Here is a 227,534-nt window from a genome sequence, read left to right on the forward strand (position 1 = left end):
GGTCGACCGCGTCTCGTCTCCTCCTCATCTCCGCCGAATTCGAGAAACTCCCGGTACGTGTCACAGCGCAAAACGCCGTCATGATTCAGGGTGCAAATCGGCAGCCGCCGCCTCTGCGTTTCAAGTTCCCGTCTCGCCGAACGTTACGGTTGCGCAAGAGAATTGCGATGATGCTGCAGGAAACTCGCTTACCGGCCCGTACGTGTCTTGCGATGCGTTGTGATTCGGGGACGCGGACGTTTCGCTCACTCGTAACGCGAATGCATAAATTTACGATCACGGAGCAAATACCCGCCTGATTTAACGACCGCCGTTGGTGTGCACCTGTTTCTTCCAAACTGCCCTGCACTTTCTATAATTATCTCATACGCACAATTCGTTTTCGTTAATTGATCCTCCTGCGGCTCGAGGCACTCACACGCCCGCAGAAATCACCACGTATCCGCACTTACCCGGCTTTGTGATATTCGCGATGACGTTGTTACGGCGCCGGCCACCGCGTCTTTTCCTCTTGGTCGTTCTCTCGCACTCTCTCTCTCTCTCTCTTTCACTCACTCACTCGCCCACTGCCGCACTGTCGCGTGTCCACTGTCCACTCGTCGTTTACTTCGAATTATTGTCAGGTACCCGCGATTAACCTGTCGCCGTGAAAGTTGTTCCACCGTTGCGTATAAGCGAGCTTGCAGCGTGGGTATAACGCGTTGTACGTACGTATGCACATAAGCAGCGTACCCGCGCATAAACATCAATTTTAACGAACTCCGTGGCCCGATTCACTCTGCAATCACGGAGCAAAAGTGTTGTTATTATGGTGAAGAAAAAAGAGCCGCGGCAGATGGAAATTTTCGCATATCTGCGTTCTGCGGTTTCGCAATACGCTGTCCCAGCCCGAGGCTCTTTGCCCTACTGCCCAAATTTCGCCCCGATTGACAACAATAACAAACCTTTACGAGCCGTTGTGCCACACATCAAAATTCCCCGCTGAGCGTCTCTTTTCGGCGATAAACACGCTCCGGAGTCATACTTGGGCGAATAACAAGACGGTTCGTGCGTTTTTACTGGAATTGGTAATAATTAATAACTTCGGAAGCTTCGTTCGCGTGCCGGACGGATTCAGTTTCGCCTTCCAAACGCGACATTCACTTGTCGACCGATCTTCACTTGTCGGCTCTGCGTCGACCGTTAATACGAAAGTTCGATAGATACGCCACCGACGCCACGCGAATTGCTCTGCCGACTCGTCGCGCTGTCGGTAACGCGCTTACAGTCGGCCATGCTCGATGGTAACCGTCGGTTATCGACGGGTATATTCACGCTTACCGACGGTAACTCGGACTGGTGAGCGTTCCGTGGATTGGACATTTTTTATTAAATAGCACGTTACGACGGTTACGACCCGCACTACTCGAATATTGAAAAGTACAGAGAGGGAGGAAAGAAACTGCCGAAAATGGAACGGTGGTTGTCGATTAATAATTGAACCGGTTCAATTATCGATCAGTGAATATGCGAGTACGGTGTAATTCAATTCTCGAATTACGTATGCGGATGTAATTTTATTATGACTCGGTACAACGTTGCGGGTTTCATGCTTCGGGAGAATGTGAACATTCAATAACGCGGCGGTAGGTTTAACCGTTTATTCGGCGAGGCAGGAAGGCTGCACAAGTGCATTACGCGGCATGCATAGAGCGGGGTTTGAGAGGCTGGGTAGAAAGCGTATGATCGTTGAGGGGTAGGGGTGGTATAACGGAAAAAGGAATAATAATTCAAATATTGGTATAAAGCTAAAGTTCTTGGAATAGCCCGGCTCCCACTTCTACCATCCTGAAGGCCTGAAGTGGCACTAGACGATATCGATGCCTCTTGGCTCTCGGGTCTTCGCCGCGAGGAGTACTCACATCTAGGAGAGCCGGCATACCTCTCACGCGTGCAAACATGCATACACACACACACCCACGTACAACCTCCGCCCACCCGCCACTTCCGGCACTTCTGCTGTGCTGGCATCGCCGAGTAGTATATATATCTAGATAAAAAGTTCCGATATTCGTAGAGTATCGGTATACCGAGACCACCGTATGTATATCAGCGGCATTATCTAGATGATAACCCCTCCCTCAATCCCTTCGCCTCTCGGCCGTTCCGCAGCTCCGGCTGAGACGCCTTTATTAACCCACATCGAAAAATCTTCGAACCGCGAAAGGTTGAAGCTTTGGAACCGCTGCTGCGATTCTGTAACGTTCTACAAACGTCGCATTTCAAATTGCGTGAATATAATTGTCAGCTTGGATTCCACGAACATTTAATTGACGATACTACACAGACTTGTACCTGTAATGAGATGTTCAAAGACGAAAATTAATTGAGTCCGCGGAGCGGCGGCGGGCCGCAAAATTAAATGTCTTGCCGTGTGCTATACGGCTGTTTAGATGCACAGATTCTCGGTACCGTTAAGTATTATAAGGGCGGTTCTTAGCGCGGGGCGTAAAATTCCGAAATGACCTGCGGACGCGGATATACGGCGATTCGATCATTCGTTCACTTATTTAATCACGGATCAGAGAGAGGAGCAGAATTTTTCAGAATTACGGTATCCATTCCAGTCCCGGGTTCAGACCTCCGGGAATTGGAATAATATACTTCTATAGGTTGTACCTACAGCTCAGAAGAACATATTCTGAATCCTCGCATGACTCGTAGCCGTTAAACCTTATTTCAATAATTTAGTTCAGAATCTGTTACATATATATGTATATATAGGTGGAGGTCTTCCTCCTCCGGAGAAACTTGAAATAATAACGAAGAACCCGTTAAAGCGCTTCGAGGAGCAGCTCTTTTAAATCAAGAATTAAATTACGCGGTCGCTCAAAACCGTTGAATGTGGCATGGGTATGTAAATACCGTACATAACTACACACACGCTCCGTTACATACAGAATTCGACGCGTGGTGAGTTTGGCAACTTTGTTCAAAATTATAAATTCATTCCTCACAGTTCGAAAAGAATTTTATTCGTATTTCTATATACCATACGAATATGCGAATATTTGTGTGTACGCATATACGTATGTGTATTTATACATATTATATATGTCAATACGGTCGTAATATAAAGTAACATGTATTATATCAAAGAAATTAGGTGCAAACTTCGTACGTGTGTGAGTTTAGTGTGAAATATCATAAGTCTGTACTTTCACGATAGTGAAAGTAAGGGGAGTAAAATCAGGGATTGATGAGAGAAAATAGAGTGAAATATAAAGATCCTAGAGTTATAGGGTGTAAGGTATACACAGACGTAACGAAGTAAGCAATATTGAGAGTGACGTCGGGTGAACTCAGCTGTGGCTCTTCCTCGAGAGATTTTGATACGGGTCGGCAACGGATTGGCAGAATTTGATGAAAGGTAGTCCCTCGTTCCCGGAGGCTGGAACATTACATCTGGTCGCGGACCCGTGGTCACTCAAAGTTTGATTTGCCCCTGAAACCGAGAAGAGAGAAGAGATATCTTCGTGTACATGTATGTATGTACGTGTAACAATAACTGATTAGGGAAATTAATTGTGCAGGATAATTGGCTCGTGCATGATTAGAGATCGAGCGGGAGCCGGGCTCGATTTGCGTTTATAACGCTGCAGGCGTTATACACCTGGCTCGAGGACTCCGGGCGTTTATTATGATTACGATTAATACCAACATAAGTAACAATGATCAAACTTAAATTACATTCCGCGCGCTAATTGAAGTTTGAAATCCTGAGGCGAAGGAGGAGGTGGAGGAGGAGGTGGAGGCAGAGCTCCTCGCGCATATTTCTCTATCTCCGAATTTCCATACCAGCCGGCATTGCAGCCTGAACCCTCTCACTCTCACGTCTCGATCCTCGCGTAGCTACTTCGCCTGGCTTTTGACGAAAGGAATAATATTTAGTCGAGAGTTAAATCCCATGATTCTATGTCGCAGTGGATTAGGACTTGACGGAGCTTCGAACGGACTCCCGATAAAGTCGAGCCGCGGTATTTAGTTTCTATTTTCCCTATTTTTACTCCTGCCCGTTCGGTTCTTTTTCAAACGCGTTACATGCTCGGTATGCCGGTATATCTCAGGCTTCACGCTTCGTTTGCCACATTGCACGACGCTACGCTAGCCGGCTAGTCTCGACGCCCAGGATTTTCTCCTCTCCTATGCATATTCTCATCCCAGAAAACGGTTTTTCTCGCAAACTGTCGCGGAAAGGATCAAGCGAAAAATTCACAGGTATATGCGAATGGAAAATAATATGTGTCCGTTAATACACCGTGGGATAAAGGAGAATATAGGATAATGCGTATGTGATAATTTGCTCGAACAAATCGATGAATAAAACGAAGGCTATTCTTTAACGCGGTGGCTTTTTTCGTTCCGCGTTACGCCCTGCATGCCGGCCCGAATAACATACGATATTTATCCTACGTATTTACATTTCAACAAGATTCCTATCTGTCCTAATTTTCAGCTTATGCAAAACGATTGATTAATTAAACCCTGTGCTCGTTGTCACGGCTCCTCGCGTACATGTACATACTTGTAGGTAAATGTTTGTATAAAAAAGCGACAATATAACAAAGGCTTTTCGTTTAATTGGCGAAAAGAATAATTATTATTATCGCTATTTCACGTTTTTCCAAAAGTTAGTCAATTTTTTCACCCTAACAGCAATTACAAGTGAACCAATATAATATTCATGATTCGCACATCCTTTACGGAAGAAAACAATTCGCCAGACCGGAAAATTTCGCAAAAATTTTCAGTGCAACGGCAAAGGATTAGCAAGTATTATATGTACAGCCAAGTGTCGCGAGAAATGTTTTTACCGTGACTATATTGATACTAAAATTTGTTGGTCCAGCGAATTGTTTTTATTTTTTTCACGTTTCAATTTCAGCGAGTCGTTTTGCAGAAATTTATCCGTGAACAATACTCACGAATGGATACTTCGAAACCAACGTTTCCTTTCTCCTTTATTTTTTCTTTCAAAATCTCATCCACAACGTACAATAAAATAGATTGTCAATTTGTTTGATCTCCGATAAGAGTTTTCCCATATTTATCATGTGATTCGGAATAAATTTAAAGAAGAGAGGAAAAGAAAACACAAAAGTGAACGTGATCGAATCGCTCGTCACGAGCTGCGATACGAGGGTCTCGAGTATGTCTACAGCGGGGGTCAAAAGGTATACACCACCGGGGGCAAAGATGAACGTCGACGTCACACGCTACACACGTTGTAGGTATGGAGGAGAGAGAGAGGGAGAGAGAGAGAGAAAGAGGTGGAAAAGGAAGAGGAGAGAGGGGGTCACGGGGTCGCCGAAATGAAATCGATACGTTTATATTTGTTCTATCCGCCTCATCCCCCCGGTGGCAGCATCATCGAACAATCCTGAGAGCAATTGCAAACCATGGACAAGAGTCGAGAACGCCGCTCCTTAAACCAGCTATTGAACCACTGTTAAAAGGCTGTTGACTGTACAGGATACGCAGAAAACGGACGATTCTTGTTCGGATGAGTAATACATCGATTAGTACGTATATCGGGAGAGAGAGAGAGAGCGGAAAAAGTTGGAGAAAAGCTCCAGGTCGATTAGTTTTTCTCTCGTTGCGCAAGAAACGCGCCCCGGTCGCAGCGATAATTATGTTTGAAAAAGGTACAGGCAATATACTTTTTGCAAAATTCTTTTTCCATCACTTGGACAGAAATTAATTTCTCGTCGATTTTTCTCAACCCTTTACCGCTGCCCTCAATTTCAACATCTTCGCTTCACCTGACTTTGAGACGAAAATTTGGAGGCCAATATCCGTCTAATATCCCCGTTCTTTATCACCGAATATGATAGAAAAAAAAAAATGGTGAATCAACTGAACGCGAGGTCACTGGTGACGGAATGAATATTCATTTGTGTCGATTAAAGATCTGTCGGACTATTTAAATCGACTACACGTTTAGTCAGACCAACAGATCTTGAATTGACACAAATAAATATTCATTTCACCGCCCGTGACCGGAAATTTAGTTTATTCAACGATTTCTTTCCGCTCGGTGCGTGCGTAAAATATCGCATTCCTTACGTACGTACGACACGGGTATGCGCTAAATTTTCATTCCTTATTTTTTTAACCGCGATTTAAAAAAGCGCGGGATTCAAATTAACCGAGTAAGCGAAAAGTTGGTGCGCTCCTAGACGCGGAGTGCGAGTCTGTTTGAACAAATTCTGAGTACGTTGGTACACACGTCACCCCGAGGAGTGCCAGGCTGATCCACACGCGTGGCCGCCTATTTGTTCGAGAGATAGATACCCTGCGGTTCCTGGCCAGCTGCATACATGCACCGTGAATCCTCGTTCGGATACCGGGTCGCTGGATCTGCCCAGGCAATAGCTTCGCCACCGTATTTAGGCAGGTTTGGCCTCCGTGAACGCGAGGCTGGCTCAAGCCTGGCTCAACCATTCTGCAGTAATTAATTGGTAATATTCCAAATTGAGAGCATCGGAAGATCAATCGAACGACCGTGAAGCTAACCCGGACCAAATCTGACTCGGGGACTCAACTCGTGTTGCAGGCATGTAGATAGATACGTACGCTCGATGTTCCGAAATTCGGTTAGGATCCGAAGCCTGCGCGTCATTCCTACGACCAAAACTAATCGATTGTTTTTTCCCGGATAATCGAGTTTTTAGGAATTTCACGAACAACGTGATACAATATCAATTTACGGGATTAAAGTATCGATTATTATCATTGACTTACTTACTGAGAAACTATTTGATATGATTAGTGAAAGATGAATGAATATTTTTACTTGAAATTGAAAAAATGTTTTGAATGAAACTACAAATTATGAAAAAAACTCTTTCGCCATTAAGACCACGTACTGAATTTTACGAAATTTTGGTTTCAAATGCACCGTTACGAAGAAAAAAAAAAATACGAAATAATCCGAAATAATTGAAGATACGAATAACGAAAATGAAAAACAAAACGAATATGATATGGCTAATTTTGACTGGTTCAGACATTGCCTTTTGTTTAGAATAAAATGGAACTTTTTCTGCAGCCGATTGTAACGTCTATTGATCCTAACCGCAGGTACCGTAAAAAATTTCGCCTCTGATATTTGTCCGCCTTGTTTTACGCCGAACTTTGTGCGGTACATTTTTTTTTTTTTTTTCCTTAGATATTCAAATTTATTCCTTAACCGCGGTAATGGTTAAACGATAGTCTCCGCATCTGTATCCATGAACGGGGAACAAATGTATTTCCATTAAATATGTATGTAGACATAAATATCACAGCAAAGCAAAAGAGCAGTTCTATGCCAATTTTCCTCCCTCTCTTTTTTATTGCCATTTCTCTTTGTGCTGCAAAACATGCGACATCGATGGAAAAACGAGTAGGCAAATCGTAATTTAAGGATACCTACCGACATCTGTGCTGGCTAGAAGAGCATCTGTCTGCAACCTCTGTTTCTGACGAGTCTGTAGCCGTTCTGACACATCCGACGATTGGAACTACGCGGTGGGAAATACATGGGACGAGATTCGGCCGAACAGATGATCGCGATTAGAACGATGAGCACGGATAAGAAGATCCCTCCACGTAGGAATTTCATTTTTACCGAACGACGGAGACGATGACGAGGACGATGAAAGGGATCGCAAGACGACGGCGACAAGAGCTTTCGGACTTATGCTTCGGGCTTCGAACGATCCCTCCCTATATACCGCGGCAATGCATCGAAGTTAGTCATTAAGCTAGAAATGTGGTTTCCGTCCGTTTCTTTAACGCCGGGATTTCATATCTTAAACACTTCGGCGAGAACACGGTCACGCGGTTATGCGGTTTCGTTCCCAGTATCCGTCGGACTCCGTTGCACGAAGCGAAACGTTACTCACGCAGTTGTGCGATTCCCGTTGATATTTCTGATCCACGAATTAAGACGCAGATCGCCTCGAGCTTTCCATGACGCTTCGCTTCTGGGTAATAACAATGATAATAGTTGTGATAATAAGCTTTGTTTATTAAAATTTTGTTTGTAAACAAGGGAGTGAGGAGAAGAGTGAGGCAGGTTTGCAGTCGCAATAGAAACACACCCGCATTGGCACGAGGTATGGACAGCCCTTCGTGTGAGCGGAGTTTGAGGCTGGCCGCCCAGCAAGCTGCCTTTCGGGAACGAATCAGGGCCAAAAAACTATTTATTTCGGTTTACTGATAGCTGAGAATTAGTTGAAATCAGAGAAAATCACGGAGAAAGAGTGCAATGGTGTTGAAATACGAAATCAGATGGCGTGTGTTTTAACATGTGTTTCTTTTTTTTTCTTTTTTTCGTATACTTAGTAAACTTTTCGAAATATTTCTTCGCCGTTTTCAGTATGGCGAATTCAATCACTGAACCCAAAAACCCTTTTACAGCGTTTTTGAAGGGATTCGAATAAATTTGAAATTTTTATCCACCATATTGATCTGTCATCTTGGATCCTTGAAATCTAATTTCAGATTCATAATCAGCGAGCCAAATTGACTCAGCACAATAGTGTATGAATCGAGGAGTTAAGATGCTGGATTTCCGTGTACTTGACAATCTACACAGTTTTATTACTGTATTTTGTATAACGTGACAAGTAATACAATTTAACAACAACAATAACAGCAATCCATTTATTGGGTTCCTAAGAAATGTCCCCTGTGCACTTGAGCCAAATACACATATGCATGTATAGATATTCTTGTACAGGTGAAATAGACAAATGCCAATGATAATTGTAAAACGATTCGATATGAAATAAAGAGAACAAAAAAACACCGAAATAAATTGTGATCCGCTAGCATACCAAGCTTGTAAAATTCACGCTTAGGTCTGTGACGGCCAATAATAAACAATATCGGATATTGTGCAGCGAAAAGAAAAATTGAAAAATAAAAACATGCCGCAACCAGGTTATCGAAAAAAATCTGCTCACCCGGAAAAAAATGATTAACCAGACTTTCCGTTGTTATTAAATAAACAAAAAGTCGCGATACGAATCCTAAACGAATGTCGAATGTCTGATCTGCACTCACCTAAAACAGTATGCGACATCTACCGTTAGTGTAAACGGCGCCACCCGAACATCGAATTGGTACGACGAAGAGGGAGCCTTCGTTTATCTGAGTCGATTTCGGGAACGAGTCGAAGGGAAAGAAGCGCTGAGTGACCTGGGAGGTATCGGTTGGAGCCGAACGGACCGATGACAGTATCGGCAAGAGGACCGCGACCAGCGCGATGAGAAAATCGGCTCTCATGGCGGGTGTTTCGAGATAGAAACCCACGAGATTTTATCGAGGCGCTCAGCGTCGGGTCGCACTGATAAACTGAATATCAGAGAGTGTCGATCCGGTCATCCCCCCACCAACGAGCAAAGATCCGACACGGCAAGGCTGTGACGGATGCCAACACGCGGCTGGCTCGCGATGTCGTGCGTGAAAAATAAACGTCAGCCTTGATTGTCACGCAAGCACACATCGCACGTATCTAGTTACATACACAGACGAATGTCAATGCCGCGTGACGCGCGTGTCTTCGTCGTTGAATCGCGTTCCACGATGTATTCCAGGAACGATTCTGTCATCGCGCGGCGTCATCGACGTTCGCAGAAATGCTTTTTGCATCGCGAACTTTCGCAGATTACGATATCAGGGAAGGAAATTTACGGTGCGGATGAAATCGCATGGATCCTGCGTTATGACGGAAAGTGAGACCTGCTCGGGACTTGGACGGAACGCTAATCAGCCACACGGATACGCTCGGACAGATCGTCCGTCGTGTGAAACGTGAAAATAGCGTGACCATAAATGGCTGTATGAATACGTGCACGCGTTGATTAATGGGACACGAATCAGCCTTAGAGATGGGAATTAATGCCTAGTCACTTATAGTGAAGATGTGAATAAGTCGAGTTTGCCTCAAACTGATTTAGAAGGAACGTGACGCTCTTTCTTGCAAGTTCAAACACCTGCTGATGCGGAGTTCGATTGATATACTGGTAATAATCGAATCCAATTATAATACTCTGCGGCTCAAGGAGAAAATCGGTGTATTACGCAACTAGTGCGTAAAATGTTATTTTACGCACGGGTAGCGATCGAAAAATATCGAACGAGTGACATTCGATCGCTACGTTGAATTAATCATCAAAACCTACGTATACGTATACCTAAATTTTACGTGACCGCCTCAAATGGGCTAAGATCGACCTTTGGATTTTCGCGAAGCACGAACTTGTGGTTAGTCGCGTAAAGTCAGATGCGTTCGCGTCGGCGCATGCGCGGAGTACAGAAAAGTCCACTTTCAAGTCCCAGGAGTTGAAAGTCGTCTTTTCCGTACTCCGTGCATGCGCATTCGCAGACTCACTCTACCCTCATAAAAACGGGTGCATTGTGTAACAACCAATGATCCCAGTTCATCTTTCCAAGTATAAGCAAATTCTCCCCAACTGCACGAACTTTTATACGACACAACGATGTGATGCAGGATTACTCACGGACAGCAAAATTCACACGCTTTTTCTGCATTGACCGAGGCTGGTGCGGAATGATCCTTCCTCGCAAGGATTGAGGGACATCCTAGGAGCGTCGATTACGGCGGCATAGATCCCATTTTCCGGAACCGACTGCGAATCCGATCTTCCAATTACCGAATTATTCCCAGAGGATATATTGATCAACGCCTCTCCGACAGGCCAGCAGCCCGCGTAGGCGCAGAATATAACAAGCAGGATCACAACCGGCCTTTGCCACTCCATAGTGATCTCCAAAAGTTCGAATATAAAAGTGAAATCGACTATTGTCGTCTGTATCTCACGCGGAGGCTGGGCGGCAATTGACTTCTCCCGGGGTTAAAACACTCCGAACTAATCTTCAGGCCTATGTTGCACAACGCGTAAGTTTATTTCTCTCAGTGTGCCTCAAAAAAGAATCAGAAAAACTTGTTTGCTTGACATAAAACCCACGCATGTGCGCACAGACGCGCGTAAGCACATTTATCGCCGGCTCTATGGTTTATATAACTATTGTTATAATTTATCGATACGATTCATCGTTGTTGCGGTCCCGCCGCCCTGCCAGATATCTCTTTAAAAGACACGCCACGCCGTTTTCCTCTTCCTTCTTCTCGTTCTTCTACAGTCGTCTGTTTTTCCCTACAACGATTCAATCCCGAGACGACTTCCCCCGGAAGTGATAACGCACAAGGTTTCGCACCGCATGCGCTTAACGATACGAGCCTTACAAGCTTCCGGTCTGTAACCTCGCGGCTTACCCTCAATTATACGTCTATACACCGAATATTTTTTTCGCTGCGTTTCGCCACTTTTTCACTTTTTATTCATCCAAATTTGTTTCGCATTCAACGTCGACGCGGTGCAATTTCGATTATACGATTGTCGAGCCAACGGAATTTTCACCCGTTAACGGTAGAATGTGACAGACACTTCTGACGGTGTACGTATACATTTTTTTTTATTTATGGCGGGTAATAATACAAACGGATTAGCGTAACGAGAATTTCTCATGGTAATAATTACACTTTTCATGTTCGATGTACGTGTAACGATAAACGAATATCAAGAGTGGTTTTGAATATTTCGAATCGGTATTAACGACAGATTAATTACTAGCTCGTATGAACGTGTAGAATGAACAAAAAAAAAAGAGAAAAAGAAAGGAATTTACAAGCGACATGCAAACACAATATTCATCATCACATACGATACGTTAAAATTATATTATTATTCACGTGAACGTTGTAAGGATACACTATTGGGGTGATTGTACAGCTTGTGTTAGCGTCAAATTGGCTAAGATCGAGCTTCGGATGTTACGCACACTGTATCAAAAAGTTATCAGCGCGTAAAATGGAATTTGACGCACAGTATCGCAAAAATTATATACCGAATTTAAAAGCTGCGTGCGCGCGTTTATCGCTCGCTTCACAACTGATAAAACGAAGCTCGAAGTAAGCATCCGGTTTTCGTGTATTTCAGCTTTATTTATCGACATATTTGAGCTGTCGATCGGACGAGCTCGGAAACGTGAAGAATTTAATATCGAACTGCAGCGCGCGCGTCACTCTTACGATAAAACATACATGATATACAACCGATGCAGGCATGGATGCATTCGCGTACGGATAGAGGGAGATGCCGGAGGTGATATTTTCGGTATGGATTATAAAACCGTCCCGACGAATAATAGAAGACCGTACACCGGAATGTTAAAGCGTCGTGTCACAGACCACGAAAAGATCAACGCGTTCCTCACGACCATTCAAAATAACAACCAACGGTCCCAGTTCGTCTTTCCAACCATATAAAGCAAACTCTCCCCAACTGCACAAACTTCCAAACGACACAACGATGTGATGCAATAATACTCACGGACAGAAAAATTCATATGAGTCTTCTGCACCGACCGTAGCGATCAAGGACTCTACCGTTTTCGCAAGCTCTGAAACTCCCCTTCTTACGAACGTCGATGATTAGCGGCTTGGTAATAGCTTCAGAACTAGTCGTTTTCGATGTCGATTGAGTGGCCGGATCGTTCCGATGGAACAGACTTTTCCACGCCTCTCGAATAGACCAGCAGTCCGCGTAGGCGCAGAATATAACAAGCAGGATCACAATCGGCCTTTGCCACTGCATACTGACCTCCAAATATTCGAATATCAAAATGGACTCGACTATTGTCGTCTGTATCTGACGCGGTGGCTGCTGGGCTGCAATGGAAGGCGCAATTTAACGCGGGGTAAAAACACTCTCAACTAATCTTCACGCGTGTTCTGCACTAACGCGAGTTTATCTCTCATGTCGTTACTACGCCTCAAAGCGGAACTCCGAGACCTTGTTTATATGGTATGGAACCAACGATGTGTGGCCATGCATGTGTGCGTGCACACACGCGTATGCACATCTATCAAACGCTCTGGAATTCGCAGCTGTTCAATGCATCGATACGATTCGTCGATGTTGCGATTCCGCAACCATACCAGAGGCCTTTTTAAATGAGACACGACGGCTTTCCTCTTCCTTCTTCTTCTTCTTCTTCTTCTTCTTCTTCTTCTTCGTCTTCTTCAGCCGTCTCGCTTTTCCCGCAACGATTCACTCCCGAGTCGACTTCCCCAGGAAGTGATAACGCACAAGGTTTCGCACCGCATGCGTTTAACGGTACTAGCTTTATAAACTTCCGGTCTGTAACCTTGAGGCTTATCCTCAATTACGCGTTTGTACACCGAGTATTTTTCCGCTGCGTGTCGCGACTCTTTCTCCCTTTATTCGTCCAAATTTCGTTTCGCATTCAACGTCGACGCGGTTCAATTTCGATTATACGATCGTCGAGCCGACGGCATTCTCACCCGTTAACCATTGGTACGTGACAAACACTTCCGACGGTGTGCGTACATACATATTATTACATGCTACCGTTACCGTGCTGGTTTCACGCTGTCGAATATTTTCAAATGCCCGTTTGTAATTACCTTATTAGCCCGAAGTTATCCACGAATTAATTCGGTATCGCAACGATGAAATCAAGAATCACACCGACCCAAGCATAGACCAACCACCTCGTACTCCTCGCGTTTTAATTAAAATTTCAACGCGCTTGTGTTTTATCCAAATCTGATTTCACTTCGCGGGGAGGTAGGATCAACGTACGTTCCCTGAACTCGACATCGCCCCGACGATCTTCGGTACAAGATTGCGCAGGTACACGTAAAACGAACTAATGAAATTAAGCGTGGTCAATTTTTCACGAAAGTTGACATAAATTTTCGACTCCGCCCGACCAAGTGGGCGCGCAATTATGCATAGATTCCCAGATATTATAGCCGTTACACGCCGCTGACTGTTCGTCGTTATCGTTCGAGGTGGACGTGCATCAGCGCTAAAAATAGGACGTGATATCAAACAGTAATATTTGATCACGTACGATTTGAGCTACCCCACCACCCTTGACAGCAGAGAATGCGTATTCGTTAACCTAATTGCTGGAACAACATTTGACCCAAAATTGTGCCGCACGATGATACTTGCGTAGATTAAGCTTGATGGAATTATATACGTCATGGAATCGGTCCGGCTGCCTGCTCCAACGATAAATCCCCGCCCATTCGCCAGTAATTGTAATCATGAAATAAAATTCAAGTCGTTAATATTTCTTCGTGCGCTCGGATCGATCGATAAGCCCGCGTGTAACGAATCGATAGAACGAAACAGTATCGTGCGAATATTTTTCGTATTAAATTTTACACTCAAGCAACATTACGCAGAGGGTACACTTTGCACAGAGGCTTTTACAACGATGATAATACAGCTATCCATGCTCTCCGCAGATATTGAATGAATATTTCAACGACATTGGCTATACGCCGTTTGGTCAACGATGAAAATTGTTTTTTCGGTTATTTTATGTTTTAGACATGTATTCGAATAAGCGGGCGTACTGTTAATTTTCCATCACTTTTCGTGCGCTTCGTTATTGCGAAAGGGTTGAAAGGGGGGAAAAAAAAAAAAATAAAAAAGTAACGACGTTTCGGGTAAACATATGGGATTAGGAATTCGAGCCTGTAGGAACCTTCGCTCCGGTAGGTACGGCCGATATAAAAAAAAGGTAGGATAGCACGGACCTCATTATCTCTTGAGGCAAACGGGAAGACAAGAGGGGGGGGGGGGGGGGGGATGATGCGGGGTAAAGAGATCCGGAACCTCCGGAGTAGAAGAAGGGGAAGACGAAGAAGAAGTTACTTACGAATTGACCAAATCGTTTGACCCGTGGCCTCCTGCTTCCCAAGTAACCCCAAATACATTTACAACCGAGAGAGGAGATACAGAGACAGAAAGGAAATAGGTTGCGGACGAAAAGGGAGTGGAGACGTGGAGGAGGGAAAAGGAAATGTAAATGTCGAGTTCTTAAAAATAGTCCCGCGGGTAGATCAACTTTACCCTCTCGTATCTAATTAGGGTGAATTTCGTTTTCTCCTTACACAGCGTGCATGGTTGCGTTGAAGAAAACTGGCCCAAGTTTACGAATATTTCATTCACGGATGGCAAACGACGGCAGAAACGTTTCCCACCGCAAGGATCAGGGGGTCGATTACCTAACATCACTTTTCACATTTGCCACCATCCAAGCATTCCGATTGGTTGACTAAAACTTGCAAACCAATCGGAACGCCTGGATGACGGGAAATGTGAAAAGTGAAATTACAGGATCGATCCCCCGAAATGACTTGACGAAATTATTTTTCTACACCCGGTGCAGCGCTGTTTGCCGAAGATTCCGAAACCCTCTTAAATCGTATTTCCTACCTTCGGGTTCAGCAAGAGAAGAACGAGAAAAACTCGGACCCACAAGTCCTCCGCAGCTTTGAGTGTCCTTGTATATTCTCGTTCTCAATGTTCCAAACTTTTATACGAATCACTCGGCGCACATACTACATATATATATATGTATTATCGGTGAGAGCGAAGAGAGCACGGCTCTGTACGTACGTACGAATGGAAACTTACGGTCATCCAAGTGAGGGGCGACATGTATCCCCGACCTTAAGCTGTGTGTCGGGGCATTTTCGTGTAGTAGCTACGTCAATGATATGACGAAAGTTTGGGTCCGCCGTCGTGGGGGACGGAGTTGTAGATGTGGAAATGGGGGTGCTGGCCGTGCCCCGTACAGGAAGGTGAAGGGCCGTCTTGACGTCGTCGCGAATGGTGTTTATCGTTTTGCTGAGGCCTGAGAAGACGTTACCAAAGTCTGCACGCGGCCAACCGCTGGCGTGGGAAATCGAAACGGCGACGATGGCGACTACGAGGAAAAACTTTCGACTGACCATCTCGCGTCTTTGGAACCGCATGATGTTCTCCTTCCGCAATAAGACTCCAACTAACTGAAGCTTGCTCTGCTTTCGGTCACTCGGCCATCTCTTCGAGGTCGGAGGTGGTCGTTATCGCTCCGCTTAATTGCGCCGTAATCAACGCTGCATAATCTCGAATTAACGAGTGCAGTGGGACGTCGGTCAATTTCTCGGCACATTGAAAATTATCTCGGTCTCGGTTCGAGGGAAGAACGTAGTTCGCCTAAGCTCGGTGATTTGAATAAGGATCTGCATGTAGCAGGATTTTCATCCCTAAACTCTTGCATTTTGTTTTAATTATGGATAAGCAATAAAGCAATCGTTTAAACGTTGATACCAAAATATTCTTCGTGTATCGATACATCACGTGTACTAGACCTCTCCTTAGCAAGGGTGAAATCGAATTTCTATGGTCTCACTCCCCAAATTGCTTTGAAATAGTTCAAAACAATTATAAATTTTTTTTCCATCCATATTTACCCACCCCTAGAAAGCCTTACTTGTTTCCGTGAGAAAAGCATTGATTTTTCGAGGTTTTTAATCGAAATTGCGTACCTAGTCCAAGAAGAACCGTAAACATTTTTCTGAAACAGCAAAACGAAGGTGAATATTTGTCCTCCTTTGAAATACCGCTTTGGAAATTTGGCTATCTCGATTTTTGACTCCGCTATCTAGCTTTTAGTGTGGCAAGAAATTCCGACCAGTGATTCAAACTTTTCGGTCAAGGAACTCAGTGGTATTAGTTTTAAATAAAAAGGAAATTCTTCGCTGAAAATATTGACAGGTCTAATATATACATGTATGTATACAACCAAACAGGCGTTAATAGCCAAAGAAATCAAATGTTGTTATGTCAGCAGAATTTATTTGGTGCTAAAGTCGTATCAAGGTAGCGGGTTATCCTAAGGTCACGATGGAGTAATCATTACTTTAGAGTAGCTGTTCAGTTAATCCATTGGGCTGCGGTCACATCGTCTTTCTTTTAGAGAATAAGAAAAAATTATTAAAAATTCGCGATTAGATTGGTTGTTATCAGAACTGAGGTTAAGATGTCGAAACCAAATTAGTCCATTGTATGTAAAAGAGAGCAATACTCAAATTCATATCTGTTTCGTAATTTTAATATCGTAATTATGTTTTTAATCCGCATCGAAAGTCAAGAAAACACATTTTGCGCGAACTACGGATTTAGATCGCCACGGAAAATAATCCATTTTCCATTATTGGACAAAATATTGATTCAACAAGTGTCGAGTGCACGCGTAAGAAGCTCGCTTCCCGAGATGGATAGTGCGGGATACCTACCTAAGACTCGGTTACTTTATGGTCGAAAAAACGTCCGGCCTTCCAGCAGAGCTATTCGGATGTAGAACCGTAAGGAGAACGCCTATGGCAATGATTCTGCGTATCCCCTGAGCCGCGTAATGGGAAAGAAAAGGAGCGAAAAAATTCGCGAGGTGATTCATAGACGGAAGATGCACGATGTTTACCGAAATACTAAATCGAGTCTCTCTCTCTCGCGGGCGATTCAAAGGTAGCTTTATCTGTGCAACCGCGGAACGCATTTTCCATCGAGCAAGCTTGCGCCAGATCCGCAAGCACTTTTCCGTCCACCAGGGGCCCTGGTACTCGAAGTGAAACGTCGGGCACTTCGCAGGCTTCCACCGGACGTCGACGAGGCCGACATCGCGAGCAGGAAGAAGATGTCGAAGAGAAAGATGCCGGTCAATGGAATCCTGAACCGCATGGCGTTTGGTTCTGGAGGAGAAATTGACTCCAGGGATTTTTACGACGACTTTACACCTTACCGATGCCGCGATAATTCAATAATTCACCGTGTCGCATCACGCTTAGCAGGTGCGCCTGCCAATAATTCCGAGCCAATAAAGCTAACTCGGAAGAATGAGTTTGTTCCTCGAGTGCGATAATTGGTTCGCGATACTTGAATCGTTTTCACGGTATAACCTCGCATGCCAATTATTAACTTGAATTTTAATCAGCAGCGCTGTTAGTCCGCGGAGAAGAAGGAGAACAACGGAGGGGGATAAACGAAATTGTTATTGCGTGTAGACGGTGAGATGAGAGGTGATTTTTGCGGTCGGTTTACTCCGTCCGGGTCAAGGAATCACCGCCTCGAGATACGGGGTTATACGGGGTTATACGGGGTTATATCCATCTGCCAGTTTCCCCCGGCTTCGTAAAACACAAATTAGTTTCCAATAATTCAATTAGCCATGAAACACTTGGAAAACCAAAAGGTTTTACGAGCGTTCGTATATATATATATATATGTTCGTGCAACGCGAGGCGGACATGATGGACATATAGTTCCAGCTGGTGTGGCTATTTATGTTTAACATAAACACACGATCCGAACCAAGATACACAGCCGTTTTATCGCTCGGAAACTCGATTGTATAATAATTTTCCGATTAATCAATACCGAAACGTTCGTTCTCTGCATAAGACGTGCATGGTTATATTATATGCACCAGATGGTTACCGTAAAGTCGAACTTCTCGCATTTGTATCGCAAAAACAGTAATTTCAGACAGTAGGTTAAGGATTTGGTGCAAAAAACACGTCGATCTACGTTTTTTTTTTTTTTTTTTTAGCCGAGTATTAGAAGGACAAGATCGAATTTATAAACACGGTTAGTACAAGGCTGTCTGAAGTTGTGCTGTCATCGTAATAGCCGTGTAAAAAAAAAGACGTTGAAAATCTACGTGCTTTTTGAACCAAATCCCTGCGCCAGTACCCTAACGCTCACAGTTTACAGTTCAAACGTTTCTCAATACTACGAATATCATTTCATGTACGTATTGAAAGCGATTGAATATTTGCCCATGAAACCCCCGACGTATTTTAAATTTATCAGAGAGGTATATTTCCATGATTGCGAAAGTATTTGAGCCCCTTCAGCGTTGAGCAGACTACTTAAAGCTCCGATTCCAAACCTCCGATCCAAAATCTCATTTCGAAGTTGAATATTTAATTTCATAGGGCGTGTGCGGAGAAAGAGAAGGGAAAGACGCTTAGGCTCCCCTTTTTGACCAAACTTTGCCTCTTGAAGGAAAGTCGCGAGCGAGCGATAATTTCGTAGGATATTCAAGTTCACCGGCTAGATTGGATCGTAGCAAAATTTGTCGCACTTTGTTATTCCGAATCTATCCTCTTGTACGAGCTCCCTACCTTCTTCGCACCTATCTTTGGTCGAATTGCCGAAACTCCGTCCTCCAAGGCTGGGATAGATTTGCGCTCTCTGGAATTTACGATACCGGCCTACGGCAACAAGCCTTGGCACTTAATATCACGGCAGGCCGTCAGCCAAACGCACGAACGGTTTGTTTACAAAGTTATGAGAACTAAATCATCAAGTGGAGCACGAAAAGTGGCTCAAGTCTGGGTAAGAGGATGCTTGTTCACGGCGTTGAGGATCTTCATTAAGAATTAGAGAAGTTTGGAAACCCAATGAAGCTCCTTAGCCCCTCCCTGCCCCTCGCTCATTACCACCGTGGCCCAATTATACCCATAATTAATTTCAACCTCTACCCTTTCCATGAAATCACCAAATTCATTTCATTTTACCGCACGGCTGTTTTATGCTACTCGCTCCGTAACATTTTAAGATTCTACGCCGACAGATTTTTCGATATTTGTTACAAATTTACGGTGCGGCATACGTTTTAGATGATATCGATTTCAGTGAAATTGCTTCCTTTCCCGCAAATTCATACAGGTAGAACGGAATTTGATGAGATTGGATTGAATAAGCAGCATCAAGCACAGTGTTTATTTGATTTATTATTCGACTTGACATATCAGCTCGAACACGTTACCACCGATTGACGCTGAGGATGGTTCCCCTTCTATTATCAAAGACCAGCTCGGGTGATGATGTATTCCAACACTTACTGCAAATAGTAATAACAATAGCAATTAGTAACAATGGTAATGCCTAATAGGACAACGTGGCCAGGTCAGTCTTCTGTCAAATGTACGCGAGAGAAGAATGAGAGTGTACAAAATGACGTCGAACTTGGTAGTTAACATGGTTTGCTACTTATGGGAATTGGCGCACACCCTTTATGCTTCTCAATGCTGCAAACGGACGGACTCGATAAACAAGAGATACGATCGCACGAACCACATTAGGTACCTATATTCCGGGTCAAGAGATACCAGATAAATGACCCAGCGGTCAATCGCCTAGAGTTCGTCTTGGAAAAGATCCTCGCCATTGCTGTACGACTTCGAACAATCGGGCATATTACGTTCCTCGGGGAAAAAATCTCCAACGCTTATCCGAACCATTTTCGAAATGAGCTTCTAGCTTCGCGAGATCTATCCGCGCAATAACTTGAAGTAAGCCATTTTCACGATCTTTTTCTCTCATCACCATCGCCGGAATTGAAAGACAAAGTTCTTCCGTCAAGTTTTCACAGACATCACCCGAAAACTCACCTAATGCTTGACGAACAAGAAATATAACCGAAACTTTCCAAGGCTACACGAAATCTTCGATCTGTTCCACGCTCCATACAATCGACGCTGTTACTAACATTGTTAAATATCGTAATGCTGACAATGAGTGAAAAGGGGTTTTGAGGCACCATCAAAGAATTCCTTCAACCATCCGTTGGGAATCCATGACGGGAAATCTCACCTCAGGCGGTGGACCTGGTTTCCTTCGGCATTCGTGATCTACCCAAATCTCTCCCTTTTCGCAAGTGGGAGCTTTGCATACTCCATCTTTTATTTCGTATCCTGGTGGACAGTTTTGTGTACTGGTTGAATCAGCCTGACGTGGCGGTGGTGGTGGTGGTGGTACATCGGGTGATCCAGAACCTGCGTCTTCGCCATTGTTGGCATCGACATCGCCGAGAAGCATCGAGAGGAAGATGACTTGAAGGAGGCAAAAGCCGAACACCGAGATTTGGAATCGCATTTTTGTCCACTTGTTAGGCACGAATCAAAGATCGTAAAGAACTATTGGGTAGTGAACCTCTTTGGCCAGTCTTATAGGTCAAAATCTTTTCCGGAAGCGATCAAGATGTCGAATCGCACTAAATTAATTCACGTACCCCAAACGATACGACCTCATTGTCTCAGCCACGCAATTGACCAGCTCTACATCGCCGTGGAGATAACCTCTCGCGCCTTGGAGCTTTAACAAGGCCTCGTCGTAATCAAAACTAATCGTTCATTTCTCGGCGATTATCGCGTTATACGCGAAGACCAAAGACCCTGGGTTTGTGTGACGAACATTTTTAATGACATCATCGCAAAACGAACTACACACACCACGTTAACTGTAACGATTTTTGATAAGAATATTAATCAATACGAAACTGATAGCCCGGCAGCGAATGTTTTACACTTGAACGGGTTAATTTCAATACCGTAGATTATTGTAATCCAATACTGACCGCACAACGAAAGAGTTTTAAGTTGATGGATTACTCGCAAAATGAAGATGAGAAAACCATCCACCCCGTTTTCAATATCTTTGGCAAGTAATTATAAATAAAAGTTTAGAAAACCAACGAATATGGTTTGAATTAATATTCAGACACCTTTTCCCATTTCCCGTTCTATCTCGTTCTCCTTGTTTGAGACTCGTTTTTTAAATCTATTGTTTCCCTCATCCTTGCCTCCTGTAAAAGTCTCTCTATTTATTCTTGCTAATATCGCTGATGCGTACCAAAACATTGCATCTAGCTGACAGAGAAACCGGCCGCGATGCGCGATGGGATCTTTACCTTCCAACGTGGAACAGTGTAAGGGCAGGGAAAGAAAAAGCTCTGAAATCACCAGCCCAGAATTACGCTGACAATAAAGAATGATAACAATAATAAAATAGAACTTCAGGAAGGAAGAAATCTCAGGAATACGAATCGCGCAACGAACGAGCGGTCTGAAAATGAATCTCCGAGGTTTCTGAACAATTTCGAAATACAACAGAACTCCAAAATCGTTTACAACTTGCGGTTTGACGCACGATAGTAGGTAATGATTTCTAGCGTCTAATAAGTAAATGAAAAATGCACGGCGTGAAATTTGCATTAAAATTACATTGGACACAGCTTATTGCTAGTACGATTGTCGTACGGATTTGATTTATGGGAAGTCTGGAGGTTTTTCGGGTGAAGGCTGGCGCGAGAAATCAGAATACGTGTGTTATGGATGACGTTATATTTATACACGTTGATGCAAATTCTCGTCGACTTGGGAAATTATCAAGTAAAAAAAGGAGAAACTGAACGGAAGAAAACGAAAGAAAAATGTGTAAAATATATAGATCTTAGCTGTACAGAGAGTTTGTCCGCATAAAGTGACTCCTTTGAAAGTAATAAATTCCCGGCATGCCTCGAGCGCATAATTAAGTCGATTCCAATTAAAGCATGGCGTGCTTCGCATCAATATATGTATTCAAATATCACCTAATTGATTCGTCGTCGGTGCTGCATGTCATGTACGAGTAGTACAGGTAGGTGGCGCATTGCGCTCTTCATTGTCAGACCTTCGAATCGCAACTAATTCGAGGTGTCTGAATCTGTAACGGAAAATTGTCGAAAAAGTTATCCCGCGTAATTTTTTTGCCCAGCGAAAGAGGCGGTTCTTTTTTAATTCGAAACAATCGATCCTGCGCAATTGCGAAACTGCGTTTGCTTGCAAGTTTTTTCAGATATTTCCAGCTCCACGGGTGTGCGGAGAAGACAAAATCTGAGCTCATATCCGCAAGTAACACTCGTGCAGTTACCGTCCGCAGAAAACTATTCACAATACCCGCACAGGCCTGCTCCATTATCGATTTACTCGAAATTTTACCTGTTCCAAGGCGGGTCTATAGCCCGTAGCCTTTGTGCACGTACGCGTTTTAAGTGCTCGAAGAACTCCAATCGTTCGTGGATCCATAAATATGCGTAGACATATATTGTGTAAGTGGTGAAATGTATGTTATGTATATCAGGGTGATCCTTGAAAAGGTGATTTTTCAATTTCGACCGGCACACCCCCCGAGTAGGCTCCAGATGATTAAAAAATAATTTCGTAATTTTTGCAGATTTTTATCTCAACTCTAACTCGTGCCCCAAAAGTCATTTGCTATTGCTATATTAGATTCGCCATTTTGAATCTTGTAATTTTGAGTTCAGATTCGTAATCAGCGGTGCAAGAAACCCCCCTGAAACCAAATTTCATCCGAATCCGTTCGGTAGATTTGACGTGCCCCTGAAAGTGTTGCATGGAATTCACCCTCTCTGAGACAAAAATCTGAAGAAATTAGGGAATTACTTTTGAATCAGGTGGAGCCGATTTGGGTAGCACGCCGATCAAAATTCAAAAATCACCTCTTTAAGGAACACCCTAACGTATATGTATATAGATATAATAAGCGAAAGAGCGGATTAGGAGTAACGGGTAAATGTTCAAGATTAATTATCCTCATCTCTCGAGTTGATGTTGATGTTGTATCGTGGAACGATACTTGCAGCGCAGGGTTGCGTGTAGGTATTATTTATTTCACTTTTCACACCTACACGCGTATCGCGATGTACACGGTACACATGGATGCCTTAGGCTTTCGTGTGGAGAGGAGAATCGGTGGGATGCGGCTCGGTGTTATTATCAATTTTTTCTCACTCCTCTTTTTTTTTTCACATATCTACTCTTCTTCATTGTTACGCTCGCCCTCTTTCTCTCTCTTTCTCCGTCTATCTATCTATCTATCTATCTACCTATCCGTCTGCCTTTTTCTCCCTTTTCCTCTCAAAAGAAAAATTTACTCGCGAGAAGGTCTCTCGATAATGGGGGCGGCGCGGCGGCGCGCGGATTCTGCGAGGTGAAAGAAAAGCTTAATAACTAATCGAAAAAAGAGAAATAAGCGGGGAGAAAAAAAAAAAAAAGAAAAAAAAACGGGGGGAAAGGATAAAAATAAAGTGAATAGAAAAAAAAATGAAGAGAAAATTCTCCACCGTGTCCACCTGCACACCGCAAACGGCATTCAATTCCCGCCATCGTGACCCAGTTACAAATAATTTTCTTCCAATTGCACGGATCGCAAATATTTCGATGAAATATCGAGCTTGTAGAACCGACAGCGTCCCCGCATGGTAGCCGGGATGCAATATGCGTATTCCGATTGTTATACGGGTCCCTCGAACTTCCGCGATTCTCTTGCGAATTCTTTGCGATTCGATCACGCCGAGGAAAAATTATACTTGCGGACTTTTTTTTCTTTCTCAAAAATCACCCCGACTCGAAGAGTGAAATAAAATACAATTCCTGACTTACTTCCGCCGCGTTTGTTTAGCTCCCCCCCCCTCTCTTTTGCGCGTTCACTTTGTAATCGAGTCGAGGAAAAAGTTGCGATGTTTACGAGTTGGCAGAGGGCGTGTACCGCCCTGCCTTTCACCCATAACCGGCAGTTGAGCTAAGTAAAAATGTCAATTTCGCGTAACGTTAATTAAAGCTGTACATCGAAGAGGATGAAGTTAGTAGCGTTACCGTAACGATGCAGGTTGAAGAAAAAATGGCTAATTTTCGAAATTTAGCAAACCGTTATACAAAAAAAAACGTACACTATAATTCTGAAAAAAAGCCAAGTCCTTGGTAAGTAATTCTAAAATTGTCCGATAATAATTTTATTTTTCTTCTTCCGTTACTGACTTCAGCCTCGTCCGATCCACTACTACCAGGTCCCAAAGGAAGGAGAGCAGAGCCGTCGGAAATAACTTGCCGATTTGTTGAGCGATTTTATCACAGACTTTGACACCCTGGTTACGCTAAGCTCGGTCAAAGGATCGAGTCTTACAGGCTTGGTGCAACGAGTCGAGAAAGGTGATGGAGAAAATCGTGAACGTTCCGTGCAACGGACGGGATGGACGTAATGTGCGGACTCGGAGGCCTCTCTCGTGGCTGATGAATGATAGCTCCGCTGCACCGGAACTATCGCGTTAAAATATCTTAACCGTGCACCGGCGGCTAGATCGTAGGCGGATAGGTGGAGGATAGACAGGGTGACCTCGGCGCAGGGTGCATTATCGAACGTGTGCCGGAGTTATAGCTTCATCAACAAATTTCTAATCACCCCGCGATCTATATTTTCTAATTAATCAACGACTGGAGGGGATGCAGCTGTCTAGAGGCGAAAGGGTGAGCTGCTTCTAATTCCAGCGGTATCATAACCCGTGCAAGGTATCTATTTTAAACAGTTTCACTCCCCAAAGTCGTAAATCGTCTTCGTCGATTCGAAAATATCTGTTCCCTGGGTAATTTTTAGCAGAAGCTTAGATACGAACAGTGTACCCGAATTCTGAACGAATTCGGTATATTCTATAAACGGTTCTCAACGTCGTTCCGCGTTCGTTTAAAAACATTCCACGCAAAGTTTGTATATATATATATACATATTTCAAGTAAATAGGAAATTATTGTAAAAGAAGAACGACCCTTTTCTGTCTCTCCACCCTTATCGTCGCATCGGAATAATTTTTTTCCACCACAAAATTTTCCTCGTGTCACTCTCGTGCAAACATACGCACGCCTGTGCACCCGGCTTACCAACGGCAAAGAGAGAAGCAGCAAATCGCACGGTAAAATTAAGAAACGTTTCAGGATACGCGATGTTTTACATAATCTTAGAGAGGATTGGAATCGGAGGATTTCGTTAATGGTGTACGAAACAATCAACCCTCGCGATACGTGGAATATAAAAATTAATCCGCGGAGTAACGTCGGTCGACAATGGCCGAGGGGTGGGGATACGGAGGGGCGCGGGGGTTGAAATTTTCTTTTCAAGATGCGCAGACGGCATATATACGGGAAAGATTTCTCCTGTGCAGAGCACATCGATGAGTAGCGCTCCGGCGGCCTCGCTCGGTTTCGGATCTGCGCCCGCGCAGCAGTCCTCCTTCGGTGGTTGTTTCATGGGGGCAGTCATCGGCCTGCCGCTACTGCGATTTAACAATATTATTCAGGCCGAGCCCTCAGTGCCGTTTTTCCGAATCCGACGGAGGCCGGAGTTTCGTTACCCGACAATCCTTCGGCCAGGGAAGAGTTCGCCCGAATTCACCTCGGATTTCATCCCCTGTACGCGGGGCTATGACGCACTACTTGTAAAACGTCGACGACGTGCGCGGAGGCGGAGAGACACGCGCAATTTATCCAAGGTAAATAAAACACCCCTGCATGCCACGCACGGTAGACGACGACTCTTTTTGCACGCCCGGTTTCGGATCAGCCCCCGAACCTCTTTTTACTCGATGGTGATTCTCCAGACCCGCGTACGACCCGCGGACTGTCCTCCTTCCTTCTTCGCGCCTATATCGATTTCCATCGACGAAACTATTTCCACCAAAAGTTTTTCCTCCCTTCACCTCCCTCCCACCCTCCCGCCCTCACGTCACCCCGAGCAGTGCATTGTGCATCCGTCCGTTCCCCGAATTCAATGCCGTCTATCAGCACCGCTGTCTCGGAATAGCTCGGAAAAATTTCTCACCGACGTTCTGGTTTTGTGCCCTGAAAATGCAGCTCCCGAAGAACGTCACAGGGTCCGAGGCGAAAAGACGTTCAGCCTTTTTTTCCCCCCTATATTCGCGTGATATTTCTCTTTCCGTTTTCTCTCTGGAACGAAACTGTAAAGTGCAGTGCTGCGCAACCCTCGAAGCCTGCAATCGCCTCACGAAAACTCGCTCTTTCGTATTCAAACGTTACGAATCGCGTTACGCGGGAAATCGCGACCGGCATATTATAGTATATTTTCCTTACGTACGCTACTTTATTTCACCGAGGTGATTTGAGCGGACGAAATGCTTGGAAATCCTAGACCAAAGTAAACGCGTTTGATATGCACGTTAAGATAAGAGACACGCTCTTTTCTCCATCGATAAAGTAAGTCTCATTCATTTTCAAGACTAATTATTTTTCGCGAAGCATAAAATTCGTCCACCAAGACGTCAGGGGGTTGCGGGTTGCGAGGAGGCGCCGTGGAGGGTAAGGGGGGAGGGGGATTAAAATATTTTTATATTTTTCTCGTCTCTCACGACCCGGAGTATTGTAATTTATCAAAATTTCTGGGGCTTCCTTATTTCCATTTTCATTTTTTAGTAAACGAGATACGTCGATGAGTTACGCCGTTACAAACAGTGTCGTTACAAAAAGTTTTCCTCGACTCGTCGTAGAAACCGTGTGTACGGTATAAATTGTTATATCGTGCATGCTCGTGCACATGCAAACAATTTTCACATGCTGAAATATCCCTCAGGCGCTACGGAACGAGAGAGTGAGATAAATTCGAGTTTCAAAGCAATCGTGCACGCGCGTGTATGCACGCATACATACACACACACACATATATACATACACATATATATTCATATAGTATATACGAATGCACGTATGTGTATGGTTGAATGAATCCGAGGTTCCCGAATTCGATAGTTACGTGCGCGGCTGCAGGTTGAAGCTGTGCGCCATCAGTTCTGCACCTAGGCACGCAGCTTTCCACCGCATTTCCCTTTGTACGGTCGTCCCACAATGCGCTCCTCTAATGAAGACTTGTTTTCGGCTTAATTTGCCTATTCACTAAAAGATAAAGGAATTAGTGCCACTTTGCTCGGCGAACAAATTGAGTAATTCCTGCCGCTGCTGCCGCAGCACTTGCCGCCCCGTTTCTCGATGCTGCACCCCCACAAGCAACGTGTCCGTAACATACGTGCATACCTGTTACCTTCTATACCTGCTTTACACTTGAATTTTCATCACTGCGTGGAAAAATAATTACCTCTGTTATCCAGACACGTATAAATATACGCACGTACCTACACGCGGATACGCCGCCCGCACGAATCACCGCAAACTAACGACTCTATTTATGCAATTATTGCGCTTGAAATTAACAACGTGCAACGTGCGATGATATCCCGCACGAGTTTCACCGGGAGTGTCTCTTGTCGGTGCGTTAATAACGTGGGCGAAAAATGTAACAAGCAAAAGAAACAAAAGAAAACAAATCAAAATGGAAGAAAAATAATGGACAAACGATGCTGAATACGGCAGAGAGAGGAAAAAAAAAAAACTTTACCGCTGCAAAGATACTCCTGTTCCTCCCATAAAATCATGAATTTTAACCCAACACGATTGCAGCCGCTTCTCAATTAGCGGGTCCAACGCGCGATGGATCGAGAAGCTTGATCCTTTCTCTTCTTGTTTCTTACCGCGTAATAATTTTTCTGCTAGCGGGGTGTCAAGATTGTACGTAAGGCCAGCAGCAGAAATTGGCTGGTGGAAGGGAGAAAAAAAAAAAAAACCCCGAAAAGAAAAAGGAAAAAAAAACAATGGAAGAATAAAATGACAAGAGGGAAACAGAGTGGATGTCGACATTGGCCGCGCCCCTTGCGCTCGTTCCCATATACCCGTTTGCACAGCGAAAAATAAAGAGAGCGAGAGAGAGAGAGAGAGAGAGCGAGAGGGAAGGAGAGAAGGAGAGAAGAAGAGAGCAGGTATCGCCGGCACATGACTCGGTGGTGGCCGCGGTGGTGTAGAGGAGGATTGGCACGAAAATTGGCACAATGGAAATCAACCACACGACCTGCCTCCGCCGCTTGACACGAATTTTCCGCGTCTGTTTGCGCGTCCGGGAGGCGCCCGTCTTTCCCCTACGAATGGTGGAAAGGAGTCCGGGTGGCGTAATGCACGTATGTACGTACATACCTCTGTCGGCCGACAGCTGACGGCGTCGTCACACGTCGGCGTAACGGCACGCATGCAGAAACGGAGACGTACATCTACTGCCGCGTCAACGCGGCAAGAGGGTGGAATTTAGATTCGCGGTTTCGGCTCGTTTTCGGAAAATCATCGCCTCGATTAACCCTTTCAAGCAGGTGTTTTTCCTCGCAGTGAAATTTGTTGAAACTGGATATACATATGTTCGCGAGGTGATTGATTTGAAAAATGGGGTCAGATTTGAGAAATTTTCAAAATTCTGTACGTAGGATTTAATATGAGCGAATAGGATCAAGTTTTGTATTTTCACTCCACCATCTTGGATCCGACATCTTGAATTATGATATTCTGATGCCGGATTTGTTTTCAGCGACCCCGGAAGCCTCCGAGTAACAAATTTCAAGCGAATCGGATCGATTTTTATATTCTCAGTCCGCCATATTAGATCCAGTGTTTGGAAGTTTGAAATTTTGGCTTCGGATTCGTTTTTAGTGACCCCGAAAATCGAAGATTACCGAGTACGTTCATTCAGTAAAAACAGGCATTTTCAACACATTGTTTATTTACAGCGTTTACTATAATCGCGGAATCGACATAGACATCTCAGAATGCCAACTATGCAAAAAAAAAAAAAAAATGACAGCGATATTTCAAAAATTCAATACAAATCCTGGATAACCGATTCAAAATGTGTCTCATATATAACGAGACGCTGTGCCGCAAAGGGTTAAACAGCTCGGATGAGTCGCTGAACGGGGTTGATTTATAGAGGTAAATAATACGTCGAGACACGATAAACCTGAACGCTCGAGTCGAAAGAATAAAGCTATTTCCGTTCCGAAGATAAATAAAACGAAAAAGAGCTCCATCCCTTCCGTCTTATGTAACGTTACAAGTAAGTTGACGAAAGATGCGCCGATCGTGAATATATTCAAGAAATGTCGAGGATTGATCGGAAGCACTTGTACGATCGTTTGGTTCGTGAAAAACACGCGTACCGCGGTTGAATTCGACAAAACACATTTCGGAAAAACAGAATCGCAGATCGCAAAGACATTAAATCTGATTTCCAACTCTATTGATGCAACGGATCTAAGGATCTAAGGGTGGAGGGAAAAAACCACGACTCTCCGTTCGCCCTTCTTCCTTCCCTCTAGTTTATTCGCCGATCCGGCTCTAATTCGCAAACACAGTGAAGCGCACGCACGATCATCTCCGTTCTCCTGATTTCCCCCTTCAAGATCCGATCTCTTCGCCCTGCAACTCTAACACGTCACGACGTTAAGTAAGTAGGCTACAAAAACAGGGTTCAGGGCAGACGCGTGTCGACACATTGTTAGGGTGGTTCGGAATGTCGGCACCGCCTCGCGCCGCGGAGCCCGTAAACAAAAGGGGGCATTAAAATAAGACGTATTTTATAACAATATTTTATACAGACCGCGACGCAAAGCGCCGGAGAGAAAATTATTACCCCATGCAGGTACACCTGGCCTGCGACGCGAGTCTCCCAACCCCCGTAGGGCATGGTTACCCGGCTAAAGCTCCAGCCCGAGCTTTCCTCGCCTCGGAGCTGAAAAACCCGGCATTTGTTCTTTAATCTTTCCCCCCCACTCGGAGAACTTGGATCATTCCCGCGCCTTTGGTAGCTCCGCACATGTTTACGTTCCGATATGTTTGTAAAACTGGGATCGGGTGGCGAAGGTTCTGGAACACCCGAAGGACCAGGCGAAAAAGGGTGACCGATAGATCGCGCGATAGCGGGCGAGTCTCTCTGCAGTTTTGACGAGGAGCAAATGGTAATACCCGGCAGGATCGACCGGAGGGCACGAGCACCTGGACGACCGTCGTCCTCGTCTTTGTTCCTTTATTCCCCGGCTAGGTGTTCGCACAATGCCCCCTTTTACTCGAGGCCTGGCCAACCGGCGGTCCGCCATTCAGTCGATTTTGATTTGTATTCATGATTCCGCGGGCCGCTTCAACAGCTTGATTCTTATCGGGCCTGAATTCACACGTACACTTCGTCATCGCGAGGGAACTCGACTCCTTGTATCGCCCCTTCGACCACCTTCGAGCGGCTCTCCTAACTACCGGGTCGCTGTTATTAGCGCTAAAATATCACACCCGCGACTCGTTCGCCACCTTTTCCCATCCGGCGCTCTCTTCGCTCGATGGAGGTCAACAAGGGCATTTTTATCCGAATGATGAACCTGATCCACCGTCTATCCGCACGTCGGTACTTTGATCACGTTTTGCGCCCTGTTTTTCTCCGCGTCTGTACGCGTTAAGGAACGACGCCGGATTATTTTGTCGGAACGAATTTCATTTTTCGTTACTTTTCGTCTCTTTACCAGCGAGTCGTACGAAAATTTTTTGAATTAAAAATGAGACCGAAGGCAAAGCGTCTTTCTTCATCCCCTCTCGCCTCTTCTTCTGTATCGTTTGTTTTTCTTTTTCACGGTTAATTGAATTGCGGAAAGGATCTCGGCTAATTCACGTTACATGAAACAAGATCGAGCGAAGTAACGAGAAAAATTTTCATGATTAAATCGCCGGGTTTTCGCCTTGATTTCTCGAAGCTCTTTCGCGCACGCGGATACGTATACATACTTAGGTACATAATATACGCAGTGTAGAAGCTACCCGCCTTCCAGTCTTGAGATTTCCGTCGCCCGTTCTTATAACGCGAGCTGGGGGAGGAGGTCACCTTCAAACCCGAGAGCTCTGAAAATGTTTGCGAGATAAAAAAATTCAAGACTTTCGTCACTCCGAAATTTCAGAGGCGTTTACCTCCCTTGGAGCCTAGCCCAAAAGGTGACGAATCAACGACCATAGGAATGAGAGAAAAAGTATTGTTTTAAATCGAAACAAATCCAATTTTTTACGATTAATTCACCTCCTGTCTGTGGCAATAATTGAAGGCAGACCAAATTTTCACTAGATTTCAATATTACGTTCAGAAAATTATACCCATAATACTTGTACAGAAAACAAACGCTTTGTTGTCATCATTCGGCAGCGCGAGATCCATTAAATTAAATTACATCGATAAACCAGCGATACTCCAGATTGCACGCGTGGTCAGCGAGGATGGGAAAAAAATAAAATGTGGACGCCCGTACCGGATTTTTTATTTTTATTTTTTCTATTCCAGAAACGCGAAACTCGGCAAACACCGTTGCTAATTTTCCCTCGCAGAGTTTAATCGTCACCACGCATCTCTGCGGTCGAGGGAAACGTGTATGGATTTACTGCACCATTTCGAAAATTGTATCGTCCGAAAAGCACGACACTGCAATTCTTTCCCGCCGATGAAAGAAGAAAAATCATTTCGCAAAGTAAATTTTTGTCTGTTGTACAGTCGTGGCTGTTTTCGCGATATACACACTTCGGATCGCTATTCTCGTACATGTTCGTCGAGTTCAACTAATCCGTTCCTCGCATCCTGTTGTACTTTTATCCCTGCAGTGGAAACGACGAAAATTCCCGAAACTTTTCCCTGCAGTACCGTAACACCACGCCAATCGTGTACCCTGCACGGCTCTGCTTCGTATTCTTCTTCGTTTTCCTCTTTCTCTTCGTCCCATAAAATATTGATCTTGCGAGAAGAAGTGTAAGATGACAATGCCGGTAGGTATAATACTCCGCTCAAAATAGATCGGAATTAAAAGTATTCGGAATATAGCTGAATTTTTATGTTCAGGGGTTTTCGACCCTTAGGAAAATTCCACATCGAATTAGTCCTGAAATATCGTAAATAGAGTCGGATTAAAAAATTGCTAAAAAAGAAATTATTTCACTAAAATTCCTCAGATGCCGTCGATTTCTATTTTCTTAATTCGTTAATCCGACTCCGTTTCCGACATATTTTCCACTCTTCGCTCTGTTCTCGTCATTTTTCATCTATCGATAGCATTTTTTGAGTAAAACGTAAAAAACGTCAAATATTGCTGGGTTCTCGAATCGCCGGCATATGCAGCTCAAAAATGACTTCGGATCAGAGTTCCCGAGGGTGGTAAGATACCCAAAAATGCAACCCCGTATCCCGAATATTCTTAACTCAGACCTATTTTGAACTAGGCTCGACTAGTTTCTTGAAGCTTGATACACCTCGCGTTACACCTTCGAACGTAGGCACGTGTGCGGAAACACCCCGGTATGCATACCCGTACTTAGCAGGCTGGGATCAAGGGTAATAACTTCTGTCCACCTTTCAACGGCGTAATTTCAAACCTAGTTTCGCCGAGGGTGTCAGTTACAATTAAAAGCCAGGCTATGCATGTGTTCGCAGAGCTTTACACCCGGCATTCTTACTCCGTCTATACCGTAATCGATCCCGCCGCGGTAGAAACTCGACCCCCGTATCGACTGTCGTCATGCGAACAAGTTTATATTCGACGCAACGTCGTTGTTGTTTAATCCGGAATCTGTGCCGTGCATTCGAGAATTCATCAAGCCTCATAATTCCAGCCACGAGTTAAAAATGGATACAAAATAACAAGTAGAAAACTGCAACAAGCAGCAACAGTTTAGAAGCTGTGCTTTTTTTTTCTTTCTTTCTGCTCCTTCTTCTTCTTCTTATTCTTTATTTTTTCCCTGGGCACCTGCATGCCCGAGTATAAACGTCGCCGGTGGCACTAAAATACCTACTTCTTTCTGAAAACGGACCAGCCAGAGCTTAAGTGGCGTCGAGTACCGTGCCACCCTTTGCATAATACTCCCGCCGCATGAAAATTTCAACTTTTAGGTTTACAAATATAAGCTAGACGCTCGAACTCAACGTCTGCTTGTAGTAGGTACGACTCGACGGTGCGGACGGCTAATTGCGAGTAGGAGAATTCTGAATAGTTGGGGGAGGGGAAGGAGACTTGTCTTTGAAGACGTTTGGGTTTTCGTATATTTGCATTTTACGCGCTAATTGTACTTAATCGGAAATCTCTTCTTATTATACACACAGTACATGAAAAAGCGAGAAAGGCGAGCTTGCGCCGTTCTATTCGTCTCAAAAGTGGCTATAATTAATACCTTTCCAGCGATCGAGGATTGAAAAAATATCTGCGACTTCTCGCAGCTTGCGTAATAAATCCGCTTAAATAATATGCGGTGAAAGTGTGGGCGGGTGAAAGCATCCTGGTACGTGTTTCTTTTTTTCCATCTTCTTTTTCCGAGGTGAAGGAGAAGAAACCGTGAGCCAATTACGTTTATAGTCACAATTTACGTGAGCCTGTCCTGATATAATAACGACCGTGGATGTATTTTGGGTTCGAGTATAATTTCTTACGGATTCTTCGCAGGTTACTCCCGCTCTCTTTGACAGAAACTGCACAGAGGCGATGGGGCCGACGGATAGATGCAGTAGTAAATAAATAAATGAATAAATAAATAAATAAATGAAGGGGAAAAAGCGTAAGAGAAAAAATAAGTACAACCAATTCAGTGAAATTCCCGAATATTTATTCAGCTCGCGACACGCATTTACCCGAGAACCTTTGATCACTTTGATCGCGTCCCTCGTTCCCTGTTGGTACATAAGGTATATCTATATGTACATGTATACGTGTACACGGTGGTTGTACGTTTTATTCGTCGTCGTTGCGGAGAATCGGAGGAAAAAAACGAAGAGTAAATGTAAAGAACCCCCAGATTTTTCAATCCCGCGGCATCCGCGAGACGTCGCTGGTACACGTGTACGTACGCATGCATATAGTTATGTACGGTATTAGGTATCGTACGAGTACACCACGCGTATACAGAACGCGGTAAAAGACCGCGGCAAAGTCAATTCACTGTCATTTCCGCTGAGTAGGGTTAGTCGGATGGGCATGTATCCATCCAACTCCGCGGGATATGTACGATACAGCGATTCGTGTACGCGTGTATATGGACGAATGGGTGTGTGTATGGGTATACAGGCAACCGTGCCTAGTCGAGATACCTAAAGGTCAACTTTAAGCAGAGATTAGGCGACGTAGGCTTATAAAACCTACTCCTCGAAACTTTTCGGATGGACGGATAGTCGGATTTTACTGCGAGCGGTGTGTAACCCAGCTGCATAAAGCACATTTTGGAGAATCCGAGTTGGGGAAAAAGCGAGGATACCGATTAAATTGTAGATTGCGTCGAGGCGAAGCGGCGTGCATGCATCGGGGCTGCATGTGCAAGGGGATGACGTGCTGCAGGGGGTTCTAATAGGCATGCGAGAGCGTTCGATAAATCAAAATGTAAAACGGTAGGGGAGGTGGCGGGGAATTCCGCCTCGCAACAAGACGCATCGCGGTGTCAACCGTCGACGGCGAAACGGTCGAGTGTTAAATATTCAAACAGTATGATAATTTGCCAGGGCCTCCCAGGAAGCATCGGAGTGTCTAAGGTCTCGCGGACCACGTGGCTGAGCTTTTTTGCCCCTCCGCTCCGCGACGCGAATAAACGCTGCTGTGGATGCGACTGCACATATCTACCGCGCGGAAATTAAGAAATACGAAAGGAAGCGAGGGGGAGGAATGGAAAGGATGCAGGAACGGAAGGGAAAGGAAAGGAAAGGAACGAAACGGAGGGAGCAACGAGGGACGCCGAGTGTTTACTAAGGCGGGTTGATTAAGGAATCGACTTTGCTCGCCCGCTTATATGTTGCGTGTACGTGTGTGTGTGTGTGTATAAATACAAGGTGCAGAAGTCGGTGTGCATGCCTTATTGAAGACGACCGTAATACCGAGCAGCCGTACGTATAACGTTCTCGGATATTTCGAAAGAGATTTTCCCCGTTTCGTAACTTGGCTTCGCGTTATATACGAGGATATATAGTAACGTGAGTTTACCCAGTGAACTTAATCAACGGATACAGATACGTATAATAATTAATAACGGGACGTTTGCTCTGCACCGAAAATTCCACAGAAGCATGAGTCGGCGACTTTTAGAAAATTATCACCATACGAGCCTTCTGATGTCGTTTCAGTTGTCGAACACGGCTGTTGCGCAGATTTGTCCGTTTTTATCGTTATGTAATTTATAAACCTGCGCGTCTCGATTTACTGAAACAAATGGGAGATTTTACGGAACATTTGAAAAATTGTGGCGGGATTGAAAACGCGAAAAGACGTTCGCGGATATTCGACTGAAGGTACGGGCTATACGGCCGTAAATCGTGAAAACCCTTTAAATAAGGGGTTCGTTACATATTTGGAAGCTGAAATTGGATCGAAAAAGTTTAGAAATTTTCACAGCAAAACTTGAGACTAGATACTTTGTTCCATAAATTATTTATCCGTCCGAAATTCTCTCGCAGCAAGCCCGTTATAAAAGGATCGACGTTCTAGAATCGTTGAATTTATCAAATAGATGGAATATCTTTTGAGATTTTCAAAATGCCCGGTGTGAACCTTGATTTTTTTTTCCAATCTTCCCAGCTCGAAATCGCCTCGTGGAAATGTTTAATAGCCTGGAGGCGAAAAATACGCGAGCAGAGGTGAGTGATGGCGCGTCAAACGGCGGAGAAACGAATTGAAAATAAAAAAAGTGAAAGGAAGAGAGGAAAACAGGAGGAGGCTAGAAAACACACCGATACGAGTTTAGTATCTTTCGCCTTCTCCACTTTTTTTCCTTTAATATTTTTCGAGCCTGAATGCGTGTTATATAACATCTATAGTGATTTGCCACCACCAGATGTAAGAGAAGAAGAAGAAGAAGAAGAAGAATATGAAAAAGTATAAAATAAGAAGAAGAGAAAACTCCGGAATCTCTTCAACCGAGATGATTCGCTTTTGATAGGCGTTCAGGGCTAATGTATAAGCCCCGATCAAGTAAGCAGCTCTTCGAGCGAACCGAAAAATCTTCCTCGAAGTAAAAATTTTCCCACACGCCCGTCCAACTTTTTATTGGACTTGAGTGCAGCCGCCGGTCGATGTAAATCCGAAGTAGGTATAGAGCAGAAATCGGCACAAGTAGGTACGTACGTTGTACCTACGTATGTTCTTGAACCGCCGCGGAGTTAACTCGATCCGAAGATAAAGTTGTTAAGAAATTTTTAACAAGCCAAATTTCACTTGACGTTACAATCGTATCCGCAAACATCCAAGGAACTCTTGACAAACTTATTTCCGTTCCAGTTATCGTTTTCTCCGCTCTGTTTCCGCCTCGACCTCGACGATTCGATCGTGGCCGCCTCTTTTCTACCTTCGTCCCGATAATCTTGCAGCAACGGGTTGCGTGCACAATCATGCATACGATACGCGTGGAGGGTGTTTAGATCGCAGTCCAAGGGTCTACATTTTTCTCTTCATCCGGGATCCACCCCCGCTGTAGTCGTCAAGTTTCGCCTACCGCGGAACTCTGGCAGATGGTGGAGAGGATACCGCCCGGGAACTATGCGATGATGATAATGGTAATAATAATGATAACAATAACGGTTATGATAATGATAATAGTAATGATAACGTGGCCAACTTTACCGCCCGCCTCACGGTTGGACCTAATATAGGTACAGGATACTACGAGGCACGTAATTAGGCTCGCGATTCTCGTTGCTTATACAGCTATATACTTGACGTTATAATACGGGCGATCGAGAACTTGCGCAATTATAGATCACTAAAATTTTGGGTAATGAAAGGTTTCCTCGTTGTACTCATACGGAAACAGATGCGCAAATATCGTCTCAACTTAACTTTTCCGATACACGTTGAGGGACGATTACTCGGGCAGATCGAACCTCCTGGGCCGTTATCTATTTCACGTTTTCCACCCGATAAGCGGTGGATCCGGAGCGTGAGAAACGTCCATCGCGTATCATGCAAAAAACGGGAGGACGGCGACTTGACCGCATCAAAGTTCAAACTGACAGGGAGAGGAATGTGCGGTTGCAACTCAACGGTTACGCGGGCTGTCACCATGTACGGATTTCAAATGTCAAGGAAAACAAGAAGGGGAAGGAGGGAAGGAAGGGAAGGATATCTTTATGCCCGATTCGCCGATTCGCGTTATCCCAGTCTCGGCTACGGGCTGCGTGAGCGGCGGGATCAGCCCTCCAATCGGCGATAAGGCGCCGCCGGATAAGGGGGAAATTTTAAGTGGGAATTTAACTACGAACATCCGCGTACCCCGGGGTTCCGGGTGTGTGTACCCACCTCGAAATTCATGGGTAAGCTTCAGGGAGCGGCGAAATTTCGGGATAAAGCGATCAGCGTGGAGAACACCCCGGCTGATGCCGAGGAATGGCTGCGCGCTTCGACGTCAATAAGCTTCGATCGCTCCTTCGAGTGGCCCCGGAATTGCTGCGCCATCTAGTTTATCATGCCATACTCGCTAAAGGTACGGAAAAAGAGAGGATAAATTAGAAGGCTACGACCCGTTACCGCGTCAACCTTTACGCGTCTGTTTACCTACACTTCGCCCTGAGTCCGCCCTTGCAGCTGTCGTAAAAATTCTCAGCGGGGGTCGCGAAATTGTGGACGCGTGATACTTCGGCAAAGAGATTCGCGAGGGGATGACTGCGTAGGAATCATCGAAACCCTCCGCTAGTCGTGTACGATTCGTCGCGTGTTTCGGGCACCGATTCGTATGCGCGTTTTTTCGCAATGACAAGTCCGGAATAATTGCCATAGCTAGAAAAAGGCGAGTAGCGAAGCGAAAGAAAAGATCTACGGACACGTTGATCCCACTTGTTAAGATCGTCCATAAATAAGGAGATTTGTCGAAAGTCCTTGTAATTTGCTCGCGTGACGGTGCAGGCCTGGGGACGAGAGAAAGCGTCGGCACATCACCAGCTGCACCGAAATAATAAGCCTAGGTCACGAATGCCCCGGGATCGTCTTAACTTTAATTGAAGAGGGGGGGGGGGGGGGGGGGTGTTATCCCTTCGTGTTGGTATTATTGTTGTTCTTATCGCCATTCCGGGCTTAGAGAGTTCCCACCACCGCGCGTCTACTCTCCGTCGAGATTGGACGACGATTCGTGCAGGGAAAACACACACGCGCGGGACTTGTACACATACATGTATACATACATCCCTACCTACACCAAGGACATAATCCAACGGTCGGTCGTTCCCAGGAAAGATGGGGGAGGTGATAATTAGGGTAAAAGTTTCCCGAGCACCATCCCGCAACACCAGACTTGTTAAAATTTCATTCAATCTTTTCCGCATCAATGCGGTCGCGGTCACACGCAAATGTAACAATTGAAGCAACAAATTGTTTCACCTGGGTAGGCGTACACGGCTGATCCTGGGAAGAGATTCCTACATCGACGTTGTTACCGACGCTTAGCCAACACTCAAACCTTTTTCTAGAATCTTCCAACGGTGGGGATATCCCACTTGGCTAAGTATCGGTAGAAATGACAGTATCAGAATCTATGTTCGGAATCAACCGTACGTCGTTACTCTCCTGCAGATGTACGACCATTAGGCGTACACTTGAAACAGGCTGATCCTAATTCGAAAAACTTTCGACGCTTAGGCGATGTTTCGGCGTCACCGGCAGCACCTGTTGGGGTTGATATTCTTCCGCCGCAGCAGCGTTTCAATGTTTCAACATTCGGAAGCAGAAAGGCATTTCATAGGGGGGTGAGAGAGCACGCGGAGCGCGTAAAGAAAAGGAGGCTGGGACAAGAGCTGCGGCATGCAGGGTGGGTGGTAAATAACGATGGTGTATCCGGTATTCGGGTTGGCTTAAAGAAGATTTGCGACATCCGCGTCCGCGGAGCGTGTCGCTTCCTTTCCATTTTGGCGGGGTGGAAAACAGTCCGCGTATCACAAATCTCCATTAGAGACAGGCGATCTTTATTGCGCCCAGGTTTGGGCAGTTCGTCTTCGTGCCTCGGCGCGACTCGGTCCACCGGGTCCGGAACGGAAGAACGGAGGTATAGCATCTCCGGGTCGAGGATAAGGCGCCGCTGTGAGCTCGGGCCAAGGATCGCGGTGATTCGCCACGGTGACCCGCGACCCCGGATCACTTTGCCAGCCTGTCAGAAGACGAGCGGAGGCAACGCGATATCCTTCGCCGAACTCTCCGACTCGCGACTCCTACGCGACGACGACGGTCAGAATTAACTGCACGGCTGCTAAGTCACCCGAAATTCACCCCTTCGCGGTTTATAATGGAGCTAAGGCAACATCCTCCTCGGCCCTAAGACCGTAAACACATACACGGGACGTCGAGTGGTGAACATGGCGGTATTTTGAGTCGTGACCGCGATAATACCTTCCCGCTACTACCGCCAAGAGGCTTTCCACCCTGCACCGTCGTGGTTAGTTCTCGGGAATAACCACTGCACGAGTTTATCGGCCCACGGTGTCCATTATTGTCCCCGGGATCGTCTGGCTAGTTCCACTGCGATCATTAACGCGGCTGTCCAGCGAGCAACACCTCATCCCGAGAAGGGTTTGACTGATAACCCAGAATTTGGAAAGCCTTTCGCTTCGCGCATCTGCGCCTCCGAAGCTTGAATTTCCGCGAGCCGTTACGGCGAAGGATGCGGAAAGGAAGGATGTTTGCGCCTCGGTATTTCAACCTGGGGTGATTTTTGCCGGATTGAAATAAGAGAGCGAGCACGCAACGTCGACTACCAATATATTAACCGTTTAAAGAGGAGAGGAGAGGGAAGGGAAGGAAGGAGCGAGACGATCCTTGCCAGGTAACACCCAGCGCTTGTTCCCGAGCATGTCTTCGTAGTACGTCATCGAAACTATAAGAACGGCTTGCGCCCTAATGCATAAAAGATAGTCGAACTCCTCTGCTTAAAATAACGTTGCCCGAATCTTTTATGCATCAGATTGTCCGCCGGTGCCCGAACGCCTCCACACCACGTGGCGAAGCCGCGGTATATGCATATAATATCGCGTAATAACAGATCCCGGGATCCCTGCAATAATACGGGATGGTGCGGGAGAAGTGGGACGGGAATAATATAAGAACAATACCGCGTGGATTTGTTATTACGAAGCCATCCGCGGAGCGTGCAGCGAGCCATGCCAATTCGCCTCCCGTCTGCATGGACAAACAAGAAATAAATGACACTGAAAATACCCGAAGAGAGAGAGAGAGAGAGAGCTGCGGAGGTTGCAGATAGTCAAGCTCCTCGCTCTCCATCTCTCAGCATTCGGCCGAACACCCTTACACCCTTATACCTCTCGCTCCTTCAACAAGCCCCAGGGAGTGAAACGAGCTCGACGTCAGCTACGCCTGCACCTACTCCGTTGGTATTACGATTACTCGCAACTTCTCCCAAACTCGGTGCATTCGGATAGGAAAATACGAGGTACCTTCCGCGCGTAGGTGGGTACGCGGGAATGAATACCCCGGCAAACCGTCGGGTCGCAAAGACTCCGGGGTGTATAAGTATAAATAAGATGATGGTATGCCGAGATATGGGGGTCGTGGGAGCGTGATATGCTCTTACTAAGGTAGTCCTCCGCGCGGCTGCTGCTCCGGGGTATATATTTGGAGTGTTGGGGTCCTCGTTGGGGTAGACGTAGCGTATAACTAATACATCTCGAACGGGACCCGACCTACGATCCGCAAGGTACGCAGGTGTCGCTAGTGTCGATAATTGCGCCGAAGAGATAGAGGGCGCCAAGGTGCATCACGAGAGTCCTTGCGTGTTATACGACCGGAAAACATGATTTCGAAATTAACCCACGTACCGGACCGGGGGTCGCGATATTGCGATACTACTACGTAAAGTAAAACGACGAGAGAGGAAAAGTTGGTTTGTAAGGAACGGAATTAGGGGAGCCATAAATACGCCGGTCACTTCTGGAGAGGGGAGCCCTGCAGTCACCCTCGGTGATCTTAAAGTGCCTTTGGGAAATCTGAAAAAGATAACTAGGTCGCTACAGTGTCTACCTAGTGACGCGGCATACGTAGACCTCCCGCACCTCTACACGTCCGTACCTAATATCTTCCTCAAGCTCGAGCTGAGCTAATGCTGATGACTGAGGAGAGGCTGCAGCTGCAGCGGCGGACTCTCGGCGATAACGCGATGCGAGTTTTACCTACGGCGGGTACAAGGAAGGATCCCGGGGCGCGTCCAGGTGTCGAGGATATCCTAGGAAACACATTACGTCGCGACACCGAGCCGAGGGTAAATCGACTCTTGGAATCTTCGGCTATTCGGCGTAAGAGGCAATACTGCAGCTGAAGCTGGTTCAATTGTCTCTCCGGCATTGTAAGAGATGCGAATGTGATCCTACGTCAATTAATAGCGGATGCAGTAAGCCGTGAAATTGGAGGGCTGTAACGCTCGGACGAATGGAGGAGGTCTTTTTCTTGCCCTTCTTTCCCAGTTCCCGTTTTATACCTTCCGCATTTTCCCGTTACTCGGAATTCCAATTACCCAAGGATTATACCTCCCCCGTAATAATAGTTTTCCAAGAAGCTTTATGTCAAGCTTGTGTGACACGCGTGGGTATTTACTTGTCTTGTTTCGTCTGTTTCAGGAAACCCGGACGAGTGACGATAAAGATGATTAATTGACGTGAAAGAAATTTTTCATAAAGAAAGAAGAAAATGACACGAATCAGTTCGATATTCTTACTTACCTCGGGCGTTTTTGTCCTCACTTTGATCAGAGGTAAGTGAACCGTAATTACGTATAGCAACACGGTAGAGCGGCTATTCAAGCAATTAAGAAGCATCCTTACCGCACCTCGCAAGTCCGGCTGAACAATGTTCACCCCGTGTTTAAATCCCGGGGGTAATCTTCCGTCCACTAAAACTCGGTATATACACCAAGTAATCGAATCAACCGCCGGGAAATCGAAAATTATCCTTATACGGTGCGATAGTTTGAAAAGTTTTATCCTGTTTAATCGCGTATAGAAAGTTCCATACATAGACCGTACATCGGGTATATACCATCCGCGATATACTTCGTTCTATCCCTTCACCTTTGCACGCGAAAACTGATTCTACGTGTAGTTCTCGCGTCAATCATAACCGAAAATTAGAAAATTATGTCATATCCGCGATGAGTCCAAGTTCGCGATGAATTTTTCACACCGAATTGACAATTCAAATTGCAAAGTGACTGCGACGATAATGACTTTAACGCGTGCATGAACTCAGGTGCCGTAATTCCACAGTGACGGACGTAAATTACGTCGGAGGAGATACTGGAATTAATTTGATCGTGACGCATTGGCCGAAACATAATTCCAACCGATATCGACACGGGCAAAGTACACCCGTTCGGCCATGTACTTTTACGCATATTGCGTATTGCGTAGATATATATAATTGTGTCAAATCGCTTACCGGTGAATCCACGCGAACGCTCACCTGACCTTCCAACGTCCTTGATTCCTGAGAAAAAGAAGAATATTTTTCATTATTATGCATAATTACGGATCTAAACCTGAATTAGATGGAAAATGATTTTTCCGAAAAGAAGTAACGATAAAAATTGAACATTGCTCGTGCGGCGAACAACCCCTTGGATAAAAAAGAAAAAAAAAATCAGCCATTCAATGCCAAACGTTGGCGACAAGGGTCGAATCGAAGTCTCGAGTGGGTTTTGGTCACAAATTCATGCACCCGTGTGTAGGTACACGGAATTATACCCGTAGAGTATAATACGAAGGCTTGTTTGATTTTGGAGGAATTTTCATCCCTCGCGGTAACGGCTTATTGTTAGATAATACGATGGGGAGACAGAGGAGCTTACGTATATCTGTGTTTGTTATTTGCATATTTAGCAGATATTCGAACCGCGTAATATCCTAATACGCGTTCATCGCGGCGATATTTCAGCGACGATAAAATCCGATTGAAACGATTTCCTAGGCCATTGAATATCCGAGTGAATTTTTTCCATTCGGAAAATGTAACGCGCGCTCGGATATAATGACAAGTGGATCACCCGACGTTTTCCCAGCTTCCCGTTTCGATTTCCTCGCACAGACGCGCCGCCGCCACGTCGGACACATCCGCAACCCTTCGTGACAAAAGATTTGCGTATTTCCGCAATCCTCTCCGTGTAACAAAAAAAAAAACGAATAGCAGTATACCGTCATCGGGATCCCGTTAATGCATACTTGCGGAAATCATATTTTTAAACATTTTTCTTTGTTCATACGTAAAAAGTAAGCGAACACCGTACGCAAATTTTCGCCGTGAAAATTCGATCGAGTCGAATGTTTGTTTTCGCTAAAGCTTGCTAAGGTCGTATCCACATCGTACTGTGTAAGGAACGAAAGTAGATTTTCGATTAACCCCACAGCTGGATATAATGTGTGTAAGAGCACGCGTGAAAATACTGACGCGAAAATAATTCAAAGGCGGGAGATTGAAACAGGATTCAATTTTTTATCCTCGGCACGAAGAGAAGAAAGAAAAAAAAAATACATCTCGGGACGGAGGGGGCGCAACGAGATGAGATTTTTTATAACACACGTTTATAATCCCCTCCGCTTATACACCGTATCGCATCATGTATGTACACATCGATACGATGAGGCTGATTTTAATTTTCAGAATCGAAACCCGTCAGCTGGGAGGAGTGGTGGACTTACGACGGAATTTCAGGTGATAATTTATTCCGCTCAAGTTAATTAATTGAACAAAAACGCGCTCCGCTTTGTCTTCTCTTATTCCGCATTGTAGACTTTATCTTGTATATAACCTGTAGTGTGCCGAAAAGAAAAAAAAAAAAGAAAAAAAAAGAAAAGGAAGAAATGAGGCAAAGTGAAACTTTTTCCCCGCAGGTCCGGCGTTCTGGGGCCTGATAAACCCCGAGTGGTCTCTCTGCAACAAGGGGCGAAGACAATCACCGGTGAACCTCGAGCCTGCGAGGCTGCTTTTCGACCCGAACCTGCGGTCCCTGCATTTGGACAAGCACAGAATCGGCGGGATCCTGGCGAACACGGGTCACAGCGTCGTGTTCGCGGTCGATAACGACACTCGTCACCCGGTAAACATTTCCGGCGGTCCGCTCAGCTACCGCTACCAATTCCACGAGATTCACCTGCACTACGGGCTCCACGATCGAACCGGCAGCGAGCACACCGTCGATGGATACGCCTTTCCAGCCGAGGTTAGCAAACAGCGTATCGTCCGAGGGCGATAGTTACTCGTTAGGTTCGTTACGATATATGCCTTGCCAAAAACCGCCAATGACCCGCCTCGAAACGGATGCGGAAACGGACGCCGGAGGGTGAAATAGGTAGACGGTTTCGTGCGATAATTCCGGGGTATGGATACCGCGCTGGCTTCGATGGGGGAAGTTAAGGGTGTACTGGTTGGACATTCTCAACCAAAAGTGAGTCTCGTCGATGATGCTGAATGCTTTGTGACGAGATAAAAGCTGGAAAACAAAAATCAATCGCAACAAAGGCGGTAAGAAAATTAAATTTTAGTAATAATAATGGCCAAAAGTTATCGACATGTTGTTTGAACAAAACATTGTTCAAGAAATTTTTGGGGAATGTTTTTTTTTCCTCGTGTAAAATGAATTCGTTAATTTTTCCGGATACGCATGAATTTTGAAAGAATCTTCTCATTATTTTGGAATTCCCGTTTTCGAAAATTTGTAAAGTCTGTATTTACGAAACTGTTCGTTCAATGCTCCGGAAATTTCTTAACTGTAATGTACAACGTTTTTATGACAACGTATCAAAAATTCACGATATTTCGTCCATTTTTCAAAATTTAACTGATTTCAAAACAATGACAAAGTTCTTTAAAAATTCATGCGTATTCAAAAAAATCAACGAATTCATTTCACACGACGAAAAAAAAACATTCCCTAAAAATTTCTTGAACAATGTTTCGTTTAAACAATTTATCGATAACTTTTGAGCATTATTATTATTCAAACGCAATTTCCACCCCGCCTTTATTGTGCTTGATTTTTTTCCAATATTTATCTCGTCACAAAGTATTCAATATCATCGACGAGACTCACTTTTGGTTGAGAATGTATAACCAGTAAATCCTCAACAGGCCAGTCGTGGTTTGTTTGGTTCGATGATTCCAAGAGGGACGTCGGGAAGGTCGAGTCAAGTTGGTATCGAAATTTTTCCATCCCTCGAATCTTACGTAAAACTCTTCTTCCTCCCTCGATGCAAGCACAATTGTCTTCGCGCTACTTCCTTATTATTCCACCGAAAATAATCGAAGCGTTTTTCGAATTCACATCAAAAGTATCGAAAAACTCCCGGCAACGATTCAAAAAAATCAGTTACACGCGTGCCTACTCGGAGAACTAACAGGCGCAACAAAAGTGAAAAATGAAATCCCACGCAGACCTCGCTAAGGGGGGAAATCTTTGTTCCGTTTCAATGAAATTCGCATCCAATAGGCCGTGATTCGATTAAACCCTCGTAGATGCGTGGGTGGGGAAAAGGGTTTGGAGATTGTCCGTCCGTTAAAACGAAATGAAAAACGTACGAGTAAATTGTTGAAATTATCGAGGCCCAAGAACGGGCAGTGAAAACAGCGTCGGCACGGCGTCTCTGGCTAATAAGGAGTCGAGTATCTGGCGCACGAACCGGCGCGCGGAGTGAAATGGCTCGGCATCGAATTAGGAGGTAGCCCTCCCCGAGGTATACAACAGGTATATATCTATATCTCTGTGGCGTTTCCCTGCCCGACTAACTGATTAATATTTATTGTGCCGCGAGGGGCGGCAGGGTGGCAGCGCCGCGGCCACGGCTTAGATAATGCTTGACAAAGTAGGCAACGTCCTGCAGGAAGTTCTTAGCAAATTGCGATAGCCTGAAACACGTGGCTCTCGGCTCTCGGCTCTCGGCTCTTGGCTCTTGACTGCGCCTTCCATCCATACCCACCACAACGTCGTCCCGCAGCCCGGTAAAGGGCGAACTTTTCGGATGGGCCGAGGCGAACACCTGGGGCTACGGCTGCGTGAGTTACTCGGTACACACAAACGGCGCCTGCCTTCGGAGCTCTGTTCGTGATAAATCCAGATAAGATCCACCCACCACCATTTTGTGAATGAATTAGGTATTTGGGACACGTAAACTGCCACGGGCTGTGGGTACAGCGAACCCCCGGCTAAAAGTCCGTGAGCCTCGCACACAACCCTGAGGCAGAAGGCATTCGAGCCTGTTTCGAGTCGCTGTCCTTAACGACGCCGCGACGCTGACTGCGAGTTGGTATCGAGATGTTGAGGTTCCCCGGCTCGTTCGTAAAATACACGACTGCGAGAAAAACGGAGGTCTTAAAAAACGTAATTAAACGTTGAATCACGTTTTGATACGTGTTTGTAAATGTCAATTATCTCACGTCATATTTGTTGTCGATTGCTCATTTTACCTGGGTTATAATGGATCTAAAGTTCTGTCCTTGATCTAGCTGACGACGATGATTAATCAGGACTCAAAATATTAGTCCTTTACACGTGTATGGCAAAGAATATGTACCTACAAGTGCGCGGTTCGATATTATGGTGTCAAGAAATGGAACAAAGACGTAATCTAATATTCAAAGAAATTACAGATTGTTTCGATAAACCAATGATTTCTAAAACCACAGAATTATTCAAGACATCGAATATTACTCATCGTTTATATTTAAAAACTTCGGTAATTACTGTAGGTTTCTGTAACGATTCGTGTCTTGTATTAAAAATATGCTGAGCACTATTATGTTATGACAATGTGACCGTCAAAGATTGTTTCCTTCAATTTTTGTAACAGCCTAGCTTCCAGCACGGATCAAGGGTGTCCGATACACCGTACTTTTTTGGCGTCTAAAGCAAATGAGATATACGATCCCGAGGATCTCGAGAGCTGACAAAACTTGGCTTTGTCATTAAAGTCAATTTTTCTGATTCCGCTATCGCAAAGCAAAGGCGAGTACCGTGCAAGGATTATAATTCACCTCGCGGATACTTTGATAATTAACGATTCCAGCTGATATGGAGATAATATACGAGATTCCGCTGGCAATTTACAACCTATGGTCACGATATTTAATCAACAAAGTGTGCGGGGTGTACCCTCGAAAAGAGAGAGAGAGAGAGAGAGAGAGAGAGAGAGAGAGAGAGAGAGAGAGAGAGAGAGAGAGAGAGAGAGAGAATAGCAAAATTGTCATAATTTAACGAATTCAAAGGGTGTATTCACCGTATTTTACCTCCGTTACAGATTCAGATTTTCGGATTCAACTCGCAGCTTTACAACAACTTCTCCGACGCACTTCACAGGGCTCAGGGGATCGTCGCCGTTTCTTTGCTACTCCAGGTAAGAACGAGAACAAAATATAAAAACCTAATCAGCGGGCATCCAGCGGCAGTCTAGAAACGTTGATGAAAACTTTGAGGGGAACGTCAATGAACCGCGATTGTTTCGCGTGTGGTGTACACGGTTTTCCAACTTTTTAGACGCGTTAACTGCAACCGTTTCCCAGCAACTATCGAACAATGGTTTTGATAATGAACCTGCGCCGAACAGCGCAGCTTCGGTTGTTCGCGAAATGACAATTCGAGAAATTTAGCACGCGCAGACATGCAGACTCATTGTATACAATAATTGTCACAGAGTTCATTGTATCCGTGAGACGCGAACTATCTGTCGCGGATAAGCCGCTAGGTGTGTCATTATTATCCCGTGAATCGGGCTGTATTCGGTTCGTCTATTCTATATTCGATTCGTGCGCCTTGATTCTCCAGAAAAGGTAATTCATATCTCGTTGCTCGGTGGTTGTTATTCTCGTCCTGCTGCATGTATTCAAATTGTCTGATATCGTGTGTCAATTATTTCCAGCTTGGCGATCTCTCGAACCCCGAGTTAAGAATATTCACGGAGCAGCTCGACAAAATTAAATACGGAGGTAAGATGAATCGCATCACGTCACGTCACGTACTGTCCGTCGATGTTTGATGTTCGTGAGGCGTTGGGTTCATGCGGTAGTTGTCGAAACTAGTTTTACCGTAGATGCTTGAAACTACCTGCTATGTTAGAATTTTTCTGTTTCTCGAATCTGGGGATGAGGATAGAGAGAGAGAAAGAGCGAGAAGAGAGGAAAGGAAAATATCGCAGGTGGCTAATTGTGGATTCTCGGTACGAACGTACATGTAATGCGGCGACTATTAATTACAGGCGAAGCGACGGAAATTAAACGGCTGGCTGTACGGGGGCTTCTGCCAGGCACCGAACACTACATGACTTACGATGGATCGACCACTATGCCAGCCTGTCACGAGACTACGACTTGGATTATATTAAACAAGCCAATATACATCACGAAGCAACAGGTAAGCTTTTTAACTCATCCCTTGTACCGTGCGATGCGTATAGTAGATCTATGCAGGATCTTCGAGGTGTCGATAAAAATGAGAAGCGATTTATCGGAGATCCTCCGACCTACGATCGGTTGAACAAACGGCTACCAAACTTGTTGAGAAATTCTTTCTCGTATTTATATTCGGTTAGGACGTAACTGTTGAGTCGACTCAATCGAGCCATACTTAAGGATGAAAACTTTTCCCCAGCTGCACGCGCTCAGGAAATTGATGCAAGGGGACCAGAAACGCCCGAAGGCGCCACTGGGAAACAACTTTCGACCTCCTCAGCCTCTGCATCACCGTCCCGTACGAACGAACATCGACTTTAACGTCCAGGCAAGTTGGATCTCTCACTTGACATGTGGTATAATTCACTTTAAGCTCGTACCCGCGCGATGTACCGAGTAACGATTAGGGGGCAAGGGTGAAATTCCGTATATTAGAAGATTTAGAATCAAACTCTCACGATACATCAAAGTTCCGAAAGGACAAAATTTTTGGTTATGTGAATTTCTGGCTCGTTGAAATTTCACCACTTTCATCGTTCTTTGTTTTGGATTCTCGATATTTTTACATTCGGAATCCTGGTAATTCAGATTTTCGGTTTGTCTAATTCTTTGCACCCACTCGTCGAGTAAACTACGCCGTGTGAGTATATTTCAACATTCGGAATTCTACTCCATCGAAACTTGACTGTCCGTAATTTTGCTCTATCGTAACTTGAACTTTGAATCGTCGGCTTTCCGACCATACAAAACTCTCTGGTTTCGTAAAATTATCATTTCTTTACGTCAAGTTTCGCCAGAAATAATTCGGAATCACTCGCTTTCGGAGCTTCAATCCCGCCCCACGATTAGCACCTACACCGGCATATCGTCTACATCTTACGATAATTAATAATGGGTGATTGAATAGCAAAGTCACGATGCAGTTACGAGCCGTGACGTTGAACTGACGGGTAATGGAACACCGCGGGGATGGTTAGACTGATGTCACAAGTTCGATACGCGGCTAATTTGATAAATTATTAATACACGTCGCGAGACGGGAGTTAAAACATCGAGAGGCAGTTCCAAGTGGCTTTTGAGCCTTGCTACATACCAACAACCCGATACCTAATTTGTCATTAAATCGTGTAGCTTCCAGGGGAAAGTTATCGCCCCCGACCCCCACCCCTCCTCCATCCCCTCAGGCTATATACACGCGCTCACTTGTCTCTTCGTCGCGCAGTTAAGTGGTTAAATCAGCTTATTAGTCACAGTTCGCAACTGGGTCGGGATGGGATGATAACTATAGATGTAGGTACCTGGTACACAAGCAGCGGGGACGAGTTACGCTCTACGAGTTTATACATTTGCAATTTCTTCTTTCCGTCTTTTCTTCTCTCCTTTCAACAGGGTGCCAAAAACTGCCCGACGATGTACAGAGATATTTACTACAAAGGTACGTATGTACAGCCGGACATTTTACCAGGTCAAAACTGAATAATTCATCGACTCTCATTGCCAGCTTTTTTCGACTTCTTAAATTCACAATCAAGTTGAGAAATAAATTAATTAAAAAACTGTCGCGTATACAAAGGTGACATTCGCGTTAAAAGGTGTAACATTAGACGCGCCTTATTTACATAAGAGCAACGTACATGTATTATAGTAAATTATACGTTGCGTCGCACCTATTTATCTAATTAATTAACACGCATGATAGACGAATAATTAATAAACATAAAAGGCCAAACGCTTTTCCGAAGGCTCGGCGCGCTCTGCTCTTCGTATACAAATTCGTTTCAATGAATTGGGTAAACAACAAATTATCCCATGGGCATGCCTGTTATACTGTTCGAATATATATATATATATATATATATATATATGTATAACTTATTATACTGACGACGTGAATATTGTTTTTAAAAAGCCAACAGTTGGAAGCAGCCCTGAACAGTACGGATTTCCGCTCTTCAGTCAAGCCGACGAGCATCGACAGATCTGCAATTTCTTGATATTCGCATGAAGATTGAAGAGGGCATGCAGTAAGACGGAATTGCGTTACTTCGTACATATATCAATCATAGACATGTAAGGAAATTCAACGGGAGACGAAAAAACAAAAACAAAAAAAGAATAAGAAAACTTCACATATCATCGGCGCATGTGTGTGTGTGTGTGTGTGTATGCCGCGAATATTGAAAAAATAATAACGAAAAAGCAACAGAGACAAAACATTTTGTTACAGACTGTACAATATATATACGCATATATATAATATATATGAAATATTAATAATTATGCGGTCTCTCCGTCTTTACGCATCGCACTACGAAAAGCGCAGAGCCGCCGATTTGTGTAATATAACGGCCGCGGCAAAAAATATGCTTCGTTACTTATATAAATTATTAGACGTGACTTGCCAAGTATGTTTCCATTTAAAGCAGTGAAGAAAAAAAAATTAAGGAGAACTAATATGAATAATAATATCAATAATAAGTAGCTTAGAAGGTCGAATAACGTGAATAAAAATAACATTAATAAGTATCGATTACCTACTCGAAGAAAATATATTTAAAAAAAAGAAGATGAAGCAAAAACAAAAAAAAAAACCAACTGAAACAGAAACAGAATAGGATGTTGGAAGTAAATGCGAAAATAATAAGAATCCAAACAACAACAAAAAAGCTATGACTATCGGGGCCTGTGAGGGTAAGATGCAACTATGTAAAATAATATTAATATTAATAACATTAGTAATAATAATAATAATAATAATAAGAAGAAGAAGAAGAAGAAGAAGAAGAATAAAACTAATACGATGGACAAAAAAAAAAGCAAAAAAAGAAAGAAAAAAAAAACATAATCATGGATGGAAAATTTATACTCTATTCTTGTAATAAAATTGTGAAAACGTGGTAGTCTTTCATTTCAATTAATTATAACACGGTTATGTGCAATACCAATAACGACACTTCGTATTCAGGCCTAAATCTAGCTACAGTTTGTAGAAAAATTATTCCACCTCAGAGAGAGTGAACGTAAAAAAGAAGTGCGTAAAAATTCTTATCTGAAATTAGAATTATCCGAATATACTGTATCGAAGTATTCTAAATTGTTGAGGGCGCTGGATGTAACGAAACGGATGTGCGAAAATCCGTTCCGAAAGAGACGGAGAAATACATTAGCATATAAATTACTCGATTATTTGATATATAACCTCGAGGAGCAGTAAGATGGTTAACATCACCTGCTTAAAAATGAAAATACGTAAACTGATAAATTCGGGTCTTTCACGATTCTAGTACGAATTTATCAGTTACGCAGGCTCGAAATTGGGATAAAATTGACGTAAGGTAAGACGGACGCGATCGTGTGAGATCGCAGCAGTATAATAGCAGCAGCGGCAATTCACGTGTGTAACAGTGTAATAAGCTCGTTTGGTACGAGGACGAGGGGCAAATTCCGATCGAAGCTTAACGTCGCACAAGCCTCGTTACCCGCTACCATTCATCGGACGATCCACGTCCATTGCCGTCGTAGTTTCGCGTGACGGACTTTTATTCCTGCTTGTTCGACGCAGTTTGCTTTTCCCACCGCAAACAAGCAAATGAAACGCTCCCCTCGATCTGTCGCATTCCGGACGTCGTCAGCGGCAATAACTTGCGGAAAGTACACACACGTGTGCGTGCGGCTAATGAACTATTCCCTGCTTTACACACCGGCGTAGACGTGTGGTGCAGTGTGCATGTATACGCGTAGCTACGCTTCGTCCGCTCCTCTCACCTTCTCTCGTATAAAATATACACGTGGACGGGGCTGTGACAGAGTGTCTGGAGAAGTGCACGTGACGATATACCGACGCCCGTCATTAATTGTAAGTAGCGCGTGCCTCCCTTGTGAGAATTTTTTACAGTATCCGAAAGTTTTTTAGAGTTTAAAAATTTACCGGGGATATACGCAGTGCGGAGTTATCCCGCCGTCTCTCTGGTGTGAAAAGTACGAGGAAAAATTAGTGAACTTGGGGTGAATTTTCAATGTCACGACTCCTGTGTATGTGGTGGAAAACGAGAGGCTTTGGACTGGCCGTCAGCCAGACATCGAACTTGCCGTTCTCACACTGCAGGTTCCGAGTTTATAGAGGAAAAAAAGAATAATATCGAAATCGAATTTCGAACTGCAAATTCGGATTGGTGATTAACGATTTTAAAGCCCTCGGATAGCATATTACACGAAGGTATGACGATTTTTTTTACTTTCAACCACTGTAATGGATATCCACTATTACACATTTTGGAAGTCTGTCCTTGGATTCGTTGTCGGTGACCCAAAAAACCTCCGCCTACCAACTTGTACCAAAATCGGAATATTTTTATATATTTTACTACCATATTAGATTTCGCAAATCTGACCTTAGATTTGTAATTAGCAACCCAAAAATCCTCACGGTACCAATTTTCGTTCAAATCCATTCATCCATTCTCAACATGTCATCATTTTTATTTAATTCTTTGGAATATTGTTATTTCAATAATTGAAAAAGTAGCAAAATCTATACAGTTCCCTTTTGGAAAAGCCGCGTCGATTGAGAACGAAGTCATTGAAAACCGGTATCTCGTTCTCAAGGTATGATCAAAACCAAAAAATTGATCGCATACGAAACGTCGAGATCCAGTAAAAACTCAACTTTTCATTTTCCAAAAGTTCGCTTAAGAAATATCGGCTTCCGAACGATGAGAGTTCGTATCGATTCCATTCAACTGGTGAAATCTGTCATGTACCCAACAAGCCGAGTTAACTTGCACCTTAATTGTACCCAATTTCGAAATCGGCACCGATCTCTAATGCGACAAATCAGTGTTCAAATCAGACAGATAAACCAGAGCTGTCTAGTCGTTCGCTGCACCGTTTTCTTTTTTTCGTAGGTTAGTACAAAAAAAAGTTCCACATCCGTTTAAACTTCGTTTGAGTTCGAAAGGGACTCCAGAGCCTCGGATCGTGTACGATTAGAATTATTATCAGAGCGTAATTGATCGCGTGCCGCGTGTCTGCCACGGTGTTTATTAATCAGCGTTCAAAGCTGAAGCTGCATCACGAACGCCAGCCGGAAAAGAAACAAGCTGTTCTTTCTCTTCGAGTATTATTGTTTCTTTATAGCTCGTCCGAGTGTCGTGAACTTTTTGGTGAGCTCTCTTTCGCTCTGCGCAGTGGCAAGATTTTTATTCGTACCTGCGGAAACACCGTCGCACAAACTGAAAAGCGAACGACGTCGAAAGGTCGAACGGCGTTTCCGCACATCGATTCGTTCTAAACGTCTACTGCAAAAAGTTTCGTTCTGCAGAAATACTCGTCTTTCAGCGATGCGAATATCAACATGGCGGCAACGGACGAGGTTGAACGCTGAGGGTGAAACCGACGGACAGACCAGGTACTATCGACAAGTTATATATACATATATACACGGTTGAAAATTATTGTAAATTTACTACCAATTTACAAATACGATGCAGCGACGTAAGTTACTATGTATTTGTCTCAAATTTACCATGAAAATTTATATGAAAAATACAACAAAGTAATTTGAATTTACTAAAATGTGTAGTAACTTTACTGTGTTTGTAAATTCACCGTGCCGTATCCGAATAAAACTTACAATACAGTGTCGGAAGTTCCATAAATAAATTTTTAACGGCGATAGACAGGGAAATCGAACCGAGCGCTTTTCTATCAGGCGTAGATGACGGAGGAAGGGTTTCTCCGAGGGTTAATCTATCCACCCCGTGCGTAGAAACGCGTGCCCGTTTTCGTTCCGCGGAGCCGGGTTTTCGCACACTGTAATATTCAAAGTTTTCGAGAAGTAATTTTGTCGAGGCAAGGCATCAGACGCCCAGGCGCCACGGGTGTATGTGCGGAGAGTGCGGAGAGTGCGGAGAACGTACAGCGGTATACACGCGCATGCATGCCGAGCCGGTGAGGGGATTTCGTTAAGCATTCAGTTTCGGTCCGTGAGACCGCAGCAAAGGCTGACGTCTACCCTCTACGCGGCATAAACAGGACGTTGATATAACACGAGGACGACAGCCGGCGAGGCGAGGTGGCCGATTCATATTCCGAGATGAGATCGAACGCGCATAAATTGTTCGTCGAAAAAAAAAACCGATCAGAAAGAACGGCGACGGGCGTTGTGGAATATTTTTTATCACAGGAGAAAAAGGCGGGCGGTGAATTGAATTTCATTGCGTATTCTTAAAGCGCGAGGAAAATATACCGTGTCTCGGATTTTACCCTACCATCGGTTATACGTAGGTATAAGTGTAACGGGAATGAATATGAATGCGAAAGGAAACTTTTGATTTTGTTAAAGGTGAGGAGCGGGAGGATGAGGAGGTGGAGAGCTAACGGAAGCGAGGAAAAAGAAAGGACCAGTCCGTGGGTTTCGCCCGATTACAGTTTCCCATTTAAAAGCAAGAGGTGATTACACAATTAAAGAACTTCTGCACCCCCTTTCAACTCGACTCCGCTTCTTTCCGCCCGCTTCCTTCGCCCCGAAAGAGGAGCAACGGTTTCGTGTTATAAAACTCTTTCAGGTGAAATGTCGAGGAGATGAGGAGGGAGAGCTGGAGACCCTATTGCACGATTAAAAACTTCAGCGCTAACTCGCTTGCAATCAAAACTGCGAGGAAAAGTCTGAATTAAAATGAAACTTCGGACTCGACACTTCGCATCTTCTTAACACGTGCGTAAAATGCGTAAAAGATGTACGAATCCGTTTACGGGATTGTTTATTCGTTGCTGAACGTTGCTAAAGGGTCGACGTCCAACAACTGTAACAAATGACCTTGCCCAAGGTAATTGGGTAAAGTGTAACTAGTGTAACCCTTGCGATTCCATTAAAGGGTAGCAACGAATTTATGAAAAAAAAATTTCATGCCATTTGCATCTTTTCCAGCACCTGTACAACCTAGTTTTCTCTCACATTTTCCCAGTTCAAGTAAGTTGGTAAAACCCAAATCGTTTAGCTTATTAACTCTGTATTCGTTTAAAGTTCAATTCGAATTTAAGGAAAATATTGTGTGGAAAAAAGGTCAGCTTAAGCTAATTTGTTTACTCGACGTAAAAAAGTAAACTGACAGCAAAACTGATATTTTCAGTTTTTTTTTACGACCAAATTATAAATTCCCCAACAATTCCAGTTCTGTGGCCACCCTGGATTATAATTGTTTTTATTATCGTCACTCACGATTCAGAGCGAATTAGTAATTGGGCAATAAGGTCCGAGATTCCAGCCTCCTTTTTTCCTCCCCTCCGCCTCTCCGGCCGTCCGCGATCCCTGTTTCTTTGAAGGTTTCACGCGTCGTTCGAGTCACGAGCGAATTACCCCCGCGCCCCTTGGCATACAATTTAATCCCTATAAAAAATGTTCATCTACACGAGGAAGGAATACCTAAGAGTACATTTCCCTGGCACGCGATGCGTGCATTACGCGCCCGCCTGTATCCACATCGCGATAAAACCTACGTAATACATTTCGTAGGCGAGTTGGTCTGTTCCGCGACGATAGAAGCCGTAGCAATTTTCTTTCTCCCGGTTCTAGGGACAATGGCGGTGAAGAAATTGAACGAAAATTCTGACGCCCCCAATTTTGAGGGAAATCCTTCGAAACCCAGCCGGCGGTCGCGATTTTACAACAATGCGCCGCTAAAATGCCCGAATCTTATCATCCCTGCTCGGGCATACGCCTCGGCACAATGAGCTTTCTTGCAGAAAGACGCGCGGGACGTCTAGACGGGGTTGACGACACGAATAGTACTCCGCCCGTAGTCTAGGACTCCAAGAATGAGCTCCTTCCCAACTCTCGCTAAGCACAAACAGCTCGTTTCTCTCAACAGTCGGAGAAGGCGTGAGGACTTCTTGGCTGGACGCTCCAGTCCCGTTTTATCCCCTCGCGAATCGCCCCGAGGAGGAAGGGGATACATTTACCGCCACGCAGGTGGATCCCATGAATCCAGCCCCTCGTCTAACGATAAGCCACGAGGAAGAACTTTCGGACCCCAGAGACGCGACACTTTGTTCCTCGCGTGCACGAATCCGAGTCATTAGATGCGGGTGAAGGAGATTCCGTGTTTGTTGATTCAACGTCTGTTAACCGCTCGCCCTCTCGATCAATCTAATTTATTTATTTATTCAGCCAGCCGTTGGTTCGTCGATCTATATATTGAACACGATGTTCAATTTCTCAGAACCGATGGTGGGTACCTGGACAAGTGATGTTTAGTTTGAGTGTCCAATATTTTCGACGGTAATTCTTCGAACGTAGAACGTTACATGCTAACACAGCTGGCGCGAAGTTAGTTACGTAAACGACATGTAAATTAGTTTTAAACGTTTCAACTGCCGGGAGTAGTCTAGCATCAATTACAATGAAGGATTGGATTAACTCATTCGTCTCGAATGAATTACCCATCTACTCGAGTTTAGTATCGTAGTTAGTCGACTTGGGTAAAATTTAACCCCGGTATCCATAATGCATATGGAGAAGATAACTTGCGGCCCGTGCGCGTACGTTACACGCATTAGATATACGGACAAATGTATGAAGTAGTAAATCGGTACCCATACTTTTTCATCAAACTCAGGTTACGACCAAATCGCGGTTCGGATTGGGGCCGAATTATTCCACATCGAGAGACACGCTGTGACCCTTCGAGGTCGAAATACAGATTCGAAAAATCCTGACCCGCACTTCGGTCAGGTGACTCAGCCCCTCAGGGTCGTTCGTGCTTTGAGAGACTAAGTAAATCGCCAAGAGACAGACAGACAAACAGGGCTATGAGCATTTGTCCAGCGTCGAGGAGCGCGCCAGCTCTCCGCGTCTGACCAAACACGTTCCGCTACCACTTATAACCAGGCACGCAGGACATCGAGAATGAGGAGAGAAGATTTTTGAGATAATCTTGCAACGATAACCGTAACGTCGTTTTCCACAATGGATTGTCGGACGGAATATTCATCATACGTGACAATGAGTTATCATCTGTGAAATAGCCTACAAATTTTTCGAAAAGCAATCATTGAAACCGGTTTCTTCCACCTCGGTTACGGTTCTGACGACTACATCCACCGTATCGCTGTCTTTCGTGCGATTGATGATACGCCGCGGAGTACATCGATATAGGTCGACAAAATAGGCATTAACGAAGCATCGAGCTTCTACTTTTTCTAACTTGAGACGAGAGGTAGGAGGAAGGATGAGGAATCTCGAAGTGAGCACGCGATACAGATTTATAGGTACGCATGTATACGAGATACTTTTTTAGGTCTATAGCTGTGCTCCTCTACACCCGTATTTATAGGGACACTTGATGAAGGTACAAGTGATGGGAGCCGCGCGTGATCGATATGGCTACTGTGCGGCAGCGGCGGCGGCGACGGCGGCGTCGGCGGAGGGTTGCTCTCTGTGCGTATACCTATGTTGGTAAAACGTATAGCCACGCGAGGAGAGAGAGAGAGAGAGAGAGAGTAAGAGAAAGGGGAGGAGGAGGGAGAAGGTGCAAGTTGCGCGACGAAGGGATCGTTTTCAAAGCATTAATCAGAGAGTTAAATTATTGGGATGGAATCCATTAACTTCTCCTCACTACCGAGAAGTCGAGCAATGGATAGAATGAGAGAGAGAGAGAAAGAGAGAGAGAGAGAGAGAGAGAGAGGGTGGGAGAAAGAGCTTCAGATGCCATCGCATTCGCGTACAATATGTACATACGTACATCGATCTCACGTGTGGGTGTAACGTGACGTGAAGGGAGGAAGGATTAAACCAAATTATTAATATTATTCAATTAAACTCTGCTACCGTCACACGGCATACATTATACACACACATATATATATATATGTATGTATGTATGTACATATAAACTGTATATACATTGTGTATATATGTACCTATACGGGCACGTCACGTATATTTTCACCCAACTTCCTGTAATAACATATAAATGTAGCGTAGGTACAAGGTATACATTACACCAGCATGCAACCACGTTTCGTTTTGTTTTCTTAATCGTAGGTGCAGATTCCTGGAATGGCGGGTGTCGGTATCTACGTCTACGAAATGTCAATTACAAGCAGAAATTAATTTTGAACTGATAAAGAGACGCGATTTCATTTCGTAAACAAAACGGAAAGAATGGTAAATTTTCAGTTTGAAACATTTTGATCTCCGCTTGTACAGTTAACGCCATACTTTCATTTATGTTTTTTTTTTCTTTATTTTTTTTTTTTTATAAGGAAAGTACACTTCATCAAAAGTTTTTATTAGGCCAATAAACTTAAGCCACGGGTGCGTATACGATATGCTTAGTTATGTGTGCTACTTTGGGACGTTGTGAGAAAATCCGGAGATCCACTTGAACGCCAAAGTAAAAAAGTTGTTTTTTTTTTGTTGTTCTTGTTGTTGTTGTTACCGGATTGCTAACGGCGTCATAAAACGAAAAGGAGGCACGAAGCGGTTAAGTAAAAAGAAGAGGGTGCAAAAAACGGTTTATAGAAAAATTTCAATACGCAAGATACTTATAAATATGCTGCGTACAATTAGCTCGTGGGATTCCAACCATCGTAACCGTGCCTCGTCAGGCACCGCGAGGAAGAGAAGTGGTCGGAATCCGAAACAAGCCAAGCTGCGTACATGAATCATCGGGATCGTTTCATCTTTGAAACTCTGGCAGTTGCTGTCGGAACAGGATGACCACCACGTACGATGAATCCTCGTTTTTCCCGAAGCCTGAACTTCTGCCCAGAAGACCGAGGATCCATACCTCCAAAGCCGGCACACGTACCCTTAGCGAGGGCGGGGAAAACGTCTCAGCTTCTTCGCCGCGCGCGTATTCAGATTAGTAGCTAAGGGTATAACGGACACCCGTCGGTCCGGGTCTCAGCGGCGTCCGCGGTGCGGACGAGAGAAGGTGAAACGGCCAAGTCAGCAGAGTCGCGAAAGAGATGGAGAGAGAGAGACAGTGAGTGACGCGGGGGGTGGAGGGAGAAGAGATCTTTCGCGGTTATGCCATCCTACCGTCTCGCCTCTACCCTTATACAGCTCCCTGCGAAGATTCGCGGAATTAGAAACGCAGATAAGTGTTTTAAAAGAAAGCTAAAAAACCGAGGGGGGATGAGGAGAGGAGAGGAGAGAAGAGGAGAGACGAAGGGTCGGTATCGCGGCTGGATGGCTGGATGGCTGGAAGGAAGAGGGTTATAGGTGGGTGCAGGGTAGGTCGGGGTGGAAGCTAGAGCGAGAGAAGGAGAAAGAGAGGAGGATTTCATTGAACGCCCCCAGAATTCGTTGGTGGTGCCCTCTTAGCTGTGCGGCGGCGGGCGGCAACGCTGCGTCATCCCCCTCGGCGCCCCTCATCGCGAAGCGGAAAGCGTCGAGAGGAGAGACAAGGAGAGGGAGACAGGGAGCCCGCGGGATTCACTGCTGCTGCTGCCGTGCCGAACCTGCGTCGGAGTGCCTCTCGACGTCGCGGAAAATATCGCACGTACCTTGGAATTTCAATAACTACACAACAGAGGGACGACAGTTCTGCAGTCGCAGTGCCGGTGGAAGTGGAAGTGGATGTGGAAGTGGCTACGCTATCGCGCTCGGCGATGTCCACCACCGGATCGGGATGCTCAAAGCTCTGCACCCGGCCTGGATTAGGGTTGCAGTCGGTCTAAACGCGCTCTCGTTTCTCACCTTCTGCACGTTTCTATCATCGCTGGAGGAGGAGAAAGGAGGAGGAAGAGGAGGAGGAGAAGAAGGAGGACCAGGAGGAGGAGGAGGAGGAGGACGAGGAGAAGGAAGAGTGCGTCATTATTTGTGAAAACAGTTTTCATACAGAAGAGTATCGTCTTCCTCGTCTCGACAACGTGCGGCTGCTGTTTCTGGTGAAATAACGTCCCGCTTCTCGTCAACCAAAGACGCAGACTTTACTCTGGAATATCCGATCGCTTGGTGAACGTGCGGTGCGTGACTGAAGCGGTATCGAGTGGAGCCCGGTAATTGGTCGTTACTTTATTTTTCACATTCGGCGATTATTTGCCAATTTTCATACACACCGAGGATTGCTACAGCAGCCTAGTTTCATGAGAAACTGCTAAGCGCCGCGTCGTTGAAGAATCTACGCGAACAAATCCGTCCAAACAGCGGACGCAGCGACCAGACAAAGAGGTTTTATCATTCATGATCATCGACGTTTCGACGGTGCGGTGATTCGTTTGATTAATTACCTGCATCAACCTCTCCACATTCCTCGTGTGAAACTCGACCCGGCGAAAAATAAATCGCGAGAAATCGATATCCCCGTGTTGTAACGGTGAACGAGAGAGAGAGAGAGAGAGAGAGAGGGTGGGGGGAAGGGGGGGGAGAGAGAGAGAGAGCGAAAGCCCCGAGGTGCACGGAATCCTGCACAAATGAGGGATGTCAAATTCAAGAAATACCATAATGTCGAGGAAAGGGCTGACCGAGGCTGCTTCCTTCTCCACGAGCGGAGGATATCGCTCGAACGATTCTCTGCGCTGTTAAATGTTTAACGACGTCGAAACAGAAGCAGAAGCGGAGGAAGAAGAAGAAGAAGGAGAAGAAGAAGAAGAAGAAGAAGAAGAAGAAAATCTCTATGTGATTCGCCTCGGCGATTGGTAAGTAAAATAAGCGCCATACTTTTGTATATTCCCCACAAATTCTCTCGTACACGCGAGTGATCAAATCGAGTCCATTGCTACATCGAGGATGTTTAATGGGTCAAAGAGATGCGTCCGCTCTCGCTGGCCGTCTCTCCTTCTCTCTATCCATCCATCCAACTTATTCTCTCTCTCTCTCTCTCTCTCTCTCTCTCTCTCTCTGTAGTGCGGTCGAGTGTCAAACGCACCACACTCCTCCGCGCCATGATATGCATGAAACTCCCCGATATTGAGCGGTTTTCCATTCCAAAAGATTCGATATTATGTTCGAAAAAGCCGTACAGCAGGGGCCGCCTACCCTCCGATTTCCCTCCGCCGCGGTTTCTCTACTTTTCAAATAGGCAGAAGGTTACGCATGTGTACATTTATACGAGCAGGTATGCGTTCGCGTTGGTGTACCCGAATCTCATTACCCCGTCGGTAAGGTGGTCGTAGACGGTGTCGCACTTTCCGGTAAGCGAGGTGGAATAAGAAAAGAAATTAAAAAAAAAAAAAAGGCGCCAAGGTAAGAGAAAAATTTGCCACTTCGCCATTTTGAAAGAAACCGGCAGCGGTGATTGTCATCTCGCTGTACGGTTACGGTTACGACCTTATCACCCGATTATGCCGGAGGATTTTCTAAATTACGATAATACATATAATAGCAATAAACTCGAACGGCTTTAGCTGGGAACCCTCTTGGAAAGCAAGCTCGCTATACTTATTAGACCCTTCGTTTCAACGGATCGCGCATTTGCAGGAACGAAGGTTCATTAGTTTCGTGAAAATGCATCTCCGGCATGTGCAGAGCCAGGCTCATAGGTATATATACGCGTTCTAGAATTATTTTCCAACCGTTCCCAGCGCTATCCGATGACGCCTCGTAAAAAGTGCTCTAAAAAGCTCGTTAATTTACACCGGCAGGGAGGGAGCGTAGCGCCAAGGTAAGTGGCACTAACGGTAAAGTGGGAAGATCCGGTAACGAACTCGTCTACTGAAACAGCTTCCCGTTTAACTGCCGGCTAAAGACGTCCGAGGAACGACCTTGACGAGGAATAACGGTCAAAAGAGTTTCCGACCGTAAGCCGAGGACGCGCTGCACTAACCACCTGCGGATGTCAAATTGACTGATCCGCTTCCAAATAAACCCTCGAGCCAATTTTCTTCCCCGAAACCAAAGCCGATACGCTCGATGAATCGTGCGTGGAAAAAATCTCCGGATTCCCCGACTGCGGAAGAACCGGTTGGTTGGGGGGTAGAAGGAGGAGGAGGTTGATAAAGAGCGAACAGGGGACGGCGTCGCGTCTTTCAAGATGTCGTCGACCGTTTCGTTAACGGCAAGACATTCCGGTGGAACAGTCGGCAGTCAGCTGTCTTTTATCACGCTGGCTCGTCTGGCGTTTCACCATCTTCCTCCTCCTCGTCATCAGCGGCAGTTTACTTTTGTTGCGTTTCGTTGCTTTCCTTTGGTAAGCTTTGCCTTGCGTCGCTTTGGTTTGCTTCGCTTCGCTCCACGTTGGAACAAAACAACGAACGTCTGTTACCGGTACGCGTGGGGTTATACATTCCCGGGTGGAATTGTAAAGCAAGCAAGCCCCCATAGTTTGTACGAGTTATGAGCATCGGCGTGGGGCAGGGGGGGAGGGGGGGGGCGTTTAAACAAACGGTAGAGTCGTGAGAGACGCAGCCATCCCAACTCCGAAACTCCTGCTTGTGAGTTAGGCGCTGGCTCTGTAAGTAAATATCATTTGACGTAGGTAACGAATCGGTGCTGCTGCTGCTGCTGCTGTTGCTGTTGCTGATGTTGCTGCTACAACAACCGCGTATCTGAAGCCCCGTAACGCTGCTCTGCCACGCCACTCGTGCAGGTCCAACACCAAAGCCACGCGTACACACGTGTGAAACCGAAAGCCAACCGTCTGTACTATCCGTCTTATTTTTCTTTCTCATTTATTTTCCTCCGAATTCCCTTCCGTAATTTCCGAACAGCTATCCGAAGAATTTCTCGGCAACGAAACAACAGCCAGTCTTCTCGCTTCCTTGCGACGACTGTGACTCGTTATTATGTATTATATTTCATCGATATCTTCACGTTAGTCTTTGAAAAAAAAAAAAACAATATACAACTTTTACCAAGATAAATGTCGATTCTTTTATACGAGTTGGAAGTATCCAAGGTTTACCGTCATTCGCTCGAATTCTTTCCGTTATTGCGATGAAAAATTGCCAATTCGGGGTGAAGATTTGTCGCAAAAAAAAAAAAAAATAAACTTTTCCATTCTCACTCACAAAATCCGACCGTCCGATTTTCATTAAACAAAAGGAGTCAATAAACGATTTTTCACCCCAACAAAATCGCTTGCTGCTTCGATTTTTTCGAACAAATCGGCTCTCATTTTTTCACACTATAATACGATCTTGTCTCTTGTCAAACAATAAATCGCATCCTTCCATCATTCTCCAGATTACCTTATAACCAGAGTAGCGGAAGGACGACTCGTGACACGTAATGAAAATACAATAAATTCGGGTGATTTCGAGACTACAATACGGGAAGAATATTCCCATTTAGTACACTCGCGTCTACCAAGCATTGTCAGCGTACAAGCACAAGTATAATGATGATAACAATAATAACAACAACAACAGTAACAATAATAATGACAACGCGGCAGTTTGTTTGATGGTCGGGAAACGTGTCGCGTTATAACTCAGGGGTTCTTCGCCCCTAAGATTGAGCGGGAGGATGATCGGTGATATTTGCCGGGTAGTAACAGCGTGACAGTGAAAGTTTTACCGAGTGTCCATGCAGCGTCGCGTTGAACGCATCTCCCTTTGTCGAGGGGGAGAGAATGATTTGTGGATAAAGTGTGGGTGCAGCTGGGTGTAATTAGGTAGACACGCACCTTATCCGGTAGCAAACTATCGCCGTGGCTTCAAGATTTAGCCACCTGTCATACGATCCACTGCCCTTCCAAGCCTCCGTCATTTACGCGAGAGCGAAGCCGTCCGACCCCCGGCGTTTTCCAAATTCCATCAATCTATTTCAGCATCGCCTTTTCATCCCTCGCGTCGGATCAGCGATATCGGCTAGCCGCTCGAATAATCCATTTTACACACACTTCCATTGAATATTTCGGCATTATTGATCTTTTTTTTTTCAACCCTGTTAAGCTTGTGGTCCTGCACTTTTTTTTTTTTGTTTTTCCTTTTTCTTACCGTCGAGTCGCGAAGCTTCGTTGATAATGTCAATACACGGTTGAAAATTTTTCTGCAGCATGCGTATGCGATGGTCTGCAACTTCGGGGTTGAGATTGAAAATCGAGAGTGTCGAGTTAAAGGAAGTACAGATACGTGAGTTCGCACGTCGAGCTCACCGAACCGGCTACCCTCGTTACTCAGCGAGAGAGAGAGAGAGAGAGGGAGAGTGAACAGAGCAAGAAATACAGAGAAATTGATGAAAAGGTCTCGGAAAAAGCGGAATTAAGCGTAACGTGCAGAGGGAGAGGAGAGCTTGGGTTGAAAAGTGCTAGTAGGGAAAGAAAAATTGGCATTCGGGGAGATTCCCGTCGGGCGGCTGATAAACTCGACGATATTTCTTACTTAGAGCTTAACTAACCCAATTACCAAAGAAGGATCCGCAAGAGTCGCGCCTAGTTGGCTTTCGTGTCGAAGGTTATACGTGTAGCTATCTGTGCGGTACAAAGGTTATAGTTAGTTACACGTTCAGCCGAACTGCGACCGGGATGTGCATAAGGGTGGACAATAAAGCGTCAAGGGTAAACTTGCACACCGTAGTTAAAAAATGGCAGCGAGCTGTGTCCGATGTTGGTACATAATCGGGGGGCTGGTACGTTGGACAAAGAGTTCGTCCCGAGCAAATATTAGTTTTTATTTCTCGCCCCTGACGCGGAGCGCGGATGAACGCGGGCAAAAAATCGTTTGCGAAAGTTTTCGACTTTCAGCGTTATTTTTCGGTTTCAAACGATTACGTTGTTCAACGGTGCGGCTCTAGTTACATTTCAGCTCGTTTTTCGCACGGCTGAAAAATATTCCGAGGAGATTTTTAGCTGGGATAATAATTTACAGGAAAATGGTTGGGCGTGTCAATTTACAGATTTAACATTTAATTTTCATTTATGAAAACAAATGTCCCTCGGCTATAACCGTTGTCATTCTTCATCATATCGCGGTGACGCGTGAGTAAAGTGGCAAGATGTGAGCGAAACCGGAGCTGCAGCGACCTGTTTTGTTTGTTTGTTTGTTTTTTTTTTTCCTCTCGATTTTTTTATTCTTTTATCTTCGTTCGTACGTAAATCTAGACCGCGTTTTAGCCATGATTTGAAAGCAGCGCGCTGCCGGTGCCATTCGTTTTACCCCGCGATTTCATATATCAATCATACTCCTCTGACTGCAGCGGTGGAAAGTCGAGAACGTATTTCGAGATTCGTGCACGTCAGTAGCGTATGCAGCATGTGTATATGTATACATATACACGCCGCAGGGGAGCGTAATAATTTATTTAATTTCGTATACTCGTTTCCTTTTAAATTCAGTTACGCACGTGGAAAATCTCTCCCGCATATTTATTCTAAGTAAGAAAAAAGAAAAATTGCGCATGTGCGTGGGCGTACATGTTTTTTTTTTCACGGGCAACAGAAAAAATGTCAAAGATACAAAGAAGTACGAGATAGAAGAGTATTTCAGACGAAGGATGAAACGTTACTCGATGGGATGAAAAAGTTCTCATTCACTTCTCGGCGCCGTCGGAACGGAAACGGGGTATCAGATTCGCATCTCCGCGGTCGGCGACACTCGAGATAATAGCGATAATCAAAAACCCTTCGAGGTTCATAGCCTGCGGATCGATTCGACGGTTCTTCAGATTTCGTCGCTGCCGTGACGTTCTTACACTGCGGAGTGCGGAACTGCCGCACGGAGCGAACTCTTCGATTGACTTGACGTTGAGGGCGCTTATAACTTGGCGGGATATCTTCAGGGGGAATTTCTGGATTGTGCCGAGTTTTTTAACCCGTGTCTTTTATAATCCTTTTCACAAATTTATCGCTGATCTGCCGAAATGTCGGAGGTAGCAGAATTTTAAACATTCTCTCGTATAAACGTATCGTTTACTCCACACGCGTATATTATTATTAGGGACCGGATAAATATGTATTAGAAAATGATAAAATATCTACATTATACGGTACAGAAAAACCTTAAAAATTAAAATATGGCAAAAGTATGGAAAAAAAAAACAAGCATCTTATGTAAAAAACCAAACAAGGAATGAAAATTATGTGTATTTACATATTAATCCGAGTCCTAATTATTATTATTATTGTTCCTGTTGTTTTTGTCGTTGCGAAAACTCAACGCGTGCCTAGAAAAAATGATCTCGAAGCGGAAGAAGCACGTCGTTCGGGACGTAAAAATTTTTATTTCACCTCGCACGAGCGCACGCATAACGGATCTCGTTTTATCCGATCGATGTATCACTCGGCTATACCGGCACGGAGGTTCCTTCGATTCTCTAGATACGAGAACAAAATTTCCCTTCTTTCAGGGCCGTTGTCCTATTACGTCACGGGCCGTCGACGACATTCGGGCGTTTTACAGTTATAAATAAAAAATGGAATTCTGGAGGCTTTTCGAGACACGCTCAACCGCGACTGAGCCTCTCCCTCTCTCTCTCTCTCACTTTCTCTCTCTCTCTCGTTGTCTCTTTGTCTCCATCTCCCTCCAGCCACGCTGTTGTAACATTCCGCACGGCCTCTGCTCGTTCGCATAAATGTATAACGGCGCGGCGTGCATACGTTGAATGCGATTACGAGACGGACGCGGATATCGCGTTATAAATTTGCCGCAAAAATTTCTCGATAAATAACGTTGTTGGTTCGTCGGCGGCGCGGCGGTCGTAATGCGTTTTACGCTCTTTCGACGCCCCGGGAACCGAGCTGCCCGCTCCTCTTCGTTCCCAGAGAATATAATCCCTTCAAGGATCACCCGGCTCCCTGATCCTCGGCTCTAACTGCAGAGAGCCAAATTTTCCCGGGAAATTCCGAGAATAACTAACCAGCCCCACCTCTCCCTCCCTTCCTACCTCCGTTTCTCCGTTTCTCTCTTTCCTTTCCTACCTTCCTCCCTTCCTTCCTTCGATCCTCTCCCTTTCAGCTGCCGCGACGTTCTGCGATAATTAAAGATCGTAAAATCGGAAGATTTCTCGAATTCCGCTACCATACCCTACCTGCGGAATATCTATTGCTCGGACATGAACGCGCGTTCATTCATTCATTCATTTCCACGGTGTCACCCGAATTTATATCCTAGCCCCTTTCCCACAGTCGTTCGGCTTATTATATTCCCTAATTTATTGTTTAAGGAAACAGACGCCGTAGTCGCGCAGGGTGTAATAAATTATCGCTAGGGTGCGTCCTTATTATCGTCTGTTTACGAATCGATTTATACCCCATTTACCTATAATATACCATCCCCGACTCCTCATCCATACATAATGGGCATATTTAAAAAACAAATTTTATCACTTTCGCGGCTGAAAAATGTGCAAATTTAAACATTTTGTCTTCACGCCCTCCCAGGAGGTCCATTCAAAAATTCAACATGCGAGCTTGAACGTCGTTGAATAAAACCTGACGTTATCACATTATACGGTAGTTTAAACAGATTTCGTTATCCTGTTTCGTAACACACGTATAGATATAATTTGACGTTACATTTGATCTGTAAAAATGCGAGTTGCGTATGATTATGTTTGAACAATGATAAAAAAAAAATTTCGTTAAAAAAAAGAGTAGTTATCACAACTTTAAGGTTCGCGACAAATTATTTGCAGAAGTATATTTTCAACACCGACTGGAAGAAAAATTGCGACTTTTTAATTCCCCTCATAAATCCTGAGAGGATTCGGTTTCTCTCCGTGTCACGATGCTGTGCCTCGTATGAAAAAGCGACGTGTTCTTTCGACGGCGAGCCGTGTTTTCTCGAGTTCCACAAACGACGTGTCCTAAAATTGATCGACGAACTCCTCGTCCCGGCTTATCCGATCATCCAGCTGCTCGAGACTTGGCGCGCGAACCGCGAACGTTGAATGACGCGAATCGAACGGATTAAGTCCGCGGTTGCGATGGCGCGGAGAAAATGTAAGGAGGGGAGGAAAATCCGCCACGTCGCAGAGCGCTTCCCAACTTCAACGTTTTATCGGTATAGGTACCGAAGTGACGCGAGAGGAAAGAAAAAGGTAAATAAAACGCACCGAGTACGCGATATTCTAACAATTACGGCTAGTTGTAAGATCAAGCTTTTTTCCAATTTTTAAATACACGGTTGGTTGATTCTGAAACACTTTCGGTATTCGGAATGGACAACGTACATTCAGCCGAGATTAGAAAAGGGTTTAAATTCATGGTGTCTGGTAAAAAATCCGTGACAAATTAAAGAAGCTTTCCAGGACATTTTCAGATTATTCAATGACATTAAAAATAGTACATTTCCAGGACACGAGAAAAATTCAAATACAGTTTCCAGGACTTTTGAAGGACAAACAAAATTCAAGGACATTTCTTGGACCACTCGACACATTGTTAAATAAAAAAAATAAGTAAATCGATGTCCGTTCAACGTTCGGAAAGTAAAAACGTGAAAAAACCTCCGGAGTTGAAGTCGATCCAGCCAAGTGTTTATGACATCTGGAGGGGTGTGTTACAGCATTAGCATACGATATACGGTACGAAGGCATAAGGATATAATAGGACCCGAGGGAAGAAATTTACGAGACGGTTTGGAGGTTACTTGTTCTTTTTTTTTTTTCTTATTTTTCTTTTTCCTTTTTTTGCATTAAAAAAATTTTGCACGCCCGTCCTTTGCTCCGTTTTATTTTTCGCCACCCTCACCCCGACCCAGGCAGCTTACGGAAGTAGAGTAGGGTGGACGTCAGTCCCACGTTTGACTTTATGGGCTGAAATTATAGTCATAGCTGGTAGCTCACGGCAGCGGCACACGGGGACAAGCCGGCGAGCCGCAGAGCCGGGGTTGGGCCTTGTAATAACGCGTCAAAAATCTCCGTCAGCTGCAGGAGTCAAAGGTGTCGCGTCGAATGTCCCCCGGCAATTAATCACCCCGACCCGTCACGACGCAACGACACCCGCACGACGGTAGGCGGCGCGTTTACACCTCCAGCAGAAACGAGCTGTTTCCCGGGCAAAAAACCCACCGTTATTATACGCGCATTCGCACACACACGCGTACAAATACGCGCGCATTATGCCTACGTCCGATATCCTCCCCGATCGAACCCTCGAAAAATTCTATCCGTGTTCGAGAAATACGCGTCAATACACATTCACCGCTGTGCCCAAATTTTAACAACGCGAAACGATGCGGGAAGAGGACGGCTATTAGCATCGATAATCGACCAGGTCAAAGCTGCGAAAACCCTGCGTTTAAAGAACGGGTTGAACGGTTCGTTGTAATTGAAACGTCGGGTTTTTCTCACAGGCATTTCACGATGCATCGAGGGAACAAAAACGGGGAATCATCGATAGTTAATTTCTATGGAATGAATCGAATTCAGGGTCGAAGACGATTTTACGACTAGAGAATTTGCGTTCCGATCATGAATATCACGCGGGGATGATTTTGCGTTGGTACTTTATGAGAGGAAATTAATTGTCGGGATTATCGTACAATCATATTGAAGTCAGTAACGTTGTCGTGACGATTCGTGCTGACGAAATATTGTTATAACGCGATTTTGCAACTGTTTAGAATTCGGTAAACCGTAATAAAACAAGCCATACCCATATTTTGCAATCCTAGTTTCCTCAAAATCATTTCAAAAATAAGAAAATCGTATTTTTCCCCCAATTGTTCGCTGCGATAACGTTACCAGCTTCAGCCTCGTATCGTCCATGGCGCCTTTGTCATTTACACTATTATCCGCAATTGCCACGCTCAATAGTTCGGCGCTTTGCTGCAGCTCTTCGCCGTCGACTTTTCAACTCCAGCTTATGACACGCCAGCCAGCCACCCACATGTGCGGTAGACCGAAAAGTTCAGAAACCTTCTTCATACTCTCTTCCGGCTCTCTCTCTCTCTCTCTCTCTCTGTCTCTCGCTGCCTGCCATGCCTTCCGACTCTAAAGGTGAAACGGCTCGCGTATCATTTAACGTCCTCGCGCATTAGTTTCCAGACCTAAAATTGTCACCGTGAAGCACTTTCCATTTCTCTCTCTCTCTCTCTCTCTCTCTCTCTCTCTCTCTCTCTCTTTCTCTCGCGTTTCGCGTTCTTCTTACCATTATTGTTATCATTATTACGGCTATTGCCATCGTTAACGTTATTGCATCCCGCCTTTGCAGAGACGATTTTTTTTTCTCACAACTATTTACGATATATCATTGAGAGATAAAGAGGCGATCAGAAATTAAAAGATGGAAAAAATTCGTTTAATAACGATACGTGTTATCGGTCGAAGGTCTAAAACAGAACTGTTTTTGCAATAATATTGATTGACCCAGCAACCTTATTAATTTTATAACATATATGGAGCTCTCAGATGTTTTTTTTTTATCTATGATGACTGTTAAATCATCAGAAAAAGAGTAAAAACAGGTGATTTCACCCTCTGCAACAATATTAATTTGGATTAGTTTTTGGATAATTTTTCACAGGACTACGTAATGTTTTAATTATTACTCTTCATGATTATCCTAGTTTCAGTTGACAGGGCTATAATTTGCTATGTCGGACAATGATCGTAGATTTTGTACGCACGCAACTCTACTTGGACGCTTCGTGGAAATTTCGTACCCCTGTAGATTGGAAATCCGAAGTATCGGTTTGCGTACGATTTTGTGAACGCGTTACGTTTGCTCGACGTTATACGATTATATTATTATTTATTTTTTAATTATATTATTACGATTAGTACAGAAAGCGACCTTCGTTGGCCTCCGAATGAACATTGGTACGCAAACTTCGTTATTGTCACGCGGCTCTTACATAGACACACATATGTACGTACATTTAGGGAGGTTCGTCGAAAATCTGAGCAAAAGTATAACGTCAAACGGAAGAATATGTATTTATGGTTCTTCGACGAGGAGCGGTATCGAATTACGATTCGCGTGCTGTGAAATACCTTCAGCCTGAGGTGGTGGCTGACCGAGAACGCGCTGTAAGCATTGACGAAGCGTTAAGTAGACTGCGGTGAGGTGAAACCTGATTGATCCGTGTGTGGAAATTGAATTACCCGGACATCGCACACGAGGGGACAACGCCGTACATGCCGGAAGTTTGGTGGTTGCGGAAGAAAAGTGAGGGAGGAATAAAATCGGCACAGAGAGAAAGCGAGATGCTTGGCGTAAGGGCGAGTGTTTCGAGTAGTAAAGAAAAAAATGAGGGCGGGTGGGAGGAAGGGAAAGAGAGGGAGAAAATAAAATACAGTGAAATAAGAACGGTATGCACGAACCGGCGGTACGTGACCCTATAAAAAAAATATGCGGACTAGCCGGTTAAAACCCGGGTGCTTGGTACACGTATATGCCGACCTGAGGCATGGGGTGAAATATACCAGGGATATAATAATAAAAGTCGGACAAGTTCGAGGAGGATATCATCTTGGGAAAGCTCCCGGTGCTGAACCACCCCGTCGGGGAAAGAGTTAAGGGGCTCGCTTTTCCAGCTCTACAGAAATTTTGCTAACCGGTTGACTGGTTTGAATTTTTCCAATTTTCGGGCCAAAAGCGGGAGCCGCGTACAATCGACGAAATTGAACCAAAATTGGTACCCGGGGTTCTTTCCGGTCCCTGATTTCGTTTCGTTTACGGATGAAAATAGGGGTGAGTTCGGGTAAATTTTCAATTTCGTTGTTGCATTCAAATTTGAAATTTGGTGTACCTGAAGGGGTTTTTGGGGTCTTCGATGCCATTGCAAAAGCATTGGTGAAATGGCTGGTTAGTTGGCTAATTTTAGTATCGGTTGTAGATTTTGGTATCCAGTTTTATTTAGACCCTAGCTGAGTTTTTGTTAATTTATGCGTATTTTTCTTTTCTATTATTCTCCAATTTTTTACAAGGACGCTGAAGCTCAGTCGTAATTACGTGTATTTAAAGCCGCCATTTTGAATCCCTGATATTGAATTTTTCAATTCTGCTTCCACATTTGGATTTAGCGAATTCAAAAATGACGAAATTAAGATACACCCTAGTAGACATGGAACAAGGAGAAACTTCTAACCGCCGTTTAATCGAAGTCATCATTAGCGGGTGTCGAGACGAAATTTGTCTTCCTTCCATTACAATAATCGGAAAGTTGTTCGGGTTGTTCCCGAGAGGGACGAGGGAAGAGGGGCGAGGAGAGAATCGATCCGAAGGTGAGTGTAGAACAAGGGGATCAGATCCGATCGAGATAAGAGCTTTGCTTTCGGAAGCGTGAAACGTTTGGCGTGCTGGGGCACGACACGAAATAAAAATGTCGGCGCAGCAACAATCGTGCGGGGATCGTCAAGGGTGAATTTAAATTGAAAAAGTCTCAACCCCGATGTCAGAACACCTCCTGTATATTGCAGGTATATTATATACCTAAGTTGCGGAGAGGAGCCCAGATTTCCTTCGAGTAATACCGCGTGTCGTTCGTATTTCCATTGCTTGTACAGAAGTAACGTGAAAAAGAAAAAAATAAATAAAAACCACCGCAATAATGGCTGTACGGATTGAATTACTGGGTTGCAGAAGATCCGGCCGAGATCACGTGATTTTCTTCATTTTATTTCTATCTTTTTCTCTGATTAGACGGAAATATGTTGAAACGAAGTTTGTACGCATATAGCGAGTGAAAAAAATGGAAACCAATTTCGATTCGTATATTCAAAGAAACTTTTTCACCCTTATGACGACTAGAATTTTCCTTCGTATTATTCATACCTCGATATACCGTAATAACGGTGATAACCCGCAGCTCTCTACTCCGTATTCCGTGAAATATATACATATGTATATTCGAATGTAAACCGGACGGGATATAAACCCTGGGCATCTCCATATGTCGTGGAAATATGAATAAACATGCAAATATGCGCCATGAGCGAAGCGTATAGCTCGTATACAGAAAAAAAAAAAAAAAAAAGAAAAAATTCCCCGACCGCTTCCGCAACGATTTTACTTCCTCCCATTCCGCGTTTCCTTAAAACGTAGCTGTAACGTACCTACGTACATGTTTTTCTCCTACCGCACTTCTCTCTTTCAACCCCTCACGGATGATTCAGATTCCGCGTAACAACCCGCCGTTAAGACCCTCATACGTTATCCCACGGCGGGTTTTAAACCCCGAAACATCATCGCGGTGCGTTGCACGGTTTCTCTCTCAGACCGAAAAAAATCCCGCTGCGACCCGAGTCTTTCATGGAATAAAACTCTGTCCCTGTGGGTATAAACGTACAAAGCCAGCATCGGACACCGGTATCAGAGAGTATCGTAACCGTTGTCAAGCCTCCCGATTAAGCGCTTAGCCCGCGCAACTTTTGTTCAATCGAGCAAAAAGATCAGGCATCAGCTCGGCTTCGCCTCGGTTCGCGTTCCGCAGGGTTTGCACCTTGCACGAGGAACGGGACTCGGATGGCAGCTGAGGGAAAGATTTATGCTCGGCGACGCTCGCGAATTAACTTTATCCTCCCCTGCAGAAATCCTTGGCCGTGTTCTCGGCGCGCGTGATTCGAAAGATAATTGTATTATTGCCGTCCCGTTATGCCCCCCGAGTCGGAGACGAAGGGAAGGGAGGCCGAGCGAGAGTCTTACGCGTATACGAAAGCCGCGCTTCGACAATAACGAATTAGAAGAAGGTTGAAAAAGGCGAAACAAAAGGCAGTTGGGAGAAAGCCCCTTGACTCACCGCCCCGCGGGACAAGGGATGGAAAACTTTTTCGTTTCTCTTCGGCATGCCTGCCAGTTCCCGGCGGAGCAAAACCCCGAATCTCCGCACCAATTTAAACTAAGTTTACACCGCGCGTGACGGGGCTGCAAACCGCACGTCCTCCCTCCCTCCCTATCGCGGACCTAAAGCGGAATGCAACCGTCGACGAAATAAAATTAATCCCGGTCAACCCCGGGAACTCGACTCGGTCGGATTCAATTAATTATCGCCCACCCCGTGAGCTCGACTCACAAACAGACGGACCTCTTGCCTTCCTCAATTAATTCTAACGTATCTATCTCCGTATCTGTCCAACTGCGTGCCTCCCGCAAAAGGGAAATTGTTACGCTCTCGTTTTATCAGCGTGTAAGGTGTTTCTCATTCTTATTGTTAGCTGGATGATCGATCATTTTGTCATTCGACAAGCGATTTCCGGAAGAGAAATTTCAGGGTATCGATATAACGGCGTTGCCACTTTGGTAACTGAGCGTGTAGCAGCTCTGTGAGAAACTTGTACTAGGTGCTAGATAGGTAATAGAATGTACAGAATGGAATTCAACTACTGTGAGGTTATGTTTTTTGCCATCGGATAGTGCTTTCTTGTTTTGCGCTTGTCGGTGAGGCGGGACACTGAAATGTCTCTTTCCGCAGGCTCGTGCGCATCGGTAGCCTACACAAAAGTGTACAAGATTCAAAGCAGTTTAAATTTTAACGCAAAAACTTGTACGGAACAACCGATTTATCGAAAATGGTCTTTGGATTAATACAGTTTCAAGACTTCGATCTCTTTCATCCTAGATATTCTTGATCGTGGAGTGATATATCTGATCGTTGGTTGGGTAAAATTCAGAACTCAAATTCACAAATGTAAATTCACTACAATACGTCTGAAATGTATCAAAAAAATCATAAAGCGTACCAGTGTACTAAAAACGGTTTAAATGTACTAGAAACGTACGATTCTACTAGAAACGACAACACTGATAGATAATATAACCTGAACCAATTCCCTAAAATGCACATAGACGTAAAAACGGTCGATTTGATCATACATCCAGTTTCGAAGCATCGATTTGCACGTAGAACGACATCGGAAGCATTTGAATAACATGAGTCATGGTAATTTTGTTGAAGTAGAGCGGTGTAATGCGAGATAAATTTTGAACTGCTGAATCAGCAGAACGAAGTACGCACGTACAGATTGTTACAAAGGACAAAATCACCCGTTTCGATGATCCTTTTGCTAATGGTCTACGTAGCAGTCATCATAAATGAAACTCACATACAAGCTTTCACGTGTATTGAAATCAATAAGGTTGCTGCGTCAACGTGGATTATTGTAAAAAGAGTTCTGTTTCATATTTCAAACGAATAATACTCGTTTTACAATTAACACATTTTTCTCAGCACTTTAATTTTCACCACTTGTTTGCTTCGTAAGCTCAGGAAACCCATATTTTATCGCGCAACTCCCCCGAAAGTTACGATATAATGTACGTATGTCGTGGATAAAAGGGATCCTGTTTTACTTCCAGTTTGGCGATAGTGGCGAGCCGTGGGGAGGACTGGATGGCCAGGAAGCCCTCGAGGTAGAACTTGATACTGAACTTTGGCGAAAGAGAAAGCGCGTGTTATGTGCGCGACGCATACACACCCTCTACGAGGGCGGATACTGCTCGCCCTCTTCCTCCTGATAACGAGTTTCACCCTGCTCTCGTCGGCGGTGGCTTTTCCCGACTGGACGGACTGCCCGGCGGTTTGTAGGTGCAAATGGACATCCGGTAAGAAGTCGGCGCTGTGTCCGGACGCCGGGCTAACGACGCTGCCGGCCTCCCTCGACCCGGACATGCAGGTCCTCGACCTCTCAGGAAACAAGATAATATCGCTGTACGCGGACATGTTCAACCGAGCCGGTCTGCTGAACCTGCAGCGGGTGTTCCTGAGGAACGCGGGGATATCGAGGATCGACAAGGACGCCTTCAGGGAGCTCAGGATCCTCGTCGAGGTCGACCTCTCCGACAACCAGATCGAGACTCTCGACCCGGAAACCTTTCTCGGCAACGAGAGACTCAGGATATTGATCCTGAGCGGCAACAAGCTCGTCAAGCTGACGGGACCTCAGTTCCCGTCGCTGCCCCACCTCAGGAACCTTGAGCTGCAACGGTGCTCCCTCACCGAGATCCACAGCCTGGCCTTCGCCCGGGTCACCGGGCTCGAGACGCTACGGCTGGAGGGAAACCAGCTCGAGTACGTCGAGGCGTTGGCTTTCCTGCCGCTGACGCACCTCAAGACCCTCAGCCTGGACGGCAACCCCTGGAGCTGCGACTGCCGTCTGCGAAAGCTGCGAGTCTGGCTCGCACCGAACCGGCTCTACTCGGTTCCCCAGAAGTGCGAGGCGCCTCCGAGGCTGGAGGGGCGCCGATGGGAGGAGGTCAAGCCTCAGGAGTTCGCCTGCAGCCCGGAAGTGACGCTCACCGCGAACTCCTTCCAGGAGGAGATGAGCGGAAACCTGAGCTTGGCCTGCGTCGTTACGGGCGATCCGGAGCCGGAGATCTGGTGGCTCTTCAACGGGAGTCCGCTGAACGTGACGCGGGGTGATCAGGTGTTCGTGACCGAGGAGACCTACAACGGATTCCGGAAGTGGAACAACGTCACCCTCTACAACGCCAGCGAGAGCGACGCCGGCGAGTACAGCTGCGTCGGCAGCAACCTCGCGGGGCTCGGCAAGGACACCGTCAGCATCGTCATTCCCCGCGTCTACACCGCCCCGACTCTTTCCCAGACCGACACCTGGCTGCTATGGGTTAGCCTGGCCGGCGGTGGCGCCGCCGCCCTCTGCGCGTCCCTCATCGCCGTCATCCTCGCCGTCTGCCTCTGCGGCTCCAGGCAGAAGAGCAAACGGAAGAAGGTCAAGCTCCAGGGAAGCGCCAGCTTCGGGGACCAGGAAAAGAAACTGCTGGACCTTTCCTTGACCACCACTACCAACGAGAGAATCAGCGGAAGACCGAGCCTCGAGGCTGTAAGTATCACGTTTCGCATCAAGGTAAGTTTACCAGTTAATGACACGCTTAGAACCAATAATTGACCCTTTTATTTTCCACGATTATAAATTGACGGCGCAAGTTGTGAATTTTTCTATGACTGAAACCAATTTTCAGAGAGTTGAACACTGGGAATTTATTTTTTCGTCATTTTAGAACTAGGGATCGAACGGATACAACCAAAGAAGGTCAATAATTGGGCCAGGGTCAGTAACTGGTACACTTACCTTAATCAGGCTTGTCTCTGATTACCGGAACGAAAATCATCCTCGACGTTTTAATTTACGAGTAGAAATACGTACTCTTCAGAATTTGGAAGGCCTTTGCCACGATTACACCTTTCAATCGCACATGTTTCAACTATGTTTCAAATATTTTGCCTTGAATTTTCTCTACACGAGAGTTTTCGGGGTCGCTGATCACGAATCTGAAGTCAAAATTTGATAATTCCTAAATCCAAGATTGCGGTTCTAATATGGCGGATGTAAAATCGAAAAAACTATGAAAATTCGATGATCCTGACCGAAACTTGTTACTCGTGTATTCTCGATGTTATACGAAGTAACAAAGATTCATCTCAAGTTGTAAATAAACCGTGATAAGGCCAGGACACGGAGACTTTTTAGGCGGAACGCTGAGCATTTCACTGTGACTAAAGGGGTTAATTATACATGCCGTACATACATAAAAAAAATAACTCGCAGGTATCTGTAACAACGACCAGTTTCTCGCCAATATTGCACGGCAATTAACGGCTAGGATGTATTTTAACCAACAGAGCAGCCCGGGTGACATAGAACTGGCGGAAAGGAGTTCGTCGCTCTGCGATCCGCCGGTGAACGTGACGGTGGAGAGACACTGCAGGGAGATGCACAGCCACCTGCCGACGGTCTTCCCACCCCCGCCCGAATTCACAACGAGTATCTTGCCCGCGGGGGTATTCGGCAACATATTTATCTCGGTGTCGCTCGCCCAGGACGGTGAGAGGCGATACCCCGACCTCCTCGACATCCCGGTACACGCCAGCATCTCGGACAAGTCCGCGGGCCAACCGGCCCCGATACCGACGACCTCGATTTTGTCGGGATTCGCGACCCTGCCCCGAAGGCCCCTCCGCGTCTCCGACCTCAGCTCGCCCTACGACAATATGGGGCCGAGAGTAACGGCCACCGGAAGTTCGACTTTCTCCCTCACGGACCCGGATCTTCGATTGTCGCCCCCGCCGCCCACGCTGGTCATTCAACCACCCATAGAATTCGTTTCCCTGTAACAAATCTCGGCGCGCGATTCAGGATCAACGGGATTCTATAACGTGTTCTTTTACGCGAGGCCGACTGTGAGGGAGTACGCCCGTCGCATGGATGTGCGTGTGCGCGGATACTGTGTCTACGTAGGTATATGCGTGTACGTTATATTATATACGTTTCGTATAATATACGTATAGGTATGTACGGTCGAGTGGAGAGAAAAAAAAAAAAAAATTATTTCAGTATTGTTTCACATGATATATATTTGTTAGTTTAAACGGAGGTAAGACGAGAAGACGGGAAAAAAAAAGACAGAATAAAAATTTAATCAAATAAACGTAAACCGTCATTGTAAATATTTCATAATTCCTTGTGAAAGAAAGAGAAAATTATAGAAATAAGAAAATCGTAAGATAAATATCTCCCCCCCCCCCCCCCCCCCCTTTCCATACAAAAAACAAAAAAAAAATCCGAAAAAAAATAAAGATGGAACTAATGACTAGGAGTAATAGAGAGTATATAATATATATATAATATATATATTAAGATCGGAAAAATTATCTTTATCATTCATTTGAAACTGTATCACTAGTTTGTTAAAAACATTATAATAACAACATATATATATATATATTATGTATATTATATTATATGTAAATATTTGTTACTATACATACATCAGTATTTACTATGAACGCTTTGTCAATTAATAAAAAAATGATTGAATTTTATCTAATCATGATTCTGTAGAACACGAATCATGACGCATCCGGGCGATATTTCGCAATGAAATTCACCCCGTCCATCGTGTACTTGAAACTTTCTTCGTTTTCTTCAAACAGTGATTCGTTAAAAAAAAAAATGAATTCAAGTCAATTATTCGACAGTAAACTTTACGCGATTCGTCGTACAATTAAAAGTGCGGGCATAAATCGTTTGACTGTAATTTCCAACATAAATAGAAATGGAATGATTTGAAGTTTGCGGAAAATTTTGCGCACGTAGGAAAAATCGCAAATCTGCTACAGGAGACGAAAGTCAATGATTTTTCTGAATTTTACGCAAGTAAATTCAAAGTCAACGACCGGCCGAAAATTGGTAAGAAAAATAGCGGGTATACATACGGGTATATATATATATATATTGTATATACAAATAAATTACAACGCATGCCGAGGATATTTTAATGAATAAAATTCGCAATGTGGTGTAACAAGTAGGTATTAGATTACAATATGAACGACATTTTGTTAAACGGAGTAACAGCGTAATATATATCCGATAACGTTGATTTTTCTATTACTTGCTGTTTTTTCTACCAGTTTATTTACCACGTTTGGTGTATAATATTTTATCGTACATCGATAGCGCCGAGGTTTAACATTCTTTTCGATAGACAATAATTATCGGGCAAAAACAGCGTACATCTCATACAGGTATACATGGCACGTTACGTTAGGTACACCCCAAAATTAGATTACGTTAAGTTAAGTTAACACAGATTAGATTAGGTCAAATTAGGCTGAGTTAGTAGACACCTGCAGTGTTCGAGAATCTTTGAGCTTCCTCACCGTCCGATTCCCGAACTAATCTGGGCGTAAGGTTCTCCGATTGTTGCTCCCCGGTGCCCTGAAACTCTGCGGGGGAAAAAAGGCAAGTGCCAGATTATTTACTTCCGTTTACTTTATCGGCCAATAAGCAGGTTCGGTAAAAAAAAAAAAAAAAATATTGAAAATGATAGCGAGCCAGATACTTCCGGTCAAGGGATGAAACGATTCCTTCCTCCCGTCTTCTTCAATTATCCTTGGAATGGCGAGATCTCATGCATTAGGTCGAATGGTCCGCAATTCATTAATCCCGGGGCAAACAGGGGATCGGAATCATGAAAGAGTGAAACGTCTTTCGGCCTGGCAGCCTCCCCGTACGCCAGCCGTTATCCCTTGCCTTACCACCGAAACCGGCAACGGGTCCAACTAATTATTTACCTTTACGAGCCACCGGTAATTCGTTTGCGCGAAAAAAGCCGCAAAAAAGCACGGATGAAAATAAGGCGAGGCGTAAAAAGGGAAAAAACAGACAGTCTAACGTATCCGTCTAGTGTTATACCATGCAGCGTTGTTACACCCTCCCGGAAATTATCCAACCCGAGCAGCTTCGCTTTCCTTAATTTACTGCAATACTTGGCGTTTCAGTCCCGTCGTCGAGAGTTGGAGAGAACATTAATTGTCAGGGTGGGTGCAACAGCGGGTCTTTAAAGTCTACCGAAAAGCTGAATTTGACTTTGATGTCGAAGAAAAAATCGCTTATATGATTTTTCAAGTCAAATAAAATATCGCAGCGAACGGCTCGAGTCGCCCTTTGAAGTTCAAGCGGTCCGAACTGACATTCCTGGAATTCGGATTACCGAAGAGTGCATAAAAAGAAATATATCCATATAAAATCGATGACCGCCCTCGACTTTACTCGGAGAAACAATTTCCGGGATTTTTTACCCGCCTTCTTGTTGCCCGGAATTCCGATAGGCCGAACCCTGCGGAGGTAGCGGAACTACGACTACGACAACGACGACGTCGTTGAACCCGGTACGCTCTATTGTTTAGTCCCCGGTAGCATATCGCCCGGTCCCGTTACTCATTTGAGGGTCGACAGGTTGTGGATGGCTCGGTTTATCTTTCGTGTATAATTATTATAAAGCCCCCCGATCCTCGGGTCCGTAAGTAACGTAAATTAATGGTGGGTTGGATCATTATCCCCCGGATAGGGACGCCGAACTTCACCCAAGATGCTCCGTATTTACTAATTATATCGTGTTTATCACATACGAAAGTAGCGAAAAATTCCCATTCCATTCCTTTCGCTCTGTCAATTTTTCAGATTTTATTAAATTACACCCGAGAGCTTATTTCTCTCGCAATTTTATACATTCACCTATTCGCTTACATTCGTTTATTTATCTATTCATTCGTTCGTTCTTATTTACCCGTACTGGGAATATGCAAAAAGAAAGAAAAAAAAAACAGATACCTTCACCCTTGAACAAAGCAGACGCCTTTAGTCGTGATAAATTAATCAGCTACTTTCTACCGCGTATACTCCTCTCTTCCCCGTTTTCCCTCGCTTTTTTCTCATCCTCTTCTAATCCCCGGTAATAAAACAAGGATATATTTTTTTTCGCTCCAATCTAGGGTCGGGGATAAAAACATTTTATACATGTATCTACCAGCATCGCAAATGATAATTCAATCTACGTAATAGCGTACGGCTGTCCGAATACTTGCTTGTATATATAAATTAAATTCGTAAATTCATAATAATCAAATTAGCGACATTAAACAAATTCCCAACAACGCGAGAGCGTAACAGGAAAGTTTCACGTTACACGAGAGTTCGCCTTTTATTTTCGCATACTATTTTCCACGCGTACAATCTGCATTTCAAGACGGTGATAAGACTTGACAAACGCAGCTTACGACCAAAAGCGCAAATACCGAAATTTATAAAAATACTGCTACAGAATTTAAAGGCTAGCGTGCGATCGAACGCCCGACATCGATTCGGCGTTCAGTCTGACGCAAACGTTGTTACCACTGCAGCGCTCCGTCCGATCCTTTAATGACCGTTACTACTGCTGCACCGTGTTTGGTTACCCGGCATTTTCCACTCACCACCACCGCGCCGCGTCTGATCGAAGAACCATTTTCACTGCCACGTACGGACGGATCGGTGACCGTTACTACTGCACGTTAACGACAGTTTGACTCGGGAGCATTGTTACTACTGCAGCATTACGTCTGATTATCAAACGGCAGTTACTACTACGGTTTACGGAGTTGATCACTTGATGGGTTGAGTTGGGATGAAAATATAAATGCGGGAATAAGTAGTTAGTCGAATTCAGGTATTGATGCGACGCGTGATTTACGACCTCAAGGAAATCGTTCGTGTCCGAATGATTGAAATTTTGAAAATAGAAAAATACCAGCGATTCAATATTCATTTCGGAAATAGATGATGAAGGATTTCCTGAATCAGGTGAGCCAGACTTTTTCCCTAAGCGGGTATTAGGCACAGAAACGTATGGATTTTTCTATATTAACAACGGAATACCTTTAATCTCTTTCGGTAGGTCACGAGGACAATTGATACACCGTGCGTCGGTGGTCTGAAGATCCAATTAAATAATCGACCGCGCGTTTAGCGTTACATCTAAACTATACCGCAGGTATGGCTAATTCCTGCTTACGTCTTCTTTCAGTGATAATCACGCTCTTCGCTTACGCTTTCTTAGTGCATTCATGTGTGCAAATGTGTGAGTGTGTTGATGGAGTGAAAGTAGGTGAAGTACGACGTACGCATACTCCGAGCGAAGACGAAGCGTCATTAATTACATCAGCAGGGAAAAAGAATACAAAAGTTGTTGCTGGTCGTTTCCCATGGTTAATTCAGCCGACAAATTATTAGGTGTACTTAAGCTGACGCAGACTGTGCGAGGAAAAACGATATATGCACGTATGTATATAATATACACAAATAAAGTAAAACAAATCAGTATACGATAGAGTGGAAAAATACTAAAATAAACCAGGTATCGTGGTCAACTATAAATGCAAATTAAGTGATGAAACAGGGAAGAAAGCGGTGCGCTGCTACCCAGAAGATTTTTCGCGGTTACCAGGAGAGGGATTTATTGATATTGTGGATAAAGTTAGGTACCTCTGTATATAAGGGTGATCAAGTTAGGTGGTGACCTGAGAAGTAATTGGGGAATGAAACAATTTCATTTAAGATTAATATAAAAGGAAGAGAACGTTCGGACGAAGGCAGGAAGGAATGAACGAACGACGGAACGAACGAAGCCGGGATTATCCAGACCTAACCTTAATTGAACCTCGGCTGGTTGAAGAGGAAAACGAGACGAGACGCGACGAAACCAGACGAGACATCTCCAAATCTCTGCTTTTCTTCACCGAGGTTCAACGTTTACACTGTTAATTAACGAGTGCAGCCCGTGGTAAAAAATTGTCTCACTTCTCCATTCGTACCGGCATTCTCAATTCCATCTCAGATCCGCTAGACTCGGAAAATATCTCGCCGTTCTCGAGTATCGGCAACGAACGCGCGCGTAATTCCTTAGCATGCACATTCATCGAGCAAAATAAGGGAGATCACACCAGGAGATTCAAAGTAAGTGCATCAGTTATTTACCCTATCCCAATGATTAACCTTTTTTCGTTGTATCTGTTTGAGCATTGGTTCTAAAGTTACCAAAAAATAAATCTTGCAATTGGTTTTAGTGCCGTAAATTTATAACTTTGGAAAATGAAAGCGTCAATGATTGGGTCTGGTCCAAACGTGTCAATAACTGGTACGCTCACCTTGGGTAACAAGCATATTAAAACTGCATCGGGGATCGGAATTACCTCGTATCGGCAAAATGGCCCACTGCTGATCCTCCGCTTGTGGCTCCTCACCACGTCTGTGGAGGCGTCCCAAACGAGGACCGAACCACATCCCGCCGCTCGACACGGCGTCGCCCGTACGCTTGGCCTTCGCTACTTTGAGGGCATCGTTCGCGTAGGACAACGAAGGGGCGTCGCGAGACCGGCCTACACGTGGGAAAGGTATCAAACCCTGCCGTTTCACCTCATGGGACATATCTAAAAGCGTCGTGGAATTTCTGAGGGCTGTAGGTGCGGTCTTCCAGACATAATTAAATGCATTTCGGATTCATCGAGTGGGTCTACAGACACTCGCCTGTCGACTGGCAAACGCGAATTCGCTATTTATAATCATTACACCCGTGTCTTTCCCTGTCTGTTGTCTCTCTCTCTTTCCCGCTCTACAGGTATACGTGTGCCTGTATCTCCAAGGGACGAGTGTCCCTAGTCCTCGACAAATTGGCTTGGTAGCAAGGCTGTTTAATTAGTATCAAACATGAAGGTAGGTAACCTTTGCCGTTGAATCCGCTAAGCTTATGTGCTTGGAAATGTATGAATTGCCACTGGTTATAACCACAAACATGTAATCGTCAAAGTTTCGAACTTTTGGTAATAACCACAAGGGCCCCATTCTACGTACAGATAAACTTCTTTCCTGAATGATTTTTTTTTTATACTTATGCAAGCCTTTACAAGAGTGGAGCAAAAACGCTTCAGAATAAGACGAAAAATCTGAGAACACTGTTTTTTTCACCGACTTTCTACGTCGTACCGATTTTACGTATAGTCGTATAGCCAAGCTGTATTATACCTACGTACCTACAATACACCTTGGCGTGTGCAGTCTCCTAATTAACGATCTGAAATTACGAGGCCAACTATCAACATCCCGTGGGGAGTTTGGGGGGCGTCAAAGGGTCCTTTACCCATGTCCCCAAAGGATCGGTCAAGCCCAGCTCTCCCGAGGACCCTTCAAGTCCCCTGAACCACGAATAAATTCATCCCCCGTAACGGTCGAAAGTTGTAATACTCGATGCAGAGTCCGAACCGTATAAATTTACTTCCATCACCCCGTGAACTTGAGGCAAGTTCACTCGATGCTCAATTTCATCGTCGCAGTTCTCGCCTCTCGTCATTATACAGGGCGAAAAGTGTAGAAACCAACAAAGAAAAAAATGCAAAGTGAATTAGAGACTCTCACCGTCATAATTGAGATCGAAAGCGGCGTCGTAATCGGACGAGTCCGAGCGTCCAACTCGCGGGACGTTTATCATGCCAAAAGCTCGACCCGTCCTAGTGAGCTCCGTCATCTTTGGGGACCTGCCGACGCGTGGATAATCGAAAAGACTCCTGCATTGCTTCTTTAGTTTGATTTCCTCCCCACCTGGAAACAAAGTCCAGTGTAGTATCACGTCTTTGCTGACTCTGGAGCCGAAAAGCTCAGCATCGAGGTCTCCGTGCGTCGGGCGGATATTTCGCCAGCTTTACGTCGTCTTTTATTCTCCCTCCTCTTTACCCCTTGCCAAATTACCAATTTGACGCTTAAAAGTTGAAAATGCAATTTCTATTCTCAATTTTTATCTCCAAATGGATACTAACCACCGAAGTAGATCTCAATTTACTCCGAAATACCGGGTTGCTGGTAATTTTCAGCACATGCAAGCAGGGATCGAATTTCGGAATTGGTACTCAATGTTCGGATAATTTGATCACGGTACTTAGCCTGAACTAGCTCGACGCGAATTAACACCTTCGACCGACAGTCTGGATATGATTGATTATTTTTTGTGAGGCTTCAAAAAATGTTCAACTCTTATTTCTTGGAAAAATTCTTTTGATTCGCATTCCTTCGTCTTTGGTTTGATAGATCTTTGATATTGAAAAATGATATTGAAACATTGACTAGTGTTATGATCGAAATAACGAAACTAAGAGGTTATATGAAACAATGCAAAACGGGATTTTATCCCGCTGTGTAATAAAGAAGAATAAAGAATATCGAGACGAATATAAAAAGATATTTTTCAGTAGAACGAAACATTGCGAGGGAGAGGGAGAAAAATTCCTTTCGCTTCCTCTGAAGGAAGAATGAATTTATAGCCGCGGTTCAATTTGGAACTTGTACGTGAGGCCGTGGTGCACAATGAGAAGGTAAAACACTGACGTATCCGAAACGATTTCTCAACAGTTCGCAATCTCGCGAGGATGGGGCTATGTACCAATTACCACAAACCCGAGTCTTGCCGCTATTGGCGGCTGGTATCCACCCTAATCTCATCAAAATGCTTGAGAGGGAATCTCAAAACTGTCACGATCGCCACGATACGACATCGTTCTGGTTTATCAGGATTCAAAGTCGACAGTTCTTTCGGCATTGACGAAAGCTCTCTGTCTGATGGCTTAAGCCCCGAAGCCACTCGCGAAGCTTGCAGAAATCATGGCTGCCTTAATCGAAACTGCGTAATTTCTCTCTAACGAAGGAAAGAAAAAAAACTGGAAGGAATTTCTTTTCGAAATTAAGTGACACAGGCAGAAACAACAATTTCAACAAAGTTAAATCATCGTCAACCGATCGTTTTGGACTAACTATGTAGGTAGACGTGTAAAGGGCCGGAAAGCTTCGTGCAAGCTGTCAGATTTTTAGTGCAAATAGCGCAAGATTGGCTTGTCGAAACATGGGATAGAAAACAATGATCAAAGTCGAATACGACTCCCTCTTGCCTTGGCTTCTCTTACATGCCGAATTCCGAAAATTTTTTTTGTTTCTCGCAGAGTAACCTCGGGCTTGAACGGCAAAGAAATTTAGTGCTTTCACTTACGATTGAGCGAGGTGGTAGCGATTAATAAAACCAGTACGAAAGACAGAGTATCTTTCATCTCCGAAGTGTGCGGAATACGTGACTCGGATGCAAGTTGGCGTGTGTTATATTATATATACTCGACTTTGCGAGGAGTGCGGATGAAATATTGTAAAATAGAAAGCGAAAGTAAAAAATGGAGTTTGTGCTGCGAACTTCGCTACTACCGTGGCACTGGATGCTGTGCCCTGGCTTCGGTGAACTTTATACCTGGTGACCCACCCCTGCACACCCGGATCCCACCGACGCCCGGCACCCCTAAGCCACCCCCACGTGCCGGTGCGAAGCTTCTTCTTGGCGCCGCTCTACCACCTCCTCTTGGGTCTCCCACCAACTAATTAAAAACGAATTTACAAAGCAAAACCAGATTGGTTCGTGCTCGAAAATAAAATTTCCTTCATATACGTGTACATATATGAATGCGTACATTACATATAAATAAATATGTAAGTTTACGCGCTATGTCGAGTTATATTTATCCGTTTCCTTGCCAACGGCACTTCTTTTTCGCCAAAAACTTGTTCTACGCTCATTTTTAAATCTTCATCCCTCCCCCGCCCCGCTCCGAGACACCAAGATTTTCATCACGCGGCAGTACCTTACGCTGCTCGGATTTAATTAACCTACCAATTTATTTACAATATATACCCATATCCTCTGGCAATTAAACACGATCACCAATCATTACTTCAGCCAATTTTATGAGTAATACCTGACGTAAGCTGACCGTATCGACGTGTGGTATATTATACGCCACGGGCTGAAGGGCGAATTACAAATTCGATACTGAAATACAGTATCGTTCTTTAAATTACACGCTATCGATTCTGAAGAGTTTTACCACTTTTTTTCTACCCCTTCTCAAGTCTGAACGTTTCAGATCATTTTTCGGCAAATTATGCGAAAAAACGTTCGCGCGCTGTTAATGAGATCGAGAAAAACTTTAAAAAAAAACATTCATACCAAGCTGCAATGATTTCGGAACAGCAAATTAAAGACTCTGTTTAAAATGTGCCAATACTCGTCTAGGTTCGATTGAAAACGAGGTGTTAAAAATTTTCGAGCTTCCCTGCCTGTGACAATCTCGATTTTCTCCATTTCCTCGCGGCAAGAGTCGCATCACGGACACACTAAGTGCAGTTGAATTAACGTGCTAAAAATCATTAGAATTCATGGCGATAATTGTCCCGAGTAAATACGAAGAAGCTGCAAAGCTGCGGAGTGGGTGTATAGGTATATAGATAAACGTTCGTTATACAATCTGAGATCGTTGAAATAATTGCTTTCGGTTTTTGTCTCGCTGTGAAAATATTTGGTTTATACCTTAAACGCGGCGCGAATCCGAGAATTCTGGCTGTTTGCCCGGCCTAAATGTACTTCATCGCTTCTAATTTGATTGTGAAGCTTTGATTGTGAGAGAAAATATCATTTATATAACGCGCGCATGTTATACGCGTTTTTCCATACGTATTTTCCGTACACAAAGTACCCGTTTCTGTGACGGTTACTCACTCGCAATTTCGGTGGCACGACGATATCCAAAAGAAATCGATTTCTTGTGATTTCAACTGATTTTCGACGATTACGAGTGATTTCTAAATTTCAGAAATCCCTGATTTCTAGATTGTCAAGAAATGAAGATTGGTTAATTATTTTAGATTAACAATAATTAATTTACGATCAGGAATACGTGGGTACTCAATCAATAACATAGATTATTAAAGAAATTAGAATAAATTTTTTAATCTCTCAGAAACATTTTCGCGAACACTTGAACTTTTTTCACTACATTATAATATGAGAGGACATCGAAAATGTATCTATATACATGACATACACGTTGGATAAATGCTTGCTTGCTTAGAATGGGGATGAGTGATTCGCAGCGATTCCCGAAATCACATGTTTATGTGATTTCCCATGATTTCCTATACATTTTGAGATATCAGAAATCATATAATTCGAGCGATTTTCAGCGACTTTTAGCGATTGCCTGTCTGATTTCGGATGAAATGGTTCAATGATTTCTTAAGTGAGCAGCCCGTCGAACGATAGAGCATGTCTGTGAATGCGTATGCACGGTGTACAGAAAATACGACTTTCAACTCCTGGAACTTAAAAGTGGTCTTTTCTGTACTGCGCGCATGCGCCAACGCGAACAAATTTGACATTACGCGACCCTAACCTCAATTTCATGCTTCGTGAAGAAACGCGCAACATGCTCTTGTTATATAAAGAATCCTGCGCAATAAGGAGGCAGCGGTATTTTCGCCTCGCGTATTTTCGATATTTGTTTTCGTCTCACCAACGACGCGTATTGCAACCTTAGGCTCGGCCCGAAAAAACCGAGTTTGCCTTTTTGTTACGCAACGTACCATTGTAGGGATCCTTTTCGAAAACTCGATCAAACGGGAGGCAAAGTGTGCGTGACCGTGTTTAGACACCAGGCAGTAGCTGCGACCCCGTTCGGGGCTAATGCAATGGGAAAAGTAAATTCCTCAGATCCCCGGTACAGTCATTCCTTATCATTATCCGTAGAGTTTCTCTTCCCTCCCCGTTCCGTTCTGTTCCGTTACGTTACGTTCCGACCTTACTTCTTTTCCCAGGTTCACTCATATCGGTGTTTACGGCACGCGATTCTGTATCAAAACTATTGGTCGAAATCTTTCATCTGTAGCCGCGGCACGTTTTCGCACCGCATACGTACCTACGTATATGGTATAACCATACATATATGGATAAACTCGTCTCAGCGATATGATCTAATTTAAGAGATACCGAAGCCGAGTTAACTTTGACGAATGGGGAGGGAGTCAGGGCGGAATTGTCTTCGAAAAAATTAACAATTATCGAAGAAAAAGTGCCTCAACGTCGGTAGCATAGATAAAAATCCATCGAGGAACAAAATCGACAGTGTGTATAGAATGAAAATTCACTGAATCGTACGTGTATGTATTAGGATGGTTCTTATTTTGGTCATGTCGGAATTTCTTCACGCTCACCTCGCAAAAGTAATAGACATTTATAGAAAAAAATCTGGTTAGATCCCTGAATTCCTAAAAATTAGACGCATGAAATTTTTTTATAATATATAGTTTTAAAGTAATTAACAGTTATCTTGAGTTAGAGTTACCGACAAAATTCGAGGATTTAGCCAGATTTTTGATTGTTGATTACTTTTTGGGGGTTCCGACACGACCAAAATCAGAACCACCCTAGTATATGTATATACGTGCACTGATTTTTTCCAGTGGTATACTTATAACTGGGAATCAGTGAATTATAATTTTCATTGATTTAAATTTAAAGAATGACGTGTAGTGTCGGGAAATAGTAAACCCCAAAGACGCAGGGGAAGTTTCCGTGAACTATTGCTTAATTAAACAGGCATTGGAGCGTGGGCGTTTTTTAAACGGTAGATAGTGCCCTGTTATCGCTCAGTTTACGTCTTTTCCATTCAAATGAACGACCTCACGGAGCCCGGAATCCGTGCATGCAAATAGAGTATCCTTACACAAGCCTACACAGCGTTTCGTTTAACCACCTAAAATACGCGTACATACACGCGGAAATTAGAATGTTTATTTTTCACAAATCACCATGAAGGAAAGCCGCCTTATTTTTATACGAAATTTTGCCACGTCAATATAACCAGCACAGTCCTTGAATTTATACGACGAGAAAAATATCTTCGTCACGGACGTCAGAGTTACACGTTATACGTCGCGTGCACCCTTGTATAACTTTCGATACGACCTATGCCAGCGGATTTAACACGATCGGGGTAACGATATTAAGCTATTGCAGAATGATATTGTCACGCCCGCTGTGGATTACACATAACACAGTTGCGGGATGCCCGCGTGGTGTTGCAAGTATAATTCAGGATGATAAAAAAATAGCACTGGCAATACGGGAGAAACGAAGCTGCACAATTTTTCGCACATGCACACATGGATTCCAAATAAGTGTACGAAACAAAACTAAATTCGTATAGAGAATGGAGGGAAAGGGAACGGAAAAAAACAGATTTCCACCATGCGGCGGGCCTTCGAATGATTTCCTAACAGACGCATACCTGCATAAAATCTATCCATTCAATATCGCGGGTCAGATTTACGCATACGTGGCACATACATGCATACATATGTACATATACATATATATACTTGATCGTAATATGGATACGCGCATAAGGGGCAGTTACAACGGCAATAATATATTATTATGTATGTATACGTAGAACGGTTTGGCGGTTGACACGACGCTAACTCAACGTCACCGTGCCTTAATTGCCTCGGTTAATTGTCACGAGCCATGGTTGTACAATATGACTTACGACGTTCCGCATCGAGCCTTGGGCGCGATTCAACCGCGAAAACCGCAAAGTGTTTCGCTCGCGAGAAACGAGTCTAACAAATGATTCGCATTAGAAACGTCGGTGGGGAAAATTTTCATCGCCAAATAGAAATCCGCACCGAGAGCGGTACGCCTCTGATATAGCTCCGAGCTGATACCCATGCAAAGCCGTGGAAAATTATCTCGTCTGATTGATGAGCTCCGAGACTTTAATTCAAATTCCCGAACTCCCGACAAATTGTATATATCACTGTGTTGCATCAAACACACTCGAGATTTTCCACTTTCAGTGCGAATGAAAAGTCTAGCCGACCCTTCACTGTCTTTAATACCCTGGTCAGGTATGCAACAACTCTCGAACTTGCCTAAGATTTCACATAAATTAATTTCTATCGCGTGTTTTACGTTACTTTGCACTCTTTTTCTGGCCTTGGTATCCTGACAATTTCATAAAACCAAAACCTCATACTGATTATGGGGGAATATGCCGAATTCTCACGGAGCACGTCCCATTCGCAAAATTAAAATTAGGTTGAAGTTAGTAACGTTACTGCAACGATACGTTTCCATGAAAATAATCACTGTTCCACAACTTAGAATTATCTGAAATTCAATAAATCACGATCAAGCAAACCTGCACGCTAATTTTAATTTTTTTAAAACTCAACTATCACATTTTAAAACTGTTCTGAAATTGAAAAACAGGGATTCTTTTACCGAGGTTTCGTCACGTTAACGTTAGTAGCTTCAACCTCGTAAATTAAATCGATAACTGATGAGGAAATGTTTGCTAGTCGCCGAACTTGAAAACAATTGGAAATTAAATTTCAACATTTATTTCATTAACAACTTCACACCATACTTATATAATTGCGCGTTGGTAGCTTTGAGCGCCTTAATTTCGTCCTGAGCCTTTTGCAACTCGGCGTAAGCGTCACTCCCGTCCGAAGGAACGTCATTGCTACTAAAGAAGATTTCGGCATTCAGAAGATCCTGCTCTCGGCAGCTGTTCACAACCTCGATAACGTCGTTTTCAGAGTCCGCGTCGGCATTCCTCTGCAGACTGTGCAGTACAAGCTTAGGCCTCAAATCGTTGGTGAAAAAGTTGTTTACTGCCCTCGTAAAAAATGCAGCAGTAACGGGCCCCTTGTGAGGTATCGTTCTGAGGATTTGGCGGCTCGGAATGTGCCAAATGTTGACGAATCCGTCCGCGGATCCGGAAAGCAGAGACGTGCAATCAGTGGACACGGACAGACAAGTAACAGCCTTGATGTGACCCTTGAAAGTCAAAGCTTCCTCGGTCTGATTGACGTGATGTTCTCTGCCCCTGGGAGGCGAGTGTAAGTTAAACTGAAAAATCTCCCCAGTTGTGCATCCGACAAAGAGGTAACTCTCTCGCAGATCCATGCTTGCGGATGTCAGAGGTACGCCGAAAACAAGGCTAAGCAAGAGTGTACCACTATCCAGATCGTATATCTTAGCGGTACAGTCGAGAGACACGGTGACAAGTCTAGCCTGAATACCAAATCTGCCAATAAATAAGTCTTTCACAGCCAGCGAGTGATCGGAAAAGCTGTAAAGTGACGCCGCCTGCCGAGTCCCTGTGTTGTTCTCGGTCCTGCTGACAACACTGGATAAAGACCAGACAAATACGAGACCGTCGTCGCCACCGCTGATTAATGTCGATCCGTCGGAGGTGAATTTCAGAGAAGTTACAGTCTGGTAATGCCTTGAGACAACAGCTAGTAAAACCCCAGTACTCGTTTGCCAGATACAAAGCTTCTCTCCTACTGCAGCAGCGATAAATAATCCATCTGGGGAGCACGTCAACGCCGTGACGGTTCCTGGGGCTACAAAACGCATGTTTTCCACCGGAGTTTGCTTGTTTAAAGGCCAAAAGTACAGACGCGGCTTGGTGGCATCTGCTCCTATCAAATAAGAGTCCGCTAATATATTTGTTGTGTTGTAGCCTAGACTGGTTCCGTTTTTGTACGTTGCCAACTGAGTGCCCGTCTGAGGATCCCATGCCGCCGCACTGAACATTAGTCCTGATCCATCGCTTGTTATGATCATCTCGCTCAAGCTGCTCATCTTGTCCAGATGCTTATCTGCTTGTGAAAAATTATAAATAGTTTGAATAAGCTGATGGATGAGAAATGAATTACGTGCCGATTCGCACAACAAAAAACCTCCGCTGATCGAGAATATAAAGCGTCACAAAAGAACATTGCTATTAGCGCGAAACATGTCAAATGCTGCGTGGAATATACCATACTTAGGTACAGTACACTGCCGACCAATATTCATTATCCCTGAATTTTCAATACCGCAATAGCTTTCAATCATCCACAATAATGGTAACATTCTTCTATGTCGCGCCACATTTTTTCCTCTGGATCACACGTTAGTCATGTGAGAACCTTCGAGAAGGGGATGAAATGAGTTAATATTCTGAATTACACGGTTGCAAATGATACCATGTTTTTCAGGGACCCAAAAAATAATGCCGTTTGTACCCGTCACCGAGGGAGGCTCAAAATAATGAAACCTGCCAATATCTTATGTATTTTTTAGTGATTCTTGTAGGACCAGCATAACCTCAATGGAGTGACTAGTGCGAGAATATGAGTAGCTAGGATCGAAATATATTCAGTAAAAAAATGGGCGAATAAAAAGTTAATATTCTCAGTCATCCCAGGAAAAACTATTTCTCGGATGCGGCATCATAACCTCTAAATGAAAGTCAACGAGTGTTAAAAATAGCATTCGCGATTATAACTGATAATGATGATGATGATAATAAATAAACACCTGAAAGTAATACTTGCCTGCAGTGGTCTGGTTACTATCGTGGAAGTAAGTTTCAATGAAGACAATCAAATTATTATTAATCTTCGCAATTTTGATCCCACAGTAAACACAGCAATCACATGTTTTCAAGCCGATCTGATTTCAAATATTGCGGCTTGTTGACACTAAAACCCAATCTGGCACGTGTTCCGTAACACGTTACCAATCTTCGGATTTGCGTTCCGCATGCGAGTAAAATAACCCGACGACACCGTTTCCAGCGTGTAATTTAAATCCGGAAAAATTATTACAACGTTGCTGAATTGAGAAATCATATCTCTTTACGTTGCTTACCAACTTGGAGCATATGCATACCAACAATGATATGAATAAATAATAATTAGGTGTATGGCAAAGCTTGCGCACGTGAAGCTCAAGCTTGAATGAGAAGATAGCAAATAAATTACGTTCATACGTGTACACAGATGACAAATGCAGTATATCATATTTTCGAACAGAAGTATATATGTATGTGCAAATGTTCATATTATACCTGGATGTCCATGTAATGAAGAAAGAACAGTTCGATGTACGTTCATCTTTTCTTCGGGAGAATTGAACAATTCGTTTTCACTACGCGCACTCGAGTCCGAGGATATCCTAACTATAAACGATCACTTTTCACCTGTAAACATCTGAACTCTACGTTTGCAGATACACGAAACGAAAATCAAACTGGAAATTTTTTTTCATTTTGAGGGCGGAATAGACTCGTTTATTTTTTATACCGTTTGGATAATACACTACGTAAATACCACTGCGGACAGTATCACAAATGTATCACAAATTTGTTAATATTTTTAATTCAAAACTAACAAACTTACCGTCAAAACTTTATTCTTTACAGCGCGAGAAAGAATTCGGACTTGGAACTGATCAACAACATGGCTTCCCGATCGTCTATCAATTGTTTATTCTAACGTCGCGGACTTGGACAAAAAACCGTTGACCTAAAACTCGAATAACGCTATTCACCAAAGTTCAATTATATTAACTCAGGTTTTATGTTAATATATAACAAAGATAATCAATAAAAACAAATACTTACATGAGTATTGTCGACTAAAGTCCTAAAAGTAGACCCGATCGGCATTAAAAGCAGATGAGACTCCGGTCCGTTGCCAACGTCACACCGATCATGTTGTAAGCGTGATCCGCCATCTCTTGATGATTTTTGTAAGTTCAAAAGCTAGACGCCATCTACGAGATGCGTGCTGACAACTATGCTTTTTTAATGTGGGCATGTACGAGCAATCTATGAAATTCTGAAACCTCGCCCGACGCTTCGGCGTTTTGTACCGTGAATTGTAAATTTTCGTTACTCTCTAACTTTGATTCAGTATGAGGTTTTACTCCTGAAACGATTGACGGTGGTTTCTTACTTACAAAGTAAGTACTTTCATTTATTCGTAATGCTTTATTCGATTTTTCCTTTCCTTCGAATTGGACAGCAGAGGCTTACGTGTACGGAATTTAGCTCATTGCCAGCAACAGCTTAGCACAGTTTTCATACATAATGTTCATTTCCCAAAGTCGGATTTCCAGGAACTCGATTGGATTAATTTACAGACAATTCGAACGGAGTTGTAACCTTCTGTTAACTATTTTGCAAGCGGCGGAAATGATATTTACTCAGAAACTGGAGCTTCTGATATTTTCCCACGATTTCATATATTATCACAAATCTTTGATTGCAGTAGATTGTGAAAAAATTAATTTTTCGACAAACCCAAGTTAATTGTTTTCAAGAATACCGTCTTTCAACGATTCATTCATTAATTTTCAAATGTACAGGTAAAGGATGGCGTTACCGCAGAATTACAAACAAGTGGCGATGGCGTCGTCAAATGTTGTTTCTAGCAATCGTATGTATAATAAACCTAAAGTGAACATCATGCGCATAGACAAAATTGAATGCTGAAATTATAACTGTTGGATATTTTTAACAGAACGATTACGGGCTTCCGGTGCCAGTGGTAGTTCTAGTACAGGGGTATGTTATCAAGCAATCTTTCTCATACGCATCAGTCAAACATCTCTGATCCAGAAATTTAATCATGACATTATTTGCAGAAAGATGCGCAGACCCCTTTCATTCAAACACCTCATGGACATCCTGGATTTACCCCACAGAAAGTTGGAAAAAGCACACCGGTAGACATGCGTTTATTTACATAAAATGTTGTTCTGCCGTTGGCTGCTTACAGGATCCACAATTATGCTATATGTTTCAGGCGGATTCTAGGTTGCCAAAACCACCCAAGCCTCCAGAGAAACCATTGATGCCATACATGAGATACAGCAGAAAAGTCTGGGACCAAGTGAAAGCTCAAAATCCCGAGTTAAAACTATGGGAAATAGGAAAAATCATCGGGCAGATGTGGAGAGACCTACCGGAAGATGAGAAAACTGAATTCATCGAAGAATATGAAGCAGAAAAGGTGAGTATACTGAATTTCAAATATCGAAAACCCTTCTTCCTCATTGCTACCCACTACAGCTACATCTGAAGTTTTCAAATGTTTCTCTCTTTGAAAATTCTAAACAACTAGTAATGTTTGGTTTCAGGTCGAATATGAGAAGAGCTTAAAAACTTACCATAATTCGCCTGCATACCTTGCGTATATCGCTGCAAAGAATAGGGGAAAATCTGGTAGGTTTCAGCTAATTTTTTACTCTATCTGATATTCGTTGCATTATTGTATAACAAGACATATATAGCTCTAACTGCACTTTTCTGTGTCAGATAAGAAAATGATCTGGTATATTTAGATGTGTTTTGTCAGCTTGTGCATATCCAAACACTGAGTGTAGGATGTTTACAAACTTGTGTCTAATGCAGTGTTATGTGCAGCTCAGCAAAATAGCGATGATCGAGAAACTCATGAGCGTTCCTCTGGAAGCAGTAAAAGTCAGGCAGCCCAAGACCGACGGATAGACATTCAACCGGCGGAAGATGATGATGGTATACAATTTATCCATTAACTATCCATTTCTTCTTTTGTTAAACTGTAAGTTTTGGCCTAAGAAGTTCATAATTTGCTATCCCGAAATAAGAGGTAAGCGCAATTGGGATTTCCTAATCTGTGTTAGGTTTTGAAAGACTAATCGTATAAAGTTGACTGGATCTGTACAAACTTAGCAAACGTCGTTGAGCACCGAGTTATGTTCTATTTCTATTTATCCCTAGATCAAGACGATGGATATTCAGTCAAACACGTTGCATATTCTCGATTCGCCCGCAATCACAGACTGATAAATGAGATCTTTAGCGACACCGTTGTACCAGATGTGCGTTCTGTAGTTACTACTCAAAGAATGCAAGTTCTTCGACGCCAAGTACAGTCACTCACAATGCATCAGGTAGTCTAAACCACACGTTGTTAGTAAAATAAATATGTCTTCTATTGTAAAGCAAGAATTGCTTTAACTTATAAATATAATAAAATACTTCTGCAGAAAAAATTAGAAGCTGAGCTGCAGCAGATTGAAGAAAAGTTTGACGCAAAAAAACGTAAATTCGTTGAAGCTAGCGAAGTGTTTCAAGATGAATTAAAGAAAGTAAGTAAAAACTTGTAGTTTACAATTTTAGCATAATAATAAATTGTTGCTGATATACGTTTTATCCCATCAGCATTGTAAGCCTGCAGTAGACGAAGATGCATTCAATAAAATGGTTGAGCGTCAATACGAGTTATTACGAAGAGACAGACAAAAAGGTACCGAAGAAAATCGATCTGATGGCCCGGCTTCAAGCGAATCAACACCGAATTCCACTCCAACTCCAACTCCGGCCCCAGTTAGCGAAGAATCACAACCTGAGGTATTAATAATTTGTTATAAATATACTATGTAAAAATGGATTCTGAGTAAGAGCAGATTATTAGATGAACGGAGAACAAAGACATTCTCACATTCGAAGCTTATAATCAATTGACGTGTGTATATTTCTATAGATTACAGACAGCGAACCATCAGAAAAGAAAATGGATGTGGATCAGCCTATCGAAACGAAAAAGGAGACACTTTCACCGCCATACACAGAAGTAAAAACTGAAACAACAATGCAAACAAATAATCACTCTCCGCAGAGGTCTTCACCTGTGACATATCCGGGAGCAGTGAGCCCCATCCAGCAAACAACCGTTACTACCGCTACAAGCGTACCCCCACCCCAGCCTTCTACTCCACCAGCCATTGCTCCTGTACTTGTACCAGCACAGCCTCCACCACTGCTACTACAACAGCAACATCACCAACAACAACAACAACAGCAGCAGCAGCAACAGCAACAACAGCAGCAGCAACAGCAGCAGCAACAACAGCAGCAGCAGCAGCAACTACCACCACCACCACCTCAGCCGCAACCTCAAACTCAACCTCAGCAACAGCAACAGCAACAGCAACAGCAACAGCAACCTCAACCTCCTCCATCGCATACCCCCCATCAACAAAACGTTCTTCCCAATCATTCGATTCCTCCCCATCAGAATCACACTCTACCCTCTCAAGCGACACCTCCGCACAATCAAAACATGCCGCCCCAAACAATGCCTTCCCAAAATGCAATGCCACCAAACCCTCACGTGAACTCAATGATACCCACCGGTCAGAGTTACAATCAGCAGTATCAACCGGCCGGAGGTCAACAAGCGCAAAATGTTCCGTTGGCTCCAAGACCGCCACATCCTTCTTATGCGTATTCTCAACAGCAGCCGTATCATCAACCTTATCCTCAATATGCTCATCCCTATTATCAATCTTATTCCCAGTATGCTCCCCATTCTATGGGTAGACCGCACTCTCACGGCCCACACAGCCCTCATAGTCCTCATTATCATCCTCAATCACCGCACAATGTGGGAGATGGAAATTCAGGTTCTAATGTTGGCTCTGATTCAGGAGCTTCGTATGCTTCGACACCTATTCACGGCGACAGAGATCGACCTCCCGAAAACCAGGCGGACAATCAAAAAATGGATACATCTGGATCAGGATAAATCCACGAAGTGTTGAATTTAGTTTGTAAGCTATTTTCAAACAAAACAACCTTTTTATTAATAATTGTATTGGAGTGGTGTTTAGTTTCGAAAAACCTATAACTGTAAGTATTCATGTCCCATTTTTGTCATTATACTAGGTTATTCTGATTTATGGTTATACAATGTTGGCTACACACTGATTAATATAGGTTGAAGTAATCTAGTATTTCATCATCATTCACACCATAATGGAAGACTAGGTAATGCTTTTAAAAACACGTATGACCTAGCTGATCTTTTCGTAGAGTGTTTAGAACGATTTCTTAACAATTGCTGATTATCATTGGAACTGATCAATATGGTAATAGAAATAAAGCTTACTCTATAAAACTGGACATTCATTTTATCATTTCGGATGCAGTAATTTAAGCGACTGTACAGAAAACGTTGCAACACATCAATTTGCATAACTCGTGAGTATAAATGTAATACATTCTTAGTATCCAGCTACAGTGATATCAAGTTTATTGACATGTTAAAAAAACGGCTGAATGCGTAGTAGTATATTCAATACCAGTCACAGGAGATTAATCGAAATAATTTGATAATTCTATTATTTTTTCCTTGTAGAAAGAGACAAGAATAGTATATTATGCAACAATAAAGTCAAAGATTATTCCTGCGGGTGGGTTTGCTACCTGAGCGAAACGAGGGCAGTAATCACCTGAAGGAATAATCGACTTGTATTTCTGTTGCATGTAAAACTTTATTCCAGGCTCAACTCTGATCACATTATTGACTTGATAGTCTTAACTTTTTATGTGCAAGTGTGATCATTTTATTAGTCTAAAGACTAGGATATTGTTGAAAATTCACAATAACACCGTACGAAATAGTTAAAATTTGAAAATAGTGAGAAAAACTGAAAAACCCATTTCAAAACTAATCATTATTCCCGCAAATGTAGGAGAAACGTGCTACATTTCTCTCACAAACGAGGGAAAGAAATAAAGAAGGAATCTGCTACTTTTGTCCCACATTTCAGGTCAATAAAGTGAACAATCATGGTTGAGTTGGGAATAGAATAATCTTATTTTACAGGCATTCCAGTAGGTAATAAAGTAACAACTCATTTCACAGCCTTCATTTGCCAAAGTCCATCATTGAGGTAATGACAGTTTTCAACACCAACGCCTTTGTTTATTTTTGCGCTGAAATTTATAAATGTAAGTTACAATTATGATACAATTGTAGCCAAAATTGTATTCATCAATCTTTCGACTTACATATCATCAGTTGACAACGATGTCATTCCAACTGCTAAAGCATGTTGTTTGCCCTCGGCCATAACTGCCTAAATGAACGAGTTACTTGGATATAGAATAATATTTTTGAACAATCGTGTGATAATAAAAACGAAGAAGAAATAAACCCATCACATGTCGATCACTGCCAATAAGAAAAATCCATCTCCAGAGTGACAATATGAAAACCTAACGTACCTCCTATACTGGAGAATAAAAGGTTTTTTTTCACGCGGTTGAGCTGAATATAAGTCTTTCTTATTAGTAGCCATCAATGTGATGCTAAAAGGTAATTTCCTATCAAATGTTACAATTTAACAAAATTTCTTCACATTTAATTGAATATAGTCAGCAATGAAAAAGGATACAACTACTGTTCCCTTTGCAGCAGCCGTCATTTGTGCACCCGGAGATGTCAAGCCTGGACACATGATGTTAGCACCACTAAGGACAAAGCGAATTGCCCCTTTATCTACTTGTTGTATCGGTAGAAAAAATGGATCTGCAAAAATATAGATCTTAGACAACTTTCAAATTGTGAAAACTGATTGATTAATCCAGAATTACCAGAGATTACGACTTGATAATGTCATTCACATACACTTATGTAACAACTTCAATGTAGGCATCCATGGTCCCTCCCGTTGATGAAAAAAAAGTAACTCTCCTGCACTGTTTACCATGATTTCGATGTGGTCGTGGCTACAATTTTATTAGTTAACATTGTATGACAATAAGATACATGTATAAACGATGATGTGCAAAAAATAGAAATTAATTTAATAATAATTCAATAAGCTTACTTACCGCGTAAAGAACCACTTCGAACATCAACTGCATATTAACTAGTATCCCAAATACATTCAACATTGATAGAATGACAATTACCGTATTGTTCCGAGTATAAGATGACGCCCAATTTCGAGACAATATTTCAGGGTGCTTTTCTTAGTTACCCGAACATAAACTGGGTCCACATATTAGATGAGGATGATTTTAGTGGGTGCTGGCAACGACTAAAAACCTCAGCTCATATTCGGAACAATACGGTAATTAGGACTTGTATCATTTTGACATAATTTTACACAATTATCTGAAGCATTAGGTGTTACCTTAAAATGATACTTTTTTTTTTTAATTCTTTTCATGTGATCTTACCATTTGACAATCCGAAAAGAGTCCTTCTTCGGTATTATCTGATCGATGTAAGACTCCAAATGTGGATAAAGCTCTAAAAGTTTGGATCTGATTCCTTTCTGAACCGACGATTTTAGTTGCTGTACACCTGATATACTATCCTTTTCATCGAATCTGCAAAGTAGAGAAAAATAATGTTTTTTTAAGAAATAAAAGGCGGACAGTTTTTCTACAATAATGACAAATTGAGGTTGTAATTCCCTTTTAAAATTCAATACATACTTTTTGAACATTTTTTCCAAAGTGAGGTTAACCCGGCTGTAGAAAGCACCACGAATGCACACAGCGAAATCACGAACTTCTTCTTCCTTTTGGTAAAATTGCTATCCAACGGTACAACAAGCAGAACATCCTAGCTGTAATCACATAACACCAGAGATGGCACTGGGAGCTAATTTCGGAACGCATCCTAGGTATACACCACTACACCCGCTATATGATTATGCAAAAATTGTGGTTTTCGGAACACTTTGTAGACAAAATTTCGCCGACCTACTGCTACAGAAGATAAAGAATATAAATTGATGATAAATTAATCGATACCAGAGTAAAAAATATAGCAAAAACAAACAAAACATGGCAGATTTATTCAGTAACACATCTACGTTTGACGATAGTCGAAAGCCGAAAAGTGGCGAGGCTGAATTACAGGAATTTCTGATGGTCGAAAAGCAGAAAGCTCAATTCAATGCGCAGGTGAGGTTATGTTAGTTCAGATCTTCCCTGCATAAAAATTCGGAATAAATATCCTATTTACAATTGCGACATGCCCTTTTGATTAGCTACAGCCAATATCTGTTTATACAGACGCGAAATAAATTTACCTGACATTGCTCCCACGTTATTTTATCTAATACCCGATTGATTTTGCTATAGCGCCACATTTACCTTTTTTGAAACTAATTTCATACGAAAATATCGTTAAAACGTGTACTTACCTTAACAATTATATTTTGCACAATATTAGGCGCAAATTTCTCCTCTTCCAGATACACGAGTTCAACGACTTCTGTTGGGACAAGTGTATGGACAAACCAGGTAGCAAGCTGGACAGCCGGACAGAAACGTGTCTAAACAACTGCGTGGATAGATTCATAGATGTGTCTCTTTTAATAACGAATAGATTTGCTCAGCTACTCCAGAAAAGTGCAGGTGGAATGTGAACATTAGCTGAATTAGTTATATGTGCCACAAATTTTTACAACTTACACTTGTTAATGCGGCTCGATATTGTTAAAAAAATAGTCCCAGAATAAAAATGTTCAAATTTCTTTTAACAAATTGACAAGTCACAACACTGATTCGTTTCCTCCAATATTGCAGCAATGCTACAATATCAGCAACTAAATTATCTCACCAAATAATTTACTGACCGTACTAGCTTAGCGTGAAAAACTGAGGAACGGTAAGACCTGAGTTCAAATCCCCAGCCTGTCAAGGAGAACTTGAACAGCAGCTTTTCTGCAGTAAGATTTCTGTAGTATTCCGTGTCCCTTGTGCAAATGTGAGTGTTTCTGCTAAACATCTTAAGACGACTACAGTCGTATGATGATGATCTCTAATTCATCTCTTCCCTTGCTCTGCACAAGATTCCAATAATCTACTGGGTATGTCGAGAAATGGCAGTGCTTATCATTATTAGTGTAAGAATCTGAGTAGTTATTGAGACTACAAATTTGCAGAGTCGAAAGTGGTAACAGGGGGGAATACTTCAAGTTCTGATCTACTGGAAATAAATGTAAAATATTTTAAACAACGTTCAATTATGATTATTGTAACAATAAGTTATATATAGTCGTGAAAAAATATAACGAATATTTATACGCCTCTTTCACATAAGAACATTATATACATATCGGTCGTTGTGGTAAACACATGTTGTAAAACGCATCTTTTTTCCAGAAATCTTGATTCTTCCATCCACACCAGCCTTTGGTAATAATTGTTGTTAAATTTTCTCCGCCCGTATAGTGAGGATCGAGAATCAAAAACTTCACATCTCCCGAATTCTCATTGTAGTCTATGCCCAAGATTGTGTGAGCCAACACACCACCACCTAATCAGAAATATATTAGAATATTTTGAAACTGACCTTCGATAATGTATGAAGCTTGCTATATGTAATAAAAAAATTTGCCGGTTAATCAACTGTAAATAATTTTCTTACCGATCATAACAGGAGTTCCTTGTGTTTGAAAATGATATGCTAAAGAAGAGGCAAGACTGGACATTTCCTGACCAGTTGAGGCACATAGTACTTTTATGGTGACACCTAATAGGGTCTCCAGCACAAATCCAACTTCTGTCGAGCCAATCCATTGTTTACTTCCGATAAAACTGGATGGCTTATCACCGATATCTACTAAAATTCTTTGTATCTCTCGGTGACTTGGTATTGACTTTTCAGTGTAGCCATTTAATCTGCAAAGTTAAAGAGTTCGTCAGAAACCAACTTAAAAAATGAGTAAAACACAGGTCAATGACTTACATGTACCAGGAAATGATAGTTTGAAGAGATCTGTACGCACATCCCCAGCCATTGTCATCAAAATGATCTTGCATATAGTGATGATAGGAGTAAAGGCCGTCAACTAAGCTAGGCTTTCCACCTGCGACTAAAAATAATTTTATCATTTTATACACCTGTGCGTTGTAAGCAAAAATAGAATTGGTAAAGTAAACAAGAAACCTCCTGAGTTTTGAATTGCTTCATGTGGATTCAGAAGAGGTGCGTTCAAGTCTATATCATTTCGGAACTTGAGGGCATTTCCTTTACGGAAACATGGCTTGGTCATGTCTAGGGCAAGGGCTGTGTGTAAACTCTTACGGTACCAGGCTGAAATATTTATAACAAATATGTTCAACTACGAATTATATTATATACATACATATAACTTGAAATCTCTTACACATGTCGGCATCAGAAAACCCAGCTGGATAGTTAATTGTAAAAAGATGCCCACACCCCCGTGGTTTGAAATGTATTGATCCAGGCAATTTGAAGACAGCCCCATCCTTGGCAAACTGCTTACTCAGAGTTTGCTCAGTCAGCTTTAAATTACGACACACAGATTCGACCAGGACTGCATAAAGCTGGGCCATTCCTATATTAAGACTGACTAAAGACAATGCATCTATTTTCAGGTGAAAATCGAGACATTCAAACGATTCTGAAAAATAAATTGATAATCTAATTATAAAAATGTAAAAGAACTGGTAACATCCAATACCATAACACGATACATACTCGAATTACTCACGTTTAACATGTTGCAACACAGGGGCGCACTTGATACCTCCCTCTAGTACTCCATCTTTTGTTGATATTATGAACATATCTGCAGAAATGGCGTCCTATATTCAAAATTACAGTACATGTATACAAAAAAAGATGTAGTCATTCCATAGCACTATTCAAATTTATAACATTTTGTTGTCGACTCGGAAATCATTAACAAGACTCACAACTATTTCAGGAACACGCTTCAGGATGTCCTTGGTGTTGCCAATACCTTCGTACAGGGAAGCAGTTGGCGCTTGCAAAAATTCAAGCGATGAATCCTTGGCGTCAATTTCTCCACCCAAGAGGTAGACGTTGTTTTTTGGTAAACAAAAGCCCACCTTACCTGATGCAATCTGCAAAATAATTTTAAATGTTGAAGATTTTAGAAATATGACATTACAGGATTTGGTAGGTTCAAAGGGAATACATTTTTCCTGGCTTGTTGAATAGCGTCCAAAAGGCCATCTTTCCTTGTTACAATTGGGAAACTAGTTTCTAGTCTAATGTATGCAAATCGTTGCCAAATATCAAGTTCATTAAGGACTTCCAGACTCCCAGCCTTCTCTAATTTCTGGTGAATATAAAAGTAGGATTGCAGTTCTGTGCCTCTGATTCCACAGTTCAAAAGCAGGGGGTTGTCGGTGACATCGATGTCCTGTGAATAGGTAATAAAACGGGAAATAAAATATAATCTATATTTTTTCCCAATATTATTCAACATGAATTTATGTTCTACTCAAGTCGATTTAGACGTTATGTCACCTTCAAAGCATAGAGTATGGCTTGTTCACTGCCCCCAATGGAAAGTACGCCACAGAGATCAATTTCAGCGGGCATATTCAACTGTAGATATACGTGACTTGTATTAGTCTCGTCACTGCCATTCTTAGAATCCAGGGTAAATGTTAAAACCATTAGAGTATTTTCATAAACAACTCCATATAGCCGGCCAGTACAAACATAGTCCACATTGTTTAATCGCTGCAAATAATTGCTGAGAATTAAAAAAATAAAATCCTAAATCTAGAACGTATTTTTTTTCTATCTTAGAACGATAATGATTTTTGAATAGTGAATATAAGTGACGTATGGCACTCATGAACCACCGTTAAGTGGCAAATTTATGATCACCTCGATTACGTTTGATGATATCTTCAATTGTGGTGCCATTCTATGAGTGTGAATTTAACGACTGGGCAGAAAGTAATTTAAATCTAAGATTCACAATATGCCATACGTCGTGGAAATATACAAATCGGTGCGCGCTACTGTCTGTCAAATACAAACAGCATACGGTACTGTGACAGCTGTGAGGTTAGGTAGGGTATCGCGAAGCAGACGAAAAGAGACCACAGAGGCTGCTACTAAATTGCGTTCCGAATTCTGTTGGTCCTTTCTACTCGACACTAGCTGTGATTGGATACTCGTGTCCGAGCTAGACCTTCTAATACATAATCTCTATGCTAATATACCTGAATTTATTGAAACCTTCTAAAATACCCCATGATGATTTTTTTCAGTCAGAAGTGTATACGGTGTATACCTATATCGTATGATTGATTGCGATTTTCTAGCCATTTATTGAAATTTAAATAAATCCCCCTTCAACAATGAATCAACAATGGTCATGCTTCCGCATACGCTGCACCATCTCTAGGCTGAATTCAATCCTTGGCCATATATTAAATTTGCACAAACACACATAGATCCTGCCACAGGAAAATGCTGCCGAATTAGCCAAGACGAATTGTAAAATATAAGGTGCTGATTCTTAAAAACTATCATGTAAAATTAATGTCATTTGTTGAGATTTACGCAAAAAGAAAATCTCACTCCATAAAAACCGCAAGGATTCCGAGTGAAATCGGAGGGAATAATCAGGAAGAAGAATGATGGTTTTTGGAACGTAGGGAAACGCGATTGGTAGATAAAATATCCAGAGTGCAAACATTGTTTCGATTGGTGGATTCAAGCAACGCTTGTAACGTATCGCCAGCTGTTGGAGTTGCGTTTGTTTAAAATCAAACGGCGAGAGAAAAGTTTGTTGGTGTTACGTCCAGCTCCGATATTCTCTGCAATGCTCGGGCAGTTTTGAAGCAACGTATCCTAAATATCGACAGGTAACGGGCACGTATCAACGTGTCTGTATCAAGTAACCACTCAACAAAAATAAGCTGCTCGCACTTGTAAATATTTATTTGACGAGGAAGTAATATTGATCGAAGAAATAATGGCTACAATTCGGGTGCACGAGGACCAGGAGAATCGGATAACCGATATCCTACGCGGCAAAGAGAATATTTCGATACCGAATCCAAGCCAAGGACTACAACAAAGCAAACGGGCGGTCCTTGGAGTTATTAACAACAACTGCCTGAGAACTTCAAAACCGGTAATTATAATAATGAAATATAAATACATTTTTTTTTAGGTTCACCTCAATTTTCCTCTTATCTCATACAATTTGTCATATATTTCTGTTTCTCCACCTGTCAAACCTTCATCCATTCTACATCTGCAAAATTATGCCAATCTGAAATCGTTCGTTTCACCTCGTAGCTTCAATCTGCCTCGTTACTACTCACGTTGGTAATTTTTTTTATTCTTACTTGTTGGTAAATAAACAATGCTTAAGTCGTGTAAATGACCCTGTGTGAATCGATTAAGCTATTTCCATATTTTCTTGACTTATGGCAGTTGATTGCGAGGCTTTTGAAAGACGTATGGTTATTTGCAGCCAGCTTCACCATGTCTGATACATGGTGTTGTATTGTACCTATGAAATGTGATATTTATTTGAACATTCTGTACTCCATTTATACAAAAGTTATCCTTAAGAGAAAATCATCGTAAAGTTTTCCTTCCAAAGCATTTTTATTAACCAAAAATCAATGATCAGCTCAGGACCGCCTCACATAACCTCAAAACAATACATTGATATAGCATTGTTCTTATCAGGAGATTGGTAATAAAGACGAGAAGTATCCGAAGGCAAAAGCATTCGTATCCAGTCAATATGAGACTTTCAAGATATACGAGGATAAGAAAGATGATGGGACGTTTAATATATATGAAGATAAACTTGAAAAGGAGACATCCGTTGCCCTCAGAGAAACTAAAGAGTCCAAGGAAACAAAGGGGAAACAAATTGCAGACATGACAAAAGTTGAAAGAGAAATGCCGGTTCTTGATGTAGTGCCTCCCATTTTACCATCACTTCGAGCAGCTTTGCAAGAAATAAATAAAAAAAAACGGGACGAACCGTTCTTCCCCCAAGAGAGCCCCATGTCCTTGGAAAAATCAATTTGCCTGTTGGATTCTTCGAGAAAAGATATTGCAGCTAAACGTGAAGCGAGCAAAGCACTCAGGCTTAACTTCTTCGATGTCGATGAGTACAGGGCAGACATATACAACTACCTTCGATCTGCAGAGGTTTGTCTTTGTGCATGCAATTTCTTGCATTTACTCCAAATATATATGTTTTTGAATTAGGAAATTTTCTAGTTATGAGTTCTACATGTACAAAAAACTCGATACTAATTCTGCTGATAGAAATTGTACAAAAAACTCTCTTTCATCTTGCGCAGACTCAGCATAGACCGAAGCCAGGGTATATGAAAAAGCAGCCAGACATAACATACTCGATGCGATCAATACTTGTTGATTGGTTGGTGGAAGTAGCTGAAGAGTATCGGTTGCACAGTGAAACCTTGTATTTGGCTGTGTCTTACATCGACCGTTTCCTCTCCTACATGAGCGTGGTACGAGCCAAACTGCAGCTTGTTGGTACTGCTGCCATGTTCATCGCGGCGTAAGTACTATTTGTTGATTTATCTGAAAAACTAAAAGCCGACAGTGTACATTAGGTACGTATACTTTTTATTTAACTCATTTTTTGTATTAGTTCTACAAACTGAGAATAAGAGTCCAATTTGTGTCATTCAGCTTCAACTTGTCATTGGTACAGTCAGAGTTAAATAGCATATTATAATACTACTGTTTATCCAACAGCAAATATGAAGAGATTTATCCTCCTGATGTTGGTGAATTTGTATACATTACGGATGATACGTACACAAAGAAGCAAGTATTACGGATGGAACATCTCATACTTCGTGTCTTATCCTTTGACTTAACGGTCCCAACGCCCTTAGCTTTTCTCACCGATTTCTGTATCAGTAACAACCTTTCAGAGAAGATCCAGTATTTGGCTATGGTAAGTTTTGATTGCTATTACTACTCACATATACAGAAAATCTACTCTGTTATAATCGAAGTACAAATACACCTCAATACATTTCACTTCTGAACATGATATTAAAAGAACGAATATAACCCTTTCATTTGATGTCGTTTAGTATTTGTGCGAACTGTCGATGCTGGAGGCAGATCCCTACCTGGCATTCCTGCCAAGTCACTTAGCAGCATCAGCCATAGCCTTGGCACGACACACTTTAAACGAAGAAGCATGGCCTGAGGAATTGGCTCTTTCGACTGGCTACAACTTCAAGGAACTGAAGGGGTGCATAAGTTGTCTTACAAAAACATTCAGCAATGCGTGTAACATACAACAGCAAGCCATTCAGGAGAAGTACAAAAGCAGCAAGTGAGTATCTGGCAGTACACTCGGAATTACAGTGATCGAATTACATAATTTTTTTCTTTGGCATCTTTTTGTGCAAGTATTCATATGTACATGGATGTGAGCATTGACTAAATTTACAGGTACGGACACGTGGCTCTTCTACTTCCCCGTAGTTCTGACGTTCTGGGCAGTGAAGATGACGGCGAAAGCGCTTAGCTGATAACTGAATAACATCGAGTAATCTGAGACAGGCCATGTTATAAATATGAATGCTAATTAACGAACCTCCGGCAACGAATCCCAGGATTAGGAAAGTATCTAGGGGGGGATCAGGGCAAGACTGATTGACTCTTCTGCGTACAGAAAAGTGCATGCATTATTATCAATTTAGTCTATTCGCCAGTATGCACACTGCCTGCGAATAATAACAATAATTAGTAATCGTACGGCATGAATTCATGTACTGAAGTACCTACTTATACTTACTGACTTTGGTCAAAAGTGAATTTTCAGTAACCATTCGGAGGTTTCCGTCGTTATATTAACGCGCGGGTACCTGGATTGCGGTTCATTGAAATTTCTTAGTATTTTTATACTAGCTATAAATATTTTTTTAAGCGATTTTTAATTAAATTTTTGCCACTTTTACGGAGAGAATAAAACAAACCAGCCAACAAACATAAAATAATATTACTAATTAATAAAATAAATAGAATCCTAAATTTTGTTGCCAGTGAAGTGTGAACAATAGATGATAGTAATAATCTCTATTTATTACCAATACTTTACTATTAGATACACTTTATACTATTGTGATAACAGCATTTCATTTAATTATTACTTGTAAAATTTATTACTGTGCTTTTTAACCAGCCCTTCATGTCTTGTACAGTTTATTTATTTACAAACGATCTGCTGGATATTTTACTTATAATTTCGAACTCGTCAGTGTCTAAATACCTCCTGGCATTGCAACTACGTACTAAATTATTTTTACATAAAGCGCGGTACTGTCAAAAATGGTTATGACACAGTGTCTACATAGAACTGAAGCAGTCGTGCCGTACTAAAAAAAAATATATATGCAAACTGGCAAACAACCCATACGGCTGCATTTATTAATAAACATTACACAATTCTAGACCAATGTAATAAATTATTATTTTATACAATAAAATATGCTGAATCCGCATGTAATTTTTTCAAGTTCTTTCGTCACGCAAAAGCCTTCGTTGTAATTGGTATGAGCTGATAGCGTTACTAATGCAACGTCATTTGTAAAAATTCAATGTGTAAAGAGGTCGGACAAATTTAACGAACCAAGTGTTTTTAAAATGGCGGATATCTCAGTACATTCATAACAACGGAATACGAATAATAAATGCGATTTCAACGTGCAATTGGATGAAAGTGATAAAATTCAGTCATTCTTATATTTAACTTCATTCTTTGCATGGTCTCGTGAGTGACTGCAGTTCTTTACTTTTTACATTTCTTTATTTGCAGATCCGTCACGGACAAATTTTAGCCATCAGTACCGACGGGTAAGTGGACCTGGGTAGGTCTAGGACTATAAAAAGCCGTTTTATCGGCAGGACTTGTTTAATACGCCCGGCGTAGCCTTCAAATTGCGTTCCGCATTATTTGTGAGTCATTGCTCAGATTCCAGAGGGCGACGCTCCAGAGCGATTGTTCGGGCGTGAGTTTTGCGTCTCTTCCGACATTTTTTCACACTTGATCCACCTCCCACAACTGTTCATTCATCATTATTGAACGTGAACGTTTGTGATTTAGTGGAAAGTTTGGGATTTTGACATTTGACGTTCAACGGAATTATTTCTTACACTCAGGTGTTTCGTTATTATTACTGTGCAATAAAACGTGAGTAGGATATTCTTCTCGGTTTTACCATCAATTCAATACTATAACGGCCAGCCATGTGTATTAACTAAATTTGACCAAATCTACTAATCGCCTAGAACGCTAACGTATTGACAAAAGGGTCAGTCACTCATATTGTATTATTTCAATAACAGTTAGCCTAACTTGCAAACATACTTTGGATAACGACTTCAAGTATCGTAATTGTTCTGCCTAAGCAAACCAACGAATTCCGTTAACACTCCAATGTCACTCAGTACATCTTCCTCGATTATGTTTTTCTAATGTGAATCCGTGATCACTCATTCCAGTGTTCAACTATGGATGCTTTCGGTGACAAATTTTTCAAGGATGAACCTGAGGTTGATCCAGCAGCAGAATTTTTGGCTCGTGAACAGGATCAACTCGCTGGCCTCGAGGATGAAATTCCACCCGCCACCTTATCCACCTCTGCTGCAGCACCCCCTGCCGAAGGTGGGATACAAGCTTATCTCACGAATTTCACCTTATAATTTGTATTGTGCTATTGACACAACACTTACCATACATTATAGATGACTTCTCAGCTAACTTTGGAGATTTGAAAGGTGGTCCTGGCGGAGATGCGGACGGCAGTTTTGTTATGATCAATGCTGTTGAACAGCCTGCAGAGACACCTGCTCCAGAATTACCAGGTACGCTTATGCATTATACCATATATGTTAGACTATGCTAAACACTATCTGGTTATTCTTGTATTCAGTGGAAAAAGTAGTCCTGTGACAAACGACATGTTCAATTGACATTTATTTTCGTCTACTTTTTCTATCAAGAACCAGCTGCTGTTATTCCTCCAGTGTATGAAGAGCCTGAGAAAATCCGAAAATGGAGAGAAGAGCAAAAACAGAGGCTGGAAGAGAAGGGTAATTATTTCGTGCAAATTGAAGTTAATGTAGAAAAGATTCTGAAGTTTCGTAGATTGATTATATTATATGTTTTTTCATGGTAATTTCTACATTCTTCATTTTAATTTTTAACAGATTTGGAAGAAGAGAAGAAAAAAGAAGATTGGCGGGAAGCGGCAAAAAAAGAACTTGAAGAGTGGTACAAGCATCATTCCGAAGCTATCAGTAAGACTAAAGCTACAAATAGGTATGGCTTATTTTTATTCCATATTACATAGTATTAACGATCGATGAATTTAAACTGCCTATGCTTTGCTTATGCCTTATAATTAGCTGACTTATGTGCGCTGTGATTAGCATCAGCCAATAAAGACTTTTTGTGACATTTGTACTTTAAACAGCCTAAACCAGTTTTTTATTACTTAATATTTGAATGTGAGTTTCACAAATTAGTTGAAAGTGGCTTCTATCTGCAATTCAATTAATTGACATATAACTTAAAATAATTAGCAGTGCAGTTACCATGACCTGGTCATTGTCACTAACTAACTCATATAAACTGCTGCTATCCCATCAATTTTTTCCAATATCTAGAACCTTCACTTCGCTGTATTCTCAATATTATCAAATACCTACCTGATATTCTTATATAATCTGTCATAGTGCCCTGCTTTTTTTATGCTTCTTAGGGAATCTGCCAAGTAAGTAAATCATCATCACATAACTTACCCTGATGACACTCACCAGCCTGGCTATTGCAATAAGACATTCATACGAAATCCTGATTACATGGACAAATTGATTGAAGTATTAAAATTTCCTAGAGTCTGAGTGACTGTTTTATTTGCTAAAAAGAATATCTCCAATCGAATCTTAAATATTGTGCTCTTCATTAGATGTGTTAAGTTTTTAACCCACGTTTTATTACTGCTTTGTGCAATACTGCTGGAAATATTTCAAATTGTAGAATACGCTCTGTTCAGTGTTGCAAAAAATCTGCACTACTACTTTTTTAGCGTTGCAATTTTTAAGTACTCTACGTAGCGTATTATATTATTTAATTCTCTTCACTCAAATCATGATCGTACTGTGTATGTTTTTCCACTATTCAATGAAAACTTACTTTTGAGAAAACGGATTTCATATAATCTGGACTGTACAGAATGGCCTATACAGTTTACTATACTCGTCACTACATTTCACAACCTTGAACACGTTACTTCGCCGCCTTTCTTTGTTATAATTTATATTAGCTTGTCTGTACAACGTAAATGATAAATAATTTTTCGATTTGCAATAGAAATGCGGAAAAACAGTTCGTCGCAGAAGCGGATGAAGTGGAACCTGGAACGGAGTGGGAACGAATTGCTAAACTATGTGATTTCAATCCAAAATCATCTCGCACATCCAAAGACGTATCTCGAATGCGGTCAATTATTTTACAATTAAAGCAAACTCCACCGGCGCCTGTCAATGCCTAAGCATCTAATGTTGTACTATACACGTTCCATTATAATCTTATCGGTAATATTGATAATTATGAACACTACATAAATTCTCTAACAAATCACAATTGATATAATATAAAGTTAACATAAATAAAAACACGTTGAACATGTTTGATTCACGCGAGTGTGATCGTATTGTCAATAAAATTATCTGATAATCAAATAATAGATTTACTCCGGCTTGTTCCGACGACGAGGAGGAAAAATAAATAGTATGTATCTGACATGTGTGTGATTAGTTATCTTTAATCAATATAAAATTATATGAAAATACATCTCTTGATATTAATATATACTCTATATCTACACATATGTATGATAAAATGTATTTCTGCAAGTGTACGCACTAAACTGAATTGAACATTTATCAAAAACTCACATTGACAACTTTGTGAAAAAAAGGTAATCCAATACTTGCCAAAACCAGATACATAGTGTATTATAGATGAAATCATCTTGCTAAAAGTACATAATACCTTGAAATGTATGAACTAATTATTAGGTACCCTACATTATTCTTTCCTGAGGTTTTTATTGTTTTTTTTTTTTTTAATTTTATTTATTTATTTTTTTTTTTTGAAAAATAAAAAAGTTCCGTACTTAGAATATTTGTTATGTATTCATACATTAAAATCAGAAAGACTTGTAATTGAAGAGGCATAGAACGAATTTTTGTAAGTCATGTTTCTCGTAACAATTGTGCTGAAATCAATTGCTTTGAATTATTTACCACTGAATAATATAGAATATCAAATGTGAAAAAATATCAGTAATAAAGATCAAGTCTGATTTACACAAAAGCAGTTAAATTTACCATCAATGTGTGTTTTATCAGATTTGCGTGAAAATTGGAAGTATAGAATTGACTTTTTCTAGTCCCTGGGTGGATGTATTTGACGCATTGCTCCAGGCTACCGAATCAGCTGATACAAAATTATGTTGCATGTCAAAAAGGAAGTCACAAGTGACAATAACTTCAGTACTTTTAGTTTGCCGCAAATTTTTGGTTAAGTCAAACGAACTTACTCAGAGTCCACTGCTCTTCAATTTTTGATTGAACCAGGTAACAAGCTTTATGAGCACCAAGAATAATATAGTATTTATAGGAAATTTTAAAAATCTATAAATCACTTTTCATTCACATGGGGGTTTTGTAGCAACACCCTTTAGGGAAATATGCTGTACCAATCTTTTAAGGATTCAGTTTTGTACTTCTAAAAGCATAATTCACAAGAATCCAGTAAACCTCTTGTGATATTTCATCTTTGCATGTTGTCTTACATACTATATTTGTCTTCCACACAAATCATCTTCTTCTCTTTCAAAGAATCATCACACTCATTATAATTATTATTTACCGTTTAATGTGTTTAATGAATGAAAAACCGAGATCATCCATTTCCATCAATTGTATTCCAGAGTTTTAACACAATTTTGAGATAGACTCCATGGTAGCTTTTGTGTCAGTGCAAATGGGGTATTCAACCTAAAAACAATGAAATTACATATTATGTCAGAAAGTAGTATCAAGGTCCACAATTTTTTCTATTAAATTTTAAACATACCTTGACCTTGAAGGTTCGTTCTCCGTAATCAACTGGAGCTGGTGACGCCAACGATAAATGTTTGGATACAAATTTGGGTTTATATCCATGTCCGAGATGGCATGATAAACCGCATAATCTAATTTTGATGCTGTGTTTCTAAAGAAATTTTTTCTTATCAGAATCTATAAATGGGATGAATTGCAAGCAGTATTTACCCATGAATAAACGTCGTGTCCCCTTGTTCAGCAGCATACATGTCGTCGTCCGAATCGCTGGATATAGATCGTGGGGATGATGGAGGTGTGAAAAATTCGAATTCTTCATCTGTGCGAAGACAAACAATGTTTAAATACACGCATTCAAATGTGTATTGCAGAAAATGAAAAACAATCACTTTTCTACTTGGTATTACATTTTCCATTACATTTCATTGTTCATTGTTTTACCACTGATGTACTTACCGCTACCAGACAGGTCACATAATAACTGGCTCTGCAGTGAATCTAAAAACGAAACATTGAACGTAATCAATGCTGGCGAATTTTTTAACCAAAACTGATTCCTTATAGATTCATTACAAAATAATGAAAGAGAAATGATTTTAAACAATAATTTTATTTTGCAACGAGTCAACACGTTAATGCATTGTTTACACATTCTGTAAATTGTGCACAGATTTTAAAATCTGTAGAGTCTTACCAAATTTACTTGATCCCTGATTATCCAGCATATTCAACGTGGAAAAGCTTAGCTGGGTACACAGAGCATTTATTTCGTAATCTGACCCTTGATCATTACCATTAATTGGACATGCTTCAATATCCATTTTCTGTAAGGATTAAGACATGTTTGTGTTGTATTAAAAATATATACACACACAGGTTACTTACTTCTATACTTTGCTTTGATGGATTGTTAAACTTTTGCTGAAAAAACTCCTCAAGTTTTGCAAGTCCCTCCTTACTAGTCAGATCGGCAAAGGTATTCAAGAAAGGCCAATACTCTTTCCATGCAACACGATATTCTTTGGCAAGGTCTCTGGAATAGACGATGAACAAGTCTAATATCAATTACAAGACGTACTGGACTTTAACAGCTAGATAAAATTTAGATTACAGATTAATTACAGAAGGTAAAATACTGACCTACCGACACGTTCAAGTCCTTTTTCTGTATCTTGTAGCCGATATATAGTGTTTGATGCAGGGCTATTCTGACTGTAAGAATCATCGAATGAAAGGTTCAATTTTTTAGTCGGAGTGTTACGTATTCTAGGTGGAGTTTTCCACTTTCTCCTAAACTCAACAGCTTGGTTTTTACTCATTGGTCCGGCAAATGCAGAAACCTCTACCCGTGGACTTATCGGATCAGTGTTTAATTTCTGAAAGATGAATTGATAATTATTTAAGCAATATAACTTGTATTGTAACTATCCCGTTTACTTGTGAGTGATAATGTACATTTTCGTTACCACTTACAAGCGGACTAGTAGGAGAAAAGAGCTCGCCAATTAATGGTTGAGTTGTATTATCCTCAGATCTTATCACAGGCACATAATATAATTCATCTAGCAACGAAAGTATTTCCCTCTTCAATACCTCGTCTTCCTGACACTTTCTGCTGCATATTATCTAAAATGATGCAATATCATATCAGTGTTTAAATATTAATCAATTGTGACGTTTACTAAAGAAAATTTGTCTTCCTGGAATGAGATATCAACAAAAAAGTTGAAGCCAAAAAAATAAGTAAATTTATTATTAGACTTACATCAGCAGGAATTTGTTTATACTTATTCCGAGGTGTCTTTAAACATTGAGGATAAGAAACAAGAACTTGAACAACTTCTTTAAGTCCAAATTTCACAGCAAAATGTAGCGGAGTCTCATTGAGACCCTTGTCAGGAGTGTTTAAATATAAATCGACTAATATTTGAGCTCGATTAAGGTAGTTTGAATAATCATCTTCCCCATCCAATAATTTTATAAAGTCAGGATTTCCTACTGTATTCAATATCAGTTCGCACATATCTGCTCTACAAGCGACTCTCACTGCTATGTGCAAAGCATTGTATCGAGAACCTTCCTATACAAAACAAGTTTATGTTCATTTACACAAAAGTCCAAAGTCGTAATCACTATTACTTTCTGTCCAATCTTTTTACACTTTTTTATACAGTTTGTAACAGCAAAAAAAATTGCGTGCATACTTTCAAAATAGCAGGGGTGTCACCACTACTGATCAAGTATCTTGGATTTTCCCAAACTATTTGCTTGACTCTAGCCAAGTCCCCATTTTCAATAAACTTTCTAAACTGCACGGTTTCTTGCTGTTTGGGAGCCTTAAAATTACCAGATTTCTCTTCGACTTGGCCAGTGCGTTTATTTGAAATAGACTGACTCTCAGTTGTCAATGTAAAAAACTGTTCATTGCCGTGTTCGGCAAAGTTTTTTGCTTCATTATAAGTTTTAAAACTTTTGAAGCGACCTTTTTTATATTTCTTGATTATATTGAGCGCATCAGTCTTGACCGTGTAGACATATAGCTGGTCTAAAAAGAAAAAAAAAACAAATTGCCGGACAAAAACTAAAAGAAATAACAAGGAAATCACAAGAGATTTACGTAGGCCAGATTTATCTTATCCATTTGGATTCCAACTCCATGGGTGGCTATGTTTTAAAATACTTACGCTATCACAGAGCATTAACGTCACGCCATTAGGCAAGTATTTTGCTCCTTTTTTGCAAACGTAGGATAATACTATCAAGAGATAAAACAACGAATACAAACAATATTGAATAGCTAAAAGTTTGAAATGTATTATGCTATTTTTATCGTATTTCATGAATATGTACATGACGATGAATTATAAATTTGGTAAACAAACAAAACTTTGGTTATCTGAACAATATTTTAATTAGTCTTATATCATTATAGATGTAGCCTTGAATTACGGGCAGTTGGGTAAAAGATGGTGATAACACGCGGACGCATTGTTTGTTTACACCACGGTGTATGACCTACAGATCTAAATAATCACAAGCGATAATTATTCTCGCAATGAGAACTAATTCAAGATGAAATGGGCGGCAATGTACCTTTAGATTCGAACCAGTTAGAGTCCTCCTGTGGTACGTAAACCCCGTAATAAACAATGTCAAGCCCGGAAGAGTTGAGGTTACCGTGGTCCGTATCCATGTTGATTGATATATGAAGGTAGAAATTACAAGGCGATATCTACGCGATCGTCGAGCGTAATCCTGGAGGTAGTCACACGTAATATTACAGAAATATCATTAACCGTAGACCGGCGAAGCGGGCGAATCTCAAGAATCAAAATTACATAAACCATTTGACAGCAAATTTGAACTGTCAGCGCAGCGTCTCATGGTCCGGAATTGAGGGAGCCTAAAACTTTCAGCCTACCAATCAGAGACGTTGCGTTCTTTCCAAACGTTTCAGCCAATCATGCGGTACAGAAAGAACCGCGGCAAATTCACGATGAGATTTATCCTCAGTATTTATGTGATCGCGTTTTCAACTCAACCGTTGCAAGGTGGTTCTATACCCATATTGTATGATCTTTTTGTCTTCGTCTTTCTTCGTGGCTATATGCCGTTATAGGGCAAGCAGAGATAAAAGCAGAGGGGGTAAGCCAAGTACCAGTCAAAGAGGACGGGAAGTAATGCCAGTCGCGTTGTCAAATGCAGTCGCGTTGCCGTGATAGTGCCAGAGACTTTACAACTCTGTAAACTGCACTCGACACAACTCAAATAATTTTATATTAGACTTATTAGCCTACCGAGCTGCGGCCTGCAAAAATGCCAGTAGGTTTCTTGAGATATATTACGGAACGCACGCAAATGGGCGGAGCCTGAACCACACCATTCAAGACAACCAATCAGAAGCCAAAGTCAAGTATCTGCAAGGAAGACGTCAGTTGCGTAGCACGTTATCTATTCTTTGTTTTTAATTGTACTTGCTGCAGTCCTTCAGTCGCATTTTGAGAGCAGCCAGCTGTCCCAGCTCTCCTTTAGTAGTGTATCAAAATACAGCTGGAGGCACGGAAGTGTTTGCGATCACTTCGTCGGCGATAGCCTGCTTAACCGATTAGAGTAATATCACAATCAGTCGGTCTTTCGTTCCGTCACGCGACGGTCGCGTAAGGTTAACCAGTCGTTGTTTGACAATCAGGGACTCGAGTAACCGAGTCTTACGCTCGTAAGATTTACTTCTGCTTGATATAAATACAGTAAATAACAGTTTTGAGTCGGTCTGCAACCAGAGTTGACAACGAGAGACTTCATTTCGGTTAACCGGATTGTGAAAAATGAATTTATCATTTGCTGGATGTGGCTTCCTCGGCATTTACCACGTCGGAGTTGCGGTTTGTTTTAAAAAATATGCACCTCATCTACTCCTTGACAAAATAAGCGGAGCATCAGCCGGAGCTATCGCAGCATGCGCCCTTCTCTTAGATCTACCACTCGGTATGCTCAAGCATTTATTTACTTTATGCTAAACACCAAAAACTTCAGTTGCGCTCGCGCCGTCTTATAACCTGTTTCAACTCTGCACACCTACAGCTTGTCAACTGACCATGAGTTGCACACATCTTATATACAATCTAGTTCATTCACCATGCACATCATTCTGATCAAAACAATCACAATGCATTTGTAAATAAGACGTCTATTCAAGACTCTTTACTGTACTATTTTAGGTGTCTATATTTTGGAGAAAAATCTGTAAAGCATATAGCAAATTGTCAGGGAATTTTGTCGGCAAATTGTAGTATAACCTGTGTTGTTGATCGGACAGAAACAAGTGTTGAATCAACAATGCATTGTTTGAGGTAAAAGTGACAGGGGAAAACCAGGATTAGTCAGGAAATTTTGTCTATTGGGAAAAGTCAGGGAATTATGATCGGCCACGCGGAAAAACTTACGTTTTTATAAATTTTTTTCAAGCTTCAACTATGCTTTTGTTGAATTTTATATATTATCTGAGGTGATGTTGAAATAAATGTCATGTTGTGTTCGTAAATAATTGTGTGAAACGAAGCAATACTATGTAGTTGTTAATCTAAATTCATATATTGAAGGTGTACAGTTAAGTTTGATGAGAAAAGGTAGGTGAATTCTGAATTTTTTGACAAGGAAAGTTAGGGAAAAATCAGGGAATTTCACTTGAGCAAAATTGTCACCACTGACCAAGCGACATAGTTATTTCGCAATTGACAAAACATCGAAGAAAATTGAGACCCAGCTTGCGTATAACCCGAAACTAGCAAAAATTTATTTCCAGTAGTCAGTGAAAAACAAACTTCTGTGAAAAGCCCATTTATTTCAGTTTTTTTAAGTCATATTTTCACCTCGCCCCCGAGAATTATAGAATTTTTGTTATTGGTAAGATTAAATTGCTGTTTTAATCAACCATATTGAAAATATCTTTCTTGTTAGTCAAATAATAACGTAATTATAGAGTGCTAAAACGTGTATACTGATTAGATATAATCCATTAGAATAAACTGAAGTTGCAGTATTCACTGTCATCTGCTAAATTGCCAAGGTCCTTTCTTATCTTAAAAGTAGCACCCGATAGAATAAACATCCGTCATCCACTAGCTTTACCAATGCTGTTCAGAATTCAAATTTCGATTCGTTTACGAATGATACTGGTGACAAATAAATATTGATTGAGCTTTCTAGTTTCATGTAATATGCATCAAGAGTAAATCTGTTAATTTTCTTTAATTATTATATAGGGAGATGTGCTGATCTTGCACAAAAAACGTTTATTGCATCTATATTGATATATGTCGATCATTTATGACAATTGACCCATTGTATAATATTTTAAATACATTCGGTATCAATAGTACCTCCTTCTTGCTGTGCTTCTCACTATTTTACCCCGCTAATAGTATCTGGAGCTGATTATGGGAAAGATCAATCAAACGTTAATAAAATTATGAAACACAAACTATGTTTTGATGGTAGAATTATATCAGCTGACGTCAGAACTTGGGCAGCTGATATGTATCTGAAGAAACTAACTCGTAATGTGTACACACACACACACACACACACACTCTTGTTGGAAATAGTTTTTTACTCGCAATCAGTGAGATGCCTCGTGCAAGCAAGTAAATACAGCAATGGAAGTGGGTTGTCTCACTTGTGTAACTTCTTTATGTTCGGTTGACCAATAATAATATGCATTCCAAGTTGAGTCATTCTAGCACTGCTGTGTCAGTATTATAGATCTGTTTTTAATTTTCTACTTTTGAACTTATTTATTGATATATTTCAATTATATTTAGATATTTATTCAATGACCTTAATTACATTTAAATGGTTGTTGAAGAGCTTTGACAACTTTTTGGAATCTCTTGAGTTCTGAAAGCAGGTCATTGACCTTGATGATTTTTTCCATTCAAAAAGAGAAAAGAAAACACCATAACTGAATACCGCTAATGATTGTATAACAACATATTTTATCAGTTTTTGCTGTATAGAAAGTATGGGTTCATTAAATACTTTATTTTTAACTATTTATAATTGTGAAAGCAATGTGGACAAAGCAAATATTTTCTCAGGGAATAAACAATGGACACAATAGAGTAACTACTGCAGTTGCTTTATTATAGTATAATTATGTGTGGACTGCACAGGAAATACTTTTCTGCTGTTTCTGGTACGTTGAAAGAATCCAGGAATATTTTATGGATAAATTTCATTTTTTTTTCTCTAACTCTCTTTCTTTTTTGCTAAACATCGACTTATCGGAAGATTAATGTTTAAAGTCCAAAGATCAATAACCATTTTATTTATGAACGTATCATGTTGCGCAGTAGAGAAGAATACAGGTACAATTGTCAACAATTAATCTTTATAATCTCTCAATAATTAAAATATTGTACTCATAAAACGTTGCAGTTTGTCACAACTGTCGGTGTTATCTGGTTATGGATTATAATCTAGTTGTCACTTATATCTGAAAATTTGGCAAAGTGATTGAATGTTAATCGTGATTGTGAGATTGGTGTGAACTTGATTTCACCCATAAAATAATCTACACTGTTATTGACTTTCAGAATGAAAGTTATAATAATAAAATGGGGATAACTATTTTTGATACACAAGTAAATTAACACACACTAAATATTTCGTATTCTTAACATGTTATTTAACAGAGATGATAGCTAAGCTTTATCAGAGAGATTTATTTACCAATCGATGAATGAAATTTCTTTGTGTATCATACATAGGTAAAATTTAACTTAGACAAAAGTTGAACAACTTTTTTTTTTTTGCAATAGTGAAACAACATTCATCATATATACCGGTATTTATTTATTTTTATTTTTTGATATACATTTCATTTTCCAGGGGAGATCACAAGTAATGTTTTGCGGCTTGCTCGCGAAGCCAGGCAGCGAACTTTGGGGCCTTTCAGCCCTTCGTTCAATGTGCAAGACATTTTATTGGAGGGTTTGACTAAGGTAGCGTGAACTATTAATCGTGAAGATCACTTGATTTACAATATAATTTTCCCACTACACTAATTTCATTTGCTTTCCATTCTAGTTCCTACCCGATGATGCGCATCTAATAGTTAGTGGAAAGCTGCACATTTCATTGACCAGAGTCTATGATGGGAAAAATGTAATTGTTTCACAGTATAACTCAAAAGATGATTTATTACAGGTGAGAATGACAAATAATACACTTTATAGATACCATATTAATAGAAATGATTTCAACCTTGAATGACCAGAAAATTATCTGTCAATGTCAATTTCTAATCTACATTTTCTTTATCGTACTAAGCTTCTAGATTAGAATATGGAATTGACTCAGCAATTTGAGTAGCTTGGGAATTGCTTGTTTGAAAAACGTGGTTTTTTTTTTTGTTATTTCTTTATTTCTAGGCGCTGCTGGCCAGCTCTTTCATACCACTTTTCTCTGGACTACTACCACCGAGATTTCATGGAATCAGATACATGGACGGTGGTTTCAGTGACAATCTGCCTACTCTTGACGAAAATACAATCACTGTTAGTCCATTTTGCGGAGAAAGTGATATCTGCCCTAGGGATGTATCTTCGCAATTATTTCATGTGAGATGATACAGCCTTGGATTAATTTATTTATTTTTACTGAAATACGGATAATATGAATGAGTTATGTTTCTGAATTTTCAGATTAATTTCGCAAACACAAGTATAGAACTGTCTAAACAAAACATATACAGGTTCGCGAGAATACTTTTTCCCCCAAATCCTGAGGTAAACATTAATTTATTTGCATTATTTTTTAATTAATTTCATATCCGAAATTTGGCATATCGTAATTTAACTCAAAATGTGTACAGATACTGTCAAACATGTGTAAGCAAGGATTCGATGACGCACTGAGATTTTTACATCGAAACAACTTGATAAACTGCACACGTTGCTTAGCTGTGCAGTCAACTTTTGTTGTCTCTGAAACCATAGACGAAGGCATGGAATATGATCCAGAATGCTCAGAGTGTAAAATGCATAGACAGGTTCGTGATTTGATTGTTTATCGAATGCTAAGTACGAATGTTTGTTTCATTTCCTTAATTTTTACAGTACTAAAATCGACCTCATCATTTTGGGAGATGATTTTTTGTAATTAATTGATTTTAGGAAGCATTAGTTGCCAATCTTCCAGAAACTGTGATGACAATATTCCAAGATGCTATAGATTCTGCAAATAAGGGACTCGTCAACTGGCTGTTCAAACACAGGAGTGTCAAATTGTTATCTTTGCTAAGTTTGCCCTACATACTACCAGCTGACGTGGTGTACGCTACATTTACAAAGTAAGTTTATATTGCTTGTACTTCATTTTGTGCTTCTCCACAGTTTAATTACAGTCGATCTTCTTCTTTCTCAGAATTTAACGACAGTCATACGATACGCCTATTTACATATTCATTTATCTAACTGGAAAATACTAACTTATCACCGGTTTGCCTGCTGTGTGTAGTATACGACTTCTTCTGAATCAATTTCTTCATATATTTAATTTGATTTTTCGATATCTCTCCTCCGTTTGAGGTGTAAATTTCGAAAGACGATTTTTTCATTGCAAATTCCATTCATACATTTTGGTTATAGCTACTAACTCTAATGATGTGCATGTGGTTCTTGTTAGCCTGGTCGGTAACAAGGTCGAGACTCGTACCTTAGAGTACAGAGTAATCGGGAACATTCTGCGTACCCCCCAGCAGGCGATTGTTTGTGCTAACCACCTTACATGCCCTTCACGGTAAGCACAACACTGTCGCTTTTCTGTGTTTGCTTACCTGTATAGTCCTCCTGCTATATCTCCACGATAAGTCCATACATATATCCACAATTTCTCCCATGACATTTCTTCAATAACTATCTTTTTGACTTTGTTACAATCGCTGGTCATTTTCATTGGTATTTCGAAGGTCATAAGTCTCTGCTGGGGTGTATGTCGAGCATAGTATGTAAGAGTAAATTCTCGCTAAAAGTAACCTGTGTAAGGTATTCCAGAGAAATACTGTTGTACGGTATTTAATATTGAAACATCAGTATTTATAAGAATTGATAAATCAAGTTGGATATGGTTCGACAATACAGAAATATTGCAAATAGCAATTAGACAACAACCGGTAGTGACGTAAAAGTGTTTTCCACTGCCTGACTTTAAAATGATCACATTCCCACTAACATGATTACTTATTGTTGTCTTGCATAGATTTGTTCTAAACGCTCCAAAGTTGACAAAAAATCTGGTGAAAATGATCAAGTACTTCATGGAACAAATCAGCAGTATATTCCCTGGTGTCAATGTCTACTATCAACCAATGCCACAAACTATCAATTGTCAGCTTGCTATCACCGAATATGGATCCAGTGAGTTTGACATTTGAGAAATATTTTTTAAAACAACGGAGTAACCGTTTTTTAACATAAGTTCACCCCTTTAATCAAACACACAAATCTTCAGGTATATACGACATCGAGGCTGCACATCCTAATGAATTATGCAAAAAATCGAAAACAAATCTCAATTTGAGGCTTCACTACGATGAACGGTACGATGTTTTTGTTTAAATACAGACTTAAAATTAAAAATCTCGAATATCTCACGTTTCGTTTTCTTATAGGCAGCCTTGGAAGGATTATAAACGGCAATCGAACTGTGTAGTCAACATAGCAGATTCAACGACGTTTGATGACACTTTTGAAAATATTCTTCAAGTAAGTACCTTGTCTTTTACTCTGTCAGTCTTCAAATACCGAAGTACAGTGGAAATGTGATACCGTGATAACTTCTAAGGCAGATTCTCTATCATACTATACCTACACTTGGTGCCTGTGGACCTCCGAGCTAATATGCTTGGTAGAGCCATTTATTGTCCTGCCATTTCCGAGAATTTTCCATTCCTACGGCTTCATTGGTGAAAAAATATCAAACATCTACCATGGACGAATTTTCTTGTATATCTTTGGAGTCACTCAGATTTTAAACTAATACCATCAATGGTTTTAACTATTATTCATACCTTCCATCCAGGTAACGTCAGATCAAGAAGCTGTTATGGTTTGGTATTACATGGATGACAACAACAAAGTACAGGTTACAGAGATCTATGACGTCACTGATACAGAAAGGCAAGCGATTCTTAGCCCGGATGAAGTTGAGGCAAATACAAAATTGCAATTCGATGAGTGGGATGAACCCACGTGGCTTTCCGATCACACTCTAGCAGAAGGTACAGTCATACATTTTTAAAATTGTATCCACAATATAATATCTGTTCTGTACTTCTAATGACACTTGAATTTCCGGATATATAGTTGTGACGGAGTCGCTATACACAGACGAAGATCAACATAGTTTGGAAGATTTGTCTGACATTTCCTTGGAAGATGATTTCTTGGATAAAGAAGGCTCAAACATTTTCTCAGACCCAGAGAGTGAGTGGGGAATGGGCAGAAGTGCAGTTGTGCAAATAGAGCAAACATCCAGTCCGCCAGACAGCAGACCAGAGGTTGACCAGCCATCGACCTCTAATCTATAATTTTAAGTTAACGATTATTAAATTATAATAGAAAACCAAAAAGCAATGTTTCTCCAGTCATACATAACTTATTTATATTGACGGCGTATTAATTTACCTCAATATTCTAGCTTTATACCACTCTGTGGCATTGAGTTAGAGTTGGAGAATAGATGCCGAGGTAAATTGTATAAATCAATATTTTAAGTCTGAAACTGTTACAGTAAACTGTAATATTGTATACATGTAGAACGGTGCAGATGGTAATTCGAATTACCTTGCCAATCTGAACAATTGAATCGTGTCAGTTTTTAAAAGAGAAACAGATTTATTTTTTATAAATATATGTTAAGAAACATAGAGGAAGAGAGTTTTTAAATTAATTAAAGAGGGTAATATGAGTGAATTTCAAGAACTTTGGAACTGAAATGACGAGAGACGTGTGTGATATAGTGTGACGCTTAAGGAGATAGTTAGCACATAGATTAGCACAAACAATCGCCCTCTGGAATACCTAGTAAAACAATGATTCGATATGCTTATTCTTTGCTAAAGAGCAAATGAAGCTCATATTTTTCGACCAGTCGAAGTGACCTGAAGGACCTGTAAATATTTTTTTTTTTTTTATAAATAACTCATTCGGATTAATAGAACGAAAAAATGAAATCTACAAAGCTGTTGTTTGAATGTATTACATTGTAGATATTCATATTCCTACAAGTAATTCTCTAATTATATGTATACATATACTATATTATGGTTATTAGACATGTTTTATGAATTTTGTAAGTTCTTTTGTCTTTATGCTATATTTTCTTTCCATTTCAATTGTTTAACTGCACTGGTGGTTATTATCCATACTTAACAATGCAGTCGGTGTGTCAAATTTGTGATTTGCTTGGACTCGATAGATTCTGGATCCAGAAGCTACAGAAGTTAGCCAGTAGTCTTAAGTATCTTATCAAAGTATTATAATAGCTTTACTCTATAAAATAAATCATACTTCGCTTTCGCGTACGTACCTTAATACAGTTAAAAAAAAAAAATTTCAATAATGTCTTAAACGTGGTTAAAATTGTTTTTTTTTTTCCTCCCCAATACATTACACCCACTACGAGGTTACGTAAATGACAGTAACTTAATACTTTGAGAACGTGAACAATTACCTGGTTTTCAGCAGCTGTTGGAACATAATTTATTTGCATTTATAAGTATTTTTTTTATTTATTTTTTTCATACAGCAAATCATAATGCTGCACTCGTTTTTTCCATACTTAGAGTTAATTTGGAATCGAAAAAAATGAAACGTATTATAATAATTTTGTTCAAAATGTTAGCTATTATGTAAGTAAATATGTTTAGCAATTAGTTGCTTTTTCCAATACACCTTATTACACCGAAAAAAGAATTATACTACATAATAATTTGATAGTTCATATTCAAACCATGTGTATAAGGGGATTAAATTGAGAAATTAATCATTTAATCAAATGACGTACTAAGGTATGTTTCATTTACGTATTTACATTCTACCAGAAAAGTTTGTACTTGTCGAATGATATTAAAATATTCTGAACGATTCTATAAATTTTTCTTGCATATTGTCAGTTAAGCTATTGTGTTGTATTACAAAGAAATGTCTTTCTCAAATACACATCATGAATTGTACGACAAAAATATGGTTGAAATTGTTTTTACGAGTAGCTTTCTGTCAGATATTTAGGAACATTATTACAGATATGTTATAACTTCCTTATAATTTACAAATAACAATATCTATTTATATATCTACTGTGTTCATCGATGCTCGTAATAATGTTCTCGTTTTATTGCGCGACTAATTGAGAAGTGGCTGAAATATTCAGGACAAACATTTTACTAAAGTTCAGTTGCAGAATACTTGTAACAGTGCTTTATTCAATAGTAGGTAAGCTCCTATCATTTCAATGTTATATAACACATAACATATTGCTGATTGTTCAGGTACATTATACATACATAATAAGATATTTGATAAAACTTCAAAGTTGTAAACATCCCCTTTGGAAAACTCGATTAACCGAACTACTTATAGAAAAAATTTGAATTGTTTGATACAATAAAATTTCTACCCATCTTGTAATGATAGAGTTGAATATCCAGTGAAAAGTTGATTTTTAACCTTTCCAATTTTGTGCACTCTCTTCTAAGAGAAAAAAAAACGTGAACATTCTTCCGCGACACAGCATACGAATGTGATAATTTTCAAGACGAAATAATTGCAACCTTCTGGAAACTGAAATCAATTGTAGTTAAGAAATTAGTAGGATGAAAAAAATCAATAAAAATGGAATATTTATTACTTTTTTTTCTTTTTTTTTTTTTTTTATATAAAACAAATCATATATCATATGTATATATAATATGTACAATAATTGAAGCCCCCTTCCCCAGCCCCCCTGTGTTATCGAATGGTTTTGCAAGACTTTTGTTTCGATTTGGTGCAGGTGCGTTATTGTACATGCACGTGTTATTTAATATTTTCACCGTTTTCCTGACTGCTGCTTAATTTTTTTTATAAATAAATCATGTATTTCAGGGCAATACATTGAAAAGAAATCTATTATTTACACGAAAATCAATGAATAAACAGTACCCAATATGATGGTATATTGCTTGAACGGCGTGTAAATTTAATTTTTTACTTACGTAAAATATATACTATAATATGTATAATAATGTACTTGACAATATCATTCGCAAAGAGGCTTTTATTATTTTAATTCAAAGTGACTTATTTTAAGGTATTTGAACGTATTCAGAGAGAGTCTTCCCCGGGAGTAGATTTATTTCGCTGTTGTTGCAATTGCGTCCTATTTGGCGAGTTTCCAGCTACTACAACTGCCTTATGTTGAGCAGCTAAACATTGTAATTGTTGCAGCTGGACCGGCTTCACAAGGGTCCTCTGCAACTGTGAATTATAAGTATTATTGAAGATGTTAATGAATTTGTAACATCACATATACATATACAGTATACCTGTTGCTGCGATAAGCCTGTAATGCCAAGGCTCTGAGGCTGCAGGTTAGTGGATCCTGTAGATAGTCGTGTGTGCAAAGACTTTGTAAGCAATGTTTGCTTATTTGCAGATACTACCCTAGCGGAAGATGGAGCTTGAGTCGCCATCAGCACTGGTTTGCTACCTGGAATACACAATTATTTCAGCACATTCGGCCGTTTTCAAACAGAACATTTGTCAAATAGTAATAATATTCCGTTATTCTTTAAAATGTTTCTTCGATTATTTTCAGCGTTGTGACTGTAAAAAAAAAAAAAAAGACAAGAAATATCTTACCTCCAATTGGAGTTAACACCTGTTTATTACCAGACAAAATCAGATGATTTGCTGGTACAGGTTTTGCAACAGTTACTAACTGGCTCGGCATAATAGTTGGTTTAGCTTGATTTGGCTGTACGTGACGGGCGATTTGATTAAGCCGCTGCCTCTGAGATCCAACAAGCTGTATCGCCGGTCCTCCCTTTGCCGGAAAAATGGTGATTAGATGGATGTACATGAAAGCCACTACGTGCATTTCAAGAAATGATATTGTATATCATGCAACATTATTATTACAATACCTGTGAAAGAGTAACTGAATTAGTACTATGCATGTTTTGTTGTGATAAGCCTTTTACTCCTGATGGTATGATTTGAGCTGAAATGAAATAGACGGTGTTTGAGGTGCTACATAATGAGATCATATTTGAATTTAAATCCAAAATTTCTTACCAATTGGTAATGACAAATGAGTATTGGCAGGGTTAGCAATTACTACTGTCGGACTACTCCCAGACACTGCAGTAGTTACAACAGTTGCAGATACCATCTAAAACGAAAGTTATACAATAGCATTTGTAATGAAATAATCTACAGCAGACTGCGAATGTATTATTGCCATTGTGACAGTAACTCACACTGGAAACAGTCGTGCACGTATTGGTACCAGATGATATTGGAACAGATACGATTACTCCACTCGGGGTAACTGATCCTGTAGCTGCCGAAACATTGAGTGACATCGTTATTGGTTGAGATAAACCAGGAAAAGAGACCTGCCAACAGATAGGAATATTCACTTTGAATGTTTATGTTCTGTTATTTATGCAAGAGACTTTCTAGTTCAACTCTAGTTAATACAAATAGGTTGACCAAATTTTACATTATGCTTTTCTCTCAGAATGAAACAGAAAATCAGAGAGCTAAGCATCGTCAGCTAGCCATGTGGAGCTGAAATATCACATTTATTTACATACGATCAGTAGAGCTATTTAACCTGAACATTTTGTAGACCATTTATTGAATTGGGTAGACTAGTGAGATTGACTCCCTGTAAATTCACATTCGTTGCTGGTGGACTAGTCATAGGGCTAGATGGTTGGCTACTTTGACTCGAGGAGGCTGTTAGCCTCTCCAATAAAGAGGAAGTTGTATTAATTCCAGGAATCGGGTTGTCAGCCGAAGGTGTACCTATTACCAATAAGCAAAAAATCAAAATTATTCACGCTAATCAATTTACTGTTTATGTTAATTGTTTAAATCTTACCAGCGAGCAAAGCAGACAATCCGGGCATTGAAAGTCCGAGCGTGGAAGCAGGATCTTGTACCCTAGCCAATCGCACAGCCTGTTTTCCTGCTAGCTGCCCCGTCAAAGCAGGGGCAAAACTTACCCTCACCTGGAATGTAACAGGTTTTGCTATCTAGTAATTAAAGATGATTATTACTTAATATTAATACTATATGTTCAGTGATAAGATGATCAATAACGATTTATGATAAACAGAAACAATCACCTGGCCTGTAGTATTAGGAACGGTGATCACATTGCCATGCCCGATCACCCTAGGTGGTATAGTAGCATTTAAGGAGATCCTTCGAGGTTGAGTCTTCTGCTGAGTTAAATTGGCAGGACTGCTGTTCAGTAAGCTAAGAATAGCAGTGTTATTCGATTTTGTACTAGCCTGCGCGCTATTGTTCATGGCTGCAGCAGCTGCATTAGCTGTAAAGGATTGGAAAAAGTTTTGAAATTCGCCAGGCAGCCCATTATGTTAAATTTATGAGTCACAAAAGTGGTGGTCAAATTTGAAAACCAAATACGCTGATATATATGCATGAGTAAAATTTTCCAACTGAAACAAACCTGCAGCTTGCTGCTGAAATTGTTGTGCTGAATTCATGAGAGAAGTAACAAGAGCACTTATTGCAGGATTCGTAGAGTGCTTTTTGAAAGATGTCTCTCCCTGACTCTGACTCGAAGTCTCTCTAATGTTACCCTGGGTACCAGCTTGCAGTTGGGCTTGCTACAAACAAAGGTTAAAAATTATAAACTACTAACATGAGAAAAATTTTTAAATCGTTGTCTCTTTTTTTAGCATGTTGCCGCACGGATTTCTGGACAATTGATTAAAATCGCACGTTTTTCATACGTTTTACAGATTTCTTTAAAATTCGTACCAGAACAGGAACATTCGTAGCTGATATATTGTTTACACAAGGGGCAGGCTTTTGCTGAAACACTAAGATTCCTGAACCGTTACAGGAATTAACGTCGGCTCCCGGCATCGGTGAAGCATCTACTTGAACAGTAGCTGTATTATGTAGCATGCCGTTACTCATCGCTGGAATTGAATTAGATGTTGTTGCTTCTGCCGTAGATGGAACAACCGATAGATCCAAGCTTGCCAAATTAGCTTGACAGGAGCTCGATGCATCTGATGCAGTTTTCATGGAAGCTACTTGGCTTGTTAAGGTATTCAATTGTCCTTGAGCTCTTGTAAGGATCTATGAAGTATAAAGAAGATTACAATTAAACTTTTTCTAAGCTACAAAAAAGTCAACAGAGTAGACAATTGCTACAAACCTGCTGGGCGACGTGCTGCGATTGGGCTTGTTGCAGTTGCTGGGCTACAATTTGAGCTGCTTGTGCTTGTGCCTGTAGATAAAAAATCAATACGGAGGATTTATTTTAACTTTTTGAATAATCAAAACTTCGATAGTTAATTAATATTCTTGAATAAAAGTATCTCATTCTAAATATAATTTCAATGATACTATAATTGATCAAAAGTTACCTGTTGATGCGCACGCTGCATTCCAGGAGTACAGGTAACACGAGGGGGCTGCCCTGGTACAACATGTTTTATTCGCACATTTTTCCTACCTTCCTCTGTAAATATTTCCGTAAATTGCTGTATATAATGATTTGCCTGTGCTCTAGTACCAAGACTGAACCTGTTTGAAGGATATTCTTATTTAAAATCTCTGCGTAAATATTGAATTTGATAAGTTGAAGAATTTACAATAAATCTATGTCACATCAACTTTTTTACATTATTTCAGAAGCATCCATTTTACACATACCGACAAGCCGATCCATTTTTTTCTCCTTCTCGATGATCTCGATCTACATAAAGCTCACCAAGGTACTCAGAATTCGAAGGTCTCTGTAGAATCGAAAGCTTTATATGATATATTCGACCTTGGCCCCTTTCAGTCTCTAATATATATTCTTCTATAAGTTGTGGTAGACAGTCTCGTGTTTCCCGTGGTCGCTCGTACGCCTTCGCATACCTGATACCGCAAAACTCCATCAGTATATTGATTATACATTAACTTTAATTTACCCCATACGATTTAATCAGTGACATAGTATGAATACCTTAGAACATCAATCGGTGTGCTCGGTGGAAGAAGTGGAGGATTAACAAGAGACGGTGGTGGGCAGGCAGTGGTTGTTGATAGTCCCCTTTTTGTACGTAATTTCTGCATCAAGTCTTGAATTGTCAAGCCCTCAGGCTGTGCAAGCTGTTCTAATTTTCTCTTTCGATTTACTGTAACCTGTGAAATGCATTCATTCATTTACAATGAACTTGTGTCGTCAGTACCATTGGACGAATCTCTCTCAGCGTAAGCCGATAAATCAGCAATACCTGAGAAAACTTTTTAGCCTGCCGCATTAACTGATGATCAGTAATTAGGGCCTTCGACTGACGTATCCGAGTAGTTGCCAAACTAGGCGCTGGACTGGGATCCAGGCAAAGCGGTCCCTGTGTAGCAGCCACCAGATGAGACTCCAAGACGAGTCGTTCTTCATGGCTCCAATCTCCATCGCTTGTTAGTGTCGAGACATCCGAGAGTACACTCTAATAATCATTAGTTGTTGTTAAAAACTGCCCAAAATTTATTCATTGGCAATAAACGTATTTACAAAATGGCATACGTGATTTAGAGATTACAGTATCTAGTTTTAAGTTTGTCCACTATGTTTTTAAAGTGTTTACTTGTGTTGTAGGCTTGAGAAGAACATGATGTACTTCAGGCTTGGCGTGAGGAAAGGCTTTACGGTAATCTCGTACTTCGGCAATAATACATCCATCGTAAAATAAATGCGAATGACTTCCTTCTAATTGTTCAGCTAGGATCGCAGGCAATTGTCCATTGTCTATTGAGGATAATAGTTCCCCTTGCTCATACCCCATTAACTGAGTCTCAGATAATAATGTGTTTTTATCGAATGTATGTCCTGTTTCACTGCTGGTCAAAACAAACAGATGTAAAGTAAAATTACTAGGAAATTCATCCTTCAGAATCCCATCTCTTTGAGAAAGCTAGGCTTAAAAACTGGAGGACTCATAACAACATTACCTGTTTCTTATCCCTAATGAGTATCCTTTATTGCCAGCATAGAGATTTACAATTAACGTATGGAGGCCTTCTCTTTGTACCAATCTACCCAGAAGGTCGCACTCATTTTCGAGATTGTTCTATTCAAAGTATGTAAGTCAATTAGAGAAATTTTTGTTGAATGCAGTACAAATTTGTATACTCATTTTAATATAAAGCATCAGTTGTCACAACATAGAGTTGACGATACATACCAGAACAGAGTCAGGTGTTGCGTGTGGAACTTTTGACAACTCCTCAAAATATAGTCTTGTCAATTTTGACTGAATGCTACGCTTAGAGTGATTTTGTTCCTTTTTATTGCCACATTGAATTGGATTTAAGGGTGAATTTAGACAATTCTGAGTCTGAAACTCTTTCCAGCACCCAGGCACTTGGTCAATCATATCCTGTTGGAAGTATAAGATAAGCATGACTACATCTATGCAGAGTTGATAGCATTTTATATTAGTTGATCAACTGTCCTTAAAAATATGTTACAGCTTCAGCTGAAGGATATTTCTTTCCCTTCCATTCAACTGCCTCCATACGTAAGTACATAGATGTAGGGTGCATTTGTGAAAAATAATGCCCTGTGTTCTTTGTGTAATATTGCATCATGATTGCTTACCTGAGCTTGACGACAAGCATCTTCCAAACTGGACACTGTGCCAATCATTTTGGCTGGATGTTTTTACTAGCATTCAGTGTCATAGTTCATGTACCGCCGATCCACTATATTCTGTAAAATGTATAACTATGAGTGAAATGGGTAACTGTAAAGGCTTTGGTAAATTTAAAATTGTCACTGTTTTTATGTTATTATACAAAATGGGAACACATAGTTATTCCTACAGAGCCGAACTTACTTCTGGTCTTTATAAACGTGAATTTTAAAAATATGTGGAATAACAAGTATGCTATTTGTAAATATGTATCAATTATAGAAAAACCAGCCACACCAAGTTTACATGGAGATTAAATATAAATTTTGAATGAGCTAAATTTAAAATTGACTATAATAATCGTAATAATAATGATAATGATGGTACAATGTCACTGTTGAAATTGAATAATTCAATTCTATGATTTTTTATATCAATCAAGAGTGAGTTGAATAACGGTGTGAAGCATATATTTGTTATGTAACAGGAAGAATAAATGTAATATATCGGTCTTGTCCGTGATATTTTCACATTCACAATGAAATATTTTTTTATCAACACTATGTAGTCATAATATAAAAATATAGTGCAAAGATTTAAATTCAGCATAATTATCATTAGGTTTGACTTGAAAACCGAAGAAAATACTAATAAGCTGGGTTATTTACACTTTTCAATGTTGTGCTATAAGGAACGGGTCAATTTATTATGATGCGAGACCCAAATACTTGAAAGACTCTAATTACTTCTTCTTTAGAGAATATGCGTACGTAGGTGAAGAAGAAACATAAAGAATTGCCAGATATTCGAGGCCAATGCTTGTCCTGTCTCGCTTGTGACAATTGTGAATGAAATGAAAATTGAAAAAAAAAAATGGAGTAATCTTTTGGGTGACCTTTACTCGCCAGTATAATAATATAAATGGTAGAAAGCGTGAGAATTAACGAGAGTTCCAACAGATTCGCGGTATAATGTTTGAACAGTATTACGGGTATTCGTGTATGTACGGTATTGCATCAAAAGTGAAATGTCAAAACAAGAAAACACATTGAATCGAGGTTATGTCAAATGTGTGAAAAAATTAAATGGTGAGTAACATAAATTATCGATTACAAGCTGATGTTTTGATAATGAACTATTTACCTTCATTATAGATATAAAAAAGAGATCTAATAGTAAACATTGGACACAGAATGTAAGCCAGGTGAACTCGCCTATCATAACCTCATACCGATCAATAAATAATTCACAACTTTACGAGGCAGTATCAGCGGATTTATTAACAAGCAGAACTAGCTAAGCGAGATTATTTCATTTAAAATAAATAATAACTACAAACTACAAATGTCATTCTAGAGCATAGTGTAACCTATTATACAAACACCACACAGGCACGGACTGGGATATAAAGCATATTGCTGTAGACTGTGTAACTATTCGCCGTTAATATTTTCAATACTGCACTAGCGACTCGACGATCGGATTTTGTGGCGCGTCAAAAGTCCCGTAAGGTCAACCGATAAAAAAGGCATCTACTAGTAGTAGGTCTTATCATCCTATCCACAGAACGCATGTCGGCTTGTTTCCGATGTGTTTGCCAACTCTAAGTGACGTAAAATCATCCGATCTTTGAAGCCTTGCTGATTGGTTGAGCCGCAGGTCAGACCATCATTTGTGATTTTTGGTCACACTGTTTGACAGACGCGTGCAATTGTGAATCGTGTTGACTCCAAAGACTCCAGAGTAATTTAATAAAATACTGTTACATTGATTCGGAAATAAATATATAATATACGATAATGGCTGATCCTACGGTAAATTGGCCCAACATACCTCAGGAAAATGAATTCCCAAATTTTCCTGCTAATGACAGCTTCAATTTAAACGAAATGACTGGCTTCGATGGTATGGCTTAAGTCTTTTCCTAATATAAAAAAATTTATTTGAATGACAATGAAGTAGCTTATACAATTTCACAAATACTTGATCCATTCTGATATTAATACCGTTTCTCTTCTCTTTAGAAATGGTATTTAGCCGCGTTTGCCTATATTTTGCGTAATTGTAAACAATTGCACTTTTGCAAGTCAAGCTATGCAACTAATATATATTTGTAACAAATCACTGATCCGATCGATGAATCAATTGCAGAATTACTGACAAACTGCGAGAACGAGTTATTGAAAAATGAAAATCTCTTCAGTGACGAAACCCTGTTGTCTCAATTGGAAGAACCGATACCGATGGACGATGACACCTTAGAATTCCTTGGTGTGAACAATCGCAGGGATTTCAAAGATCCATCCATACTCGAGGCCAGCAATGCTAAAAAAGATGTCACTCTAACTCTACCATCTTCGACTCCTGCTCAACAATCAACTCCCTGTGTACCTGACTCAATTCAAGTGCAATCAAGAGCGCAAAGAATTAGCATTCCTCAGACTCCTACAGTGTTTAGCTCTCAGTACACCCTTCCTCAAAATATGAATTTCAACGTTCAATCCCCAGTTGTGACCTTAGCCCCAGTTGCTACCCAGCAAAGGCAACTCCTATTTCCCGCTAAACTGATCAAGTCGGAGTCACTTGTTTACTCCACAGGGTCTCAGGCAATTACTTCAACATCTGTACCGCATCAGATTCATACACTGGTCAATACAGCAAATGGGACTGTGCTTGCTACAGGTGACTATATGTGATAAGATTTCAATCAACGATATGTTTCGAGATACAAGTTGTCTTGATTTATTTTTTCAACTCATTTATGTTTTTCATTCATACGTAGGTATTCCAGTCGTTTTGGATACCGAGAAAGTACAAATTAACAGAATCAATTCTGGATCCCACGTCGGAGTGCCTAGAGTCAGAGAGGTGAAGCGAAGTGCTCACAATGCAATTGAACGCCGCTACAGAACTTCTATCAATGATAAAATCATTGAGCTGAAAAACATTATTGTTGGAGTAGAAGCAAAACTTAACAAATCTGCAATTTTACGGAAAACGATCGATTACATCAGGTGAGCATTGTTTTTTGGAGTAGCACAAACATATTGTAACATTAGGAAATTTTTAATTATCTTTCAGAGGAAAACCTGCATTCCAAATTTCATAGAAGGTTTCTCGAACCGGAGAAGAAATTTTTATTGATATCTTAATTTTCTCATTATTGATCAAAAATTTGTATTCTAGTCAAGCTGGTTTCTAAAAACTCGAACTTCATAAGATTATCTCCAGGTTCCTTCAAAACACCAATGCTAAATTGAAAGCTGAGAACATGGCGTTGAAAATGGCTGAACAACGACAAAATCTGCGTGATCTATTAGCTTGTGGAGAACTGACACCTCCACGCTCTGACAGCAGTGAGCCGTCTCTGTCCCCTGCTCCAGCATCCCCATCCCCACCATCGCCATCTTCTTTGAAGGATGATACAGAGTCTCTGCATAGTCTACATCATTCAATGGTGCCACAGACCAAAGGAATGAGGGATCATACCCGTCTCACTTTGTGTGCTTTCTTATTTGTTGTATTAGCTTTCAATCCACTCGGTCTTGTTATGAATAACATGCGAAGATTGAATCTTGATTATACTGATGCACGAATAGATGGGAGAACAATACTTCAATATCAAGGTAAACATTTTCAGTCGAAAAGGTTGAAGGTGTATTCAATTCTCACATTTTTTACAGATCCGTCAGATTTGGATACAGGAATATGGACGAATATATTCTTGTGGTTGACAAACGTCATTCTTTTGATTTGTGGTCTGAGTCGGCTTCTTCTTTATGGTGACCCTATGCTACCTTTTGACAATAAAACGACATTAGAATTACGTAGATGGAAGCGCCAGGCAGAGTTCAATATATCAAAACAAAATTATGAGCAAGCTTATCGAGACTTATGCCAATGTTTGAGATGTTTCGGACGTTCGCTACCATCTAACCGTATGGAGACATTCTTTGCTACAGCTTGGCAAATCGTGCGACAAGTTTTGCATAAATTGTGGCTGGGTCGATGGGTGGCTCAAGTTGCAAAGTGGTTTCAGGACAAGTCAGAAAGGCAGCAGGCACAAATATCTTCTTTAGAGCTAGCAATTGTCTACCAGCACATGCTCTGTCTTAGACTTTCTCAAGGATCGGCTGAAGCCACCTTATTCCTTGCGCTGTCGGCAGTCAACTATGGCGAAGCTGCTGAAGATGCGGTTCCAAAATCTTTGATGGCTGAGTTTTATGTAAATGCAGCACTGTGCTTGAAACAAGCTCTCTTTCCTTTCATCCGTAAATACTATCTCGGCAAGGCACGAATGTTATTAAATACATGCACTGTGCCAGCAAAACTGAAATGGATTATGAGTGTGGAGGGAGCCCGTTTTCTTGCATCACAGAAATGGCAGTACGGTGAACAATTCGTCTGTGACTTTACTTCTCAGTGTAGCAAAGCTGACCCCTTGTCCTTCGCGGCTCGGGCTTACCGAGAACATTTGATCAACCAAAGCCTCCGCCTTCTAACTGGCACTGCAGAGGACAGTCATGCATCAACAGTCCTCGAACTTGCTCGAAATATAATGGCTTCTGCCGAAGTTGAGCCCTACTTCATTAGTGATGACAAGCTGACCATAAAGAGTGAGTCCGAAGTTTTTTTTTTTTTATTGTTCTAATAAAGATTATCTGTTTCATTTGCACTTTCAAGATTATCATTATCATGCGTCTTCTGGTATTACATGCTACAGCACTGTTTACAACATTAACATATGGTAAAACTCGAATAAGCCGTTTCATTTAAAATACATTGCAGAATGTGAAGATGAAGTGGGACTGTGGTGGGGTGCAGTGATCTACGTTGCTGCAAGCTGGAGATTAGGCGAAGATGACCAAATAGCGTGGAGTATTTTAGAGAGCCGGTTTCCTTTTGATAAGAATCGTCAGCAACCGAATGCAAGCTCTCCGAACAACAGTACCAATCCACTGCCTCATGCTGTTCTCTTCGCACTTCAGGCACGTCGTTCAACTAGAAGAACGGCAATGAGACTGGTAGATCAGGCGGGGGTGCTGCTTGAACATTCAATGGCCTACTATCATTGCAAACAGCAGTCTTCACAGAATACTCTGGTTAGTTTCTTGACTGTGTTCATATTTTGATTAACTTGAAATGCAAAACTAACATCCTATACATTTATCTATCAAGCACCTGTGTGTTACAAGGGTGCATTGTAGTTGCATTGCACGAAATATAACTGTGCAATACTTCTGCAGTGCAACCTCTGTGGCAGATTATGCCAACATCAGTTTTGGTAAATGTGTTATCATAAAAATTCAAATGATGAAAACATTTAGTCATTCACGTTTATGTTATAACTTGAGGGTCAATATTTCAGCTTACGCAACTATTGGTATGTGACGGGCTCCTCGAGGTACGCACTAGTTTATGGCAAGAAATAGAAGGTGAATTAAGCAGACCGGTATCAGGTCAAGCTCTTGTAGGCTTTCAACGAGATCTGGCTTGCCTGCGTCAACTGTGTCAGCACATACCGGTGACTATTGCAATCTTTAGTAGAAGTTTCAATTCTGTTCCATAACAATGATAACAATTTTCTTATGTCTATCTGTTACAGTCTGTCTTAACGAGGGTATTTTTATACGAAGCCACAGCTCGGCTTATGGCAGGTGCTGCACCTGTCCGAACTCAGATTTTGTTGGATCGCAGCTTACGGCATCGGAATTTGCGTCCGTCTGTAATATGCGGCAAAGATCGTTCCCAAGAACAGGGGAGCGGAGAAAGAGAACACGCCGCTGCTTTGTACCTCGCTTGTCGTCATTTGCCCACCTTGCTACTAGCTTCACCTGGTGAACGCGCTGGAATGCTTGCAGAAGCTGCCAAAACACTGGAAAGAATTGGGGACCAAAAACGTCTTCAAGAATGCTATGAACTTATGCGACAATTGGGACCAGCGATTTCTGTGAATTGAATAGCTGAGAATAACCCTTTTCATTTTCGATATCATTCTTTTCCTTTTCTACAATACAATTTATTTCATTTTTCCCATTCATGGCCTAAGGCGCTCATCATATGCATTATGTATTGTATGTATACGTATGTATTACGTAAGGCTGTATATGTTTTGATAAGTAACAGACAGAATTTTTTTTGTCTAGATAATGTATTTTAATAAAACAGCATTGGAGTCATGGCAAGTCCGGTCAGCTTCCTCTTCAACGTGTAATAAACAAATAGATAAATCTTCATGTAATGTGTGTGATTAGCTGATGACGGACTAACCGCGTGGTTTCGTACTCCCGCGTTGAGTGTGTCGCCAAGATGGCGGATAGTCGACATTTTTTAAGAAATACAGGAAAGGATTTTAATTGGCTGTATCAAACTGTCAGATTTCATAAATCCAATATGGTGTTTCGACGCGTTGTTTTCTTATACATATCTTGTTTGAAATAAGAGCCAGGGACCTACATGTGATGTGTGACGAATACTTATTAGTAATTTAAATATTTTACGATGTTCAATTATGTTTGTAAAAGTTTTCAACAGGTAATGATTGTTCAATGGTAAAAAATGGTCCGAAAGTGTTGCGCTTGTTTCAAAGGTTGCGGCAAGGGGGAAAAGATAACCTTACACAAGTACGTATGTATAATTGATCTTCGAAATGCTAGACGTATGTACGTTACCGTCAGATTCGAGTTTTTTTTTACAGTAATCAACGAATAAAAAGTAATGAGCTATGCAAATTTACAATGCAGATTTCCTAGAGATCAATTTGTTCGGCGACAATGGGTGAATGCAATTCAACGTAAAAACTTTATGCCAAGCAATACAAGTGTTCTATGCAGCAGACATTTCACCGCTGAATGTTTTACATATGGAAAGTCTGGCAGCCAAAAAAGGGTATTTATAAAACCGAACGCAGTTCCTACGCTATTTCCACCGATAACACAATCCAGGTATGCTTCATATTTTACTCTCGCATCTACCATGTTATTGTATGTACCTGTATATGAATAGTGAGTGATCTAGAGGGAACTGCGGACAAGAAATATTACTTTCCAGGAGATCCTTAATGCGATCGATACTTCCACCTCCAAGCAAAACAGAATGTTCTGAGAATGGATTTCTTGCGAGTCAATCGAGCAATCCTGAAGAATATGTGAAGCTGGAAGCGCAAGCGTATACCGATACCAATGTCAGTGAGGCTGGTATGTCGATAGAATCAGCAGAAAACGTATTGGACATGGAGTTCCTAAAAGAGCAAGGTAGCTCCATAGACTGGGTTGAACATTTTGACCAAAGCAATAGCTCACCGGCACACGTCAATGAACAGAGTGCCTCTATAGACTGGGTTCAGCATTGTGAACGAAGTAACGACTCCATCACACAATACAATAGGTAAAGTACATAACTCCGATAAATTGTAAGTAAATATTGGTTTTATGTTTTGCGTGTTTTTTTTTCAGAGAGTCCAATCCTCCATCGTTCGCTGAAGAACAAAAGAATTGTGATGATAGTGACGATGTATTTGAGTTTAAATCAAGAAGAAGAATTCTTAAGAATTTAAACTCGGCATTGAGCCGTATAGCAGCACAGCGGAAAGAGCTAAAAATTGTAAAACAGAAAAATAGGCTACTTGAAAAACGTTTATCCATACTTAAAGCACTGTTAACGCATGTGTTAAGTGAAAAAATACTTTCAGAAGATGAAAACATCTCAGATTCAGAATCAGAATCGGAAATTTGGAGTGGGTGATGCTAGATGCTGGGTTTTCTGAACACAATACAGAACTTTAACTTCAATCGGGTTACTAATATGGTCTAAGGATGCAGTATGTTTTTTTATTTGTTTGTTCAGTTAGGTGAATTTTCGATACCTATTCGCTAATGTGCTTACATGCATTTCAAGCTGGATAGTAACCTTGCAAATCGGAGAAACAAATTTTTACTTTGTGTTGAAATATATTTTGTCACCGATAGAGGTACAGGTTTCTTTTTTTTTGAATAAGTTGCTTATTAATGCTTCGAAATACTAAATTAAGTGACAGGACTAGTGTCTTGTTTGAGAAATTCCAAACAAGCAACACATTTAGTGAGGACCCAATTGTCTATGCCGCAACAAGACGCAGCAAGTTTCATTATTTTGAGGCAAATACAAAATGAACCCATTTCCAAAGCTAAAGGCATCCTTTCAATAGCTGGTTTTCTTCGAGAAAGAATGATTTCTTCAGTCTTTTAATTAATCATTAAAATTTGATAATTGTCGATGGAACAAAGAAATTTTATCTTTAGTTTGATTTGACAACTCGGAGTAACTTCGAGCAAATTGACAAATCTAACAAAGCTGATCTGTATGGATAATAATAAAAAATGTGCGAATACATTTCGTATTCTTATTCACAGTATCTGGTGCAGGTGAAACCTATTCAGTCACTATTTCATTCAAAATCAATTGATCATTACAAACATGAAAAAATCACAGTTATAATAGAAATAATAATCACTTTCAATACCCGCCATAACCGGTCGGCGGGTAAATTTATGATCAAAATTAGTTGATATTATGTGACCTCAATAGTGACCTTTTTTTGTATACAATCAAATACTCTGAAATAGAAAAATTCGAACATTTGAGTTGCACTGAGTTATTATTTAATTGTCTACAATGGCCGGCAAATTCCACAATTTGAATATTTGCGGCAGGCGTTCCAAAGCTGTACGATTCGTGGGATATAGCGGCGGAAATTCTCAGATGAAATCTGATTTGACCGTTCATTGGACGGGAGCTGTAATTGGATGAATACCACATTTCAGTCGACCATCTGCGAGAGTTTCGATACATCGAGTTATTTTGCGGTCGTATCGCTTTTGGCTTCTCCTTTCTGCGACGGAAACACGACACGTAAGTTCATTTCTTGTCTTTCCAAAACATTATCGGTATTTTCCCTTTACTCAGCTATTATTAACTGGATCGTCCGGTCCATACCGATGTAGAAATTCGTACACCAAGCAAATCTATTGCGCAAAGCTTTGAATGACAAGTTATTTGCACTTTACTAGTCGAAACAAATTCACTATCATGACCGACCACGTGCAGATTGTACGGAACCCGAATCTCTCTCTATTCTTCCATTTCTTAACCCTAACGTTCTCCTCTACGATATCACAAAATTTATTTTTCCCATTACTTTTTCAGTATCTCTTACTCATTCTCGTAATCACTTTGAGGTTACGTTAGTTGGTAACTGTCGATGCACCGTGCATCTCCACGATCATAACCCGCATATGACGCTTACTTGTGTATACGCTAGCCAACATTTCCATGCTTTCATTGTACCGTTGGTATTTAAGTCCGCCGTAATCTTTTTCCCCATCAATATCAATCGAACAATACAAGCCCACGATCCATCGCTGGATAATTATTTACACAGAAAAGTGACAAATTGTTAATATACTTGCAGACTAGACTGTCAAAATGACCAATTCAAAGGGTTATCGTCGTGGTACGAGGGACTTATTTTCTCGCAAATTCCGGAAACATGGAACCATTCCATTATCGACATACATGAAAGTGTACAAAGTTGGGGACATCGTAGACGTGAAAGGTAATGGGGCCGTGCAGAAGGGTATGCCGTACAAGGTTTATCACGGAAAGACTGGACGTGTGTTCAACGTAACTCCACATGCTCTTGGAGTCATCGTCAACAAGCGGGTGCGTGGGCGCATCATTGCCAAACGCATCAACCTCCGCATCGAACATGTCACTCATTCCAAGTGCCGTGAGGATTTCCTCAAGCGTGTAAAGGAAAATGAAAGGCTGAGGAAAGAAGCAAAGGACAAGAACGTCCAGGTCCAGCTTAAGAGACAGCCTGCCCAGCCATCTGCTGCCCACATTGTCTCTGGCCGTGAAGCACCTATCTTACTAGCTCCGATCCCCTATGAATTTATAGCTTAAAAAGTAATAAACATCTTGATATGACATTGAAGATTTCTTGCAACTCATTCAATCCGCACCCAATTTTCGCAGACAAGTTGATCAAGGCAATCTGTCAAAATATGTGGGAATGTCTATTTTGAGATTCTCAGTATTCGACTAAAGGAAAATATGACTTGTTTGGGCATGAAAACAAAACTTGTAAAGTTAAGGTGTGTAATAAAATTATCTAAGCCTATAGCAATATTTTTTATTATCAGTCATATATTTTTACATTCGAATAATAATAATAATAATAATGTACTATAATAGTGCCTGTAACATGTTAATTTTAAATATCACTGACATAATAAGAACCAAGGTAAGAGTATTTTAAATAAAAGATTCCATTTAGCTCTTACATATTTTCAGTTTCGACTAGTTCTACGTAGTACAACATAGGTAATTAAAATAAATAAACTTTACATTAACATTTTCTGATTGCTTGTCTGCCATAGATGAATACTCATATCGATTTCACATACGTGATCATAGCTTGCATGCATCTAGTATATCTTCTTTTCGACTGTTTAAATACCAATGCGCGTAGAACACGTTCAAGAAAATAATTGAAAAATCTGATAGCATATTAAGGTAAACGACCGATTCGTCAGCATGCTATTTAAACATTCGCAAAGTCCCATGGATCATCATCATCATCACTCGTATTAAAATGTTAAATTGCTAAAGTATAAGTCAACTTCTAGCTACAGTCCCTTGATTGATAGAATAAAATGTAGCCAGTTTCGGAACTCTTTTGAATATCTGACGTCAAGCCGTAAAAATCTTCTATTGTCGCTGCATCTATTTTCTGGGACAAACAATAGGTTCATTTACTTCAACTCAATATGGCTCTAAGAGATGTTTTGTTATTATTCCTTGAACTTACATCAACCATGTCATCATCAAAAAGTAGCCAAAATCCATGACTTTTTACAATAGAAATGTAATGACCTCTATTAGGACCGCTACCACAATGTATAACAACTGCTACCAGGTCGTACAATCGATCTGGATTCACAGCATCATCACTCTGAAAATGATGATCAGACACCAACAATTGCATTGCAAGGAAGTCTTAAGTAAAAGATAAATCGACTTACAGTGTTGAAGAGTCTCAACTCTAATGGGAAGACCACTCTATGAGAAACTTTGATGTGTCTGTTGTATTGTTCTACGTATTTAAACCTTTTTAAATGCAACGCTAATATCATTGGCAGCTTCTTCACCCTCATACGTTTCTGTAAAAAAAAACAGTTTGAAAAAAGTGGTATCATTATAAAATGAGTTTATTATTCCACGTAAGTTCTTAAAGCTTACATACAGCGTAACTTTTTTTTTTACCTGAGCCTCCTGGTAGCTACTGCAATGATCACATTTGAATTTGTTGTCACTGCATAATGTTTCTGTATTAGAGAAGCATTTCAGACAATGTGTGATAGAAGTGTTCTGATCTACATCAACTTGTAGATCAAAAAAGTCTTCATCTTTACTGGAAACAGTTTCACAATTGAGACAACGAGTTTCTGAAGTCAAAATGCCCTGGAAAATTTCGTGAACCCATGTCGGCTCTGGCGGAGATCCTGCATCTCCTGCCCCACCTTTTCCGCCTGCAGGTCTGCTTTGGTTTCTTTCAGCTGTGAGTGAATGGTAAATATTGCTTATGGTTTCAATTCCTAAATTAGAACAAGTAGCTTCAATACTTCTACAGAATTAAACCCACCAAGTATGATTTCGTTAATGTGATTAATGAGAAAATTGAGAAACTCATGAGCATCTTGTTGCATATAGTTGTCGAATTCCTCTGAAACGAGGGAAAAAAAATTGGATTCAGACATGCAACCGTCTATACATTCATGACCACATCCATGAAAACTTGCCAAAAAAAAAACGACCTACCTTTTTCTTTTCTTAGTCTAGCGATAAATTTTTTTGGGGCAATGGAGCCAACTTTTTTCTTCTGTGTCGCAATACTGTAGAAAAGATCTGCCAAGCATGTTAATAAGGTTTCTTTGGTTCTTTTATTTCTTGCTTTGTATTCCAAGACTTTCTCTCTGAATGGACGACAGAAGTACAAAGCTTGTAATACAGAATTGCTGTAGCACGTGTTACCAAACTGTCCAACACAAAAAGTCCATCCTTTAGTCCATATATAGATTGTAAATGGATTGTAACAAGTAGAAAGAAAAAATTAACCATGGTGAAGTAGCTAGTATAATACAACCCGTGGAAAATAGATAAACTTAGCCAGTAGAAAAATTTCAGCAATTCCTTCTTATTGGAGATATACTCACGTTTACTAATCCAAAGTAATGCTCATTGGGAGGGAACTGATCAGAGCCGATGTCTCTTTCTAGCTGCGATATATTTGCACCCTGGAATTGGATGTGAAGATTGAAAACAAGGCGGAGACTCATTCTTAGTAACATATTTCTTCCATTGTTAACGCACTATTGTATCAAAATTCCATACAACAGTTAAGATTATTGTGTACAAATTAGCAGTATCAAATAATGGAAAGAATAGAATTAAAACTAGCTTTGGTTAGCTAAAGACAACATAAGACGAGGTTATCTTCGGCGATTTATCGTATGAACACGGTTTTCTGTGGAGAACGTACCATTTTATGATTTGATAGTATCAACTGGATGTTGACAAGAGCTAAGTACAGCTTCCACCGTTAGCTTAAGCCCCATCGTATAACAATTTGCACGTTTATATCAATTAAACGACCGACCGAACCATTGTCAATCACAACAGGAGAGTGAGTTTTAACGTAGTAAAAACTTTCATACGGTGTGATACAGGGAGGAGGATTAATGGATCAACACTTTCACCTCAATTGTTTAAATAAATTAATTACACTTTTATACTAATTTAAAAGAAAAAATTTTACTACTTCATTGCAACATGCAGGATAAAGCTCGCGTGTATGCATGCCCATACGTATCCATTAATGTGTGTATGAATTGTACGTATTATTATGTATGTATTACATGCGACTACATGTAGATTTGATTATTCCGTGTTCCTGAAACACTGGAAAAATTACTAAACAACTCGACGGATATCCGAGCAATGTTTCAGTCATCTACTTTTTAATCTACGGTGGTATTCCTATTTTATATTATCAATGTTCAAATAGCAGACACTATTACGATCAGTTACGAAAGCATCGCCGTTCAATTGCTGTCAGATAGGTATTAGGGGTTAGAGCTGCACACATAGATACATAGAATCAAGTGCGTAGTGTCATTCAAGGTTATTTATAATTTCATCGCAATACTCTCGATTAGACGATTCGCAAAAATATGTAACACAACCCGAAGACAGTCTGACAGTCAAAATGTTGAGATCAGTGCGTATTTTATACTTGGGAAATCCCGGGGCTCTCAATCTCCACACAAGCGTAAGTAGATGTTGATACTGCACCACGGCTGTGTGCTGAGTTTCCTACTTAACTGCCAGCAGTCTGTACCTAAACCTTAATTCCATAATTTTGCAGTGTGCGAAATGCAAGGAGAGCACCAAAAACGAGTTCACTGTCAAATTGGCAACCGGGCCGACGCTCCACGACTTTGTTTCAGATACTACGAGTAATTATGAAGGAAAGCTGAAACTGGAAAAAGGGGAAAAAAACCGACTCCGACTACCACCATGGTTGAAGACCGAAATACCTATGGGGGCTAATTACAGCAAGCTAAAATCTCAACTTCGTCAATTAAACCTGAGCACTGTATGCGAAGAGGCACGTTGTCCCAATATCGGAGAATGCTGGGGTGGTGGCGAACATGGAACTGCAACAGCCACTATCATGGTTCGAACTTTATATATATCAGTATCATCTAAAATAATTTGTTCTTTGGTGAAATGAACTGGCGATGTGTGATAAATCCTTAGCTCATGGGAGACACGTGTACTCGCGGATGTCGCTTTTGTTCAGTTAAAACTGCACGGACTCCACAACCCCCTAATCCTGACGAACCAGTCAACACGGCAGTAGCAATCGCAGACTGGGGTTTAGACTACGTTGTCTTAACATCAGTTGACCGTGATGGTGAAATATTTTTTTTTTATGTAACATTACTGTTATAGAAACTAGTTTAAAAAGAGCAACTTTCAGAACTCATACTTGATATTCATTGCCCATTGCAGATTTACCAGATGGGGGAGCAAATCACATAGCAGCTACTGTTGTAGAAATTAAAAAGCGGTAAATTTTGTATCATGCATTTCATTTGCTACGTTTTCAATGCTGTTTCTCAAATTTACCTTATTTTCTTAGGAGAAAAGATATGTTGGTCGAATGTTTAGTACCAGACTTCAGAGGTAATCAGGAATGCGTAGCAAAAATAGTTGAATCGAAACTTGATGTTTTTGCCCACAATATTGAGACTGTGGAACGTCTAACACCTTTTGTTCGTGACAGGCGTGCACACTATAGGTGAGTTCCAGCGAAATGAGCATAGTAAATAACTATTAATGCTGTTCATTTGCTGAGTAACATCTTTAATTGATATCAACATTTGTCAGACAGTCGCTGAGCGTTTTAGAAGGTGCGAAGAATAAGAATACAAATTTGATAACCAAGTCATCGATAATGTTAGGATTGGGGGAAACTGAACAAGAAATTGAACAAGCCATGCAAGATATGCGAACAGCTGGAGTGGATGCTTTAACTCTGGGACAATACATGCAGCCAACAAAACGACACTTAAAAGTCATCGAATATGTAACACCAGAGCAATTTAAAGCATGGGAGAGTGTAGGAAATGATTTGGGCTTTCTGTACACAGCAAGTGGCCCATTAGTGAGGTCTTCTTATAAAGCTGGTGAATTTTTCTTGACAAACATATTGAAGTCACGTCAAGCTGAATCTATTACACAAGATTCAGCTACCTAACTAGTTATATCCTGAATTTTATAGCTGGTGCAATGATTACATAGTAATATATATAGAAGGAAGTTATTTATACAAGTTGAAAGCCATTAATAATCATTGTAAATAAAATTTATTCCAAAAGGGTGACACGCAACATTTTCTAACTTCTACTTTTAATAATCATAGCAATAATTATTTCTGAACCTGCCATACTCTTTCGGTTACGTTCCCACAAGCGAATAGGTAGCTTGAGCAGGGTGGGGGAGGAATGGATTAGTAACCATCATGTATTTCATAGCCGAATCCTTTTTAGTCAGTTCTTAATAATTATTCACGCGAGGAATTACACAATTCTATTTTTACCGATAATCTTATAATCACATACCATGAAAAGTTGAATTATCTTGATTAATTAAAGTGCACAAACTCTGGAAATATACCATTTTATTTCCTAATTATGTTATTACAAAAGCTTATTCAAATAAATGTTGCTATATTTTCAATACAATTTTCAGTTTACCAACAAGACTGATATCAAGTTATCATAAAGATGAAAATCCTTGCTGCCAACGGAGAAAACGACTTTATTCCGGTGTGATTAATAACATTTTTTTATTGCAACTGAAAAAAGAAAGCATTCACATAGCAATGTAATTCACTCTGTGTCCATCGCAACAGCCGGCTGGGGATCTTGTGGCCCTTGGTCGGCAGGTGGAGGCTGAGGTGGTTGAATATCCTGTTCTGCAGCACCACCAGGACCTCTAGACCGTTTCTCATCCCCTTCAATTTCTGACAAGTAAATTGCTGTAGCAGATTCGTCAAGAATTGTAAACGGCACATCCTTTCCAACGATTCCAATCGATACATTCTGAAAATTGTCATATATTACAGTCAATACATTTGGAATACGGCGCAATTCTAATGTAATGGTAAAAGTACCTTGACTGTGAGATCTACTTCATTGGGTAACGTGTCGCGCAAAGCTCTAAGTCCATGTTTGACAATCTCGTCAAGATCGCAACTTGGGAATTCGTTCAGATGTTTCTCAAGATATGTACGAGCACTCTGAGAACGTGACCCCAGTGCCATAGCTTTGCAATTGAAATAGTTGGCCGATGGACATGTTTGAAAAATGTGTGGTCCTTGATCCTGAAAGGTGATTTTAGTTTGAATCAGTGCTTCATTTCAAAACAAAAATGTATTAATCTCGTTAGAAAAGTGATAAACTTTCAGCATAGTAGAACTGCTTACGTCGTATCCAGCAACAAGAAGTCCTACTCCATACGGGCGTCGATCGTACCTTTGAGTACACGTTTGCATCTTATTACCAAGGGTAGTGATGAGCCGACTCACAGGTAAGACCGAGTCATGCGAGTATTTGTAGTTTAAACATTCAGTTCGCATGTATCGACTATAAGAATTGATATTATAGGTGATATCAAAAATCAGAGTAAATAGTATAAATTTAACAGAGATGAAAAAATACTTGGAAAATTGTGGATATTTTGGCAAAGTTCACAATGCAGTTTATTATATTGATTGACAATATTTGCATTTTTTGAACGCTATATCAATGTAAAATTTAACAGTAGCAGCATTAATTAATTGTCATTTAAACTGATCAGCAAGACAAATGTTGATGTAAAAGACAAACCTTAGCATTCTAGCATCTGCAGTGAGACCAGCAAGAGTGATGCCCATGTGATTGTCAATCGGGATAATCTTCTCCTGATAAGCAGAGAGTTCGGAAGAAGCTCTCTTTAAAGCAATCAGTACAGCATGAGTTCTATTCTTAAGCCCGACTGTTGCCGAACCCTGTTTGACTGCTTCCATGGCATATTCTACCTGATGTAACCTGCCTTGAGGACTCCATACCGTCACGTCGCTGTCGTATTGATTTCGGAACTGAGGGTAATTGGAAAGAGAAATAATATTACAGAATATATTGGAAATCAGGTAAAATGACTTCAGTTTGCCATTTAAATATAACTACGGCCGGGTTCTAATTTTGTGTATGGGGGTTCGAGTCACCTAACCTCGCAAAATTAATGAAAAAAACTGAAAAATTGAGTATTTTAACATTGATTATTAACTCAAAACCACCGCCATATGATTCTCATTCCACATCGTTGTATGATCGGAGTTTTAAAAGCGACTGCAAATCTGTAAATTCTTAAAATCGAAGCAAATGACGAAGCAAAAAGTGCCGAACCTAAAAATTGATGTATTAGAATTTTTATTTCATAATAGATCGGATAATACCAACCATTTTCACTTAATAATCCACAATAGTATGGGACCCGGTAAATTCACTATTCCTTCAATCAAAGTAAAAAGAAATAATGTGCCGCAAAGTAAACTGTCATCAAGCGTCCATGAATGAGACCCCGAATGACAGTGTTAACGCAGACGAGAATACCAAGTCTTAGGAAATCCTGTATGTGTCTGTGTTCTGAAATCTCATGAAAAAAAATTCGGGTAGAGTATCCAGGGAGACGATCGCAGCGCACCTAGCTGCTAAAGTTTCGGCTGATAACGAAAATTTTCAGCACTGTTCAGTACGTAGATAGCCATTGAACGGAAAACAAGAATGTGATGTTTAGCGATGTCACGACGTGTACGTACCTTAGCAACCGTGTGACTTTTCAATGTTGACAACCAATTGCTGTTTGATCGCAGTTTGTTTATCATAAAAAGTGTTTATTTAATATCGTGTGGTGTATTTCCACTTGAATCAGCACCTTAAGCAAGATATGGTAATTATCTGTAGTAAACATTTATTCATTTGCTCGCGGGATCTCAAATATTTGGACTCGTTGAATGCATCTGTGACAAAAAATGACTAATAGATAAGGTAGATTAAATTGAATAATGTAACTAATTTGTTGATCATAGACGTCAGCATACAAGAAACAAATCAATGGTGGAACAAGGAAGAAAAGCACACCAAAGTTTGAACTGACGGAAGAACAAAAAGCTGACATTAAAGAAGCATTTGATTTATTTGATCCTGATGGCACGGGAAAAATTGCTACCAAAGAGCTGAAAGTAGCGATCAGAGCTCTGGGTTTTGAACCAAAAAAGGAAGAGATTAAAAAATTAATAGCCGATGTCGATCCGGATGGTCTTGGTAAATTGTCATTTGAGGAATTTTTGAATCTTATGTCGGTGAAGATGGCAGAAAAAGATTCTAAGGAAGAAATTTTGAAAGCTTTCCGTCTATTTGACGACGACGATACAGGGAAAATATCATTTAGAAACTTGAAAAGAGTAGCTCGTGAGCTGGGGGAAAATTTGACTGACGAGGAACTACAAGAAATGATCGACGAGGCTGATAGAGATGGGGATGGAGAAATTTCACAAGAAGAGTTTTTGCGCATTATGAAAAAGACTTGTTTGTATTAAAACAGATCGGCAATGCTAATTTCAGTTTCAACTTTTATCAATATAAGTCAGCAAGATTTTTACTAACCAAGGACTGCCACTACGCTGTATATTTGCCAAAATCAGTCAAATTTTACGATCACTTGTATTTAGTACAATCTATCTCTATTTTTGTTTGAAAACTATCATTTTAATGTGGCTCTCAGAAAACGTTAAATTGTAATCTCTACTTTGGTAAATACTGCTTATCAATAATATTTTAAATGATCAATAAAACTAAACAGTATTTAACATCTACCTATCAACATATGACTAAATCCTGTGATCGTTTTTCTGATTTTGAAGGCACTGCACAAAGTAAAAGTAGTCAATAAAGAAACAATGTTTATTTTATCAATTCGATTCAAAGTACAGATACTGTTTTTATTGATATAGTGCTTTCTCAGTTTGTCACTGCAGCCTCGATAACTTTTCTGATAAGATCTGCTCTCTTCTTAGACTTTTCCAAACTTTTTGACAATAGTTCTTGAGATATTGGAATTCCTCCTGATGACAAATAATTAGACCTCTAAATGGTTGAATCAATTTTTGCAGTATTATAAATAAAATAATTTCATTTCATTTGATTTAACTTGTTATCATTTTATCCATCGGATCAGGTAAACCCATTGAGTTTGATTTGCATCCAGTACTACAGAGATAAAGAACTCAGTTACTAGATGTTGCAAAGAATAAGGAAAATTGCTAACCAGGCTTGTAAAGGCCACATAATTCTGGTCCGTCAATTACGAGACATAGTTTCCCTTTGGCCAGAGATTCCTCTTCATCGGTTGGATCAGCAAGTAGAAGTTGTCTAAACACAGACATATAATATTGTTTTGTATACGATTTGACCTTACCGTATTTCAATAATGTTTCCACGTAATCCAAGCAAAATGTATACTGATGGAAGATACTTACTCATCAAAAATTGCAAACGTGGTAGATACAGGAAGTGACTTGAGAGGAAATGGTTTTCTGTCAGAAGTGTCTACAACGATGGCACCTGTTTCAGGATTATGTTGGACTTCTGGTAAAGTTACTGTGCAATAAACAGTGGATCATTGTTAAAGCAAATCCATGAGGCTAATATATAACAATGAAACAATTGTAGACTTACAACTTTTAAGTGCAGCTACAAGTGCGCCAAGGCATGCATCTGTAACTGATCCATCATAATCAATGCAAATCAAATCGCAGTAAAGCACCCACACTAGTTTATCAATGCAAACACATAGATCTGTCAAGTCCAGGGCAGAAGAATTTATTAAGATGTCATCTATTGTCTTAGAAGCAACCTGAGCCTGGTCGCTGGGTGGTCCAGGACGAAATTTTGGAGAACACAGTGGTGAGAGTTCGACGTTGGGTATTAAATATCCGCAATTTGGAGTATCGGCTTTTGGAGCTGCTAATTCCTACAATGAGAAGTACCAGCTTGGATCATGTAGACAATTAAACTATCAAGGATGCTTACAGCTTTGATCCCGCAAACAACAGTTGTACTGCCGATCTTGAATATGGCTGAACTATCGGCCTGACTAATAGCTCCTACGTTGACACTTGCAGACCTGAATCGAAGAAATTCACGACCATCGGGTCTTATGTCTTGTGCCTGTGACGGACAATTTGAAAATTATTAATTAAAGCTTCACTATTGAGATTTGGAAAAAGTTTATTAGTGGCACGAGCCAGTGTAATATGCTCCAATGGCTCGATGAATAAAAGTAATCGATCTTCTCTCATTGATCTACTTTCTGTAAATCATTCATACAGCTTTTTCAATGGTCAGAAATTATAAAGTCGTAAAATATATTGTAAAACTTACAAGGTAATCTCGCAGATATTTCACCGGGTGAATAGTCCTTGAATAAAATTTAAGAACATAGTGATTAAGGTTATCGCGAGAGAATTGTATCACTAAAATCTAAATAACACGTGACATTTTTTTTGAATTTGTGTGTCAAGTGGTTTATCTGCAATGTGTGGCGTACAAAGTGCGAATATGCGTTTTATTTGACGTTTCGAAAGTTGAAAATTACTCAGGTATACTAACTTATATTGAGATGCCATTATTTATAGTATTGCAAGAATACATCCGAATGGAACACATGCGGCTATGTTGACTAAAGCTGAACTCATGACTGCTAGTCCTGGTTATCTTTCGTAACGGTTTGCCGGGCTTGGGTAGATTTGGGACTAAAATTCGTTAACTCTGTACTTACCGACCCGTCTTATGGGACTCTTATATAGAATCGAGTCAGCATAGCAGAACACTGCAATTGTCTCTCCCGCCTTTCAGCACCAGTTTGTATCACGGGTAGTATTTTACTGGTGGAGTTAGTTAGGTGTCCGAAAATTAACGTAAAAGGAAAGCGGCCAAGGATATCCGATAAACCTAGAGTAAATAATTGCAGCCATTGAATACCGATGAGTTTTTGAACACTTCGTAAGCGATCAGCGAATTCGTGGCTTTGATGCTCGTGGTCACGTCTTTTTGATGACGTCGAAAGAAAATAGCATAACCTGTCGTCATTCAGTCACTGATATAGGTTATAATTTTTCGTGTAATAACTCCGTTGTAATTGCAAGATAGTTTGTATTAAAAAAATAAAACGTAAACGTAGATAAATAAATAGACATGCATTCAGTGTTGACCCGTGGAAATGCCATTCTGGCTTATACTTTAAGCGTATCGGCCTGTCTAACGTTTTGCTGCTTCCTGTCCACCGTATTCATTGACTATCGAACTCATGCGAACCTAAATACGGTTAAAGTTGTTGTGTAAGTGTTACGTTTTAACATGTTAGAATAATATATAATTTTTTGAACGACCAATTGTCCTTTCTCTAAACCTATGTTCTCTGAATTGATTTGCTTTATATACGGTATATGTAGGTTATACCTTACTTCGATAATTTGCTCTGCCAGCTGTTGTAGAATTACCAATAGCCTCTAGTTAACATTCGATGTAACCAATTCTGCGTCGCTTATTCAGTCAATCGTTTATGTTGCAGGAAAAATGTGCCAGACTACAGTGCTTCGAGAGAAAAAAATGACCTCGGGTTCTTAACTTTTGATTTACAAACAGATATCCTTTACTACTTTTACCTGTATAGCAATAAGATAATTTTCGATATTTGTATGTATAATATTTCATGTCTTATACATTAGAGAAACGTATAATTTTGAAAAACTGGTAAATTCGAAAAATTAACGACGGAGCCAGGAATCGAACCTGGTATCTAGCGATGCTTTACCGGAGCCTTACTCCATTAGACCACCTACCCGCCCTGACTCTGATGTCGTTAATTCCTCTCATCACCAGTAAGTTCAAATTTGTTTTCTTGTGCTGTGATAGTATGTGTGAATATATCAAGTGTTCTTCCTCTTCGAGCACAACTTGTAAGAATGTCTGTAAGTGTGTTTACATTTTGGAGTCTTACGCTTCTGATGCGAAGCTCGTAAGACAGTCAATGACCGTCTAATATTGAAATGCGGATATGCATCATCAATATTAATATTAATCACGAGGCAATTTTCATTGTTGAAACGTATAATTTTGAAAAACTGGTAAATTCGAAAAATTAACGACGGAGCCAGGAATCGAACCTGGTATCTAGCGATGCTTTACCGGAGCCTTACTCCATTAGACCACCTACCCGCCCTGACTCTGATGTCGTTAATTCCTCTCATCACCAGTAAGTTAGTAAGTGAAGAACACTTGATATATTCACACATACTATCACAGCACAAGAAAACAAATTTGAACTTACTGGTGATGAGAGGAATTAACGACATCAGAGTCAGGGCGGGTAGGTGGTCTAATGGAGTAAGGCTCCGGTAAAGCATCGCTAGATACCAGGTTCGATTCCTGGCTCCGTCGTTAATTTTTCGAATTTACCAGTTTTTCAAAATTATACGTTTCAACAATGAAAATTGCCTCGTGATTAATATTAATATTGATGATGCATATCCGCATTTCAATATTAGACGGTCATTGACTGTCTTACGAGCTTCGCATCAGAAGCGTAAGACTCCAAAATGTAAACACACTTACAGACATTCTTACAAGTTGTGCTCGAAGAGGAAGAACACTTGATATATTCACTTATACATTAGAACTATTAGGATATTTTCATTTTCCTTAACGTAACACACATCTCACCCCGCTGTTTAACTGGAACGTCAAGCAATTGTTCTTATACTTGACCGCTGAATATGAAACAGCCAACAATAAAATAAATCAGGCAAGTTTTTTAATAGTTATTATTATGGGCATAGCAAATATTTTGTTACCATTTCAAATTCTTTCTAACTAGCAATATTTCAGGTCGTACTTTGGGATAAAATAGTATTACGTGGCGATAATGCAGTTCTTGACTTCAAAAATACAAATACTAAGTATTACTTCTGGGATGACGGTATTGGTCTTAGGTGAGCTAAAATTGTCCCTCTTTTCATATATACATGTACTCACTACAAACGAATTTTCAACCACAACAATACAAGAATTTCATTCTAGGGGCAACAAGAACGTAACTCTGACATTGTCGTGGAATATTATACCAAATGCTGGATTGCTACCAAGTGTAGCTGCTCTTGGATCTCACTCTTTTGCTTTTCCATCCGAATATACGACCTCTCGAGTCTGAAGTTGGTCGAGGTTATTATAAATTACTATAGGCATAATGGGAGCGATCGAGTGCATGCAATGATTTATCACAGAATAAAATTGATGTTTTCAGAATTATTACGACTCATGAATGATACAATATCCTCTGGAAATAAGCATTGGCTTATCACAATATCAAAGGATTCATTACTTTTAGACCACGTTTTATAGGCTTAAAATTCCTAGAATTTCTATAATTCGCAAGTCTGATCTGTAACACATGCCAATTATCAAATCATTTCAAATATAAGTCGATATTTCACTATATTTGACGGCAGAAATTAATTTTCGAATATACTAGACGCCTTATTAATAAACTTTTTTTAACATCTCTACGGTCAACAACCATGATATTATATGTGGCACAATGAGGCAATGTATAAATTTATACACGTGATTTTTTAAACTAGGAACCATTGTAAGTTATTTGAAATTAAACGAAGTAATTTGAAACGAAAATCACGTCAATGTTGTAAATTATTGGACAGGTAAAAAGTAGATAATTCAATTGTGAAGGAGAATAATACAATTGATTTTCTTTAATGTAATGAATACACAGATTTTTTCATATTTCTAGGATTATAGTAACAACGATCAGAATATTTTTAGTCTTGATTCCTTTACAGAGCATTACAAAAATTGTACAATTTCGATGTTATGTGTAAGTATAACTTGGAGAGGTGGGATTAATTCACAGAAACTGTATCCACATGGACTGATCTTTATACGAATAATTTAAATGGCTTTTCATCATAGATCAATTAGTCAATTTTGTATCATAAATAAATTTTTTTTTTTTCAGAGCAAAACTAATGCAAGTGAAATGTTATTCACTATCAGATAGTTTATAAAATGGTCCCCCTTACGGTCTCTCCTCTTCAATAGAAATAATCTCTATACTCAATTAATTAACTATCCCAATTTCAGCTAGCAGATGTCCCTTTGTCCATTTTAGATGTCTTGTCGCATTTAGAATCAGACTGATTAGTATTTTCCTCCTCATCACACGAACTTTCTTCTTCCTCATCCTCTTCATCTTCACCTGAACTTTCACCTTCGTCATCTTCGTCGTCATCGGCGTCTTCAGCGTCATCTGCATAATCCCCATAGCTATGAGTACTATTACCTGTGCAAGAGTATTGAACATCTTTGTTAAGAAAACGTTTTTAAAAATTTAGTGCGAAGTTTTTCTGAATCGTAGTAAACAAACTGAATAAATCTTACCATAATATCCGTATCCTCCATCTTCTTCATCAGAATCATAGGTTCCTGCTTGATTTTGCCGACCAAATTTATGGCTCCTTGCTGTAAGAGTGAAGATTATATGATTCATAGATGTTACATCGCTGTTAATATAAGAAGTATGGTACCAATTTTGTAACTTACTTGACATACTAAGATCCTTTGTTTGAGAGGTTTCGTAACTGCACTTGGGGCATGGAATTGGCTTGTTCTTCTCGTACTTGAAACCTTTCCTTCGAACATGATCTTCACAGTAGCACGTTTTACATCTCAGACAAGAATATTGTCCAAGCTTATTGCAGGACTGACCTGCAATTTTTTCAAAACAATTCTCTTGAATATCTCGGTTTCAGGTTTGTCATTCAGTGTTTTACTTGACTGTACTAGTGGTGCCAAATATTTGAATAATAAAAACATGTGAAAATATATTTCATAATTACATTTGAAACTTTCAGACTCCAATACTTGGCAAGATGCCTGATGCTCAAATTGATCATCTTCACACAGAAAGCAGTCACAGAAAGAGCATCGAAATATTCTGCCGCCGTGATCCCATACCCCTCGTTCACACTCCTGACAAACTGCATCCATCAACGGACAAGTACAAGCATGGGAAGTCAGACATCGTCTACCATGGCATACCCATGCCTCGCAGTGGTCACATATTGCTCCCTAAATTATAAAACTTGTTTTGAATGTAACTGCAAATCACTGTGGAAAAATTGTCAAATTACTCTAGACAAAAATTGAAATTTTACGCACCACCATACCAAGGCCAGTTGTAAAAACTCCGACATGTCGAACGACACAATCTCCAGTCTTCAACATGCATTTGACTTTGCCACATTGAGCACATATTGGCAAACGCTGAACACTCTGACAGAAATAACAAAATGCCCGACTCTTCTGCTTTCTATTGCACTTGTCGCATTCCTGCAGTAAAATCCTAATAACTATCGAAACTTACAGAGAGGGTCCGAAGTTAGCTTGGATATTTGTTAAAAATGAATAAACAGGTCACTTGGTTATTTGATCGAAAACAAAGTATTGCTCATCAATGATACTTGCCATTATTGCATTGCTAGGAAATTTTGCAAGGTCTATCTGACCTTTGGCAGTGCGAATTTCCTTTTGTCTTAACTTTTGTTTCTCAGCCTTTTTCCTTTGACCTGTCTTTTTTTTCGGCATAATCGCTTACTGGCTTATAACTTGCAAATCAAAATACACCCAAGTAAAGCCGAAAACTATTGTATATTTTTTCGGTATCGATGGTATTGACCCGGATTCGGTGATTAAATTACGGTTATGTTTTACCGAACAGCACTCCGAACAAGCCTGCGCTCCGATTTGCTCCGAGCTATCTCGTGAGTGGTTGTCACCCAATGTTACGCCATGCGTTCATTGGTCAATGGCCGTCAGCCAATTTTACAATCAGCTCCATCTTTTACAAAGGGGAAGAGGATACACATGTATATATTGTTGAACCGTGGTAAAGCTTGGACATCTGTCGTCATCGGTTATCTCATGATTATACCCGAGGACGCGTTCCTAAAATTGATCATTAAAATCTAAATTGACGTTTGCTATATTGTTATTCTATTCATGAATTATGCTTTTGAGTCTCTCATCTCTGAAGTTTTTTTTTCAATAATTTTCAACGGAAAGCGGTGGAGCCGTGGTGGAGTGGAGACGACGTATTTTTGTTCCGTGATTAGTGATAACTGGGACAATTAAGCCATTGGCTGTGTTGATACTTCCATTGGCAATCTTGATTGACATCTTCCAGATTGTGGATTAATTGTCGAAGAAAATTATAAATGCAGTTGAACTGTGCCGCAAAGCTTTCGCGTTCTCTGTGGTAACGCACCTACGTATTTTAGCGTTACAAGATTTGTGCTTGCAGTTGATTTAACTCAGTTGTGAATGATTATACGATCCTTTGAAAGATAATTAATAATAATGGGTGTTGGTCTGGAACCGCTGGAATTTACCGACTGTTTGACGGACAGTCCCTATTTTCGTGATAATCTTCATTCCCATGAACGCGAATTAGACAAAACCAGTCAACAGATAAAACGCTTGATAAAGGAGGTCAAGGATTTGCTTATAGCTGCCAGAAGTAAGTTTTTTTCACATTTACGACTCCATAAAGTAAGTTTGACAAAAAAATTTTATCGCTGCATTTTACTATCCTTATTGCCGTCTGAACATTAGGACAATGCAGCAGTCCCACAAACTTCAGGGCCTTAAAAGGGCGAAAATCCACTTAAAACATAACTGGTTGAATTTTTCTGCTATATGTTAAACAAGTCTTGTGTAAAGAAAGAGTAATCTATTCCAAGAATTATATAAATTGACATATATATATTACTATCTGATTCTAACCAGAAGTAAAAAAACGATTTTCAATATCATTTGAATAGAGCTTGTATCCTTGACGCAACATAAACTTATTTGTTGAAAGAAAATTCAGTCAGGCTCATACTGAGGCAACTTGCTAGCTCTTCGATAATTCTTGAATTTTTTAAATTGATACATCACCTAAGGCATTAGCTACCAAATCTTATTTAAAGAAGTTATACCAATTTCATTTAAAGCGATAGAAAATTGAATCGAGTCTTCAGTCACAGCTAATAAATTACGTAATACTAATTTTTAGATGCATGATTAGCTAATGAGGTTTATTACCGTGATCTTGATTTGCAGATTTATCACGAGCTCAAAGAACATTCTCGAAAACACTTCAGAACTTCAGTTTTGAATGTATTGGCGAAACACAAACCGAGGACGAAACACACATATCACAGAGTTTGAAAGAATTTGGTAGACTTATCGCATCGATTGAGGACGAGCGTGATCGCATGGTATGACCCAGTTAATGTTGAAAAAATTTATCCTAAAATGTTTGCATATTTTGATCTATGTTTTACTTAAATTGAGTTGATCAATAATATTTTATGAAATTTAGTATAATTTATATACAATTATAGAAGTTTTCACTGGCTACACGCTGTGCGATTTTCCTAGGATTCTGCTTCTGCTATTGGTTGAATACTGCAAAAATTGCACTCACTGTATACCAAGTACAGCCAGTGAAAAATGCTATTAATTGTTAATTCAATAAAAGTTTGACCTTATACTCAAAGTATGAGCTAAACATGTTAATGTGTTATTCAAATTATAAATCAATTAACTTTCTAACCAAGTCTTTTGTTTTTATACCTAGTGGACAAATTAAGACACGCAAGTATTATATTACTTTGCATGAACGTTTTTAATATACATTTACCCAATATTCATAGCTATTCTATAGTTGACTCATTTCATTCACAGTTTATAGTTTATAGACCAAAATTAGTAATATTATTTACGTATATATATTTTGATTTGAACAACAGTGACAATTAAAATACGCAATATTATATTCAAAGGAATATACTTTTTATAACAAAGTTATCAAAATGTGCGACATCCTTTCATTTCGAAGTATAAACTTTGCTGTCAGCGCAAAATTCATTTCTCTTCATAAATACGTCTTATCTAATTACATAACTATCGTGTATTATTTAACTAACCATCAAATGTAGCCGGTTTTCTAATATTCCTGTAGAAACGGTGTGATAGAGTATAACCAATGATACTTATTAAGGCTTTGTACATCAAGTTACATTAATAGTTATTTTTATTGCAAATGCGCATAAATTGGGAATTCCTTGACGAGTGCAAAGTGCGAATATATATACCTATACACGCACATGCCACAAAACCTATTTTCTGTATTACCTCCAGTCAAAAACGAGAATAATGTGTAGTTTTTATAAGCACTAGTGCGCATAAAAAATACAAAGTAGTCGAGTTTTTGACGGAGATAGCGCGGCACCACTTTTTCATTCTTATGCTAGTATTAATAATTTATTCAACATTGTACAGCTTTGTACAGCAATGCGTTTATATTTGTTAAGCGTGTCTTTTGAATCACTGTTAATTAATCATTGCAAACCTTTTTTCATTACAACACTCATTCAACAATGTTAAAAACAAAGATACATCCAGTGTTGGCAAATACTTTGACATTAGTTTATAACGATATATATACATAAAAAAGACTTTCTGCAGCATCTTTTATCAATTATATATGGTTTGGAAATGAAACTGATTTGGTAAAGTAAGTCAGCAATATCCTCATATCAAACAATATCATACATCAATATCTGATGTATTGAAGTAATCAGTTTCCAAATTCAAGAAAATGAAGAAAAAATAGATGTACCTTTGACATGGCTGGTCTATTTGAATGTAAAATAATTGACGAGCATTGATTTATGTGCATATCATGGATCATTGCATATGTAATTACATGCCTGTTATACGTACAGTAGAACCCCGATTAATCGGGGTGTGGTTTAAACGTCATCCTCTCGAGTGCCTTCGTGCTTCGTACGAGCAACAGGGTACGGTTGTACTGAATTCTTTCGAACAACAAGCTGGCAGTAATTCAATCTAATATTTACATCTTCGACAAATAAAACATATAATGATTTCACTTATCCATGGATTCGTTGGTACTGAGCAGCCCGGTTGATCGGGGTTGTACTGTATGTCATTGAATAAGATCAATTGTAACCATAATCACATACCCATTAATGTGTAGTGTTGTCTCAATAATTGTTCACTCTGCATTTGTGTTTTTTCTTAGCTATTACTAAGTTGTTGCGATATGAAATTATCTGTCATTTTTCTAATTACTTGTCATCTGTAAGACATTTGTTTCAATCCTTTCAGCTGGAGCGTGCGTATGATCAAATAATATTGCCACTGGAAAACTTTAGAAAGGATCACATTGGTGGCGTTAAGGTAACCCATTAAATGATGAAATACTTTCTGCTGAGGACTCTCTTAACTTACTAGAATAAATGTGCTTTTCAGGAAGGGAAAAAGAAGTTTGAAAAGCAAACCATTAAATTTTGCCAGAGTCAAGAGCGCTATTTAAATTTGTCCACAAAAAAACAGGATAATGTACTACAGGAGGTAAATAATTTCTGACAGACTCATATATTTACTCATGTGACCATATGTGTTGAATTTTTATTATCAATGTTCAAATATGTATCATGTACGTTTGTTTAATGAAAATCTTGTTAATTTCAGGCAGACGCTACATTGGATATGGCTGAAAGACATTTTTGTCAAGCCAGTTTGGAATATGTATTTCTGCTCCAAGAGGTTCAAGAACGCAAGAAATTTGAATTTGTCGAAACAGTAAGTACACGTTCAAATTTGAATATTTATAACAACTTAGAAGCACCCCATTTGACAATCATTTGATGCTACAGCAATGTAACGTGTCGCATTGATTTTATAGCTGCTAGGATTCATGTTTGGATGGCTAACTTTCTATCATCAAGGGCACGAAGTGGCAAAGGACTTTAAACCTTACATGACAGAGTTGCAGTTGAAAATACAAAAGGTGAAATGAATTTTCTTGTTATCTGAAGTACAAATATTTCTTGATGAACTTTCGAAGGCAAAAAAATTATAAGTTTCCTTCATTCAGTGTGTAAGCAACTAATCAAAGTAAATCAAGTCACTGTAATTATTCACTGTAAAACAGTAATGATGGTAATAATTTTTCAATATTTGATCTCCTCTCCTTCACACACACAGCACCACCTCTAACTTAGTAATGGCTTACCATTTTTGTTAATAACATAGTAACTTTTACGACAATGTAATTAAATGTAGCTTCGATTTTTATTCTCCGTTTTGTCCCAATCTGGAGCTGGCAAATTAATTCAATTTTGCTCATTACTGTCTATGATGTTGAATCTGAAACTAGAGGTATTCAAATATAACAGTTTTGATGTTTTGGTTTTAGTTGTAACAAGATAACAACTTGCATGCAATATTTAGCTTATTAATTGCTGATTTTTGTGTGTGTGTGTGTTTTATAAGACAAGGGAGAATTTCCTCGCCACCAGGGATAAAACTGAGTCACTCATGAATAAAATGAAGGAGATGAAAAAGGTAAAGTAAAAATAATTCAGTATGTATTAATTTTTTACTCCACAGTATAGTCTTTGTGGCTTTTGTAATCCTCTCTGACAATTGTTTTATTTTAAATTTTCAGTCTTCTGCCGAAGCAACCCTCTGCAAATTAAATTCGCGTGAAGGCTATTTATTTTTGATGGAAAAAAGTGGGTAATACAGTTTCATGGAAAATATATTTCTACTAATTTGTACAGAAAACAGAAAAACTAACTCGTGTTCGTTTCATTACAGAGGCCTTTGGTACAACATGGACAAAACAATACTGTACATATCAGAAAGACAAAAAAGAATTCACTATGATACCTTACAACCAACTTACTGGAAAATTTGTAAGTATTACTGCGACGTTACAGTGTCAAATATTCGAAAAATCTTCTGGATTTATTTTGTACACTCTGTTATGCTTCATCAAAATATTTTTCTAACAGAGCAGTAGAGAAAAATTCACCCTTGCAACCTGTGTACGGCGTATGTCCGATTCTATAGAAAAACGATTTTGCTTCGACATCACTGCTGTCGATAAGTAAGTTTTGAATTTGTATAGAACTCTGAATAATGCATAACTATAACGAGTTTTGCCTCATTAAAATGCATTCTCTGTTTACATTCGTTGAACCCAGCCTTACAAATATGACAAACCGTTGAGTCCCTGTTTTCAATTACTTTTTAGACCAGGAGTAATATATACATTCCAAGCTCTTTCTGAATCTGATAGAAAGCTGTGGATGGATGCGATGGATGGTAAAGAGCCTGTAAGTAATACATTTTCCTTCAAGCAATCATTATCTACCATAAAGTAATTTATTTGTACTTTCAAATGGATGTTGGTTACCATCATTTTTTATGTGTACAGACATACGCCCTGCAAGGCCCATCTGTAATGGTGGAGGAAACAGGTCTTGATGAGACTGGTTTTGCATTTGTATCAAAATGCATAGCAGCCTTAGAGGACAGAGGTAAGATAGCAATCTCTCGATTAATTTATATAGTAAATGTGCTTCGAATGTGAATAGTTCTGATTTAGAAACTGCTTCATCCTTTCTTCAGGACTAAACGAGCAGGGGCTCTACAGAGTTGTAGGAGTATCTTCGAAAGTAAATAAACTTCTGGCAATGGGTCTTGATAGAAGGAAATTGGAAAAATTCAATTTAGACGATCGTTTTGAATGGGAAAGCAAAACGATTACAAGCGCCTTGAAAACCTACTTACGAACATTGTCTGAGCCACTGATGACATTCCGATATTACCACAGCTTCATAGCAGCTGCGAGTGCGTATAGGTATTTTTTATGTTGCCATTTTTATGAGCAAGAACCTTTGGCAAGCAGTGACTACTTCTATCATTCTTCCAGCAGTAATGGCATCTCACTCTTCACGATTACTTGAACTCAGCATTGTTTTATGATACATGTTGACATTTCCGTGAATTTTAATTGATCCCTACCAACATTTGTCATGTTTTTTAATAACCAACGTAAACGCAGGAATCTGACAGAATTTTATAACCAACTAATTGTATACCTGATGACTGTTTTCAGAACAAGAAAACAAGGAAACACGGATTAACGATGTTCATACACTCGTATACAAGTTGCCAAAAGCAAACTTCAACATGCTTCTTCTTCTGATAAATCATCTGAGTAGGTAAGCAGAGCTTTCATAAATTTTCGTATCAAGGTAATCGTATATCGAAGTACATGTGAGAGAGATGTGAAACTTTTGCGTTACAGTGTGGCTAAAAAAAGCGATAAGAACTTGATGACGACTGGAAATTTGGCTGTCTGTTTTGGACCCACTTTGCTCAGACCAGAAGAAGAAACGGTTGCATCAATAATGGATATAAAATTTCACAATATAGTGGTCGAAATACTAATTGAGAACTGTCAGAGAATAGGTAGCGGTCCTCCAAAAGAGAATCCTCCTGGGCAGTTAATTCAGTCACAAACTCTGAACCCAATGCAGCCTGATGTTAAAGAAAGTCACAACTCTACAGGAAATGGCACTACGATATTATCAAGATACTCTCCGCACATAGCTGTACCAACAACGCATGCTCATGTATGAAAATAATTTCTCATCCACCCAGTATCGTGTAACATGGTACTTGAACTGAGGAAAATATTGACTTATTATCTCATTATGCTCTGCAGCTGATCACAAGATCGTATTATGATGGACCTATGTCTGTGGCTTCTGGATCCTCCATAGATGATAGAAAAAATGGAGACTATGAAGAAATCGATCAAAGTACTCAGCGAATGTCTTATCCAGAAAGTAGAACAGGACGTATGAAATTGAGCAATACAAATTTCATTTACCATTCAACAGATAAGGGTAATAATTTTCAATGGACTAGACCCATTTGCCATATTCTGATATTGGAAATTCATTAGGCAAGAAGGTCTTGGCGATGCTTGCAGTTAACATGCATTTGTATAGTTACAGGAAGTGGAAACACGAGTAGTTCAAACGAGTCGGTAGCCTCAGATCCAAATCCATTTCCCTCTGATTTGCCAGTGAAACAAAAACGAGGATCAATGATGGGAGTACATTATACTACGAGTTATCAGCAGCGAGGAAACCCGCCGCTACCTCTGTAATTACAATAATCAATTTTTGCTATCAGCAGGACGAGTTATCTATTTTAATTCATATTTTGCCTTAATTTTTTTTCTGAAGGGTGAACGCATCTTCTGGAAGTGGTCGTTCAAGTCCGGGACAAATGGGTGGTATTTGGTATGTTTTTGTCTGTTTAACCGCCAAGAATTACTTATTTTGATCTGTGATGCGACTTGATTACCACATTATGCTCATACTCTGATTTATTATTTAAATAAATATATGATTCACTATGCAATTCTACAGGAGGGTGAGAACGTTGTATGCTTGCATGGCGGAAAATGATGGAGAATTATCATTTGAGCCGAATCAAATAATAACGAATGGTGAGTCAAAGGTTTTGGGATCTCCAAAAACAGTTGACATCTAAGTTCAAAAACTCTCAAATAAAGTTGGGATTTCTGATTTTACAGTGAAAAATTCATTGGAACCTGGATGGTTGGAGGGAACATTGAATGGAAAGACAGGGTTGGTGCCCAGGAATTATGTGGAGCAGTTACCTTGAAGATTTTTGAACCAAAGAGTGCCTAATAGTTACTGAAAAATCGTGAAGTATACCAATATTTCTAAATACATTCCTACTTGCACATTCCTGAAACGCCATACATATACTTCCTAAATATTTATTTCCGAGAAATAAACTACAGGTGAAAATTCACACGCAAATGAAGTTCAAAGCTGAAACGAAGTTTGAGAACCATATGGGCAGTCAATTATGTATGTATTTTAGTTAATAAGAGTTGTCTCGCTCAAAAATGTTTACTTTGTACATAATTCACAAATGAATTACAATATGTATTATACGGTTAATATATGTCATATTTATTCATATTTAGAAAAAATTCATTGTTGGCAATACCTCGAAGCCCCTGAGGCAATATTACTTGTAAATATAAGGTAAAGATACACTACCTATATATAACGTCTTATACACGTAGTGCTATGGAAATTTTAAATATAAATTTTTATTCACTGCTATTATAAAGCGATTAGTGTAAGCTGTGCCATATTCTTGGTTCTTTTAAACTTTTCGCCTATTTATATATTTATTCTTAGAATGCGTTCAGGCTCAATATTTTATAGTATGCGATTTATGCTTGCAATAAGCCGTTCTAGTATTGTAGTGTTAAGGTACAGGTAATAAAATTTATTTTTGACAGTACTTTGCTGTCACTAAAAGCCAGGAGTTTTGATTACTGATTAAATGAATGATTCCCAATTATTGAATTGGAAAATACGAGCCTCCAAAAAGTAAACATTATCGGTGAATCTAAAATGACACTAGTTTTTCTTTTTATCACTGTTAAAAGGCATTAGTAGCTTGAAGAATTGACCAATGGCTTCATTATTCAACTTCAAATATTAGTAAATTACCATAAATTTTAATATTAACATTAAACCTATCGACAATTTACGTATCAACCTATTCCTACCGTGACTGGTTAAATCAACAGCCGTAGCAAATGGGACAGGTTACAAAGAGATGTGAGTATGTATTGAAAATCACATTGTATTTCATTGCAAGTGTAATTGAAGAGAACTCGTAAGTTAAATTGCGATATAATAACGTTGTACATAGGTAATTTACACGAAACCTTAATAACGGTCATTTGACTGCTTGTGGTAGGTTTAATGTTGAAGTACTACGGTATAACATTAGCTTGTATACATTACTTACTATTTCTATACTAATTAATCATTAATTAAAGTAGGATGCAAAAGTGCGGAATAGGTGAATTGTTAACAATGTTACTAATGTAGTCCATTTCGTTTATTAAACATATCACCGGGACAGCAATTGTAAATACAAAATGAATATGCAACATTTGCTGGAATAGCTTACAACTATCCCTTGCATTTATAAATGGGTAATTTCTCTAAATACATCAAGTATTCAGCCACATGCCCTTTAACGATATTTCCTACCGTAAAACATGTTACATTCATTTTATTGTCTATTTGAGCATCAAATGTTCTATTGGGCCACAGTTCAATACTCTGTATGAAAATAATCAATAATAAACAAAAATCCCTATTATAAGAGAACGTCTTGAGTAGTACATACATTAAAAATAATAAGTAGCATGTAACTTGTAGTGGAAACTCTCATACATGATAATTGTGTTGGACTAAAGTGATAATAAACAAAGTATTTGAACAGCAGTTAATGAGGCCAAGTATTTTATCATGAGATTTTTCTTGCAAGAACTAAGCCATGTTGAGATCAATATTAACCAAGCGACGTATTGTATCAAATTTATATCTATTTTTCCAATTACGCATTCTAGAAGTGCATTATAAACTGCTTTTTACAGTAAAATTTTTCGTGATTTTCTTGCAAAATATGATTCATCGAATTATCGACTTAAAATATCACAGTGCTTTTGACAGCTTCTCTCGTGAGCGTAATTTTTCGTTTCGTAAATGTATACTCTGTTTGTTACATTTGACAATTACAGATCAAATTAATGGCTAGTTATACGCTCTGTGGAACAGGATCTCTAGAATTACTGAAAATGAAAACTCGAGCTTGAACCATAATACTTACAAAATTTAGATGCCCTCGATCACTGTTTATAGTCGGGAGTACCTACTCCCAAAAAATATTATTAAAATTTCCCTAGGATGTCTATATCTTAGCAGATAATGAAAAATATTCTAAAGCTTTAGGTAGTATTAAATGTTCAGTATAGACCAATAGATATTTGTGGTATCAAGATGCTTGCAATATAGTACAATTACATGCATGTTTGATATACGTAAACTTGCAAAGTGTGTCATGTTGAACTTAGCTGGTTATTCAATTGGTTCAAGTGAAGCTCCATTGCCCGATATCCAGCTTTTAGAGCATTTTTTTCTACACTGTTCCATAATGTGCTCATAAAAATTACATAACACAATACTGCTGTCAAGAAAAGGCGACCTACATTAATACCGATGCTTATTCCGATGTACGGTGTTTTGTACTCAAGTCCCATTGACCAAATTAATGGTACAACTAATATACAACTTGCTATCAAGTACCAGATACGTTCACGCTTTATTGATTTCAGAGCGAGCTGGCAGATAGCAAGAGCCTCTTTTAATGATTCCTTCACATCAGGCCCCACAATTTTGTCAAATTCTCCTGCAACGAAAAATTCTTAGCAATTATTCTCAATTTTAGGAAGACAGTAACTGTATGTAAGTATCAAATGCAAAGAGGCATCTAATTTTCGAGATAATACGGTAAAATTCTACCTTTTCTTAACTTGAAGCTTGCCATGATTGCTTCGTGGTCTGAATAACTGAAATCTTTGTTTGGAACTCTTTTAGGAAAAGGATGTTTATAGTTAGCTACTTCAATCTGTGGGTAAAGAAGTAAATAAAGGTAATTGTCATTGATGATCATAGACAATGTTAAAGATAACATTCAATTGTGTACCTTAGAGTTCTTTGAGCCGAGATATAGGATATGATCAATGCGTTTTCCATCTGGTTCTTTCTTAGCTAGTTTTTTAGGTGTGTAACTGTTGTTGGCACACTCATTGGTCCCTAACTTACTATTACTAATTGAGCAGGCATCTTCAAGGCCAGCGACACCGCGTATGATGCGATAAGCTATATCTTTTGGCTCCGTATTCAAATCTCCTCCAAGAACTACCGCATCTGATCCTTCCATAGTCATCCTAATAAACTGTGCAGTATCAAATGCCTGCAGCACTCTGTGAGCCTTGTACTCATCATTATCCCTGTTGTATTCAGCATGTAGCTGGAATAAATATGTGAGTAAGCGCAGAAATTTTTGTTTCTTGTAAAGTTCTTTAAGGGCAAAAGTGATATTACAAATCTAAGAGTCAATTATTCAGATTCACTATCTGAGTAATACCGAACAAGTAGGGACTCGTGCATACGGACAAATGTGTAGGTCAAGGTCAGAAAATTCTAGTAACAAGGATAGATAGATCTGATTGAAGATACATGCAATATTCCACTTACATGCGCCACATAAACATTGATAATAAAATTTTTGAGCTTTATTTTGCAAAGACCGACACCCTTTCCACCGAACCAGTCACCATGGTGAATTTTATGCACATATCCGTTCAATGGCCATTTATGAAACATTACGTCTTGGATAGGGAAACGAGAAAACATACAGATGCCCGATCCCACAACACCGCTGTGAAAAAATTGATAATTTTCTTGAGGTTGTTCTTCTACTAATAGCGTTTTGCCTAGCGGATCTACAAAATACTTAGAAAATGTTTAAAAATATTTGACTGTTTTATTAGTTACGATCATGGTGCTACTGTTAGTTGTGTTATTCAGAAATCAACGTAGACTTATTCGAATGCAGCATGTATGATTTTTTCTGTACCTGTAGAAATAATGTGAATATGGTAGCTTCTCGCAAACTTTGGCTCTCATCATTTTGAAGTCACTAACTGACCAAATTTCCTGCAGGCAAACGACATCATAATCATCTGTCACACATTTCTCAGCAATCGCCTCCATTCGATACAACCTATTTTTTGATACAAGTGGAATGCCCCTAAAGAAAATAATGTATTTTGAAACTTCAGTTAAAAACATTCAAGGTATTATCCACAGTATATCAAACGGTTTATGTTCAATTTTAGATGACAACTATTACATTGTGCATTAACAAACATTTGTCAAGAACATGGTTTTGAGTGTTGAAGCTAAACAATGGATGTATGAAACAAACTATTTTCTATCCTTATACATGATATTATAGTTGGCTAAATTGAAATACACGTTATACTTCGGTTATCAACACATACATACCAGCAATTAAGAGTTAATAAGTTTAGAATTTGTTCATCATTTGTAATTGACATCGCGGAGTAATGCAGAGGCGAACTAAAATAACAGTTTAAATGAATAAATATGTAAATGATAAATTAAAGGGACGCATATGTCAAATTCTAGGTTCTCACACCTCGCAACTCTTGTAAATTTGGCCCCGTTTTTCAATGTATCGACACGTGATCGTGATTGAGCAGCCGTGGGTGCATTGCTGCATCACTAAAAATTCCCTAGGATAGAGGCAGAGCTATCCAAGAAATCAGCAGCGCAAAAGAGACAAATGATTGTTGACAGCACTTAGAGCTAATTTTGGAACGCACCGCATAATGTCATGTGGGGATTTGTCTGCCACAAAAATTAAGCAGATCAGTAAATCAGTATGCGATTCTTAGTACCGGCACAGCTGATTGACACACGGAAAAAAGTGATATATGCCTGTTATAATCTCGTACGCTCAGATTGCTGAAACGTTTCCTCTCAGCGAATCAAATGCAGAGTGAGAGAGACAGAGTAGCCCCGATATATATTCGGATTTCTCATCACTTCGACTGCAATTTTAGCACGGTTTTCGCGAGGTTGACGGGATGCGTTGACTGAGGATATACCTATATTCGATTATACTTCGCGTATTGAAGACCCTTTTTTCATTTTTTTCTGATTTATTCGCAAACAATGCAGAATCAATTTATTAAAGTAAAAGAGTAACAAGGAGTAATTAAGGAGCAATATAGAGCTCATCCTGTTTCGGTGGAATAACGAACGTTTTGTCACTAACATTGGTTTGAATATGGTGCCATTTTATTGGAAACGTTGCCGACTCACGGTACCTGATGCGTGTTTTTGGATTTTTCCAAAAACCATGAGGGTGCAAATAATAAAAATTACGGTGCAATTAAGAACAATTAAGGAACAACTATACGGTACATGAATTTCATGGAGATTCGACGATTTTCGAAAATTCGCGACACACACGGCCGCTGCCGGATATACATTCTTTTTTTTCGATTTTCTCGAAAACCGCATGGGAGCAAATAATAAAAAAATGGAGAGCAATTAAGAGCTAATTGGGAGCATACATTTTTTTTTAAATTCGAAGGTCGCAGGCCGACTTCACACAAGTCTACCTTAGCCCCAGGCCCACTTATCTGCCGAGTAAAATTCACGAAAATTTGCCCCGGGTAACCGTCTTTAAATTCATCCGTCAACGACGGGGTTCAGGTCTATGGTTGCGTCACCGAAATAAGGCTGTTCTCGCCAAATCAAGGAACTTCCAAAATGGTCGCACCAGTCGCGTCAATCGAGTAAACTTTCGTGTGCGTACATACACGGAACGTGCGCGTGTCGATCGTGTGTATTTTAGCGTAATGTCGTAATTCAAGTTGGGCTATTGGTGATTTAGCATTAATTGACAAAATCTGTATTAAACACCTGCGAGACTCGGGAATAGTTTGTAAGTTAGTGAAAGTTTAGGTGTCTATTTTCAATAAAGAGTACCAAAAAATTTCATCATGGCGATGCACAACTTGTTTTATATACCCCTGTTGATTTTGTTCTGATCATCTTGTCGGTCGTTTAATTTTATTGATAAACGCAATGGAGCAACAAGCTAGCGAAATTCTCGTCACAGACGCAATATCTGCCCCTATGGTCCTTATCAAAGGGGAACCAGTAGAACAAAACGCGAACGGTCAAGAGCTTCAACCTGTCGTGGCCCAGCCGACTTACAATGAGGAATATGTCGAGCCAAGGATTGAATGTACTACTGAAACTCATGAGAGTGAATTCCGAACGTTGTTATCAAAGTGTATATTTTGCGCAAAGACATTCACTCCAGCTGACAATTCGAAACTATTGGAATGTCTCCACGCTGCATGTGCAGCCTGCGTTACCAGCAAACCCAATGAGCACAGTTTGGCTGACGTAGAAGTCGTCCGTGAGTATTTTGGTTGCATAGGATACTGTATAGCAAATCCAAGAATAATCGGATTTTCGTAAGAATAATGTTATTTAGTATGCAGGTTTGCCACAATTTGCAGGCAACTTGCATTAACTCTTTGTACTCAGATATCTAAAATTGTGAATGTCAAGATGAGTAACTACAGCCTGTTGAATATCGTGCTGAGCTTTTATAATTTGAGCATCTTTCTTTTTCACTAGCAAGTGTATCACTTGGATAGCGAACCTAACAAATCTGGAATTGAACTTGCCTTAGATATTGAAAGACTGTGATCAGACAGAAATTTTTTTTTGCGAAGTCTATGAGCATGATTACATCGAGTGTAGATATTTTTATAACGAAGCTGAAGCTAGCACCCAGAGTTAGCAGCCAAACCTGTTGAACGTTTTGGAAATAGAAAAATGCAGTTCAGATTTATAATCATAATTTTGTAGAAGAATTAGAGATTCAATGTATTTCAGAAAATTTTGATATTCGGACTTCACTACCTTATTCGAATGAACATTAGAACGATTGGCTGCTAACTCTGGCTACTAACTTCATCCTTGTATGTTTATAAAGAAGCCCTCAATTATATGCAATTTTTACATTCCAGTTGAAAGCAACGTTATCGTTTGCCAAATCTGCAATGTCGCCTGTAGAATGGAAAACCTGATAGAAAATAGATTTTTCTTAAAATTAATGGATGAAGAAAATGGCTGCTTGGTTGAAGATCTGCCTGAAAATGTTAAGGAAGGTGGTGAAGAAGAGAAAAAGTGTACGAGTTGTCGTGATAATGCAACAGCCACTAGTTGGTGTGTAGACTGCGAAGAGTTTATCTGTGAAAATTGTGTTTTGGTGAGAAGTATTCTTTATTGTCATATTACTATAGATAAACTGAACATTCATTTCACATCATTTTTCATATATTAAGTTATTGTCAAGCTGTACAGAGCTTGCTAACAATTGATGTACCCTTTTTAAATAATTTACACGATATGATTTTTCCAATGATTGCTGGTGTTGTCAGTCAGAGTATCAACCAGATTTAATCTGATGAATGTACTTATTTAGTGGTCATGTATGTATTGCGATTGAGTAAATGTTGCAATCCACTGCTAACATTTTTCAAGTTACAAATAGAGTCACTCTGTATCCATTCTTAAATTTCATGGAATGATGAATTAAAATGTTACTATTGATATTCTGTGCATACCTTCAGCTTGCATTTGATTATTAATGCATGTATATAATTTTTCAAAGGCTCATCAAAGATTGAAGATAACAAAGGATCATACAATAAAACCAAAAGGGGAACTTACAAATGATGAAGAATGTACAAAGAAAGGAGGCAAAAAAATACCTGGATATTTATTTTGCACAGTCCACTCACACGAACAGTTGTCTCTATTTTGTCAGACTTGCGATAGGCTTACATGCAGAGATTGCCAACTTAGCGACCATCGTGATCACAAATATAAATTCATCCATGAAATAGCAGCTGAAACTCGCACGACTGTATCGACATTGCTGAAAGAAGTTAGGTACGCTATACTAAATGAGCAATCGCTGCATATTTTGTATTACCAATTTAATCATATAGCGTAACGTTTTTGCTACCAGTAATTAATAAGAAAATACCATTCTTATAGTTACAAAAGAGTTCTGCTGAAAAGTGCTATGAAAGTAATTGAAGATCGGCAAACTCTGATAATTGAGAAAAAAAAAAACTTGGTACAAGATATTACCCACATGGTTGTACAGTAAGTTTGTATTATATTTTGTGGCTGCATATCACGCTGAAACTAGCAGGTAATATTCAGCAGATGATACGTCTGAAAGGTTTTCAGAGAGTGAGCAAACGATAAAATATCAAGGAATATATTCGAATGAGTTCCTTGAATAATCCTGACAAATTTTATCGTTTGGTCATCCCCTGGAACATATCCGCCTGTATTACCTGCTAGTTTCGGCATCATTGGTTGCATTTGCGGATAAATGTATTTCTTATCTTATGTCTTCATATTTATAGACTGACAAATGCAATTAACACAAGAGGCAAACAATTGGTGATGCGTCTGAACGAGGTGTGCGATCAGAAACAAAACACTTTGAATGAAAAGAAAGTTGCCCTGGATCAGCTCTCCAAACTAACGGATCATTGTATTCAATTTGTTAATCATGCTCTTGACAAGGGGTCAGACATGGCACTACTCTACAGTAAAAGGTACTTCTTTTTTCTATTTGACCAACTTAACTAAATAATAATATTAAGAATGATAATATGCTTAAATCATTGCACTTTTTGCCGGTTTTTATAGGTCCGTAATAAACCATTTACAAAGAATAAAGAGCCGGCGAGCCGATATTCCGAATCCCGAGATACCAGTGAGAATTCATTTGTCTTTGGATAAAGTTCCAGATTTAATTAAAGGTTTGTTGAGACAGATTATTAACTACTTTGTTGGTTTTGACACTTGAGAGAATTTTATTGCAATTAAAAATTTTTCTCATTACAGTAGTTTCGTCAATCGGGGCTATAGTTGTCGATGGCAGAGTGTACCCATCGATTTCGCCCACCACCGGGCCAAGCCTTTTATCCAATCAATTTAGTGAGCCGAATGCAGAGCAAAAATCTCAACAATCTAACAACTCAGGACCTTTGGAGCTATCTGCTGTTCCTGTGCATATACCTTCCCCGACCCAACACACCAATATTCTTCAAAATCCCTTCCAGCAAATGCCTCATCCTTTAACACAGCAGCAACCACTGCAAAATTACTCACAGCATTATCCCCCACACAATCTGCCCCCGCGATCATCACCGCAAACACAATTGCCACTGCCTCGGCAACCTTATGGATTAAGTCCCAATATACGGTTGCAGCAACCGCTGCTCATATCGCAACGTCCAGGTAGCTGTCATCAGCAAGTAACTTCATCGACGCATCCACATCAACAGATGCATTTGGATCAGCTGGGTCAAAATCCCAGCCTTCGAGGACTTCTTGCCCACAATCCTCCGCCCTATAGAGCTTCCAGTAACGTAAATTATCGTTTGCCCCCAAGTTACCGCTATCCTTCAAACAATCCTCACCGTCCACTCCCACCTCACACAATGTATGCACAAACAAACACAGCTTTGGGATCTGGCGTTCGAATGCAACAATGTAGCCCAACTTCTCCTTCAGCGCAACATTTTAACTACCCTGTTCATCAGCAACCTGCTGCTCGTTGGCACATACCTCAAAATTTGAATCCCCGTCATCAATCTTATCCTACCAGACATTCCACACCACCTGTATCAGTCGCTGCAAATGATACATATAAAATAACTCTGAAAAATCAATCTGCCAATAATCAAAAATTTAATCTCAACACAAATACGAATTCAGAGACATTACCGCAGTCACAAAATTCCTCTGTTGGTCAAGCGGTAAGCTCCTCTGTTCCAAAAACTCCCAGCCCTGTACCTGCGCATGCAAAAACTGACGAAACCGAAAAAAGTTTGGACAAGTTTTGTCAAGAATCAGTCAATGATTTAATGCTTACTATTGCTAAACTTGACAGTAACGGAATAGTCGTAATCCCAGAGGCTCAAAGAGGGCAGTTAGATTCCACTCAAGTTGACAGTTCTACTGACGAAGGCATACATTCTCTTGCCGATAATGCTTCAGGTAATATATATTGCACAGTAGTTATAACTGAATATAGAAAGTGTTCTTCCTCTTCGAGCACAACTGTAAGAATGTCTGTAAGTGTGTTTACATTTTGGGATCTTACGCTTCTTGGTGCGAAGCTCGTAAGACAGTCAAGACAGTTTTCAAAAAATTATATACAGTAGTTATAACATTTATTCTCACAGCTCTGTAAACGTATCATATTTCTCGTTTGTATTTTACAAATAATACAACACTAAGTCAACAATTTCTGAATTGTATTACTTTGTAATACTTGAAAATCAATAACATAAGATTTCTCATGTGATAGATAATTCCAAAAATTCTACGGCTTGCATGACTAAAGATGATCCCAATGAAGATTGGTGCGCTGTCTGTATGGATGGAGGAGACGCTGTTTTGTGCTGTGACAAATGTCCCAAGGTTTTTCATCTTTATTGTCATATACCGAGCCTAAAAATGTTCCCTGAGTAAGTATATAAAGTCAGTAAAGCATCTATTACGAGCTAAGTATGCTCCTGAATTCTAGCAACAAGCAATATGATACTTTGCATTATAATGATCAGAAATGTTCCAATTTGTATGGTTCTTCTCAACTTAATTTATTATTTTTATAAAATTTTCTTGCAGTGAAAGTGAAACGTGGCAATGTATGCTGTGCACTAATGTGCTAGATTGTTCGGAAGATCCGCCAGGAGAGAAAAGACCGTCTAGTATGAGTGCTCGTGATTTGAGGGTAGCGCAACGCATTGTATTGGAGCTTTATTGCCAATATGAGCATAGTTTACCCTTCAGAGAAGTTGTTTCATCAGAGGTATGTCATTCTATTTATTGGTTATTAATTTTTGTTTTCCTTTTGCCTTTAACTTATCTGTGCACAAACTTCTAATGAAAATCAAATGTACATGCATTTTGTTTATGAAATTGAAACATGCGACTTATGTTGATATGTTGTCAGATTGTGGAGTACCATCGTATAATTAAGAAACCGATGGCTCTGGATGTTATTCGGAATAAACTAAAACCTGATCATCCAAATCATTATACCAACCTACGCCAAGTTATGTCAGACATCAGATTAATGTTCAAGAATGCGTTTACTTACAATCCGGTCAGTTGACGATTCAGTGAAATGTTTTTAGATAATATGCATCATGTCTTGACTCCTGAAGGATTTAAATTATTGAATTGATTAGGTGGAATCGCAAGTTTATCAGGAAGCTCGAAATTTGGAGGAATTCTTTGAGAAATTATTGCTGAAGTGGGCACCAATATATGCTTATGACGATCCATTCCTAACAGCTGAAGGTGAAGAAGAGGAGGAAGTATTTCCTCCAAATAGAAAATACCGTCGTATAATAAGTGATTGAATGAAAGGTATTTATTACAACTTTTATTTACAAAAGCCTGGTTATAAAAGTATTTTCAATGTGAACATTAATGCATCCACAAATTGGAAGAAGTTAAAAGCATTATAACCATCTATCAATTTTATGTACTGAATTTTAACTTTGTACATTAAAAAATTTGAGGGGTAAGCACAAGGGTGAGATATTTAATTGCACAATCATTTGATTTACTCATTAGACATTATTGTGAGGCAACTCTCTATCGACAGAATCGTATTCAAAGCATACTTTCCTATTATTTACGTTATTTTCAATACACATTCATTGGTGTAACCAAAAGTGGAGTTGAGTCAAAAACTATTTGAATTCAGTTATTTATGTCATTTTTACGTTTATCTTTTCAGTGCACATGTAGTGTACAATATATTATGCATGTATATTTTTATGCATAACTAGGTCAGTACTCCCAAACTTGTAAAATATATACCGATAGCCATTCGATTTACCTGTCAAAGTTACAAATTAATTACCCTTGAGAACATGTATTTACAAATGACAAATACGTGAATTGTTTACAATATTTATGTTTTTACGTTACTATTTTTACCCTTTCACACAATATATCCATGTTGAAAATAATTATCGTTGCACAAGTGGAAAAGATTTAATGTATTTTTGTGACGTAGTAATTATAATGATATATTTTGTTTTATCGGAATTGTAGGGTAATTCGTTTAATATATGTGAAATGTTGATGCACAGTTTATTGTTTATATGTAAACTGTACAAAGATATCAAACAAATCTTATATACCTAATATAGAATAATCATAATTGATGAAAAATTTTTAAAAGTGCCGGAAGTTATGAAAAAGCGTAAATCGCACTCATATCTAATCGCAGTTTTTAATACTATTTGTAAATAAATAATTATAGGATCAAATACTGTACTTCATACAATTTTTATCAGCTAATGAATTGCATTGAAACGTAATTCAAGCTTATGTAACTGTTTAGAATTTACGTTTCATATTACATTGTAAGACATGTATCGAAAATTGCAGCAAAATGTTGAGAGCAATAGTACCTATTGCTACTAACTATCTATTAAAATGTACATACAAACGCTTTTGCTGTACACAAGACTGTTTGTTAAACATGGATTTGCAAAAGAATATATGTACGTTACATTTTTTGTTCAGATATCAAATCCGAAAATATACCAGGTGGTTATTCTACTGAAGTATATCTAATAACAATCCTCTACCTCCACTTTAAAAATCATAAAAGTGACAAATTAACATTAGTTACACAAATTTTATTAGCTGTGCAAGATATATTGAGAGAAATATATTAAGAGATATTGTGACGTATAAATACCTATAGTTTATTTTGCATGCATATCATCATTTTGTTTATGGTTCATTCACCAGAATTCAACTCAATTTGTTGATTCAAAAAAGACCTATACTTCCCACGTACCTATTTATTCATTTACCAGTACTCGCAATTTAAAATAGAACCAATTAGTGCTGATATAACTAGTGGAAGGATTGAAGTGGTAACTATGCCATAGTGATGTCATTAAGGTCTTTTTTAAATTTAAATTATTGAATTACAAAACTAATGCGTAGTGCATAGTGATGTGTGGAAGTTGGGGAGTGGCGGGGAAAGGACTGGAAAAGACCAACTCCCAAACATCACTATGTATGATTCACCATTGCCATTAAATACCAGATAACAAAACTAATCCTATGTGGAACAGTATAGAGTAATGGTTGGTTAAATTAAATTTTTGAGATAACATCAGTATTTGATGAATTTGTCACATTAAATCAATCTCTACTTTCTACAAACACAACATTATATTTCTCGGTCGACTGCATATAATATTTATAAAATTTTCAACTAGTAGTTCATTGTGATTTTCGCATAAATTGTCCAATAATCCAACTACATGGAATACCCTGTTTAACAAAGTATTCTATAAAGAATACTGTAGCTGCCCCGATAGCTCCGAATAACAGTAAAAACAATGCCGGTATAAATTCTCCAACTGGAATTTGAACAGGTTTCAACTTGTAGCTTGCAGGACAGAGTGGCTGTCTGTACCGCCATACATGTTTTATCCTCTCTCCTATTCCATGTTCAATAATTTGACGCAGTCTGTAAAGGACGTTTACAGTTCGAGTTATTGAACCAATAAATTTTTGTCATTTTTATCTCATGTTTTCGAGGATGCACACCATAGGATATTTAACACAGGCCCATGTAGAAGCAATAGCTCGAGACAAAAGAAAGTAGACCAAGTTACCTAAATGCAGTGGGTACTCGAAAACACAGGATATATGCCATGTATCAAAAGTATTTCTGTTAAATATGATTGAATGTACAGACCCATAGGTGACCATTTTTTTGAACGGGGAATGTTTACTAGTAACAGTGCCAAGATGCGGAGCAGGAAATAATGTAATTTCAACTAGATCACAAATTTCATCTTCAGTAAATTCATCCTAGAAATAATTATTAGATAAAATCAAATTAGATAGTAGATAATTATTCATTACATTCATATATGCATATGTTGTTATATGTTATGATATATTGAGCTGGTCTCTTGCCGTTATAAATTTATACGCAGAATCAACATCCGTGTGATAAGCAAAATTGCCCTTTTGCACTCTACGGAGCCCGTCGGTTACATTGAAGTAGGCGGCATATTTTCGACCTTTTCCAGGTGCAACTTTGCGCCTATAAAGTTCCAGGGCAATCGGATCTGTTGTAGTCTGCCAAGAAATAGTTGCACCGTTATCGTTCCATGGATAGTATGCAAGCGAATGAGAATTCCCTTACCGCAAAATGGTTGCGAGTGTAGGCGATGTCTTCAAGCCCTACAGGCATATCACTATCCAATAGATCTTGCAGTGTTTTAATGTATCGTGGCGGTTCTGCCAATAAAGAACCAACAATACTTGCTGAATAATACTGGTAGAGTAAGAGAGTCCACAAAAATAGTGAGAGGAATACCAAACGCCCAGAGTAAAGCTGAGGACCGTCCGATAAACCTAGATTATCAAGTCAGACTTATCCCATCTCATCTCCAACAACTTTGATGAATAAACTGGACATAAGCAATATATTGGTCAACTGCAGTAAATTTATTTTTACCCTGTTGGCATGCAGCAGCCAATGTAATCAAAGCTGTTTCAGATCCTGTATGCGAGTATAGAGTGTTAAGCGGTGGGTGATCTCGAAAATGGATTTCAACTCTTGCTGTGAGCCAGAGTAGAATCCAACTTAGTACAGCCATGATAATAGTGAAATACCAGACCTCCTTCTTAAATGGCTTTAAAAATCCATTGTGAACTGTACGCTTTTTTGGATGGCGAAATATGAAACAGCCTCTGTAAGAAATAGAAATTATATTAAGGGGCGATAAATGTTTAATTATGAGGTCATATTGCCAGGTTGAACAACTTTGCCATGTATGTTTGTACTGTAAACTCCGACACTTTGAGACGTTCATTTTTGAACATTATCGGACTTCCTCCAATGTCAGCAATTCCGGCAATCAGATCTCCTACCATACCATTATACGATCCGTTTATCAAGTAGCCCCAGCTATCCGTTAGTTTCAAATGAATTCTATTTATGTGGAAAAACAACGTATTTTTATTTGTTGTGCATGTAAAAAACGAGCGACTGTTACGTCAAGATCTTTGTGTGAATCTTGTCGAGAATTCAAACAGTTGAAAATACTTGCGTGAAATTGTAATAATCTTGTAAATTTCGGATCAGTGCGTAGTTGTAGCGATGCATTGTGTCGAGGTGTCGATTAATTGGATTTGTCATGTAAGTTGTGAAATCTGGAGTTGGCTCATGTAGAAGCTGAGAACAAAAAAAATTTCTGATCAGCTAGGCATCCTATGAACAAGTAATGCTGACAGAGGAAGAGAAAAATGCGGAGATACTGGAAATATTTTTTTTTCTAAATTATTCATTGTACGAACAACAAGTGACACATTAATACAGAGACCCTCCAAGTTCGCACGCCGTTGATACTTGTACTGAGTAAGTTTAATGTCCAGACCACTGTACTGATTCCATTTTCCCATGTATGTTACATTTAATATTCCGCCGTGTCTGTAACTTGGGTTGTAGACATCATACAAGATGTAATCCAATCCACTTTTTACAGCTACTGACATTTCCGTATCTATGGTCAGTGGCAGGTCATGGAGCGTTGTGATAGGAGGTGTATCTAGTTTGGTTACCAATAACCAGTGATAACTTTGATTATATGGAAGTTGCTGCCTTGAAAACTGAAAAATATTGATTAATTAGTATCCAGAGGTATGAAAGTGCATTTCAAGTATAAATACATATATAATATAGGTTGAAAAAGATTTGTAACTCAAGCTCACTTCTGACAGAACAGAGTCGCTGTATCGGCAGTCCAAGTTGAGGATTATACCAAGAGTGTAATAATTAACAGTTAACAATCTTCTCATGTCCAAAGCATCGGATGGTATGGGAATGTACGTAAGTTTCAGCTTAGATACCGTGGAGTGGTGATAAAAATTTACCTGCTCTGTTGACCAATGCAACCAAGGTAAAATTAGTGATAATGTAATTGTTCTTTCCCTACCTAAAACAATCCATCTGAATTTTCATAATAAATCTTGAGACAAGTTTCCACAAGGAATTTTATTTTGCCTATAATAACAGATACCAATATTGACATCTGATTCATACGTAGGAATCCTATAGAAAATGAATTAACATTCCATAGACGTTTCTCAAACTTAAAAATTATGGGAATGAACATGAATTTTTAAAATAAGGTCTCAAACGGTTTGGGTTAGAACAGTTTGACATTCTCTCAAGCAATTTGCTTATAGTGTTATAATCTAATTATGAAGATTCATTTCGTGAACAAATTCTATTCAGAATAACTCGACGAAAAAGTAATACCCATTAGTCCTACCATGGGTATCCCAACAAGCGAAAACTGTGACCTGACGTATGAATTTTCTTTCGAAAAAGTCAATTGTGAGCTTTTGAATTTCATAATTGTTGGCGTGTACACGAACCAAGATAGCAATGAAAAAAAATAGATATAAAGAGCTCATTTGGCAAGTATTAAAGATCTCTACTGGCGACTATTTAACGAATCTTCACTCTACAAATGACTTTCTGAATCTAACTTCTTAAATGTCAAACAACCGCCGTTTCATGTCATACTCAAAGGACGTTTACTCATTCATTATGAAATAAGTATTAAAGCTCGTTCCATTTCCTTGTCACTATACATCTTTTACAATTCGATAATTTCGTGTGTACATATACATAGCGAACACATCATTTCATTCCAGAACATAGCATAATTGAGGAGTTAACATACATCAACAAGGAGCGGAACTCTTCAAATATCCGTGCATTCTATCATCTTGTAAAATATGGGGTTCTCTGGGCTGCAATTTTTCCTGCCGAAGAAATATCCTGCCTACTCAATAATTCATCGATACCCTCAGCGGATGTAATGAGCACCTTGCTCACCGCGGACCACGAGCTTCCAGCTGGTATGATGATCAGGTCGTGTTTATTGATGAAAATCTCCGAGCAAATAATATCAGTAGAATACTCAATTCTCGACGCTCATTCGGGTGCAAAATCAAAAAACAACATTTTATGTATATTGAGAAATGTTATTCAATACTTCGATTATTCGCCTTATCACAGGCAACCCAATTGGCTTTTCTGTACGTTGAGTTGCTTTCGTATCGTATGATCATCACCATCCCTGCCAGTTTTTCCAATCGTACGATCAGGATCGTATTGGTACAGTAATTTTACCTCCTGTACGGACATACGGTTCAGTTGCTTGATCGTAACCGCGATTCAGCCTCCGATATTGCAAAAGAATCAGGTACAGAAGTATGAAGGAACTGTCCCAGTAATTCACATTTCGGGTTATATGTGTTTCATTATTGATTCGAAAATAAATAAATAAATGTTTTCTACAAATCTCTACCAATTGCGTCGTGTAAGTAAGTAATTCATCATTTTTATCGTTAGTTTCATGAAGACTAGCTAGTCTCCATGATTAGCTTCAAATATTCTTGAACGCAAAAATGTAAATAATTTGGTTAAAACCTGTCTGGCCTTTGAGAAAAGAAGCAAAATCGTGATAATTATACGACCGTAGAAAAAAAAGAACAAAAATGTACTTCCGTTGACTGAAAATATATATCGTGAAATCTTTGTACAGTTCCGAAATTTTAAAGTAAAGTCCATCTTCACTTTCAGTACGACCTGTTGCTACCAGAGGGCTGGCAACGCTGATCCCTGATGCTGCTCAATGCTGCTGCTCAGTTTTATTTTCGACTCGTACCTGTGGTGTACGTCTGCTTGTGCCGCTGCGCGTGGTTTGTCAACTTAACCTCAAACTTCTACTTGAATTTAGAAAGTGTAATACGTAAGGTTTTGATTTTATAATATAACTTGATTTTGTGAAAAATCTGTATAAGTATGGTGCGAAAAAAGATAGATAACAGGATTCGCATCTTAATCGAGAATGGAGTCAAGTTCGGTCACAGAACAATGTTCGTTGTTGTCGGTGATAAAGCGCGTGATCAGGTAAGCACTGTCACTAGGTAACAGAATTTAAACTCTAACAATAGTCAAGTTTTTACCAACAATTGACGTATTAATACAACTCAGTGTCACTAATATAAACTTCCTGGATTCATCGAAATTGGTTAGGTGGTCATACTACATCATATGCTGTCAAAGTCGGTGATCAAAGCACGACCCTCTGTGCTGTGGTGCTATAAAAAAGAACTGGGTTTCAGCAGCCACCGTAAGAAGCGTATGAAGTCATTACAACAAAAGATAAAATCTGGGAAGCTGAACGTCAATGAGGATGATCCTTTTGAATTATTTGTCGTTTCAACTGACATTCGCTACTGCTACTATTCCGAAACACATAAGATTTTGGGCAACACATTTGGCATGTGTGTTCTCCAGGTAAGTCTGATTATCATCATGAGTAAATTACTGCTCTTGCTCTAAGTGGATCTTGATCTTATTGAAAATAGCTCTATGTATTTTTTTATACTTAATATAAGTGACTTCAATGCATTTTCAGGACTTTGAAGCACTAACTCCAAATCTGTTGGCTCGTACGATTGAAACTGTGGAGGGAGGTGGAATAATTGTTTTACTTCTACAATCTCTGAACTCTTTGAAACAGTTATATACAATGACTATGGATGTTCATCAACGTTTTCGCACCGAGGCTCATCAGGTGAAATTAAAAAATAACTCTGATATTCATTCTCACAACTAGCAATATCTTTTATAATTATCGTAAAACATATTTCAGGATGTGGTGTGCAGGTTTAACGAGAGATTTCTACTTTCTCTTGCATCTTGCAACCGTTGTCTTGTTGTAGATGATCAGCTGAGGGTGCTTCCGATATCCTCGCAAAATTTGAAAATTGAAACAGTAGAAACCACCAGAGAATCTGAAGAGCAAAGTGAACTAGACATATTGAAAGATAGCCTTCGTGACACTCAGCCTGTCTCTGCACTTGTTAATTGCTGTAAGACTGTTGACCAGGTGAATATAGTGTGTCTATAATATCTACAAGTTTTCACTGGAGTTGGTAACGAATCTTGCTCTAATAATTTTTCTATCAAATCATCGGCAAAATACTTGGTAAAACTCAGCAATTTTTTTTTTTCAATCCATAGTTGCTACTGATTCACGTTAGGAACAAAATAACATCAAATTTTTTTGTAGGCTAAGGCTTTGCTCACATTTATTGAAACAATATCTGAAAAAACACTTCGATCTACTGTTTCTCTAACCGCTGCCAGAGGACGTGGAAAATCCGCAACAATGGGTCTTGCTGTTGCTGCAGCTGTAGCATTTGGCTACTCTAACATATATGTTTCTAGTCCGAGCCCAGAGAATTTGAATACATTCTTTGATTTTGTTTTTAAAGGCAAGTATCCATTACCCCCATGAATAAATAGTTATCAGTTGACTGATCATTGAACAGTAAACTTTTACATGTACTAGTGTATATTTACAGGATTTGATGCTTTGGCATATCAGGAACATTTAGATTATGGACTTGTACAGTCAACTAATCCAGAATTCAATAAAGCAACTGTTCGGGTAAACATTTTCAGAGACCATCGACAAACCATTCAGGTATGGTAACTTTGTCTGAAATTACTTAATATAGGATAATTCATAGCACATATCCACCTTGACGATATCAATTGATGATTGCAGTATATTTATCCAACCGATGTACAGAAACTAAGTCAAGCAGAGTTGCTTGTAATTGATGAAGCAGCAGCGATACCGTTGCCTTATGTCAAGGCCATGCTAGGTCCTTACTTGGTATTTCTTGCTTCCACAATAAATGGGTAAATTGGATAATCTAACTTATAAATTCTTTCACTTAACTTAAGAAGTTAGTAAATTACATAATATACACATTGACAGGTACGAAGGTACTGGACGATCTTTATCCTTGAAACTGTTGCAACAATTGAGAAGCCAAACGTCGGGATCAAATAAACATGACAAGAGTTTCCAGTCTAGTAAAGATACTCAGACAGTTGGAAGGCAGTTGCATGAACTTACACTTGAAGAATCTATCAGATACAAGTCTGGTGATTCTGTTGAGCAGTGGCTCACTGAACTACTTTGTCTTGATGCAATGACGCAAGCTCCTATTCTTTCTGGTTGTCCACCTCCTGATACTTGTCAATTGTATTACATCAACAGGTAATCCCTATTTTATCTCTGGATTTTCATGTAATAATGCAGAATATAAGCATTAAAAATTTTACATTGAATTATGAACATATTTTGACCTTCAGGGACACTTTATTTTGCTACCACAAAGCTTCGGAAATGTTTTTGCAAAGGTTGGTTGCATTGTACGTCGCTTCACATTATAAAGTAAGTATATGGCTATGTGATATATTTTGTCATATTGCATGAATCGCCGGTATTATATGTATATCTATATATGTATATCGTGATTATTACACCATTTTACAAACGCATAACAAACCTTCACAGAATAGCCCAAATGACCTCCAAATGATGTCGGATGCTCCGGCACACCATTTGTTCTGCTTGTTGGGACCTGTTGACCCAAACAAAAAAGCATTGCCTGAAATATTAGTAGTAATTCAGGTTTGTATCCATTGTCTTATTTAGTATACATGATACCTGTACACAATGTCTGACAACAATCTTTTCCTGCAGTTATGCTTAGAAGGTCAAGTCAGCAAATCTACGGTTGCAGATGGTCTTGGAAGAGGACGGAGAGCTGCTGGTGATCTTATTCCGTGGACTATTGCTCAGCAGTATCAAGATCAGGACTTTCCTACACTTGCAGGAGCGCGAATTGTCAGAATTGCAACACACCCTGATTATCAGGCGGTAAGACGATTATACATTTCTTCTTTTTCTTTTCAGAAATAGTAACAAGATAATTCATTTCCTGTTGCAGATGGGATATGGCACCCGAGCATTGCAACTTTTGAAACAATATTATGAAATGAAAATACCGAACATTGATGAAAAGGTCGAAGAACCAATTACAGAAATCTCACACGTCCAGGATGATGAAGTATCTTTACTCAAAGAAACTGTTGGTACGTTTTTCCACAATCAATACCTACGTAGTCATATACTTGTTAATTGATTAATTAATATTTCTTAGAACCTCGCAACTCGTTACCACCTTTGCTGCTGAAATTGAGCGAGAGACGCCCTGAGCCTCTGGATTACATCGGCGTATCATTTGGCCTCACTGAACCACTTCTTAAATTCTGGAAGAGAGCCAATTTTGTTCCCGTTTACTTACGGTATGCATTCATTCAAATAGTGAACATGCTCAAGGATTTTGGTTACTAATTCTTGTTTACTTATAATTTAGGCAAACAACAAACGACTTGACTGGAGAGCATTCTTGTATTTTGTTGTGCAAACTGGGAAGTGATCAGGAAGAAACCAGTAATTGGATAGAGGCATATTCTAAGGATTTCCGTCGTCGATTTATAACACTTCTCTCATTCTCGTTCAGCTCATTCTCCCCATCTCTTGCACTTAGTGTTCTCATAAATAAGGCTATTCCAGTTTCTCAAATTAGTGAGTATTTGCTCATCTTTGAATGAACGTTGAACGTTCGAACTGTATCCTCAAGTATTTTCATTTGATAATCTAATGTTTTGCTTCAGCCCTAGAAAAAGATACATTGGACATGTATTTCACAACATACGACGTGAAGCGCCTAGAAATGTACAGTAATAATATGGCTGATTATCATCTAGTCATGGATTTGTTACCATCTCTAGCCAGACTCTATTTTCTCCACTTGATGGGTGACGTTCATTTCTCACCAGTTCAGTCTGTAAGCATTGCCGTGTTATATACTTGCATCTGTTATCTAAATTATTTAAAACAGATAGTTTTATACGACTTGTTGATCTTTAATTTCAGGCAATTCTACTTGGATTAGGCTTGCAGCATAAAACCGTTGACAAATTGGTAGAAGAGCTGGGCCTTCCTTCGTCTCAGCTATTGGGTTTGTTCAATCGTGTCATTCGGAGATCGGTGCAGTACTTGAACAGTGTGGTGGAAAACTTTATTGAAAATAAAATGATGAATAAAATAACAACTAATACTGGAGTAAATATGAACCCTATGGGTGGAAAAAGTATGCACGATGAACTGGAGGATGCAGCTAAGGTTTGGATTTTATGTTATTAATTCCATGGTACTTAGTACATGGTTTTACAATTATTTTGCTACTCCCGTTTTCCACTACAGATTCTCTAATGATTCTAGATATTTCATAACAGCGGTACACGAATTTTTTTTTGCAGGAACTGAAAGTTAAACAAAAAGCTGAACTAGACAGGTTGAAAAGAGAGAACCTAAGTCAGTATGCTATAAAAGGTTCAGAAACGGATTGGGAAAGTGCTCTTTCTGGGAAAAGTAGTCGTGCAAGTCTCATTTCTGTTAAAACTGCAGACAAAAGAATAGTTGACGATGATTCCAAGGATTTTGCAAAAAGCGGGCAGAAGAAAAAGAAGAAACGCTTCTCTAAGTAATACTTCTCGAATTATAAGAAATTACAGATGTGCAGTGCATGTATATTGATGAACATAAAGACACTCCCTCAACCTTTTTCAAATTCTTTATTGCGCCAATACGTATTAACAATATCATAACATAGATAGCAGAATGTAACTATTCAAAATAATTATTATCAACAATGTACTTTATACATTGGCAAATCAAGTTTCTTTCATGCTGTATTGATCGGGACAAAAGCTTGTTGAGTAATCGATTTTTGTTTGTGTTCAATGTCCCTTGTGCAGTGTGATTTTTGTTTTGATGAAACCTTTGATTGTTACGTTCATTTTTATATTTGTTATTGTTTTGCTTTGTCTTTTCAAAATGTTCTAACCTATGTCTGCTGTCATTATTTCTCGTTGTAGATTTATCATTAATGTTACAGTCATCTGGGTTTGTTAAGGCCGGAACGCTTACAGGAATGTTAGTATCAACTTTTATTTTTTTAAAAGGAACTTCCTCAGGTCCATCATCTGTGGAAGCAAAATAGCTACTGTAAGAACAATGGCAAGGTAACATTAGATAAAAGATTTTTAAAATATCGTGAAAATTCTAGAGTTATCTAATAAGATAAAATATAAACATTACAGCATACTGTATTACATAAACTTACCTTCGTCAGAATCTGTGCCATAATCTGCTACCAGACTCAACGAAAAATTTTTATTTGCCTCGAGGTTCATGGTTAGATCCACTTCATCACCACCAGAAATGTGCCCTGTACTTCTTATGTCCACTTCGTTGTCTGAATCCTCAATCAGAGAATACTCTTCATCACTCGTCGATTGCCGTAAGTTTACTTAAACATCAAGATTCACAGTATGTTCATAATTCAGTGTATGATTTTCTAAAATTGAAATTATACGCATTTTCCTTGAAAACTTTAATATATTCATCAAAACTATGACTTACAAGTGCCTGGAAACATTTGCAAGCCTCTATAAAGCTGCGATTCCATAGCCTTTGCAGGTACAGGTAAGGCACGTGGTCGTCTACGAGTTTTGCGTCTTGTAACTTTCTTTGTTTCATTCTTATGAATTCTATTGATTTCTGTTATTGATTTCTTCTCTCTAATTACTTCATACCGCTTTTGTTTCTCCAACGCTTCAGCTGCTAGATGTTTTATGTTTGCTTTTGTTGGGTATCGCCTGAAATCATAATTATGTTTATGAAATTTGATAGTATCAAGATTAAGAGATTATGTATCATTCAATATTTGAACAATAAATATTCAATGTAGCTACCGTTTGCGTTCTGCTATCCAGTTTTGGATATCTTCTGGCGTAGATAGATTCTTCATTCTATGATAAAGGCCTGTAGTGTGTTGCATGCTGATGTGTTTTTCAACGAGCTTTGGATGCGCTGAAAAGACACAATCGTCTATTCCACAAACTCGATGTTCCCCCATGTGCCGAGCAAGGGATTCCTCTGATGGGAACTCCCTGTCACATACCTCACAGTAATACTCGTGTTCTTCTTCCGAGCTCTGATAATTTTCATCTCTTTCATCATAAGCAGATGTGTCAGCTGAGTAGAGGGTTGCCTAAAATTCATAACTTGAAAAAATTATTCTCATTTAGTAAATCCTTAGGCGAATTAAAGTGCACTTGGAGTATAGTACTGACAGAATCCCCCGAAATGTGAAATTGCCTTAGAGTAAACAGGCTCAAGTAACTTCTCTTTGATGTAATGGCAGATGACTCAGTTATAAAAAAATGAAAAGATCGAGTAGTTCTGTAATCGCACTATATTTCAGTAAGTATTTCTAAGAGCTTCAGAGGTTCAAATATCTACATGAACTTTAAGTGATTCGAAAAGCATACCTAACTTATTTTTTTTATTTATACAGGACTGTATTCATTGCTTCAAAGTAAAAATTTGTGTTCTTTATTTGAGCTCAGATAATTGTCTACAGTATGTATTAACTGTAACAATATGCTTACCATTGAATGACTCATTTAATTCTTTTATCTGGTAGGCTCATATTATTTGTTTCTGAATGATGCAAAACTTCATAAGATAAGTTACGTATAATGCTTAGAAGAGCAATACCAATAAGTTGAGCGGTCAGTATACAGTAGTTACAATAGAAATTCAATATTTTACCAGCAATCAAATACTGAGATTAAAACGAGAATTACAAAAATAACAAAGTGTTTGTCACACTTTTAAGGAATCTTTTTTTTTTTATTGTACCAAAAAGTACTTTATCTTCAGCACAGCGAAGGTTATTATTCTTGCAGAGATTAGACATGCATAACTGATTCTTACTGTTGTATTAATAATGTTGAACACAGTATGTTTTGCAAGAAACTTAAAATACGATTATATTAGTGGATTATTATATCAGATCAGGTAAATTTACAATACGTGTTGTTCAAAAAACTATGATATCTTTTGAAACCTCAGAATATTATAAGCAAAAGATTGGCTACCCAATATTATACTGTGGTAAATTATATATTTGGTATTTCAGAAACAGAATGCTCCTACTTGGGCAATGTGTATGTAAAAATTATCCAAGTTTTATAGTAGTGTCTACATACAATGTTGATTGTCATTAAAGTAAATTGTTTCATTTAACAACAATAAGTGTACTACTTGTTAGATGTGCCGAAGAGAAACTTCTTGTGCAGCACTTTCAATTTGTGGATAATACAGAGTCAAAAGGAACAACATGATTACAAGTTATAGAAATATTTATTCTTACATTACGTTTTTTTAATACAAATTTCCTTTCGCTATTTATCATTTGCTTGAATAATATTGGGCCAGTACAAACAGTGAATTGAAACACTTTCCAACTGCAATTGATAAATTAAATACTACATTCAAATAAAAGCTACATGAAATAAATTTACATACATTACAGTGCTAAAAGCTATCTAAATGAAATGACTGCAGGCAATTCATTTAATCTAGAGTAATACCCAAAAATCTAAATAATTAAATCACAAAAACAGAATCCCCTCAGAAATTAATTTTACTATGTAATATCAATAAATATAGCTTGGAGCACTGTATACTGGCCGCAGAGCAATTTAGGAGCATATTAATTCAAAAGAAAAATTGTCTAAAGGCCAGTGTAACTTTGATCGTTACATATATAGGTATCTTAGTAAAGTCTTATGCATTTCCTTTAAGCAAGAGGTGTAAGAAAAACGTAAACAGGGATTTAACCAATACACTAGATGCTAATCAAATATTAGGAACAAAAAACGTCATTCAAGTCTTAAGTTGGATTTGAGAAGGTAATTTGCCTATACCTCTTTTTAGATTGGTATGTGCTATGTGTGCTCTTGTGCATCAATAATTTTCACATAATAAACAAAACGAACTATAATAGTAGTTTCTATAGTAAAGTAAATTTTTCGAGCTTTCAGAAATAGTTCGTTACTTCATTGAGACAATGAATATTGAATACTAAAAATATAAGTTTGACAATGGATTAACTTATTAATGGTTAGAAGAAAGAGGAGTAGCCTAAAGCTTAGGACTGAGCCTTTTCGCTGGAAGGCTGCGTCTCCTCCGCTAGCTTCATTTGCTCTGTTTGCTCAGTTGAATCGACAGTTATCTGAACACCCTTGGATTCAATTGAATTCTTATCACTTGTTTTTTGACCACCCTGTAACCAAAGTAATCTGTAAACTGTTGTGCTCTATTTATCTGTCCGAAAATTTCTTTAAACATCATAACACAATTGAAAAGTTAATGGCCATATTTGCGGCAAATTTCCCATTAAGATTTCTGACTCCTGCAGGTGTTCCAAATTTGCTCAGTTTCTATTCGGAGCACTCTGTGTACGATAATCAGTATGTAAAAGCGTCTTAAAATTCAATGCGAAGTTAACCCATGCTGAATTAAAATATTCTAGAAACTTATTATCAATGAATACCTGTTCCGGATTCTTGGCCAAATATTCCGTTTTAGCGTCACGAATCATTCTGGTAACTTTATTCCGCAAATCTTTAAACTCTTCCCATTCCATTGCGTCTTTGTTTTTTTTAGCTTTGGCGTATAGCTTGTTTTTCTTTTGTATTTCGCTACGAATCTCATCAGTCATCCATGGCTTCTTTAATTCTAATTCCTATGTACCGCAGATAGAAGAAGATCGATAAATATACAAATAAATGAATATATAGGTGAAAATTTTGGTTCAGCAGAAGTTATACAGACGGTTTTGATAGGTAACTAACAAATGATAACTGGTAAGATGAACCTATTAACCTTTGAGAGGGCCGGCATTTTCCCTTTGAAACTGAAATTTTTTAGAAGTATGATTTATGTAAATAAATATTTAACACGTTCGATGGAGTTTCCGAGTTATCTGCCAAATCCTAGAGGAGCCAGGCTGGCCTTCTAAAGGTTACTTTGATATATGTACGTCTGACATGATGATAATTAATCGTCTTCTTTCTTTCCATGTCTCTCACCAGACAATAGACAGCATGACTGCTTCTTATCTCACAGATGTGATATAGTTTTGGATAGCAATGAAATACATTTCAAAAAAACATTAGCATCTGTAATCGCAAGCCAAATTTTAGCTAATCGCGCATACAAACTAGAGCCATGCATTAGTGTCCATGTCACGTTTAGACATGGAAAGAGCCACGGATGCATGCGAATAACCACTTGGATGAATAATTAAGATGATAGAGAAACTGCGGTAAAACTAACAAGCAATGGACAACTTATAGCAAGTGGTTCACAATAAAGGCCAAACTTCATACTTATGCCTGTTTTGATTGGCTTTTGTAATGTGCAAAATTGATAAGAAATTAGTTGATGAATTATTCAGAATATTCTGTCTCAGCACATGACATTGCTCGACAATTTGTCCTCGATGCATACGAATCAGTGCTGTATGATAATTAAGTAAAAGACATCAATCGAATACCCAGACTTTATATGAAGTAACATTTACCTCAAGTTTGCTGACTTTTTTCGAATTATTCATTCCTTTACCCTTCATGTTAATTCCGCACAGCGGCAGACGGGCACGCATGTGCGGCAAACCTTGGGATGGCAGCATGCCTCGAGAAGTGGGTCTCATGGGAGGTGGACCACAGGGTCCCATTCCCCTGGGACCCATCATTGGCCCCATCATCATCGGTGGCATGCCGCGTATCCTGGGGCCAAACATTGGCATGCCGGGACCAGGTAATGGCATACGTTGCCTCATGGGGCCGAACATCGGATGCGGCGGCATTCTGAGCGGCATACCAGGAGGCGGTAGACGGCCACCGAACCGTGGAGGAGGCATGGGACGCATCCCGACCGGAGGCATTCGAGGGCCGAGCATTGGCCCCCTATTTAATGGGCTCATAACGTTCAAAAACGATCCGGAATTACGCGGTAACTGATTCTGAGGTAGACGTTACTTTCCGTCAGTGCAATGTTTATCGCGTGGGAAAGCTATAGGTTAAAACGCGATAAATTTACATGTGCGAGATCGCAATAGAAGGCAGGTTTTTTTTATTGTTTTTACTCTGTGTCCCCTTATTCGCGTTCACTATACACGTGCTCGAATCTTTAATACATCAAGTTCACGAAGTTGCCTACAACCGTTGATCAAATCAAACTGAATCGCAAAAATTCGATTCTCACAGGTACTGGACTCACGCGATGGCCATTCAAGGATGTACAAATTACTGGAGATTGGTGAATAAATGATCGCCCTGCTGGCGATGTCGACAGTTTGGCGCTAGCTTCGCATCGCGAAACACAGGGACGTCGTAGCAGTTGTCTTGATCGGTTGACTTTTAAGACAACTTGTAGAGATATCTTAACAAAGTTATCTTGAGGTATAATTAGTCGTGTCGGTGAATTTTCTGAAGAGACATCTTAAAAGGCAACTTTTAAAAATTGGTGTTCACTAGGATATCGTTAACGGAACATTCTGCGTTAGTTTCAACTTTCGGCGCCTGCCTAAAGCGAATGGGCAAACTGAACCATTGGGTAACCACTCTGTACTAGAGTCTCTGCTTCAAAGGGAGCCAGCCGTATAACGGTCGCGTGCAGTGTGTGACAATAATTGTGTGGTAAGTTATCGACATTTCAAAGAATAGCGAATAAATATGCATTCCGCAATGCCAGCATTATAGAGAAATATTTTTCACGGACGGGACGGAGTTTCTAACTCTATGACTATTGTCTAATTCATGTTCCATGTCGATGTTGCTGGCAGTTTTTGGAGTTTTTTCTTCTTGTCGCACCATTATTCACGTATCTTCGAATTTGTTCAATAACTTATTTTCAACAAATGGTTGAAACTATAGCGAAACCTAATAAATCTTTTAATTCAACTGTTCTTGCTGTCAACTTAGGCGACTAATAGTTTAGAAGAGTGAGAGAAACACATCTTACCCGTATTAATCCAACTTAACCTAACTTAACCTATCCGTCAAAATATCGCGTCATACGGTTTTAGTTTACGTACTGGTGTAGGTATAGCAATCATATGTGAACTCGGCAAAAGAATTACAGCTATGTTTCAATCAAATCGTACTTTGTGAGGCCTCAAATTATAAGCTGAAAATTTTTCGATAATATCTACATGAAAGTCATTCGTAACAATCAAATTGCTATTGTGTTAAATGTACGAATTGTAATTCGCTTTCTCTGTTAAGTTTTTGTTATATATGTGTTATAGATGTCGATAACTTTTCAACAAATTATGTTGGATGCTGAAAAGCTAGTGGGACGTATTTCGGATCAAGAAAATAATACGGATAATTTAATATCAGATATACAATCAGTATGCAGCCAAATCGACAGTATGAAACAAGTTAGTAAATTACAATTGAAAACTTAATGGTGAAGATAGTACACTTTTACATTTACTTATGAAGCACATTCTTTTTACTGTAATATCTTTTTTTCGACATTTAGTATCAAGAGGAAGTTGAAATCCTTAACTCGGAAGCACACCATAGACCTCACTTACAATTGATTGCTGGAATTCAACAAGAGAATAAGTATCTGCGTGAAATTCAAGCAGAGAATAAAGAATTAAAAAATGCTTTAGAGGATCATCAGAATGCTCTTGAATTAATAATGTCAAAATACAGAGAACAGACATCGTCTTTGATTCGCCGTTGCAAGGTGGATTTTACATCTTTCCACAATTCAAAGTATACTCAGGTAAGTTTGATATAAAAGAAAAAACTCACTGATGAATCTGCATTGGTTAATAAACAATGCAATTTCCATATAATATTATCTAAATATCTGACGTTGTTCCAACAGTTAATCACCAGCCAAGCGGAAAAGATCAACGAGATGGCGGCAGTGATGAAAACTGCAGCTGCGATCGATGAAGAGAATGATATAAGAGGGAAGGAAGTTTATTCTCGGCTTAAGGAAGAGAATACTGTTTTGCGAGAAATACTCGATATAGCTAATAAGTATGGTTCTCTGGATAAAGATCCAACGATGGACGATAAAACTGTTCAGACAGAGCCAGCATAAGAAAAGTATGAGATAGCATTCTAAATGTGTTCTGAATAATATCACTTGCATTGGTTATCTATGATAAACGGTAAATTTCAAAGATGATTGCGCAATGTGTATGTAATTTATGTGGTAGCTTGAAACTTTAACACAATGGAGATATAACGAATCAAGGACACAGGTCACTTCTGAACTAACTTGGATGTCGGTGGCAGGGAAGACCAAGTGCAGTGGTATGCGTGCATAGATGTACCAGCCATGCTAAGAGGGTTACGGCCAACTGTCAATCGATTGCTGGAAAATACTTTGTAGCTGCATGGTAAAACGTAGTTCAGGTACCGTTTACACCCGGAAAAATATTCATTTCAGTTACGTCTGTGAATTGGCAATGTCACTGGTTTGGATAGCTTTGTTCAACTTCCTGATACATCTTGAAAGCTAGTATTTTTGAATTAGACTGTGAGAAAGTTGAAGTATGTAATTTTATTTTGAAAACGTGAGATCCTTGCTTTTTTCTTCCCTTGACGATTGATCGGAGAAAGGTTATCCGTGCAGTAAGAACAGGCCCGCTGAAGTGAATCACTACTGGATTTCAAATTCTTGACCATCCCACGTCTGCTTTTAGCATCGTATATTATTATCTGGTTGCCAAAATAAATTCATGCATCATTTTAATTACGCAGACAAGTTTAATGGTTAACGTCCTCGTGTTGAACATAATTTGGTATAACTCAACTAGTCAACGTTATTGTACACATGTCAGTTATATTTAACCATAAGTTTATCGTATGTTCAGCTATCATCTGTTATTATTTGAATCTCTTTTTAACCTGTCAAATATCGACATAATTATAAATTAACAAATACCAGGCACTGACCCTATTTCGAAGGTAAAAATTTCAACACAACATTAAAACAATATAGGTATGTAACAATTAATTTTAGATGAAAACACTTCGTACTTATGATCGTAAACAAGGTAACAAAATATTTATACATTATTAAACAACTTTTGAAATTAAAATATTTAATGTATTACGCTACTGCAAATGCGATGCATTCGTGTATTGCGGGTTACGTCCCTTTAGGCGGAATTACACAAGTTGATTCAAATTTTTCACTATTCTAAAAGTGGATTTGATTTTCGTATCTAGTCTACATGGCTTTCACTCCTAAAAGGGATGATTACGAATATGAAAAAAACTATGTCGAAATATTTTAATGATCAGCTATATTTCTGAAAACTGATTAATCTCATTCGGCGTTTAACGGACTACAAATTAGAACGCGCATTGCGTCAGAATAGCGATCAGGGCGGGTGACAACTGTTATGTAATAATTATTGTGCCGTATGGAAGTAACAAATGCATATTCCATAAAATGTGCAATTCGTTTATTGTGCATAATTTTTAATCAATCAATTTTATATTTTTCGACCCATGATGACCGTATACGCATTCCTTTAGTGTTAACTATGGGGATAACAAATAAAATTTCGGAAAAAAATTTCACCACAATTCACGATCTTTGATATTCGCATGTCTCAGCAGCAGAAGCGGTATATGAAGTTAAATATTCTATGTCTAACGTATGTACGCGTTGAGCAGAATTTTGGAAAAAGTTCGAACTCATTTCTGGTAGCGCGGCGCTTTAAAATAGCTTCCGATAAAATAGAATTGTATGCCTCTGGTGCGTTACTCCGGCATAACGGAGGCTTTGCAATCAAATTATATGTCGAGCAGAAATATCGCAACCCGAAATCGTCAGAGTGCTTGAACACCGACGGTGAGACTGCTGGAAAAATCTTTGGTCAATATTAGTTATAATTAGCGATTTAAAATGTCAGAATTAGGTTTAATCAAATAAACGGAAAACGAGAAAACGCACAAATGACCGCTGTGCCTCGAAAAATGGCTGCATGCACATAAAAAGTCTGTACATATCATATGTGTAATACTTACAGTGCTTACACCTTCGCTGCATTTACATGTATACAGGTATTTTACGCGTAACCGTATAATCGCCATATTCTCAATAAGATAGAACTCATAGAGCGGCAGCACTTTTAAAATGTTCATTTATTATAGGGCGTAGCCACTCCCTACGGATGTTCCCAAGTCCCGTACCCCTTGTATATGCCTGCATGTAAACCTATAGGTGTACACCATATAATATATAGATGCTAAAGCAGTGTTCGTGGAATGACATACGATATGTACTACCTGAAATATTTCTTTCCGAAAATTTAACGCCCTGTTTCATAACTGATCGTCGATGCAACGAATCGGGTATTTTGGCGGGCACACAAGTTTTCTCTCAAATTAACGAATGTACGGAATTTTTGTCGTGGTATAAACGTTGAGAAAACGGTCAACTTCCATGAGGAAATTTAGCTGTCCAAGATTAAAACGGTCGCAAACCTTGACTACGATATATCTCTCTACGGCCAATTAGAGATAAAAGAACAATTAGAGAATCCACCGGCGACAGAAAAAAAATATATATATATTTTCCTCACGAGGCCTGTAAAGATAAAAAATCCTTAAGCCGCTTGCAATTTCCGCTCTTTGTAAGTTCGAGGCAGTAAAGTAATATCTGAAACGAGATATAAATGCACAGTTTGACGTTTCCAGTAGGAGTTGACAAGGGTCGGTTTTAGTGACTGTAATATTTGGCGCGAATAGACATGCAACAAATAAGTGTTGTAAAAATCTCACGGGCTGGGAAGGGTTAGGTGGAGGACGAATGCGAATTACCGTGACAGGGTTGCGGACTTGCAAATAAAAATACTGCCGGGTTCGAGCGTCTAATCCTTTTTATAAATCCTTTAAAAAACACAGACAAGTACACACATACGGAATAACCTGTTATGCAGGTAGAGCTGTGGATGGTGGAGGGTTTCGCCGCAATAAGACCCATCATAATGTACCAGCGGGCAGTCAGCTATAGTGTGGGAACAGTCAGTCCTGCACCGAGTAAAGGGCGGTTAGATGGGCGAAGTTAAACGAGCCCGCTGCTGTCGTCGTCGCTGCTGTTGCCGCCGTTGCTGCTGTTGCTGCTGCTGTTGCCGTTGCTGCTGCTGCTGTGCGAGCGAGCGCCAAATAGTGCAGTAGATACGTCGCCGCAGAAAGAGAGAGAGAGACAGAGAGGGAGGGAGAAAAATAAGGAGGGAAAATCTCGTGGCCGCACGATGCACGCATCTATGCGCCGCGCGCGGTGGCTTATTCTTGTTCGTTAAGGTTCGCGGGCGATTGTAGAAGTTTTGGGATACGTCTAGCGCGACTGGCGCGACTGCACAACCGATGCGCTGTATAAATTTTACGTGTGCTTATGTTTATACGCTTGCAGGGGCGTACAATTTTTCAATAGCCAACTATATATGAGCCACGATATCGCTTTGGCTTTAATTTTTCGCCGATCGGACATAATTAGCTTTCAAGTAAGAATGGTTTATATATTCCGCGTACGCATATTTATAGCCGATATTAGACTGTATACTTGAACAGCTATTAGTATGATTTATGAGCGTCGTTGTAAATTAAAGATCTAAAACATAGATATGCGGAAATCTATTGCAGTTTTTTAATGAAAACTGCACAACTTAAATCATGAATTTCTCTTATAATATGTACATAGATTTTTGTTCGAGACGATATCCAAGGGCTACACTGCACGTAGTTGCATGTATACTATAAATTTAAAATTCTTTAAACTAGCATTAAGATGAACCCAAGGCTCGCCGTTGCAGTTTATGTATGTAAAGTTTTCGGATAAATCATCGAATTTCAATACAGAGGTTTATTACATCGTAGTCTCGGTCCTTCGTATATTTGGTTGATTTTAACGCTACCTCAAAGTCTCGGAATGAGAATTATACGGCTGTCATTGATCGAAGGGCTTTGCGCAACCGTGCAATATATCGATTACGTTATAATATTCTGACCTAAAATTCGCGCGATAAGCAACTGCCGGGCCCTCGCGCGTGCAAGAACGCCTATCAAAGGCGATGTGGTTCTCCACTGTGAATATAAAATGGCGTCGACCTCGCACATCCATACATACATTACACGCGCGCACGCGATAGGCAAAGTTAGCCACAAAATGTGCCATGCGTTGTACGCATACACCTGCGCAATGTGTGCATAATACTGACGAATAATTAATCGCGCGTTATTACGAAATTCAGGCCCTTCTTCGCCGAGTACATCGCGACATGTGCACGCGCGCACTTTGCGCTTATACGTATAATCGCGACGCGTGCATTTACGTGCATCCAGCTACCTAATTGTACATGTACACACTACTGATATACACGCGGAGCAGCAACTAGACAAGAAAACCGTGAATAGATGTTGTGCACATAAACAGACGGTGTCGTACTCCGTTGCATGGTGTAACGTAATAATAAACGTACTCTACACAAATTTTGCTAAAAAGTCTCGAACAGTGACGATGATTATGCGCACGAAGCGTATAATGTAGGTACTTCGTCGCGTCGACGGTGTTTTTTGGGGTCAGTTTGAAATCGGGCACGCCAACATGACGCCTACGAGTGTACGTGCGTACCTTTAGGTACACATGCATCGTACCTACACACATAAAAGTTACTCTATACGTGTTTCTCGTATGTGTATATATATATATATATATATATATGTACACACATATACCTAGGAGAAAAATGACACGCACACTTTTAAAGACTTTCGACGCAATCGCGTTTCTCGGCCCTGTACATTTATTCGCTGGACGACCCTGGATGTGTGGTACTATGTATGTCAGTATACGCATGGCATGCGAGTATAGGGCGCGGACTAGCTGCTGCTGCTAACTTGATCTAGGACCAGCACGGAGCGCGAGCCCTAGACTGGCTAGACGGGAGGAACATGGTGTCGGTGGAGAGGGAGAGGGAGGAGGCCAAGGTGGCAAAGTAGGAGGAGGAGGTGAGGAGTAGCTGTGCCCAGGGCAAGCGCATTTCGTCTGTTAGGTATGGCGGGCGTCTATCGGAGCTAGACGATGGTGCGCTGCGGTGCAGGGCTATAGCTAGGCTAGTTATGGACAACCCTACTTGCCAAGGTCACCCTCCCTCTTTTCTCACTCTTTTTTTACGCTCTTATGCGATAGAAGGGTTTTATAGCTGCGTGGCCTTGAGACCAACAATGCCGGCGTGTTTCCTGTGCAGCACCTGTTACCGCGCTCTTTCTGTATTTATACCAACTGGTCTCGCGATGTACAATTTCTTCTTACCGTTAAATATACTACAATACTCGCCTGATCGCTAAGCCTCGCCAATAATTCTCCTACATTTAATTTATCCGTATCGACCCACGGCCACGACACGCAGACCTGCGGACCGTGCAACGTCTTCATCCGTGTACCGCGGTGAGTACGTCGGTCGATGAAAATAATTAAAACAGTAAGAAAGTTTCATCCGCATTGTCAATATTTCCATTTTCGTTCGCGTCTCTGATAGATGATAAAGTGTGATTCTTTGCGGTCAACTCGGTACACTCGTGACTTGTCGGAAGTTGACATCGTGATAGGAAAAAGGAACTGCATGGGGTTGAGTCGCACGCTGAACAAAAAAAAAAAATAATAGTAAAACGAAAGAATATATATATACGTGTTTCGAGGAGTTGCGTATATTCTTTCGTTTTACTATTATTATTATTATTATTATTTTTATATATATGTATATATATGGCATGTATATCGAACAAGTATCTCCGACGAAAAATAGAGGAAATATTCTGTCAATAAGTATCGATAGTAGAAAAATGTGCTATTTTGAATGACGTCGTCGCCTCACGAAATGTGAATGACTGTCCGTTTAAATGTCCCAGCCTCCGTTTTAACGGCGAGAGAATGAAATCATATCACACTGCGAGGCTTAACGAAAAGTGATGTATAACGAAACGAGTACGTGTTTTTCATTTTCTTTAAATCTCGATCAATGGAACTCGAAATACGTGCTAGAGTTTTTCTACTTTGCAAAAGTCGTTGAACCGGGAACCGTTGCGAATAGAAACCGGTATGGTTACGGCGGTGCGTACGGCGGTCAATTACACCCAGTAGCGAGTAGCGGATAAGTTGTAAATGGTTGGGGGCTGGTTGGAAAATTGCATGCAGCTTCTCAAAGTTGCCAAGTGACTATAAGCCCCGTATCTTCTTGCGATCACCGCTGAATGAATATAACTGGTACACACGTGTGGAGTTTCACCGGGTGATCGCGTTATAGAAATGGCGAGTATACATTACACGACACGTACTCGATTATATACGTATCTACTGTATGTATGTATATACATATTCCTGTATTTCGTTGACGTGGAGAAAATCTACGTAGACCGGGTGATGCAGTTTCAGAAAATCATGCGCATACATGTGGCAACAGTGCTAGGGCTAACATTCCACATGATCAGGACCGGTTTGCGGTTGCCGGCCTTCTAACACGAGTCTAATGCAGATAAACCTCCCACCCTCCCGCCCTCCCTTCCGCCCGCGCCATAGGGAGGTAAGAGGGCGACTAGGGCCGGCGAGTCAGTCTGGCGGTGGGGAAGGGGGGAGGAGGGGGGGGGGGGATTTGTCGCTTATTTTTTATTGCAACCGGCCGACGCTGCTGCTTCTGCTGCTTTGGCTGGCTGGCTGGCTCACTAGCTGCATGGCTGCTTGCTCGTTCGTTTGCTTCGCCTAGCCATGATCCATTCGTTCCTATATGCCAGCGATGTCTGCCAGCCGTGCTGTGTATTGCTATATATGTGTATATACATATATGCACTCCTGCATACGTAACTGCTTGAAGTCGACACACCAAATTCTTTGATTACAACTATCTTGCCTGAATGAAAAAAAAGAATGAGAAAAAATACATGCACATAGATTTTATACGTATATACGTTATAGCGGTTTGACTCGCTACGAAAAAATTTTGGTAGTTCGTACAAGATTCTACATTTATACGCGCGTATTGTGACGTATATGTGTTGTGTTATGTATCGTGAATTTTTTTACGGGACTTGTTTATAGTTGTACACATATGTCTTTCAAGTCCGTCTCTTATGGTTGTTGAAAAAAATTCAACGGCTCTCCCCCCCCCCCCCCCCCCTCTCCGAAGCTGCGAATGAAAAGTATTAATTCGCATATATCGGAAGTCAGAACCGAAATATAAATAATACGGAGCCGATGTGTTGAATGACGTTTCGTAACCTGACCTCCACGTCGGCGAAACTTTTTAGTGGAATCTTGTATCTTTATTATGGTTTTTAACATTTGGGCAGTTGTGTCCATTAAAAACGGTGTGATAAATTGTGCTGCGGGCATTGTACCGCTGCAGTAGCGTAGATGTATATACGTATATACATACGTATAATATTATAGTTCGGTTCTCTGCTAAATTCATCGAGGGTTGGATGAAAAAAAAAAAAAAAAAAAGGCTCGACGGACATAATAGATGCGAAATCTTTCTATAGAATTTGGGCTCCTTTTCTCGGTCCAGATAACGGAATACCTGTCGTTTCTTTGTTAAGCGAACGAACCAGACAGACGCACACCCTCTCGAAAACTGCACCTATATTATGCAACCTATGTGTGTGTGTTTTTTACGGTACGGCGGTGCGACGAGGTGTTTCGTTTGCTTGGTCTGCCGGCATATGCGCTTACCCAACAACCTTCACACGCCTAAAACACCGTTATGTAATATTGCAGAAGCAGCGAGGCGAATTAGAAAATTCATGGCAAGAACAGCTGTTGTTTCATTCCCCACGTCCGGAATACAAAATTCAATAGTCATCTAGCTGGTTGATTTTTACTCGTATAATATAATTCTATTCGTATATTACATATAGGCGGTTAACCATATACGTATATGTATGTTATGTTACACGATTGAATTGACAATTGTACGAACGTATTTCGTACAGGCAACGATGCGCGTTATACGTCCGTATGATATACGAGTTTCTTGGTTATTTTTTTCTTGCTCATAGGTATATTCTCATTCGCGGCCCATTTAGATGGCGTAATTAAAACTTTTGTCGTACATGCCATTTTGCCTTGAGTTTAAGTACGAGGATGTGAACAGGAATCACGTTCGCCTAATTGACCACCTCGTTTATCGAGAAATATATGCGGAATCATTCGGAATGGTGGGCGACTCAACAGAGCCGCAAGCTGCAATCACTAATGCAGCCTGTAGCCCGCACATGTAACGTTCGAGTAGTCGAAATTTGAACGATGTTTCACAACCCGCTAATTATAATAATAGAACCGTCAACTTTCTGCCAGGAAATGCAACACTCGCCTTACGAACGTATCTAACGGAAAGTGTTGCGAAATTTTTGCCGACAATTTCTCTCTCTCGCTCTCTCTCTATCTCTCTCTTTCCATATATCTCTGTCTCTCTTTATCTATCTTTGTCTACCGTCCATTTGAATTATCAGCGCGGTTAGAATGCAAACCACTATCTCTAGCCTGCATTTCCGGCGCAACAAATTACGCGAGATCAACATTATAATGTATACATATATGTATACTTTCATTTTTATACATGCGGAGGACAATTGAAAGGCTGCCTTGCGTTACCGAGAGTGGGTTCACATACCGTATCATCGTATAAAGATATGCCGTAGGGCAGTAATGTCAAGGGATCAAAGACACTGCGTGGCAGACACTCGCTTTAGTCGCATAAGCGAGATCAACGCTACAGTGGCCCTTATTATACATACATACGAGACGCCCGTATTGTATGTACATTGATGCGATTATGTGAGCGTGAATTATTATTATAAGTGCAATGTGGGAATGGATCAAACGATGGTGAATCGTGGTTGCATCGATCGTTACGGTAAGAATTACGCGCAACTGTCGTGTTTTTTTTTTGGTCGTTTGCAATTTCTGTTTAAACAACGCGATATAATTACCGATGCGAATAACGTACGTTGTGCTTAATAATTATATCCTTATATTTATATAGTTGTACTACGTGCGCAACATGATTGACATAGACCGCATTTTTCTTCGAAGGAAATTTGCTTAGACGGAACCCGCGTTCGAACTCGGCTTGATCTTATCTACCGCCTGCGGACATGTACTGTGCCGATTAGTATTCGACTAAACAAAATATCTCTTACACATGACATTCACATACGTATTTACCGAAAGATATCTATGAAATTTTACCAGCGTGTGAGAATGACAAGCAAATGCACGCGGAAAACGAATTTAACCGTTCAGAATGGCAGAGCAAGTTTTAGGGAAAGTTTGAATTACATCCAGAGAGAGAGATATATATATATATATATATAATCGTGATTACGACTGTAAGGATAGACAGAGAACGAGGCTAGAAATATGCGTACGCAAACACAATCGTGTTTCATCGTGCGTAGGTAGCTCGAAAGGTGCCTACAGCAACTGAAAATTGAAAATTGATGTTCCACGAACACGTATTTTACTTATTATACACTATACAGTATATACCTGTATGTCAGATACTCCGTGTCTGGTATATCAACAGTGTGCACGAGTGTCGCGGTGTTCTGCACTATCTATAGTTAGTTGTATATATATATATACATGTATCACAAAGAGACGAAGTAGAGCAGGGAAACTGATGTTTGCTCATCGCGATAGCATCGTATGCGTCTCGATTATGCGTATCATTTCGATGAACGTCGATGTCGTTCTCATGCGTGTTCACAAGCACACGCGGCCATCATCCGCGATACTGTTTATAGTGCATACCCATGGTACAAAAGTATATAATACGGGCTTCGTAACGTATATAGTTTATGTTTGTACTTGGTACGAATTTATATTTCATCATATTTCAACGCTTGAACAGCAACGGCCAAACAATAATTATTTGTCCTCACTTGTATAGTTATATCCTAAAATACGGAATGACGGTCGAATTTTCTATCGGTGCGACATTCGTTTCAGTACCTTATATTTATTTGAATAATTGTTTTACTTTTGACGGAGGTATGTTTATGCATTTGAATCTCGATAATAAATTGCAGCAACGCGATAGATATCCGAAATAATCTTACAAGATCGGTTGTAGGTATAAGACCCGAGAAGAAGAAGCCCCTGATGGAATAAACACGGTAAGCCCTATTTCTAAGGCACCGAGGGTGCCTGGCTGTTGGGTATTCTTGCACGTATACCTTCTATACCTATATATATATACATATATACATAGTATATACTATATATATATATACTATACATCTATTTACCGCATTGCAAGGCCATTGACCGCTTTCGCCCTAAATCGATTACGAGCTACCTGCTGACACATTGTTAGTGTCATAATAGAAGGCAAAAAGTGTAACCAGGGCTTAAACGACAAGTGCAAATATTGCGTAATTGATATTTGGATTTCATATTAGCGCTTATGCATGTATTTTTCATCTTCGTATAATAAAAATATACCGGTGATGTTCGATTCAACCAGCACGATCGAACACGACGTATGCTTTTGGCGCACGTTTGTAATATCTGACCGATATAAATTCGTCGAATAAAAATAGTATTATATTCTTAGCGAATGCAGTTAACCGCGAACAAATGCAGGGAATACAACCGTTGCTGGGTAATATTTGAAATTCGTTTAATTGAAAGTAGACATTCAAAATGTAAATGGCGTTTTGCATGCAACATTTTAAACGTTCTCAAAGCAACCGTTCACATTTACCCGTTTAAATTATATTTTTGAAAGTATAATCCATTTTTCAATTTAAATTAATCGATAGAAGTATCTTACTCAGCAGTGAATACAAGTCTGTAAATTACAATTTTATTTCACACCCGGGTGTGTAAATTTTGTATTGAGAATATAGCTATTGGGCAAGAAAATTGGCGGGAAACATTTAAAAGTTTGAATCTTCGTGTTATGTTTTTTTTTTTTCTTCCATCTCTTCAATCCTTTCTTCCCAGACGCAACTAACGCCTATAAAGTTCGAAAATCGAAGAATCCGGTACCGCGACAACCGCGCGAAGCTTATAATGTGAACCTGGGCGTGGTGACGACCTATCCACATCTAGCCTATACTCCGTCTCTCTCTCTCTCTCTGTCTCTCTCCGCCGTTCGTATACGAAAGTTTATCGAGTTGACTCGCAAGTTGCAACCCTCCCCCCCTTCCTGCCGCCCGCCCGACAGCCAGGGAGGGCATCACCCTTGTTACGACGGGATGGGGCACCGGCAGGAAAGCGGCGTTGATGGTAGTAGTGAGGCTGCACCTTGGCTCTAATGCGTGAGGGGGAGCTCGAGGGTCCGCCGATAGACGAGACTGCCGCTGCATGTATGGCTGGATTCTCCACGTCTGCGGCTACGTCTACGTCTACGTCTGCGGGCGTGCGAGCGACGGCAGACCGCGCGGGCCACCCCTATATTACGAGAGTATACCCGCCGACTTGGGGCAGTACGGTCTGCAGGAGCTGGAGGAGGAACTTCTGGCAGGACGAAGGACCAAGGACCAAGGACGAAGGACGACGTACGCGCGACGTACGCACGACGATACAACTGCAGTAACGACGAAGAGGAGGAGGAGGAGGAGGAGGAGGAGGAGGAGGAGGAGGAGGAGGAGGAGGAGGAGGCGGAGGGGGAGGAGGAGGTGGAGGAGGAGGAGGACGAGGATGAAGAGGACGTGGACGACGGGGACGGGGACGACGACCGCGACCACGACCACGATCACGACCACGACCACGACCACGACGTCCGTCCTCACTCATTCCACTTTGGTTTGGTTCATTCCGCTCCGCTCCGCGCCACTCTAGCGAGCTCTCGGGCCAAACACCATAGGCACGATAGCCTAGGCATAGGGCACCGGCTAGAGAGAGGGTTCCGTTTTCGTCCAACCTCTTTTCAGAATTCGTGCGGGTGTTTTATAGAGACAGTGCGTGCCGTGCAGCCGAGAGTGCGTGCGTGAAAAAAGTGCGCATGAGTGCGTCGAGCGAGAGCCGTGCCTTCCTCTATCGCATCCTGAACGCAACGCAGGCTTCAGTCTCTAAATGTGGCATTTAAGTGATCGTTCCGTTCGCGCTCATCGACAAAACACTCGAAATTAAACAAACATGCATCCATCGCGAATTTACAAGTGATATCCGGTTATTGTTAATATCAGTTATATCAATTGTTATCTTTTTTTTTTTTTTTTTTTATATACATATACACACACGATTACAAACACACGAGCGCGCGCGCGCCTTCGTATCTATATATATACTTATTATACGTATGCATATACATATTCATTTATACGTATATATATATGCGTATACTTTATAGTGTGCATGTCGTAAATACAGCTATATTTGAAAAACTGCATACATTCCGCACTTATCACATCAAGTAAGTGACTTTTTCAAATAACATTGACGCACTTTGTGATAGTGTTAAATTTTTTACTTCTCGTCTGTGTACTTTTAACATACAACGGATATCGTGTAGTTCTTATAATATTTGGCGTACAATATTCACGGCTAATCACTCGAGCCGTAATTAATTTTTAATCTATTATTGCGCTGCTTCGGTAGACATTAGTCAACGAAAAATGTTTCATTACTTAAATTTACACGTTACATTGCCTTTTCTAGTATTGTTTTTTTTTTTTACATTCGCTTCGTCCTCAAGAAAGTCACGTATACTATTAATTTGTAATCCGCGGGTAATTTGCGCGCATTGTATACTTACGCGGTATTACAATATTCGTTAGCAACGAAGTATTCGTCGAAATTTCGTTCAACTTTCATTAATGTCGAATGACAAATATCGTGTTAAATCGATGAAATTGATGAATTATCGGACACGATAATATCTAATTAACGAAGGATAAAAATTTGCGTTTTGTGTCAAGTATAGCGTATATACAGGATATGCGCGCACGAGTCGCCATGCGCATGCTCTACAGCTGCGAAAAGTATACCTATACATTGGCCTTTTATTTTACAAACTCGTGATAATTATCGGTCTGCACATCAATTTCAGTTAATAAATCGTCTGCTCTCGGTATAATTAATCATTCCTGTACAATATGCAGTCGTGTTTTTCACGCATAGTGTGCTCAGAGTACGTATAACGACTGATGCAGTTTTCGTTGTATCAGCTTATACCTTATCATACGACTAATCGGATAATTGACGGTTAACATGTGTACTTATACATTGACATATGTGTTTAATAAACAGAAACAAGAAATACTGTTATTGAACATAAACGACGGTCCGGGAAATCGCGACAAAAATGGTTTATTCGAGTCACGTATATGTCAGGACTTTGAATCGTACGCTAAGAGAATGCCTGCACAATGACGCAGATTCTTATATTCTTGGTCGATGCGGTTACTGCGGGATTCGTTTCTAATCCAAATATGTCACGCCTGTTACTAAAAGCTATATATATGACAATTTAACTAACAATAAATGTTCCCCATGCTTCTGGGCGTTTAATTTTGATTTAAATTTGCGCGGTACTGGAATTATGCACTGCATTATACTTTTATACAATTCGTTTTGTCGGTGTCGAGCAAATATTTTCGCCTTCTCATATCGTGTAGAAATCGATATGCCGCATGTAGAAATACAAATATGTAGATATTTTCATTTGACTTGAACTTATACGTCACAAGCTAAATTGTAAAACTGCGGTACTATGGACGGTTACATATTATACTCTTATATATATACGTTACATATTATACGTTTATATATATTATATATATATATATAATATGTATATACACGTACGTCATAAACTGAGAATTATAACTGCACGCGAATTTTGTATTCGTGCTCAAGTCGCTCCATGCGATACGTTTTTTCGCTTTAATTTAGAATACATTTTCATTGATATTGCTTGGGGTAAATTCGATATATTCATATTACATTCATTACATATCTTTGGGTATACAGATGCCATGTACCATGCATGTGTAAATGCATGCATGGAAAATATTAATGTGCAACTCCTGAAGATATAAAATTATTGTAGATCAAATTCTAATTTTGTAGTTACGATTCATGTTTATTCAAATAGCCAAAAATATCAACAGTCCAAAATAAACATTTGTCTATTTTTCTTTGTCTAGGATTAAAAAAAAATACTGTAATGGGGACTGCAACTCAACAGTACTGCCTGCGCTGGAACAATCACAGATCAAACTTACTGACAGTGTTCGACGAGCTGTTGCAAAACGAGGCTTTCACCGATGTCACGTTAGCAGTGGATGGCGGTGCATCGGTCAAATGTCACAGAATGGTTCTGGCGGCGTGCTCCTCGTACTTCCAAACTCTCTTCATTGATCTACCGTGTAAACATCCTGTAGTCGTGCTAAAAGATGTTAAATATATCGAGATAAAAGCAATTCTGGAGTACATGTATCGTGGCGAAGTAAACGTTGCTCAGGAACAGCTTGGCGGTTTGCTGAAGGTGGCCGAAGCACTCAAGGTTAAAGGACTGGTAGAAGAAAATGGCTCACAGGGTAGAAGGGAGGAAGGTGAAACCACAGCCCCGTCGCCTCCGGCAATAACGACTAGCACTACAAGCAGCGCGGCTCACAGTAGTGGCCAGATCTCGCCACCTCACTCTACCGGCACCCCTTACAGTCAGTACGGCAAATCGCCCGTAGACAGAGGACAGGGAAGGCTGTCTATGCCGATGTGGGCATTGTCAGGGCTGCCGCTGGCCCAACATCCGTCATCCGGCCATCCGCCACCCCCCCATGCCCAGCATTCGTCCATGTTGGGTGGCTCGTACGACAACGGGTCAGACTCGTCACCTCTAAAACGAAAAAAAATGTCAAATATGCTTATTAACCGTGATACACCGATCCTGAGAACCGTACTTGGACAAGGGCATGCAGACAGCTCCCAAGGGGGTGTACCCCTGTTACATCCAGACAGTCACGAAAGCCACTCTCGCACCCATAGCAACGGCTCGGCCAATGACATGGACAGGCGCAACAGTAACGATCTTTCACAGAGCGAGGCTGTTCACAGTCCTTACACAGACATATCGCTAATGGATGAAGATGAAAAGCCTTCGCCACAATCCTTTGCAGGAGAAACAAACCGAGGTGAGATTGAGAAATATGATCATGGAGCTTCTGCGTTGGAATGGGATTAGGATCTGTCGAATATGATTGTACAAACACGATTAGCTTCAGGGGGTGGATTTTACAATGGTATTGATGATTTTGAAATAATTGTAAGCTGTACTAGAGATTATGTCAGAAGATAACTCAACGATTTTGCAAGAGTGCTGAATGCACTTGAGAGTTGCTGTTACAGCTAGTAAATAGCCGGAAGGTTGATAGATATTTATCACGTGTTTATATTCTTTGTTATCAAGATTGTAATTTTGTTTTGTGTAATCATTTTAGGAATAGTCAATTACGTTCCGACACAAAAACCTGAATGGAAACGTTACAAACAATACACAAGGAACGACATAATGTCAGCGATAGAAGCGGTCAGATCGGGAATGAGTGCCCTGCAAGCGGCTCGAAAATATGGTGTACCATCGCGCACCCTGTACGACAAAGTCAAAAAATTGGGAATAACCACATCAAGACCTTTCAAACGTGGCTCTAATGGAAGCGGGGCTTGTTTTCCATATGGTATAGGTGGTAATGCAAATGGAACCATTTACAGCGGTGGATTGTCAGAAAGTGAAAATGAAAACAGTAGCGCAGGAATAGGGAATAATCCTGGGTCGATGCTCGATCCAAGTTTCATAGAGGGTCGAGACACCGTTGAACGAGAAACTATGATAGAAATGACACTTCGCAGTCCGAGCCCAGCCGTTCACTCAATGTCTCAACAGCACCAACAACAGCAGCAGCAGCAGCAACAGCCGACTACAGAAGATCAAGTAGAAGATTTGTCGGTGAACCGAAAGCCAGAGATTCGAGTAATAGTACCACCGTTAATAGTCAAGGAGGAAGAACAGGATACTCCAAATAACTCTGATCGTAACTAATTACTAACGTTGTCGTTGTTGTCAATTTTTGTTTCATTTAGTTACAAAGATAAATTCAGGGATTAATCGTTAGCTGCATACCAATAGTCATGCGACGCATGTAACTAATGCTATAAGCATTCGTATTCACCGATCCGTACTATATAATGTGAACGTTACGAAGAGAAAAAAAAAGAGAATCAATGAAACGTGGTGATTATTCCTGGTAGTAGCTTCAATAAGACTGACTATGCGTCGCAATTTCATGAGACTGAAAATATAATATGCTTGTCCAAAATTTGTATGAGTATTCAGCCGATATTAATATTACGAAAAAATTAATCCCTCATTATCGTGCCATGCTCTGTAAATTTTTGGACCAGCGACCATATTTACACTTATTTTATATTGTTGTGATCCATTTTTATTTGCAATCGATTAACATATAGTAGTAATTTAAGATAAGAATAAATTCTTAAACGAGCATAGTAGAATTGAGTTACGTTATGGTATATTGGGGAAGATGTATATTATTTTCACATTTTCAAAATATCCTTACTTGGCATTAAATGCTAGCCATAGGACGTGAATTTATTATATACACTATACATTGAACAATTTCGTTGATGACTGAGATACCGCTGTTAATTTGTTATATAAATAAGAATAGATTATTATCTCTACAGACCTTGGCCCTGGGAAACAGCTGCAATATTGCTCAAACATATCTACATAATATAATAGAACGACCTACCTCATTGTACAATACGGATATGTTGTACTTTAACATAAGACTGATCTACCGAATACATGATACCAACTCGACAATCCTCATGTTAAACACGCTAATTACATCATATATTATTATACATATATATTATATTATAAGTTATAAATACTATATTATTATATTGTACGCTAGTATCAACTTTCATTAATATTATTATTATTATTATTATTATTATTATTATCACTCTTTTTATTCTATTATTATTGCTACTATGATTGTTATTATTATTATTTTTATTATTACTGCTACGATTATTATTATTATTATTATTATTATTATTATTAATTTTTTTTTTAATATTATTAATTATAATAATAATATACACAGTATATCACTGTAGTTGCCTTATCATAGCCGTCCAACGGCTTATGACAAAAGATACATTGTGTGTTTTCATAAAATTCGGCACTAGTACCTGATACTGTGCTGAAGCTGCGTGTCGACACAGCGAAGCATGTTGTATTTAATCATGAGGAAATGCCTTAGGAGACTAATGCCATAAAATCGAATCTAATTCATACATGTACGGATATCTACGGGTATATATATATATAGAATATATATATATATATATATATATAGAAATATTAAATCGAATCTAATTCATTTTAGTATAGATATCTACCGATATATATATAAATATATACACACATACGCAAATAAATAAATGTAATAAGCATGTGTATGTATATAAATTATACATAGGTGTATACACAGGTAGATATCTAGAAATATACTGAGAAACATTTATACGCGTAAAGACGCGTGCATAGTTCTTTAAAAGTCTGAATTAGTAATTACACAGCCGCTTTGTACAATTCATATATTAAGTCCTACCTTTACATGTAACAAAAAAATTTATCATACGTACACAAAATTTGGCGTAAAATTATACAGACACAGTGTTCACTCGTAAAATATTGGCCACAACTGCATGGAGGATATCATAAATTGCCCTCTATTTCATTAAAATCTTAGTTTTCCAATAATAACTAATACACCTATATAGATTACAATGACGTACAAGCCTACACTGTAATGTTTTACACGATTATTGGGCATTCCATATACTCATGTGCAAAATAGTTTTAACCCATAGAATATTGATTCACAATCAAGCTATTGTTAAAGTACCTGGAAATGTGATTTGTCTCTCGTCTTCACATGATACTGTGCTTCTCATTTTTGTACTTTCACACTTACCAGTTACAGAATATTCAATCAGATTTGTAGGAATGGAAAACAAAAATAGTTTGTCGATTAAAAAAAAGCAAAAAGAAATAAAAATGTATTAATTTGCCAGTAATCGTAGTGACATCTTTTGTTCATAATAGTGCATAACAATAATTGTAGAACTGTTTTGGAGGACACATAAGAAGGATCGGCTGTAGAAATATTGTTTCCATATTGTTATATTTTTTTTCTTTATTTTATGATAATTTCGACAAATTTATGTCTAATCATTTTTCGCTATTAAAATAAATGAGTGCTTTAAGTGTTGATGTGGCCCAGCCATCGCACCGTATGTATGGGTATCTATATATATTTTATTAGAAAAAAAAAAAATTTGTGAATATCACACCAGATTTGGAACAGACAAAGCCTTAGATTGAAATAGCATTGTATGTTTTTATTATATTCTCATATAAACGTTAAGGTTGTATCAACAATGAGGTTGGCCACAATATCGTTACTTGCAAGAACAACGATGCCTTATGAGACACTACCATATTTACTTAATTTGCTTACGATAAATAAATTATGAAACAAAAGTAAATAGTTATAAGTGAATGATACTGCCTTAACAACAGCTGTTGTATTATTTGTAAGACTGATTTTTTAGACTATGATAGATATTACAGCGAAGATATATATATAAGAATATTTGTCTCACATGGATCACTGAATATTTCTACCTCATGGATGCGTATTATCAATTATTGTGCAAGTTTGTTATGAAATATATTATCCATATAATTTGATGTTATTTTCTATTACTGTTGGTAATTAATTTGACTCCGAATTTGAATTTATAGATTGTCCTCGTTCAATCTTGTCAGATGAAACTAATTAAAAACAATTTTCACTTCACAATGTACTGTAACTATTTCTGGAAAATTTCGAAAAATAAAGAAACCCGAAAATTGATAAGGTCGACAAAGCGAAAACAGCAGGGCCATTGTTCACGTATACGATGTGAACAAGACTGACTTACGATGGGTAAGCACTGGTATCAAATCGCGGGTTGATTTAACGAAAATCGGTGGTGACTAGTCAGTGGTCGCTGCAATCGATGGTTCAAAAGTTGAAATCAATACCTGAACTTGTGTTACATTTTTTCGGCGGTTGAACTTAATATGTTCTACTTGGCTATTTCGCATTTCTGAGGGTCAGATGAGTTGTGACAGAAAATTGATAACCAACTTGGTGAGAAATAGTTATGGCTCCGAAAAAAGTTATTACCAATGAAAACGTATGACTGACCCTTTGGCATTTTTGTCGGAAATTTTCGCGATTTTGAAAAGTGCTGGAATAAATTCTTTCTGGCACTATTCCGACGTAATTTTGCGAGAGAAATCGATTCGGCGCAGTCCCAATACTCTGCGATCAACGCATCAGAAGTTACGGCCAAAAAACGAGAACCTGTGTTTTCGACATTTTTCAGCAGGTGCTTTTTCCTTCGCAATTACTCTGCTGTTGATCCCACGCTGTTTTCGCTGCGTTTTCCGAGTTCCTGGGGGTCTAATTAGTCAGTAAAGGGTCATTTAAATCGAATCTGAGACCAAAAATTTTCGGCTCCAAAAATGAAAAAAAAGTTAGGCCCTTTGCATTTTTGGCGAAAATTATCGCGATTTTAAAAAGTGCCGGAATAAATTCTTTCATGCACTATTCCGACGTAATTTTGCAAGAGGAATCGATTGGGCGCAGTCCCAATACGCTGCGAGCAACGCAACAAAAGTTACAGCCAGAAAACGAGAACCCGTTTTTTCGACATTTTTCAGCGGGTGCTTTTTCCTTCGTAATTTCTCTCCTGTTGATCCCACGCTGTTTTCGCTACGTTTTCCGAGTTCCTGGGGGTCCAATAAGTCAGGTAAGGGTCATTTAAATCAAATCGGAGACCAAAAATTTTCGGCTCCAAAAATGAAATAAAAGTAAGGCTAACCCGTTTGCATTTTTGGCGAAAATTTTCGCCATTTTGAAAAGTGCCGGAATAAATTCTTTCATGCACTACTCCGACGTAATTTTGCGAGAGAAATCGATTGGGTGCAGTCCCAATACGCTGCGATCAACGCATCAGAAGTTACAGCCAAAAAACCAGAACCTGAATTTTCGACATTTTTCAGCAGGTGCTTTTTCGCTCGCCATTTCTCTCCTGTTGGTCCTACGCTCTTTTCGCTGCGATTTCTGAGTTCCGGAGGGTCCAATTGGTTAGATAAGGGTCGTTTGAATCGAATCTGAGACCAAAAGTTTTTTGCTCAAAAAAAAAGTAAGGCTAACCCCTTTGTGTTTTTGGCAAAAATTTTCGCGATTCTGAAAAGTGCTGGAATCAAATAACTGTAGCACTGATCGGACGTAATTTTGCGACAGAAATCGATTGGGCGCAGTCCCAATACGCTGCGATCAACGCATCAAAAGTTACAGCCAAAAAACGAAAACCCGTTTTTTCGACATTTTTCAGTAGGTGCTTTTTCGTTCGCCATTTCTCACCTGTTGGTCCTACGCGCTTTTCGCTGCGATTTCTGAGTTACCGAGGGTCCAATTGGTCAGATGAGGGTCGTTTAAATCGAATCTGGGACCAAAAGTTTTTTGCCCAAAAAAAAAGTAAGGCTAACCCCTTGCCATTTTTGGCCAAAATTTTCGCGAATTTGAAAAGTGCTGGAAACAATTAACTGGAGCACTGATCGGACGTAATTTTGCGAGAGAAATCGATTGGGCGCAGTCCCAATACGCTGCGATCAACGCATCAGAAGTTACAGCCAAAAAACCAGAACCTGAATTTTCGACATTTTTCAGCAGGTCCTTTTTCGCTCGCCATTTCTCTCCTGTTGGTCCTACGCTCTTTTCGCTGCGATTTCTGAGTTCCGGAGGGTCCGATTGGTTGGATAAGGGTCGTTTAAATCGAATCTGAGGCCAAAAGTTTTTTGCTCAAAAAAACAGTAAGGCTAACCCCTTACCATTTTTGGCGAAAATTTTCGCGATTCTGAAAAGTGCTGGAATCAAATAATTGTAGCACTGATCGGACGTAATTTTGCGAGAGAAATCGATTGGGCGCAGTCCCAATACGCTGCGATCAACGCATCAGAAGTTACAGCCAAAAAACCAGAACCCGAATTTTCGACATTTTTCAGCAGGTGCTTTTTCGCTCGCCATTTCTCTCCTGTTGGTCCTACGCTCTTTTCGCTGCGATTTCTGAGTTCCGGGGGGTCCAATTGGTTAGATAAGGGTCGTTTGAATCGAATCTGAGACCAAAAGTTTTTTGCCCAAAAAAAAAGTAAGGCTAACCCCTTACCATTTTTGGCGAAAATTTTCGCGATTTTAAAAAGTGCTGGAAACAATTAACTGTAGCACTGATCGGACGTAATTTTGCGAGAGAAATCGATTGGGCGCAGTCCCAATACGCTGCGATCAACGCATCAGAAGTTACGGCCAAAAAACCAGAACCTGAATTTTCGACATTTTTCAGCAGGTGCTTTTTCGCTCGCCATTTCTCTCCTGTTGGTCCTACGCTCTTTTCGCTGCGATTTCTGAGTTCCGGAGGGTCCGATTGGTTAGATAAGGGTCGTTTAAATCGAATCTGAGGCCAAAAGTTTTTTGCTCAAAAAAACAGTAAGGCTAACCCCTTACCATTTTTGGCGAAAATTTTCGCAATTCTGAAAAGTGCTGGAATCAAATAATTGTAGCACTGATCGGACGTAATTTTGCGAGAGAAATCGATTGGGCGCAGTCCCAATACGCTGCGATCAACGCATCAGAAGTTACAGCCAAAAAACCAGAACCCGAATTTTCGACATTTTTCAGCAGGTGCTATTTCGCTCGCCATTTCTCTCCTGTTGGTCCTACGCTCGTTTCGCTGCGATTTCTGAGTTCCGGAGGGTCCAATTGGTTAGATAAGGGTCGTTTGAATCGAATCTGAGACCAAAAGTTTTTTGCTCAAAAAAAAAGTAAGGCTAACCCCTTTGTGTTTTTGGCAAAAATTTTCGCGATTCTGAAAAGTGCTGGAATCAAATAACTGTAGCACTGATCGGACGTAATTTTGCGAAAGAAATCGATTGGGCGCAGTCCCAATACGCTGCGATCAACGCATCAAAAGTTACAGCCAAAAAACGAAAACCCGTTTCTTCGACATTTTTCAGCAGGTGCTTTTTCGTTCGCCATTTCTCTCCTGTTGGTCTTACGCTCTTTTCGCTGCGATTTCTGAGTTCCTGAAGGTCCAGTTGGTCAGATGAGGGTCGTTTAAATCGAATCTGAGACCAAAAGTTTTTTGCCCAAAAAAAAAGTAAGGCTAACCCCTTTGTTTTTTTAGCGAAAATTTTCGCGATTTTGAAAAGTGCTGGAAACAATTAACTGTAGCACTGATCGGACGTAATTTTGCGAGAGAAATCGATTGGGCGCAGTCCCAATACGCTGCGATCAACGCATCAGAAGTTACGGCCAAAAAACCAGAACCTGAATTTTCGACATTTTTCAGCAGGTGCTTTTTCGCTCGCCATTTCTCTCCTGTTGGTCCTACGCTCTTTTCGCTGCGATTTCTGAGTTCCGGAGGGTCCGATTGGTTAGATAAGGGTCGTTTAAATCGAATCTGAGGCCAAAAGTTTTTTGCTCAAAAAAAAAGTAAGGCTAACCCCTTTGTGTTTTTGGCAAAAATTTTCGCGATTCTGAAAAGTGCTGGAATCAAATAACTGTAGCACTGATCGGACGTAATTTTGCGAAAGAAATCGATTGGGCGCAGTCCCAATACGCTGCGATCAACGCATCAAAAGTTACAGCCAAAAAACTAAAACCTGTTTTTTCGACATTTTTCAGCAGGTGCTTTTTCGTTCGCCATTTCTCACCTGTTGGTCCTACGCGCTTTTCGCTGCGATTTCTGAGTTACCGAGGGTCCAATTGGTCAGATGAGGGTCGTTTAAATAGAATCTGGGACCAAAAGTTTTTTGCCCAAAAAAAAAGTAAGGCTAACCCCTTGCCATTTTTGGCCAAAATTTTCGCGAATTTGAAAAGTGCTGGAAACAATTAACTGGAGCACTGATCGGACGTCATTTTGCGAGAGAAATCGATTGGGCGCAGTCCCAATACGCTGCGATCAACGCATCAGAAGTTACGGCCAAAAAACCAGAACCTGAATTTTCGACATTTTTCAGCAGGTCCTTTTTCGCTCGCCATTTCTCTCCTGTTGGTCTTACGCTCTTTTCGCTGCGATTTCTGAGTTCCTGAGGGTCCAGTTGGTCAGATAAGGGTCGTTTAAATCGAATCTGAGACCAAAAGTTTTTTGCCCAAAAAAAAAGTAATGCTAACCCCTTTGTTTTTTTAGCGAAAACTTTCGCGATTTTGAAAAGTGCTGGAAACAATTAACTGTAGCACTGATCGGACGTAATTTTGCGAGAGAAATCGATTGGGCGCAGTCCCAATACGCTGCGATCAACGCATCAGAAGTTACGGCCAAAAAACCAGAACCTGAATTTTCGACATTTTTCAGCAGGTGCTTTTTCGCTCGCCATTTCTCTCCTGTTGGTCCTACGCTCTTTTCGCCGCGATTTCTGAGTTCCGGAGGGTCCGATTGGTTAGATAAGGGTCGTTTGAATCGAATCTGAGACCAACAGTTTTTTGCCCAAAAAAAAAGTAAGGCTAACCCCTTTGTGTTTTTGGCGAAAATTTTCGCGATTCTGAAAAGTGCCGGAATCAAATAATTGTAGCACTGATCGGACGTAATTTTGCGAGAGAAATCGATTGGGCGCAGTCCCAATACGCTGCGATCAACGCATCAGAAGTTACGGCCAAAAAACCAGAACCTGAATTTTCGACATTTTTCAGCAGGTGCTTTTTCGCTCGCCATTTCTCTCCTGTTGGTCCTACGCTCTTTTCGCCGCGATTTCTGAGTTCCGGAGGGTCCGATTGGTTAGATAAGGGTCGTTTGAATCGAATCTGAGACCAACAGTTTTTTGCCCAAAAAAAAAGTAAGGCTAACCCCTTTGTGTTTTTGGCGAAAATTTTCGCGATTCTGAAAAGTGCCGGAATCAAATAATTGTAGCACTGATCGGACGTAATTTTGCGAGAGAAATCGATTGGGCGCAGTCCCAATACGCTGCGATCAACGCATCAGAAGTTACGGCCAAAAAACCAGAACCTGAATTTTTTACATTTTTCAGCAGGTCCTTTTTCGCTCGCCATTTCTCTCCTGTTGGTCCTACGCTCTTTTCGCTGCGATTTCTGAGTTCCTGAGGGTCCAGTTGGTCACATAAGGGTCGTTTAAATCGAATCTGAGACCGAAAGTTTTTTGCTCAAAAAAAAAGTAAGGCTAACCCCTTTGTTTTTTTGTCGAAAATTTTCGTGATTTTGTAAAGTGCTGGAAACAATTAACTGTAGCACTGATCGGACGTAATTTTGCGAGAGAAATCGATTGGGCGCAGTCCCAATACGCTGCGATCAACGCATCAGAAGTTACAGCCAAAAAACCAGAACCCGAATTTTCGACATTTTTCAGCAGGTGCTTTTTCGCTCGCCATTTCTCTCCTGTTGGTCCTACGCTCTTTTTGCTGCGATTTCTGAGTTCCTGAGGGTCCAATTGGTCAGATGAGGGTCGTTTAAATCGAATCTGAGACCAAAAGTTTTTTGCCCAAAAAAAAAGTAAGGCTAACCCCTCACATTTTTGGCGAAAATTTTCGCGATTTTGAAAAGTGCCGGAAACAATTAACTGTAGCACTGATCGTACGTAATTTTGCGAGAGAAATTGATTGGGCGCAGTCCCAATACGCTGCGATCAACGCACCAGAAGTTACAGCCAAAAAACCAGAACCTGAATTTTCGACATTTTTCAGCAGGTGCTTTTTCGCTCGCCATTTCTCTCCTGTTGGTCCTACGCTCTTTTCGCTGCGATTTCTGAGTTCCGGAGGGTCCGATTGGTTAGATAAGGGTCTTTTAAATCGAATCTGAGGCCAAAAGTTTTTTGCTCAAAAAAACAGTAAGGCTAACCCCTTACCATTTTTGGCGAAAATTTTCGCGATTCTGAAAAGTGCTGGAATCAAATAATTGTAGCACTGATCGGACGTAATTCTGCGAGAGAAATTGATTGGGCGCAGTCCCAATACGCTGCGATCAACGCATCAGAAGTTACAGCCAAAAAACCAGAACCCGAATTTTCGACATTTTTCAGCAGGTGCTTTTTCGCTCGCCATTTCTCTCCTGTTGGTCCTACGCTCTTTTCGCTGCGATTTCTGAAATCCGGAGGGTCCAATTGGTTAGATAAGGGTCGTTTGAATCGAATCTGAGACCAAAAGTTTTTTGCCCAAAAAAAAAGTAAGGCTAACCCCTTACCATTTTTGGCGAAAATTTTCGCGATTTTGAAAAGTGCCGGAAACAATTAACTGTAGCACTGATCGGACGTAATTTTGCGAGAGAAATCGATTGGGCGCAGTCCCAATACGCTGCGATCAACGCATCAGAAGTTACGGCCAAAAAACCAGAACCTGAATTTTCGACATTTTTCAGCAGGTGCTTTTTCGCTCGCCATTTCTCTCCTGTTGGTCCTACGCTCTTTTCGCCGCGATTTCTGAGTTCCGGAGGGTCCGATTGGTTAGATAAGGGTCGTTTGAATCGAATCTGAGACCAACAGTTTTTTGCCCAAAAAAAAAGTAAGGCTAACCCCTTTGTGTTTTTGGCGAAAATTTTCGCGATTCTGAAAAGTGCCGGAATCAAATAATTGTAGCACTGATCGGACGTAATTTTGCGAGAGAAATCGATTGGGCGCAGTCCCAATACGCTGCGATCAACGCATCAGAAGTTACGGCCAAAAAACCAGAACCTGAATTTTCGACATTTTTCAGCAGGTGCTTTTTCGCTCGCCATTTCTCTCCTGTTGGTCCTACGCTCTTTTCGCCGCGATTTCTGAGTTCCGGAGGGTCCGATTGGTTAGATAAGGGTCGTTTGAATCGAATCTGAGACCAACAGTTTTTTGCCCAAAAAAAAAGTAAGGCTAACCCCTTTGTGTTTTTGGCGAAAATTTTCGCGATTCTGAAAAGTGCCGGAATCAAATAATTGTAGCACTGATCGGACGTAATTTTGCGAGAGAAATCGATTGGGCGCAGTCCCAATACGCTGCGATCAACGCATCAGAAGTTACGGCCAAAAACCAGAACCTGAATTTTTGACATTTTTCAGCAGGTCCTTTTTCGCTCGCCATTTCTCTCCTGTTGGTCCTACGCTCTTTTCGCTGCGATTTCTGAGTTCCTGAGGGTCCAGTTGGTCACATAAGGGTCGTTTAAATCGAATCTGAGACCAAAAGTTTTTTGCCCAAAAAAAAAGTAAGGCTAACCCCTTTGTGTTTTTGGCGAAAATTTTCGCGATTCTGAAAAGTGCCGGAATCAAATAATTGTAGCACTGATCGGACGTAATTTTGCGAGAGAAATCGATTGGGCGCAGTCCTAATACGCTGCGATCAACGCATCAGAAGTTACAGCCAAAAAACCAGAACCCGAATTTTCGACATTTTTCAGCAGGTGCTTTTTCGCTCGCCATTTCTCTCCTGTTGGTCCTACGCTCTTTTCGCTGCGATTTCTGAGTTCCTGAGGGTCCAATTGGTCAGATAAGGGTCGTTTAAATCGAATCTGAGACCAAAAGTTTTTTGCCCAAAAAAAAAGTAAGGCTAACCCCTTACCATTTTTGGCGAAAATTTTCGCGATTCTGAAAAGTGCTGGATTCAAATAATTGTAGCACTGATCGGACGTAATTTTGCGAGAGAAATCGATTGGGCGCAGTCCCAATACGCTGCGATCAACGCATCAGAAGTTACGGCCAAAAAACCAGAACCTGAATTTTTGACATTTTTCAGCAGGTCCTTTTTCGCTCGCCATTTCTCTCCTGTTGGTCCTACGCTCTTTTCGCTGCGATTTCTGAGTTCCTGAGGGTCCAGTTGGTCACATAAGGGTCGTTTAAATCGAATCTGAGACCAAAAGTTTTTTGCCCAAAAAAAAAGTAAGGCTAACCCCTTTGTGTTTTTGGCGAAAATTTTCGCGATTCTGAAAAGTGCCGGAATCAAATAATTGTAGCACTGATCGGACGTAATTTTGCGAGAGAAATCGATTGGGCGCAGTCCCAATACGCTGCGATCAACGCATCAGAAGTTACAGCCAAAAAACCAGAACCCGAATTTTCGACATTTTTCAGCAGGTGCTTTTTCGCTCGCCATTTCTCTCCTGTTGGTCCTACGCTCTTTTTGCTGCGATTTCTGAGTTCCTGAGGGTCCAATTGGTCAGATAAGGGTCGTTTAAATCGAATCTGAGACCAAAAGTTTTTTGCCCAAAAAAAAAGTAAGGCTAACCCCTTACCATTTTTGGCGAAAATTTTCGCGATTCTGAAAAGTGCTGGATTCAAATAATTGTAGCACTGATCGGACGTAATTTTGCGAGAGAAATCGATTGTGCGCAGTCCCAATACGCTGCGATCAACGCATCAGAAGTTACAGCCAAAAAACCAGAACCCGTTTTTTCGACATTTTTCAGCAGGTGCTTTTTCGTTCGCCATTTCTCACCTGTTGGTCCTACGCTCTTTTCGCTGCGATTTCTGAGTTCCTGAGGGTCCAATTGTTCAGATAAGGGTCGTTTAAATCGAATCTGAGACCAAAAGTTTTTTGCCCAAAAAAAAAGTAAGGCTAACCCCTTACCATTTTTGGCGAAAATTTTCGCGATTTTGAAAAGTGCCGGAAACAATTAACTGTAGCACTGATCGGACGTAATTTTGCGAGAGAAATCGATTGGGCGCAGTCCCAATACGCTGCGATCAACGCATCAGAAGTTACGGCCAAAAAACCAGAACCTGAATTTTTGACATTTTTCAGCAGGTCCTTTTTCGCTCGCCATTTCTCTCCTGTCGGTCCTACGCTCTTTTCGCTGCGATTTCTGAGTTCCTGAGGGTCCAGTTGGTCAGATAAGGGTCGTTTAAATCGAATCTGAGACCGAAAGTTTTTTGCTCAAAAAAAAAGTAAGGCTAACCCCTTTGTTTTTTTGTCGAAAATTTTCGTGATTTTGTAAAGTGCTGGAAACAATTAACTGTAGCACTGATCGGACGTAATTTTGCGAGAGAAATCGATTGGGCGCAGTCCCAATACGCTGCGATCAACGCATCAGAAGTTACAGCCAAAAAACCAGAACCCGAATTTTCGACATTTTTCAGCAGGTGCTTTTTCGCTCGCCATTTCTCTCCTGTTGGTCCTACGCTCTTTTTGCTGCGATTTCTGAGTTCCTGAGGGTCCAATTGGTCAGATAAGGGTCGTTTAAATCGAATCTGAGACCAAAAGTTTTTTGCCCAAAAAAAAAGTAAGGCTAACCCCTTACCATTTTCGGCGAAAATTTTCGCGATTTTGAAAAGTGCCGGAAACAATTAACTGTAGCACTGATCGGACGTAATTTTGCGAGAGAAATTGATTGGGCGCAGTCTTAATACGCTGCGATCAACGCACCAGAAGTTACAGCCAAAAAACCAGAACCTGAATTTTCGACATTTTTCAGCAGGTGCTTTTTCGCTCGCCATTTCTCTCCTGTTGGTCCTACGCTCTTTTCGCTGCGATTTCTGAGTTCCGGAGGGTCCGATTGGTTAGATAAGGGTCTTTTAAATCGAATCTGAGGCCAAAAGTTTTTTGCTCAAAAAAACAGTAAGGCTAACCCCTTACCATTTTTGGCGAAAATTTTCGCGATTCTGAAAAGTGCTGGAATCAAATAATTGTAGCACTGATCGGACGTAATTCTGCGAGAGAAATTGATTGGGCGCAGTCCCAATACGCTGCGATCAACGCATCAGAAGTTACAGCCAAAAAACCAGAACCTGAATTTTTGACATTCTTCAGCAGGTCCTTTTTCGCTCGCCATTTCTCTCCTGTTGGTCCTACGCTCTTTTCGCTGCGATTTCTGAGTTCCTGAGGGTCCAGTTGGTCAGATAAGGGTCGTTTAAATCGAATCTGAGACCGAAAGTTTTTTGCTCAAAAAAAAAAGTAAGGCTAACCCCTTTGTTTTTTTGGCGAAAATTTTCGCGATTTTGAAAAGTGCCGGAAACAATTAACTGTAGCACTGATCGGACGTAATTTTGCGAGAGAAATCGATTGGGCGCAGTCCCAATACGCTGCGATCAACGCATCAGAAGTTACAGCCAAAAAACGAGAACCCGTTTTTTCGCCATTTTTCAGCAGGTGCTTTTTTCTTCGTAATTTCTCTCCTGTTGATCCCACGCCGTTTTTGCTGCGTTTTCCGAGTTCCCGGGGGTCCAATTAGTCAGGAGAGGGTCATTTAAGTCGAATATGAGACCGAAAATTTTCGGCTCCAAAAATGAAAAAAAAGTAAGGCTAACCCCTTTGCATTTTTGGCGAAAATCTTGGCGATTTTGAAAAGTGCTGGAATAAATTATTTCAGGCACTATTCCGACGTAATATTGCGAGAGAAATCGATCGGGCTCAGTC

The 227,534-nt window shown here is 40.2% G+C and overlaps 31 protein-coding genes and 1 long non-coding RNA gene across 72 annotated transcripts; 18 read left to right on the forward strand and 14 right to left on the reverse strand.

Annotated features, from left to right (window-relative positions):
- Window positions 1-2,992: 2,992 nt before the first annotated feature.
- On the reverse strand, window positions 2,993-16,180 carry LOC124294947. Its single transcript, XR_006904846.1, has 2 exons — window positions 15,576-16,180; window positions 2,993-3,484 (listed from the first exon to the last, which is right to left on the reverse strand). It is a non-coding gene; the product is annotated as an uncharacterized LOC124294947 (long non-coding RNA).
- Window positions 16,181-25,796: 9,616 nt separating this feature from the next.
- LOC107219324 (carbonic anhydrase-related protein 10) lies at window positions 25,797-51,510 on the forward strand. Of its 2 annotated transcripts, XM_046743674.1 has the most exons (10): window positions 25,798-26,088; window positions 42,075-42,208; window positions 44,110-44,160; window positions 44,340-44,668; window positions 47,739-47,834; window positions 48,357-48,423; window positions 48,693-48,847; window positions 49,085-49,213; window positions 50,275-50,320; window positions 50,795-51,510. In XM_046743674.1, exons 2-10 carry the CDS (start codon window positions 42,145-42,147, stop codon window positions 50,815-50,817), a joined length of 960 nt encoding a protein of 319 aa, XP_046599630.1. In that variant the 5' UTR covers window positions 25,798-26,088; window positions 42,075-42,144; the 3' UTR covers window positions 50,818-51,510. The 2 variants fall into 2 exon arrangements, with proteins under 2 accessions (XP_046599629.1, XP_046599630.1); XM_046743673.1 differs by lacking the exon at window positions 50,275-50,320 and having other exon boundaries at window positions 25,797-26,088.
- An 8,769-nt stretch (window positions 51,511-60,279) lies between these two features.
- Window positions 60,280-79,185, forward strand: LOC107225397 (leucine-rich repeat-containing protein 24). 2 transcript variants are annotated; one of them, XM_046743669.1, is made up of 3 exons: window positions 60,280-61,530; window positions 76,011-77,518; window positions 78,295-79,185. In XM_046743669.1, the coding sequence occupies exons 2-3, from the start codon at window positions 76,109-76,111 to the stop codon at window positions 78,784-78,786; spliced, it is 1,902 nt and encodes a 633-aa protein (XP_046599625.1). In that variant the 5' UTR covers window positions 60,280-61,530; window positions 76,011-76,108; the 3' UTR covers window positions 78,787-79,185. The 2 variants fall into 2 exon arrangements, with proteins under 2 accessions (XP_046599625.1, XP_015521337.2); XM_015665851.2 differs by having other exon boundaries at window positions 76,011-77,494.
- A 200-nt stretch (window positions 79,186-79,385) lies between these two features.
- LOC107225406 (cardio acceleratory peptide 2b) lies at window positions 79,386-95,223 on the reverse strand. 3 transcript variants are annotated; one of them, XM_046743681.1, is made up of 5 exons: window positions 95,093-95,223; window positions 94,762-94,893; window positions 85,403-85,585; window positions 84,184-84,420; window positions 79,386-80,400 (listed from the first exon to the last, which is right to left on the reverse strand). In XM_046743681.1, exons 2-5 carry the CDS (start codon window positions 94,805-94,807, stop codon window positions 80,291-80,293), a joined length of 576 nt encoding a protein of 191 aa, XP_046599637.1. In that variant the 5' UTR covers window positions 94,808-94,893; window positions 95,093-95,223; the 3' UTR covers window positions 79,386-80,290. The 3 variants fall into 3 exon arrangements, with proteins under 3 accessions (XP_046599637.1, XP_015521348.1, XP_015521349.1); XM_015665862.2 differs by lacking the exons at window positions 94,762-94,893; window positions 95,093-95,223 and adding an exon at window positions 87,021-87,224 and having other exon boundaries at window positions 79,406-80,400; XM_015665863.2 differs by lacking the exons at window positions 94,762-94,893; window positions 95,093-95,223 and adding an exon at window positions 87,021-87,224 and having other exon boundaries at window positions 79,407-80,400; window positions 84,184-84,369.
- On the reverse strand, window positions 92,239-94,433 carry LOC107225403 (WD repeat-containing protein 18). Its single transcript, XM_015665857.2, has 2 exons — window positions 94,247-94,433; window positions 92,239-93,526 (listed from the first exon to the last, which is right to left on the reverse strand). Exon 2 carries the CDS (start codon window positions 93,507-93,509, stop codon window positions 92,253-92,255), a length of 1,257 nt encoding a protein of 418 aa, XP_015521343.1. The 5' UTR covers window positions 93,510-93,526; window positions 94,247-94,433; the 3' UTR covers window positions 92,239-92,252.
- A 294-nt stretch (window positions 95,224-95,517) lies between the features above and the next one.
- On the forward strand, window positions 95,518-99,645 carry LOC107225436 (SWI/SNF-related matrix-associated actin-dependent regulator of chromatin subfamily E member 1). 3 transcript variants are annotated; one of them, XM_046743667.1, is made up of 11 exons: window positions 95,518-95,657; window positions 96,063-96,133; window positions 96,218-96,261; window positions 96,342-96,422; window positions 96,503-96,709; window positions 96,837-96,921; window positions 97,111-97,233; window positions 97,459-97,631; window positions 97,728-97,829; window positions 97,903-98,091; window positions 98,225-99,645. In XM_046743667.1, exons 2-11 carry the CDS (start codon window positions 96,070-96,072, stop codon window positions 99,266-99,268), a joined length of 2,112 nt encoding a protein of 703 aa, XP_046599623.1. In that variant the 5' UTR covers window positions 95,518-95,657; window positions 96,063-96,069; the 3' UTR covers window positions 99,269-99,645. The 3 variants fall into 3 exon arrangements, with proteins under 3 accessions (XP_046599623.1, XP_015521393.1, XP_046599624.1); XM_015665907.2 differs by having other exon boundaries at window positions 97,123-97,233; XM_046743668.1 differs by having other exon boundaries at window positions 95,542-95,662; window positions 96,022-96,133.
- A 673-nt stretch (window positions 99,646-100,318) lies between these two features.
- LOC107225399 (malignant T-cell-amplified sequence 1 homolog) lies at window positions 100,319-102,107 on the reverse strand. The gene is made up of 6 exons (XM_015665853.2): window positions 101,974-102,107; window positions 101,713-101,865; window positions 101,156-101,256; window positions 100,923-101,056; window positions 100,537-100,604; window positions 100,319-100,461 (listed from the first exon to the last, which is right to left on the reverse strand). The coding sequence occupies exons 1-6, from the start codon at window positions 101,982-101,984 to the stop codon at window positions 100,380-100,382; spliced, it is 549 nt and encodes a 182-aa protein (XP_015521339.1). The 5' UTR covers window positions 101,985-102,107; the 3' UTR covers window positions 100,319-100,379.
- Window positions 102,108-102,218: 111 nt separating this feature from the next.
- On the forward strand, window positions 102,219-103,895 carry LOC107225402 (mitochondrial import inner membrane translocase subunit Tim8). The gene is made up of 2 exons (XM_015665856.2): window positions 102,219-102,447; window positions 102,741-103,895. Exons 1-2 carry the CDS (start codon window positions 102,328-102,330, stop codon window positions 102,912-102,914), a joined length of 294 nt encoding a protein of 97 aa, XP_015521342.1. The 5' UTR covers window positions 102,219-102,327; the 3' UTR covers window positions 102,915-103,895.
- On the reverse strand, window positions 103,554-106,386 carry LOC107225441 (ufm1-specific protease 2). Its single transcript, XM_015665916.2, has 10 exons — window positions 106,166-106,386; window positions 105,797-106,015; window positions 105,462-105,689; window positions 105,217-105,387; window positions 105,012-105,105; window positions 104,661-104,921; window positions 104,441-104,587; window positions 104,240-104,366; window positions 103,919-104,172; window positions 103,554-103,807 (listed from the first exon to the last, which is right to left on the reverse strand). Exons 1-10 carry the CDS (start codon window positions 106,202-106,204, stop codon window positions 103,596-103,598), a joined length of 1,752 nt encoding a protein of 583 aa, XP_015521402.2. The 5' UTR covers window positions 106,205-106,386; the 3' UTR covers window positions 103,554-103,595.
- A 652-nt stretch (window positions 106,387-107,038) lies between these two features.
- On the forward strand, window positions 107,039-110,472 carry LOC107225442 (cyclin-A2). Its single transcript, XM_015665917.2, has 6 exons — window positions 107,039-107,426; window positions 107,993-108,466; window positions 108,622-108,845; window positions 109,046-109,250; window positions 109,393-109,640; window positions 109,760-110,472. The coding sequence occupies exons 1-6, from the start codon at window positions 107,265-107,267 to the stop codon at window positions 109,833-109,835; spliced, it is 1,389 nt and encodes a 462-aa protein (XP_015521403.1). The 5' UTR covers window positions 107,039-107,264; the 3' UTR covers window positions 109,836-110,472.
- Window positions 110,473-110,895: 423 nt separating this feature from the next.
- Window positions 110,896-114,181, forward strand: LOC107225439 (clathrin light chain). Of its 6 annotated transcripts, none has more exons than XM_046743678.1 (8): window positions 110,896-111,029; window positions 111,126-111,163; window positions 111,812-111,974; window positions 112,055-112,174; window positions 112,313-112,402; window positions 112,520-112,631; window positions 113,074-113,085; window positions 113,685-114,181. In XM_046743678.1, the coding sequence occupies exons 3-8, from the start codon at window positions 111,821-111,823 to the stop codon at window positions 113,863-113,865; spliced, it is 669 nt and encodes a 222-aa protein (XP_046599634.1). In that variant the 5' UTR covers window positions 110,896-111,029; window positions 111,126-111,163; window positions 111,812-111,820; the 3' UTR covers window positions 113,866-114,181. The 6 variants fall into 6 exon arrangements, with proteins under 6 accessions (XP_046599634.1, XP_046599631.1, XP_015521398.2 ...); XM_046743675.1 differs by having other exon boundaries at window positions 110,918-111,025; XM_015665912.2 differs by lacking the exon at window positions 113,074-113,085 and having other exon boundaries at window positions 110,924-111,025.
- A 295-nt stretch (window positions 114,182-114,476) lies between these two features.
- Window positions 114,477-119,032, reverse strand: LOC107225430 (ankyrin repeat and LEM domain-containing protein 2 homolog). 2 transcript variants are annotated; one of them, XM_046743672.1, is made up of 11 exons: window positions 118,538-119,032; window positions 117,649-117,989; window positions 117,210-117,524; window positions 116,918-117,070; window positions 116,585-116,820; window positions 116,330-116,477; window positions 116,139-116,268; window positions 115,901-115,942; window positions 115,655-115,763; window positions 115,464-115,595; window positions 114,477-115,378 (listed from the first exon to the last, which is right to left on the reverse strand). In XM_046743672.1, the coding sequence occupies exons 1-11, from the start codon at window positions 118,635-118,637 to the stop codon at window positions 115,297-115,299; spliced, it is 1,788 nt and encodes a 595-aa protein (XP_046599628.1). In that variant the 5' UTR covers window positions 118,638-119,032; the 3' UTR covers window positions 114,477-115,296. The 2 variants fall into 2 exon arrangements, with proteins under 2 accessions (XP_046599628.1, XP_046599627.1); XM_046743671.1 differs by having other exon boundaries at window positions 115,458-115,595.
- Window positions 119,033-119,246: 214 nt separating this feature from the next.
- LOC107225429 (1-acylglycerol-3-phosphate O-acyltransferase Pnpla3) lies at window positions 119,247-127,580 on the forward strand. 2 transcript variants are annotated; one of them, XM_015665896.2, is made up of 13 exons: window positions 119,247-119,929; window positions 122,834-122,946; window positions 123,032-123,151; window positions 123,376-123,564; window positions 123,649-123,732; window positions 123,819-123,995; window positions 124,120-124,295; window positions 124,631-124,744; window positions 125,204-125,361; window positions 125,456-125,543; window positions 125,616-125,709; window positions 126,026-126,224; window positions 126,310-127,580. In XM_015665896.2, exons 1-13 carry the CDS (start codon window positions 119,770-119,772, stop codon window positions 126,531-126,533), a joined length of 1,896 nt encoding a protein of 631 aa, XP_015521382.1. In that variant the 5' UTR covers window positions 119,247-119,769; the 3' UTR covers window positions 126,534-127,580. The 2 variants fall into 2 exon arrangements, with proteins under 2 accessions (XP_015521382.1, XP_015521383.1); XM_015665897.2 differs by lacking the exon at window positions 124,631-124,744.
- LOC107225435 (transcription factor SPT20 homolog) lies at window positions 127,144-136,324 on the reverse strand. 10 transcript variants are annotated; one of them, XM_046743659.1, is made up of 21 exons: window positions 136,246-136,324; window positions 134,843-134,953; window positions 134,427-134,621; window positions 134,194-134,312; window positions 133,830-134,082; window positions 133,479-133,691; window positions 133,208-133,386; window positions 132,910-133,119; window positions 132,621-132,780; window positions 132,410-132,481; window positions 132,004-132,330; window positions 131,690-131,849; window positions 131,343-131,548; window positions 131,096-131,249; window positions 130,826-131,019; window positions 130,467-130,604; window positions 130,282-130,378; window positions 130,131-130,207; window positions 129,847-130,030; window positions 129,531-129,694; window positions 127,144-129,462 (listed from the first exon to the last, which is right to left on the reverse strand). In XM_046743659.1, exons 2-21 carry the CDS (start codon window positions 134,888-134,890, stop codon window positions 129,310-129,312), a joined length of 3,303 nt encoding a protein of 1,100 aa, XP_046599615.1. In that variant the 5' UTR covers window positions 134,891-134,953; window positions 136,246-136,324; the 3' UTR covers window positions 127,144-129,309. The 10 variants fall into 10 exon arrangements, with proteins under 10 accessions (XP_046599615.1, XP_046599617.1, XP_046599616.1 ...); XM_046743661.1 differs by having other exon boundaries at window positions 131,096-131,225; window positions 133,830-134,079; window positions 136,020-136,284; XM_046743660.1 differs by having other exon boundaries at window positions 133,830-134,079; window positions 136,020-136,284.
- A 221-nt stretch (window positions 136,325-136,545) lies between these two features.
- LOC107225432 (sterol regulatory element-binding protein 1) lies at window positions 136,546-141,061 on the forward strand. The gene is made up of 8 exons (XM_015665902.2): window positions 136,546-136,781; window positions 137,028-137,558; window positions 137,659-137,890; window positions 138,108-138,502; window positions 138,560-139,492; window positions 139,665-139,978; window positions 140,245-140,400; window positions 140,482-141,061. Exons 1-8 carry the CDS (start codon window positions 136,676-136,678, stop codon window positions 140,833-140,835), a joined length of 3,021 nt encoding a protein of 1,006 aa, XP_015521388.1. The 5' UTR covers window positions 136,546-136,675; the 3' UTR covers window positions 140,836-141,061.
- Window positions 141,062-141,254: 193 nt separating this feature from the next.
- Window positions 141,255-143,678, forward strand: LOC107225400 (THAP domain-containing protein 2). 5 transcript variants are annotated; one of them, XM_046742646.1, is made up of 5 exons: window positions 141,255-141,499; window positions 141,620-141,820; window positions 141,927-142,262; window positions 142,331-142,478; window positions 143,567-143,678. In XM_046742646.1, exons 1-5 carry the CDS (start codon window positions 141,435-141,437, stop codon window positions 143,597-143,599), a joined length of 783 nt encoding a protein of 260 aa, XP_046598602.1. In that variant the 5' UTR covers window positions 141,255-141,434; the 3' UTR covers window positions 143,600-143,678. The 5 variants fall into 5 exon arrangements, with proteins under 5 accessions (XP_046598602.1, XP_046598603.1, XP_046598600.1 ...); XM_015665854.2 differs by lacking the exon at window positions 143,567-143,678 and having other exon boundaries at window positions 141,256-141,339; window positions 141,411-141,499; window positions 142,331-143,244; XM_046742647.1 differs by lacking the exon at window positions 143,567-143,678 and having other exon boundaries at window positions 141,255-141,503; window positions 142,331-143,244.
- On the forward strand, window positions 143,630-144,849 carry LOC107225398 (60S ribosomal protein L21). Its single transcript, XM_015665852.2, has 2 exons — window positions 143,630-143,765; window positions 144,325-144,849. Exon 2 carries the CDS (start codon window positions 144,339-144,341, stop codon window positions 144,816-144,818), a length of 480 nt encoding a protein of 159 aa, XP_015521338.1. The 5' UTR covers window positions 143,630-143,765; window positions 144,325-144,338; the 3' UTR covers window positions 144,819-144,849.
- Window positions 144,850-144,895: 46 nt separating this feature from the next.
- On the reverse strand, window positions 144,896-147,779 carry LOC107225396 (ubiquitin carboxyl-terminal hydrolase 46). 2 transcript variants are annotated; one of them, XM_046742642.1, is made up of 8 exons: window positions 147,457-147,779; window positions 147,131-147,286; window positions 146,736-146,952; window positions 146,560-146,640; window positions 146,181-146,473; window positions 145,940-146,077; window positions 145,726-145,869; window positions 144,896-145,647 (listed from the first exon to the last, which is right to left on the reverse strand). In XM_046742642.1, the coding sequence occupies exons 1-8, from the start codon at window positions 147,457-147,459 to the stop codon at window positions 145,540-145,542; spliced, it is 1,140 nt and encodes a 379-aa protein (XP_046598598.1). In that variant the 5' UTR covers window positions 147,460-147,779; the 3' UTR covers window positions 144,896-145,539. The 2 variants fall into 2 exon arrangements, with proteins under 2 accessions (XP_046598598.1, XP_046598599.1); XM_046742643.1 differs by lacking the exon at window positions 146,560-146,640.
- Window positions 147,780-148,012: 233 nt separating this feature from the next.
- LOC107225418 (lipoyl synthase, mitochondrial) lies at window positions 148,013-150,333 on the forward strand. Of its 2 annotated transcripts, none has more exons than XM_015665883.2 (6): window positions 148,013-148,245; window positions 148,342-148,653; window positions 148,737-148,893; window positions 148,992-149,049; window positions 149,122-149,280; window positions 149,374-149,460. In XM_015665883.2, exons 1-6 carry the CDS (start codon window positions 148,183-148,185, stop codon window positions 149,378-149,380), a joined length of 756 nt encoding a protein of 251 aa, XP_015521369.1. In that variant the 5' UTR covers window positions 148,013-148,182; the 3' UTR covers window positions 149,381-149,460. The 2 variants fall into 2 exon arrangements, with proteins under 2 accessions (XP_015521369.1, XP_015521368.1); XM_015665882.2 differs by having other exon boundaries at window positions 148,018-148,245; window positions 149,370-150,333.
- On the reverse strand, window positions 150,146-152,143 carry LOC107225420 (proteasome subunit alpha type-1). Its single transcript, XM_015665884.2, has 5 exons — window positions 151,985-152,143; window positions 151,373-151,623; window positions 150,970-151,129; window positions 150,658-150,867; window positions 150,146-150,586 (listed from the first exon to the last, which is right to left on the reverse strand). The coding sequence occupies exons 1-5, from the start codon at window positions 151,985-151,987 to the stop codon at window positions 150,374-150,376; spliced, it is 837 nt and encodes a 278-aa protein (XP_015521370.1). The 5' UTR covers window positions 151,988-152,143; the 3' UTR covers window positions 150,146-150,373.
- A 109-nt stretch (window positions 152,144-152,252) lies between these two features.
- LOC107225423 (caltractin) lies at window positions 152,253-153,728 on the forward strand. The gene is made up of 2 exons (XM_015665889.2): window positions 152,253-152,474; window positions 152,614-153,728. The coding sequence occupies exons 1-2, from the start codon at window positions 152,472-152,474 to the stop codon at window positions 153,121-153,123; spliced, it is 513 nt and encodes a 170-aa protein (XP_015521375.1). The 5' UTR covers window positions 152,253-152,471; the 3' UTR covers window positions 153,124-153,728.
- Window positions 153,448-155,333, reverse strand: LOC107225421 (exosome complex component RRP43). The gene is made up of 7 exons (XM_015665885.2): window positions 155,195-155,333; window positions 154,967-155,003; window positions 154,616-154,753; window positions 154,262-154,556; window positions 154,063-154,183; window positions 153,852-153,955; window positions 153,448-153,648 (listed from the first exon to the last, which is right to left on the reverse strand). Exons 1-7 carry the CDS (start codon window positions 155,209-155,211, stop codon window positions 153,545-153,547), a joined length of 816 nt encoding a protein of 271 aa, XP_015521371.1. The 5' UTR covers window positions 155,212-155,333; the 3' UTR covers window positions 153,448-153,544.
- Window positions 155,334-155,629: 296 nt separating this feature from the next.
- LOC107225422 (signal peptidase complex subunit 3) lies at window positions 155,630-160,299 on the forward strand. Of its 3 annotated transcripts, none has more exons than XM_046742652.1 (6): window positions 155,630-155,922; window positions 156,156-156,229; window positions 157,300-157,388; window positions 157,472-157,575; window positions 157,664-157,804; window positions 159,511-160,299. In XM_046742652.1, the coding sequence occupies exons 1-5, from the start codon at window positions 155,780-155,782 to the stop codon at window positions 157,791-157,793; spliced, it is 540 nt and encodes a 179-aa protein (XP_046598608.1). In that variant the 5' UTR covers window positions 155,630-155,779; the 3' UTR covers window positions 157,794-157,804; window positions 159,511-160,299. The 3 variants fall into 3 exon arrangements, with proteins under 3 accessions (XP_046598608.1, XP_046598607.1, XP_015521374.1); XM_046742651.1 differs by lacking the exon at window positions 159,511-160,299 and adding an exon at window positions 157,887-158,272; XM_015665888.2 differs by lacking the exon at window positions 159,511-160,299 and having other exon boundaries at window positions 157,664-157,888.
- Window positions 158,322-160,387, reverse strand: LOC107225431 (zinc finger protein 330 homolog). The gene is made up of 6 exons (XM_015665901.2): window positions 160,124-160,387; window positions 159,818-159,988; window positions 159,496-159,727; window positions 159,200-159,364; window positions 159,038-159,118; window positions 158,322-158,939 (listed from the first exon to the last, which is right to left on the reverse strand). The coding sequence occupies exons 1-6, from the start codon at window positions 160,241-160,243 to the stop codon at window positions 158,737-158,739; spliced, it is 972 nt and encodes a 323-aa protein (XP_015521387.1). The 5' UTR covers window positions 160,244-160,387; the 3' UTR covers window positions 158,322-158,736.
- A 100-nt stretch (window positions 160,388-160,487) lies between these two features.
- LOC107225434 (rho GTPase-activating protein Graf) lies at window positions 160,488-170,310 on the forward strand. 2 transcript variants are annotated; one of them, XM_015665905.2, is made up of 20 exons: window positions 160,488-161,174; window positions 161,762-161,919; window positions 163,838-163,909; window positions 163,982-164,083; window positions 164,204-164,314; window positions 164,418-164,522; window positions 165,008-165,079; window positions 165,183-165,249; window positions 165,335-165,432; window positions 165,532-165,626; window positions 165,774-165,855; window positions 165,957-166,059; window positions 166,151-166,372; window positions 166,641-166,746; window positions 166,833-167,160; window positions 167,253-167,436; window positions 167,542-167,698; window positions 167,782-167,838; window positions 167,968-168,047; window positions 168,135-170,310. In XM_015665905.2, the coding sequence occupies exons 1-20, from the start codon at window positions 161,015-161,017 to the stop codon at window positions 168,224-168,226; spliced, it is 2,451 nt and encodes an 816-aa protein (XP_015521391.2). In that variant the 5' UTR covers window positions 160,488-161,014; the 3' UTR covers window positions 168,227-170,310. The 2 variants fall into 2 exon arrangements, with proteins under 2 accessions (XP_015521391.2, XP_046598593.1); XM_046742637.1 differs by lacking the exons at window positions 160,488-161,174; window positions 161,762-161,919 and adding an exon at window positions 162,287-162,298.
- Window positions 169,214-172,805, reverse strand: LOC107225425 (putative neutral sphingomyelinase). Of its 2 annotated transcripts, XM_015665891.2 has the most exons (7): window positions 172,667-172,805; window positions 172,513-172,587; window positions 172,082-172,255; window positions 171,700-171,883; window positions 171,146-171,472; window positions 170,962-171,067; window positions 169,214-170,848 (listed from the first exon to the last, which is right to left on the reverse strand). In XM_015665891.2, the coding sequence occupies exons 2-7, from the start codon at window positions 172,563-172,565 to the stop codon at window positions 170,499-170,501; spliced, it is 1,194 nt and encodes a 397-aa protein (XP_015521377.1). In that variant the 5' UTR covers window positions 172,566-172,587; window positions 172,667-172,805; the 3' UTR covers window positions 169,214-170,498. The 2 variants fall into 2 exon arrangements, with proteins under 2 accessions (XP_015521377.1, XP_046598597.1); XM_046742641.1 differs by lacking the exon at window positions 172,667-172,805 and having other exon boundaries at window positions 172,513-172,660.
- An 851-nt stretch (window positions 172,806-173,656) lies between these two features.
- Window positions 173,657-180,735, forward strand: LOC107225424 (E3 ubiquitin-protein ligase TRIM33). The gene is made up of 11 exons (XM_015665890.2): window positions 173,657-174,466; window positions 175,086-175,327; window positions 175,733-176,013; window positions 176,122-176,232; window positions 176,502-176,696; window positions 176,791-176,903; window positions 176,989-178,146; window positions 178,460-178,619; window positions 178,780-178,963; window positions 179,108-179,260; window positions 179,346-180,735. The coding sequence occupies exons 1-11, from the start codon at window positions 174,127-174,129 to the stop codon at window positions 179,517-179,519; spliced, it is 3,111 nt and encodes a 1,036-aa protein (XP_015521376.1). The 5' UTR covers window positions 173,657-174,126; the 3' UTR covers window positions 179,520-180,735.
- A 608-nt stretch (window positions 180,736-181,343) lies between these two features.
- LOC107225392 (ionotropic receptor 75a) lies at window positions 181,344-184,695 on the reverse strand. 2 transcript variants are annotated; one of them, XM_046742638.1, is made up of 10 exons: window positions 184,485-184,695; window positions 183,922-184,088; window positions 183,508-183,819; window positions 183,261-183,385; window positions 182,975-183,142; window positions 182,666-182,901; window positions 182,351-182,562; window positions 182,119-182,283; window positions 181,895-182,010; window positions 181,344-181,663 (listed from the first exon to the last, which is right to left on the reverse strand). In XM_046742638.1, exons 1-10 carry the CDS (start codon window positions 184,627-184,629, stop codon window positions 181,414-181,416), a joined length of 1,896 nt encoding a protein of 631 aa, XP_046598594.1. In that variant the 5' UTR covers window positions 184,630-184,695; the 3' UTR covers window positions 181,344-181,413. The 2 variants fall into 2 exon arrangements, with proteins under 2 accessions (XP_046598594.1, XP_046598595.1); XM_046742639.1 differs by having other exon boundaries at window positions 184,472-184,543.
- Window positions 183,947-193,876, forward strand: LOC107225415 (RNA cytidine acetyltransferase). 5 transcript variants are annotated; one of them, XM_046742634.1, is made up of 19 exons: window positions 183,947-184,039; window positions 184,873-185,079; window positions 185,807-186,136; window positions 186,263-186,526; window positions 186,648-186,806; window positions 186,885-187,121; window positions 187,305-187,509; window positions 187,600-187,721; window positions 187,806-187,942; window positions 188,022-188,306; window positions 188,402-188,483; window positions 188,607-188,723; window positions 188,796-188,972; window positions 189,043-189,187; window positions 189,256-189,400; window positions 189,472-189,683; window positions 189,773-189,945; window positions 190,035-190,283; window positions 190,421-193,876. In XM_046742634.1, exons 3-19 carry the CDS (start codon window positions 186,029-186,031, stop codon window positions 190,646-190,648), a joined length of 3,045 nt encoding a protein of 1,014 aa, XP_046598590.1. In that variant the 5' UTR covers window positions 183,947-184,039; window positions 184,873-185,079; window positions 185,807-186,028; the 3' UTR covers window positions 190,649-193,876. The 5 variants fall into 5 exon arrangements, with proteins under 5 accessions (XP_046598590.1, XP_046598591.1, XP_046598589.1 ...); XM_046742635.1 differs by having other exon boundaries at window positions 183,965-184,035; XM_046742633.1 differs by having other exon boundaries at window positions 183,972-184,109.
- LOC107225416 (nuclear fragile X mental retardation-interacting protein 1) lies at window positions 190,719-196,334 on the reverse strand. The gene is made up of 6 exons (XM_015665877.2): window positions 195,601-196,334; window positions 194,569-194,760; window positions 191,918-192,216; window positions 191,586-191,821; window positions 191,287-191,472; window positions 190,719-191,146 (listed from the first exon to the last, which is right to left on the reverse strand). The coding sequence occupies exons 1-6, from the start codon at window positions 196,000-196,002 to the stop codon at window positions 190,788-190,790; spliced, it is 1,674 nt and encodes a 557-aa protein (XP_015521363.2). The 5' UTR covers window positions 196,003-196,334; the 3' UTR covers window positions 190,719-190,787.
- Window positions 196,335-196,578: 244 nt separating this feature from the next.
- Window positions 196,579-200,187, forward strand: LOC107225417 (FGFR1 oncogene partner 2 homolog). Of its 4 annotated transcripts, none has more exons than XM_046742648.1 (5): window positions 196,579-196,717; window positions 197,329-197,463; window positions 197,568-197,819; window positions 197,925-198,151; window positions 198,265-200,187. In XM_046742648.1, exons 2-4 carry the CDS (start codon window positions 197,329-197,331, stop codon window positions 198,144-198,146), a joined length of 609 nt encoding a protein of 202 aa, XP_046598604.1. In that variant the 5' UTR covers window positions 196,579-196,717; the 3' UTR covers window positions 198,147-198,151; window positions 198,265-200,187. The 4 variants fall into 4 exon arrangements, with proteins under 4 accessions (XP_046598604.1, XP_015521367.1, XP_046598605.1 ...); XM_015665881.2 differs by lacking the exon at window positions 196,579-196,717 and adding an exon at window positions 196,874-197,022; XM_046742649.1 differs by lacking the exon at window positions 196,579-196,717 and adding an exon at window positions 196,889-197,119.
- Window positions 200,188-210,489: 10,302 nt separating this feature from the next.
- On the forward strand, window positions 210,490-214,339 carry LOC107225401 (protein tramtrack, beta isoform). The gene is made up of 3 exons (XM_015665855.2): window positions 210,490-211,988; window positions 212,216-213,202; window positions 213,509-214,339. The coding sequence occupies exons 1-3, from the start codon at window positions 211,859-211,861 to the stop codon at window positions 214,105-214,107; spliced, it is 1,716 nt and encodes a 571-aa protein (XP_015521341.2). The 5' UTR covers window positions 210,490-211,858; the 3' UTR covers window positions 214,108-214,339.
- Window positions 214,340-227,534: the final 13,195 nt, after the last annotated feature.

This window comes from Neodiprion lecontei, chromosome 6, assembly GCF_021901455.1.
Source record: "Neodiprion lecontei isolate iyNeoLeco1 chromosome 6, iyNeoLeco1.1, whole genome shotgun sequence".
Classification (NCBI taxonomy): domain Eukaryota; kingdom Metazoa; phylum Arthropoda; class Insecta; order Hymenoptera; family Diprionidae; genus Neodiprion; species Neodiprion lecontei.

Bases quoted from the DNA above. Each gene is read 5' to 3' on its own strand.
- LOC107219324 (XM_046743673.1), top strand. From the start codon at position 42,145: ATGACACGAATCAGTTCGATATTCTTACTTACCTCGGGCGTTTTTGTC. The intron at 44,161-44,339 runs GTGATAATTTAT...TTTTCCCCGCAG, and splicing joins GACTTACGACGGAATTTCAG to GTCCGGCGTTCTGGGGCCTG. The intron at 48,848-49,084 runs GTAAGCTTTTTA...ACTTTTCCCCAG, and splicing joins TATACATCACGAAGCAACAG to CTGCACGCGCTCAGGAAATT.
- LOC107225397 (XM_046743669.1), top strand. From the start codon at position 76,109: ATGTGCGCGACGCATACACACCCTCTACGAGGGCGGATACTGCTCGCC. The intron at 77,519-78,294 runs GTAAGTTTACCA...TTTAACCAACAG, and splicing joins GTATCACGTTTCGCATCAAG to AGCAGCCCGGGTGACATAGA.
- LOC107225406 (XM_015665862.2), bottom strand. From the start codon at position 87,078: ATGAAAGATACTCTGTCTTTCGTACTGGTTTTATTAATCGCTACCACC. The intron at 85,586-87,020 runs GTAAGTGAAAGC...CTTTGTTTCCAG, and splicing joins CGCTACCACCTCGCTCAATC to GTGGGGAGGAAATCAAACTA. The intron at 84,421-85,402 runs GTGAGAGTCTCT...CGACGCTTTTAG, and splicing joins TTTCGATCTCAATTATGACG to ATATGTCCCATGAGGTGAAA.
- LOC107225403 (XM_015665857.2), bottom strand. From the start codon at position 93,509: ATGAGCAGCTTGAGCGAGATGATCATAACAAGCGATGGATCAGGACTA.
- LOC107225436 (XM_046743667.1), top strand. From the start codon at position 96,070: ATGGCGTTACCGCAGAATTACAAACAAGTGGCGATGGCGTCGTCAAAT. The intron at 97,234-97,458 runs GTATACAATTTA...ATTTATCCCTAG, and splicing joins ACCGGCGGAAGATGATGATG to ATCAAGACGATGGATATTCA. The intron at 98,092-98,224 runs GTATTAATAATT...ATATTTCTATAG, and splicing joins GCGAAGAATCACAACCTGAG to ATTACAGACAGCGAACCATC.
- LOC107225399 (XM_015665853.2), bottom strand. The intron at 101,257-101,712 runs GTAAGATCACAT...ATAAAATTGTAG, and splicing joins TCTTTTCGGATTGTCAAATG to CCACGACCACATCGAAATCA. The intron at 101,057-101,155 runs GTATGTGAATGA...ATATTTTTGCAG, and splicing joins ATTGAAGTTGTTACATAAGT to ATCCATTTTTTCTACCGATA.
- LOC107225402 (XM_015665856.2), top strand. From the start codon at position 102,328: ATGGCAGATTTATTCAGTAACACATCTACGTTTGACGATAGTCGAAAG. The intron at 102,448-102,740 runs GTGAGGTTATGT...CTCCTCTTCCAG, and splicing joins AAGCTCAATTCAATGCGCAG to ATACACGAGTTCAACGACTT.
- LOC107225441 (XM_015665916.2), bottom strand. From the start codon at position 106,204: ATGGCACCACAATTGAAGATATCATCAAACGTAATCGAG. The intron at 106,016-106,165 runs GTGATCATAAAT...AATTATTTGCAG, and splicing joins TATCATCAAACGTAATCGAG to CGATTAAACAATGTGGACTA. The intron at 105,388-105,461 runs GTATTCCCTTTG...ATTATTTTGCAG, and splicing joins TTCAACAAGCCAGGAAAAAT to ATTGCATCAGGTAAGGTGGG.
- LOC107225442 (XM_015665917.2), top strand. From the start codon at position 107,265: ATGGCTACAATTCGGGTGCACGAGGACCAGGAGAATCGGATAACCGAT. The intron at 108,467-108,621 runs GTTTGTCTTTGT...CATCTTGCGCAG, and splicing joins ACTACCTTCGATCTGCAGAG to ACTCAGCATAGACCGAAGCC. The intron at 109,251-109,392 runs GTAAGTTTTGAT...GATGTCGTTTAG, and splicing joins AGATCCAGTATTTGGCTATG to TATTTGTGCGAACTGTCGAT.
- LOC107225439 (XM_046743675.1), top strand. From the start codon at position 111,001: ATGCGATTTCAACGTGCAATTGGAT. The intron at 111,975-112,054 runs GTGGGATACAAG...CATACATTATAG, and splicing joins TGCAGCACCCCCTGCCGAAG to ATGACTTCTCAGCTAACTTT. The intron at 112,403-112,519 runs GTAATTATTTCG...AATTTTTAACAG, and splicing joins ACAGAGGCTGGAAGAGAAGG to ATTTGGAAGAAGAGAAGAAA.
- LOC107225430 (XM_046743671.1), bottom strand. From the start codon at position 118,637: ATGGATACGGACCACGGTAACCTCAACTCTTCCGGGCTTGACATTGTT. The intron at 116,478-116,584 runs GTCAGTATTTTA...CGTCTATTCCAG, and splicing joins GGACTTGAACGTGTCGGTAG to AGACCTTGCCAAAGAATATC. The intron at 115,379-115,457 runs GTATGTTTAAAA...CATTGTTTTTAG, and splicing joins AACGAACCTTCAAGGTCAAG to GTTGAATACCCCATTTGCAC.
- LOC107225429 (XM_015665896.2), top strand. From the start codon at position 119,770: ATGAATTTATCATTTGCTGGATGTGGCTTCCTCGGCATTTACCACGTC. The intron at 122,947-123,031 runs GTAGCGTGAACT...TTTCCATTCTAG, and splicing joins TATTGGAGGGTTTGACTAAG to TTCCTACCCGATGATGCGCA. The intron at 126,225-126,309 runs GTACAGTCATAC...CCGGATATATAG, and splicing joins CGATCACACTCTAGCAGAAG to TTGTGACGGAGTCGCTATAC.
- LOC107225435 (XM_046743659.1), bottom strand. From the start codon at position 134,890: ATGATTGGCACAGTGTCCAGTTTGGAAGATGCTTGTCGTCAAGCTCAG. The intron at 132,482-132,620 runs GTAACTTTTGAT...TTTTATCTACAG, and splicing joins TGCAGCGTGCGCATCAACAG to GCACAAGCACAAGCAGCTCA. The intron at 129,463-129,530 runs GTATACTGTATA...TATAATTCACAG, and splicing joins CAGGCTTATCGCAGCAACAG to TTGCAGAGGACCCTTGTGAA.
- LOC107225432 (XM_015665902.2), top strand. From the start codon at position 136,676: ATGGCTGATCCTACGGTAAATTGGCCCAACATACCTCAGGAAAATGAA. The intron at 136,782-137,027 runs GTATGGCTTAAG...AATCAATTGCAG, and splicing joins CGAAATGACTGGCTTCGATG to AATTACTGACAAACTGCGAG. The intron at 137,559-137,658 runs GTGACTATATGT...ATTCATACGTAG, and splicing joins TGGGACTGTGCTTGCTACAG to GTATTCCAGTCGTTTTGGAT.
- LOC107225400 (XM_015665854.2), top strand. From the start codon at position 141,435: ATGGTCCGAAAGTGTTGCGCTTGTTTCAAAGGTTGCGGCAAGGGGGAA. The intron at 141,500-141,619 runs GTACGTATGTAT...TTTACAATGCAG, and splicing joins GAAAAGATAACCTTACACAA to ATTTCCTAGAGATCAATTTG. The intron at 142,263-142,330 runs GTAAAGTACATA...TTTTTTTTTCAG, and splicing joins TCCATCACACAATACAATAG to AGAGTCCAATCCTCCATCGT.
- LOC107225398 (XM_015665852.2), top strand. From the start codon at position 144,339: ATGACCAATTCAAAGGGTTATCGTCGTGGTACGAGGGACTTATTTTCT.
- LOC107225396 (XM_046742642.1), bottom strand. The intron at 146,953-147,130 runs GTGAGTATATCT...TGTGTTGGACAG, and splicing joins ATTACTTTGGATTAGTAAAC to TTTGGTAACACGTGCTACAG. The intron at 145,870-145,939 runs GTAAGTCGATTT...CATCATTTTCAG, and splicing joins AGTTGAGACTCTTCAACACT to AGTGATGATGCTGTGAATCC.
- LOC107225418 (XM_015665882.2), top strand. From the start codon at position 148,183: ATGTTGAGATCAGTGCGTATTTTATACTTGGGAAATCCCGGGGCTCTC. The intron at 149,050-149,121 runs GTAAATTTTGTA...TTATTTTCTTAG, and splicing joins GTTGTAGAAATTAAAAAGCG to GAGAAAAGATATGTTGGTCG. The intron at 149,281-149,369 runs GTGAGTTCCAGC...AACATTTGTCAG, and splicing joins GACAGGCGTGCACACTATAG to ACAGTCGCTGAGCGTTTTAG.
- LOC107225420 (XM_015665884.2), bottom strand. The intron at 151,130-151,372 runs GTTTGTCTTTTA...CAATTCTTATAG, and splicing joins GCAGATGCTAGAATGCTAAG to TCGATACATGCGAACTGAAT. The intron at 150,868-150,969 runs GTAAGCAGTTCT...ATCACCTTTCAG, and splicing joins TTCTTGTTGCTGGATACGAC to GATCAAGGACCACACATTTT.
- LOC107225421 (XM_015665885.2), bottom strand. The intron at 153,956-154,062 runs GTAAGTATCTTC...GTCTGTGTTTAG, and splicing joins ACGTTTGCAATTTTTGATGA to ACAACTTCTACTTGCTGATC. The intron at 153,649-153,851 runs GTTAGCAATTTT...ATTTGTCATCAG, and splicing joins ATGTGGCCTTTACAAGCCTG to GAGGAATTCCAATATCTCAA.
- LOC107225422 (XM_046742652.1), top strand. From the start codon at position 155,780: ATGCATTCAGTGTTGACCCGTGGAAATGCCATTCTGGCTTATACTTTA. The intron at 157,389-157,471 runs GCAAGTTTTTTA...GCAATATTTCAG, and splicing joins CCAACAATAAAATAAATCAG to GTCGTACTTTGGGATAAAAT. The intron at 157,576-157,663 runs GTGAGCTAAAAT...ATTTCATTCTAG, and splicing joins GATGACGGTATTGGTCTTAG to GGGCAACAAGAACGTAACTC.
- LOC107225431 (XM_015665901.2), bottom strand. From the start codon at position 160,243: ATGCCGAAAAAAAAGACAGGTCAAAGGAAAAAGGCTGAGAAACAAAAG. The intron at 159,728-159,817 runs GTGCGTAAAATT...TTTATAATTTAG, and splicing joins CAACTGGCCTTGGTATGGTG to GGAGCAATATGTGACCACTG. The intron at 159,365-159,495 runs GTAATTATGAAA...AAAAAATTGCAG, and splicing joins GGAGTCTGAAAGTTTCAAAT to GTCAGTCCTGCAATAAGCTT.
- LOC107225434 (XM_015665905.2), top strand. From the start codon at position 161,015: ATGGGTGTTGGTCTGGAACCGCTGGAATTTACCGACTGTTTGACGGAC. The intron at 165,250-165,334 runs GTGGGTAATACA...GTTTCATTACAG, and splicing joins TTTATTTTTGATGGAAAAAA to AGGCCTTTGGTACAACATGG. The intron at 167,699-167,781 runs GTAATTACAATA...TTTTTTCTGAAG, and splicing joins GGAAACCCGCCGCTACCTCT to GGTGAACGCATCTTCTGGAA.
- LOC107225425 (XM_015665891.2), bottom strand. From the start codon at position 172,565: ATGTCAATTACAAATGATGAACAAATTCTAAACTTATTAACTCTTAAT. The intron at 171,068-171,145 runs GTACACAATTGA...CTTTACCCACAG, and splicing joins TCGGCTCAAAGAACTCTAAG to ATTGAAGTAGCTAACTATAA. The intron at 170,849-170,961 runs GTAGAATTTTAC...TTTTCGTTGCAG, and splicing joins AAGCTTCAAGTTAAGAAAAG to GAGAATTTGACAAAATTGTG.
- LOC107225424 (XM_015665890.2), top strand. From the start codon at position 174,127: ATGGAGCAACAAGCTAGCGAAATTCTCGTCACAGACGCAATATCTGCC. The intron at 178,620-178,779 runs GTAAGTATATAA...ATTTTCTTGCAG, and splicing joins AGCCTAAAAATGTTCCCTGA to TGAAAGTGAAACGTGGCAAT. The intron at 179,261-179,345 runs GTCAGTTGACGA...TGAATTGATTAG, and splicing joins ATGCGTTTACTTACAATCCG to GTGGAATCGCAAGTTTATCA.
- LOC107225392 (XM_046742638.1), bottom strand. From the start codon at position 184,629: ATGAGCTCTTTATATCTATTTTTTTTCATTGCTATCTTGGTTCGTGTA. The intron at 182,902-182,974 runs GTTGTTCAACCT...TATTTCTTACAG, and splicing joins GTACAAACATACATGGCAAA to AGGCTGTTTCATATTTCGCC. The intron at 182,563-182,665 runs GTAAAAATAAAT...TTGATAATCTAG, and splicing joins GGCTGCTGCATGCCAACAGG to GTTTATCGGACGGTCCTCAG.
- LOC107225415 (XM_046742634.1), top strand. From the start codon at position 186,029: ATGGTGCGAAAAAAGATAGATAACAGGATTCGCATCTTAATCGAGAAT. The intron at 186,527-186,647 runs GTAAGTCTGATT...ATGCATTTTCAG, and splicing joins TTGGCATGTGTGTTCTCCAG to GACTTTGAAGCACTAACTCC. The intron at 190,284-190,420 runs GTTTGGATTTTA...TTTTTTTTGCAG, and splicing joins AACTGGAGGATGCAGCTAAG to GAACTGAAAGTTAAACAAAA.
- LOC107225416 (XM_015665877.2), bottom strand. From the start codon at position 196,002: ATGAGCCCATTAAATAGGGGGCCAATGCTCGGCCCTCGAATGCCTCCG. The intron at 192,217-194,568 runs GTATTCATTGAT...TATGAATTTTAG, and splicing joins TGGCCAAGAATCCGGAACAG to GCAACCCTCTACTCAGCTGA. The intron at 191,822-191,917 runs GTAGCTACATTG...TTATGATTTCAG, and splicing joins TGGATAGCAGAACGCAAACG to GCGATACCCAACAAAAGCAA.
- LOC107225417 (XM_046742648.1), top strand. From the start codon at position 197,329: ATGTCGATAACTTTTCAACAAATTATGTTGGATGCTGAAAAGCTAGTG. The intron at 197,464-197,567 runs GTTAGTAAATTA...TTCGACATTTAG, and splicing joins AAATCGACAGTATGAAACAA to TATCAAGAGGAAGTTGAAAT. The intron at 197,820-197,924 runs GTAAGTTTGATA...TTGTTCCAACAG, and splicing joins ACAATTCAAAGTATACTCAG to TTAATCACCAGCCAAGCGGA.
- LOC107225401 (XM_015665855.2), top strand. From the start codon at position 211,859: ATGTATATACACGTACGTCATAAACTGAGAATTATAACTGCACGCGAA. The intron at 211,989-212,215 runs GTAAATTCGATA...TTCTTTGTCTAG, and splicing joins TTTCATTGATATTGCTTGGG to GATTAAAAAAAAATACTGTA. The intron at 213,203-213,508 runs GTGAGATTGAGA...TAATCATTTTAG, and splicing joins TGCAGGAGAAACAAACCGAG to GAATAGTCAATTACGTTCCG.